The following is a 231,009-nucleotide window of genomic DNA, read 5'->3' as shown; positions in this document are numbered from 1 at the left end:
AATAGGAGGTAAAAAAAAAAAAAAAATTAAATCCATCCATCAGAGAACAAAGCAATTCTTTGGGTCAGTGTCAGCCTTAGAGAATGGAGGAGTCTCTCAGGTACCAGAAAAAAAAGGAGCCACAGCAGCTCCTACCTGATTCCTTGAGGTCTTGGGCCACATCTCCCCTCGTTAATGGTAATAAATGTGGAGGAATAGGTTTGATTCAATTCAGCCATGGGATTAAACAGAATCCCAGATCAGCTTGGCTCTCTTCTTTCCAGCAGTAAAATACCTTCTTTTCTGAACTCCCATCAGAGCTGCACATTCATGGAGAACACTTGTGGAGCCAGGCAATATTTTAGTCCTGTTCTAAGGACTGTGCAAGAGACAGTGGAGAGAGACACAAGCAAGCACTATCACATGTGCTTTGGTGGCTGAATAGTCTGTAACTTTCAATATTCTGAGATTTTTGACTATTCAGTCGAAGCAATCTGACATGTTTCTCAACTGTCTGCTATAGCCAAAAAACCTTCTTCACCCAGATCAACTACTTTAATATTTTTGAATCCTAAACTGCATTCAGTTCCTCTGTTGTCCTGTTGTTTTAGCTGAGGTTTAACAAGCATGTTAATCAAATAATCAAATATAGCCTTAAATTTCTTTAGCAGTGATCTGATGCTGACGAAGAAAAATAAAAACCCCAGTGTTGATGTCCCGTAGCAAAAGTTTCTACACATGTTAAAAAGCACATAAATCATTTACAAACAGGTCAGTTTAACTGTGCAATAGAATGCTCTGCTTCCATCATCCCAGGGACACAGCATTGAGCCTCCTGATCTCATTTGTTTTACACATGCAGAGTCAAAGCATCTTCATTCCAGTTTTAAAAATAAATGACAGACTTGTAAGTTTTCTTGTATAGAAACTACTGCTTGGCTTTGAATTCAGGCAAGTACACACAGCTCTGACCTCACATCAATTATGAAAGTAATGTTAATTCTTTCAAATTCTGAAGCCCAGGATTTAGGAGCAGTTACACTTTCTGGCTGGAGATGTCACATTTCCTGTGATGCAACGTAGGAGGTAGAGTTGCAATCTTCAGTATTTCCCTTTTAAAACCTCTTCCCGTTGCCAGTCAGAGTTGCCAGTGGCTCCTAAAGGCACAGAGCAGAGGAAGTTCATTCCATCTTTCCCCTGACCTGAGTTCACTGAAGAGCTGCTTTTGAATGAGCCACAGGAGCCATGCTGAGTTTATTTTAGTTGGGTTTATATTAGGTCTGATTTCTGCTGATCCCTTCATTTTTCATCATTTCATCTGTCTCTTGCAGTTGTTCCTGCTGGAGAGGGCTGTGTCTGGGGAGCTCCTGAGCCACAATGCTGTGCCTGCAGATTGTTCATCTCTGCGCCCTCCCCTCAGGCAGTCCCTCACCTGTGCCTTGTGCACACCTTCTTAGACATTAACTCTGCAAAGTGCCCTCAAGATCTTCGGGTTTGTTCCTTTGGAGCATGGAGTGTAGCTGAACCCCAGAGAGCTGTTAGTTCTGCTCGTAACTGCACATTCTGTTTAACACCTACATGATCCGAATTTGAACTGGGAAGGACTGGGAGGGAGTGGGTGGCCAGAACCTCACTTTATGGTTAGAGGGGGAATCATAAGGTAAAAGTCATCTGTTGGAAAATAGGAACACGGTGCAAGCCCCAATACCCAGCACTGCTGTTTGATTTCTTCTGACAATTTCATACACAAATAGTAAAATAGATTATTTTCACTTTCACTATTTCACTTCACAGCGTCCTTTTGCAGTCAAAGATACAAATCCTTTAAGGCTGGGTGAGCAACTTGTATTCCAGTGATCTTTATTACAGCCAGCAGCACTGCTTTACATGGGTAATTCTTGCTGTAAAATCAGCCTGTTTTCTTTCAATGGATCATTTTTACATAGATTTCTTTCAGATTTTCATTTATCAAATATTTTATGCACATGATGGTTCTCAGCCAGTGATTTCCTTGCAAGCTCTTCACCCTAACTCCTGCTTTGAGTGCTTGCCATTCATTAATGTACAGTTTTCCTGTGGAACTGGCCATCCCAATCACATGGTGGCTTTGCTTTCTCCTGGCTGGATGCCTTCCAATCCCACAGAAAGCTTTCTAGGGGCTCCAGGATGTCTGGTGATGACTGTGAGATGGCTTCTGGCAGCAGTGTTAATGCGAATGCATATTTGAGTATGTTCTCATGACATATTTCCAATCCTCTGATCAAAAACGTGCCTACAGACATTTTCAAGGGAAAAACCCCTAACTTGGGATTCTGTCAAAAGTGCATTTGCCTTTACTTGCAGCAGAAAAATTTCACAGTTTGGTTTTGTTTCTTTCAATGGATTTTATCTCTCAGCCTCCGATCATCAAGGGAAAAATAATCACAGTGGAAATCCTGCAAAGAGTTCATTAAAATAAGAGTGACCTCCCAACATCAGGGCACAGCACATTGCCACATGAGGGGAATGGCATGATGGTATTTTGGGATTTGTGTTGCTGCATATTCACCCTTGGTTCATTTAAGAAAATAAAGTGGACTAGAGTTGTGCTGCAACTGAGGTTTGGGAAGTCAGGAAATGCAGGAAAAGCACTGCACACTGCTTGACTCTCACCTGTGCCAGCTGGGCCCTGCCAGAGCACTTCCATTTGCTACAGACATAGAAAGGTGACACAGAAAGTGGTACAGTCTCACCTGGTGTCACACAATGAGATAATTTATTATTGTACTGCTTAATTTATTATTGTACAACCCTTAGGATCACCCAAAGACCCTTTAGTGGAAGCCAACATCATGAGTTTCTCACCTGGCTGGGACTGCCAAAATCTGGGTCAGAAATCCCAACAAAATACGGTATTTGTTCATCATCTGTTGCTTGATTATTTCACTCTGTACAGACAAACCCTAGTGGCAAATCTCTAATCAGAGTAGATTTCTGCTTCCTCTTAATGCCATAATTACAACATTTCCATGCCTTAAACCAAAACAAGGCTTGGAAACCTGGCCCTGTGGCTGCTGCTGCCCAGGGATGTTCTGGGAGAAGGGGGAAGGTACCTGCTGTGCTGAACACAGAGGCTCTGAGGGTTTAACCACAGAAATGTTTGCTCAGTGGCACTCACGATGGGCTTTTTCCTTGGAACTTTGAGCAAACATAGCCTTTGTTTGCATTTTTCCATGGGATTTGTTTACTGTTCATTTGTGCTGCACATGCTGTGAGAAATTAAGCCACTATGCCCATATTTTTTTTCTTTCTCCTGCTTTCATTCCTTCCCCCCCCGTTAAAAATCCTTACAATTCCTTTCATTACTTGGTGTTAACAGGACAAAAGAAATAAATACTTGAAAGAAGATACAAGCTGTGTTTCTGTTTGACTTTGGAGCTGCTGTGGTAACCGAATACCAGTCTGCAAGGTCAGGAAAAGAAAGGAAGAAATAAGAAAACTGCCCAAAAGCTCAGACCATGGGGCTCATTGGCTTTTGCCCAGCAATTTCCAGCCACATGCCCTGAGAGCTGAGCAGTCACTCTGTAAATCTCGGAGTGTTTCATATAGTTTCCTTGTCATGTGGCCATTAAGTTTTATAACCTTTATATTTCAAGGGAAACAATGAATGTGAATTCCTTCGAAATGCCCTAATAGATCCCACATGTGAGCCATCGCTCGGGCCTTGGTTGCTCTGTAGCTTCTGGACCTGCCTGTGGATGCTTGGTGCTGGCTCTGGGCCCTGGATGTGCCTGGCCAAGGCACCCAACTCCTGTTTGGTGCTGTCCTCCCTCCTGTGCTGAGGTCACTGTGCAGCCACACCAGGACCACTGCCTGCCTGTCTGTCTGTCTGTCTGTCTGAGCCCCTGGGGATGCTCAGGGCCTGCAGGACATCCCACCCTGAGGGCAAGGAAGCACCTCAGGGTCATAAATGGGCACAGAAGGCAGGGGAAAGGGAAAGGGAAAGGGAAAAGGGAAAGGGAAAGGGAAAGGGAAAGGGAAAGGGAAAGGGAAAGGGAAAGGGAAAGGGAAAGGGAAAGGGAAAGGGAAGGGAAAAGGGAAAGGGAAAGGGAAAAGGGAAAGGGAAAGGGAAAAGGGAAAGGGAAAGGGAAAAGGGAAAGGGAAAGGGAAAAGGGAAAGGGAAAGGGAAAGGGAAAGGGAAAGGGAAAGGGAAAGGGAAAGGGAAAGGGAAAGGGAAAGGGAAAAGGGAAAGGGAAAAGGGAAAGGGAAAGGGAAATGGAAAAGGGAAAGGGAAAGGGAAAAGGGAAAGGGAAAGGGAAAGGGAAAGGGAAAGGGAAAAGGGAAAGGGAAAGGGAAAGGGAAAGGGAAAGGGAAAGGGAAAGGGAAAGGGAAAGGGAAAGGGAAAGGGAAAGGGAAAGGATCACCAGCCCTGGATCCAGGATTGATCCAGCTGCTGGAATGTCATTCTTGGTTTCAGCATGGATCCAGCTGCTTCAGTCCAGCTGATGGGATGTCCAGGATCCTGGGGACACCACGCAGGCTTCGGGGGGTGCCCTTTTATGGACAGGGTTTCCCATTGTCAGGACTGTTTTCTCACTTTCTGTGCAGATCAGGTGTCACAGATGTTCTTTCAGACCTTTCTGAAAATGGGTCAGAGGCTTCGTGGGTCTCTGGTGATCTTGACCCCCCTTACAGTCCCTGCCCACTTCCCAGCCTCATTCCTGTGCTTGTGCTGTGCTTATCTCCAGGAGCTTGAACAAGGATGTTTGTCCCAGGAAAGTGCTGCCCTACCTCCACATGGGCCCTTCTCCAGCCACATCTTGTTCTTTCTCACGGCGTGTTACCAACAACAATCCTTGTTTGTGATCAACAACAATCCCTGCCTTGCAACAACAGCCCTTGGCCGGCTCCACAGCCACCCTGCTCTCAGTGTTTGACACACAGACATTTCTCTCCTGGATTCTGCATCCCAGGGCTGGGCTGGGGCTCGAGTGGATCCTTTCAGAGCTGTGGGAGGGGGCGGGTGATGGAGAAACCCCAGAACCCCAAGCGATCCTCCCCAGCTCATCAAGGCCTGTCTGGGTCATGGGTTTCCCTGTCCTTGGCTTGAATTTAGAACCACAGACTATTCTGGATTGGAAGGGATCCCCAAAGGGGATCCTCCATTGGGTCCAACTCTTGAATGGCCTGTACAGGGATGGAAGCCACAGCTCTGGTGTTATCAGCACCATGCTCCAACTGCTGGGCTGATCTCCCTTAATTCCTTTGTTCTCAGCATCGTTCCTGGATCTCTTGGTGCTGACTCTGACCCTGGAGTGCAGGGGCTGTGCCTGAGCCGAGCCTGTCCTGACACTGGGATTGTGCCTGGAGGGGAGCATTGTGTCTCTGAGGGTCTGCCTGCAGTCACGGGGGCAAAACTCTTCCTCGGGAGCCTCAGGAAGCTGAGAGGCTCAAGAGCTGAGGAATCTGCCTGAGAGCTGAAAGGGTGAATTTCCGATTGCTGCCCTCTTGCATTTTTATGATGTGAGATGGTTTTTGGGGAGCAGGGGATGGAGGTTTGTTGTGGTTTTTTTTCTTGGTTCTGTTTGGGATTTTCCCCCACAAACAGAAGCCTCGAAGTTGGATACATGGGGAAGAGGACATAGCTTTGAAGCTTGACCTGTCAATTGCCCTCCTGTATTTTTAAAGTGAAAGTTGTGTCCCTCCAGGTTTTCACAAGCTCTTTTCTGTTATGAACAAACTCTGGGGTTTTGGGCTGAATTATTAAAATGGCTGCATCAACTATGTGCAGTCCTTTTTTAAAATTAGGTGATTCTTAAGCTGCACCTGTAAACAATTTGAGCTTCATTGCATTCAGCTTGTCTTTAATTATGCTGGTATGGCATCTTTTGAAGTACTTTTGCTTTTCTGTGCCGTGGCTGGAAGGAGCAAGCAGGGATCTGTGGCACTGAGCTCTGTGACTGACCTTCTCTCTCACCTGTTGTAACAATCCTGTTCCTTTTTAGCCACCCATGGCTAATTCCAGCAGTTTTGAAGAGGCATTAAAATCCATAACAAGGTTTAAAATCATAACAAAGGATTCCTTGTATGGAAATTATATGTTGTCAGTTATTTTATAGATTAATTATGTTGAGGGGGTGGTGAGTGCCTGTGCTGGCTCTGCTGCTGAGGAATACAGGTACCAGGGGAGTGATGCCATGTGGGCTGAGGAGTTTTTGTGTGTCCTCAGTTTACTTATGGAGCAGTTTGAAGTTTTATTTCTTCCTGGCAACCTTATTTGGCTCTTCTCAGCAACTTTCATGCCTTGAAAACATGGAGCACTGGACGGGGAGGGTGCTGCTGGATCATATGCTTTGGTAACAGCCTGGGGGTTTTTATTTCAAAGTACTCTCTGTGAACTGGTATTTTGCTACTTTGGTGTGGGAGTGGTGAAGTTTGGAATGGATGTTGTCACTAAATTAGTGACCACATCAGAACTAGGCCAGTCTTCACTGCTTCCAGAGAAACGAAGCCATGTGTCAAGGCAAGGTCATCTGCTGACCTAGAGAAACAAGTTTAGTATTGTCCTTAGACCACAAGGAATTTCCACTTATTGTAAAGCTGTCAGACTGTTTCTGCCCTCCCTGTCAGTGGGACAGGAACTTTGTGTGTTCAGACACACTGGAATGGAGTTTTGGGCACTCTGATGATACAGACTGTAAAAATAATAATAAGTTGTTTGTGAGAATCTCTCCTGGGCCTGAGGCAGCTCAGGTGTATCAAAGCCATAGCACAGCTCTGATGTTCTTTTGTCAGGTCAAAAATGATAAAGTTAAGATTTACAGGAAACATTTGTTCTGCTCCAGTCACAGAATCTTGGGCACATCCTAAGTCACGCTCTCACGGAGGCAGGGAGGTGAGAGCAGGGTGCCAGCAGGTGGGAATGGAAGTGTGGATTCTGGGGAGCCCGAGGTTAAACACCAAAGGGAGCAGCAGCTGCTCAGTGGAGCAGGGACAGCTCAGCAGGTTTGGTTTGTGCCTTGCTCTGAAGTTGTGCCCAGTTCATTGAGAAGCCCGTCAAATACACTTTGTGCTGCCCTGAAGAGTGTTGGGAGCAGTCCTGAGCACAGCAGGAAAACAAGAAGAGCCTGCCAGGAAAGCGTGTTCCGGGCAGTTTTTCCAGCAGCTTGCATCACCAGCGCTGAGCTCTGACGTGTGGAATCCAGAGGTGCTGGGAGGGAGCTCACAGAGCAGTGCCCTGCACTTCAGGGGAATGGCAGGGGTTCTTGTCACCCATTTTTTGGGCACAGGGGCAGGATGGGTGGGAAGCTGTAGATTATCAGGGAAAGGGAAACTGCACAGCAGCTTCTGAACAAACCTTGGCTGTATTCTGCAGAGTGAGTAGGTAATGGATGCATAAAGGCCTGTGGATCAGGGAATCCTGTTCTCCAAAGAGCAGCAGTAGCACATCTTGATGCTCTCCAGCCTTTCCCCCACTGACTTTATGGGATTTGGGGTGAGAAAAGCCCTTTAGGGTCTCCCTGCTCATGTTCTGTGTCACTGCAGCTACTGCTCTCTGCTTTGCAAAATTTGAATTCGCCTCTCAGGTTCCTTTGGAGGATCTTGAGCTGCACAAACGAGGTGATGGACATACTGGGTTAACTGGCATCTTGGGGGCTGTGGACGTGGGAGCTGTGTGCCAGTCCCCTGGCAAGGGCTGCTGGGGGGAGCAGGGATCCATCAAAAGCTCCTTTAGGAAGTGCTGCATCCTCGGGAGGCTGCAGGGGAGGTGGGGGTGCAGGGGGTGCCATCCAGCCTTGGGAAGGCTGATAAGCTGGAACACTGTGACAGGCGATGTTGCTGACTGTGGGGCTTTTGTGTTTGCTCTTGTTGAAGTTCAGAGCATAAATAATGATTATCTGTGCCGTGCTCAGGCTCTGCTCTGTGCTTGGCCCTGTGTCCCAGCCCCCGCTCCCCTCGGCAGGGTCAGGGAGGAGGGAATTGAAGGCGGTGTCTTTGGCTGACATGAACCCGCCGGGGAGGGATGAGAGGAAGGGGGTCTTGGGGGCTGGGTTCAGAGCAAGGTTAGCCAAATATCGGATAAATTAGGCAAGAGAAACAGACAGCTCAGCTTGCAGTGAACTTTTCACCCAGCTAACCTGTTCCTCACCCTGCCTTGCACAGGTGGAGTGCCACTGGAGCACAACCCTTGCTCTCCCTGCCTCCCTTCTTGCTGGGGTAAGGCATGGCCAAGGGGAGAGCAGGAACTGTTTTGAATCCAAGAAATATCATAGCTCTGATTTCTGTTATAAGAACCCTGAATTTAACACCACTAATTGCAGAGGGCTTAGTCCCTGTTTGCTGCAGGGTGAATGAGGACTGATGATTACTGGTCATAGAGGACTGGGAAGAAATTCCATACTGGAGAGGGCAAGGAACAAATGTGAGTGTCTAAACAGCGATGATTAGAGATTCTTTGTGGGAAAGCACAAGACTGGGGGGAATTCTGGTGTTTATTTCTCTGACTTTTCTTCTGCATTTGCAGTGCAAGTAAATACAAATAATTGCTGACAGATGTTGTAAAAACATAGCATTATGCTAACCAGTAAGGTGAATTTTTTTAGGTTAATTATAGATACTGATAACTCGACGTGGTGTACTTGGCTCAAACTCACATTACCTTGTTGAAATGGGCTGTGCTCCATATGCATGTGTGGAACCAAGTGCTGGACTTCTTCTCTTGACCCTTCCCTAAATCCCCATGGTCTCCACTCCCTCCTCCCCAGAAAGCTCCAAGCAAATTAAAGTTCCTGGGGTTTAAGTAGTTGCTCCATCACAATCAGTGCATAGTGATGAGGCCTGAAGTTTTTTTTATCTTCTTTCTTAAACCATATCTCTGCTTTGTCAGGTCTGTTGGTGCCTTGTATTGCTTCAATCTTGGGTTGAAAACCACCGTGTTGAAATTGCAACTCTAGGGTTCTCTAATTTTCCCTTTTCTCTCCTCACAGGTAAGGAAGGTCTGAAACCAACAGCAGCTCTCTAATGCACAGTATTTCCAGGAGCCAAGTCCTATATTTTTCTCTGTGTGTGCCTAAATTCCATAAGTCCAAAAAGTTTTTTAAAAAAAAGTGTTGTAGAACCCTCTTGAGAAACTCTTTCTGGCAGTGCACTTCTGGATGGTAGGTGCTGGGAGCTGTGTGTCTGAAAAGGGAAGAGCAACCTGGAGATAATCCCTGACTTCGGGAAGCTAAGAGCCTTCCTGGAGCAGTGAATAATGTCAGCTTTGCCTCCTGCTCTGTCCCACACACAGGGATGGTTTCCACCCCTATTTTGGATCTGGGAAGTTCTCTGAACTCCCCATAAATGTCTGTTCACACCCAGCTCCTCAGCCACTGCCAGCTTTAGGTGACTGGCTGCAAAGGAGCACTGGCAGCATCCAGTATTTTGCCCACAGGTGAGAAGCAAACATGGATTGGGTGATGAAGGTGTTTTCTGTTGGCAGAAAATGCCTGTGGTTCTGCAGCTGGGGAAGGTGTGGGGAAAGGGACAAGGACTGTGATGTGGTTACTGTTGAGTTCCTGAGCCTGCTGATGCTGCTGGTTGTTGACTGAGGAGTTTCTCCTTCTCCTGCAGTTGTTTAAGAAGGTAAAAGGAGTTGAGATGTGCACAAGGCAGCACCACCTCTGCTGCCCCTTCCCCTGCAAGGATGGGAGCTCTTGGGTGGGTTTGATGAACCCAGAGAACAGATTCTGTTCAAACTCACTCTGTTGTTTGCTTGGTTTGGGCTGTTGTGTTGCTGTTCTGGTTTGGGTTTGCTCCCTCAGGATGGTTCTGGCTGGCTGATTTTACAACCTGTAGCTTCAAATAGAAATTCCACCCCTGGGGAGGGGACAGGGCAAGGACAAGGTCAGTGGTCATCAGAGAAGTGAGGCTACTCCTTCTCCAGCAGCTCAGGCAGATTCATCAGAGCTCTAAGTGACATCATAATCTTGCCAGACACAAATTTGCCTGTCTGATCTGAGTGTGTATTCTCCACAAAACTTGCTCCCTTTTTGATGTGTTGGTGAAGTTTCCCAGACCTGTGTGGCCAATCACACTTGTGGCTCCAAACCCCTGTCACGGCAGGCTGGTGGCTTCTACTGTATTTTTAACTGCCCCTTGAGTGACATCATTTAAACGATGAGTCTCTGAGATGATTCATACCACAAAAAGATCTAATAATTGTTACCAGTTATTCAGATCAGTGTTACTGATTTCCCGCATCCTCCCACTGGTCCCTTGAGCTCCCCCACCCACTCGTTTTTCCTAATATTTCCCAGGCTTTCTGGCTGTAGGCTCGGGATGCCCTCTTCTGTGTTAAGGTGTGAGTGTCTGGCTCTCCCCAGAGGAACATTTGGGGCTTGGCTGCAGCAGCTTGCATGGGCAGAGCCGAGCTGGAGTGGAGCAGGGAGGTGGAGGGACCCCCAGCAGCTCCAGGGAAGCTCTGTGGCACATCCCTGCCCCCTGTGCTGTGCTGGCAGGCTCTGGGCTGCCCAGTTCAGAGCTGGCTGAGTGCTGGGTCTGCAGGCAGAGCTGGGGTCACAGGACCAAGCTGGGGTGTCTGGAGAGGTTTGCACAGGACCAGCTCCACACTCTGCCAAGGCCCCACCAGGAGCAGCCTTGTGTGCTGTTCCTGCTGTTCCACTGGGGCTGGGGCTGTCTCTTCTCTCACAAATAAAGTTCCTCAACTCATGAGTTCATTTCTGCAGCACTCTGGGTTTGAAATCTGCATCGTGCAGTGATTTGTGTGGTCCATACAAACAGCTGCCATTGAGAGCAGTTTTTCAAGCAGCTCCTCAGCCTTTTCCTCATCATGTTCTCTTTTTGGGTCCTGGTGTGTTTTTCCTTGATCTTTGAGTCCCTTCAACATCTGTATTCTCATTTTCTGACCTTCTTTGCTCAGTCTGTCTCTAGTGATTTCTCCAGTTGGCAGGAGCACTCTTGTTTTTGCCCAGAGTGAGATGGATCTAGAGCCCAGTGATGGAAAAGGGTTCTAGGTATCCACAATGAAATATTTGAGGACACACAGATATTGTGGCAGCTGAACCTCTAAAGCTGATTTTGGAGCTATTTTTAGCTGTGTTACTGTCTTGTGCAAGGCCTTGAAGAAACTGTGGATCTAGAGATCTACAGAGCTGTCCTAAGCAAGGGAAACAGCTTTCACCCTTCCTATTTATTAGCCCCAGGTTTTTGGTCTGACTGCTGGTTACTGGGGGGTGGGAGAGTCATTAGTTTGAAATTTGTGGTGTCAAAAATTCTTAAACAGGAAGTAAAGAGCCCCTTCTGTTGTGAAGCTCATTTGCTCACTCTTGCTGGGAGGGGCTGGGATGGCAAAACCAAAAATTAAGTGTTCTCCCCAGTATTTGAGGGAAATTCTTTACTTTGCAGACAGTGACAAGGAGAATGAAGGGATATTGAGGAAACAGGACACAGAGACAAGGTCTCAGTTAGTAGAGGACCACTTTGGATGACTAAAAAAATTTGGTTCATTTCCTAGACTCCAGTTTTTTAAAGGAAAAAAAAACTCCTTTGTTTGAGGTTCTCCTATAGAGGAGATACGAGGATATTGAATATTTAGAATATTAAAGAGAGGTGTCTATCATATAATCCAGGCCTCACACAGGATTCCTGGATATTCTAGTGAAATTATGGGTTACATTGGTGCAAACAAGTAAGGTGATGACGAGGCCTGTGGCTTGCTGGCCCTGGTTCTGCAGCCTGTGAAGCTCAGCCCCAGGGAGTTTTCCCCTGGAGGGGACTGGGAAGCCCTGGGGCTGTGCCCTGATCCCTCTGCAGGAGGAGCCCTGTGCCACCCGTGCGTGCTCAGCAGAAGGAGCTCCCAGGAACCAGCAGAGAGACCCTTTGCTCCTTTCTGGAGTGGATTTATGGCTGCTCCTGTGCACGTCGTGCAGCTGGCCTGTCGGAACCCAAGCTGTCCCTCAGACACTCTTGGATCTTCTGGGCCAAGGTCAGAAGCCTCTGAGACCCTGGCAGGCAGCCAGAAACCCCTCTGGCTTTGAATCTGACCCATGGAACAATTTACCAACCTTGCAGGAAGAACAAGAAATCACAAAAGTTTAGATATTATAATAGAAGTAGTCACAAAGTGAATGGAAGAATCTTTGAGTGCTGTACAGGGGGGATTTAGGCCTTGTACAGAGGGGTCTGAGTTTTGTACATGGGGGTCAGAAGTTCTAAGATGGAGGGATTTGGGCGTGCCCTGTCCTCCTTCTTTCTCCTTCCTATCCCCATGTTCTTGGTGATGTTGGCACGCACAGATTGGTTTAGAGTAGAAAGTCACTGTTCAATATAGGTGATAGGCATTGGGGAAAACCATAAACATTTAATATGTAATGTGTGATATAAAAGATGGCACCAGCCCTTGGGTGGGAGACAGAGACAGAGACAGGGACAGAGACAGAGACAGAGACAGAGACAGAGACAGAGACAGGGACAAGGACAGGGACAGGGACAGAGACAGAGACAGAGACAGAGACAGAGACAGAGACAGAGACAGAGACAGAGACAGGGACAAGGACAGAGACAGGGACAGAGACAGAGACAGAGACAGAGATGGAGACAGGGACAGAGACAGGGACAGGGACAGGGACAGAGACAGAGACAGAGACAGAGATGGAGAGAGACGCAGAGGGAGAAGGAGTCAGAGAGGATGCCAGGGAGTGTGTGTGCCTTGAGATAACATGCAATAACTACCTTGAGACCAGACGACTGAAGACTTCTGAGTCTTTCTTTGAAGGCCCGGGTTGGAGGAGAGACTTTTCCACCTCCTGGGGTCACCCCAGTCTGGGGGTGAGCCCCGGCACTGGCACTGCTGCCCCTCCTGCGTCAGCACTCGGGCAGCTGAGGGGAAGTGAAGCTTGGCATAACCCTTGCTGTGTTATTTATTAACACTTTGCAGTCCCCTGGAAAAGGAACTTTGGAAACTCGTGGGCCGATGGTGAGGGCGAGCGCCGGGAAAAGCCCGGGAATCAGCAAATCCATTGTGCTGCGCTGACAGAAAGATCCTGTTACAACACACTTCAGCTGCCAGCTTGCTGCAGTCACTCAATCCATCACGGTGGGCCGGGGGATCACAAGCCAGTGAAACTTAGCCTGGCGTGTTATTTTAGTCTTACATGGACTGTGAGATAAACGGGGCATGAACCGGCCCCCTGGCAGGGGGTCGACCCCCGGCGCCCTCATTAAAGTGCCAATCAAAAAGAGTAATGGAAGGGGGAATGGAAAACTGGCTCCTCCAGCCTCACACCGCCTTCAGCCCCGGCAACTTGCACGGGCCAAGGGAAATATTTCTGTTTTGAACAGGAGCCAGGCCTCCAGAAATGCTCCCTGCTCGCCTTGGAGCTCCGAGGCTGCTCGGGGCGTGGAAACCTGTCCCCATGGCTGGCTGTGAGCACAGGGAGGGTCCTCGGGGCACAGCCTGGAAGAGGTGTGGATGTGGCTCCTGTGGATGCACAGGCCCCAGGATTGTGTCCATGGCCACTCAGTGATGGGTTTTCTGTCAGAAGTGGTGCCTAGTTCAGTGTTAGTGTGGGAAAGCTGCACTGGAACCTCGTCCCCAGGAGCCTCGGTGGCTGCTCCGTGTGTCCCACGTGTGGGTGTGGAGCCCTGTGCTCTGGGGGGTTCCTTCCACTGGAGCCCACAGCAAACGGACCCTGGATAATCCTGGAGTGAACACAGCCGTGAGGCCGAGGCACAGGAGCAGTGCTGGGCTGTCACCCTGAGCTCTGCTTTGACAATGGGTGCTGCTCTTTGAGACCGGGAGAGCTCCCAGCACTGCTGTGGGAATTCCTGGGTGGCCTGAGATGTGTTCTGGGTGATGTACAAACACATGTTCTTCTCCATGTTGATTTCCCTCTGGTGTGTGCTCAAAGGAGAGGGAAAAAGGTGTCTGTGGAAAGAAAGGTGAGTGAAGCTGTACCGTGTAATGTGGATTTTTATTGTTAGAAATCAGGAAGCTGAAAGTGGGGGAGTTGGCTCTTAAACCTGCTTATAAATGTCAGCTCTGGTGTGATCTCACTGTGATTATGACCTTGGCAGCTGTTTATTTTTGCTCGCAAGGTTTTATCAGCAGCACAGAATTTCTCCAGGTAGATACTGGTCTGATTTAAAATATATTTTTTTTATGGACAGGATCAACAGTTGGGATTAGAGCTAGTGAAGCAAAATGTGTGAGTAGTAACATCAAGGAATGACAACTTCCACAGAGCATGGAGGTCCCATGTGAAGGTGAAATCTTATTGTCTGCTGAGGCTGGTACATATTAGAGGCACCCAGTCCAGAGAGGAAGGAAATGTATCCAGGTCTGGAGCCCTCAGCACAGGAAAGACATGGAACAGATCCAGAGGAGGCCACAGATCTCCAGATCCAAAGGCTGGAGCTCCTCTGGAGCCAGGCTGGAGAGCTGGAGGTTACCAGCCTGGAGCAGAGAAGGCTCCAGGGAGGCCTCAGAGCCCCTTCCATTATTTCAAGAGGCCTTACTAGAAGGATGGGGATAAACCTTCTAGCAGGGCCTGCAGCAGCTATAAGAGGAGGGAAAGTGGTCTTTAAGTGAAGGAGAGTAGGCTCAGAGCAGATATAAGGATGAAAATTTTGCAACAAAGATGAGGCACAGTCACAGGTTGCCCAGAGCAGTGGATCCTCCTCTTGGATCCATGGAAACACCCAAGCCAAACAATTCTATGACTATAAATAGCATGATTGGAGTCAGCTTCGTACTGTGCCAGGTCAGAAATAATGATTGTACCCCTTTATACACAAAATTCTAGAAGATTTGCCTGTCTGAACTGGGGGCATAAGGACGCTGTCTCTGGATAATCCTTTGAAGGATCATACAAGTGTTGTTATACCACAAATAAGGATAGGTTCTGGCACAGAAGGTCATGCTGAATAGAATCTTCACATTTCTGGGATGTTTACCTCAAATACTGTTTCCTTCACAGAGATTTCCTTCACAGGAATCTAGAAAAAGGATGAATGGGAGGGCCTAGAATTGCCCACTGGCAGAGGGGAGACATCAGTGGTGATGCTCCTGCTGCTAGGCCTGCCCTAGGGGCCTTGCCTTGCCAAAAGAAGGCTGGGGGGAGTCTGGTCATGCAAATGGTGTGTTACTTGTAAAAATTATTTTATTTTTTTCCTCCCATTAAACGGGCATGCAGGCACAGGTTTTTTGCTACATCATTATTTTGATACCCAGTGGTTTGTACGGCTGGATGTCGGTTGTTTGCCAAAGGCCTTGGAGCAACAGTCCTTAGGAATGGTGAGTCACCCTCCTGGGGCAGAGCAAATGTTTGCTTTTGCAGTGTCCGGAGGGCTGAGGGATAGCTGGTATGATGGATTTCTCCTTTATTTATTAGAATTCCTCTGCAGCTGCAGCATGCAGGGGACTTTTTTTGCTGGCATTATCAGAACCCATTGTTCTGCAGCTCCCATGCACAGCCCTTGTCCTCTGGGTGACCCAGCCATTTATCCAAAATGGAAATGCACATGGAAGCTGTTTACTTGGCCCGTGGCCTTTCAGTGCTTTTGAGTCAGCCCAGAGCAGCCTGAAGTACAGGGTTGCTTTTACCCACGCTTTGTGCTGAGCACAGGGTCAGGCAGTGGAGAGTCAGCTACAGGGAAGAAAACCCAAAAACCCAAACGAACTCCAGCCAACCCCTGTGACACTCTGCTATGTATAAATTATGTATTACTGGCACAGGGTGGGGACGCCCTAGCACAGGTTGCCCAGAGAATCTGTGGCTGCCTCATCCTTGGAAAGTCCAAGGCCAGGCTGGACAGGGCTTGGAGCAGCCTGGGACAGTGGAAGGGGTCCCTGCCCATGGCAGAGGGAGGATGGGTTGGTCTGTAAGGTCCCTTCCCACCCAAACCAGTCTGGGATTCTGGGACTCTGATGCTCTGTTCATCACGAGTGCCCCCAGGCCCTGAGCAGAGCTGACCCCTGTAAGGGAACTGCAGTTTGCACCCATAGCATTTGTATTTCTGGCCAAAAATGTGCTGTGGTTCTACTAAGCAAAACAATATGACTGTTTTTTCCCCAGTGTTTGTCAGTGGTTAATGAGTAACCTTTTCTTTCTGGCAGGAATCCTTGTCAGATTCTGCCCTCTCCTGCACCCGAGGCACAAGGCACGAGCAGGGCTGGTCACAGCCCCAGCTGGGGCTGACTTTGCCTCCCATTCTCCCATTCCAGAAAATCTGCTCAAAAACTCCATGGTTGGGTCAAACTGCTCTGGGCCCTGTTAACAAAACATCTTCTCGGCCAGGGATGGTTCTGGCAGGGGAAAGCAGATGGGGTTGTGCTGCCCTGAGCCCTCTGTCAAAGCTGTCAGACCAGCTGGGAGGCCACCAGCAGCTGTAAGAAATGGGCTGCAAGAAAGTCAAACCTGCAACGCAAAGGGAGTTGGAAGTGCTTTGTCCCAGTCCTGCATTTGATAAAATTAAGCAACATAATGTGGAGTAAGAGTGTGCTGTCAAGCTGGAATGCTGCAGCAGTCCAGACTGGAGTCTGAAGCTCTGGGCAAATTTTATTATGTTATTATTTTATTATTTTGTTTTTGTATTATTTTATTATTTTATTTTACTTTGTCGTATTTATTTTCAGAAAATTAAGGTTGCTCTTTCTTTGCAACAACCCTGCTTTTAGGAGGGTGGAATAGAGGAGTTTGGAACACAGCCTTTGCTTTTCAAGAGAATTTTGAAGTATATGTACATTTGGGGGTGGGTGTATATATTTAAAGTAGTACAGATGCACGCATGTGCACAGTGTTATTGTCAGATGGAAATTTGTACAAGTGGATTTTGAGCAACTCGACTTAATTCAAATGTGCTTCGATTTTGCTTTGTTCTTTTTTTTTTTTAATATCTGTGCAACAACCTGTAATCTAGAGAATGTATCTATTGAAACCTGCTTTTTCAGTGTGAGGTACCAGAGGTGAAGCCATTGTGAGCAGCAAATCGAGGCAGGTTCCTCTGAGAAGGAAAACAGAGCAAGGGCTGAGAGGATTTGTCAGCCCAGTGGGTTGTGCACTGGAGGAAGCAGGTTCATACTAAACAGTGCTTTAGAGAGAAAAAGAAGTTTAAAATATATATATATAGTTGGGCTAAGATGTTACAAAGTATTTTATTGAAGAGAAAATAGATAAATGTTGAAAAGCATCATGCAGTTTAGGAAATGAGAGAGTGAAGAGATCAAAAGGTCCCTGTCACTGGGAAATGTCTGCTTATTGCTCTGGTTTGAGATGGGGCCCATTTAGCCACTTAGCTTCTCCCCACAAACATGTAAACACTGCACTGCTCTGGAAAGCAGCCTTTGGGACTGGAGCTGCCCAGATGGATCAGCACTGAGATTCTGGGACGAGCAGAGGGGAGGGAAGGGTGTTGGTAACATTTGCCCCATGCTCCCATCACTGCAGGAAGGAGCTGTAGGAGCTGTTGGGAACAGGATCACTCATGATCAAGCAATGGCAGGGAAAAGGGGTTTTCACTCAACATGCCACAGATGCAGGACACACAGAACTTCAGCCCTGGAGTCTAAAACTTAGTTTCTTTTTTCCAGTTACTTTCATGCCTTGAGAAAGTGACGACATTCCCTGTCTCAGGAGAGGGCAGACAAGTGTCTGTCTCCAGCCTGTGTCCTGGATCAGACTCGGTGACAGGGTCACTTAGTGGGGTGGGCTGGGGCTGTGTCCAGCAGGGACAGTGTGGACACAGCCCCTGGACTTTCCACCTTTGCAGGAGCACTGGAGTGAAACTATGGGCCAGGGAAAAGGGCAAGGGAGGGGAGGACAGGAGGAGAGTGCAGGACAGTAAAGGGGAGAAAAGGGGAGGGCAGGGAAAGGGGGAGAAGGACAGTAAAGAGGAGGAAAGGTGGAAAGGATGGGAAAAGGAAGGAAAAGGAAGGACAGGAAAGGATGTGACAGGGTAAAGGGGATGAGAGGACTGGGAAAACAGGCAAGGAGAGGGGAGGAGAGTAGAGAAGGAAGACACAGAAAGGTGTCATTGCCATGCTGTGTGGGGTCTCTCTACCAGTTAAGAGACAGTTCTTCCTTCCTGCCCCTGCTGAGGTGTTATTTCATCTACCCTTTATTACACCTTGAAGCTGGACAGGTTTTTTCACACAAATGTCTCAATGACTGCTCTGGTGTTTGCACATCTTCTCCTCAAGGATGGTTACAGACCCCAAGTACTCCATCCATCCCCTCAAGTGCTCAACACAGCAGTGAGAACTACTCCTTGTTTCCCTCCCCACCTTTAGCAGCCCAGTATTTTACAAGAGCTCAGAAGTGGTTTCATTCTAACCTTCAGCATCAAAATATTCCCACGTGTCTTCATGAAAGGACTTCACCTTCAAATTACTTTACCTTTTAAAAGGTCTGCTTACACTGAATCAAAAGGTTTATGAAGTCACACTTTAAAATGTAGGTTACTCAGCAGAGTTGTGTCTTCATACCCAAACCTGGCACCTCCAGGGAGTAAATGTGACACTGAGGGTTCCAGTTCCTGTGGGTTAAGGTGTTTAAGAGCACTCATTCCTCCCTCTTCAGTGTGGTCACAGTTAATGAGACAAATACCAATGTGGTGTACAACATCGGGGAAAAAATTGTTGTTTTTATTATTTAGAAGTTTACTTCTCAAGATATTGTGAAGTCCAACAAGCTGGTAATCTCCTCTCCCCCCACCCTTCCTCCACCTGAGGGAAGGAAAAATCTGAAGTTAAAGGTTCAATTTCCAAGGCTGCTCACTTCAACTACTTCAAAAACAAGTCAGAAAAGAGGCTTTGAGATGCAGACTGTGAATGTAAAATGGAATCTTCCCTGTATTATTTACCAAAATACAATTTTTTTTTGTTCAAGAAGAGGCTGACATTTCAGTGCAAGACCAGGTCTCCTGTATTTACCTGTATTAGTGAGTTAAGAGAAAAAAACAACAAAAAGTCCACCAAACAGCCCAACCAATGCCCCCTAATCACAGTGTTAATGCACCCTATTCATGGTGTTAAAGCTCTAAACCACAGGACACCTGTGCTCCAAAAGCTGAAATTAATTCTTGATTTTATTTTTTAAAGGTTTATCTACATTTCTGCACTGTGAAAATCAGTTTTCTCAAGGAAAAAAAAAAAAAAAAAAAAGACATAGAGAGAGAAGAGCTTCTGTCAGGTAGTGCAGTACGACTCAGTAGAGCTCCTTTAATTTCTTTACACAGTAAACAGACTCATATTTATACCAACACCCGCTGCCCGGCATATTTACATGGACACTTGTACATATATACATGTTAGCAAAATACAGGGCTTCTCCCAGACCCAAAGCTGTGTCAGCTACACCTCTGTTATACAGCTAGTGCTTAAAAAAGAAAAGCCACCTCTTTTGTTTTCTCTAAATACTAAAATTGTATTTTTTCCTTCTCTAGTCACACAGTCCTGGCTCCAGCCTGGTACTTGCAGCTCTTTCTGGCAGTGAGGAAATGGATTTTCAAGAGTCCAGCTCGAGTTGCTCTTGATTTTCACTAAGTCTCAGCATCAGCTGCTGCTCATAATAAAGGCTCTTTGCATAGTTGATTTCTTGGGACACCTTTACTGCCAGAGCTTCTGATTTCACTTTCACCTGCAGAAAGAAAGGGGATTTTTCTTAATGTGCTCCTGCTATCAGCTCAAACAGAATAGACTTTAGGTTAAAAGTGAGGGACAGCAAGGTTTCAGTGGAGTTTCCTTCTCAGCACTTAGGTTGGAGCAAGGAAGAAGCGTGAGGGAGCACCAGGTACACACAGAAATTCAAGGGTGGGAGCAGGAACACAGTGCCATATCTGAGGTTATTTCCTTTGCCTCTCCTCCCACCTTTTATCTGGCTGTTCTGTTTGGAATGTGAACTGACTTGGGTCAGGGGTGAGCTTGTAACTGCGCCTGTAAAACAGCCCCTGAGCAACTACTGAAATGGCACAAAACATAAACACTGGTTCCAGCTTTAGAGACCTCACAGTAAAAACTCCTACTACATGTAGGAGAAGATTAAACAGACAGCAGAGTACCCAAGCTGCATTTATGTGCTTAAAAGTTAAAAGCCTTTCACAGGTAAATACATGTTTCTTCCTGTTACTTTTCAGCCAGTGGGACTATTTTAGTGTTTTGCTCTCTTCAGCTTTCTCAGGAGTTCAGGGAGCCACTTCTACAGTCACTGAAACCTGGGCAGCAGCTGTTTTCAGTGCTGCCAGAACAAAGCCTGTGACTAAAGCACTTTGGTCACGAGGGGAGCACAGGGGAAGGGGTGCCAGCTCCTCACCATGGGCCGCTGCTGGGAGGGGCCCGGCATGGCCAGGCCGCTGCTCGTGCTCACTGCCTTCTTGGTGAGCTGGATGTACACGTTCCCGTGGTCCTTGGACACCAGGCAGTGGTACAGGTCGTCATACCTGACCTCCAGGAAGATGGAATCCCTGTCTGTGCAATCTCCACTCTTCAGGAAATACACGGCCTTGGAGGAGATGAGCACACAGTAGCTGTCGATGTTTTCCACGGCGATGAAACTGCAACAAAGGAGAAAGCATTGTTAGCTTCAAGCAAAAAATAGCAAATTAACCAGTGTCTTCACCTGTTCCGTGACCTTCAGAAAGCATTGTTAGCTTCAAGCTAAAAATAGCAAATTAACCAGTGTCTTCACCTCTCTGTGACCTTCAGAAAGCATTGTTAGCTTCAAGCTAAAAATAGCAAATTAACCAGTGTCTTCACCTGTTCCGTGACCTTCAGAAAGCATTGTTAGCTTCAAGCTAAAAATAGCAAATTAACCAGTGTCTTCACCTCTCTGTGACCTTCAGAAGTCCATCAGAAAATGCAGTAGTGCAACACGTACAATTCATCTGTATTTAATTTAAACTGTTTAGAAATGGAGCTAATGAAGGACACTCTTACCTATTTATAAAAAGATTATGCTGTAAATCAAATATTAGTGCTGCCTGCCTGGCCACCAGCTTTGAGCATTACAGGTACACATAAAAATGTCCTTTGACAAGGACTGAGGAACAGTAATTTCCTTGCTCTGGAGCACTGTGAGTCCTAATACTGAAGCTTAATTGCAACTAACTTCAGTTTCAGAGCTGAAAGGTTTGCAGACATTTATGACAAGAGCTATCCGATAATTCTCCTGTGCTTTTCTGGTCCCCACACCTCCCTGCCTTCAAAACCAAAATCAAGTTGAACCTGCTGCCAGGATCAGTAGCAGAAAAGAGAAATTAGCTGTTTAACAAGGGGTGAGAGGTTAAGCAGCAAGCAGGTTTCCCCAGGGAGATTAGGCTGAGTGATGAATAGGAAGAGGGAGAGAAGAGTGAGTTAGGAATATTGAGAGTTATGATGGCTGAAAAGGCTGGTGTGTAAAAGAATAATTGTAAGGTGCAAAATGAAATGGAAGTTGAACACACAAATGCTTCTCCCCCACTTCTGGTTTACTACTAAATGAACCTCCTTAGTGGGGCTTTTAAAAAGCTGAAAGATTCAGCAACTTGAATGTGGAATCATAGCTGAGTAGAGTAATAGAGTAGTGCTAAATAGAGTAAAAAAAGCTCTGCCAACAGCCCCCAGGGTTGACAAGCATCTGTAAAGCAGGATTCTGCTGGTTCCCAATTGCTGCCCTCTGAGCCACTGCTCATACAAACCTGCCTGCTGTCCTCACATCCTGCAGAATCCTCCACTGGCTTAGAAATCAGTGACCTTTGTCACTAACTCAGTGTTTCTGGTAAACAGAAAAGTTCTTCATCTCCAAATGCACTCTTGGCTCTACCAGTTAAATATCCCTGCACACAAGCTACTCTGATCTGTAGCCAAATAAACCCAGAGCTATAAAAGGTATGTTAATAGCCAAAAATATGGCAAGAGGTCAGGCCATAGTTTCTTTTTGTGGTATAAAAGGATAACTCCAGTAATTCTGTATTCCCAGTCCACTCAAAGACACTCCTCTGCACTGAACTTGCCTTTCCCTCTGTGCTGTGTCCCTGCCCTCACTCCCCTCACACTGGGAAAGGTGCACACACCAACTCCAGCCCACACTGCCATGGCAGGGCTGAGAAGGACACAGCCTCATTAAAAAGGGCCTGTAACAGGCTTTGCCCAGCTCCAACCCTGGATGAAACTCCAGGAAGGGATAAAAAAACTGTGTTCCTTTAAGTAATATAAACTGGAAGAAAAGTGGAGTTTGGCTTAGAGGAACCCAGGAGGAAGACAACATTAACAGAGTTCTGGAAATCAGCACCTGCCCTGCAGTCTTCCCTCAGAGTTCAAACACTTCAGGGTAAGGTTCTGCCTTTGAAATTAGTTAAATAGGATGGAGAGTGACATTTTTTATGAAGTGTCACAGAAAATTTAATTTAATCCCAGAGCAGCAGTACAGCTGCAGAAGAACAGCCTGATGCCCTGGACAGGCACATCAAACACGAGTGTTTGAGGGAGGCATCAGATCCAGCTGGGTCAGGATGGCACCAGGACATCCACGGGGAGAGAAGGGGCTCTGAGAGCTGCTCTCCACTCCAGGGGATGCACCTGGGCACTGAGCACGGGCTGTGCTTGCTCTGTAAGAGCAACACACGATGCATGTACTTCTCCTTAAAAGACTTTTACTGGTGGCATGTATATATTCTGAGGAATGGAAACAGAGGTCAGTGAGTTAATGGAGAAGCCCAGAAACATTAGCTAATGTGTAGTTCAGGCTCTACATTTTGTTCTAAGTTTGAGTCATGCACCACTACCTTTGCTCTTGCCAACTGTTTCTTTTTTCTCAGTGTCAAGTTCTTAAACGGGTATTTTTAACCTTTTCAGATATTACTGCAAGATACAATTTTTTTTTTAATCCATACATCTACACTATTATAAATATCTCAAATTAATAAAATGAAAAATTAAATGAAACATGATCCAGTAGAACAAAGTAGAAGCAACCAGATCTCTGGAGAATTTGTGGGGTTCTTAACAACATCAGGAAGTAATTACACAATATTTTCCAGAAGTGAAACAGCAAGCCTAACTGGAAAAAAATGTGGAAACATTTAGTTAGAACAGTAGAGCAAGGTATTAAACCCCCTTTTATGGATTTAACTCTGAAGGAAAATATGCAAATAATCAGGTCTTCAAATGTGTTTCTGATTATGATACTAGGATAAAAGTCAGAGGCATAATTTTGTATTTATTTTCCATGACAAGAAACACTGTGTTCCTGCTGAATGATGTTTCTAATAGCAAGAGTCACAGTGAATGAACAGTGTGACTCAATGACAAAGGCCACTGCACTGCTATGGGCTACACTAGTCGGTTTTTTTGGTCACAAATTGCTCTTTCCAGTCTCCCTGCCTAAGAGCCATCCTGAATAGGCACAAAGATCCTGCAAGGAGATGGAAACAGGATACCCCACATGTGAACTCACAGGGCAACAAGGAAGTGGCAGATTGCAATCTCTTCCTCAGGCAGAACCTGGAGTGGCACATGGAACCTGCCCAGTGACACTGGTGACACCAAGTGACCCTGCTGAACCTGTACCTCCCTCTGCCAGCTCCACCATCAGCAATTCTGACCCTCTGCCTTGGCAGATGCTCTGATGGGTGACAGACACAGCATTTAACACCCTCCCCTGACAGCTGATCAGTAACTATGGTGGAGATCGGGCAAATGATGAATTCTGCATTTAGACCCCAATCCAACAATCTGATATTCCCCCTGTAGAATCACAGAATAATTTGGGTTGGAAAAGCTCTCTGAGACCATCAAATCCAACTGTTCCTCCACCACTGCTCAGGCCAACACTAACCCAGGTCCCCAAGTGCCACATCCACTGACTTTTAAATCCCTCCCGGGCTGGCGACTGCACCACTGTCCCGGGAAGCTGTGCCAGGGCTTTATGACTTTCCATGGATAAATTTACCCCAATATCCAACCTGAACCTCCCCTGGTGCAACTTCAGGCCACTTCCTCTCATCCTGTCCCTTGTTACTGTTCCCTGTTCTGTGGGAGCGGAGCTCGACTGGCTGCACCCTTCTGTCAGGGAGCTGTGGAGAGCCAGAAGATCCCCCACGAGCCCTCTTTCCTCCAGGATGAGCTCCCCCAGCTCCCTCAGACACTCCTGGTGCTCCAGACCCCTCCCCAGTTCCATTCCCTTTCCTGAACACACTCCAGCCCCTCAATAGCCTTGCAGTGCTGAGGGCCCAGAACTGAACACGTGTCTGTGTGTGAAGCAGTTTTAGACATGAAGAAGACGTGATGGCAGCAAACAGAACAGAAGTACTCAGAGTAGCTGTGTAAGTGGCTGTGTACTCACAACTCATCCTGGATGTTGTCTGTCAGTTTGAAGAGCTGCTCCTGTCCCTCTGCTTGGCTCTCCAGGTAGCGGGGCAGGAGCCCCTGGGGTCCCCTGCAGCACCGGGGCTTCCGCACTCGCTCCGCCTTGGTCCTGCAGCAAGAGACACACAGAGATCACCTGGGGCAGGCTTTCCTGCCACTGACACCTGTCTGCACACAGAGTTCTTGTCTTTTTGAAATACAAAGCCTTCAAAAATCCCAGGTCTTCACAAACACGGCGTGTAGATCCTGGAAGACTTGGATCTGGAAGATGTGGTGTCTACTCATACATTTCTATGAGACACAGAACCATACAATAATAAAAACAGAAGAGCTTTGTCTACAATGAAGGGGAAAGTAGCTAAATTAATAAGAAGAAGTGACCTAAGCAGTGTATACTCTCTGAAGATCTTGGGATGTATTTATCAGCAGTTTTTCTGATTTGACCATTTCTTCTCACTGCGCTAAAGAAAGAAAGAGTGCAAAAACCTAGCGAGAGCTCTCACCGATGGACAGTGCCAGGAGACTGCAAACTCTATGGTTATGGAAATAGGAACATGCAGTTAAATTTAAGACAGAAGAAAAATCCTCATTAATTAGGGTCCCCATAGCAGAGTTTAGCATACTTTACCCTTCTGTGTGTCTATTAAAAATGACAATAAGAAGGACACACACTTGGGGGCTGACAGCCATCAGAGGTTGATATTGGCCACAGCATTGCAGAACTGCAGGCTCGGTTCCTCCCTTAGCAGAATTTTGTTAAAAAATAATACTCTTGAATTCCTTCAAGCTCCTGGAACGCCCTGACCCTGAAGGATTGTGTTACAGGCTGCCGAGCCTTGCTTCATTCCCTGTCCCTTCCCAGCAGCATCACTCTGGGGCTGCTCCATGGTATTTCACAGCTCTTCCAGGCTACTGCTGTTAAAAATTTCCCAGCCAAATGCACCATTTTGGATTAGTGTTCTCCCTTCCCATCCTCTTTGTAAAACCCTGCACAAGGAACTCCAGCCTTTCTGATCCAGGGACAGGAGGAAGGTCCCATGGAGCATTACCTTTGCTTTTGAAGCTTCCCAGCACCAGGAGAGAGCACTCACCTTCTGGGGTCCATGCTCTGCAGGTGTTTTCTCTGGAGCCTCATTTCCTTGTCACCTTTCCCTCTCAGCAGCCCTGACCCACACCTGAAGCCTGGACACCCTTTTAAAATTTGTTTTCCTTCAAGTTTTTGACAACTCTTAATGCAGTGGTTAGAGCTGTGCTATTAAAGTACTATGGCTCTGGAGCAAGTCACCTCTCCTGCCCCTTAAATTCCTTAGATACACACAGGATTCACCTGCACCAAGTACAGCATTCTTGTCTTTCTAAACCTACACAAGAGGTGAACAACACATGTCTTCTTTTACCTATTAGAGTCTTACAAAGCAATAAACAAATGTGTTTGCCTCCCTGAATGCAAAATGTTGAGACAAAAGTTCCAGAGAAATTAAAGAATTCCAACCAGTATAATTCACACCTTGCTGCTTGTCCTACTTCCTAACTTCTGAAAAATGGCAAAAGATCACTAATCAAAGAAGCCCCTGATGGGTCTTAAACCTCTCTATGGCACCTACTGACAAACTCAAAGAGCGACTGCCTGCAGCCTTAGGTGGGTTTTAATCAACACTGGCCAATCAATAATGTTTTGCTGAGACTTTCCATCTTGCATTCAGGAAGGCTGGATAACTGGGACAGAGCAGCTGCACCGTGCAGTGGGTTTTACATGAACCATCCCTCAGACAAACACTCCCCTGTGCCAGCCTCTCTAATACTCTGTAGTTCCTTGAGAAGAGGGATCTGAAGCACTGCAAGCAAGACCACCCTAATGGAGTGGGATAGAACAGGGCCTTGTAATCCCATGGACACTGTAACTTCAGGGAACATTGGTTTCTAATGTTTGGCTCAAAGCAGGTCAGAGAAAAAGTACCAGTGCTACAAAGGTACTGGGCACCACAATGGATTTCTGAAGGTTTGGCAATTTCTGAGCCAAGGTTTTGTGTTTTGGTTTTGTTTTTAAATGGAAGAAGCACTTCAGAGTACAAGTTCAGTGTTCACTGTGCCCTCCACGCTTAGACACTGATCCTGGTGATAACAGATCATTCCTTTCTTGGTGATAAGGCCAACCCAGTGCCACTGGTGCTGGGCCTAAACTGGATGGATTTAGTCCATCACCCCCTTGGCAAGCTGCTTTGTTTGGTCTGCACAGCTAAAAACATTCCACACCACTTGATTTTTTTAATCTAAAAATTTGTTCTACTGTCTCAAGTTACATTCTGTAAATAATAAGCAACCCTGGTGAAATCCCAAAAGCTGCAGATTTGTCAAGCAGAGCGGGCGGCAGTGCCCACATCTGGGTTCCATTACCCAGGCACTCAGCAGATCTGCTGATTCCTTTTTAATAAGCACACAAAAGCAATACAAGGCAGGAATGCCCTCATGTCTGCCCAGCACAGCAGGGAATGGTGCTGCTGGATGGAGGCACAAAGGGCTGGGAGAGGGTGTTGGGAGCTTGAGATGAACACTGCAGCCCTGCCCTGCTCCCAGCTGAGCCCTGGAGCTCTCACTCCAGCTGACTCGGCACACTGGACCCAGTGCATGGCATTAACTCATTGCCATTTGCTGAGCAGCTCACAGAATCCTTGGAATTCAGCTGGCCAGTTTTAAGCCAGAAGTTTAGTAATCAAACACATCACCAACCTGACTAAGGAAGTGGTCAGATATTAGTGGGGATAATTATTGACCAACTTAGGTTGAGAAAACTCTTCAAGAGACATCACATGCTTTCCAGAATCACCTGTCCTTGCTCCTTCACTCCATGTTTGCCCCTATCAGGTACCCACCCCAGCAGGTTCCTGCCATCAGGTCTGTAGATCACAGATGAGGACCTGTGATTTCTGCAGAGGTGCATAAATACACAGTGGTTTTGAGAACAACAACTGTTACTTATCTCTGATGGTCTCTTGGACCTAAAAAGTTTCCCTGAAGTGTACCCTGAGTACCTTGACAAAAACATTCAAAAAATAAAATTCAGAAGGTCTCAAACTTTATATATCAAAAGATGTTGTTCTGCTAAAGCAAACCAGCCCTATTCAAAAATGATTTAGAAATTATTTACAAATTTTCATCTTTCAGTTTTCTCAGTATCACACCCAGAATAATTATTCATCATAACACAATTTTAGGAAATGTAGCAACTTCTGAGAAAAACCAACATGGACAAAACCCTATGACCAACACAGTAATCATTGGATTTCATTTAAAATGTGCATCTGGGGGATTTCTCAGCTGGGTAAGGGAACAGCAGTGACAACCACAGATCTGTTCAAAACCCCAGCCTGAGCATGCACCCCCCAAATCCTGCACAAACAACAGCTCTAAGTGCAAGGAGATGGAATTCTGGCACCTGGAACCAGTAGTGAATGGACCAGGCTCCTCAGAGACTTGACCTGCTGCAGGACCTGCCTGCCAGCCAAGCCCCATGGCCACTCCCTGGGGTGCTCCTGGCCATGAGCTCCCTCCCAAGGGATCCTCCAGCCCCAGGGCTCCCCCCAAAACTCCCTAGGAATCATTTCCTTTAGCCAGACCCAGTTCTTGCTGCCAAAACTTCAGCAATTGTCACCAGCAAAGGTCCAGTCTCCCCACCTTGTTATCTCAGCCCAGTTAAGCAGTAAATTCCTGGTTCTGGTACAGATAAAAGGGTTTCCATTGTAAACCCTTTTTTTTTTTTTTTCTGGTTTGCATAAAATTTAGTGAGAAAAGCCTGCTCTGGGCTGTAGCTTGGCATACTGACTTTCAGCCTGGCAACGATTTTTATCTCCTTGAAATAATTATAAAACAATCTTAATTCAAACAAAGGAAAATGGCAGGTAAGGTAAGACATAATTCAAAAGCTGCTGGTAGTTTCAAGAAATAATAAAATCAAACTATTGCTGGCTCTGAAAAAAGTCTGCTTCCTAAATACAGGGAGTGCATTTCAGACATTAGAAGTGACATGATCAGGTAAATTAAAGGAGGAATAACCTTTGTCTTCTACCATAAAATACACAACTGAAATACCTGGTACACTGGTTTGAGCTCCACACTGACTTGGACCTGCAGCCTTCCATGAGGATCACCATCCCATGCACATGATTTCCATGAAATGCACAATGAGGACAGTGCTTGTGCCACAGACATGATGGGAGGACACTGTGCAAAGCACACTTGGGAGTGCCAGAACCAATTAAATGCTGAACAATGTATGTCTTAAAAGTTGAGCTGAAAACTCAGCCATCACAGCAACAAACTCAGTGCTGCAGCCATAGCTTGAGAACACATGGATAACAAATGAAAACAAACATGTGCCACTTGTAACGGGGCTGCAGTGCACATTGCACCTCTGCACAGCACTAAAAATCCACTATTTCCACAATTCTTTCCTAACTGCTGCACTTAACTTTGTTTCATGTGCTGAACCCATGTGATGAGCAGGAACATTCCCTAAATTTACTGAACAGAAGGGGAGAGACAGCAGGTTTTTGATGTGCCAGTTCTCAGCGCCTGAGAACATTTAATGCCTTGGGCCTAATTTCAGGAAAACATGTGGCAAGCTAGATTCCCTGTTCCCTGGTGATTCTACTGGTGCTCTGTTTCAAGGGGTCAGTGGAGTTGCCTCCCATCCTGTGCTGGACTTTGGGGTGCAGTTCCCAACAGGCAGGTCACTGATCCCAGAGATCCGGCAAAGCTCTGCCATGGGATTCAGTCGCTGGTTCCAGCACAGATGCTGTTAAGGTGTGTTAAAATGCACACATGGTGCAGTCAGTTGAGTGCTGGATTTGGCATCAGAACATCTCAGTTAGATGCAAAAATGTGTAAAATCACGGGCCAGACAGCTCCCTGCTGACTGCAGATCTGAGGAAACTCATATGCGCCGTTATTCCAGCAAATGCATGGAATATATTGTGCTTGTTAAACGTGTTCCCAAAATGCTAGTTTCAGGCAGAAACATGCAAATAAATGGTGCCTAGGGTTAAAACCTCCCACTTACAGTTAAATCCCTCCTCTTTGGAGGGATCTCCCAGCTCAGATGCTGCAGACCTTTAGCTGACCCGACATGCCTTTAGGAGAGTACAGCATGCTCAAGGAGCAACTGTTTATCATGGAAGTTGTTCCTGCCAGTTTCTTGGAGATAGAGCATTTCTCCCCCTTCCCTTTTCTTTTGTACATCAGATAAAAACAAAATTAAGAATTATTCCCTGGGTTTGCAATTGTGCATAACTTCATCAGGCTCCAAGTTCAAAAAGAATTGAGAAGAGATTAATTAAGACACAACTTAATTATGACATCCAAATTACAAATCCAGCATCTGGACAAGGTGTATGAGCTTGCACTATAGACAAGCACTGACACCAGCTGCACTCTGGGCATTAATTTCTGGCACTTGCCCCACCTGTGCCTGTAACAGCTGTGCAGCAAAACTCACACTTTCTCAAGCACTTTGGTAACATCAAGCTTAAGAAGTTGACAGAACATAACACTGCCATCCCAGCTTCCAATTTCCCCCAGACTCCTCCTGTACTGATTACAGAGATGAAAGCAGCTGTCACCTTAAAGGTTTCTTGTCAAACCAATGTGTTGAAAAATGCTGCCATTCACCTTCTGACTCAATGAAAAAGATGGTTCTCAGCAGGGATTTCCTGCAAACACCTGTCTGAGAAGAGCTGAACACGCCTTAGTGAAACCAAAGTGCCCAGGACCACAACGCTGCTGAGCCTCAGGGCACTGTGTGAGGGTTTAAAATATTAAATAGTGTCTGCTGCCAGGCAGGGCCTATAGTAGATGGAGCACTGCTCTTATGTCTGTGCCCATGGAATCCCAGACTGGCTTGGGCTGGAAGGGCCCTTAAAGCTCATCCTGTTCCATCCCCTGCCACGGGCAGGGACACCCTCCACTGTCCAGTCCAAGCTGGCCTTGGACACTGCCAGGGATGGGGAGTCACATTTATAATGGTCCCACCAGTGCTGGTTGTAGCAAATGCAAACACGGTCACTTGACGTGTAAAATACTTCAATCTAACAGAAATGCTTCCACATTGTATTCCTGCTTTTCTGGGAAATCTACCTGGGGGAAAAAAAACAAACCAGGGGCCCTGCCCAGCATCAGGACAGTGACTCTGGCTGTGCATGAAGGACTGTGTCAATCAACTCTAATGACTGGACGTTTCTTCTCTTTCCAACCCTCCTTTATATTTCTCAGTTACTACAACCAGGGCTGCAATAGGCACAGCAAAGTGCTCTAGCACAAACCTCATCCAACAAATAGCTACTCACAAGGTTTGTTTTGATTTTTAAACTTTGCAGTTGCAAGAACAATTCAGATCAACTGGCTGTACTTACAAAACTGATAAAGAGCATTCCACATGTTAACAGCAACATTAGGTGAAAAAATTATCTATAAAAATACCAGCCACATGCTAAATGAGGTGACATCAAGGCAATAAATAGCTCCATCTGTATGAAAGAGTTTGCAGAACAACCCAGAAGACATCTCTGAACAAAAAAGTAACTATGGATGAAGTAGTGCTGAAATAAAAGTGGGTTGGATTCTTTTTTTCCAGTTAAAAAAAAAGATCAGTTTTACATATTTTTCCACAATCACTTTATAAATCTGCTGCACATTAGAAATCAGACACACGTGTACGTTTTCCAAGTACAGAAAGTTGAAGGTTTACATTTTAATAGCAAAGTGCCTATTTGTGAATGGCAGCAGTGTATATTACAGGCAGTGTGAGAGGGTTAAACAGGACAGCCTCGACTCTTTATAAACTTTTGCCCTCTGGATATGTACTCATTGGCTGCTGTACAAGACTCGAGCTGTATTACACGCCTTAACGATATGGTTCAACTGTCGGTCAGGCTCGGGGCTGGCGCTGGGCCAGACCGCAATCAATGGGACACAAACCTCCCCCTTTCAGATCATCACGAAGGCTCACATTATCTCCTTTTTGTCGTGCTGGTTAAATTTATGGAGCAGAACCCCGAAGCTGCATTCCTTGGCCTGGGCCGGCCCACGCGGGCCTCCCTTTGTTTGGTACTGTAAGGAGCGTGCTTTGGAGGATTGCGGGGTTGTTAGTTCAGGCACTGACTGTTTGCTCATGACTGAAATGAAAAGAGTTCAGGGGAAGGGCAAAAGGACAGCACAAGTGTAAAACCCCATCCCAGCAGGCCCTGGGCTCCCATCTACCGCTCCGGCCTGGGACTGAACACAAAACCTCACGTTAATGACAAAGGGGAAAGTCTGTCTAGTAACAGGTAAACAGCCCAGCTGCACCTGAGCAGCACCTCCAGCTCTCCTGCTTTCAGGCAAGCCTGTAATTGCTACATAAATTTGAACCTTGACTAAGCTGTCTCAAAACACTGCTGAAAAGTGGTATGAGTTTTAAAGCAGTGCTGTATCTCTTTGTTTGACAATATAACCCATCAGTGCAAATGGCCACATGGTTTAGTATTTCCACCACTTTAAACACATGGAGTAGCCTCAGAGAACCTGATAGTTATGATATAACAAGAAATTCTAATAGGACACAAAATTACTGGACATACAGTATGGAGAGAAAATTTTTATTTTGTCTAAAATGGGCGTTTCCTACTTTATACTATCTTTATACTTGGTCTGAGGATGAAAAAAATCCACCACTGGGTATGTTCAGACACTCTCTACTCAAAGCTTTATTCCTGTTGTAAATAAAGGGCACTTCTTGATCCCACTCCTGACACCATTCTCGTTCTAAATCCAAAACACAGCACTGTAATAGCTACCAAAAAAAAAAAAAAAAAAATTAGCTTTATCCTAGCTGAAACCAGGGCAAGATCACAAACTAAGGATGTAAGAATCTCTAGTGAGATCTCAAGGCAAAAGCACCAGGAGTGAAGGCAAATGGATAGACTATTCCAAATCTGTACAAGAGAAGCAAATACACACATAGAAAGCCCCAAGGAGTCTCAGTGGCTGTTCAGGAAATAGAAGTTGCCTGTGGACTCATTCTTGAGCATGCAAAATATCCATGTTTACTTTCATCAGTATTAAGATGTTCCCAAGAAGCCACCCCAGACCTGCTGTACCAGACTTCACCCCTGTGGCACCAGCACAGCTGTCCCAGGCCAGCAGGACACACAGCCACTACACTGGTGAGCAGCTCCTGCCATTTGTGCCTGGAAAATAAGTACATCAACAAACCCTACACACCTATTGCACTACACCAGTTTCATCCTTCCTGCTACTTTTATGAAGTGAAAATGCTAGAAAAAGGGCCAGAAGAGATGATGACAGCTCCCAGAATGTGTATGAGATGTTTGTCAGTGCTGGGGCCCAAGCCCGACACTGGCCACAGCCTGAGGCTGTCCCGGGGCATTCCGGCAGACACGGCTGGCTTGAATAAAGCCTTTGTTCCTTCCTGCTGGGCAGATGCTCCCAACTTAGCCCACCTCATTCTGAGCAGGCAGATCTGTGAACTGGAACCGTAAATACTTTGTGGGCCAATCTTCGATGACTTTTTAGTTGGTTCTGCTGGTGGTCATGCATGAATATAATTTTTTTCTTTTCCAAAGACTCCCCAGTTCTATTCTAGGAGGCACCAATGCAGACTAATCAAATCTGCAGCTCTCTGGAACTGTTTCCACCCAAGGCAAGTGTTACACAGAATACACCAAGACAGCAGTATCCTTCAGCAGAGATGCTGTGATCTAAAAATCACAGTAATGCCAGAAAACAGGAAACATGCAACAGTAAGAAGTGTTCCTTTTACTTTTTGGTCTTTGTGTCCTAGAGCTTTAGATGAAACAGAAGATAATTAGACAGAACATGCAGGCTCTAGAAATACAAATATTTCCAGAAGACATAAAACTTTCTCCCTGTCTAGCTGCATTCGAGTTAACAGCTAAATACTGTGAAGAGGGCACACAGAATAATAATTCTATTTTGTGAAGCAAATATTTCATATCACACAAAATTTAAGTAGTAGAATAACTCTGTGGTAAATCCAACAAAGGATTTATCTGCTCTTTTCAGGAGGAAGTTCATAATTGCTTCTATTTCTGATGGACTATGCCAGGCCAACGTTACAGTGTCCTGGATTTAACTGAATTGGAAAACATTAGTCACCTACTACAAATGTCTGCATGCCCCAAGAAACCTTCCCATGGCCTCCAGAAGTGTTGCACTGGAAAGGGAGCAAGTTCTGTACCCACAATGTCCATTTTCAGCCAGCTCTCCTTTCATACCTGACCAGACTCATACCACACAATGCATTTCCCTCATTAACCTGAACCTTTTCCAGACCAGTTACTGCACACAGTAACATCAAGCTGAACTGAACTCAGCTTTCTGCACTGAACCCAGCCCAGGCAGCAGTTTAACAGGGGCTGGGCATGGCTCAGTGGATGCAGCACCTTTCACCAGGGATGGAAATGCACCTGCCCTTACTTGCAACATGGCACTGGTAAATACCTGGGGGTTCTGGAGGCCACCACAATTGGAACTCTGCATTCAGTCATCCTTTTGCTATTAATGAATGGACATCTAAAGAAGAAGACAGTGTCACATTTTATGCTCAGGTAACTCCTCAGCATTGCTCATTTCAGTATTTCTCATTTTCACTGTCTGTCCTCCCCTTGCCCCACACCCTTCCAGTGCTTCTGTCCCTTAACCAGAGTCTAAAAGCATCCAGGGTATCTTTCTGCCCTCACATGTCAAGATTTCTCTAATTTGAGCTTTTCAAACTAATGTTTTAGTGGAAAATCACAGAGTAGATGCTGGGATTTAGAATGACAGTCCCCCACAAAGGCTCCCTGTTTAATGCCAGGAGACATGTCACCACTGGAGAACCCAGTGCCTGCACCATTTTCTTAAGCCAGGTTTAATACATCCTGTCATGGCAAAGCAAAAAGGCTTAAACACAAAAAGTTACACAGTTTAGCCCTCCTTGTTGGAATTTAAACCATCTACAGCTTCTTCCTTAAATGCAAGGTGCATAAAACCCCAGAAGGACAATACGAGGGAGCTGAACAGCCTCAGCAATGTAAACCTTTGGGCTTGAAAAAATGTCTTTTTACAAACAGGTAAGGGGGTTGTTCTGGGATTTTCCTGTCTCGGACCCTGCTACTCCAAGTCTAACTCTTAAGCCCCAGAGAGAAATCAAGGTAACATGTTAAGTGTGAGACCTGTATGATTAAACATTGCCTAATGCAAGCCCATTTTTCTAAAAACCTCCTATTACATAAAAATATTCCTATAGGTATATGTGATAGGAACCACATCTATATAATATTAATGTAGGATTATGCTGCTTCTCTAGGTCCAAACACCATAGGTTTTACTTCCATTCCTTACAAACAGTTAAACTGAGTTAAGTTCAGAAAGGGAGACAATGACAACTGACTGCATACAACTGAATATTCTAAACATAAATGGTATTTGGTATTTAGTAGTACTGAGCCCTAGGAAAACCTCCTGGAAACATTATTCAGACATAAAGTGCAAAAACGAACAAAAATGTGTTAAGAGGCTGTTCTGGGCAGCAATCCCACTCAACCCTCTAAAAAGGAATGGGAGATGTGTCAGTGTAGTTTGGATTCTCCAAATCATCTGGACTTTTGCTGAGCACAAACAATGGACAATGTAGTGTTCTAGAAACTGTGACATTTTTATACATGAGACTCTAGGGTTATTGACTCTGTAATAAAATATGATTAAGCAAACTCAATGTTTTAAAACTCCATCTTGGTTTTACTATATCCTGTGGGTTACAAAAGAAACCCAATGAAATCTAACTACATGCATCATTTCTTCAGTCATGCATAGCAAATCTTGCTTTGTTGGGAAGAACAGAGCCTGTAGTCCCAAGAAATTGTCCTTCAGCTCTTTGTTCCAAAGAGGAGGGCAAAGGGAATAAACTGTGAGATGCCCAGCCTGTCAGTGCTGGAGGAGGGGACAAAAAAAGGGAAGAAAAGTGACCCCTGTATTTCACTCTCACACAGAGGTACTCAGACTTGACTTCACTTTATTTCTAAAGTCATATCATTTTGAAAATTTTATTTCTTGAAATACTAAGTTTTATTAGTCACTGTATGAGCACATTGAGTTTCAAAAGTGCAGAAATGCAGGATGGCATCACAGTCCATCCTCAGTTCTCCTGACTCTGGGCACTCCAGGACAGCCACCACAAGCCTCAGCTGCTTGAATTCCTTCCAGAGAGCTTTAAGGGGAAGTTGATTTTCCCTTTAGGAAGAGTGAATATGCAAAGCAATCTTGACAGATTCCACTCCCAGGCAAACATGATCAGTACCTGACTGACAAAAAGCGCTACTAGTTTATTGGTGCACAGCAAGGGACTTCTGCAAAATAAAATCTGAGTAGAAACAAGAAGAAAACCTAACATATTCTTACAAGAGAGCTGTAGAAAAAAGAACCAGCTAGAAGCCAGAACTGTCTCATGAAGAAAGAAGCACTCCTTGAATAGAAAAAAAGATCAGAGAACCACTTTCTGCTCATTCTAAAGGGCAGCTTCATTTACTTAGAAATCATTTTAGGTCTTAGATGGTGGATTATTGTATCTTCCTACTTAACAAACTAAATTAGGTGAGGTGCATTTCCAGAAAGAAATTAAGGTTTTGAGATTAAATCAGACACACTGAAGAGAAACAGGGCTGCACTAGGGGAACTGCTTCTCCCACAAGGACATCCACATTTACTTATGCAACAAGCAAGAGTAGAGACTTCAAGAACAGTGCCAGGATCTTCAAATGATACCACTGATAAAATAAAACCTAACAGAAGAACACCAAGCAGGTGAGACTGGTCACAGAAAAAGAAGCATCTACTGAGGTGCTGCAGAATGTGTAGACACAAACACAGGTTTGCTTAACTACAAGGATCTAGTAATGTAAAACTATGTTTGGAGGACAAATTAAGAGGCATTTAAAACACGAGTGAGAACACTGAAGTACTGAAGGACCTGAAGAGGCCAGAAATGTGACAGGAAATTAGATGGGATTCAACCTAAAACATTGCATCTCTGGGGAAAAATAATCCAGAATGCAAACGTGAAATGACAAGAAGATACCTCCAAAGCAGTAAAATCAAACAAAACATAAACCCTCTTGGGGCAAAAGAGCAAGCAGAAAAATGGGCATCAGTTTGCAATGGGATACGGCAGTAAAACCAACCAAGACAATTCTGGGTGGCTCGCAGAGCACAGCTGTCCCAGTGCAGGGGGATGATGGGCCCTTTGCACTCCACACGGATGGGAACCTGCAGGTGGGGGATTCCAAAGCACCTCCACAAAAGCAGGGGAACAGTCTGCTGGACATCAGCTGATGAAAGAAGAATGTAAACCACAAAATCCAGTTGGACAGTGACTGCGCACAGGAGGTTGGGCTGACAATGAGGAAAAGCCCATGGCTACAGCTGTGCAGCAGGGAGAGGAATGGACAAATCTGCTCAAATAAAACACATTATCATGAAGACCTGTTATCCCACTGGGAAAAAGAAGAAAGGATATGAAGGAAATCACACTGCTCCAGTAATTTATTGACTAGACTGATAAATACATTTTCACTCTGGCTTCTAGGAAATTCTTAGGAAGGGCTTACCAGGATAATAACAACATCCCCTTGACCAGAAGGGCTTGTACATGACTGACATTATTGTAAAGACTTGTAAAGTCAGATCTAGATCAAGTCCAAGGTCAGGACCAAGTCTGGAGCACATACAGAAGTGTAAAGGTTCAAACAATATTGATCTGTTAAAGCTGAGGACCTCATGGCAGTATGTTGGCTCAGTTGGTCTCCATACAGTGAGGTATGTATTTCCTACTTCTGCTCAGTGTCACTGATATTCATGCTCTCAACCACACTGCTTTTGGCCTCACAATGCAAATCACAGCTAACAGAGAGATGGATGCAAAAAGGCAAAAAAATTGAGTTATAATAATCTGCTTTTGGCATTGCGTCAAACTTTGCAACCCGCACAACTCCAAGTGATGAGCAAAGGAACAACTAGCACAGGTTGCTGCTTTCCACATGAAGTACATTTAAAAGAATCAAATATTTACATAACAGTTTTCTCTGACCATTAATGGCTTTCCAATCTCAAACTATTCTTTACTAATAACAGTCTAGTTCATGGACAGAATTCATCAGAACTGGGGAGGTCACAGAGTTATCTACTTCTAATTTTCACACTGTGACTCAGAAAAGAACACAAACTCTTGCAGCAACAGTCCAAGAATAATCTTAAACTTGCACTGATCTGGCAGAAGCCTGAGAGAAAGCCATAAAGGCAGTTTCCTGCACTACTTGTTAGGTTAGACACACATCTAAATATAAATGTTCTTTACTTGTGCTGCACCAGGACGTAAAACACGTTTCTAGGCGAGAGCTCTCCAAGCATATCCAGAGACATAACAGCTTTCCTGTTTTGAACTGGGCTTTAAAACTTTTGGCAGTATATGAAAAATATGGAAATAATCAGAACTGTTGTATGTGACACTGGAGTACTTGGAACACATAAAACCCTCTCAATAAAGGTATCGAATCATAGGCATTAACTGTTTATAAATTAGATGTATGCTGTACTTTCACCAGCTGCTTTATGCTCTCTTCTGCATTAAATTTAGAAGTAGTAGGGCATCTTTAAATAATAAGTTTATAAGATTAGCCTTGAGAAAGTCCAGCCTAAAGTCAGATTAAAAAAATATTTTCTTGCCCTTTAAACCAATCACCTTTGAAACTACCCCCTTAAGGTCTAAAGCCATCACCTGTGCCTCAGCCATGCTGGTCTGGCTCCATGTTCCCAGCATATGGCATGTGCCAGCTGCAGGAGTTCCAACACAAACCAACACATTTGAAGACAAAAAATACTCATATCCATATAGCCTGATCACAGGGACACATGATGCAGACTGTTCCATTCCATTCAAGAATTTGATGAAGTGGAGTTGCTGGAATTAGACTATGTCTTTTAGGAAAGCCAACAGCCTCCATTAAAATTCTTCATCCCACTCAAACCTGATCCAATGGTTAAAGTCAAGCAGCTGAAATTCAGAGCTTTTTTTAAAATTCAACCATGTAATTAGAGAATTGCAAGGGGCCTATAATTTACAGTTACGTATCCTGCTATTTAAATGCAACTTGCAATTAAATGGCTGAGTCAGCTTTGCAGCAGCACCAGGAACGTGCACAGGGTAAGGTCAAACAGCTCTTGTCACGCTCATGAACTCAGTCTTCAGGTGTTCAAAACTACACTGGAGATCAGCTCGTGCCATGCATTTCCAGTCACATCCATCAGGGAAGGCTGAGCTTGGAAGGGCCTCCACGGCCCAGCACGCTCCAAGCGGAGCCAGCAGCTCGGGCTTGGAACGCTGCTCTGCTCCCATTCCAAACCACACATACTTGAGCAGTGACAAATGCGGCGGGGGGATAGCGGGACACGGCAGCCCAGAAAACAGACAAACCCTTTGTCGTGTGAGGCTTTTTAAACCCCCAAAAGAACAATTTGGCTCCTTCATTATACAACCACATAAAACCCACACACCAAACAAAACATGAATGCAGGGTTGCTTACAGATGGAGGTGGCATTTTGGTCCCACCTTCCCCCACACCCCTTACACTCGCTAAATATTCTCAAGTACAATTTTTTAGCTAAAAAAAGTTTTGATCAGACTTTTGTAGACTGGAGTAACTGAGTAGCCTGAGAAAGGTTGGGGCTTTTTTCCCATTTTTCTTTTCTTTCATCTTGTAAAAGGTTGTTGGGTCAGAAACTTAACAGACTATGTGCAGACACTAAAATCATTTCACAATGCTCATCTGTGACAACAGGATTTCAAAATCTAGGAGAAGCAAAAACATGGTTCAGCTCATCTGTCTTAACCTCTTAACTGTTAACAAGGCAAAGAGAAATAATTCCCAAAGGAAACACAAGCCCAAGATCAGGCTGGCTGGAGATCTTCTTGCCCTCTCCCTCCCAGCTGCTGTCCAGTTTGGCAACTGTTGATAACACCTACTGTGTACAGGCTGTATCTGATAGAAGCATGTCAAAACATGAATTTTAAGAATATATGTTTCTTGAAACAAATTACAATAGACAAACAGCTCAACCAGAAATCCAGCTAACAGCATAGACAGGTGTGCTTCTCCCCACCTTTACACAAATCAGTCAACCTGCACAGTCACAAATTTAAGACATGCACAAGCGAAACACTGAATTTTCTCAGGGATGCACTTCGATTTCTCATTTAATTTTGTGTATGCAAATATACTTAGTACATTTCAATCCTTGACCTCTTGGTTTTACAAATCAGGGTAAGTCCCAAATACGTAAGACACACATGTACAAACTTCTATTTTCAGAACAAAGCCCACCTAGGGTAATTCTTCAGGCTTCCTGCACCTCACTCACACTTCATCAGACTTATTGTTTACTGAAACCCTGATGTAGACCCTTCAGAATTCCAAGAGTGGCATAATAAAACACAGGAAATGGAAAAGTCAAATGGGAAGACGAAACAAGCAGAAAACTCAACATTTTTCAAACATTTTTCTCCAAGCTTTCTGACAACAAAACCTACTTAGGGCTTTCTTTCACTTTAGCACACAGGTCTCATGTACATACAAGAGGACTTCTCGGCACAGTAATACAAAGCAAACTCCTGGCCACAAAGAGCACAAAGACTCTTCTTTCAGAGCAGCCCCTTCAGAAACTGGTCCTTTCCCTCTGCCACACTCACAAGTCAGTGCTAATGAACACTTATTTATTTTAAGCAAAACCATCATTACTTTGAGCCCACATTACAACAGTAACTGACCTCAGGAAGAAGCCAAAGTGTCTGTCCTGATGTGCTGCCACCTCACAGCCACAGGAGTACGGTCACATGCACATAAGGGCACACAGCCACCCCCTTTCATAACTGAGAACTTTGCACAGAATAAAAATTAAAACATAGTGGCACTATATTGATGACAGAACTCTTCAAACCTTTCAATAACTTTTCTACAGCAAAATGGAAGCTGGAGGTAGAGCAGGGAGAACTTAATTTCAACTCTGTGAGGATTCAGTTTCATTTTACTACATACTGCCTTTCTAAAAATTTTGCTTCATCTAATGGTGTAGGTTAATAATTCCTACTTTATGTTGCAAGTTTTCCAGGTAAATTTGACTCTTGTTAAAGTATCTACAAACGCCATCTATTAAACAAAAAGCAAATGGAATGCAATGGGCTGATAACAGCTGGTGTTAACTTTGCTTACTGTTGCTTTGCCTGAGGAAGAATAATCAGTTCAGAAGCTGCAGCAGGCATTAATACACAGTTTCAGAGTGTTATTGATTAGAAATACCAGCTGGTGGCTGACCTGGGGCCTCTCAGGGTCGTGGTGTCCCTCAGTGCCTGCGCGGTTTCCGACGCGAAGTCCAGTGCTCCTGCCACAGGTTTGGTGACAGTGCCCACCAGCCCCTTGCCCAGGCCAGATATGAAACCACTGACCCCTCCTTCCGTTTTCACACCTTCCACTGTCGATGTTATGACACTTGTCAATCCTCCAACGATACCTGGCAAAGTCAAGAGCAGCAGAGAAGTCCAAAATTATTGGCTCTAGAACTTACAGAACCTCATCCACCTGATGCTTTCTGCCCACACGGTTTATTGTGCATTTTAATTTAATACACAAACTTTCAAATTCAATTACATTAACCGATAACTTTATACTTTGTATATGTAGTATACATATGCATATGTACAGACCATATTATCCCACAGAAAAATATTTACTTAATCATTAAATATGTGTATTTAAAAGTATTTCTATACTGGTTCATTTCCAGCTGCACTTAAACCAAGAGTCCTCATCTATTGCACAGGCTACTTAGGCTGTGACAAAATTCCATCACCACAAAAGCTGGTACAATTTGAGACAGAAAACAACAGAGTGCATTTCTCCACTGGACGAAGTTAATTATTTTAAACTGGCACTTTAAATGTCTTTAAAGTCAGTTTAAGTGACTTTAACTGTGATGCTGCTGACAGACATTTTTGTGCACATTTCCCTTCCAGAGAACTTCCATGCTCTGAGAAATCAAGCACCTACTGAGGTTTCAAAAGACTTGGAACAGTTCACATTGTCTGAGAACACACTTTGGAGATTTCACATCTCCATGATTAAAGTATCAGTTTCTAGTGCTCTGGCTCAAGCACTCACCTGCCCAGCTTCCAGCAGCCCAGGGCTCCTCTGAGGTCTGTAAATCAAGTACAGACCAGGCAGATCCAAACTGCCAAACTCAAGTAGCACAAAGTATTTAAACCTCTCCTCTTGAGTAACTAGAGTTTATGATTAAATCCTGTCTGTTGAAATGTAGTAATTAACAGTTCCTTTATTTTTAAAAAAAAACTGAATGGGAAGAATTTAAAAATGCCACAAACTTAGGACTAGAACAGTCACACTAATTACTGGATAATACAACACAGTGAAGTGCTTTTATAATGGACTTTTCAGAAGAGATTCACATAATTTGGATTTCCTGTGTTTCTACCAATTTATGTCAGACTGTTCAGCACACTAGAAAGTGTGAGAGGAACCTTCCATGATTCATTTCACACCTACACAGTGTCTCTGTGTGACCAAAGCAAAAGGACTTTTCTCAGCATAGAAAAAGATCCTCTTTTAGTGAAAGCCAAATCAGCTTTGCACAGGCTGCAACAGTTACATTTAACATTTAAATAACTGAGCCAAGATGATGCAAAATATAAATATTTGATTTAAACTTGGCTTGTATTAATTTAACCTTCTTCAACAGATAAATCATGAACTAAATCGATGTGAAGTTCTGGCCAAATCAAAACTAGTCCACTACCCTTTACACAAATAAATGTCTCTAGTTTTTAGTACACTGAAAAAAAACACAAAATAACCCAACTGGTGAAATGTAACTTTAAACTGATGTACTGATTCCAAGGAAACTCAGGTTTCTGGAACTAAAAGCAAATATAAGAAAGCTACAACCCAGCCATACTATTTTTTTTTAATGTCTGGCCCTCAAAAAAAACTGATTCTATGTGTATTTTATGCCTCTACAAAGAAATTGATGCTTTGGATGAACTTTCTTTGTAATTTTCACTTTAATTTGCAAAAAAAGCTTTTACTTGCAGTTACATGTGAAAAACCCTGGTTATTAAATGTAGCTTCTGCTGACTTGAAGACCAAACAATGACCTGCCAGCACTCAAATTCAAGCATAAAGGCTCTGATAGCTCCACTGCCCAGGCTTCTAGCAGTAAGACCCACTGTTCTTTGCAATCTGATCATCCCTTTTAAGAGAGAAATGAGTTAAAATTACAGCTCAGGGTTACCATGTGCAAGTCCATGGATTCCAGCTACAAGGTGCTCTCCACTGGTTGCAGCATGATATCGGATGTATTCCCGCTCTGTCTGATGTCTGTTATCCATGATCTTTCCCAAACCATCCGACAACGTCCCAGCAAACTGCAAGAGAAGACCTTTTCTGTTATTGGAAGAACAGAAGCCATTTCTCCTAAGTAGATTCACTGCAGAAAATCCCTAGATCCTACTTGTGAAATGCACAATTATACAACTCATTTTGATACATAACAGAATCTGTCCAATCCTTTTGCCACGGAGAAAGCTCAGAATTATATCAGCAGGCGCAACTGGAATCCTGAGGTGACAAAGAGGCGCCCCAACTACTGTGGCCAAGCCAAAACAAACCAAGTCTGTGAAAGATGTACTGAAAGCAATGCCCGTGACCCAACTGCAACCCCTCAAAACCTAAAAGGAATGTTATTTAGATATAAAGCTTTTCCTCTGCAAAGATATGTGCAAAGCTTCAAGGCAAATATGCCTGTCATGAAACTACAACATTTTAAAGAGCTAATTAAATTCTTTTCAGTAACTCAGGGTAGAAGTGGCTGTGTTGCAGAAGGAGTGGGAGCCAGGCCACACTCATGGCACAACGTGGGGAGATCCCTGACAGGATTCCCAGCTGTGCTGGCAAGTGTTGTCCTGGTTTAAAGGACAGGTGTCTGCCAAGGAAGGCAGGAATCTCCCTTGGATTGGAGAATGTGACCCCCTTCCTTCCCAATTATTATAACTTTGAAATTACTGGACTTTGAGGAAAAGATATGGGATTTTACTAGTATATATATGTATAGCAAGACAAACAAACCACAATGATGGCAGCAACAACAAACAAAACCAAGCATTCCCTTACAGCCCCACACGCCACCTCTGAGCTGATACCCAGAGCCTGGGGAAATGACTTCCTTTTCCCTTGGAAAATGGCCTCTTTTTGCGGCCACTCGCACTGGCCCACAGTGGTGTCCTGACCTCAAAATTTCCAAACTTTGCAGGACTTCTCCAGAACTAAATCCTACAGAGCAGAGGCCCAAGCATTCCCTTACAGCCCCAAACACCACCTTTAAGCAGACACCCAGAGCCTGGGGAAATAACTTATTTTTCCCCTGGAAAATGACCTCTCTTTGTGGCCGCTCGCACTGGCCCACAGTGGTGTCCTGACCTCAAAATTTCCAAACTTTGCAGGACTTCTCCAGAACTAAATCCTACAGAGCAGAGGCCCAAGCATTCCCTCACAGCGTCCCTCTCCCGCCGCAGGCTCCTTCCCCACGGTGCAGTTCCGGGCACGGCCGCCAGGGGCGCTGCTGGCTCCCGGCCGGGCAGGCGGGTGCGATGATTCCCCCGCGGCTGCAGGGGGCGCTGTGGCGGCTCCGGCCGCCTCCCTCACGCGGCTCTGGCGGCCACACCAGCGAGGGGAAGAGAAAAGGGGCTCCCGCTGCAAACTCACGGGGGGCAGCTGGTCCCAGAGCCCCTCTGGGTGGTAAAAGGGACTGCAGCAGGAACCTCGGAGCCGCAGGACGGAACGGCAGGGGTGGGCACACTGGGGGTGGCAAACACAGTGTAGCAGAAACTCCATAGCAGGCGCTGCGGAGGGCGGCGGTCAGGTGGACACAGGATGTCGAGTTAAAGTGTAGTGTCAAACCCAAAGCAGCAGCAGCTGGACACCCACAAACAGCTGGGAGACCCGCCCGCAGAGAGGCTCGGGGTGCCAAGTTTTTCCCCTGAGGCAGCTGAGCAGACGGTGAGGGCCCTTTCTGGTGAGCTCGGGTGTTGATGAAGTCCCAGTTCAATGGCCACTCTCACGAGCAAAGCCTCGCTCACGGTAGGAGAAGCAGCAAAAGACAGAACTCTGTACTCCTGGTGAATTCTCCCCTCAGCAACCGCAGCCCGGCTGTCTCCCCTCCGTTCTGAGAGGAGAGTGAGTGAGGAGCTGAGCCCAGCACCTCACCCCTGGCTGGAATCTCACGGTACCTCTGCCCTTCCCAAGAGAAAGCCCCCTCAGCTCAGAGGGTAACCAACTGCACCCTTCTCCCTCCTCCTCATCCCAGCACATTTTGTATCTCTCTTAAGAATTGCCATTATAATCTCTTAGGCAACAAATGGGAGAAAATTCCCTGAGAGAAAGAAGAAAAAATCCTAACCTCCAGCAAGTGTCCACAGATACCAAACCAAAAGCTCAGGGGGAACCCTGAGTGTGTGTGTGGAACATTTTGACTCCTTACACTTACCTTGAAAAGTGTGGGGGATTCATCCATTCTCATGGATGAAAGGGAACATTATGTCCAAACAGGATTTGTTCTGAGAACTGTGACCATTGCTGTGTGCACGTCAATGAAAAAGCACCAAATAAAAATATCTATTGTGATCTGCTGACCTTTAGTCTAATGTAATCAGATAGAAACCAGAAGCTTGGTGGAACGAGGGAAGCAAGAAAAGGAGACAGAAAAGCTGAAACCTTGCCTTGTATTCAGGATATTATTATAGAAAAGGGCTCCTAGACAGAATTTTCCTGGAATATTCTCCAAAAACTACCTGGTTTTTGTTTATGTGTAGTTGGACACCTCCTGTACCACTATCAACTACTATCAGCATTTGTACCTCCTTTCAAGAAATAACAAACTTCATCCTCTCTGCCCCTGTGGAAGGAAAGATCACTTAAAGCTTTGTTGTGTCTTTAACTGGGGCTGGGGGAATGGAGCAGGTGCCACAGGAATGCCAGAGGCACTCAGGGTGCTGAGGTCCCCAGTGTCCTGCATGGCAACAGCTCTTCCAGGACAAGGACTTCGCTGTGTAAGGACCATGTCTCATGGACCATCTCCTCTGCACCCACAGCAGCTGCAGTAAAACCCCTCCGTGGCTCAGGTGTGCACCAGAGGACAACTACGACCTGGTGGGAAACCCTGATACACTGAATATTAAAAAAGAACCAGACAAACAGTTCATTTATGGGCCCAGTGCCACAATGAAGTTCCCCTCCTTTTTCTGCCATTTCTTCTAAGGCTGTGTTTCTTTTTCACTAATGACACAATGTCCCAGTTTGAAACACTCCTTTTCAGCTTAAAGACAAACCAGTCCAGTGGCTCCAATTATCCAAACAAATAGATTTTAACAACAGGGATGAAAATGAAATCCCATGACCCTTCTTGTGACTTGATCATATGGAGACTAAACAGTGATCATGGACTGAGTTACTTCTGACCTTGTTATGAACTTAATGTAGATGTTATTTAAAAAAAATAGCCTAGAAATGCAAACTGACCTGAAGCTATCTATGAATCACATTTTAGCATAGGGTTTTTTCTGGAAAAATACTTTGCTTATGTGGATTAGAGTAGTTACCATAAAGACTGAAAGGCTCGACAGGTCTTCAAAATTAAAAGCTCATTACAGAATCTCTCAAGACCTGAAAATGCTTTTTCAAGAATATATTTTCGAAGTTACAGTAGTGCATGATTGGACAATCAGCCAGAAGGAATAAACCAACTTATTGATGAGAATTGATAATCTCTCTCTACAGCTTTCCTCCCACCTGCACCCACACTTTCCAGCACCTCCTGCGAATACACTCTTTCCTCAAATATCCCTTCCTCCATTACACAGAATCTGACACCTAGTTGTCAATAGCAATCTTGTTTGTGTGTAGAAAGGATTTTAATGTAATAGTGTATTTTTCTTAGTAAGGTGGAAAAAGAAAAAAATCCCACGCACATAGTTTAGAAGTCAAACTCCATTAGCTGTAAACCCAAAGTTAAACAGGGACATTTTTGTTTGTGTTATTTAGAAAATAGCACTGAATTATAGATGTAAGCAAAACAAATTAAGCATTTTAATGTACCAAACATACCATGAAATGTTTCCATTCTGCCCTGATTCAGGTGACAAAATCTGAACTCAGCACACGCTAGTTACAAAACATGAACTTCATGTTGAATTACTTTTTGAAGCAGCTCCTTCTCCCCCCTCCCCTGGGACTGTTTGTTTCCTGGCCTCATCTAATACAGACTGCAGCCAAACCTTTGTCACCATCTGCACCATTTGCAAACCAAGGGGTTCCCTCAGTGAGCACAGTGAGTGGGTCTCTCCTGAGTCACTCCCAGCTGGGACCAGCCCCTTCCTGCTCTGCAGTGCAGGGTCTGACAATTAGAGGTGAAGTGCCAGGGAAGATAAAACAAGGGGATGTTCCACAGGCAGTAGGAAGGGCTGCTAGGCAATGGGGCAACTCAGCCTTTCTGTGTGAGGTTTAGACTCCTACTTGAATAAAGATTCAGACTGTGGAGTCAGGGTGAAATACCTGCTGGGGATCACAATTTGACACTTCTTTTTAAGTTTTCTGTGCACTTCAGAAATCCTTAGCCTGAAATGGTTTCTGAAGTCTGTTGCAGTTAATAGGATTGTATCTACCTATACAATAAGGAAATTAAAGATTTCTAACATTAAAAGCCCACAACAAACGAAACACCTGCACAACACCTCCTGCCCAGTCTATCTAGGTTATAATCACTGTATTGAGAACAAGTTCCTCAGCCATTACCTCAGAAACCTAAGCAAGCATTAGAAATTTAAGGAGTTTAAGTCCAGCTTAAAATTTGAAGGGAGATTTGAACAAGCTGAAGCACAAAAGCAGACTTACCTTTGCCCCCCATGTGTCTTGCTTTTAGATGCCTCCTTTGGGAAGTGCAGTATCAGCTGCTGAGGTTGAGGTTTTAAGACTTGTGAAAGAGGAGAGTTGGTGCCTTACTGAGCTGTTAACCCGGTCACACAGCAAATAGGCTCCAGATAAACTAAGGTGACACCAAAAGTGCAACCCACCCTTGTCTTCCTTAGCTTTTGTTAATAAGGTGTGACCTGGTAACTTCAAAGCCTACTCAAGACCATGTAAATGTCAACATAACTAAATACAACAGTCTGTGGAACAAACATGAAACTAATCAAGGGACTTGTAAAAACCAGCTCCCTCTTCTCTACCCTAATTTTCATGAGTTCTTCATATATTTGCTGATGAAAAAAAAACTAAATTAGTCACTTGGTCTTTTATCTCTGCATTCTTCCCATTTCAGACATCCTTTGCCTTGAAACAGAACTGCCACACAATACATTAGTTTCAGCTATGGGAAGTTACCTGTTTCCAGACCAAACGGCTCCTGATGTTCCTGGATGAAGCCAGTCTGCACAAGGCACATGTAGAAGTGGGTATTTTACTTGTCAACTTGGCCTCTCCAAACAGAGGAGAATAGGAGCCTTCCAGACTACTGCTTAAAAGCTCTGTCATTTCATGTACTTAAAATATTTTAACTTATCATCAGTAGGTATTGTTTAATGCTTTGCCTTATCCACTTTGCCTGGACAGAAGGAGAACCCCTCCTAAAAGCCCCAGGCAGCTGAGCATTTGTCCACCTTCATTCACAAGATACCCTCTGCCTCCTCTCACCCTTTTTGTCCCCAGAGCAGATGGTTCTTCCTGCACTTTCCTTCTACAGAGAGACACTGATCTTTTCTTCCAGATCTACAGTCTAATGACACTTGGATCCCTGGTTTTCATCCCACACCAGTTCAGGTATGATATGAAGCTATTGACTGGTAATGTACAGCAAGCAGAAAACAACCCCCACTGCACTTCAGCCTACCTGCTGTAACATAAACTCATCCTCCCGAGGAGGGTGAAATATGACATTTTCCTCCAAATCCCAGGACATTATGCTACTGTTCACACTTATCTTTGGATGAGCATGCCTCATGCCTCACTCTCAGCCCTTCACAATCATTGAAGATGTTATTGCACTTCTGCAAGCCTGGGGCATGCTGGGCTCAGCCTCATCCTCTGCAGACTCAAGTAAAGCAGTGATTCATAATTTCTTGTTTTACATTTACACAGTGTCAACAATCAATACTAACTATTCACCAAGATCTGCAAAAGCAGATGAAATACCATCTGTACAAGAAACTGTTTTATTCATGTTTGGGGTTACTTGGTCTTTTGTTTTTCTTTTTAAATGCACAATAATTAAGGAAGTTTTACCACAAAAACCTTTTACCACTGACTACATATCCCTTGCTGTTTCAAGCAATAGAAGAAAAACAAACCACCCATATACAGTGTTTGTGAACCAAAGCTGGTGCCAAACAATTAAGGCTTATGGGGCACAAAAAAAATTCAAAGCAAATGAAAACTCGACTTTGGACTGCTTGTTCCCTCTAAGCCAGATGCATGAAGCACACAGCATGGAAATAAGTTTTAAGTAATCTTTTAAAGTCTTTTTAAGCTCTTGGCACTGCCTGGTTCTCTAAGGACATCCCAGAAGGATAAATACACAATTATGACCTGAGTCCAAACATTCCATTGTAATTCTAGCATCAGAGAATGGTACATTTACAAATATTATTGACTGAGCAAAGCAGAACATTCCAAGACAGAATGCTAAGGGAGAAAGTGATGAAATTAAATACATATCACTTAAAGTTTCTGTGCAAACCTCACAATGAACTGTGTTTAAATCAGAAATCAAAGGGTTTATTTGGTTCTCATCTTTGCTTTGCAGAACTCATTTAGAAAGGAGTTCAATCCTTCGCAGTCACTTGCATTGTAGCAACATCATTAAAGATCACCTTTATTCCTACAACTCTACAACCTGTTAAAGGTATTTTAGAGGAAACCAATTTTTATGCAGATGTCTGTTTTTATGCTGATATCTGATATATTACAACAGTTACAAATCAAGCATTTGCCTATGGAGGCAAAAAAATCCTCACAATGTACATGTTCTGGGCTAAGGAGACACACACATATATATATATGCTGTTAGGATTTGTGGTTAAAAAAGGTCATCCTCAAATCTTGCTGCTATTCTTTGGAAAGCGCAAAAATCAAAAAGCCCTGCCAGATTCTTGGATATACACAAGGACTGGGTGCAGCGGGAGAGATAAAGTTGTCCAGTAAATTCTGCAGCCTAAGTTTCCCTGCTTTTACTGCAATGTCTCAGGATTGATATGTAATATATTTCTGTGACTTACCATAAAAATAACTTTTAGAGCAGCTTCTTTGCTCATCCGTGCACACATTGTTATAGAGTGGAAGCAGTATATATTTAATTTTACAAGCTGGCCATCCTACTGATGGCACAGACAACAAACAGCTTCTTCCCTTCCTCTCACTGTGGTCAATAGTGTGTTATACTGGGATTAAAAAGTTAAATGCCTTTATTTGAAAACATAACAGGTGTTTGGCAGGTTTCAAAGGCCTACTGGTCTGAAGCTGTTCCCCAAAGTACTTTTGCCATGTCTTTAGTCAGTCTCTTAAGAATTACTTGGGGCATTTTAGCAAACAAGATTGTGAATTCAGTTAAATTTATATGCTCTAGACTTTTACACTTTCCTTTACACATCACAACAAACAAAGTCAACTCTTTGATCCAGTCCTAACCAGAAAGGACAGTTCAGGCTGAGCCTCCAAGGCATTTATAACCCAGCCAAGCTGTGCACAGAGAAACGAGCCCTGGCACTCTGAACAGCACCAACACACTCTTAATTTAGAAAACACTAAATCAGCAAAAAGCGATAATCAGCTTCTCATTTTCAGAGCAACATAAACTTTGACCCCCTCCAAATTACTGACAACCATGAGGAGCTGACGGCTTTTCCTACTGAACAAACATGTTCCTTGAGATTCCCTGCAGCATTCCCCACCCCTATTTATGTCATATGCCCAAAGTGAAGGAGCTTTAATTAGCTCACATCCCATCGTTAACTGAGCTTCCTAATGCATCCTGACAAGGGCTGTTGGCGGCCGCGGGGACCCCTGATGGGCCGGCTGTGAGGAGCCTGATTAGCCGGGTATCCCAGGGGAGCCCGCTGCTCCCAGCCCGCCGTGCCCCGGGAGCTGGGTCGCTTCCCTGCGGGACCTCCTGGGAAGCCGCACCAGCAGGTGCCCGCTGGCAATAGTTTTGTGTTACAGGGCTGAATGAGTGATCCCTGCAGGAACCGCCGGCTGTTTTCACAGACACAGAAGGCAGTCAAAAGTCCACAGCATGAACTTGGAATGACCCCAATTGCGGAGTCACTGGCGGGTTCATCTGGAGGACAACTGTGCTTTATTAAACAACTAATACTCTTAACAGATAATTCCGCTCCCCCCGGCCTTAACTCTTACCAAACCTGAAGGTCTTCATGTTTGTTTATTTTTTGGGAATGGAATTATTTGCCCTCCTTCACCCCCCTTCCTTAAACCCCTCAATATACTGAAAAACAGAGAAAAAGCCTCAAGAGATCCAGTACCTTGAGTTAACAGGTAACAACTAAGAGAGACCACATTAGGCTTAGTTTTAACATCATCTTTTACCAGCTCTCTTGATTTTCATTTCCAAAAGCATTTCCATCTGCACTAACTGCAGCACTTAGGCTCTTTCCAGACAACTTCTTTTTCTGCCATGACCACCTGTGACCACACCTGGGATCTGAAAGAACCTCCTCTTTAAATCTAACATGCTTTCCATGTTCTACTAGGTATTTTGAAGGAAAGCTCCTGCAAGCACATAAATTGGACCTGCCATCGTGTGTGTGTGTTAATAGTGAACAACTCTGAGCTGTTTGGATCTCCTGGTATAGCTTGGCCTTCTCCCCTGGACATAGAAATACTATTTTCACTCCTTACAGATACACAGCTAAGGAACTTCAAGTTTAAGTCTGTAATTTTTAATATTCTACTCAACTCTATAACTTTAAATAAACAGTAGGGAGGTGCAGTCAGCCGTTTATCAAGACTGAAATGTTGAATTTCAAACCCACACCAAATTTTTTCTCCTTCAGATGCTAATAGTGATATATGGGATAGATGTGCCTGTCTGCCTGACATGTAACCACTCAAAAACTGGAGGTTAAAACTAAATTTCATTTCATCTATGATAAATGCTTATTTTCAGTGTCACAGTTTATGACTTGGCAACTCATTTTAAATTCTCCTTTGCTCACTGAATTCTCCAATGAGTCAGCAAAACAGGAACAGTACATTTTATTTTACAGGAAAATCAGCTGGTAAACCCCTTTGAAATGAAACTCTAGTGCTGGTGTAAAACCTAAAGCTCTCTAATCTCTCTTTTTTTCAATTGTCAAATGGTCACCTGTAGATTCCTCTATCCAGCTGTGCATCTCCATGTATGCAGTTGCATTGTTACAGGACTTTCATTATCAACTGAGCAATCTCTCCTGGGTAGGGCTCATCCAAAGCTGCCACCAGTGTGCAGTTTGCTTTTGAATGGGGTACATTTAGGACATTAAGTCCACATTAAACCAGTTCTTCCCACAGAATAAATCACCATTTCTGTTGAATTTACCCATACCCACTTCTCCACATAAAAATACACAGAGTAAAGTGTGTTCACTTTGTGCAAGAAGCTTTGTAAAAGAAAGGCTGAATTTAAACCAAATTGAGAAAACTTTTAACCTAGATACTGGCCACACACATTTTATCCCATGGTACAAATGAAAACCAGGAAGAAATACTTCAAACTTCTCAAAGATCATCCTTTATCCCAAAACCTCTTTCAAAGATACTAGTTACAGATACCAGATGTTCTGCACATTAAAACTGACACTTTCCATGGCTTTTGATTGCCACTAATTGGTCATAAAACTTGCTGTCTTTTCAAACTGGCAGGAAATGGGGAAATGGCCTCATCTGTAATATCCCTCATGTACTCAGCAGTTCTGCCTGGGAATTTCAATTGCTTTCCACCTCATAATCTACACATTTTGATACAGATTCTCACTGCTCATGTGAACCTGCATGAGCTGCTAATCTGTGGATGAAATGCAAGTTAAACTGAAGATGATCTGCAGTGCCACCTGGACAGGCTGCAGGAGCCTCTATGCTACACTGGGAAAGATAAAGATTACACTGAACAAAATGCAAAAAAAAACCCCCTACATTTGACCCAAACTGTATAAATCACAGCTGGAATAGAAAAAATTACAGTAAATGCTGCTAAATCCCACTATTTCAATACCTCAACTACCCTTTGTAAGGGATGACTGCCAGCTCTCCTGAAGGAAAACACCAATTCTAATCTATAAGGTTGCCCATGAAGATGACATGTATTCTGGCCTTCCTCACCTTTATCCAGGGAGACTGACACTAACCACACACATTCTGCTCTTGGAGTTAAGGAAAAGAGCGAGGAGTCAAACAAACACCATGAAAATACAGAGTGGTAGGACACTCAGCAAACTGAGAACCCAAACACCACCATGACCTTTCCACAGCATCACTTGATGATTCTGTTTAAGACTCTTCTGAGGAAATCACCAGCATGTATTTCTTTCTCAGGTTTCATATACAAAGGCTTTGGTTAGAAGTTCCCTGACACCAAGGTATGATTTTATTTTCAGCTACTTCCTTGGCAATTTGATGTTGCTAGAGCTTAACTGCAGTTAGTCCCAAGATGGGAGAATGGTAGTTGTTCTTGCTTCTGAACGGTATCAAAGAGGAGTGACTGGTTAAGTGAACTAAGAAACTTTAAACAAAAGGGAATCATCAGCTTTGATTGTTTTAGAAACCTTTCTGGTTCTGGGTAGAGCCTGCTCAAATTGTACCTTCCTTCTGTGCTCTGCTACAGCCACTTCTCATTGTATTTATTGCCAACTTTGTTAAAGTTAACATTCATGCAAGTCAAACACTTGTTCAAGATTTGTTTTTAAATAATCCCTTTATTACTTCCTCTTCATTTTCCATTCAGTTATCTTTATCTTCCTGTCACTGCCAACTACTGGAGATTCTGCTTTGATTTATCTTACAAAGAGGGTTAAAACTTTCATTTCCCTTTGTGCTGCTTTCACGCTCCTGTTCCACAAATGCCTCCAGGCCAAACACTCACCTGGAGCATCCTTACTAGTCCTAAAGTTTTCTTATCTGGTTCTAACACTTCACCTCTTTTCCTATCTCTGTTAAGCACCTAAGCACCTCTGCCATCAGTCTGAACTTAGTCAAAATAAAATAAATAGATGTAATGAAAATCCAGGGCAGAAAGGTTCATCAGCCATAAAAGAAAACAGACACTCAAATGCAATTTGCTGCAACTCCAATCTGGGGAAGTTTTGGCATCTCAGGTGGCTGCTTCTGGAAGGAAGCCTGTCTCCCAGAACCCTGTGTGCTTTGCAAAAACCTAACGGGGAAATGAAGCCGTGACTGATGGCTTACCTCTCCTTAAGAAGCCCAATTAAAATGGAAACTTCAAAGTTCAACATGAAAATTAAGCTCTTTCATGAAGTTCATTAAATTCTTTTTCTCAAGAGGAAGGGAGGTACACACCAATTATTTCCATCCTATATCCTACGACCTAACAGAGTCAGAACAGCTACACTACTATGTGCTCATAATTCCTAAAAGAAAAGAGAATTTATGGTAGAGGTAGAAAGAAATCAGACACATTAAATACAGTATTGACAAGTTGTGAATCTTTTCAATCCTTTACCACCATGTCAGCATAACACCTATTTTCCAGTAATAGATACAACCACACTTACTTTTCCATTTGGGGAACACAAGCTACAGAACAGTTCAGTTCAGCTGCTAATTCAGTGTTCAATATTCATTTCTAATTGAAACACAGCTGAAACAGGGGAAATTTAGGATTTAGTTCTATCATGCCTGACGGGGGAAATAAAAAAAGTGTGGATGCCAAGAATGTGAGACATTTCTACGCATATGGCAACTATAGAAGGCTCCATTCAGAGGGAATGTAATTCCCTCTGGTGTCTATATTTAGGATCAAAGAACTTTTTAAAATACAGAACTTGGAATCTCCAAGGGATAAAAACTACAAAACTGTCTGTAGTGAACTTTATTTAACCTAAGGTTTTGTGCCAATTTAAATACACTGCAGCTCTCCACTTGAAAGAAGGCATTACCCACTGCATGCTCTGAAATGCATGGAAAAGCCATTACAGGGATAATCAGCACAACTATAAAATAGAAAAGCAATAAAATGACAAAACCAGATACAACTCCAATAGCTTACTTCTCGATTCAGTTGAGCAGTGTTACTTTAAAATCCATGATTATAGTATTATTCTTTGTTTAACTATCTACTTACACCTTAATAGCTAACTCATCTTAAAATCTAGGATAGATTTTTATTTTAGACACTTCATAAGTCAGGTAGTCAAACAACCAAAATGGAGATTTTTCCCAGCCCTCAGTGCCTGTGCAGGACACAGGCTCCTCTAGTTTTGGCTGCTTTAGTTACCAGATCCACAGAATTAGCTGCAAAGACAGGAGCCCTCTGTGGCACAGCTGAATCAAGTGAAAATTTATGCAGTGAAAATATACTTAAAAATACCTTTCTGGAGCACCAACAGCAAGATGAAAATGACCTGTTGTTTCAGGTTTTTTTTCTCTTGACTAACTCAAATTGGTTTTTGTCTCCACATAATTTTCTTTACCAATACTTCACATATCCTAGACACACTCATAAGGCACAAGGAAGGTAGAACAGAAAGTAAAAGGCACGTTTCTGTGTTATACCGTGAACACAACATATCCCAAACTGAACTTCAAATGCCAGTGTTTTTATCTTATGGACATTCCTGGCTTCGTTTTCAAGCAGATTTAAATGCCTGAAACAGTGCAACAAGAATTCAATGTAACTATTTGAGCCTTTTTTACCATTGTCTTCTGTGCAGCAGAATTAAGATTCAACCTTTGGAAAGAGGATTCATCAAGGAGCTCCACAAGGTACTACTAAGCATTCTTAAATTATGGATTTCTCTCTTTGTTCCAAAAGGACAAATACATAAACCATATAAAAAGCTTTGAAAAGGGAACTGTGTGAGACTTGCATTACAGAGACATTTCTGATATATCAAGGAGAAAGAAAAAATACCTGGGAAGACAAATAAATAGTACATGGGGTGATTTTCAAAGGTATAAATGGGAAGCAGGCACTCAGCTCCTGTTAAATTCTGAAAGGAGTTCAGCATCCAACTGCCCTTCTGCCTTTGAAAATCTTCCTTCACAAACCCCTTGGTTACAAATGACTCCAAAGTTCAAAGAATGACCTTGCCCTTGTGGGAAACAGAGGAAGGCTCGTGCCTTTTAAAGGAAGATTTATGAGACTGTTGCTGCAGATGTGACTGCAATGAGGAAACACCACTTTATAGAAAGGAAACTCTAAAGAAACATACTCTATTGGGTGGAGTGGATGGGTCACCAGAGACTGCAGCCATGAGGACAAAGCATGGACAGAAGTACTCATTTGCAGACAGATACAGCTGCCTTCCAGAAGCTCAGCAAGTCTTCTACCAGACTGCTTGTATTTGCAGTGCTGAGAATTACAGCACCACCTACTAGGAGATTAAGGCAGGAATATCAACGTAGTATTTTGTTTGAGTTTCTTGAAATTGTGCAAAATAGGCTAATGCTGCAAACAAGATAATTATGACAGAGAATGTGCATGTCATCTTTCCTCATGGCTCAGCTCTCTGAGTCAGATCCAGCTCTGCACTTGGTGATGGACTAGGTTTGATAATGCTAGTCTTGACCTCTCTGTAATTATACAGACTCTGCATTTCACATCTTCTGAATTACCTTTTTTTCACTAAGGAAGGGAAAAAGCAGATTTCCTTGTACACAGAAAAATAGGAAAGGTTGTTAAAAGGTGAAGTATGACAAAACACACAAAGTTACCTGTTAGGAAAATGATAAAAATAGAAAGTAAAGAATTTTCACAAAACCAAACTTCCCAACACGTCCTTGTGTCAAAAAAGCATTACTGCAGTTGTACCCATGAAGGGACTCATGCAGACACACCATGTATTTAACAAAACATTTCAAGAACATGTGATTGCTAAGTATTAAGTATAGCATCAACCATGATCCAAACTACTTCCTATTTCTGACTCCTGCCTCAGATCATCCCTCTCTTAGGCACTAAATACAGTCATTTTCACTGGTATAATTGAATTCTCTCAGCTGTTATCAGGAAGGACAAAAGAATATTCACCATGCAGAGACTTTGGAATTAAACTACAGATAAATACAAAGCAATCTGGAAATTCTTTAGTTTGTTGGTATGTGGCACAAAACCCCCCAAACCTCAGCTGTCAGCATAATAATTGCTATTCACATCAGTTTAATCACTTCTCAAAAATAACAGCTAACAACTCCTGTTATACTAAATAATCCCTTAAATACTCCACCTTTCTCTAGTGGTCTCTCTCCCTCTCTATCTAGATTATATATAATTTAACACAGCTTTGTTAATTTGCACGTAGGAGCAAATTATTTCTCACTTTGCTTAGCTGTTGATTTAACCTGCAAGTATCTGTACAGCAATAATAGGGCTTTGAGTGGTTCACTGACTCCTGTTTCTGGCATCTTTGGATGTATAGAAAGCATTTAAGAAAAATAATATCTACACTTCAAATGCCATTTTTACAAAACAAAGATAAAGCAATTTAAGCACGGTCAATAGTTCTATTTGACTTCTTGCTTATTTTTTGCTTATTGTTATACAGATTTTACTATCACAATTTTTACCTTTGCAGCAGAGTTTGATACTCCATGAGTGACATTTCTGATGAGACCACCCACATTGCCGTACTTTATAAGTCCAGTAAAGCCTTCTGAAACATCATTCAGTAGACCCATAGGGTTGCCAAGGAAATCCACAGAACCTAGAATACTGGCTGCCTGACTCAGCAGCTCCTGTAAAATCAAGAGGAAGAATGAAGTATTTCTTATGGATCACATTTACACCAGCAAGGTTGAGGGGAAAAAAAACCCGTCCCACCCACAACAGAAGCTTATGCCAACCCAGGTAGTTTTACAAGAGAAATCAACACCCAAATATCAGTAAAATTAACAACAATTTCATCTTAAAATGCAGTGTATTCTTAGATTTCTTCTGGGATACTACTTCTCCATATACCAAAGAAGAAACACAGCATTAACACATAATAGCCAGGAAAGAGTTCCCACATTCCTCAGTGGAGAACTCCTCAACCAAGAGAAGTTCAACCTTTGCCACAACATCATCTCAATTACACTGACCTCCTGGAAGTGTTTCAGAATGTCATTAATGATGAACTCCTGAGTTTCATATGGATGGACCCGAGTGAAAGGATCCAGATTAATCACAGCATCTTCAAATCGGATCAGAGGGAACCCCAGTGTGCTTTTCAATGCCTGAGTAAATAAAAGATATTGCCATTGTAATTCTTCTCTCTGCTTCTCATTCACAGTATCCTTTAAATGGGTAACAAACCAAAATTCTCTGAAGCTGCTGGAGTTCTCTACCACTGCAGTGTGGACACTGATATAGAGAGCAGTCACCCCACAAACCTTTTAATTCTAAGCATTGATAGCTTCTTAGCACTGCATTTCTTCAGTAACTCAAGAGTCACTAAGTCCCCAATGCAATGTTTCCCACACTTGATAGGAATACTTCAAACCAAAATGTGTCTAAGATTCTATGTACAATTTTCTATACACGATTTCTACATACAATATTTCTTTTTTCTAATTTTTCTATATATGATTTCTATATACAGTCTCTTTAAGCTATATTGTTCTAATGTTCAATTAAACTCCAATCCTAAATGAATTTCCTTGACAAAACTGGCTATTTTCCACCCTGCTGACCTTCTGTGAAGGGATTAAGTGTCAGGATGAGCTGGAATAACATACATAATTTCCTGTAAGCCTCAGGCTCATTTCTTAACATTATGTGGTCTAAAGAAATTCTTTAAACTAGCATATCCCATTATTTTTCAAGGAAGAAAATTAAGATTGTAATTAGCTCATAGGCTATATGTACTTTGTACAATTTATAGATAAAAATCCACAGTTAAGGTGGACAAGCTATACATCTAAATTGAGACACACGTAAATAAAATAAATTGGAAAAAAATATAAGAAAACTAATTTTTTAAGACAGAAAGAGGACCCTTCTTCTTCAGGTCTTGATAATGGCATCTGCACACTCACCAACATCAGACACTCTGAAGAAGTCAAGATGTTCAAGCTGATATTTTATCTTTACACATTAATCACCAAAGCTGCCTGGCATAAAGAACACGAGTTTTTGTGCCATCTGCAGGCAATTAAGGCAAGTTACAGGTCTGAGTTAAGTTTGGGAGTAAGAAAAGAGCTATTTATTTTTTCAGTAAATGGATGACCAACCAGAGTAGTCCTCATTATTCACTTGGGTAGGAAGTAATTTCCTGTTTAACTATCAGATATTATATAAGACAACTTTGTTAATACTGGTATCTAATAAAAATAATCTGTCTACACCAAATTACCAGACAGCCATGTCCAAGCCAGAAACATTAGAGGTAGTTAGAAAAACTTCCACAAAGGCTCTACTGTGATTATTCTCTCCCTCCTACCCTGAACTCTCCTGGGCTACAGAACTGAATTGAACTCTTTCTGTGAAAGTCAATATACAGAATATGCAGGGACTGTTAACATTATGGGGGGAAATCTATATGCCAAGTTTTCTCTTGGGACACTGCCAAGATGGATCTATGTGCAATCCTATACCAAGGGTGGTAGGAAATCCAAACAGAACAGTGCAGGGTTCTTAAAGGCATTCACCTCGAGTTCTGCTTCCTCAGTCTGCATTTCAACTAATGGAATTACAAGGGTATTCATGTTGAAGCTGAAGTGCAACTACATATTCAGGACACAGCTGCTATTATTTAGTAGTAAGGAATATCACAGCTAAGGAATATTATAGCTAGGAATATCACAGCCAATACCCCAACTAGCTGTTGAACTGTCCTTGGCACAAGGATTCAGTAAAAAGAATACAACAACCTAGGACTGGTGATCTTCTGGATCATCTTGGTAAGACTCCATGACAGACATTCATTACACAACACTGAACTTCTTTAGAAGCTTGTTCATCATGATGTCCTTAACATCAAGGACAAAAAAGCCCACCACCAAAATTGGTGTCTCCGTTTTGGTTTTTTGAAAAGGCAGCTGCTCAGTTCCTCCACAGTGGGGAGGGTTTTTTATGGTTTGGTTGGTTGGTTTTGTTTCAACTCTCCCACCTTGGAAGTAGCTGTATTAACTCAGACAGAACTGAAGCATTTCGGACTGAAATGTTAAATTAATCATTTTTGAAGTGGCAACTGACTGCTGCCACTTGATTGTGTCCAGGAAGGTCCTAACACACATTTGGGAACACTGGATGAGATTATGTTCTGCCCATAATCTGGAATCTCTGGTTCACTTCCCAACTGTGCCAGATTTATGACCATATGAAAAAGACCAGACTTCCTACCTATTTTAAGTTCATACTCAATCTCAGTTCACTTTAATTTTCAACTATATTGCACAGTCCTCATGCAAATTCTTCAATTCCAATGAAACAACATTTTTTGGATGAAAACACTCAGAGTTGTCCTGTATTTGTATAAGAAGTTGAATAACTTCTTATTTTAAGACAGTAATTCCCTTTAAGCTCTTTACACTTCCCTTATTGTAACTAAGGTCCTTTGTAAAGCAGTGAGTCATTAGGTCCAGTTGGCTTTGCTTCAACTGAAATTACAAAAATGAAGGACTATTACAGAAGAGACTGGAAATTACGAAAATTAAATGTCAGAAGCTGCTGGAACTTCTATTATTTTTAACTTGGATAATGCAAGAGAAAATGGAAACTGAGAGTGTTAAGTTAAAGCATCTGTTCCTTTTTCCTCTTCCTTACTGGAAGCCCACTCTGGGAATGCATTGGTGTACCTTGAGATCCAAAGGGAGCTTGTTGGAAGTGAAGACACTCAACTTGATTTGAGGCACACTGATTTTCAGATTTTCAAAGTAGTATCGTTTTTGTGCTCCGCCTTGTTCAACAACCTTCTCATGGAGGTTTTCATCATACTTTTCAACCTCTGCATCCAGACAAAACACAGGAATCAGAACCAATTAAAGATAAATAAATATGGGGTTAGGAATGCACACTCTGTTAAGAGTTAACAATCCTCTGCACGAATAAAAAGTATGTGTGACTGCTGGTGGAGCCAGCAAAATTACTCATGCCTTGTGACATGAAGTTGACCTCTGAGGCTCAAGAATTTTTGTCAGATCTCTCTGTATCTCTAAAACCTGTTATTTGAGCTTTTAATCTCACTTCTAATTTCTCTTTATCAGCACACAGAAACAAGGAAATAACGCATGATTATGCAATGTTCCTACTGTGCAGTCGTGCTCTTACAGTCTGTTTTCCTCTCTCTACTCTCTGTAATTCCTTACACATTTAACTAGGAATATAATCTACAAAGCAAGCTTTCAAATATTCACTACACAATGGCCAACATGCCTACACAGAAGACATCCAATAAATCAATTTACATGGAGAGTGACTCAAATTCAGTTGACATTAACAGGCTCATGTTATTTGTAAGAGCACCTGGGTGGTGTGAGGAAGCAGGGCAAAGATGAAAGATGACCAAGTCTTATGAACTCTGACTTATGAACAATAAAACATGCTAACTAAAAATGAGAAAATTATTTTTGTCTGAATCTAGGACGGCATCAGCAAATAAACTACAAATAATGTACAGTAAGTAAGGAAAAAAAAAGGAACAAAAGGAACAGGGTAAACCAGAACAAAGGGGAGATTAGTTAAAAGGCTAAGAGCAAACTCAAAATTTGTACTTCTTCCTCATCACTAGAGATTTAAGTTTGAAAGTCCTCTGTGAAATGCAACACTGTTATTTTTCCAGAGACAATTCAGAGGATACTGTGGATTAGCAAGACAGAACTCTGGAGCATCATTTATAGGCTTGGCCCCATTTGAAATCATGCCAAACATAGTTCTTTTCCTGTGACAGTTATTATGTAACAGTACACAGGCTACTGCATAATAGAAGTGACTTTTTCAACTGACACTCCAAAACAAACATTTCAGAAAGTTTCCAAAGCACAGATAAACACTAAAACAGAAGGATTAGAATAGCACCTATGAGATCAGAAGATTGAAAAGGTCTGTCTTGCTTCAGTGAATGAAAGAAAACTTACATTACAATTAAAACCAGAGGTATGGATGCCACAACAAAGGTCAGACAAAATTTTCTTGCAGTGAAGCAAGAGGAACTGCCCAAGGAACAAATTAACACAGATCCCACTTCTATCCCTGGGTTAAATAAACAAACTAAACAAATCACTAAACAAAGTGGCTTGCTAAATTAATAACACAATTTCTTTTATCCCAGCTCAGATGAATCCAGATACAGGAACTGAAAATGAATACTGAACTCCTTCCAGAGACAGGCTGTACTTGGGCCATCACCTGAGGTCTGCAACAGGCACAACACTCATGAAGAGCTTCACAGGGGCCACTGAGGCATTTCCAGCTCTGTTCAAGAGTGGGAGGTTCCACACAGCCAAGAGTGTGCTGGTGTTTTCTACTTACTTCATACACAAAGATCATAGTACTTCTGTACATTGTGAAACTGGGCTGTGCAATTTTATACCACACCTGATTCCGACTGGCCGTAGCCAAAGAAACTCAATAGCTTCAGAAGTAGTTTCTCCTCAATTTGAACTGTGAACTTTCGGGCAGTGATCATCAGATGCTACAGAGATAAACAAGTCTCAGTTTACAGCATTAACACCAGATATATAATCCATGTAAGCTATTAAAAAGGACAACGTGCTCTATTTCAATGGAATATTTTCACTTTCATGGATTTGTAGCAAGACTCCCAACATCAAAATGTCTTTGGTAGCTTTCTTCAAGTTATCTACAGCTAGTGACGATTATTTCAATTTTCTGGAAGGCGTTGTGCTTAATTACCTAATCCCAACACTTCAAAATCTTAGCTGCATTTCCAACACTAAAATCAGCTGCTTTTCAGAACAGAGTCAAAATACATACGTGAAGATTCCAAGTGAGAAAGTAAGTCTTGACAACCAACTCAGTTTTGCCATCACAGTACATACCACAGTTGGTGCATAAATTTACAACAATTTACAACCAACATTCCCAAATGACTGCAGTGCACAGAATCGAGTTTATGAAGCAAGAGAACAGCTTATCACAGAGAATTTATAACCTTCTATTCAACTCCTGAAGAGCAAAACATACATATTCTGGTTCACTGTGCTACAGTTCTCAGGAGAGAGTAACTGCCTCAAAAAGGTCACAGACATGGACAGACAGGGGTCTGGACTGATTTGTCACATTTTTAAACATACTTATTACCCTGTTCATCACTGTACTTTAAACACTGTGAACATGAGAAGGTGGACATTGTGTCCTTTAAGCTTCAGAATTGATTCAACAAAGTGTATTTCACCAACCACTGAATTCAGATTACAAGTAAACAGGAAAGGTCATTTAAGCACAGTAATACCTATGTTACACAAACAAAACACTGTGGTTTACCTTGTATATATCAGTCAGGGCATTTTTGCTGGGAAATTTCATGGCATTGACTTGTACAGCAGGTGCAGGGTCCAGGGGCCCATTCTCACTCATACTGGGTGTCAGAAAGAGCATAAAAGGCTGTGTGGTGCCAATAAGTTGGTTGTCCACCTACACAATGGACAGAAAATGGAACTGAAACTCCAGTGATATTTAGGAATTAAAATCTCAGTCATTGCTCTAAACATTTTTCAAACCTATTATGACTCAAAAAAAACCGAAGAAGACCCATGAATAAATGAATTTCTTTCAAAACAGCAAATACCTGTATATCATGCACACTGAGCTCTAGCACCTGACCAGTCGAGAGCTGAGTGTAGTGGACATTAATGCTGGTGAGGCTTGCAAAAACAAGCTCTTCAGGGACTTTGTTGACCAAAGACAATCCTATTCCACCTTCCAGTTTCACAAGCACCTGAGAAAAGAAGGGGGAAAAAAAAACACCAGTAGCAAACCAGCACTGAAAAAACTTGTGATATCAAATACACATTTCTGCAAACAAATTACTTTTTTAGGTTCATCTCCAGAGAGACAGAGCGGCTCTTTTACAATTAGTTTTAGACTCAAGAGGGTTAAGACATATTAACCCAAATTCTAAGAACAAGAAGCTGCAGCAGGAAAATCTAAAGTTCATAACACAAGGTCATCATTAGGAGAGGTTACTGACCGTCATCCCCCTCCTGAAATCTAGAAAGGAAAATTAAAATAAAAAAGACAAGTACTAGTTGTCATATCTTACTTCTAATTCCTGCTCTGTGTCTGGATTTTTGAACTTGCGCAGGTCTTGTTCCGTAACTGGAAGTTGTTCTCCTTCACTGAATGAACGATCATTTCTACGTTGGTTACAATCAGTTATCTGAAAACAAATAAATTACTACAATGATCCCTTTCATACATATAAATAACAGCTACATTGTCCTACCTTAGCAAATTATCTTTTTAAAAACTGAAGGACAAGAAAAGTTTAGTACTAACTACTTCTGGTTTATGATATTCCCATCCCCTTCATGTCATTGTAAAGGCAGTTTTCATAAGGATTTAATGATGCAATACAGAAAAAGAGTATTTCCAGTATAAGCAAAGAATTTAACTAGATTCTAGTTAATGAATTCTGTCACCTGCAGAACTCTAGTTGGCCCATCTGGCATGACTCTCACAGCCAGTACTCCTGAGCCAGGCCTCATCTTTTGGTTTGTGAACTGCTGTTCAGGTGGAACTGGCCCCAAAAGTTCAAGTGAGTTATCAGGACCTAGAACAACTTCAGCTCCATCATGAAGACCCTGTATTCCTCCCTTTGCCTGGAGAAAGAAAAAAAAAGTAAGGAAAGAAAATTAAGTAATTAAGCAATAGGTAAACAGATAACTATTTACCTTTACCCCTATAAAAGTCTTATACAGAAGCACCACCACAATTCAAAATAACCTATCAGTTTGAAGTCTTTCTCTACCCTTTAAAAGTTAGAACTTTTTTTTTTTTAATGTTGTCCTACTCTCAACATTTGATTTTATATATTAATTTAAAACGGTATTTTACTTTCCTCTCCTTATGCTTCAGAACTAAAAGAAGAGCAGTCCAGCAGTATTTTACTTGATGTTACTAAAGTTTCTACTAACTCATATTTAATTAGTTGGCAGATAAAAGGAGCAGCCAAGATCGATAATTAAGTAATTGATAATTAGGTGGGTAACTGATAATTAAGTGGAAATTAAGTATTCCCACTGCATGTTTAAAACTGAAGCTATCACATCATCAAGGGACATTGGAAAGTCCTTCCTGAAAAGTCTTCCAAAATGATAGGAAGCTTTTTAAAAGATGAAATGTGGACCTGTACATGAGAATGTAAATCCTTACTAAGTCAATCCTTACTTATTGCTGTCTAAAGACAGCAATACAGAGCTTTTTTGGTTGCTTCAAATAGTAACTTACTACACTGTACTAAAACAATCAATGCAGTATCATGGTACTAACTAAAATACTTTACTGGTTTCTAATTAATAGTGCAGGATCTTTAATTATTTGAAATTATTAAGAACATTCAAATATAAACTTCAAACATAAGGTGCTTGCACAAGTTTGTTCTGCTCCGTATTCTGAACTTGTCTCAAAGCTTTTAGTTCACTTCAATACTAAGCCCAAATGACTCTGTCATCTACATCAGCAACAAACAAAACAGGTTCCACATATAATCAGTACTGACTTGGACAACAAGCCCATGGATACCACAGGTCAGCTTCCCATCCTGAAAGCTCCACGTCTGGGTCGTGCTGCGCCGCCGATCCGGCCTTCTCAGCATCAGGGGCTCGTACCTGCGGGGGAAGCCACAGTGCTCAGAGGATGCTCCTCGGAACTTTTACTCTGCACTTGTGTTAATGCTGAACATTTATTTTGCCCCAGCTTATATTCCTAATCTCTCTCCTGAAGTACTCTGTCAACAGTCACCTGCTGAAAAGACATCAGCCATGCTTTTACAAGTATTTCCAAGTCACACAGGCGATCGTGAGATTTTCTAATAAAACTAGACAAAATCCAGCTCTTTCACATTCCTTCAGAACAATGTCTTTCCATATTCAGAGAATATCAGATTAAGTATGTTTTCAAAGACATTGTTACAAACCCCCATCAGTTTCCTGAGGAACTGTGTTTCCATACCTGTTATTTGTGACAGCTGCTAGGCCTGCAATATCTAAAATCATACTGGAGTCCTCGGAGCGAGGAGAAGGTTTGTGGGGGTTATGAGGAACTGAAGAACCTTCATGGCAAAGCATTCCTGAGTCCGTCATCCTCCAGAGCTGGGATCGCTTTCCCGGCTCCTGTTACAGAAAAATTCAACATTTAAATACAGTACAGAGCAAACAGTTTTGTTCTGTTTTGCTATCAGAGGCTTTGAATTTGAGTAACTCCTGGAATGACTTGTATATATTTAACTTCAGAGCCCTGAATTAGAATTAGGAACTGGATTGGATAAAGGCTTCTGACTGAACTCTGATATTCAATGAATACACAACAGCAGCTAGATGAAGAGCTGCATTTAAAAGCTGTTTGTTAATCTCAGCAATATTTAAACACAGTTTCTATTTCTTAAGAGCTCCAGAAATAGATGACTTGGCTTACAATGCTCCTGAAAAGCAAGCATGTCCTACCTTGTAACTTCATGAGACTATCCAACACACAACTACCATATTCTGTTGTCTAGGAGGCATTTACAACCCTCCTTGCTACTTTATTCCAGTTCTCTTTTCTGTTACCTTTACCCCTATAAAAGTCTTATACAGAAGCACCACCACAATTCAAAATAACCTATCAGTTTGAAGTCTTTCTCTACCCTTTAAAAGTTAGAACTTTTTTTTTTTTAATGTTGTCCTACTCTCAACATTTGATTTTATTTCAGCACATAGCAACAGTATTATTTTAAAAAAAGTCAAATGTGTCCTGGTACCTTCTTTTTCAGCAAAACTCGTTGAGTCTTTGAAGAAACATCGAGGACAAGCTCTGCATTTGCAGCATCCTTATTTGAAGTAACTGGTCTTACACTTGGCTCCTGTAACCTGGAACCAAGAAAACAGCATCATGTTTGTTCAGAGTAGCAGCTTCTTCTGTAGCATGAATTCGATCTGCATCAAAATTCAATTGGAAGTTTACACTCCCAATACAGCCCATCAGACTAAGATTTATATTAGGGGTTTTTCCCCTCTTGTTAGGAATTACCAGGGCAAGCTGGTAACTTGAGTACATTCATAAAAGGGGCTTTGATTTCTCATGGGAACTAGGAACCTCACAGGCAAAACAGATGAATTAAAAGACAGTTTCCTACCTCATTCTGAGGAAAGTAACAAAGCCCTGTATCAATCTCCCAGAGCTGTTTTCAGCAGCATATAAACTAGTGCAAGCTTAAACCTCACAGGTATGTTGTAAATAGGTGTGACTTGTGGTAAAGTGTCCTTTATACACCAAAAGACATTAAGTCCCCAAACATCCCAACTCTTCTGAGACCACATAGTGGGGTCACAGCAGATGCCAAATCCTTCTCAATGTGTGACAGAATAAACTGTCAAGCTTTGCCTCTAAAGCAAGGTACTATGTCCAAATGAGGTAAAATACATAATTACTAACAGCCAGACACCTTCTGAATTTGGCATTTCTTCTGCTAGCTACAAGGTAGACAAAAGTTTAACTCCATGTGAAAAACTTCTCTTTAACCATAAAGAGAAAAATAATTTAATATTAATTAATGAAACCTTAATGTGAACGTTAGAAGTATTTCCATCAAAGATATCAAGAATTACCCTGAGAAAGTATATGTAGCAGCAATATAGATGAAGTTTTCATAGTAAAGTTGTTTGCTGTCTTGGAAGTCATTCATGCAGCAGACAACTTCTGAGGAGCCTGCTCCTTTCACTGTCAGTGTGATGAAGGGAGGCAGGACTGGCTCATCCCATGCGTAATCCAGAGAGGTCATGGGCTTCACATCAGTGGACAGCCTGGGCTCCACCACCCCGTGCTGCTTAAACACAACTGGGACCTGCAACAGTCAGGAAAGAGGAGTTTGGTCATACAGGAATTGTTCATCAGACAGACTTTTTGCTATCATTTGCTCATTTACCAGGAGCTGATGACTGGAACATGCTCAGATCATTTCTTTATTTCCCCCCACAATCATTTCCATATGTATATTCTTCCATTCAGGTCTTAAGTAAAGAGACTCTTAAAGGGATGATAAACATCATCTTTGCTTTTATCTATAATCTGTGGTTCAAAATGTCTGCAGGTGCATGGAGCATCTCAAACCCTGGTAATCTAAATTACAAGACTAGAACAGATTAAATACCATCCCTCTTATTGGTAATACTTCTCTTCCTTGTAAGACTTGTAAAGCACTCATGAAAGCCACAATGCTACCACTATTATTTGAAAAAGATGACATAGCTGTGTACTACCAATTTTAACTAGAACTTCAGAAAATTACAATTATTGCAGACAAATACACAGACTCCCATTTTATTTCATTACACAAGTTAGTCATCTTCCACTTCTAACAAATACAGAAGAATTACTTTTTTTACTAAAAAAGGAAAAAATACAGGGCTTGGTTCTTTTACCTTGGAGAAATTGTCAATGCGGAAAGGTGGCGGTAACTGGTCGGTGTCGCTGAACGCAATGCGATACGTGGCTCCTTGAAGGGTAATTTCTACTCTTAAGAAATAACATTTTCCCAGGGTGTCCCTGAAGAAGATCATAGTACAAGACATGTAAACTTCTAATCTGCATTATCTGCAGTGTTAAACAGCTGCTTCTATCAAAACACAGAAGCTGCAGAAGATTTACAGGTCACAGCTACCTCATATTAATGTGGAACGAATTGTTCTTGTTGACTTCAAAGCCCCCGGACCAAATGCAGTTTGGGACATCCATCAGCCTCACACACAACAGCTGATCATAATCATTCCGTGGCCAGTGGAACACAACACTGGAACCAGGCAGGGTGGAGATGTAGCCATCAGGATTGGATGTTCCCTAGGAACAGAAATTGGTAAATAATTGGTAAATCATCCCAGCACTGAAAAATTCACTGTTAGCCTATACACCTCTAAAATACAAACACAGGCATTCTTCTGTCAGGTGGATGCTGCTATTGGAAGAATAAGAAAGATCCTCATAACCAGCCAACAATACTTTCAAGAACAATGTCTGTTCTGCTTGGTGAGCAGATGCTGTGACTAAGTACAGTCCTGGGGTGACTTTTTGATGCTCGTCTCCCCATTCATCTGCTTAGCCCAGAACCAAGTTTTGCACCCTTAAAGACTGGCTCTGAGAGCAAAGTGGGGGGGGAAGAAGAAGAGTGGAGTTTGTTATCAGTAAGTGCACTCACTCCTCCACATTCCTCCTCCTGGACTGTGTTGCCTGCGGATGGACAGACAGCAGGACAGAGCTCTCCTTTGCTTTTAGTTAGTTTTTATCTAGCTGAGGCAGAGAAGTTCCCTGGACTGTGATTTTTCTTTTACTTCAGACCTGTTTAAACCTGCTCTGGACTGAACACCCAGAAGAGTACTGGCAGCTCTCACCAGCATTTCCAGTGCCAGAGGGACTGATAAGAGACTGAGTGACTCAAGCTACAGCCCATGGAGGGGACTTTCTGAGTTTGCCATCTCTTTTGGAGCAGCAAGAGGTTTTATTGTTCAGTATTGTTAATTTTTTGTGCTGGTGAATGCTTTGCCTATTAAACAGTTTTTTTCCACTTTTCTCCAAGGAAATATTTTCCCTAACCAGTTGAGGGAGAGCCACTTGAATCTGCTTTCTAGAGGAACCCCTTCAGAGGTTTTCACCCAAATTTGCCCTCAACCAGGACAATGCTGTACTAAAAAGTCACAAGCAGGAAGCTTCTTACCTGACCTCGGGCAAATTCCCGCTGAACAAAGGCCAGTCTGTAGCTTGATTTATTGTCTAACAGATACCGGGGAGCAAAGGTGACCATGCAGGTGTCAATGTAACGGCCTCTGCCTTTTTTAACATCAATACCTAGTAATAAAAACAAAGTGAAAATATAGCTATTATTTACAAAAGGAAAAGACAGCTCCCACAGTATATTTCAGAGAACCTAAGTTCTTTCTTGGGTTCCCGAGATGAAGCCTTTGTGCCATAGAACTGCCTTGCACTGGAACATTATTTTAAACAGTAAATGTAACCTTATGCCATCTGTTACCCTCTGTTTCTCAAGTACAACTTTGATACTGAAGACAACTGAAGATAAAAACCCAAAAACAATTCCCAGTCACAAGTTTATCAATGCAAGTAATTATTTCATTTTTAAACATATGAAAAATACCTTGATAATCACTGAGGAGTAACTTCCAGACTCTCATTTAATTCAAAACTAAAACCTGCTTGTATTTTATGTACACCAGGAGCACAAGGAATCCAGAAGCTGCACTCCTGCACATCAGCCTATGCAGGCACCACCAAGCAAAACCCAGAGAAGCAGCACATGGCTGAACAGTTACAGTACACAGACACTCAAAATAATCAGAGTAATGTCATGGGATTTAGAATGTACTTGGAATTAGAATACAGGGGGAATAAAAGCACAGAAGCAGACAGAATAGTTTGACAATGTAGTTATTTACACTCAATGATGACATGTAAAATTAAAAATAACTGAAAGCTAATTTTTAAGCTAATAAAGTTCAAAACAAAGATATAGAAATACTTAGAACACTATATTTTGTTTAATGGTTTTCTCTGGACCCTCAAAAGCCTTTAAGAAGTTACATTTCCCTGCTGCAATTGCTCTGTTTCTTGTGTCACTGACATTGTATCTCACCAAGAGTTCCACAGGGTTTTCCAGTGTTCCCATCAGCACCTACCAATGTTGTAGATGAGGCCTGGCCGGTTTCCATGCTGGATCACCTTGAGGGCTCTGACACCACTACCACCATCCAGGGAGAAACCCTGGCACCAGCCAGGCATACCTTCAGGATGGATTCCTTTTCCAACCCGCATTGTACAACTACGGGTAAGAAGAAAACACAGAGGTTTAGTAATTTAAATGAAGGATCAGGTAGCAACAGGATGATCAAACACATGCCCAGACAGAAAAAGAACATCTGTGTCTGGATGTAGAAGCATTTGAAGCCATCATAGATCTCTTACTGAGTGACTCATTCTGCATTTCTGCCATAAGCCCTTTCAACACACTGGTAAAGAGTCAATGGCCATGTCCTGTAAAAAGCTTGGCAATTTCCAGATTGATTAATCACGATAACATTTGTGTGTTTTTTATCTTTGAAATAAAAAAAAAATTAAAATTTGGAATAAATAGAGATACAACAGAATTGGCCAACCAAGGAGCTTTCAGTAGGAAATGTTTAAGAATCCAGTATGCTCAACACAGTATTAAAAAACTTAATCACTTCACAGGTCATCTTAATACTTTCACCTTTGTAAATTTCCTCCTGATTGCCCTTCTTACTTACAAGTTTGGCTGCTCTTTATCAGCATAGCAGAACAGCAGTGGGCTGAGGCTTCTAGCAAGCTCATGCTCCTCAAACTGACCAGCTGCATCTGTTTTTGCATTATCTTGTCTGAAGATAAGTGGCAATCCTTTAAGTGAACACAGAAAAAAAGAGTATTAAACTACACATCACCTTTGTACAAATTAAAATGAGAACTGCAAAAATTTCAAATTAAGGAACCCAAGATATTTTTGTTGTAGTATTTTAGCCATTACTGTGCATGTATTCTCCCTCAAGTTCTCCTTATTCTTCTTAAAACAGCTGTTCACAGCTGCAGGTCATGAGACTGGTCCGTGCAGACCTGAAAGTGCCAGTGGAAGTTCACACAGACTCACTGCAATTCAGACTGCTGCCTTCTCAAGGCATTTCAGTCTTTGAAAACCACAAATTTTAACAGTGATCTAATCTATATTGATTTATTGAGAGGTACAACAGCTTATGTTTGAAAATCTTTAATACAGCAACCCAATGTCTAAGTTATCTGCTGTAACATGCACCAAACAGTAGCTGCTGGCACTACTAAAAATATAAATTCTTACAACCTTTATTCCTCTTAAGTAGCATTTGAACGCTTTATTTGGCTAGAAAGCAAATCAAAATACTACAGGAAATCCTTATTTCCCACTTCATGGTTACAACAGAACTTGCCTGTTTTGTTGATTAACCAATATGGAGCTGAAATTAGTATTTTTAGAGAGCCTTCAGCACGACACACAATCCGTATGGTCAGATTTAGCAGCCGTTTATTGGCATCGTACAATCGCATCCGCACCATGTAGTTTTGTGTTCCTGGAGGAATCAACAGCTCTTTGCAGATTGGGAAGTTTTCTAGCAATACCCCTATGAAACAAAAGAAAAGAAGAGCAAAATAAAACATCATCCACACAAACACGAGTTTTTGATAAACACTTAAGCTGGTGTTTCACATAACTTGATCTCCCTTAATATTACATAGAGCTCACTCTAATCAAATTTTATATCTGCCCAGTATAGTAAACTCGGACCTCATGAAGAAATGCCTCAATTTAAGTCACAAACAGCAAAACAAGTTCTGCAAAGGACCCTGCTTAGGGCTAATTATTGCTTTAGGCATTACAGGTCTAGCCTGTGTTGTGTAACTCACATACACTCTCAACACCAATTATTTCCGTCAAAAAGAAAAGAGCAAAACCACCCAAAATATTAGGAGCTTATTTGATTTATTCCCCTCTTTACCACTGTTCTCTCCAGTTTCCGCTCTCAGGAAAACAAGAACTGAACAAGGAACATTCTAAGTGACAGCTGACAAACCAGGAGGAATGATGGCAATACTGGGTTGCTTTTTTTTTTTTTAATGTGTTCACTTCATTAAAAATAAGAAGCTCGGCAACTCAATGAAATCATCATTTAAATGCTTTCTATTTTTCTGTTTTTCCATTCTGTTCCTTGCAGAACAGGTTTCCTGGTGGTACAGAGAGGAGCAGCAAATGGTCCCTGAGCAGGAGCCTTACCCAGCTCAATGTTCTGGGCTGTGTCAGCCGTGTGCAAGGCGGCCTCTTTGCCAGGCTTCAGTGTCCCACTGATGGGCAAACCCTTCACGTAGAACTCCAGCTCACAGGGCAGCAGATTGCAGATTACCACCGTTGGCAGGAGATAAATGGTATGCCCAGGCTGCCTGAAAATCTGCTTAGCACTGTCAGAGAATATGCTGGAAGGCATGTAATCTGGGTAATTTTCTTTCTTTATAGCCACACAAAACCTGGGAATGATGACACATGTGAGAAATCAATGAATTGGACAGAACAATTATACCCCATCTTTCTGTATTGCACTAAGTCCTCAAAGATACTCTAACTTCAGGATTTAAAAGCAAAACAGCATTTAGAGTTGTTCTCCACAAATTCACTTTGTAAGTTATTATAAGGTATTTAGTATTTATGTCTGACATTAAGAGAACTTGAGTTTTCTGATGTTAATCAAAGACTAAAGTTAGTTTCCCAAAAATTGGTCTATTCAGAAACCTAACAGAAAATGGCTATTAGAGATTACCACCTTTAAAATCAACTTCCATAAACTTGCAAAAGCATGTTCTTAACTGCTACTAAAAAGAGATTTTTAACCATTAAATTATAATCATGTTCTTAAACATAAATGCTGAATCCCAGCAGATATATCCTTGCTCTAACCACTTGACATTTCAGTTGTTCAATAGTTAAGTTGAAAAATTGAATTGGTAAACCTTCATTTTAAATAATTTGTTTATTTTGCTCCCTGTGATACATTAAAAAACAGCATATTAGGAAATGAACTATGAAACTGACATACAGCAATAACTATATAGTGTGCAAAGGTCATTTCCTGACACAATTTCCATAATCTCTATCCTAGTATTTCCTAAATTCAGAGCAGCCCTAAATCAATCATATCAGCAAACTATAAAATTCCATTGAGTCCTCACTATGCAGAGACATTTTTGGCCTCAAAACCAAGCAGAGGACATTGAGGACAAAGAATGAATATTTGTGAACACTCTTTTGGAAAACCACTCATTATCCTAAGTGAGACTGAGCAGTTAGTTTAATGCAAGTTCACATTCTATTTTATGAATTTTGTTTTTTTTACAGTAAATATTCATAGTGTGCTTTGTATTGTCAGAGGTTTAACAGGGACTGTCAGAGGAGCTTCAAGGAGCCCTGCAGAAACAGAGCAGCTACATTTCACTGCTTTCTCACTATTCAACAGACCCAATAAAACATCCCACTAAACTGCAGCAGATTTCATCTCTAAGCATTTTCTTTCCTGTTATTTACTTTCACAGGATTTCATCTCTCAGAGCTTACAGAAAAAGAGCTAGGCTTTAATTACCTGAAGAATCGGCTGTTTTCGGACTCCATGGAATGACACTCCCTCTTGCTGCTGCACACCTCTGCTGCCTTCTGGACATTAGTCCAGTGAATAGGAGCCTTACAGAAGAAGGCTCCCATTCCTTTGGGCCTGGCTTGCAAACGCCAGGATGTGAGATGCAATGGAATAGCAAAGGAATCTCCTGGCATAACTGCTGGAAGGACTACAGGCTCTGCAACCAGAGAAGAAAACACACATATCAAAAGAGGCTCCTTTATTGAAAACCATAAAATTTTGAAGTAGTAAGTCTCAAATTTTTAACACAATATGTTTAATTTTAATGTAAATCACTTCCTGCTTTATGCATGTTTCAAAACCCAATCTGTTATTTTTAGCTCTATTAACAATCTGGCAGCAGACTAATTTCAGTGTGTAAATCTGAAACAGCCTAAAAACTTGCTGGTAACTCAAATTCTTTAGTGAAAATGCTTGTTTCAAAAAACTTAATTCTTCAAACCTTTTGGGTACATTATCAATGTATCATTAGATTTCTACACTAAACCTTTGCATGGTAACACCAAAACCCTCTAGATTGCTGCTAAAGAGACAACTTTGCTACATACAGAAATAAGATTAAGTCTTTACAGAGTCTCAGTTTTCCTTGTTTATCTGAACAGTAACTGAATATCCTGCTGGGCTCTCTATCTCTTGTTGACTGTCTTTGTCTTAACATGACCCATATCCTGTCCAGGGAGGTCTATTCTGGTGTGAAGCATTACAGACAGTGGTGAATCTTCTTGGGGAGACAGCTGAACTCCCCACAGTGTATAGGGAATGCTATAGGAATATGGGTCACAGGAGTGCACAGCACTTACTGTCAGGGGCAGAAGGACTGTCCAGGCGCAGTTCCATTGGAATTTCCAGCTTGTTCTTCAGCATCAAGGCTGAGCGCACTGTTATCACCTTCCGGGCACTCCCCTCCATGGTGACTTCAAACACCACACGAACTGGAGGCAATGAAGAAAACTGGAAGATATTTAAAAGCATTAAAAAGCTCAGGTAATGAATATATCTAGCAGAGGGACACCTCCATTATGAAGCACTAACTGCTGGAGAAAAATTTGCCAATTGAGTCCAACTATGTGCGACTCATAAGGTGTATAAATAGTTTAATGATGGTGGTTTATAATCCTGTACCTCTTCCTCAAAGCACAGTAAAATTATGAAAAAGCAATTCCACATACCAGTAACTCTATTATCTTTCTCAAAATAATCCAAGTTCAAATAAGAGCAATATGGATCCTAAGAGAAGAACTTTATACACCATCTCACTATTACATTATTTAATGAATCCATGGAGTTTGCAGTCTAAGCCTCATATAATTACCAGTCACTCATCATTCCTATCTGTCAAAACTGAAAAATAAGTTGGAGCTTTCTTAGCATATTCATACTTTGTTCATTCATAGCTGCCCTTCTGCTGTGGTGTTTTACCTTCTACACTGCACAAAGTCATTGCCACTTTGATCCTGAAAACAACATTTAGTATATGTTTACATACTAGAATTTATATACTGGAATTTAAAACCCATTTTTCAAACATTTATACTGGTGAGGAATGGTAAATCATAAATATTTGTTCTGATTTGAAAGTGCATTTTGTTTGCTTAAATTTTCTTTCCTTTCTATTGAAAAGGTTCTAGAAGGATGGGAAAGCCAGTTCACTTGTAGAGTTTCCCTACTCTTACTTAAGTAGCTCTCAAAAAAAAAAAAGAAAATATATACTCACATAGACTTGTGGATGTATTATATTTGTTCTACTTATTGGGCTTCCAAGCTGAGAGGAAAGTAAACAAGAAGGTTAAAGTAGTTCAACTTTTAAGACACTGCTCTCAGCTTTAAAACAGAACTTTACCACAGAAGAATAAACTTTCATCACTTTGTGTTTCTGATCTTCAGTACAGCTTGGAATCATGTCAGAACTGGATTAGCAAAGCCTGTTTGTAATACTGCTTTGCAAAAAAATGAAGCTTAAAGAGGGCTTGTTGTAAAGAAAATGTCTGCAGGAGATGTTGCGAGTTCTCATTAATTTATGATAATCTCATAATTTGCATCATTTTCCTTCAATATTCAAATTACAGAGAGATTATAATTTTTATGCTTCAATATAAAAGTATCAGAAAATTCAAGTAAGAGACCACTGGCTCTTGTCACCAGCATTAAATTAAATTGTGCTTCATATCAAAAAGATCTCAACCTCCTATTGCCCAGTGCTCAACAACTTCCAGTAGCTAGTCTCAAAATATAGTCTTGAAATCCACAAGACCATTTTTATTAGTGAGCCTCCACCAAATGCCAGCCTGCTGATTATTACAACTGCATTTTCCCTTCATGACAAGTACATTTTGTCTGCAGAGCAACATACTTAAAAACCAATCTCTAGGCTTACAGGAAATTGCCAGTGTTGTTTATTTTAAGCAAATTAAATACATGAAAAGCATTCCTGCAATAAAAGAAATAAAAGTAGCTGCTGAAATGCTGGGCTGATTTAAAGCTCAGTCTCCACAAGTGCATGGCCTGTCACTAATACATTCATTCTGGCCCTGGAAGCTCTGCCTGCCAAGCACAGATTGAATGCTGACTGCTCTGGCTCTGGCTTGGTTACACAGTTAGGAACCCAGCATCTCCAAGCTCTCCCAGTCCAGGCTAACTGGAAAGAGGACAATCTCATACAGCAGATGCTTTTAGATCAAAATCTTGCAGACATCATTACTCCTAATTTTCTTTTAAAACACTCAAAATCAGAACTTACAGTAGAAGAGGAGGAATTCTTATCTGGTGCAGCATATCGGAAATATGTTCCAACTTTGTCTACGGACACCGGACTCACTTCTTCCCAGCCATTTACTCTCACTTGCAACTGATGAATCCTTAGATCATGTGTGTGCCTACCAGGTTAGATCAAGTTAAATTACTATTAAGCATTATTATACAGACTAAATACCAAACAGTTAAAACCAAAAACATCCCCTGGATTCTATTTAAAGAATCCTACTGAAGCATTAAAAAAATCTCAAGAGTTTTCCCATTTCACAGATAGATGGACCTGATTTTATGTTTAATTACTCCACCTTTCCCAAGGAACACACAGACACATAACTATGTTGCAAATATAAAAGCGTGCTACATATTTGTTAACAAACTCTAGTCCTTACCTCTGATAACAACCAACACTGCCCCAATAAGTCCTTTAAAATAAAGGACATTGATTTGTAACTGAAGCCCCCAAGTCCTTCTAAAAGCTTACAATGATCCAACTCACATATAGGAATAGCTGCCACAACAGCACTAGTTGCTGCTTTACCAGAGAAATTATAATTTCACTCCATATAGGATATTAAAAATAGAAACTAAACATTAACAGTAGATTTTACAGAAATCCACTTTTAATGTGACACCTGCCAGTGCCCTCACAACTGTGAACCTGTGTGTTCCACATAGGAGACTGTCAGAACACCTCATGGCCTGGTCCCTTCACCTGTGTCTGAGTTTCCCTCTGGTTTCAAACTCAAACGGAACCTCTTCCCCAGTGATAACCTCTTGCCATTCACTGACATTATGGGCATCACCCAGCAACGTCCCGTTTTCCTCAGGAACAACACCTGGACTCCCACTATGAGACAGCGCAGCCCTGTGAAGAGAATCACAGCATTTTACAAAATGATTACTTCAAGTTGCAAGTGCTTTTTAGTCTTCCTCAGTCCTGCAGTGAACATATGCATGCCATGAATGTACTTGACTGGTTTCCACATTCTGCTAGGTCTCTTGAAAAAAAAAAACCTTTTTTGTTTAACAATAAAACTATCTCTGTGTCAAAGAAGAGGCTCTTAACTGAGTAAAACTGGGAGCTGCCTACATGTGTCTGCGAAACAAAAGCACTGAACCAGCAGAGATTGGCTGACGTGGAAGAGGAGCCACACAAATGTGTCTGAAGTGATCCCCAAAGAGCTCCTTACCGGGTTGGGGTTGTAGTCAGGGTGGCAAACCAGAGAGTGCACCCAGTGTGATTCCTCAGAGCAAAGGGGACAAACGGCTGCCTGCGCTTTGGGGTCTTCATTTCAGCTACAAAACAGAACACAGACTTGTCTGAATGCCCATGAGAAACATTCATCAGATGTTTATGTGGGATGAGATACATGGCTGGAGAACCACAACCTGCACTAACTAAAAACAAAGAAACAGGACATCAGATTATCTACAAAATTTTTTACAATTAGCAACTGCTACAGAAACGGAACAAAACTAACAGACATTCTTCCCCTACATCAATCCCCCTTGGAACTGAGCTTAATCTACATGTTATTCTGTTTCTTTATATCAAGTCTTATAAAATACTATGCCTTCAGTTACACCCAACATGTAGAAAATCTAACTAAAAACTCAAGCATAATCAGAAACCTTTTATGTGCATGCAAATGCTCATGAAATACTAAACACACATTCACTTATAATTAAGATTTATGCTGTATTTAATGTGACAAATACAGGGTTAGCCAGTATTCCCTTTAAAGGGACTTTTATTGTCAAAGCCTGAATAAGTGGAAGTATTTTCCCTATACAGGATAAAGCCTACTGAAATATGGAAAATAATTTGAGAGCAACCAAAGGCAATCTGGTTTTGTTAAACTGCTGGGACAGCAAAACACCAGAAGATACTTCTCCCATGTTCAACTTTTTCTAAGCACAAATTTCTAACAGGCACACAAATGCTACCCTCATGTTCCACACTGCAGTGCATGAAATCTGTGAAAATACTTACTGAGTTTGGACACAGAAAAAAACCCTGTCAAAGTCCAGTAACTTACTTTAAAAGGAAAATAAATGGCTGCTACCTCAATGCACAACATCTTTGGTATGAGAGAAGTGGAAAGAAGGCACACACAATAAATCAGCTGCTTAAGGAAAAGGTAAGACAGAAATCTCTTCCCCAGGCCTGATTTGAAGTCACTCCAAAAGGTTTCCAGAGGCAAGGTTTCATTCCAAGGTTTCCAGGGGTGATTTGGGGAGGGCAGGAAAGTTTTTGAAGGAGTTACGGATCATGACAGACAACTTTCTGTCAGATCAACAAATCCCTATGTACCCTCACATTGTCCATGGAGACTTAAATCTGATCTAAAGCTTACAGAGAAAGTTATTTCCAATTAAATAGCAAGAAGATGAAATCCTTGAAAATCAAAACTCTGATTTTTGCCAAAAGCAAATACATGTTTTTAGTGTTGAGTTTCAGTTTATATAATGTTTTGGCTAGCCCAGGTTCTGCAAATTCAGACAAGAAGCCAAATGAACTTTTACTCTGGTGTTTAATCTATTGCCAGTTTATCTTTGAGGACTTCTATAAAAGGATTTTTGGGACTATGGCCTGATTTTCAAAAGAAATGTAAAAGTTGTATTTTGAGACTACTGCCTGAAAAAAAAGACTATCATTACCAGGAGAACTTTTTAATAATTAATTTAGTAATTTAGCTGCAAACTCTACTAAAAGCCAAGCAATGAATATTAGATGTTTTGCCACTTGTTTGATTTTGGGGGAAAAGAAACCACAGAAAATATTTCCGAAAAATAAATCCAAAATTTTCCATTTTGTTTTTTCTTTAAACTCAGAGAAAATATTTCTAATGGGACTTGAACAGGAAACAGATGTAGATTTCTAGAAAGTTTTCTGTCCTCCCATCCATTAACTTTTCTATAGGGCTATATATTTATGAAGTATGCTATTTGTCTTCCATAATGTCAAAAAATGAAAAATCTTACTTTATACTGCATGGTTTTGCCCAAAACCTGTCCTGTCAAATAGAACTCAAACAAATTAACGAATTATTTATTAGGAATGCTTTACTTCCTAATGCTTACTGAAAACAGCCTGTGCTTCTAAAGTATCTGAAAGATTTAAGTACCTACATATGCTAAATTAGGCATAAATATGTATATTGAACATAATGGTGGATATTTTTAGACTACAAATTAAATATTGAGATATTATTATGCTATTGGTAATCCCACTGTATTCTCCCTCTAGAAGAGGGACACTGAATAGTCAATAATTCACACAGCCTTCCTCACAGTTTTCCTACATTGGGTTATATTTCTCCACTCTTTCCTGAAGAACCCAGAGAATGACACGATGAAATACTAAATTTATCAGATTAAAGAAAAGTAGCTGTTGTATTGTTTGGCTTGAGGGTTTTTCAGTTTTGATTATTTTTAAATATAGAGGCCAATCTACCAGCAAGTCCCACATACAGCACAGTATTTATTGTGCAAGAGCCTTCCAAAGAAGAAAACCACCTTTTGGTGTCTGTGTGCTGTACAGTACCTCTAGCATAGATCTGATGCTCTAGGTTAGTCAAACTGGCTGTACTCCTAGTTCTAAGGTAGACAAGAGGGAGGCCTGGCAGACAGGAAAGACAAAGTCAGCAGGTAAGAAAATCCACACAAATACAAGTAGATCTTCCCCTGCATGCATAAGGGAAGATACACATCATGCAGTTATGAGTCTCTATTTGTTTGCTTACACTAAGCTGGCATTTGAATTGATAAAATTTGTTTCAGAAGGAACTCTGGGAGAAAATAATCTGAAAAGACCTGCCACACATCGAGAGCTATTACTCAGGTGATTATTTTACAAAGAAAAAAGTATTTTTTTCCGGAAACTCATATATTTAGGTCTTTGGGGTACAGAAAGAAAAAGATCCTCTCTGAACTGCACACAGCCAAAAATCAACACTCTGATTTAATCCTTGACATGAGAGTCACTCATTAACTGAGCGTGGCAGACAGAAAGGAAGCAGAACTAGCAGTGCAAAGCTCTTAATCAAAGCTAAGCACCCAGAAAGCTTTTTGTTTTAAAATAATTGAACATAATTGAACAGAAAACAGCTTTTTTGTCTTTTTTTTTTTTTTTTTGCCAAACATATCTAACAAATCACTGTATTCTGTGAAGTCAAAATACTTTTGTTTGTAATACATTAGACAGATGATCGTGTGTGTGTCAGGTCTGTTTCAAATAAAGTGTGATTAATGACCAACATACTCTGCCCAAAACATGGGGGATCCACCGAAGAACCCATCCAGTCTTCTGAGCTGATTACATTCACTTCTTTGTCCTGTTTACAGTAATCTTCCATCCAGGACTGCTTGGTACATGTGTATTGCTCTAGAGGAATGTAAGCACAGACAGCCAGTGTCTTCAAGGTGGCAGTAAACAAAGTCATTGGAAAGTGTGTTCAATTCATCACACTCAAGTTACTTCACTTTAACAGCAGAAGTTGCATTTCGCTGCTTTTTCTCCGAGTTACATAAGTTAAAGACAAACAACAGCTCATAAAATCACAGCAGTGTCTTAAAAAAATATATATATCCCTAAGATTTTTATTTTTTAAAAAAACCATCAGTGGAATTTCATGTTCTTAAGATACTCCTATGTCAATCTAAGAGCTCTCCCTGCCGAGGCAATTAACCTTAAATATTTTCATGCTAGAACTACTTCCTAGGGGTTTTGGGGTTTGCTTTGTTTTAAGAGGCATATACACATTCTTGCATAAATATCAAGACACCAATTGAGTCCTCTGGCACAACATTAATCACAAACCAGCCTCACAACATATTATCACTGCTTTTAAAAAGCACTATCTTAGGAATCATTGATTTGCTTCTCCTCCTCCCACCCTGTTCCCCCTCTTTCTAACAACCCCCCAGGTTCTCCTGGGGAGAGAAAGACCAAGGAGGGCTTTTCTGTTACATCTACAAGCTCAGCTGATGGCATTTTTTTTTACTGTGCCCACCAAATAATTCTGAATGAGCAAGAATATTCCTGGGAAAGGCACACAATTGGAACCCCACAATGCAGAAGCTCACATGAAATTGGAGTTACTGACAAACAAAATATTTTGATTTCCAAATGTGGGTCATCAACAGCTCAGGTGCTCAGAGACTGAAGAAGAGAAATGAGTAGCTCCCCACTACACCTGTCAATGTGCTGAAAAATGATGAGCTTATCAAAATATTTTTAAGCCCTATGAAGTACAGAAAGCTTTAGATGAAAGCCTGCTTCTGATTAAAAATAAATTTCAAATACTATACAAATCTGATAGAATTCATATGACCAAAGAAAGAATTCCTACTAACCTCTAACATATGCAGCTCATGTCTTTACACTTTCACAACATCTGATGGAACATAGGCTGCCTAAACACACACCTGGTACGGTATCCTGGAAAGTATGGAGGGACTTGGGCCAATCCCACTTCCTCCACGGGATGCCAGCAGCACTTTAATTAAAGGTGTCTGTCATTTTCAGTAGTGAAAACCAGACTGCAGAGTGCTGCTCTCAGGGAATATTCCCACATACCTATGAGAACAGAGGTAATGTTTATATCCAGGCGTGGTTTGGCCTTCACTTCCAGCTTCAGGCGGGAAGGCTGGAGGCGGCTGGAAGCTTCTTGTTGCCAAGACACCGAGCACGGCCACGGCTCAATAAATGGCTCCCAACCTGAGGGAAACACAAACCATCATCTTTGCCACACTCATGGAGGCCACACTGGCTTCCACGGCCTCCACTGGAATGCTCTTGACATATTTAATAATGCAACTTTCATAATTAGATCCTTACTTTTAATCTGTATTCAAGATGAAGCCGCAAGCCTATGGATTTAATTTAATACCTAATACAAGTTTGGTCCAGCTCCTCCATTTAGACCATGTATACTGTATGTAGGGTCTTGCAGAAATATCTTACTTCCAATTGAAGCACTAGAAGGCAACTACTGCTCTATATTTAAGCTAGCTGGAATTAAGCTCTCAAATAGCTTTGCAAATGATTTTCACACAATTATACATTAAGTTGGCAATTATTCAGTATCTCAAAAGATAAAGGTCTAGAAGCTATTAAAAAAATCACCCTATGTATTTTTAAAAACAAAGAATTTTTTAAAACCAAAAAATACCCTTGTTATCGACAGATAATTCCTGAGTGCTTGTCACCAGTGAAATTTAGAAATTTAGTTTCTAAGTTAAAAAAGCCCACACAACTAGATTATTTCTTTTGTCAGTATCTGGCCTGTATTGAGGCCTTTCTTTTTTGCATCTAAAACATAAATTGTGATCGTCTTCTTATGTTAATCCTTTGTTCTTCAGCCTAATCACCTGCCTGCACATGATTTTCCTTCCTGAAATACATAATAAACTGAATCCACCAAACAATTAAAGAGAAGAGAGAAGAGAATGCAGAGGCAGCTTTTTATAAAACTGTTATTTTGCTGGATAACCATTTTATGCAATTCCATTTGAAAACCTGAGTGCCACTTTGATATCTGCCAAATCTCCACTTTCCACATCCCTCCAAATGATCTCAAATCAGAATATCCTGTCTAGGATCACACTGTCTCACACACACAGTCCCAAAAATCAACCTTTCCCTATTCCCTTAGAGGCATTTCATAGTGGGTAAACTTCAGGCTCCTGTGGTAGGAAAGGTTGTTTCCTGAACTTAAATAAGAAAACAACAACCCCCTAGGTATTTCACCTGAAAGCTCACGGTTGTAATAATCTCCAGAGAGGGTAAAATGAGCGTAGCCTTCAGGGCTGGTTCTCAAATGCTGGAGAAAATTCAAACCTGTGGGAAAAAAAAAAGTGAAATTTAAACTAATGCAAAACAATCAAGCTTCCTGATTTTGTGAACGGTCAAGTAAGCAATGGAAGGTTTTGTCTTGTCTTTTAAACTGAAATGGTACAAAAAGCTTATCATAATACTCTTCTAATAACATTTGCAGACAGCCACACCTTACAATACAGAGCCTCCCTATGATTCTGCTCAGGACAGATTTCATTTGTTATGTGATGTAAAAAGGGGAAACCAGAATCTTAACCCTACAAAGACTGCAATCTTAAAACCAAAACTTAACCCAAACAGAAATAAAGAAAAAGGAACCCCCAATATCCCACACAACCACCACCAAGACACTGTCAGTTGAAATTTGACAGGTCCTGACAAACAAGAGCATGATGCTGAACACACCCAGAACTGACAATCATTTTATGCCAAGGCAGAACCAGATACTCACATGAAAATGTTATTTCAGCCAGGGGAACATCACAGTCCATGCAGTCATCTATAAAGCAGATGCAGATACTTTCTGCCTTTATTTCCACTCCAGAGATGAACTGGAAAGGCACAATCCCTTGGCTATCTCGACCAGAAGTCTGGGAAACTGATTTCAGAGGTTCAGCATTCTTAAACAACCAACTTGCTGCTTTTTTCAAGTCACCTTAGATAAAAGCAAACAACCAATCAATCATCATCTACTTTCTCAAAGACATGTACTTAGTAAAAATCATATAGAAGAAAACTAACTCCCTCTCTCTTAAGAAAATATTCTCAACAATACTTGAATATGCTCTATTTTGTAACATAAATATGAGGAGATTATAAAGACATTGGTATAGCCTAAGAGTAAGAAATGTGTTTTGAAGTTTGCAAATGCAATAAAAATCTGTAACATTATGCATGCCAATATATAAGGTGGGAAGTATGATAGTGCTGAAGGAAAAAAGAATCACTTGTGTAAAGCTTTGCTTCCTTTTCATGTACTGCATGTAGAACTAGAGAAATATGATTTTTAAAGGGAGAGATGAAAACACGTGCTCTCAAGAGGAAGAGATGTAGAATAGCAAGAAATTGGCGCACCATAAAAATTACCAACCTGAACACAACCAAAACTCCCAAACAAAAATTCTCTAATGCACCCCACACATGACATCCCAAAGGGCAGAAAGAATCCTTGGGGGGTGGATTTTACACAGTAGCACAACAGGGAAAAAGAATGTCTAAGACTACAGGCCAGCACAGAGCCAAAGATGTTCTAAAGAAGGAAACAGTGCCTGTGCATAACCTGACAGTCTAAAGGCTTTACTTAATTGCAATTAAGGTAATATGAACAATGTGCAAACCCCTGCTAAGAATATCTGATGTTACCTTGGCAGATCAAAAGAGCTTTACGACAATCTTCCATGCTGAATCCCAGCTCCTGGAGGCGAGCCAGCTGGACTTCTGGAATTAACAGTTAACCAGGCATAAATCCTTGACAGTTATCTACTTATTTTCATTTCTAAAATCAAGATACATCTGTACAAAAAATGGGGGCTTGTTTGTTTAAGATTGCAACTATAGCAAAAACACATGATTCAGCCCTGCTTTTATGTTTTTTATAGTCTCATCAGGACAGTGCCATTATTATGTTCCAACCAACAAAGGCTCTTACACCATGAAGATACCAACATCTTTTGTGTTAAGCATATAGATTAGCTTCACCTAGCAGAAACCTCCCTTAGATATAAGGAATGGCTTCACTCCAACAGTGAAAAACATACCAAGAACAGGATCCAGCACACGTTTGGATACATCTCTGGTTTCATGTGCCAAGGAGTTCTCATGCCCCGGGGCTGAACTGGAGGGATCAGCAGCATTCCCAGCACTTGAGTCAGGCAGAGCTGCACTTGTCTGTTGGGGAATTGACTTTGCAATCGCCAAGAAGAGTTGAACATCATTGTAGGACAGTCTGATATCCAGGGCTTGCAACTGAATCTAAATGAAAAATGAGAACATAAGATTTACTTGCCTTTTTCTAAACATTTTTTAAAAATACTTCAGATATTAATAAAGCTTTTCCCAAAGGAAGACAAAATTTAGTGTTACAATCTGATCACCATGCTGTTTTAAAGATCCAATAATAAATTTATCAAACTTGTTATTATTTACCAACAACCAAAAGCATTACATCTCAGGGAAAAGAAGTTTTACTTTGATATAATGGTAAAAAAAGTCTTTCAACATAATTCCCCTCTAATACGTCCTAACAATTAGAAACAGAAAATACAGAAAATTATAATTTCCTTTGAAGTATTAGTAACTATCTAACACCATCAGCTTACATAATCAGCCCATTTCTTTCCCCCACTATTAATCTCTGTAACATATCCTATAAATCTTTCATTACCACTAAGAGCATTTTCTACATGCTTCTTTCTTTTCCATTTCAGGAAAAAGTTACCTTACCCTCTTCTTATGCATTTGAAAGTCTTCTATTGAATCCTTGGGTATAAAAATATCTCTGCTAGTATTTTCCACTGCACAGTTTTATTCAGGCCTTTAATATTACCTCTAGAATAGGAGGAAAATCTTCACTATTGAAAGCATCCAGCAGTCCTGAACCACTTGGGTAGGAAGAATTCCCAATTAGTTCCATATGAATCTGTACTGGATCAATAATTGACAGTGCAGTCTCTTGCTCATTTCCTAACCGGCACGAAAACACCTAAAAATTGTAAATTATTTTTAAAAAACTATGAACTGAGATAACAGACCTGGCAAGAACTAGCAATATTTTGAGTCTACAGTCAAGTCTTACAATGTTTTAACAGAAACAATATAAAACTATTCTCAAAACTGCTGTAAAATGAGAACATTTGATGAGAAACCAACAAACTTCAGAAAGCATCTGTGGACTATTCCTTTTGTATATATATTTATAGTAAAGTATCTTCACAAACTCCTCTAATTTTAGATGTTATACAGAAGCAAATTTATTTTTCTTACCTCAATGCCAAACAAACTGCCAGAGAAAGGACGATCTAACAACTTGGGCTTGTAAGTGAGAACAGTTGTTCCCTTCAGAATAATTGCATTGGTATCAAAGCAGGACATGTCTTCAACAACCACAAATTCAGTTCCTTAACCAAAAGAAAAAAAAAAGAGACAAATAACTAACAGGGCAGTTGGCAATATCATTAAGGTACTTTAGGCATTTGTAGCAGGTTTTTTGATTTCCTTTAATGGAGCTGTCTTTACACCAGCACACAGCTTTTAATGAGAAAAGCTCCTACAAAAGCATCAGAGAAGAGCACATTTACCTGTCACATTAACCTTGACTTCCAGCTGCTTTTCTGCTGTCACAGGGAGCGAGGAACGTTTGGTAACTACTCCACTTTTCACAGTTTTGGGAACAACAGTCGTGTCACTGATGCAGGTTCGCTGCCGGGACGGATGGGGACTTTCCCGCTTCCTGGCATCTCCAGGAGTACATAAAAAGTCATGAACCAGTAACAGCCAGTCAAATATCAGGAACACACGAAGATTGTTCAGAACAACTGTGAAACTGGAGGAATCCTTAGTAGACCTTTTAAGAACAGAGAATCACACAGGTGAACTTTACAACCTCTAAATATTTAAAATCATGCTGACAACTATCAGTATCTAGTAAGATTTATATGGCATTTTATAGGCATATATTTGGTTTATTGTGTCTGGCCTTTAAAATGCATACATATATTTATATATATATATATTTAAACAGATTGAAATTCAACAATTTGCTGTACCCACAGAACCCCAATAGATCTTAACTGCACAAATTCTAAGCCATAATTATACAAGGGATGAATTGAAAAACTAAATGACAGGAAATTTATAAAAGCTCCTTTAACACACTTACGTTATCAAGATTAATTTTCAAAATCTCAAATTTTAAAACTTTTTTTAATTATCATTTTATGTCTGCTGGCTATCAAACCTAACATTCTGTGTGCGAAACTCAGACCTGGCTCCGAGATAAGACGTACAACACAAATTTCCTCTCATACCCTGACAGCATTTTGCAGCACAGGAAGCTGCTTTGTCATCCAGAAAAAATGTCAGCCTGCCTGAGCTCCCAGCATCCCATTCTGAAGGTCTGGCTAGGAGGGATAGAGTGCTTGGCTTCATGATCTGGAATACCAGTTACATTTGATCATGCTAATTGGAAAATCATCTAAGCACTTAAATACCATGAAACAATTTTCAATCCAGCACACTGTGAACTATAAAATCTCCAAAGAACTGTGATGCCTTAGTGGGGAGCAGGCTCTGCCTGAGCTGCTTCCAACAGCAAAAGCCTATAACCCTCCCTGGCTCTCCAGGATATTTCAAGAAGCACCAGCCAGTACAACACTCTCACTGAGTTCTGCCAGCCCTTGCATCTTCTGCCAAAGATGCTCTCACCACTAAAAACAGACCACATGCTGCTGCAGCTGAAATTTAAAATCACAACAGTTGGGAAGAAGATTCCTGAAACTCTCACTCATAAACCAGATTAGGCTGTACTGTGCAAACTCACTAACTGTGTCTAATCTAGCTGCCTACTGACTCAACAGTTCTGTGAAAACCATCTGGGCTTTTTTTAGGGTGTATTTTTTAGTAAATCTCATTTTAGATTTAATCAAATTGAAACATTGGCTTCTTTCTGAACACATTGTTTAGGTACCTAAAACCGTAATGCAGCATTGAAATCTTAAAAAAAAAAATCTCTCAATTGCCAAGTTTCTTTAGCTGGTTTTCATGAAAAAATGGCACTAAAATTTTCTACTGGACTAAAATAATCCACAATTTTTTTTTCTACATTACTCCTGCAATTGTTCCAGAAGGCATTATACTTATATGAGAGTAAAAAAGCTGAGCTTGGTCAGCAAATCTGATCAGAAGTGAAAGCAGTATCTCTAGTCATCTCACCTCACCCTCTTTTTTGATAGTTAACATTCCTCAAAAAAATACCATGCTAGTACAGGTAAATACTGACATTATACTTTATATTCCAAATTTCAATACTAAATTTGATCAAAACAGGTAAAAAACAAACAGGGTAGGCCAGAACATAGAAGAGAATACAGAGATTGTTTTTGAAAGAGGTGTTGTTTCTGTCTGTATTTGATGCTCTCAGAAAACCATGTGTGACACCTGCTGGGAAACAGCTTTTGTGCATCTTACCTTGAAAATTCTATAAACTGGTTTTATGCACACATACAAGTGATAGGCAAGACTTATCAAACTTTAAGCACTACTGATTTTAATAGGTCAAACTTTCATCTGATCCATTACACATTCAAACCTAAATTTTATTGCAATAAGTGGAAAAAAAAATAATCCAACAACTTCTAGAGAATTAATAACTGCAGATTTCAATCTATCAAGTACCACTGATCACCCCAAAAATGTCATCACATTGAAATACAGTGCCCCCAAGTTTATCTACAATAATAACAGATGTATTAAAATCAGGACAATACTGATTATGTCATTATTAAAAACAAATCCCAGAATTACCAACCTGAAATGCAATTCAATCTGGATTGCTCCTGGGCTACTGGTGTTCTTTGATGACTGAAAGATGCAATTGAAGACATTTGGGGGGCCTGTAGCATATTTCTGTCCAGCATAACGAGTGTCAAAGGCCATCATGGAATGAGAGACTAGATTTACAGACTTTGTTCCATCTGAAGAGCTTTCAAAAAGCAACTTGGATTTCTTAAAATCAAACCTGGGACAATAAAAAGCAAAACAACACACCAAAGAGACTTACAGTTTCTTTATTCCTTGGAGTCACTTTACAAGTATGGCACACTGCTGAAATCTTTCATTTAGGTATTTTCTACAACAGCTACAATCATGTCCCATGTCATAGAGACAGAAAGTAGATCTGTACTAAATGTAATAATATTTTCCACTGATAAAAAGCCTTTTGGACTTAAAAAAACCCAACAAGCCAACATACCAGAAATCTGCTTTTTTAACCTTCCCTAGTTTTGCTTTCTTAATTAAAATACTATTTCTTTTGGGCAAGTACTGATTGCTGGACTGTTATTTCAAGGACAACTGAAAAGACAGACCCTATCCTTTGAACAGTGTCATTCCCTTTCATCTTTCAGAGCAGCTCAAACCCTCAGTTTGGTCTCTAATTAAGAAATTCCATTTCACTGCATTATTAAATTGTAATTCCACATATTATTTCTATTCTTGCCCTGTATCTTTCACGTGAGCATAGTATTTAGGACAAGGTATTCAGTATGAGAAGAATGTTCATACCTGGCTAAAGAGCTGCATCCATCTTTTCCCTTTGGATCCATCAGTTCCAGGCTCACATTAACCATGTCAATGAGGAATGACATGGAAGTATACACTTCTCCACTCAAAACTGTCTGAAAGTAGAAAATACCAACATTCTTTTTCAGAGCATCTGTTTAACTTTAATCCCTGAATTAACCTGTATTTCAGAAAAATGTAAACAGCTTTTGTGTGGTGTCTTCTTCTCCAAATTGTTTCATCAATGGTTTCACTAACCATTACTGGGGAAGTGTTACATTTCACAACACTGTGGGCCTTTAACTTAAAAATTACCATTAATCCATTTCACAGTACTGGGCTAGAGCTTCTTTGTCCTTAAAATATTGCTGCCATCAGCAAAATCAGCAACCCCCCCAAGACATTTCAGAGGAATTTCAGCTGCACATAGATGCTCTTACAAGAATTTTTGGATCCTGCAAGTCATAAGGGCGCATGAACTCCTCGATGGGCTCCCCGAGGTTGTTCTCCAGCAGCCCACGGATCAGTTTGTACTTGTTCAGATCCAGAGAGCAGTGCACTGAGGACAGGTTGCCATGGATTGAAATGTCTGCAACAGCATGACTCAGCTCTCTGCAACAAAGAGAAAAAGAGAAAACCTCAGTGTTTCCAGGAGCTCCAACACAGCAGGCAAGACCTTTAGGATACAGCAAAAGGCATCTAAAACACTGCTCTAGGTGACAGCATAAAGTGACCCTGTTTAAACTCACTTGTCCAAATTTCTCTCTACTTTTAACTTCAGTCTGAAGGGCTCTGTCAGCAGGCTCCCTCCTGTCTGCCTCACCAAGTAGGATGGAAAGCTCAAATCTGCACTGGTATCTTCCACAGCCTTGGAATACTCTCTCTGGTATCTTTCAGCAGCAAAGATGTCCATGTCCTGCAGATCAACTACAATGCAGTCTAAGAGGCAGATGTGATCCTCTGCAAGTACACAGGAGATAACACATTAAGGAAGAAAAATAGAATCTGTACAAAACTAGTGCAACCTACTTTTAAAAAGAAATTTAATTTAGTTTTATTTTATTCCACTTTTTTTTATTCATGTTCATCAATATCTATAACTAGCAGATATCAAGCTCATTCACAGGTCAATCTAAATTCCTAATTAGGAGTCCAAGTACACTCCTTGTATGTGTGCAATATGCATCTCAAAACACACCCAATTTGCAGGACTGTTCTTCCAGAAACTGAACTACAACTCCCTAATCCTTAAAGCTGCAAAAATCAGCCTTAAAGCTCAGAAGTCATTTATTCTCCAAACTACAATCTTCAGACCCAGAGCGTCATACCTTTTCAGTGTCACATAAGATCAAAGCAATATGTCACTGTACTATTTCACAAGGCAAAAGAATCTCCATGGGGCTCCTAAGGCTCTGCCATACCTGGGCTCTCAGGGTTTGGGACAACAGGCAGCTTCGATGGCTGTCCTTGCTGCTTGCTCGATGTGCTCACTGCAGGCTCACTCTTCAGCCTAGAAATGTTTGGTCCTGATGACTTTTTCATGACCAACCCTTCTATTGCTAATTTGGACTCATCAGCACTTGTTTTCTTCATGTTGTGTTTTGGGGTTCCCATAGGAGAGGAAAATTGAACCGAATCCTGCTAATGAAAGACATTTTGTAATTAACACTGGATTTTGACTTAAATTCTAAGGAACCAATGCATGAACATTCAAGCTGTAACAAATTACTAGAATGCCAGTATCTTCTGCTGTAGAAAAAATGGCCAAACTTTTCTCCTATAGCCCAAACAGCAGATGAGAACATTGTCTTTGCAACAAAAAAGTTTATTTCAGCAACCTTCCTCAAAAAGCTGTAGAATCTTTTCAATGAGAAACTAATTCAAAAGCAGAGGGTTTTGCATAAAACCAAAAAACTCTCATGTAAATGAAATTAATACCAAAATGGAGGGTAAGACTGTGACAGTATTAAACATTCCTGCAGAATAAAGATTGTTAAATATTTAAAGCTGTTTTTCAGATGATAAAAAAAACATATGCCATTATTTCTGCAAGATCATGTCAACAACTTCTTATTTTATTACAATATGTGAACTAAAACTTCTACACATGCGCATTTTATGCACTTTAAATACTTCAGTTGTCACACCAAAATGTGTCCCAAAATTCTCCTGCAGTTTAAGGTTGGATAAATCCCTACACTTAGTGGTAAATTCCTCACGGTTAAAAGAAGAAAAATTAACTTATACTGACATAAAATATTTTAGACATCTCCCCACCACCACATATCCAGTGGAAATTCATGAGCTGTTTTGCATCAAAAACCTGCAAATTTCACTACAAAAAGAGCCACGTCAACATTAGAAATTTCTTTTCCCAAAAATCCTGCTTGACCCATCTGACAGCCTTCTGTGATGGAATAGTCCCAACCACTCTGTGATTTGTCTGGTGGAAGAGGTTTACATGCCACCTTTATACTCCAAAGCCAGTTCTAGGATTCCTCTGTCAATCATTTCAATTAATTAACCTTGTGTTCCACATGCAGGTAAGCAATCATCTTCAGTGATTTACTCAGCCCTTACTCCAAGATTGCTCACCTTGCCCCTGACTCCTGTATTGTTACTATCATTTCCCATCTTCCTTCTGTATCCAGTTTCAGATGTCACATCAATCCCTACCATAAACTTCCCTTTCTGGTTTTAATTGCTTATATTTTCTTGCCTTACATGGTTTTTAAACATAAGAAAAAATTGGAAAAATTAACTGTAAACACAACCAAGGATTTTAAGAAAAAAAATTGAAGACACTAACATTTGACTTCATACTGTAAAGAAAAAACTGAGAAGTACATGCAAAGGAAAATCATCACATCATCTATAAATCTATGAATTCATGCAATTAAATCCAAATTAGCAGCTCTTCAGACATGCATAAAGAGCACACCACAAAAAGTTTACATCCAATTCTTATAGAATTCAGCAAAACCTTTAGAACAGAATCATCATTTTTAATAAATGAAGTAGCTTTTTAAGTGCTAAATTCCAGAAGAATAACTTCTTTTTTATAGAATGAATGAGGAGCACCTGAACACTGCCATAAGGATGTGAAATACCTCAAATAAAACAGGATCCTTGTATGCATTGCCTTGTAAAATCCGATCCTCAAAAGTAAACATAAGACAGAGGAAAAATGAAAACAAAACCAACAAAAAAAAGCCAAACCCCACCTAATTCCATTTCAAACACCTACATTTCTACATAACACAGTATTTTTAGGCTGAAACAGAATTATTGTGCACACTTTCTTTAACTTATAATGTTAATTTAGGAGTCTACTGCTTACAAACCTGTACTTGTATCAACACACTACAGTACAGGAAACAACCCAACAGCACAGTCCACTATTTCCTTACAGCAAAGACACAGGTAGATACCAAACAGACTCACCACAAATCCACTGCAGCAATTCAGTCTATCTAACTTCTAATCCCTTCAAAATCGAATTAGAGGGTTCCCAGACAACCCCCTATTTTGCTGAATCTATCAGCAAAATATCTATCTAGACAACTATCTATTTTGCTAGATAGAGAAAGCCATCCAAGATGGATCTTCCTTCCCCCAAATTTTGTGGCTGCATCTGTCAAGAGCAGCACCAGCTACTCCTGTCCTATGTTTTGCCACATGTACAGCTACTGGAAACCTTTCCCATGGTTTCACCTCATCAAAGCAACTACACACACTCAGTTTTCAATGAGAGCAGAAAAAAAAAAAAAAAAAAAAAAAACAATTCTGTTTTTCCAGTGTGTTAGAGCAAGTCTCAGCCAACACAGACTCCTGTTTTCTGCTGTTCACACTTTGGATATTTTGAGTGGTGAACAGCTGGAGTAACCAAAAAGGGTGAGCTGAAAGCCCATCCTGGTCCCACGTTCAGGTGTGCACCTGATTGGGTCCTGCTTCCTCACCAGAGCAGCTGGAGTGAGCTCAGCCTCCTTTATTGCCTCTGTTCTCTCCAGACACTCAGTTCAGTCTCCCCCCTGCCCCAATGCCTCAGACAGTAAGCTCAAGATAGGAAGGGCAGCACAGCACAATCAGCAGCAAGGCATATCTGTAAGATTTGCCAGCACACTAGCACAGACTCTCATTACTACAACTATAAAGTCAATCCATAAAGTAAAAGTTAAGAATCATTTAAAATTCTGATTTAGAAATAAAACACACAAGAACTAGCAGAACTGCAAGCTGCTAAATTAAGAAGCAAAGTTCCTACCTTGTTCTTTAATGAAAAGGTACCCGGCATTCCTGCAAACAGGAATCTGTTCTTCACTTTCAGTTTGCCCAGATTAGCTACAATAAGACTGTTAGACTTGGAGCTCTCAGGTATAAGCAGAACAGGAGCCCCAGCCTCAATGTCAAGAAGAACTCGGGAAGCTCGCTGGGCTTTATCTCTCACCTGGGAAGAGCAAAAACACATTTAAAAAATAATTACAAAAAATTGCAGGAAGCAGGTGATTCTTTTCCACTGATTAGTACTGAACTCAGGATCATTATCCTTTGGTTCAGAAAATTAAGGTATGGTAAGAGTGTATACCAAACAAAAACAACAACAAAGCAACCAACAGAAACCCCTCAAACTCTTGTTTTAGGCAGAGAATAAAGGGTCATTTCAAAAGTATTATTATGTAAACAGGAAAAACCTGTGCAAGAGGTGCAGCACTCAGGAGTGACACACCCTTTCTAACTGAACTAAGAGGCAGGACACTATTCAGCTCACTACATAACAAATTACTTAGGAAAAATTATTTGCAAAAAGCAAAACCCCATCATTTAGAACAGATGTTTCAAAATCAGATTCAAACTTCCTACCTGGTGCACAATGCAGCACTTTCATATCCAAGTATTCACTGTCTTTCCTTCTACTATGAGAAGCTTATTTTAAAAGTAGACCATTGACTGTATTAATTACTCCCATATTGGGTCATGTGGTCTGTGGCTGTCCTGATTATTGCAACACTCCATCGTGTCCTATTTACTCTATATTGATATGCTCTGTCTTGCTCTACAATCTCTATATTCATACATTCTGCCATGCAGAAGTTCTGATTTTCTCAGACTACCAGCCATCAAACCAAATCAGAGACCTGAGTGGAACAGAACTTCTCCTTGGTTCTAAGTCAGGTATTTTTACCTCGTGAGCAGTGGAGAATAAGACAAGGTAACACCTTGACCCTTTCTCTCCAGCGGATCCTGCAGAAATCAGGTGCTGAAGTTTTAAGGAATGTGCAAATTTGGTATTCTGCACTTTCAAACAGCAGCAGGATCGTCTTAACTGAGGTCTCTTGACTACAAGATGAGCCTGAGAAACTTCTACCAACACCAAAACTCTAAAACCTCCCACCATTTCATTAACGCATTAACATAAATTACACACTGCATTTCAACTGCAAAAAAAACAGGCTGGGAAAGAACAGAAAAAAGGCCCAGACGTACTGTTTGTCCTTCAATTGCTGCTCTCTGCCGCCCCAGGACATCTTGGAGCTGAGTGAAGTGCTGGATGAAGGACACCACCTCGGCCTGGAAGCGCTGCGTGTGCACGTACTGCACAGAGGCCATCCGCAGGCTGACGCGCACGTCGCACTCCCGCTGCAGCAGCGCGTCCGGCCTCCCGTACCTGCCAGAAGGGTTGGCACTAACGTTTACCAATCTTAGCCACATTTCAGAAGCAGCACTAGACATTCTGCTGCATTCAAAATAGTAATACAGAGGATTTAACTGATGTTCACAGCACGTCATTAACGCTATTTCAGTTGCAGACATGAAAAATTTGTTTTGTATTAATTACTTCTAAATTTTGGACATTTAAGTCCTGCTGAGTTTTAATTAAGCAAATAGAACTATTCTGCATTTGGATGTACCTTTAATCTCTGCACACCAGTTAGACCTTTGGTGATTTTATATCAGAACAGTGGCTTTTAAGGTAACTACTCTGCTGCAGGACAATGTGTACATTAAATTCTGAATGTGTGCTGTCATATTTGAAATTAATTCCATAACATTACTTGGATAATTTCTAATCTGATTAACTGGAAAACTAGGAAACATCACAAGATAAGACCTATTCCTTAAAACATAACAAAGAAATTCAAATTGACATTATGATAAAAGCAAACTCCTTATTCCAAAATTAAGAAGCAATGGAAAATCTATCTCATCAGTTGAAAATCTCTTCCAACTTAAAAAAAAAAAAAGTTTTAGCTAGGAACAAACTATCATGTAAATACTTTCAAGAACATCTTTAGAAGTAAATAAAAAGCTACCTCTCCTTTTCCATTTCTTCACACATTGCAAGACAACAATAAGTTAAAAATCTTAAGTTTAAAACTGAAAATATTCTAAGTCCCACTTAAGTCCCAAGAGGCCAAAACAGAATCATGCAGCCCTGACAGTTGTGGGCTTGGGTTTTCTGGGTTTGTTCAACTTTTGGGTTTTTTTGCAGGGAGAGGTTGGAAGTTAATGGAGAAACAAGCTAATATTGAGTAACAAAAAGTTTAAATTCATACTTGAAGATTTGAAAAATGAGTGCCTCTTCACCACTTGTAGTGAAACGTTCTCTGTAAAATTCTCCATGAGATGTAAGATCACTTAAGGACAGACTTCCAATACTTCCCTGCAAGGCTAAATCTCCCTCTGAAAAACAAAGAACAGACAATCAGGATCCTCAAACACAGACCAGAAGTTTCTATTAGTGAGATAGCCTCACTACAAGTAATTAAATAAGTTAATTCAATTAAACATTAAACCTCATGTTCAAAGAAAATTGTGTTTCTGCTACAAAAATTGTATTAACCCACACATTACTCTAGGCTTTACACACATCATGTGATCACACCACTTTGATTTGTGAAACGTAGATAGAATTACTTTTTTTCCTCTAGAACAGTAGTAAAAGCTATTGCTCTACTCTGTGAAAGTGAAGTATTAAAATCACAGCCAATCACAGTTAAATGATGAAAGGTTTGACAACTGGGAGGGATGCCACGATTTAAAATAAACCCCAAAAAAGCAAAGGAAGAAGCAGTGGGAGGAGAATGTACATTTTGCTCAGGAAAAACACACAAACCCCAATGAGCACCAAAAGAAAAACATTTAAAATCATAATTCCAGTGAAAATTTTACTCAGTGCACTCACTTTATTTTAAGCTGTGAACAACCTGAACCCTTCAATCTACTCACCAATCACTTCCAAGTGAGCTGCAAGTTTTGCCACACTGGCTTTAGCAAGCTCACTGGTTGTCTTATTCAGGACTAAGGATAAAGAATGGACCTGGTCAAATAAAACAGGAACAAATTGGTATGAAAAACATGACTTCAGAGCTTGAACATCCTGTTTAGCTTTTTTTCCAAGATAATTGTACTGTAACACACAAATGGCAAACAACAATTATCTGATTGGGAGACACTGAAGGAGAGCAACATTTTTACTGCCTTGCTTGCACATTAATGGGTCTCCCAAGCAATTCAGAATGATCAGACCAAGAACAAATCTCACCACTGTTACCTTCATCTTCTTTTTTGTCACATGTAAGTTAGACTGCAGAGCATCTGGGCAAAGACTATATTATATACACACACACAACATGTGTTTTTCAAAAAACATGTTTATACATATAGATGTATAAACATATATGGATATATATTTATAGACTTTTTGCATAAATGAACTCCATAGTACCTAGAACAGCACAGTGCCAATTGCAGCATGTTAGGTCTTTAATATTGAAGCAACCTTTTCATTAAAGAGAGGGTCACAGAGCAAAGGAGCCAAGCATTTTGCAAATGTTCAGCTTTTCTATAACTCCTTTTTTTTAACTACACCTACACACATTTTAATTCCGTTTCTGCATTTATGTACAATCCCCTCTAGAAAATAAAACACATGATGTAAATGTCACCTTAATTTCCTATAAACCAGATGTTTTATGACAGACAATCCAATTACTGTTTTGCACGTCAAGTATACCTTTAGATCCAGTTTAGTGTTTACAGGCTCTTGGACTTGAGAAGCTGACAAGGAATTTATTTCTGCTTTGATTGTCTGCTGAGTATCTTCAGGCTGCGGCTTCATAGCATGGTTATCAGCAGTGGATCCAATCCCAAAGAAATCTAATATTACTACCCAAGTTTGCAAAGTTATTAACACATCTAGACAATTAAAATCAACATCTACACTACGGTTAATATTGTTATAGCGAGAAGAAAATTCAGGATGTTTCCTATCCACCAGAAATATATTGATATGAACTAATGAATCATCAAAGTTACTTTTTCCACTGGGCAACTTGGATCTGTCTGCTGATGGAGAAGGAGGTGGAGTCAGAGGATACTCAGAATCAGCATCTTCTTTTTGCTTCTTACGGGAGGCACAAACTGGTCTTTGGTACAGCTGAAAGACATTAGGTGCTTCTTCCATATGGGAAGGGAGGGAACGTGGCATGTCTGGATATTCTGCATTGGATACTGAGGGACAGGACTGTGAAAGATATTCCTTATGTGCTAAACTGGATGGTTTGGGTGCTCCATGGGACACCATGAGGTTCTTATACTTAGAGTCTGGTTTCTTTTCCAAGAGATCTTCCATCAGCAGGGAACGCAAGGCAATCTGAATGGACAAGGTTTGAGGGTGATCTTTGGCAAACTCAACATCAAAATCCTGAAATTTAAGGCTGACAAGATCTTGTGCCCCAAGTGTGAGATCACCACTTAACTGAACCTGGAGCTCTGAGATGTGAAAGTTTGCTTGAATTTGAGTAAAAGATTTTGTTTCCCTGATAGCTAAGGGCTTGTTTGGAACAGAATTAAAACTAGAGTGGCTGAATAAGCCATTTTCCTTCCGTTCACTCAAGAATTCTGTGCCTGTACTATGAAGTGATGCTGAAGGAGAACTAAGACTAGTTGGAGATACAGAAGTGGCTGAAAATTTGTTCAAGTCTTCACTGTAAATTAAATTATCCAGAGTCTGAAGGACTTGTTCATATACATGTTTTGCTAACACCACCTACAATGTAGAGAAAAGAAACAATCATCACACTGGAGCTCTCTATATTAATGGAATCAATACATATATTCTAAAACTCCTAAGTGGAATTCCAAACCACACAAATTTTAAGTTCATCCAAGATAACAATAACAATAATAGTAACAACAACGCAAAACAAGGTACAATGCAAAACTGAAGCAAAACAGTTCTTCTGTATGAGCTCTGCAAGATGACACCACCCAGAAACACATGGGATGGGATCCTAGAATGGGATACCTTGTATTCCTGAGCAAAAACCATCCACACACAGTTAGTTAAAAACAATTCACCACCCGAGCTTACACAGTAATATATGAAACAACGTAGCCATCATGATTTGCCTCCTAAGTGCTAGAATTCCAGTTTTCTCTATTTAAAACCTCTGCTCTTGCACAGATTTTTTCAAGGTAATGGCATATTAGTTCTTAGTTTCAACTACAACTACAACTAAACTTGTTTGGACAGTGTCATTTGGACAGTGACACATTTACTTTTCCTTCTGTGTTCAAGATAAGTTATACTTATTCATAAAGATACCTAAAATGTCCCCAAACAAGGTTAAACATTGCTCATTATTATTATGACTTAAGACTGTCTCTTCTAACAATGTGTATTAGGATCTGATTTCTAAACTACCAACACATTAAACCTGAAGATACTGTCCTGAAAAATACTTATCTTCTATGCAGGGAAATATTTTTATATTGATAATGGAAACACTATATTTCTGTACCTGAAGAGGGTTCACAAATTTCCCTTCAATTTTCATAATGCTTGATATTCCAAAGTCTTCATTACACAGAGGAAAAGTTAAATCCAAATCTTTCTCTAGTGGTATCTTTTCCAATTTAAACTGGATCGTGGTGTTATTCAGAATGTGGAAAGCTTTAAGAGAAAGTGAAATTAAAACAACATTAGAGTAAGTGAACTGATTAGCTCATAAATACTGTATGGAAGAGGTAACACAGTAGCTATTGAACTTGCTCAGAATCTGAGCAATGCTGGACTAAGGTTCTATGGTTATGTTTTGCTTAATTTATGCTTAAAAGGCACCATTCCATTTTTGCTTAGGAGACCAAAAATGGATATAAATACAATAACTAGCCTATTGTCGTCAAAACTGACCAATGTGTTTCAGTAGGATGGGTAAAGCAGAATATACAGTCAATACACATTTTTAACACATATACTATTCATATTATAATAATTAAGACTCCTCTGATTAACATACCATGACCTTTATGTAGTGATTCAAAGAAGTCATGACGAGTAAAATGAGATTCTTCCTGGCTGTTGGTGCTCGCAGGACCTGATGAAGAATGTGGCCCTCGGGGTGTCCCACTTGCAGGCTCCTTCTTGTTTGTAAATTGACTACTATTTAATGAATACATCTTAATATCTTTAATTTCAACTTGCAGCCTATCACTTGTAGACTCATCTTCTCCCGGAACAAAATTCTGAATAGATATTTGTCCTAGATGACCTACAAGCAGTTCAGAGCTACCAGGCTTTCGAGGTATGGAGACAATTGGAGATTCAATGTTTACATTTAATATAAGCTTGATAGTATCAGCTTTGAGGGACTGTGATCCAAATGTGCCGCCTTCGTTATCTTCTGCACTGGCAACATCTCTTGATCGTGGTGTGGTATCAAACAAAGAAACCATTTCACTGTATTCAGCAGTTTTAGTTGCCAAGACTGTTGTAACTTTTGAAGCTGCACTTTTCAACATGCTGCGGAAATTCTCTTCCAGCTCATCCATGGACAACGTCAGTTCTTTCAAAAATTTGGCTGAGTGGTTGTAGTGTAAGGAGGCCATTTTGAGGTTGAGAGAACACTCCTCTTTCGACTTTTCTGTGAAAGTGAAACTTAAAGCATCTGGAAGGCTATTTCCATCATCAAGCCTAAAGAATAAAGATTCAAAGAAATTTACATTGCCAATGAGATTTTCACACCTCCCTGTGCTCCCTATGCTCACCACATACTGGTTCTTTACATTGTCTTGGATCAGATCCACAAGGTGAAGGCATCCAAGAGAGCCACTCACATCCAGTTTACTACACATGGAGACATTGACTTTGGTGCCACCAATACTGGCTGTTGCAATTTTTCTGCCGTATTTTTCTCCATTTGTCATGGCAACTGTCCTGAGGAGGAGTACATTTAACCAGTGAATATCAACTGCTACCTCTGTGTTCTGTGCATAAGTAGACTGGAATGTTTCCTGCTCCCTCCAACCTCTCTCCAAGTCGGCTATTAAAGGCTGAGGACTAGAATCTTCTTTCTCCTTGGGGAAAGATTTCTGGAGAAACCCAATCAGTTCAACAATAGTCTCTGGGTTAAGGATGATATCCAGGTTGTTCACCTGTAAAGAGATCACCTGCAGACTGCTATCCAAGTTCATCGATGGGCATTCTGCACTCACAAACTGATACTCCAATTTTATCAAGGCCTCTTGATCTTTTCCATTGTTACTGGGTGAGGTGTTGGAGGCTGTACTGCATCTCTCTGCCAAACCAGCAACATCAATGGGATGTGTATCTTGTGATCCCGAGACTGGGGACTGAGCCCTGCTGTCTCGAAGGCTTCCTGTTGGTACATAAAAGCTCAAGTTCTTATGAGAAGCCATCAAAAGATCAAAATCTGTTCCATATGTTTGCATAGTATCAACCAGTAACAGGCCATGGACAGTCAGGGACACCTCTGCATCATAAGGCCTTTTCACAAAATGGGCATTGGTACCAAAAACCTTGAGCACAGAGATGTATCGCCCATTACTCTCAACACCCAACTGCATACAGTTGACTTTGAACTCAGCCAAAAGCAGCTGGGATTCAACAAGAACTTCCCGGGTGTGCTGCTCGAGCATGACAACACTCTGTGTTAGATTCATTACAGAATCGTGCAAACTGCCAAACTGGTCTACCTCTGCAAAAATCTTGTCTTTCCCTAAATGTAGGGCATCTGAAGACTTAGCTTCAGACGTACTCAGCTGTGTCAAACAGTTCCTCAAAGCCAGCATTTTGTCTTCATTGATGTGAATTTTCAAGTCTGGCAAGTTGCCAGACAAGACAGCTCCTGGGTATTTTGGGTCAGATGTGTATATTAGTCTGTGCTCCAGCTGCAGGTGAACATTGAATTTTTCTACCACATGAGTTGGACCCACATCACTATCCTGAACGTGTTTCCAGTTGTCTTTCACTCGGCCCACCATGATCTGAAGGTCCATAAAAGAAAGCGTGTATCTCTCATACATTTTTTTACTCATTAAATGTGCCTGTAGCTGCTCTTCACTTATTTCTACTCCAGTAAATTCAGACATTTTGATGCCACTATTGGTGTTGGATTCTGGCGGTGGGGTATTGGGAGGAGTTGCAAGAGGTGTTTTATATTCTTCATCACTCAATTCATTGACTTCTGAAGAAATGGCACCTGCACTCCTCTTAGAATCTTCTGTGGATTAAAAAAAACAGTAAACAAACAAATGAAAGTATTCTTCTCCCTTCTCAGATGTTTCCTATGATTGTCTGATCATTCTATCTGAAGTTCTATTTTTTTTAACACAAAGCATATCTGGTACTCTCCTTGCCTCCTTCCACTGTCACTTCCTTTTTCCTCAAAAAGAAACCTACTATTCTTCTACATTCACAGAGGTGCCAGTCACAACATAGTACAGAAGCTATTAAAATACACTATTGTCTCATTTTTAACCCACTTACTGCAAGATCTACTTTGACTAACTTGTCAAAAAAAGAACCCATTATTCTGCCCACACAATTCTTCTGATCCTCAAAACCAAATGAAAGGTAAGAGCTACTTAACTAAAGTATTTTTATCATCATCAGGTTTTGTCCAACTGGCTTGATTGCCTAATATTAACTTTCATTTTATTATCTTAAGGACTTTTTTCTACTTTACAAAGCAGGAACATCCCCCAAAACTTCCCTGTACTTTTTTACCCTTTTTTTAAGCTCTGACTTTCTAGAAGAAGATAGAAAGAAAAGGAAAGCTGCAATAATTCTAGATCATACCTTGAGAATTTGTGAGTAATATTCTTCCCAGATCTACAACAACTAACACGGGATCCACAAACTTGAAATCATCAGGAAAGATCACCTGAGGGGCAGAGATATCAAGGCACACGATCCAGCTTTTGCTGTTTTCCTGAAAGTTAAGAAGAAAGACATAATAGCTCACAAGAAAACCAATCAAGAAAAGCCATGTGAAAGATCTAATCAGCCACTTTTTCTCCTGATGAGCTGACTGTCACGAACTCCAGCCACACTCAGGTTTGGTACCTTGTTAAATCACAGACTCTCCCTGCAGTGAATAAAGAAACATTTTCAGCAGGTGAAAACATGCCCTGCACCTCACGCCTGGACTGATTGACAGCAAAAGGCATCTACAACACCTCCTGGAAAACTCCCCTCCTGCTCACAAAGAACATCACACAAACAACAACAAACCTCACTCTTCAGAGCTCCAAGTCCTAAACCAAAAGCATAAAAATCTACATAAACATTTTGGGGGCAAAAACTTACAATGAAGTCTCCAACTAATAAACGATCGATTGTTTGTCTGATTTCAGCTTTTGTCTGCATTTTCAGCTTGTTGTACTGTCTTCTGGCAGCTTCAGCCACTCTTGCCTCTAATTCAGACTGATAACCAAAACCTGCACAAGAGAAGGAAAACTAACTTTGTTCACCCATCATTGAATCAGAAGAAAAAATTGAAGAAAAAAAGACAAAAGATTTATTTTAAATTTTAGCAGTAAAATACAGAACAGGAAAACATAGCAGGCGAAAGTCTGTGCCTAATCACCAGGCTGCCGCTCAGAAAAGTATTTAAGCACAAAACAAATAATCGCCCTAAAAAATACTTCCCAATCCATTTTCTGGTCTTTGCCCCCACAGACCTTCAGCTCCAATAATTAAATTTGAGTAATACAGAAAGGGTGCTAAGAATAGCCACAGAGGAAATTCGGACTAAACACTAAGATGTGCATGTGTAGGCAGTGGCTTTTTGTTTGCTTCGTTGGTTTGTTTGTTTTAAACTTGAATATTTATGGAATATTCTCACCTTGTAAGAAAAGATATCACATACACCTTTACACCAGGTAACTTGAATCTTTTGGTATTTACCACAATCAGCAGGAATACAACTGGTATTTCAAGAACATTTTCATGTTCCTAATGTTACTTACTGTCACTTCTCATCTCATCAGAAACTGAACAACCAAAACTGCAAAGGTGGCCACATTATAGCGTTACAGGCTTAGGTACTAAAATCCTACATCTTGTTGTGCTTAGAAATTTAAGGAACGAGTATGTTCAAATCTAAAAATCAAAGTACCTCAAGAAGCTCTAACAAAGGGCAGCCTTAATCTCATCAACAAAAAAATACAACAGGAATTAGAATACTATTTCCTCTGTATCATTACTGTAGAAATACTCTTTTAACTGCCCTTTCAAAAAAACTCCCATCAATTGCTAGAACAGATTACAGGAACAAGTCCCTTCTCCTTATTTATGCATTTTAATTTAGGGGACATGAACATCCACCATGGGGCATAACACCAACTTGCAATTTTAAAGCAGAAGTTGCATGAGTCTACCAAAGCAAAATCCCTGAATCAATTAAATAAACAACAAAACAAAGGAACAAAACCCTCCAGACAAGACTCGAAGTATTGTTAAATTTGAACTTAAAGTGCAGATTCTTTGATTAGTGCTTTATATTTCTAAGAATGAAAATAAATAAAAATTAAAGACAAGAAAAGATTTAATTCCACCAACAAAACCCCAACCCCACCAAAAAAAACACATTAAAGGTTAACCTGAGGTATGAACCCTTCCCTTGTAGAAGAAGTCTGCTACTTTCTTAATGGCTTGTGGATTGTAAATAATATTTAGTGGTCTGGTACTGACTTCCAGGCGCCTCTCAAAGGTGCTGTGAATTGGATTTCTTTCATAAAGCATCTCAAATACTGGGGCATCAGGATCTGCAACAGAATAAAAATTACTTACAAAAAGCACCTGGAAAAAATTCAAAGCAAACAAATAAGACAAAAGCAAAAAACAACTCCCAAAGAATTTAATAACTGATTTTTAACTACTGGAAAAGTACAAATGTCTAAGAATTCTTCAGTAATAGAAAAGTAAGTAATATGATCAGCTTTTACAATCAACAGGATTCAACAAGTTTATATATACAAAAACCTTTGTATAACTTGGGTTCTGATGTTGAACTCCTTTTTCTTTTTAAACAAACAGTAAGTGCAACTCCTATTGTCTTGAAATACATCATTTCTTCCTTTCTTTAAAGTCAACCTGAATGCACCTTATACCTTGAACAAAGCTTCTATGATTTTATCTTTACCATGTGCAAAAAGCATTTGCACTAATTCAAACTCTAGGTACTTATTTTTTGAAATTTCTCATTTGTAGGAATTATCTAATGAAATATAAAATTATATCTTTACCAGTGTTCTGATTAGTCATTTCTGAGGACAAACTCTGGAGTCCAAAGGAAGACATGCAGCCAACCTCTTTTTGCTAATAAGAATTTAAAAGAAAAAGACTGTTTAGATAAAATCAACCAAGGCACCTGATAAGCATAAAAGTCTCTTCTGTTGAACTATATGTACAGTCTGAGATTATTAAATGCATTTTTTTCCCCTGACATGGTCAAGCAAAAGTAAGCAATATGACTAAGTAGCAAACACTCGCCACTCCTGCAGCAGACAGGCTGAACTCTGAAGTGCAAATTGCAGTCAGTACAAAGTACAGCATACATGGGAAATCCCCATGGCTTTAGATTCAAATTTTGTTCACTCAGAAGAGAACTCTGAAATCTTTTCTAGAATTTATTTGTGCATTTAGTTTACCAGTATACAGGTGAAACAGAACCATTACTTGGGCCACACAGCTTTATGGAAAAGAGCAATCACTGATTAAGCAGCAATGCTGATTGTTCCAAAACTCAAATGTTGTTCAATAAATTATCTTCTTCTCACACATATAACTGAAAGGTTGAAGTCACAAGCATACAGTAAAGCAGAATAAAAAAATAAGAGTTCTACAAATTCTATTTGGAAAGAGAGGGGGAAAGTAAATTCAACAGGTGGAAACTTTTCCTCAAGACTTTTGTTTTCCCTTTCTGGGATAAGAAATGTTTTGAGTTTTGGAGTATGACTATTTTCATACACAATTATGCATCCTACACAGTTACTTATAGGGTTTTTGTCACCTACAGGATTTGGAAAAACAAGAACTGGAAATATGGTCCCTTCTGTTGCCAAATCCCTCAAGAAAAGACCACCAAGCTGAATTTTGAGAAGGGAAGACTTTCTGCGAGGAAGGGATTCTGCCAAGATCTTTACACCTGAAATATAAATACATACATTATTTTGTTTCTTTTAGTACAGCATTCATTTTATTTATATTTTATAAATAAAAACGACTGTCTAACAAACAAGTATTTTTGAAGCCTTTATACATATGTATTTCTACTAAAAAATTTAACATGGTAATTTGTTACATAGTACAATGATTGTGAGGCAGCTCTGATCGTTTTTAAGAAAGAACAAAAATGGGCTTAATACCTGAAAACTCCAGCTGCATAAAAGCAGTCTCTTCAGCACGCAATACCTTTTTCTTCCTATGCAACAGAGTGAAAGAGCCACCCTGCAGCTGTAGATTTAATTTAGCAAAAACATGATCTCTCTTGGTAAAGGTATTCATGCTGGAAGCATCTGCAGCAGGATCAAAAAATTCATCCGTGCCTAATAAAAAACAAAACCAACAACATTAAATAAATTAAGTATTCTGGAGGGCTACTGAAGAACAAGAAAGTTCCTATGAATATGAAAATAAAGACTTCTCCATCTCTTGGGAGGAAAATAGAAACAAAATTTAGAGAAGACAGACCTTTTTCCTTTTAAAAAAAAGAATATTCCATTATATTCTTCTATTTCAATCAAGGTAATGTAAGCCTGAATTTACAAAGACCCCAACAACCCAGTACTATTCCTGTTACACCCTGTCATATGACCCACACATACACTTGAACAGAAGTCCCAAAGCTCTTTGCCATAAATGACAGTAACAGTGAAAGCAAATATATTCCCTGTATCACTTTGGAAATGATCAGGTACCCAGGCACTGACACACTGCCCAGGTTGTTCAGCTTTAGGCAGGCTCTGCTGCCTGGGTACATCAGCTGGCAGAGAATCCTTTAACAGTACAAGCCCAGAGCTCTTTCTGCCCACCTGGAACAGGTACCAAACTACGGGAGCAAACCCTGTGTTTCCATACCCAGTATGTCTTCTGGATTCCACTGTTCCTTCGGGTCTGGCAGCAGCCCTTCAAAAGGTTCACCTTCATATGTCTGCTGAGCATATCCATACCAACCTCCCCAGCCAGGAAACCACGACTGCAGGTACTGCAGCATCCCAGAGCTGCTGTCACGGGCGGGTTCTGCCGGAGGGGAGCCTCCAGTGCAATCAGGGAAGGGCTCTTTAACACTCTGTTTGAACGTTCAAGACATACACATTACTGCTGCTGAGTGAAAGAGTATCACCAGTGTACAAAAAATACCACAACAAAAAACACTATTTCATCTCCTATTTACTCAGCAGCCCAGCAGTGATATTCTCAATCAATACTCAGCCTGGAGGAGAGCAGCAATAAAGAAGTAACCAATATATCATCATTTAACAGCTGCATATTCATATGAATATAAAAATATGCATGTGATTCTGCACATATGAAGCCATATGTCACCGTTTAAATCTTAGTCTAGAAACACTAAACCAAAGAAGTCATTTGATAACATAAAGTACAGCTCTACATTTTAGCATTTGTATTTGCAAGCGATTATGTTGTGTTATTACAGAAATTAGTCCATATTTAATGAAGTGTGTTCCCCAAGCTAGTTCCATGAGGCTCACTTCTGTCACGTGTTTATTTGGGGAAAACATTCATTACAGGCCTTCACTTCCATTCTCTGTTTTTAAGATGGAGAGTACCTGACCTAGGAATTCTGGCAAGGATCCTGCTGGGGAACATCATCATATGGCGAGACAAGATTTCACTGTGCAAGTGATGCAACAGCAAAAGCTGCAGGAACTGAGCATTTCTGCCATTTTAGCATTAATGCCACACTTTCAAATCAACGAAAATACATGCTCAGGCTTCTCCAGCAGAACAATACCTCAGATAATCACTTAAAGATTCCAAATATTACACTGTACAGAGAATGTTCTCACCTCAGCTAAGTCATGAAATTTATTATGAACTATCTCATACAGAACCTTCAACTCCTCATAAGTCAGCTCATCCTCAATACGTTGCAGTTCTGCCTGCAAAGAAAAAAAAAAAGGTAAAGTACCTGCAATAAAGGAGTGCAGAATCTTGTTCAGAAACATGCCAAGTATCTCTGCACTGATTTAAGGACTTGCAGAAAAAACTATGATGGCATTAATGATCATATCCAAGTGCCCCAGCACATGAAAATTAATGAAAGTCATGTAGACAACTGTAACATTGACATTCCCCTGAATTATAAATAAAGCTTATTTGCATTGCAAAATACACTATTTTAGCACTGTAAAAAATTCGCAACTGTATCCTCTTATTACAAATAAGAAGCAAGAGTTGCAGCACAAAAATCAAACCAGGGTAAATAAACTGATTTAACAGAATGCCTTGCTTAGCCAGGAGCAAAAAAAGCTTCTGTCTTGAGTAAAGAAGGTGGAGGAAATGAACTGGGTAAATTAGGACAATGTAGTCAGTTACTCAGCTATGCTGACTCCTTTGTACTGATTAACAAGCTGTTTGAGGGAACTGATGATTCACCCAAGTCTAAAAAAATTTGTCATGAAACAACACAGCAAAACACATTTTTCTAGTCCACTGCCATTACCCTTGTTACATTTCACAGCTCTGCTGAACACAATACATGCTCTATGAGACCTGGCTTTGCCAAGTACTATAAAAATTTTCTGTACATTAAGCTACTTATTACAGTTCATACCCAATTAACAACTTTTACAATTACTTTAACAATTACATACAACTTATAAGTACCAATAGAATTCCTTTAATTCTTTAATACAGGTGTGGTACATGGTGCCCTGAACTGATTTGAAGAAAAAGTCCCAATATACCTAAAGATAAAAAGCAGCTAATTACAGTTCATGGGGTTTTTTTTCTTTCTGAAGCAGGTCATAGGTTCATTATTAGAGGCACTAAATTCTTCATCCTCAAATAAACTTGGAAAAACAAAACAATAAACAACCCCAACTGTCAAATAGCCACCATTTTTCCCAATTATCTACCCAAGCGTATGGGCAGACACATTTCTGGTATTTAAATACCTTTTGGATCTACAGAGAACATGAGTTAAGAAAGCATGTTACCAACTGTCACAGGCATTCTACAGCAGTTAATGCTATTTTTGGTGAACACTGGTTACAGGTCAAAAACCAGAAAGCTTTTTGCAGTGCAAAACAAAAACACATGAACCTTGCAGCTCACACATCTCCCACAAGCCCAGGTCTCATCATTAAAATCTCTGCTGTGGTCAGCAGACAGTCAGTTCAGTGAAAACGGCCTGCAGTACAACTGAAAATGTTTCTTAACTTGTCCAGGTTTTAAATATGAAAAGATGAAACAAACCAGGTGGAAGATCATTAACCATCACTGTAGAAGAAACTCAAGTGTAAATACCTGGTCTGCAGCAGACAGTGGCTCCCCCTTCAGCTTGCTGTAGTACATGTCCGTGTAGGACACCGCGTCCCGGGCCCGATGCAGGGCAAATGCCCAGGTGGAACGTTGCCTCTGCTCCCTGATCTCCGAAAGATTTGCATTCAGGGCAAAGATCCACCATTCCCGGCAGCTGAAACAATTTTCAATTACTCTATTACCAGTATTTCATTAAAAATGAAGTGGCAAGTGCAAGTGCATGTCCAGCTGGTGAAAGATCCAGGAGACTCAGTGAAAAGCAGTGGGCCAGCAGCCAGGAAAAGCAGCAGCACTGGAGCCAGCACAGATGGGCTGGTCCTACAGACTGTATAGGACAGTGCTCCCCAAGGTCCCACTGCTCCACTGGGATTTAGTCCAGCTGCCACATATCAGGCATAGACAACAAAATTTAGAGTTACACAGACTGGACTGAAAGCTTCAGGTAAGGATAATTTTATATTTGAATTACGTCTGAATATTTTAAACTGATTTCTGAGGTAGGGAACAAAATATGAAAACTGAATCTCTAACACATGATTATTATGTACGTTTGTGTATTTTTCTCATTCTAGTTTTTCTAATATAGCTGACAACACCACATATAGAGATGTACTTACTTTTCTGTTACTGTAACCTTTGGTTTCCACTTCCTGTATTTAAGCTGTCGCTCCTTTCTAGCCAGTTCCTTTAAAAATCCTATGATCTGCTGATACTGCATCTTTTAATGAAACAAGACAGAGATCAGTGAGGTGGTACTGGAGTGTTTTCCCAGGAAAAGAGGAGAGGAAAAAACCCAGCCAAAAACCCAACCACAGGTTTGGATAACTGGCGTCAATGGCATGTACAAGGTGCAGAATTAAGATTAATGTTAATTCACAGTTTTGATCCCCAGTGTGATGTATCTTCCCCCAGCCACTAGTAGTTCATGTGTGACATTCCATTTACAGCTTTATTTACAAATACACAGAATGAAATCTTCCATGTCAGGTTATCAACATAACATCAGCTGCTATTGTGCATTGTACAGACCAACTCCCACCAATATGCACCCTTCCTATTGTTACAATAATCAAACAACAACGTAATTATTTTTGCAGTAATCCATTTCAGTAAAATAAATAAGTAATTTTGAACACTTGACTTTAGAACAATTTATTACATATATCTCTTTGAGCTGCCTCTCAAACAAAATCTTTCAGAGAGTATTAATTTTATGCTACAATAACAGCATTTAAATTGTCACAGACACTGCCACAGTTTTATGATCTCTGTTCCAGTTACTGGCAGGTAAATGGTTGGTATTTACCTGGGAGAGCTTCAGGGGTATCGTCTCAAGCTGAATGTCACATTCCAGCCGCGGAGTATGCCGGGATCTTAAAGGCTCCTTAGAACAATTTCTCTTGAGAAGAGCAGAAGTGCAGACAGGCTCCATGATGTAATTATGATCACGACTTTCCATACTTCTGTCCATTGCTTCCTGGGGGTTACAAGCAAATTACTCTCTAAGAAATGAGTGTACAATAGTCATTAGGATGCACTGGTTTCATGTTCTAGAATGTACTTTATTAGCAGGCCAGTCCATTGGAAAGAACTTCTTGAACATGTTCTCTCTTCAGAAGTAAACCAAGCTACTTCACAGCCAGCCTTTGTGGGTTGCACATGTATCCTATCAATAAAGCATGAAACCATAGACTTCTCTTGCTCTTAGAAGACCAGATCCAATAAATTCTACATCAATCAGGACTGTAGTACAGAAAAGAGACTAACAATAATCTCTCTTTCATATGCAAAACCTCTTTCATGTACCTGTAGCTCACCAGGAGGCAGGTCACCCAGTAAAGTGCAACTAGTATCCCAATAAACACTGAAATCACCAACATCCATCTGTTTTTTCCGCATCAGCTTCTCCACCTGGAGTAGAAGAAGTGGAGTAAAGTCAAGCTCACACACCACGTGCCATGTTGGTTTTAGTTTCTAGTTTTAGTATGTAGTTTCTATATACCAAATAAAAACCATGAAATGCACAGAGTCAATTTATTACAACAATCAAAAGATTTTTAAAATGACGCATTTTTTTTGAATATTTGCTAGCACCCATAAAATGCAGCAATGCCATCTGAGCTGCTCTTGTACACAAAAGCTGCACTTACTGGTTCAAACACGGCATTTTGCATGGAGACATTTTTGATGCAGATGCCAAATGCAAACGGCTGTGAGGGATTTGTGACACCATCTTCAAACCTCAAATGCACATCCTGGATTTTTAACTGGACAGAAAAAAAACATTACTAGAGATATACTATTTACATCATTATTGCAAACAGTAGTACTTTTCATTAATGCTGGAACAATTTAATATTTAATTTCTGCAATTTTCCAACAAATTTCTACTAGATATTTACCCTAGTAGGAACCCGATTCCTCATTTCTGATTTGTACTCCCTGGTTCTACCTTCTCCTCAGATACCAGCAGTCCCTGCCCTTCTCCCCATAAACGACACACTTTCTCAACACACTGTACTTTTTTTTGCCATCCTACAATTATTCTCCATTTTAAAGGCAAATGTATAACTGCCAACCACTCAAAAGCAAAGACTTACTTCAATGTTTTCTACAATTCTCGTGACTACAGATGCAGTAACTGAGTACCAGTAAGACTCCCCTTTCTGTTGTTGCTCTTTCTGAAAGAGGAAACAGGGATAAGCATTACTTACCACTGTAACAGCTGGTAAGGAGACAATGTACTTTGTTACACTGAAATCACTATCAACAGGGAGAAAGAAAAACTAAACAAGTTAATTTAAGGTATTTATGTATCTCTGACATATGTGGGACACAGGACATAATGGTGAGGGATGGTAGGACAGAAACTGCACTATGTCAGCATATGGAAATCAAATTCTAACTCCATTTCATGTGCATTTGTTCTGTCTCTTGTTAGGAGACTTAAATACAATCCACCACAGAGGTTTCTTCACCATGAAACACAAGCGTGACTCACCTTCCATTTTTCTTCAAGTGCCAGCAGAAGGGCTTTCTTGTGTTCTCTTTCTTGCAACTTTTCCCTTTCCTCATCAAACTCTTCTCTTTTTTCTGGTGCACCAATTAAGTGCAGTTTTGAGACAGATATCACCCATGGATCCACATGTGGACGATAAAAAGGGATCTGTAGTGTTATTTTGCCAATGAAACCTGAATAAACAAAACAGAAACACTATCAGATTCCTGTGAAAGCTTATTTTATCAACCTTGAAAAATCCTCAAAGAAAAAGTGGTATAAGAAACAAACAAGCTAAAACAGAAATAACCTAAAAATCAGGCTACCTCATTTGTTCAAGCCTCTGACTCACAAGTCCTCTAAAACATGCAATATCTCCTGTTTTTAAAAAATCTGTCCTGCACACACAAGCAAAATACAAACCTGCCTTTACTTCAAATGGTAATTCCAGCTCCTTTAAGGCATCTTTTTTTAGTGGCAAGTTTTCCAATTCAACAGCACCTATACAAAGCGAAAGAAAAAGACAAGTCTGCTAAACAAAACTATGTTTAAAGAAAGCCAACTTGAACACTGTAAGCTCAAAACAACTGGCATTGGTTTTTTAAAAAAATTAAATGGGATTTAATAAGAACAGCCAGCCTATCACTTCAGGTTGTGTTAAGATCACAGTGGTTACTTAATACACTCGTTAATTTTCCAACGTCATGTGCTCAAACTATTTCATCATGTTGTCCAGAAGCAATCTTCTGTGGGGTTTTAGAACTGAACTTTGTTATAGCCACAGATAAAACCTCTCCCTATTGTCTTTTCAAAAGAGATACTTATTTTCTTAGTATTGTGAAAAGCACACACAGAGAAGCCTTGGAGTATTACAAAACATTCTCACCAGAAGCAGCAGATAACAGCAGCAAAGGTTGAACAGAAAGCATTGATTTGAGGACTCTGTACAAAGTACAAAACTCATGGATGCAGCATGACACAAACCAAACTACAGGGGAGTAACTATGAGCACTAAAAGGTAAGAGGCTGCAGGACACTTCCTGCCACAGTCCCTCAACAGGAAAGTTACTGAACAGTATCAAGAAAAAATTACATAAATTCAACATGCTAAGGTAGCTAAGCATACTTATTGGTTTAAGGGTGTTGATAAAGAGCAAAGAACGTAAGATCAGTTACTGTTCATTATAAAGTTCTAGTACCAAACTCTGTATTAAAAGGGTTTATATAGATATCAAACACAATATTAAGTGATTACGTCTATTCCACCTTTCAGTTATCACAAAAAAATAACACTTTTCTAAATCACAATATGAAAACAGTACAGAAGAGAACACAAAGCCTCCCTCACCCTTTAGAAGTGCCACTGAAAGTTGGTCTGTGTTCAGGTTATTGACATATTTGCCCAGGTAGGTGTTGAGGACCCAGGCTACCAATCCTTCCAACATGACTGTCCTAGAAGAAGAAAACTAATTCTTTTCTGTCATTGTTTGGATTTCTCTTCCATAATTAGTCTCAGTCTGAAAGAAAAAAACAATAAAATTATTGTCTGAAATATACACTCTCAGCCGAGCTGACATCGCTGTCACTTCAGTTCTTACTGACATCTATCTAATGAGAAGTAAAAGCACTAAGGTTGATTTCTACCTTAAAAAAGCTTTATCCTATGCCCTTTAAGTGTCCAATCAGCTTCATAGAGAGATTTGCACATTAAGTTCATCTTTCCATCCTTTTACTAACCAAAACATTGCTTTGTGGTGCAATAATCAACACAGAGAATCTACAATCCTCCTGCAGAAAAGGAAAGGACAAAATTCCATGTTGATCTGAAGTTTGCACTGGCTTCCTGGACCTCTGCTGCCAACATTTTCACCATGCTGGGTTTGGCAGCCAGGTCTGAAGTAGCAGCCTGAAGCCTACCGTATTTTTGTAGAATTCTTACACGACATCTGTGTGGCAACTCACCCTACTCAAATCCCTTTTTGGGAGAGTGTGTGTGTGGGAAGTAATCAGATACAAGCCCCAAAAATAGCTCATCAACAGTTACTGCAACAGGTTTTCGAAGTGGCAGCAGAGAGTACTGCACTGAAGAAAAAGCTACATGAGAGAAGCTGGTCACACTCCAGAATATTTCCCTTCACTCTTCTCCAGTTATTTCTGCTTCACTTCTGTGGTAATCAGGGCATTAAAATCCCAAAGTCCCTGTTCAACTTTTTCATCACTGAATTACAAAATTACTCAAGCTCCTGCAAGGGCAGGGTGAAGCCTGGTACAGTAAGGAAAAAAGCATGCAGGCCACTCCTTGAGATTAGAATGGAATAAATGTCTCGATTTTGTGTTTAAAACACTCTCCCAATCTCATATATATGCCTAAACAATTGAATTCTACAAAGCAGAAAAAGCAAGATACATCCTTTATTTACAGCTGACAATAGAAGGAAAAACAGCTTCAAGAGTCACATTTTAAACTTTAAACTAAGATTTAGGGTTTTCTCATAATGAGATTTGCTTGATTATATGCAGCCTCATTTAAACTTTCATTTCTTTCTTTAAAAGGCAGTGAAAATATTTAACTAATAGTTAAATTAAATAACCAGAATTAAGCAAGCAATGAAAGGCTTTTTCTAAAGGCTGAAATTGTGCTGTCCTGAAAAATGAAACAGAAAACATCACAGAGAAGTTCAATTCAGCTCAGTCACATGACTTCACATAAAATGTGTTTTAACAGTTTTGCCTTTGCAAAATTTCTAAACAATTTTGAAAAACAATACTATTGTTCCACATAATAAAGACTAAGCATTTGTTCTCTTGGGCTACCAGCTTATATTATAGGTTTTTATTCTAATAAAAGTGACAAGAAATTCATGATCAAACAAAAGTATATAGAGTCATCTGTTACACTGTCATTAGAAAAAAAGTCAATAAAAAAAAAAAGGAATCTACAGGCGTTTGGAACCAAAGCAAAGACCTTAAAGAAACATTTAAGCACAGCAGAGATCAGCATCCCAGTGACTGAAAGCCTCTGGTGCATGAACCATGCCTGAGGTCACCCAAAGAACTGTAAATGAAGTACATCACATCGTTAGCCTCGTGGGACATATCTAACCATATACTAATCTTTCAAGTATTTTAAGGCTTTTATATTTTTAACTCTCCAGTGCACTGCTGTGCCCTGGGAAGAAAAATAAGGCATCTCTTTTCTATGACAATGTTTTAATTTCCTTAACACACACAGCACAAGAACTGTCAGGGTGAGAACCAAAGCCCAAAGCAGGCCCTGGCTCAAAGCGAAAAAAAGGATGTAATTTTCCGCACGGGGACACAGAGCAGGCCCTGGAGCGGCGGGGCCAGGGCAGCGGCCGGACGGGCGGGGGGCTCTTCCAGCGCCCCGTCACCCAAAACCGCGAGGGAAGGAGCGTTCGGGCCAGCGCCGGGGACACGGGGCATGGGCAGCACAGAGCTGTGTGCTCGCACCGCGTGCCGGGGAAGAAGCGAAAGGTCACCTTGCCCGGCGGAGCGGGACGGACCCCGCGGGAGTCCCGGGCAGCGGGAGGCGGCGAACGGCCCGCGCCAGGCGGGGAGGCCCTGAGGGACCCCCAGGCCCCACCGCGAGGCTGAGACCGCCGCGCCCGGCGCGGCGCCGCACTCCGCGCCCCGCGGCGGGCGCCAGCACCGGGACGCACCGGGGACGCCCCTCGCCCACCCGCCCCGGGGCGGGGCGGGGCGCCGTGAGGGGCGTGCGGCAGGGAGGGGCCCCTCAGGCCGGACCCGAGGAGCGGGAGCGGCGGCTGACGCAGAAGGGAATGGCAGCGGGGCCGGGGGTGCCCCGAGGCCCCCCCGGGTCCCCCTGGGGCCACCTCGGGACCCCCCGAGCCGCCCGGACTCACCTGCGCTGCGGGCGGGGGGCGGCGGGGGGCGGCGGGCGCTCGCGGGGGTGCGCCCGAGTGCGGGAGCGCCGAGTGATCGATGGGGCGGCGGCACCGCCCCCTGCAGGCGGGGCCCGGGAACGCCCCTGGGGTGGGCCCGGCCTCCGCGCCCCCCTCACGGAAATGGGCTCAAACAGGGCGGGTTTGGGGCGGGAACGCGCGGAGCCCTCACGGAAATGGGCTCAAACAGGGCGGAAACGCGCGGAGCCCTCACGGAAATGGGCTCAAACAGGGCGGGTTTGGGGCGGGAACGCGCGGAGCCCTCACGGAAATGGGCTCAAACAGGGCGGGTTTGGGGCGGGAACGCGCGGAGCCCTCACGGAAATGGGCTCAAACAGGGCGGGTTTGGGGCCGGAACGCGCGGAGCCCTCACGGAAATGGGCTCAAACAGGGCGGGTTTGGGGCCGGAACGCGCGGAGCCCTCACGGAAATGGGCTCAAAACAGGGCGGGTTTGGGGCGGGAACGCGCGGAGCCCTCACGGAAATGGGCTCAAAACAGGGCGGGTTTGGGGCCCTCACGGAAATGGGCTCAAACAGGGCGGGTTTGGGGCGGGAACGCGCGCAGCCCTCACGGAAATGGGCTCAAAACAGGGCGGGTTTGGGGCCGGAACGCGCGGGGCCCTCGCTAAAATGGGCTCAAACAGGGCGGGTTTGGGGCCCTGGGCCAGGCGGGCTGGAGAGAAGCAGCAGCAGAGCCCCGCAGGCTGCAGGAGCAGCGGCTCCTCAGTAAGAACCTCACCCAGCCCGCTAGGGCTGCGGTAGGTAACCTCTGCAGTGAGAGCCACACGGGAAATCCGAGTTTTATTTAATAAAGAAGCCAGGAAACTTGAGAATACATGTATTTATAAAAAGATATGTTTTTCTTTTGGGATCTGTTTTTTGTTGTTTGGGGTTTTTTTGTTTTCTTTTTAACTTTTTATATGCAAACGCAAGCTCATTTTTCCTACTTCAACATAAAACTTGGATTTTCTCTCTGTGACAGCTACTTAATATGAAAACTCAGTAAATTAACTACTGTAACAAGGTCCTCCTTTTTAATATTTTTAACCGTCTTCAAAAGTCTTCCTTTGCTGCTTCAATATGGCCCCAATAGTGGGAGCTGACAGAAGTATTACAGAGCAAGAGGTTCAAAGAGCTGTGAAAAATTAGGTTCTTGCCTAAATCCTTCAGTCCTGTAGTAGTTTCAGTGTGCCCATTTTCAATGTCTTTCCTGAAAAATACCTTCAAGTGTAAGTTTAACACAGATTTGCAAAAAACTTCTTCATAGTAGAACTACAGACCTGTTTGTCAGTTCCAGAAATAATTACAGCTTATATAATACCACAGCTTTTGTGGAAGTTTAAAATTTGTATTTTTAGCATCTGAATACTCTTTTGTAGCAATGTTGTTCTAAAAGGTCCTTTTACATCTCAGGCCTCAGAAATAACCACTTGTCTGTCTTGAGATAGATTAGGCCAGTTCAGGGGGAAGTGCAGGGATCACAGAGTCCAAAAGTGTTTTTATGGCATAGGCCAAGGGTTATGTGTCACTGTATGACTTCACTCCCATGGGATTCAGACTCTGGATTGCAGATCCTGGTTGAACACAGCCACCACAATTGACAGTTAAGTCCCAAATGTAAAATATAATTATGGGAAGTGGGTTCCTAAGTATTGGCTTCCAAACCACTTCATTCAAGGAGAACCTCCATTAACTTTCTGTAAGAGGTGGTTGGAGCTCCAGCATCATCAAGCAATGAAGGAGAACGGGATTTTCAGGTTCTGAGGTTTGAGTAAATTCCATTTATTACAGATGATACTCTGCCACCTGAGGGCAGTGGGCTATCTGGCAAAGAAAATCACAGGGATCTGCTCTAATAGTCACCGAACACAAGGAAAATATTTTGGATTTATGGTTAACCTCAAAAATGAGGTCAGGATTAATTGGGGAAACCCAATTACCTCAGCCAGGACACAGAGGTGACAAACTCCAGGGTTGTCAACAAAAGGAACTTCCTGATTCAAGACAACAACAGTTCAATTTAGGTTTTCCCTTCTAAAACAAAATCAACTATATACATGCAATGAAATGCTGTTGTTTAGACATAACAGTTGTAATTTTAGTTGTAAAAAACACTTGTGTAAAAGATTTCACTTCCTGATATCCTATATGTACTTGAGAAATTTGGTCTGATAATGAGAAAAAAACAAACTGTAATAATAAAAGAAATATCCAGGAGGATGAGGGAAAGTATGACAACTAAGATACAGGATAGGAAACTGAATGCAATAGCTTTAAAATTCAAATCAAACAGATGATTCCTGAGCACTGAAAGAATAATAATTTAACTCCAGTCCCTTAGAAGTGCTGGTCACAGCCATGTTCTTGACACGTGGAAGACCTTGAATAAAAATCATCATCACAACAAGTCTCAAGAGAAAACTTAATGGCATAAAGTTTGAAAAATATTCCTTTTCAAGTCTGATAAAGGTCCTCTTAGGCTATCACAGAAGAAAGGGAGGAGTTGGCCATTCAATTTTTAGAAGTTTCAATGCTTTTTCTTTTAAACTGCAAAGCAACAGAAGACACTAAAAACCTCAAAAGCATCAGTGTCTATATTCACCTGAAATTTCAAATCTCTCTAAGAAAGCTACATTTACCATAATGTTTGTTTTATAAGACAAGAGGTTGTTCGATTAATTTTATCAGTCAATCAGCATATGATCTGTAATTTCCTTTAACTGGTTTTCATCCCAGCATCTTGAATACCCAGAGGAACCTTCTTTTCTTCTGGAAGTAAGTCTTGAAGTAAATTGTCCTCATTTTCCACTGCGATGTGAATTTCAGTTTCTTTGTTCAAGGCATTTTCTTCTTTTGAAAGGAGGGTTTCTTCCCCTGCTGGGGAATAACAGGAAGTGTGCCCATAATCCCTGCTAGCTGGAGCAGTCTGCTCGGGGCACTGGGAGCTGCAGTCTGGTCTACAAAGTTTAACAATGCACGTCACATTCACCTGCGTTCCTCCGTTACCAGAATGTTCTGTCAAATAACCACAAATCACAGAAGAATGAAACCAGAACAGGGCAGTTGGATGCTTTATCCAGCTCTTTGACTAATTGTTAAAATAGACATTAAGTATCTTTTTGTTTCACTTAATTTAGTCAAGCTGGTTGAGTTGGTTCTGTAACATTTTGGTACCATAAAGTCCACATATCTCCCCAGAAATAAAAAGGCTACCAAAATAAATGCAGAGAGCTGGATTGCAAACCATTTCTTGCCCATCTGTTGTCATTTCAAATGCTTTTGCCAGTGTTCTTTTGTAACTGCTCCCTTTGGCTTCTACTCCCACTCACAGGTAAGTGCCAACCACCTGACCCCCTAGCCCCTAAATACTTGTTTCTCCACTGAGAAAACTCTTTACTGTCTCAGGATGGCAACTTAAAACAATCATTTTTTCTTTTCTAAAGTTACTAAATTTTCTTTCTGCTGAACAGGACTCAGATGTTTTATCCTGCCATTTAAACTTCTGCTAAAAAGACTCATAATTGATAAATTTCAAGAGGTTCTCGATCATTCAGAATCATTACTACCTGAACTCACAGAGCTGTGTCTGTCTCCACTCTGGAATTTAGGACCTTCAGGAGGTGAATGTTGCTGCTGAAATCCTCCTGGGTTTTTCTTTTCATAATTCTTTTTACTTATCACACTGATGGTTGCAGATCCAGTTGGATTCAGGATACTACTGCTGGACCCAGAAGTTTCCAAGAGATGCTGTTGTTCCCCTTCAGAACTCCTGGAGTTCTGCAATTCTGTATCTCTGACTTTTTTGTCACACTGTTTTTCTGGAGGGGGAAAAGGCTGGAATATTTGCAGAGAAATGCAAAATGTTAATATTTTTTTTAAAAAGCAACCCACTAGCAAAGAACTGGTCAGTATTTTGGCAGCTAAAGAAACCACTGATGATTGGAACTAGAGGAGCTTTAAGGTCCCTTCCAATCCAAGCCATTCTATAATTATTTTCATTTAGTGAAAGAGTGCAAGTAAAATCCATAACAGCTCATTAGGGGCTCAACAAAATGAACCTGCCTCCTGAAGGTACCCGCAGCACAACTCTGATTATTAGGGACCAAAGGCTGTTAGATTTATTTATCAAAACCCCACTTGGGTTTTACTGCTGTTTTTAGCCTCACACAAAGTGAGGGTGGGACGTTATGTGGGATAGATAAGGTGCATCTTGCACCCTAGCTTGGGGACCAAACCACCCTGTTCTCTTGCTGCTGTGCAGTTTTCTTCTACTTGTAATTAGGTGAGAGTATAAAGAAATGGAAGAGATGGAAAGAGAGGACACTCACCAATTCTGCTTCTGTAGCTGCTGCAGAGTACACAAGGGCTGCCAGTGAGAAAAGACAGTTTATTAGCACCCAAACCTGTCCCATTTGCAACAGCTGCACCCTAAACTAGGCTGAGTGATCCCCTGCTCCTGGAATAAACTTCAAATGTACATTTATTACACACAGTTTGAAAACATTGAAACCTGTATTGTATTAATTTTCTGACTTAAATTTAACCAGGAAGCAAAGAGAAGTTTCTGCATTAATTCATCATTTTTCTTGTATAGTGTCAGTGAGAAAAGGTATGGATGACAATAAACCACGTTCATGTCTCTTTAATTATAACACTTGAAATTGTCTAATATTTAAATGATGAAGTACCGAATTTTTAACAAGCTTCAGCAGAAGCACAACTGTTGCACAGTTGTCCAACTCCAAGGCTGTTGTGTGTTTAGATGATTACCTAAAATCTGAGGAACAAGACAGATTTGAAGAAAGCTGGCATCTTCTAAGACACTAATTTCAATCAACCACCAGGCTCAGGTTAATGGGAAATAAGGCGACACTTCGCAGTTTTTACAGATGTGCTTGTTTTCACTTCATGAATCTTACCTCTTTTTTTTGAGACTAAGCAATACCCCAAAATAGCAATTATCAAGACCAATAACAATGGCCCTGCTACTGCTCCTAAAAAGAAATAAAAAGAAGAAATTACTTAGCAGGTTGATCTAACAAAGGATTGAATTAGAAAAAGGTAGTTTTGTAGTTTCTGTGCATGGCTACAAAAGCTAAATTTACAAGTATTGTGTATGTCTGACATTCACATTTGATGCCTCAACTGTCAGGCACCAAGGTCTCATTTCAGTCACCACCACTTCATAAAACTGAATTCTCCTCTCCTGAAAAGTGAGGACAGACTTTTGGCCTTGGTCACAAAAGGTATTTCTCCAGGCAAGCAAGAGTTTGTCACATACAAGGCCAAGTAGTTCAAAAATGCTCCTAAACATCTCTGCCTTCTGGATGGGCTGTGAACAGGAGAGAACACATCCCCACCTGGGAATGCTGTCAGGACCTTATGTCTCACGAAAGGCTGACAGAAGACTCACAGACCTCTCACCAGGTCAGGTTTGCCTCAGTCCAGAATTTAAGATACAACCTTTTCTACCAGCTATAGCAGCAATTATCAGGAAATGCCATGTATAACTTAGACTGGGTTTTTTTTAGAAACATTTCCAGATTTACAAGGACCATAGAAAGCACTGGGGTAGTGCAGATGCACAGGTAAGAACACAGTTCACTACAAGCAGTGTCACATTAAATTAATTGAGCTCTTCTGAGGTTCTATTTGGGTACAGGTTTTGGAAAGACACTGAGAACTAAATATAAACTTGGTTCCTGAGCAGACAAAGCAACTTTAAATGAGTTAAAGCTCACCGGTGATGTGGGACAGGTCAGGTACAGAGTTTAACGTGACAGGTCGAGTTATTATTTCAGGTTTGTGGAAAGCTGAGCTTTGGGTCAGAAGTAGGTTCAAAATGGTGTGAGGCAGAACTGTGGCTGTTCCTGAGTCATTGCAAACAGTGTCAATCCTGCTGTTCCCAGGAACAGCCACTGATTTACAACTGCAAGAGACAAAAAGAGAAGTTAGGAACATCAGAAAACCCTGCACAGTTCAGGCTGCAGTTGGACAGAACACTGGCTCACATGGTATGGGGTGTGCAGCTGGTGTTGTAGGATTCCTCAGGGGAAAACGTGCCAGGAGGACAAGGTTTACATTCTGTGTCTGTGCTGTCTGTCCCTTTAAACAAAGAGGAAAACTCCAGTTACTTCTCTGGTGAGGAACAAGAATGAATAATCAGGGTCTGCAGGAGATCCCAGCAGTGATACAGAAGCAGTGCAAAAACACAGTCTGTAACTGTCACAGAAGACATTCACTTGACGCACCCAACCCAAAGAGAAGATTAACCAGCTGTAAGTTTGGTGCCATTAAAAGGTTCAAATGTGGTGCTGCAGACAAAGCTGAGCTTTTCACTGGACTGACTACCGGACTGTTGAGTTCTGCATCTTCTCAAAATGATTCCTAATTTTTTTTTAATGTTCAGTGTTTTGAATATTTTTAAATTATTTATCATTTTGAGACAGATGTATTATCAGGGTGGTGGATTCCATCAACTAACAAAACCAGATCAATTCTGCAGGACAGCATAGGGTCATCATTATTTACTGTACCCAAAATTCCACCTGAAGCCCTTTTCCAAGGATTTAAGGAGTGATTAAGTGGTCTTGGATCTCAGTCACTTGTACAGAATAAATCACCCAGTAGAGCAAAACGAAGATTAAGTTGGATTGGGAACTTTATGATATATGTCAGTAGGAAATTGCAACATGTTGTCACTTTGGATATACCTCTGGAGAATACTCTTACTCTGGTTAGTGCCCACTTGCTAAGAATGTAAAAATAAACCCTAAAAGGAATGCACAACTGTAGGGAATTAGGCCAGAGTAAGTGTGCAGTAAGCAGAGTGTTCAAAATCAAATTACCTCTTCTGGACACCCGGTAACCTTTGCCGCATTTTTTATGTGTTCTACACAGTTCACAGTACTCATCTAGCTTGGAAACACAGTACTTGTGGGGTGGGCAGCTGCAGACTCTGTCCTGGGACCTAGTGCATGTTTGATTCTGTACAAGCCCTGGTTTTAAAACAAAAATAAAGCAAGATGTCATTGAAAACATTTAAAATCACAGCCTGCAATGTTTCGGGTGAACATGAGGTGATGTTCACATACAAGTGGGCTTGTATAGCACCATAAACCAAATGTGTTATATGCCCCAATGTCTACATTTTCAGAAGAGTTTTCTCTCTCTAGGCAAGGAGAAATTTGCGCCTGCAGAGTGCACACTTAGAACTCTGTGCCTGCAGTTGTGTTACATTTTGTCATAACCCCAAACATGGCCATTTGTGTCACCACTGCCATACCTGGGGGCCACACTGAGATTTTCAGTCTGTGCAGATCATGTCACTCTATTTAATGTGTTTGGAGATTTTACTACAAAGTAAATCAATTAATTACAATATTTTAATATTTTAATTTTTAATATTAATTACAATGTTTTAATATTTTGATCAGTAAGTTACAATATTTTCATATTGTAATTAACCAGCTTTGTAAGATTATCTATTTAGATGAGACCAAAGGTCCTTTCAACTTAGACTGTATCCTTAAAACTTCTCAGTGAATCAAGTATATAATGTTCTACACCAATTTCCATTAGAAATGGTGGAGAACAGCATGACCGAGTTCATTAATGCAGGTGATCTATTAGCCCAAAGTACAGGTGTTGGTACAATGTTCTACCTTAGGAACTGTTAAGCTGCTTCAGTGAACAGAACCAGTGTGCTCTCACTGACTGCTGCTTTGCAAAATACATAAAATTAAGAGAGGAATACCACAACCCATGGTTGCTGTTGTCACTTCAGCAGACAAAATGAGAAATGACAGGATGTTGGAAATGTAATTATCCATTTACCCGTGTCCAAGTCAGGTCTTAAGGTCTCTTGATGGGATGTTATAAACAGGAACTTATTCTACTGATGGCATTTAGAATATTTTATTGATGTAGTGCCTTAGATTTTAATAATAAAAATTGGTGTCTCATTTTTAGGACTTAAGAAGAAAAAGGGCCAGGGCTCCCTGCAAGCCTTTTCCTTGATTCCTATCCCTAGATCTTACACATTCCAAAAGCGTGAGGACTACACAAGTGATTGACAAAATCTCCTGGGTTTCTTAGGAGAAAAGACAAGGTTAAACCAAGCCCAGTTTTTAGCAAGCCTCTTTACTAATCCAAGCTTACCTTTCCTGCAGGGTGGTGAGCAGGCAAAGCACTGTGGAGAATGATTCCAGATTGCTGTGTAAGTTTTAGGTCTGCAGGGGCTGCACTTGGTGTCCATGGTGTGACTGCAGCTCCCTGTCCTATACTGACCTATTAAAAGAAAAATAACCCAAACGAAAACAGAGAAAACATCTCACTGGAAAAGATCACTAGGAATTAAGTCTCATTCTGAGCTGTAGAATCCTTTCCCTTCACTGACATTATCAGATTGGTATCGTACACCATACATTGATGTAGAGGACTGCGTGTCTCTACAGGGAAAGTCTGATTTATGTCCACCCATGTTTGACCCCTTTTCCTACATTCAGTTCAGTGGATTCCAGACACATTCAAAACAAAGCAGCCTCAATCCTGAACAAAACCCCTCAGCACATACTTAGGTGCAGCTACCACAATACATAAACCAAACATTTTACCTTGGCAGAAGCTGTTTTGTGGTGAACACGTGGAGGTGTTTCACAGCCTCAGGCACATGCCAGAATGATGTGCCTGAGTGAGACCCTTACTGCTATTACAGGCTGTGAGTGGAGAGGGCAAGATCAAGTAACATCACAAACAGGCCTGAATTAGAACTTCACCACTTGTCACTATGGAAGGGACACGAGCCCACTGTTTCTCCCTCACCTCTCCAGCCAGCCCTAACAGAGCCAAGCAGGAAGTTTCTGAAACTACTGGCCTTGGAGGCCAATGGGCCAACAGGGAAAGAGTCCACAACACTCCCCTGGAGGGAAAACCCTTAAGGCCTTAACCTCCCTTGTTATGGCCAGGAAAAAGGCTTCTCCCAGCATGTCCTCCTGTAACAAACAAATTCTATGTATCCCATTGGTCCTTCTCCCTCGCTCCAGCCCTGTGCCCTGAGCCCATTTGTCCTGGTGCTCTACCCCACCCCTTGCCTTCCCCATATAAGCCTGTACCCTCTGACCATCTGGAGCTCTCTCCCCTCCATCGAGAGGGTGAGAGTCTCCTCATCCCTAGACCCCTTCATGGCAGAAGCCTAATAAAGACTCTCCATGGAACCCCATACAAGAACTCCGTCCCTCCTCCTGCCTCACCGAACACACAAAGAGCTGAAGTCACACAGCGAGAGTGCAGAGGTGCCCGTGCCACCAGGGTGTCCTCCTAAGGACACTTCTCCAGGAGGGTCTGCCTGTGCCACCAGGGTGTCCTCCTAAGGACACTTCTCCAGGAGGGTCTGCCTGTGCCACCAGGGTGTCCTCCTAAGGACACTTCTCCAGGAGGGTCTGCCTGTGCCACCAGGGTGTCCTCCTCAGGACACTTCTCCAGGAGGGTCTGCCTGTGCCACCAGGACGTCCTCCTAAGGACACTTCTCCAGGAGGGTCTGCCTGTGCCACCAGGACATCCTCCTAAGGACACTTCTCCAGGAGGGTCTGCCTGTGCCACCAGGACATCCTCCTCAGGACACTTCTCCAGGAGGGTCGTGGCACTCTGACCAGCACCCATTTCCCGCCGTGACAACTGGCATTCCAGACAAAGTCAAAAGCCATCACAGGTGGTTTTGATTTACTAAAATATGCATATCGATCTAATATCGATATCCAACTGAGACGGACAAAAACTCTCTAACAGTTTAGAGTTAGAAAGTGTGTGTTTATTACAATGGCCAGGCAGCACGTGGGATGACTCCCTAATGCGCACTGCAAAAACCACAGGTCTTACAAAGCCCTTTTATTTACAGAAGTCTTGAATACACAAAATAGGAATGCATATTCATATCCCTGTCACTCCCTCTGCTCCCTTAGTGTGCTAATTGGCAAAAAGGCTATTAAGCATGTGTAGTTTTGTTCCCTGAAATGTGTCAGGGGTCCATTTCGGGGGAGGGGTCTCCAAAATGAGGAAGTAAAATAAGTCCTCCTCGTTCTGACCTTTCTACCTTTCCCATGCATATGTGACAAATGAATCCTTGTAGTTTTCCTGTGTTCAGTAGATTCCTCAAGTATGGGAAGTCTGCAACTGTTTTTGTGTCCCTGAAATCTGTTTATTACATTCTGTTTTTCATGATAAGCACAGCTACCCAAACATAAAGCTGACAAGTGATGAGTTACAAGATCCTGGATATCTTATCTAAGATCCGGCTACTGTTAACTGTGAACAAAGCCTATTTATCTACTTCTGCTAACTCAGCACCCTCTAATTTAACTATCATCTTAGCTTTCCTGAAAGTCTTAATTCTTCAAAATTAATGTCTCAGTTTCTCCAAAGCTTCTCACCACCAACAGAGTTTGTACTATTTCTCACATTTAGTACAGTGGTGGGAGCATGTAAATATGAGTTCCAACATATTAATTTTGGAGAAAACACTTCAATTGCCATTTCCCTTTCATGTGAAAGGAGAAAGAAGATAAAAGTCAATGTCTCATATCCTTTACAAAAATATCCTGGAAAACATACTCAGGAAGCAGGAATAACACTGAAAATTTGTTAGAGGCGCTTGGAGAATCTGTTTTTCAAAAGAAGAGGCCCTGTAGGTGAGCCAAATTAACTCTTTCCAAAGACTTTGTTTTTCCCTGTATTTAATTAAAGCTTTACATTCTGCATCCTACATGCTGCTAATGATCTAGGCTGATTCACTGAACACAACATAACACAACTGAAAAGTTTTACTTATGAATTACCATCTTTCATCTGTCATGAACAAAGGAAGTTTGACAGATCTAGCTAGATAACTTCAGTTAATTCAAGAAACTGCAGCTGTTTCAGTAAATACTGATTTCCTGTTTAAACTTGCGGATCTGACAGACACTCAGCATTTATGGAGACAAATTTTCTTTGCTCAGCATGTTCATTGCTCAAAGAAAAAAAGGGCTTTTTTTTTTTTTTTTTTTTTGCTGTATCTAATATTATAGTTGCAACTTGTTGCAAAAACTCTGCTACCAAAATCTCCAAAGAACATTACCATCCCTCCACAAAAAAACAATCCCAAAACCCGCAGACAATGACTTTGGCTAACTACAGGTCACTTATAATCACCCCTGGAGTGTAAGACGTGACAGCTCAGAGCAGACAGTGTCTGCAGTGTCTGATTTACAGTAAAAGACAACAACTCCCTTAATGAGCAATGAGAGATTGACCTATCCAATGGAAAGCCCCTTAGATAAGTGACATTATCATAGCACAGAAACCAAGCTTTACTTCATGCCCTGTTTTACAATATATAATTTTATTAGTGGGCTTGGGTCTGTGTTGCCTAATTTTTGTAATTCCCTTAGTGAGCTGTTGCTTCCCCTCCAATGTTGACTAAAATTACTTTAATTGCTTTCATGAAAACCTCATGCAGAGCTGTGCTTACACAAGCTCAGAACCTACCTCCTGGTAAGCCCCAGCCCAGTTAAGCTTGTAGGGGAATTCCAGTTCTGATGGACAACGTGCCTCTTTTGCAGGTGTTTTGCAGTCATAGTGTTTTGTTGTCTTTGTTGAGGAAGAATGCATTAAACAGCAAAAATCTGATGCACATTACATGTACAAGTAATAAAAATACACCTGAATACTGAGTGAATTTGGCTGTGTAAAGTAACAGTTTGAATTATAACCTACCTGGAGGGCACTGGCTGCAGCATTTATTAAGTTCTTCATCATAGAATTCAGTGCTGGGATTGTTGCATTGTGCAAACTGTGGCGTGTAAGGTAATGAATATTCCTAGGAGAAATCAAGGGGAAGTCATGAGTCACAAGTCCATTCTGAGCCCGAATTAGAGACTCAAAAGAGTCTAATTGCAATTACAAGCACCTTCCTTTCCAAGGCACCAATGTAGCTCCAGTGAAACAGAACACAGCAGATGCCAAGAGGCTGCAGGGCAATGAACAGCTAATGAGCTGCGTGTGACTGTTTTGAGGTTCCTTTGTTTTCCAAAGATCCACCACCACAAACAAAGTGATTTCTCCAGGTTTTAGGTCCAAAAGAGTGCAGTGGAACTATGGGATTAGCATCATATCTGGTTATTGCTGTATCGCCCAAACCAAAGGGCTGAGTGCCTTATCCTCAGCTGCCATGGCTCAAACAACACCTGACAAAACACCAGAGAAACCTGAATTCCCACCTGTGGGTTTGTGGGAGAAACATTTACTGTAAAGTGGCTCAAAAACTTCAGTCAATCTTTCCAAAGAAAAGGGGAAAAGGCTTTTATCTTTCCAGATACTCTGTGATTCCTTCCTGAGCAAGAAAGGCCTTGATGTTTTGAAAATGATGTCTCCAAAAACTGCACTGCTGCTTCTGAGAAGCAGAAGGTGCAGACAAATATGCAGGTTAAATGCATTAGAGACAATCATGAAATACAGGGTGCCTAATTTCAGCTCACACTGATCAGCACAGCTCAATGACTTCAATGAACAAGTGTCAAATTATTTGATGACTTACTAACTATTTTCAAAGGGAAAAATACACTCAGTTAAGCAAGGAGGCTCCTGTTAGGTAGGACAAGCGTAGGAGTTTCCTGCTAGACCAAAAAGGCACTGTTAAAAAAGGATGTGACACTGCTCAGCTTTAAGGCATCATTGCAGTCTGAAGAGATTGCTCCATGCATAATCTACACACATTTAGAGGAATCATTACTAAAACAAGGAATCAAAACAGGAACAAAATCTTGGGAGGCCGGTAATGAAAATATCCTTCCGCCTTACTGAAAAACATGTTGAGTATCTAGTGTGTCTTCACATTACTGACAAAGGAGATTAATGTTTCCCACCCTCAGCAACTGCTTAAAGGGAATTCAGCATTTTCTTATGCAGCTCATTGAAATATTCTACCTCTTATTTAGCTGTGATCAGAAACAGGATTTTGTCAACCTACTCAATGGTCAGTGTCAAAAAAACCTTTTCCTGAGAACGTGAAGGCAGAGAAAAGTCTTCTTGGGTTTAGATATCATAGGATGGACAATGATAAAACTTGATAAAACCTGTTTGCAAACTTGAGCTAACACTAAAATTTGATGAAGGAGAAAAGGGCTCTGCTCTCATCAAAAGTATTTTTCATTAAGTTACTATTTTATTAGAAGAGGAAAGATCAAGTGTTATCATCCCATTTTTGTAGCCACTATGATCAACTTCATTAAAACAAGCAGTTGAGAGCCTTTTCAAAACATAAGGCTTCACTGCAAGAGCAGACGGGGGGAAAAAAAGGAGAAATACAATAAACCACATCACAAATTACCCTGCTGGTGAGGCTTCCTGGCAAAAAAAAAAAAAAAAAAAAAAAAAAAACTAAAAAAGAAAAAAAAGTTCTTATCTCATGCTCTTCCCTGTCTGTTGTAAATCCTGCCCTGTGAGCTAGAGAGACAGGAAAACCTGTTGGTTGCTGGGTTCACACCTGTTTCTCTGAAGCTGTGCTTGGAAGGATCTCTCTACTGTCTGATACAATCTCCCTGAAATTTTATCTGATGAGCTGTGGCTCTCAGTGGCTTATAATTGACAATTTCTTCCCAAATGTCCTCAAAGAACATTGTGGGAAATGAAAAGGGAGTTGTGACTGGCTCAGACACAATTCACACACACACAGCCACACACACGTGCTCAGCTTGGTTTACCCTGGAAGGATTCCATTCATTTAGTAGATCCCAATTTTCTAGCAATGTCACCAATCCTAAAGTCTGAGTTGGGCCATATAAGATTTCTGTCTGGCATCCAGATGCATTGGCTACTTTGGACTGAAAGACTGATGAGTAGAGGCCAGATTCCATTTCACAATCTTTGCATTTTGCTAGTGTTTGTATCGCTCACAAGTCCTTATTTAACCTGTTGTTACTGTGATTCAGTGTCCTACCAGCAGATTGTGTGAAGGGAAACTAACCTGATGCTGCACATTTTGCATTACAGGCTCAGAACTTCTCAGTGTAGGTAGCAGGCTCTAATGGCAGCTGATTTAAAAGAAATTTATAAGGACAAAATTAAGACTTTGGAAGACTTAATTTAATTTAACAGGTACAAGAAGAAATAAAATGCCTCATCTGTCTATCAGTAGAGGCACAAACATTCTTAAACATGAAATTTAGTCTAGCTCTATGCACATCAAATTAATCAATATATTTTGGCATAGAAATGGGTAAACTATGTTTTCCTTTGACTTCATAACTCACTAGGGAGATTTCTGCAATGCCTCTGCATCAAGCAATAACTAAGATGTTACATACACAGAGTCAGTGACTCCAGACTCTCTGGAGTTCCTGCATTGTTTGGATCATTTTCCTGTTTGTACTACAGAGATTACTGCACAGGTGACCTAATTTGTCCCTGGAGAGGAGTGGGCTAACAGTAATCTCCACACCAACTGAAAGGACTTTATGTGTAATTAAATTTAAGTATCTTAAATAATAAAAATAAAACATGTTAATATAATGGACGAATCTATAGAAATCCATTCACATAACACTCATTTTCACTCAAGGCCATTTAAACAAAGATACTTAAGCATATATTTTAATCCTAATTCACATGTCTACATTTCTATTGATCTCCTTTTCATACATTTACAAACTTAAGCTGTCAGTCAGAGGAGTCTGAAGAGGAACTGCATTTGTGTACAATGTTCTTCACGCATGTGAAACCACAATGAAGTCACTGAGGTCTCTGTCGTAAAATCTGTTTCTATGGAAAGGACTTGAGATACAGAGACACTATTTGCTGAGCTACCAGACCTACTGGAGGCAGGAAAAAACAGAATTCTGTCTAAAATATTTAAACTTCTCATTTAAAAAAAAGTTCTGTTGAAGTTTAGTTACCAGATAACAGCGTCGCCCAAATCAGCTGGAGTTGTATCAGGCTGTACCAACTTTACTCAAACTATAAAGTTTCTTTCAAAGCTGCTGTGCTGCACATCTCTCAAAGATTACAGTCCATTATGTGAATTATTCTCCCATCCTATATTGCACTTTACTTCTGTAAAGCAGGAGTCCTTGCACAGCCACAACCAACAGTGTGAATTTACAGTTTGACATTTTCCCTCCTTGAGAAATCAGCGTCTCTTTGCTAACTGCCAGGAATTCTGCTTCATTGCCACTCACCACCAGAATATGAAAACATCTTCCCAGAATGAGAAAGCAGGGGGGTGCACAGAATATGGAAGCTGTTCATAACATGCAAAAATTATAGAAGTCCAAGTTTGTAGGAAGACAAGGTATATTTTACTATATATCTATTTGGAAAGACAAACTTCACCAGTTCTTCTCTTTGAAACTTTAGGCTATTACTGATAAGTTTGGTGATTCAGTTGTTCAAAATGGCAAAAATAACGTTCAGTTCCTGTGTCTAACACAGGGCCTGGGGCTGGGAACTTTCAGAGACTTCCATATGAATGAGAAAAAAACCCAAGAAGTAGTGCCACTCAAGAGCTATTGCTTTGCCAGTTTGTCTCCTTCAAAAATAAAGTTTTCTTTAACAAATCACTGTTAAAAATTTATATAACAGGTGTGGGTTTTTTTCCAGCTCTGTGGTGTGGTATTACCAAAACTACTGTATTTGTTTTTCTAACATTACATATAACCTTTCCCTTATTTTGCCACAGTGCAAAAAGTGATGCTGAAAGTTTCTGTCATTATTTCCATCATTATGTTTCAGTCATATTTAGAGTGAGAGGAGAGCTAATTCCATTTGAACCAAAGTCCCTTGCTCAGCACGAAACATGACAAAATTAAATTCTGGTGATAAGTTCTGCTACAATTCTGAGACTGTCCCTTCTCTATCTGCTTTATCCTATCCACTGCAAGGTGTCCAGTAAATCAGGTTCAAAACACTCTCACCTTAAAACCAGAGCTGAATTAAAAAATAGTGAGAAACAGTTAAAATAATTATTTGAATATATTATCAGTTCACTGTAGCACCCCGTACCCCTTAAAAGACCACTGTGTAATTCCAGGTTCAATACACATTCTGACATCCTCACCTGATTTCACTGAACCTTTGTCTTATCCAGCCTAAATTCCTATGATTAAATAAACATGTAAATAACATAAATATCCCAGTGACCTGGACATCTCAGCAACATTTCCATATTTATCTTCACAATCCTGAACATTTTAAAACCAGACAGAAAAGTGCTATCAATAGACCAGTACAGAAAACACTGAGTCGAGGGCAAACAGATCCCACTGAGCTCTTTGGCTGACACAATTACAAACCCTCGCTGCCAAGCAGTGCTGCAGCTGGATATGGAGCAGGACAGCCACGGCTGCAATGAAGGGGAACAGCAACACCTGCAGCACATCAGATCTTCGCTGCAAGTTAAAAGGATTTTCTGTTTAAATAGGGAAGACTTCTAGGGAACCAACGGAGCACAACAAGTTCTTCCTGTGTAAACAATGTAATATAGGTATGGGTTTACACTCTGCATTTGCCAGGATGCTCACCACATTACAAATATTCAAATAAACCTGCAAAATCAACGTATTTCCGATGAAAATCCAGGAAAAATTATGAGTCATTCCTCTGGGAAGCCAAGAAGCAACAACAACATAGACAAAAGCTGAGCTTTGAAGTTCTAAGAGCGAGATTGCGGTAGAGATCACGGTGAATCCAGCCCAAGCCCGGGGGCACAGAGGTGACAAGGGACAGACAGGCGACGAGGGACAGGCGACAAGGGGCAGGAGACAAGGGACAGACAGGCGACAAGGGGCAGGAGACAAGGGACAGACAGGCGACAAGGGGCGGACAGGTGACAAATGGACCGCACACACAGCCGTGAGACGCTGCCCGCTCGCCGCGCACCTCCAGAGCGGCATCACCGGGCGATGCCCGCCCGCGTTTCCCCCGCTGCGCTCCCGCTTTGCGGCGCTCCCAGCACCCCTGGAGCAGCGCCCCTGCCCCCGCCCGGCCCCGCTCACCCGCCCGGCCGCGGCGCCGATCAGCGCCGGCAGCAGCGCCGGGATCAGCGCCGGGATCGGCCCCAGGAGCAGCGCCGGGATCAGCACCGGGATCAGCACCGGGATCAGCGCCGGGATCAGCGCCGGGATCAACGCCGGGAGCAGCACCGGGATCAGCACCGGGAGCAGCGCCCAGCGCGGCCCCATCGCCGCCGGGTGCGGGGCGGGTCCGGCCCCCGCGGGCACCGCCCCGGGCCGGCCGCGCTGCGGCGGATGCGGCTCCCGGCGCCCGCACAGCGGAGCTGCTCGCTCGGGGCTCCCGGCCTGTGCGGGTCTCTTCAGCCCCACTCAGAGAACACCGAGCTGGATCATCGGAGTCCAACTCCTTGGCCCCACAGTACAAAGTTAGCTTTGCAGCATTCCAGTATTCGTTAATGCGCACCGTACCAGTCACTCGTGTGTCACACGCAGCCGGGATGGTACAGACAGACTTTATTATAAATGCAGCCCTGCTCCTGGGAAAAACTCTAATCCATTAAGAGCTCCGTGAGCTTCAAATGGCTTTCTTGCAAAAATATTTCTTCCGAGACTGAAATTATCAACAATTTAACATTTACATATCAAAAAGGAAAAGTGTGGCCATGGTTTAAAATCCATGTAATTTTTAATAGTGAGATTACCCGCATTATTAACCAACTAACTATTACACATCCAGCAGGTTGCAATGCACATGGTTCTTTCAGAAAGCTGTTCCAGTAAAAAAAGATGAATTAATATACAGAGTGGGGATACACAACTACAGTCATTGCAGAACAGCCCCAAGCAATCACAGCCAGGTAAATGTGGTTATTCAGTTTGTGGGTTCACAAACTGGTGTTCTCTAAAATGAAGCATGTAGTGAAGTTGAAGTCGATGTAAAAAAGGTCAACTAAAGTGACCAAGCCAGTGGAACATCAAACTTTCATGAGTGATGTGAAAAGATGGGAACTCACCCTGGAGGCTTAGTTCAATCAAAGCTGAGATACAATCGATCACAAAAGCAACTTGGTTGAAAAAGAAAAAAATGAAAAGCAACTCACTGACTTCTGTAAGACAAGGGCTAGTGACAGAGGCCCATTTCAAAGTGCTAAAAGTCCTTTACACAGAGCATGATATCTGTAATCTTTTGCCACAGGTGCTTATGGAGGCAGATTGTACTTGGAAATTCAAAAGAGAAAAGAAAAACTAATGGTGATATGAGAGAATAATAAAGGCTGAAGCAAACTCTTTGACATCCTTAATCCAATGCCAGCTGCCACTGCAGAACTATGATGAATGCAAACAGCAGTTGTGGTCTTCCTAACTAATCCCTTCCTGCAACTGTCAGAGATGAAATGTTGGGCTCAAACTCCAGTCTGGCCCACGAAGGTGTTTTTATGCCCTTGTGTTCGCTCTGAGACAGAAGCTGCTGCAGCTGCAGCACTGTTATTACAGTGCTCTGATCAGGACAAAACTACAAAGCAAGTAATGGGTTTTGTGGTTCCTCTTTTTGATTATTAAGACACACTTTGTCATATTGCTCTTTTTCCACTGTCCTGTGCAAAAGTATAGTCAGCACTATTACATTTACAGTTATTGAACAAGCAGCACAAAAGATTTAAAAATAGCATAACGCATGCCAGTTGGCCACCAAACAGGTTTGTTTTTAAAGGATATGCAAATCTGGGTCACCCCGATGATTATGAACAATTCTAAAACAAGTAGATATTAACAATGTTATAGGAAATAACTGCTGTGCCGCTTTTTCAGTAGAGAAATAGTTTCTTTTCTTCATTTCTCTTTTTACAGGCTCCACACTGGGCTTAACCCATAGTTCATCCAATAGCCAGATGTTCAGCCAGTTTGGCTTCCATCAGAAGAGACTATTTTGTACACTAATTAATGATTTGATGTAGTAAAAAAAATATGAATCAGACTTCAAAATCTAGAAAGAATGGCCTAAAGTACAGTGGACTTCAATTAGTTTTATTTGCCTTCTATTTTCAGAGCCTGTGTGGCACCTTTGATCCTAATTCCTCAATAAACATGAAGTCCACAAACTTGAGATTTATGTTTCTGCTAGGTAAAACTGAGATTATAATCATTTTCAATCAAAAATTAAAGCCTTGAGAAAATGCCAGATTACAAAATTGAAACTATTGGAATAGAAACAACATGGCTGAGTCTCAAGCTTGACTCAGAATCCTGGCCAGAATTTTCACAGCTAATAGAAGTAACCAGATATAGATTTCAATCCATTCCTTCACACTGAGAAAGCAAGCTGTGAAACTTCAGCTGACATCCAGATGTCCTCTAAATTATGCAGCTTTGATTCAAATTCGTTGTCAGTATGATACTGGGAGACAGGGAAATAGAAGTATTTGATGCCAGCTATGAAAGCCAACAGTTTGGATGATCCTCTCATTTGTTAGATGAAATAGGTTCTCACTCTCGTTTTTGAATGTGTTTCAGCGTTTTCCAGGAGCTTCCCAATAATCTAAGGCACAGTGTGTTTACCTCCCTTGTCATAAATTCAGCCTTAGTGTCACACTGGATGATTCTCTATCTTCCCACACTATCTCTGTGGGTTGTCACTTCTCAGTGGCAGTGGTAGGGTGGTGAAATTCCTTTCCCTCCTCTTCCACAGGAACCATTACATCATTCCCTGGAAAAGACTCTGTTTCCTGCTCTGGGTAGTGCATTTCCAGTTCCTCTTCCGTGCTCTCCTGGGCATCAAGGTTACTTTCACATCCTTTAACAGCACAGTTCTTGCCACTGGGCATTTCTGAAACAGACCCCACGATAACAGTGTCGGCCTTCATGATGTAGAGTTTTTCTGAGGAAGGAAAAAGTAGTGCTGAGCAATGGTGAACAGTCACTGCTGCCCCAGAGATGGCTGATTCTGGTTTCCATGCAACATTTTTATTAGGACTCTGGACATTTCAGATAAAGTAGACTGTGCTTCCATGGGATTAAGCCACTGAGCTAGAGGTGGAACTACATGAGAAAGACAAAGTGGAAAAGGCAGAAGATATTCACAAGAATCTGTTAGAAGAAGCAACAAATTGGGATCTAATGAATCCATGGTTTATGCTCCTGCTGTTTCAAGAAACAACACCATGTAAATGAAACCTTTGGGTAAAGATCAGCACTGTACAGAAGTTCTGGGTTCTTAGGACCTGCAAAGAAATTAGCTTCTTTCTAGCTGAGAATAAACTAGAAAGTTTTCTGAATCTTAGGTCCAGCTTGCTGTCATACCCCTTCACAGAAAGGTAAATAAGGACTTTTCAACTGGCTTGCACCACTGCACTTAATTCAGAAGGATGCTGCACATCAGACACTGTAGGTTAATTGCTTGGAGATATTTGGATATGGTAAATCAAATCATCACATTCATCCCAATCCATCACTCACAGGAAAACCAGGAAAGGTGTTTAGTAAGGAAAGGTCAGGTTTTGTAATATGAAAAATAACACCTTCAAATAACCTCAGAACTGGGTTTGGAAGCACTGCCAGAATGTCTCATGCAGATGGTGTCTCAGGTGAGAATTCACCCCCTATGAATGAGCTCCTTGCCTGACTTTATCTCCCACACTGTGCCATGGTCAAAGACTTTATGGGAACACATGGGAGATACATTTCAAGCCATTATTATGAAACCAGAGAAGAAAATTATAGCTAAGTAAAATTCTCATTTGGTATTACAGCATCAGCTTCCAGCTGACATATTCAAATTTCTTTTGTAAATTCTACATATTCCAGAATGAAAAGGAGGAAGAAGGGAATTTTCTGTCAAATTCAGAGTGACTAAGACAAGCATTAAGAAAAGAAAGCATTATATTTCAAATGAATAGGTATTTTTGTGTCAAAGATCTGGAGATTCAGCACAATCTTTGTTAGGAGATTTGAACACTGAAGTTTACTAATAATCTTGGAATGACAGTATGTGCCATTTTTGAAAATTAGAGAAAAGAAGATGACAAAAGGGGCAAAAAAAAAGCAAGACTCACCAATTCTGTTATTTGTGTGGTCTCTGACTCGAGAATCCACAGGGCAGTCTGGGGCATTCCCACTGCTTGGTGTCACATCAGTCACACTCCAACGAGGACTCTGTGCTTTTTCTGTGCTGGACACCAAGTTATTGTTGGTTTCCAAAGGAAGGGTTCTGTCAATTAACTCCTCCTCTTCTAGCCCACTGTCAGTGGTCAGTATGATCTTCTGCCAATAGAAACAGGAGAGCAGAGGTGAGGTGAGTGTAAAAACAATTTGGACATTGCCACAAGTGCACAGAATGCTCCTGTGGCAGTCAGGATAACAGAATGTACTTCCCAGCACCCCTGTCCCAGGGAGTGAAATGTTCCAAAGTACCTAACAGGTATGGGAATGTCAAACTAGGCTCCTGCATCACTTAAGACCATATTTCAAAATAGTGTTTCTAAGCTGAATTCTGATTTCTGATGACATTTTCAGCAATGTCCCTCATTTCCACTGAAGAAAATATGTTTTAGCTACCTCTTAGACTTTGCAAAGACCTATCATGCTCCTATGGAAGAACAGAACAAGCCAGAGGACAAACTGATTTAACTTCAAAATGTAATTGCTACAGCAGAATGTCAGATAGAAGAAACAAGCTCAGACTACCTAACACATGAAGAATTAATTACAAGCAATTCTTTAAAAGAGGAATCAGAATCTGAGAGAGGGTAAAGGTCCTGCATCACAATTTTCTGGTGGTTCTGATCTTCTTCTGTTTCCACAAGGTTGGGAAATAAAAAAAAGATTTTGAAATGTGCACTTTGTAACCTTGCTCATGTCTGACTCTCTATAGAGGCAAGAATTGAAGCTCCTCACGATTCAGGAATTAACAATTACACACTGAAATGATGACAGCTGATTGCAACCAGAGTGACTGGAAAAAGCAGTATCTTGTGTGTGTGCAGATGCACAACATTGAAAAACAAACTCATTTAAAAACAAAAAAAAATTAACAGTCTAAAGAGTGATTTAGCAGATCTGGACATTTAAAGATAACAAGCCTAATAAACTGAGAAGACTAAGAGAATGAAAGTGGCTGTAACTTCTCTAACAGAGAGGAAATCAAACCAAGCAGTGATGATTTCAGCAGCTGAGGAACTGCTTTCTGTTGCCATATTGACTGATGCTTGTCCTGTTCGTCTCCAAAATGTACTGTAACACCAGGAGCTTGTCCTGCAGGCATGACAAACCAAACCCACTGTGTACCCATACCACAGCCATGCCAAATCCTGCAGAGGGAAGGGGGTGTGGAGGGAGAGAGAAGAGAAGCACAAATCCCATCTGTGTGACTGGAGCAGTAAGATAAAATGGGACTGACACACAAAGTTCTCCCAGAAGGAAGAAAAGGCATGTTCATCTAGTGATTTCAGATCTTGTCCCATGGAATGCACCATGAATGCCTTAACACCAAACCAAATCCCCTCACAAGCAAGACTGGCAGCTGTGGAAGAGGTTTTACAGTGACCTTTGGGAGCCAGAGAGAAGTTTGATAAGAGGATCCATGTTTACCTCTGAAAGAATTTTCTTCCAAGGTTGTTGACATAGAAACCAAGGAAGAAAGAAGGATAAATAAAAGCAACCTGCAACTGCCTGTTCCAATGAGCACTTTGTTTGTCTTTCCTGACCAATGAGTAAAGTGTAAACTTATGAGTTTTGTAAGAATGTATAAAAAGCATGCATGCTATAATAAAAACAGCTTGATGCCTTCTGAAAATTGAGTGTTGCTTTGTATTGTCTCCATCTCAACTACAACAGGCAGCATCACATTATTTAACACCACATTAACCTCAGCTCAAGTCATGAAAGTATTGAGTCCTTTCACATCTCATCCCACCTAAATTATTACATATTGTAGCAGGAAGTCCAAACTAAAAGGCTGGCACTTTTTAGACAGGACATTTGAAAATAACATGATTTACTTAGGCATGGAAAGTGATCTGTTCTGGAATATTGTTCACACTTACTGCACATTTGTTCACGAGATCTGAACCTGCAATGGAAAGTAAAAACATTATCAGAAGAAACCTCACAAAATCACAAGAATGTTAATATATGCTCTGAAAGATCACCTAGCAATGTACTTCCTAGACCACTCCACTGCCCACCCCATATGCATGATGGTTTTCTTAAAACTCAGGGCACACTGAAATGACACTCCTGAGGTCAACCCCAGTGACAGGTTGCCAGGACTGTGATATCCTGCTGTCCCCAAAGCCTTTTGCATCACTGTTCCCACACCACAGGTACTCATCTCATGAAAAAATGCACTGATGAAATGGTCTAGATAAGAACAATACAAGCTTATTAAAAAGATAAAAAATTAATAAGTTTCCCAGCACCCCTCCAAGACCTTCTAGGAACAGTGACAATGTTATCACAAATGAATATATTTAGAATAGAAATTAACACTGTTTATACCCACAAATTTATTGAAGTTGTAATAGCCTGCAGTATACAGATTAAACCATACTATTGGTAGTGTTTTCAGAACTTGTACTTGAAAGTATACAATTCCTTACTGTATAAACTAAGTCAGTAGGAATACTACTGGTGACTAAAGTAAAAGCTTTTGCATAATCAGATGTTTCCTACTCTATGCCTTAAGGAGATCCAGGTTGCCAGGACTGTGATATCCTGCTGTCCCCAAAGCCTTTTGCATCACTGTTCCCACACCACAGGTATTCATCTCATGAAAAAATGCACTGATAAAATGGTCTAGATAAGAACAATACAAGCTTATTAAAAAGAGAAAAAATTAATAACTTTCTACTGGACTAACAAGTTAGGTCAGTTCATCATACTGTCAGATGATTATTAAGGGGGTGGGATTTTTTGCACAGTTCCATTAACAGGGAACAGTGGGCAAAGAAGAGAGGTGAGAAGGGAGTGTACAACACTCTGTAGCACCATGAAGGTAGGGGGGCTCAGACTTAGTGACTAATTTCATCCTGATGTACAGTCACCTTTATTTTCAGAGCATCAGCTCTGTAATGCTACACAGTAACAGGCAAGGCAAGTGAGGGAGAAAAAATTCCATTTTGAGAAAATTAAGCTGCACACAAGAGGTTTTAAATTGTATTCCTGAATGAATGAATGAATATAGAAAGCTCTGCTGTGTGGTGATTAGAATCTGACACAATAGAGAATAGATCTGGCAGTGGCAGTGGAATTGCTGAGAAGGGATCAGCTAAATGGGTTAAATGTTTGCACTTTATGGGATCTGGGAAGGTTTTTTTTTTTCTGAACACATCTCCCATATTTGACTGTCCCGAAATCAATCGGGTGTTTTCCAGCACTGACACATCAGCCAACCCTTCAGCTGCCGTGGGAACAAAGTGCCATCTGCTGGCACCAGGTCACATCCAGCGTGTCCCCTGCCTGCTCAGGAGGAACAGGACTGGCCTCTTGCATGGCAGCAGGGACATACATGTGACAGGAGAAGCTTCCACTTTTTAAATTAAAATTCTATAGAAGAAAATGCCACGTTAAGCTATCTACTTATTCTTCAGACATAAGGATGGCACTGCTGGCCCATCAGTCACTGACCTTGAGACTTGAGCACGTATTTGTGTGCGATGACCGAATGCAGGTGTGCTGATAAAAGAAACCTTTCATTAGTCAAACTCACCATGGAGCCTGAAGGCTCCAACAGCTTCACCACACCCACAGATCTACAACCAACCTACAACGTGCACATCCTGCTTTCTATAAAAGAGGGAATGTGGTTTTGCAGACACACCCCACATGTATCACCAGGCAAAGCTCTGTCAGTGTCAGTAAAAATCACCCTTGCTCTCATGCTCAAAGCCCAGTTCTGTTTCCAGAACCAAAACCTACTCACATAACACTTCAGGTATCATTTAATCCTAATGTCTGTGCTGAGAGAAGAAACAGCTAGTTACCTTTCCCCTCTTGTAGGTTGTCCCCTGCTTCCCTCTCTAAATTCACAGCTGCTTCCATCTTTCATGTTCTCCAACATCCCGCATGAGCAGCTTGCCTTAAACCCTTATCTGGCCTGTAGAGAACATTCTCTTCCCCAGTGACCTCCACAAATATCCCCACATTTGAGTTTCTATCTGCTGTCTGGCAGATCAAGCAGCACATCACGCGTTACAGCTCGAAGAACTCACGCTTTCTTCTGAGGACGAGGATCCGCTTCTTGCAAACCTTCCACTTCCAAAATACCAGCATGCCCCCAAGAAGCAGTGTCACAGAGAGAACCACTGCCCAAAGCACTACACCTACAGCACAGAGAGGGAGCACAGGACAGGCTGAGAAAAGGCAGAGGGAAAGCCCTCAGCAGATCCACGTGTTTGAACATAGGACCATAGACATCATTTCACGAGTCAGAGGGGATTTGCAGGAAGTTCCCACATAAAAATTGTGTTTACCAAAGATACTTCCAAATAAAAAGTGCTGGAGAGAGTAAATGCTGTGTCTTTGTTACCTCCTGTTGTCATCTCCCCCTTGGCTGAGGTGGGAGAAGTGCCAGCTTTCTCCTCAGGAGTTGAACTGGGATTTTCAGTTGTTGTGACACTTAGGTCACCACTAGCAGAGGTCACCAGGTTCTCCTTAAACATCCTCAGGTCAAAGTTATTTGTTTCATTGCTGAATCTCACGGACAAAGTGCTTGGGGTGAGGTAAGTGGGCAGCTGGTCCAGGCAAACTTGATCGTGTGTGGCATTTCCTTTCCTTAGCGTTACTTTGTTCAACTTGGCACAGCTGGGTATGAAAAGAACAAGTGTCATTGCCGTGCTACAAGTGTTTTCCATGTGACAAACATCCCCGTGGTCATTTTTGTACCAACTGCAATTATTGCTTTCCGTGTAAAAGTCATTATTCTTCTCATCCCTGTGGCATTAATTCTTGGCCTGGATGCAAAGCTGCTACTCACACAGGTGTGCAATTCCACAGGACTTAGTAAACTAAAAATGAGGCAAGCAGGATTCCTTCCTTCCCTTGTTCCTCCAGCCCAGAGCTGTGTAACAGGTTAATACTTGGTCTCTTTGAGCCAGGTCTCATAAGCTCTCAGAGATAAGTATTACACCCTAGATAGCTCAGCTACCTCAGGTGGCATAAAAGTAGCAGGATGGCTCCTGTGACAGTGTTGGAAACAGAAAAGTTTTAATAAAATGCAAAAAAACCAAAGCTCTTTACAGAGAAAAACTGAGCCAGGGCAAGGGGTTCTTGCTCCTGCTAAAACACTTCACAAAAGCGATTTGCTTCTTTTGTTCTCTTCTTTTTCTAGGGAATTGCTTAGGCGGGACTTTCTGGCTCCTGCCCAATTGGGTGTCCTTAAGTTTGAGGTGAAGTCCCCAAGGTCCTATGAGGTGTCTTTTAACCAAATTGAGGAGAGAAACTTCTGGGCTTTTTTCCTTTTTAAGGAGACAAAGGGTGACTTGTTTACTCCATCAACAGAGGGCATGTTCCTACAACAGGTACTAAGAGAGGCCTTCTAACCTCTGCACATGAGCCCATAGTGATTCCCTTGCTTCTAAGAATTTGTATACTTTGCACCAGAAGTGACATACCCTATTTCATCCTTTATTAATTTCAATCAATTAGTCAGTCCCATCAAAGAAGCACAGACTTACCTGGTGTGGGGTTTGCAGATGTCTGTGCTGGAGTGTTGATCAGAGAAGGTCCCAGGAGGGCACTCTTCACAAATGACGTCATTTTTTGAGGTGCCTGAATAAAAACCAGGGCTGAGGACTGACCAAACAAAATGCATCAGGTCCAGGCCTATGGCCAGGACCAGGAAAGGTAAAGTGGACAGGTGAGAAGCCCTACCCCTGACTTTGACTCCAAAGCCAGGCTTGCAAGCAGAGTGGTGCTGGCAGCGCGTGCAGCTGTTCACAACGGCCAGCTGGCAGAACAGGCCTGGCCGGCACTCGCACACGCGGCTGGAGTTGAAGGAGCAGGGCTGCTTCTCCACAAGGTCCAGCTCTGGGGGCAAGAAACACATGCAGTGACAAAGGATCACCTTGCAAGGGAAACGTAAACTGGGGCCAAAGCTGAGCAACACCAGTTCTAAGGCTCGGGAAGCAGGAAAAGCTGCTGTCCCTCCTCATGGTCACAGACTGGTTTGCGCTGAAGATGAGTTTAACACTGATCTCATTCCACCTCCTGCCATGGGCAGGTGTTGCCCTGATTTTCAAAAGTGTTAAGTTTTCTTTTATAGTTCTTTTGCAAGTTTTAAAGTTCTCATGAAACTTCTTTAGCCTTCTGATAATGTTTACATATTTGAGAGTCAGAGTTCCCACACAATTTCACGTATAAATAGAATAGTTTACATATTTCTCTGTGGGTGGAGAGAAATGATTGATTGATCTTTGGACCAGTGTGGTTGGAGAGGTGGTAATTCCATCCTCCAATCCATGGTCACCTTTGGACTTCCATGAATACCAGATATTTGAATAAAATTGGGTCTTTTTCTCTTTTGAACTTACCAAGCTTCTGTGTCCTCAGTTCATGTCCAATAGTGACAGGCAGGGACACCTTCCACTGTCCCAGGTTTCTCCAAGCCCTGTCCTACCTGTCCTTGGACACTTCCAGGGATGGGCAGCCACAGCTGCTCTGGGCACCCTGTGCCAGGGCCTCACCACCCTCCCAGGGGAAGTACTTCTTCCTAGTATCTAATCTAAACCTGCCCTCTTTCAGCTTAAAGCCATATGATGGCAATTTGAGTCATGAAAAATTAGAGAAGCCTGTAGATAACAGCTTGTAACATGAGACAGAAAGCAGAAACCAGACTGGGATAGCATTGGAGGGGAGAAATTTTGGTAGTCCCAGGTGACACAGGCAGTAACATGGATTATGTGCAAGGTAACATTCTGCTGTCTAACTCGGTAACAAAGGATGGATAATTTTGCTGTGGAAATTCTAAATGAATAAAATACAAATTAAGTGTAAATAAAATATACAGAGAGAGAACGTAACTGTGAGGTATGTGTGGAGAAAAGCAAACCTTTTGAGCATAACACACAGGCATCACATCGTGGCTTTTGGAATTTATTGTTCAAATACTGATCAGGTCCACATGTCATGCAGTCTTTAGCTGGATCCCGAGGACATGCTTTCTTTTTAACATAGCCTGGAGAGAAAAAAAAAAAGAAAAATATATAAGATATCTATCCAAAATGGGCAGAAAACCATCCTGAAATGTTCTTGTCTGCTTGTTTACCTGTTAGACACATTACCACAGTCTTCTCTTAGTTATTTGGTTTCTCTAGGACATTTTTGCCTTTCCCATTCAAGTGTTAAGGTACAGGGCCAGGACATAATCCCATGGAATGGGCTGCTGCAGAATGGGCAGATGGCAAGTCATTTGCTGACAGAGAAGACAACCAAGTCTCCATGAGGGCCAGTGTCCTGCCACTGCTAAGTTCCCAGAGAGCTGGGTTTCATGTTTCCTCCTCTTCCTCATTTGGTTAGAAGGACTTTTAGAAAAGCTCCTCTTTCTTTGCAGTGAGCAGCTGAGTTAGTAGCAGATATGAACAGGTTAGTGCTTGAAGGAGTAGTGGACGATTAAAAGGATTCTTAGGAAAAGGATTCTTGTAACTTTTATTGTGGAGGAGTCCAGGACTGACATAAGGATGTAGCAATAAAGAATCAGCAAAGGTGAACTGATGGATACTGGTGGTTCATTACAGCCTGATTTACAGCTGTAAATCAGATCTCTCTGCTTCTCACCCAACCTTACTATGCCATCCCTCATGACAGGAGCTTTGGCAAAGTATGGTTTTGTAGAAGAAAAGAGCTTTTCTTGGGACTGTCAAAGTCACATCCCCACCCATTTTTTCTTTTATTGGACCATTTTCTCCATCCCTTGCTCTGATTTACATCTACAACTTCTGCAAGACTCTAGTGGTGTGCCCAGCAGCACAAGATGTCCTGGGAATCCTGATGGAACTGGATGCAAATTCTGGCAATCAAACACTAAAGCCCTCTGTATCATCAGAACACAAGTACAGGTCAGAAATTTCCTTTAAGAAAAACAAAAGAAAATTACTTCTGCAAGAAGATACAGATGGTGCTGAAGTACCACAAAATACCCACCCCCTGAGGGGGTTTTGGCCAGTGGGGCAGTTGCAGACGTTCCCAGAACTCTTGTCTCACCAAGGTGCTTCCTGTTGCTGACCTTATGTGCCTCTGAGTCACACCCAGCTTCTAGCACAGCTTAATGTGTCCCCTGGCAAGGGCCTGTTTCCTCCCTCATGTGAGACACTTTCTAAACTGTTGTGACTATGAGAATAATGTCAGATTTTCCATACCTTCATTTTATATTTTTTTATCTCTGAGAAGAAACTCGTTTAGCCTAATTTCACTGTGCTAATTCACACCCAGGGGCAAGTTTGAAATGAATTCTTTGACCTGGCTACTTCAGTGTCAAGTGAAGTGATAAATCCCATACAAGTTCTATCACGTTATCTGGCTTGCATGCAGACTACACAGGAGCAGGACAGTGGGGAAGAGATTCACATCTGGAGCCACATTAGAGAGTGATTCATGACACTGCCCCTTTCTTCAGGGACAAAACACAACTCTGCAGATACACAGGGTTCCTACTGCCTCCATGAGAAGGGCTCCATACATATTTGGCTGAATTATAAACATACCTGAGGGACACTGGTAACAGCAGTTTTGTGAAGTTTCATCATAGAACCAGTTCTCTAGTGTGTCACAGGAATGGCGTGGGGTTAATGATGTCTAGGAATTGAAAGAGACAAAAGACACAATTAGAAAATAATTAACTCTGTACTAGAGTAGATCCCAATGCCTGTCTCAAGCAATGGTGGTTGCAGACAGTAAGGAAAAGCCCACAGTTTTTTGAAAATTATTGTCTGCACTTGCTTTAGAAACATTGCAGCAGTTAGCAAAAAAAAAAAAAAGATTTCATGTTAATTGGAGCTAAAGTGTCATCCACAGAGGTCATTCCTATTGGCAGTATCCAAGTTTTCTGTTACTTATGCAGTCACACTGTTTGAATTTAGCAACCTAAGTGTCTATTATAAACCAATAAATTATTTTAAAAGAATGATGCAAATGCTCCCATGATGAAGCCCTTATTCAAATAACTGATCCCACTCTGTTGTGAGTGAAGATTTTCAGAAATAACCTTTCATCACTACATAACCGATATTCATTTAGTTTAAAAAAAAAAACACCATAAAATAGTTTTGATATTAACTTACAAAATGAGACCCAGCTACAACCTGTAAGAAGAAGCACATAATAAGATTTAGTTTTTGTATGGCTGGGCCATGACATGCTCTGGGAAATTACAGTGCTACAAGTGTTCTGATGAGAAAACCTGATTTTTGAATTTGGCATCTCCCTTAAGAATCCCCTAAAAGTGTTGTTATCTGAATTTCATTTTCAGTATTTACTAGAAGGTATGAACAGTGATTTTTTTAGCAGAGGGTTTTTTTGGGGTTTTTTGGTTAAGAATTGATAAGCAGATTCCCTGGAGATTTTCCCACACGATACTGGTAGAGTAGTTAAATATTTCAGAAACTCTACATCTCACTTTCTGCCAATGAATTTCCCACTGGTCTTTGAAATAATACTTGCTGTCACCTGCTGCCTTTGTGCACTCTGCAGAGTCTCACTACCTAACTCATTTCACAGCCTGTTCTCCTATTTAATATACACAAAATATAAAAATTATTTAACTTCCATCAGAAAACAGGAACTTTCAGTCAAGAAGGAAATCAACAGAAGAACAAGAAATAGAAACATATCAAAACTGTGGAAACCCAGGGCAAGGGGAATATTTCTTTCTCTGCCCTGAGGGGTTCTGGCTCCCAGGGAAGCACTGACTTTGACCCTCATTCATGGAGAAATCCTCCAAAGCCTCAAAATAAACTAGAGGCCTCAAAAGTGTGGAACAGATTATAGAGAGTAGTATAGAATGTCACTTGGGTGAGAAATAAATGAGGTTTTAGGATTTTTAGTATGTTGTAGATGGGGACAAGATGGAGGGTATAGGGTGCTGTCTCATGTTCCTTTTCCTTCCTCCTTCTTCATGGGTTTGGATGGTATCTTGTAATTGGGTAGAAAAATCCACATTGCAGGTCTTTAGGGGTCAGTTATTGGGTTAGAAGGGAAATAATCTAGGTGTCACTTCTTAACTGGGGCCAACAAAGCCATACAAAGGGACAAATCCATACAAAAGCATTAAATTTCATCCAAGCCCAGTAAGAGAAGTGAGAACGCTGACACATCTCTGCACTGTAACCCCTGAGCTTCCTACAAGCAGTTTGTAGCTGAGTGTGGAGACAAGAGCAGGTTTCTGCCTGCTCTGCCTGACTCAAAGCACGTTTACCAAGGGGCACCCGGTGTTTTCCTGCTCTGAGGAGGAAGCCCTGGACTGGAGGAGAAGGAAGAGCTGTCTCCCCATGTCTGTGTGCAGGGGTGCCCTGGCCAGGCAGGAGCAACAGGAAATGACCAGTCACCTCACAAAGGGTCAGTCCTGAGTTACTTAGTGAATTAACTGTTTCTGTAAAGAAAATTCAAGAAACAGCAGCATCCTGGCTGTAGCTAAGTCAGCCTGTGTCACCAAATGACACAAGCAAAAACGACGCACCACAGCCTTGGTCACGATGAAGAGACTAATTTATTTTTTTCTGACTCCAATCTTTTATAGTTCTCAAAAGATGCCAGTGGATTGGAGGGTGAACGTGCCACCTCTCCAACGACACTGGACAAACTACCTGTACATCAAATTTCTCCGCCTCTATGAAAGAATGCAAAACAATAGGTTATTTACAGAAAGTTGTGTGAGAAAGTTCTCTACAAGAATGTAAACTTTCAGAAGGCTTTAGAAAACTCTTGATAACCAGGGTGACATGCCTGGATTAGTTTCTCTGCAAGAGCTGTGGGAAGTCACCACAAATACCTATTTTTTTCTTCCTGGTTCTCCTGGGCAACCAACTCTGGCTGCAAATGAAGCTGAATTTTAAACAAGAGTACAAACCCTTGAATTATTTAATTACTAATGCAGCACATAAGCTTACAGTTTATTTAATTGTCTGGTTTTGGGTTTAAATAAAATAATAGTGTCTGTGTAAAAATGTGAGAAAACAGCTTTTTAAAAAGTTACCTTGCCAAGAATATGAAAATCAGGAGTTTAATATTAGATTCTGCTCCTGGTTCCAACATTCTGATTATGAATTTGAACTGATGGTAGTGCAGTGATAAATCACTGCATGAACTAGGCCTACATACTAAACAGATTATGCAGATATACTTCTGAGAGAGTACTCAAGCTCATTTTCCCCCTTTCCACGGGAGGGCAGCTCTGCACTACAGCCACCCACATTAGTCAGGTCATCCATGGCTCCTCCACAAATGCTGCTGTCAAGCTACAAGCACAGCTTTGTAGCCACCTGCACTGCTACTGAGCCAAAGCCCAGGTGCTCTGCTGTGAAAGAACACCTCTCAATTACCCCATCTCTAAATCAAAACTTAGTCCAACAGAAATTCATTTTAACAAACCATGGCAAGATGTCTAGGACTGGGAAGCCACCTTCTGAAGACCCCATCACATCTAAACCATGAGCAAAATGCCTGTAAGTCAGCATCTGTTCAGTAGAGGTGTTTCATGAGTATAAGAATGAGTGTAGATCCTTTCAGTGATAAATAACAGTCACCATGCCCCTATTCCTGTCATTTTCCCTCCAAATTCTAAAACTGTTTGACTCCTAACATGACCTGTAACAGCAAGGCAATGATGCAAAGTTCTGCTCTTAACTCAGCAGGAAGGTTGGTCCCCAGCATTCTCTAAGGGGTCAGTGCAGAAGGACCAGTTTTATTGCAATAACATCTGCTATTGTCATTGCAACTTATCTGTTTGTAAATGTGTATTATAAAAAAAAAACCCTTAACATTCGAGGAAGATCACACAGGTATTGGAGTAAGGCACGTGGCTGTGGTGGGCAGGAGGTCTTCATCCTTCTCTCTGACTTTCTCTTCAAATAAAGGCTTTGGATTTAGCAGGAGCTGGAATTCATCTTGTGAAAGGAACGATGGCAATTCCTACCCTGCTTGGACTGCTCTGTGACATGCACTTAGAGCTTTCAGTCACTCAGCAAGTCAACTATTTTTTTTCTTTTCTGAATGCATTGCAGATCAAGGACTAATTAAATAAAGCAAACATATAGATCAAAAGTATTTGGGTTTTTTCAGCACTTGCTTGAGAGAATTGGTTTTAGCAAATAGGATTTTTACAGCTCTTCTGACTTTCCTTATTTCTACAGAAATGTTTGCTATTCCAATTTAAATAATGGCAGTTGTAAAGGTGGTGCTGAATTCAGTGGCTACTCTGCAATTCGGTCAGGACAAGGTTTGACTCACTTATTTATGGTTTTTTAAACTCATAGAGAAAAAGTGATTGTGAGGCAAAGTAAGAAATTGGGCTTGCTACAAATGAGCTGTAAGTCAGGAAGAAAGAATATTACCGTAAAAAAAAAAAAAATCTACCAGCAGTGGCTATTCTAGAACTGACTAATACTGCAGCAAAACAGTTAACTGTCTGTCAAGCTTCTATCCAAATTCTGACAGTACAGAAAAAGCTGATAATCTACAGCTTCAAGTAGTCAAGCTTCATTTACTTGGTAGTAAAGAAATTATCAACAAGTGAGAGTTCTCTGAATATAAAAAGAAATAAAACCCAAACTGTGGACTGAGGTAAGATGGAACATGGTTTAAAAACATGACCAGTAAACAGTGACTTGCTCACATCAGAAAGTAACACTTGTACTCCATTAGCAGTAAGAGCAAGTATTGCTGCAAGAGAGGCAAGGCAGGACAGTGCCAAGCCAGTTCCTTATCCCAGCAATGTCTGTGGTAACTTTACAGTGAGTCTGACTATTGACAATGAGTATCAGAAAACCAAATTTTCTCTCTGCCCCATTCATTTTGTGAACAAACCACCAAAAGTGATGTCAAAAACTGTAATCTTTTTGTTTCTAATGGCTTTCCTTCTAAAGCAGTCTGCATTCAGCACACTGGATGAGCTTATCAGAATGCCTTCCCAAGCATTCCTCTGGTGAGCAGGAATTACAGACTCCAATCCCATAGAACACATCCATCTGCATTTCAGGAAGGAGACAGTGTCAGGACAGACAACATGGGGAAAGTAAACCAAGCTTGCAATGTGGGAGGGGAATTTACAACTAAAGACACAAGAGCAAACTCCTACTCTTATCAAAAGAACCAGAAGGGTCTTTTTCAAATCCTCTATGAAGAGGGTACAGAACTTGGTTATTTTCAAAGATTTAACTGGGGTCAGTGTCTTGTAAAAAAAATCTGTCAGCCCAAGTGGTGTGCTGGATTTTTCAGTTACTGTGTACTGACAGGTCTCTTGGGCTAATATATGCTTGTATTTCCACTGTAAGGGAATATGGCTCATTTCCAATCCAACACTCCCTGCAAATACTCACCTACGTGACTTCACCTGTGCAGTCTCTCTGCACCTGACCTTTCTACTTTTTAAATGTGAATTTTTAAGTGTCAGTCAGGGAAATCACCTGGATTTATGCCAGGTGCTGTGGGCTCATTGCCATGTGATCCACAGGAGGAGGGGATAAGTGGCAGTGTGTGGGTGGAAGCAAACCCACAAGAGCTGATAGGATCAGAACAGGGAGCTGGTGTGCATCTACAGCATCAGCTGAGTACAGCTAGTGGGTTGTGTCTATTTGAAGTGATTTTTGATTCAGAAATAGTAGTGGATTCATGAGGAAGTCAGTGTCAGTAGGGTGGGGGGTGTAAATTTCAATTTGCCCCTCCTGACTTGCAGCAGCAGAGTGGGCAGCAGCCCTCTGAACCGAGCTCTGCAAGGAATGTGCCTGTCACCGAGCACACAGGCAAAAATAAAAGCCCCCCACCCCTCTGAAACCTTTCCTCACTCCCCAGCTGGGATGTGCCTGGACTGCAGCAGCTCTAGCAGTGCAAACAAGATGCAGATCATAGCTCATATCCCACACTCCTGCCTGTAAAGGTCCCAGAGAGGGCAAATTCTCCTGGCTGCTCTGCTTTATACCTTTATCTCCTGAGAGCTCTGCTCACCACCTTTAACCCGCTGTGTTGCACAAACCCTGCTTCTGTGGACACCCACCCCAACACCCAGCTGAAGGGCAGGGTGGCTCTGCAGCCCCAGGTGCCCCAGACCTCACCAGGCTCCCATGTCCTGAGGAGCTGCAGGATCCTGGAGTCCCCTGCCTTACCTGTGGGGTTGTCTGGACGTCCTGGAGAAGCAGCAGGAGCCACAGTCCCAGAGGCAGGCTGCAGGCAGCCATCTGAGGTGGTGTTAAATGTCCCTGGCTCCCAGCACTGCAGGTGAGACAGATGGGTTGTCCCTTCTGGAGGCTGAGACCCTTCCACGGTGCCACCAAGTCATGCTCCTTGCCTGTTCATTCAGTCCAGAGACATTCCAGCTGTTCAAGACAAGCAGGAGATAGGCTTTGAGACTCAACTGGGTTGAGAAAACAATTTAGAAGGAAGGGGGAGGGGGGGGCTGCCACAAAAGAGAAAAGTAAAAATAGAGCAAAACAAAACTACCTCCGTGTCTAGTCCTGGTGCTGTGAGTTTCTGCGAGCCGGTTGTGAGAATCAAGGTTGTCACCCAAGGCACACGGCTGGCTGTGCACAGGCTCCTGAGTCATCTGTGCTGCCCTCAGAGAGCACTCCACCACCCCAAAGCCTTGGCCAGGCACAAGTCCAAGCCCTGCCCCATCCAGCAGTCACTATTTCAAGAGTTGCAACCAAGCCTCAAGGAAGTTCCCAGTAAGAAACGCTAATTCTTTCAGTACAGTCATTTTACTCCTGTTTGGTGAGTGGGTGAAGACTCACAATCAACCATGGTGACTCCTCTAAGATTTAGGCTTTACACATTGCCACTTCAAATACCAGCATACTACAGACCTTCCCCTTGAGAAAGCTTCCCTTTCCTCCAATCCCAGGAGAAATTAATTCCTGTTGATGACAATCATCCTTAAGACTGCTACTCATCATTTCATTCACTTTCATTTGTTACTCTGAATGTTTTTTTTCTGACGCCTGGAAATATTTCAGGGGGTTGAAGATATCATGAAGCCTCCTTATCTGCCCTAGAAGTTTTGTCAAAAGTGAAGGTTAGCCACTTCAAAAAGGCCAAGTGCCTTAAAAACCATCTGAGGTACACAGGAAAATAATGACAATTTGAATTCTCACACCTCTGGGTTGCTTTTTCTTTGCTTCGCACCAACAACAAAAGAAATGAGAAAATACTGAAAGTCAGATAAATTATTATTTTACTAAAGATCCACAGCTACCTCACTGCCATCACAACCAACAGGGACTCTGTGTGAATATTTTCAACTCACAGCTACAACAATTTTAACTACCTAGCTTTCTTTCTCCAGAATGCCATCAGATAAACCCCAGGCATTTTCAGCACACTGCACACGGTGTATGTGACACACAATGCATCTCTCTGCTCTGCCAGGGTACTGCTCAGTTTCTAAGCTCTCTTAGCTATAGAAGCTCTCGGGGTAGGTATGCCTTATAGAGACAACTAAGAACTTCAATGCCAAATTATTACATCCTTGATTTTCCTAATTAAATAATGGTCTAGAACACACCTTAATCTTCTGTAGTAATATGCCATTAGGCAATTATCCCAATTTATTAATGCAGTTTCAAATAACATAGTAGTCAGGACAATTGATGAGATCTGTTTGTATTTTTTCCTTCCCCTCTGTGTTTTTTTTTTTCTCTTATAAGGCCCCATCCAAGCTTTTCTAGCTAAAGGACAGGCACCAACATCACAGAGAGCCTGGAAGGTTTAAGTTACACTGCTGAAGTCAAAGTATCTGATGCAACAATTACTTTGGTGAGTAGAAAAATCTGTGTGTAAAAGACCTTCCCAGAACTGGCACCAGGGAGAGTTTTCTGGCCTGTTTCCCATTGGAAAACTGAAATGAGCATATTGAGCTTTTTTGATATATATATGTCTATTTGTTCCTTTTTAATGAATGGTATCAATAATTTTTTAACCCCCTGGATAACTTCATTCAAATTTGTCTGAGATAGCAATGCCATTAAGTTTTACAAAGGTTCATGGAACAAGATGACATGGATGAACATGTCATCCATGGTTCATGAACAAGATGACAAAGGGACAAGTTGCTCATGGCACTCACTAAGGGAAAGGCTCCAGGGTGCTCCTCAGAAGAAAAACTCCACTTACACATCCAAAGTGAAACCAGACTTCCCAGCTGCCATTCTTCCTTGAACTTCTTAATTATTAAGTTCTTTCTTGATTGAAGTAGATACTTAAAAGGATAGGAAGTGGAAGGTGCTTACTGTTGCTGCTGGCTTTTCAGAAAGGCTGTTACATGACAAAAGGTTATTACAAGTGTGTAATAAAAGCAACATCAATACAGAGGGTGAAGAGGCTGTTCCACAGGAACCTCGCAGCCTGTATGCATTTCCAACTGAATTCATCTTTTCAGACTTTGTGTACTTTGATTTGAAATACAACAAAAGGGGCTTTCCAAAAGAAGCCCTATCAGTAACTGGAAGAAGCACCTCCATTTTATAACAAACCCACGCTACTGTTCTCTACATGGTGGCTCTATTTCCTAGAAAATAACCTCCTATGTTAATATGAAAAAACCCCACAGAACAAATAGAAGCAAATAACCAACCCCTGATTCTCTGGTCTTCCATCAAAGGACAATGTCTGTCAGGAAAAAAGGGGAAGCCCCTGTGAGCATGCTGTTATTATTTATAATGTTTATTTGATTACACATATCTGTCTCTGACACCTGGATCACTTTTTGCTTTAGGTGTTAAAGGCAGTGATGCCCTCAGACAAGTTATCTTGGCATTTTCTATTTTAATTAATTCAGAAAACCCTGTAAGTCAGGGGTCGTTCAAATGCCACTTGATACCTGGAGCAACAGAATGCAGAGACCCAACTAAGCACAAGGGAAAGTCTCCACCACATGCCCAAAACATCCCTTCAGCAATGTCTGTTCTCTGTGCTCTAACAGTGAGAGCCTAGCAAAGGAAGCAGCAATGGAATACTCCAGAAGGATCACTGGTACACAAGTGCTCAAGCAGAATTACTTACGACATTTTCAAATTTTGAAGTAGCTGATTTTAGTCTCATGTTGTACTTTTACCATGGTTCCTTCTGCTTTTAAATGTGTATGTTCAGTTAATATACATCTAGCTGTATAGAGGGAAAAAAAACCCACCAAGAGAAGTGTCATCTCTAAACTTCTGACAGATAGAAGAGACCATGAAATTTAAAAGGATACATATTAAAATACCTTGTCTAAAATCTGTATTGCACTGTCTGTTAGTGTTGCTATTCAGAGTGATGCTGAATTGATTTCTGCCTTTTTTGCCTTTATATATTCTCTATATCCTTTACATATATATTTGTAGCTCTGTAGCCTATTATTGTATTTGTAGCTAGCATTTTACCCGCTCTATTAGTCAGAAAGACAAAATAAATTCCCTAGTGGCTCCAAGCCCTGCAGGTCCCAAGGTTAAGCTCTGGGAGCCAAGGTTGAAACCAGCTCTCTGAGACACATTTTCATACAGAAAATTTAGTTCCTATCTAAGAGGGTGGAGGGTTTCAGAACAGGGTAGAACCAGGGAGAAGTTACTTCATCACCTCTGCCTCTAACTGGGGTTCTTGTCAGAACTTTTGCTAATTTGCTAAACACATAAAAATTGTATCTGCTTTATGTTACATGTGCATCTTTGGCACTTTCCATTTAGTGTTTTGTGCACTGTAAGGATCCTTATAAAGGTAACCCCTATCATCACCTAACTGTGTCTGTCTTGTACTTTTAGGATCAGTGAAACAGCATTGAGAGCATTTTGTCAGCAGTGTGCTGACAAAAAAAAAAAAAAAAAAATCACCAAATTCTTGCCCATTAGCCAGATGAAACAATGCCAGAGCTTGAAACTTCATCAGGAGCCCCAGGAGTACTAAAGGCAGGGTTGATACACACTACAAACCTTGGGGTACAAATTAAAAAAGAGAAGAAAGCATTTCCTGCAATGAGACGTGCAGAGAACCTCATGCTTAAAAAAAGGAAAGCAAGAAATGAAGAAAGGAAGAAAGCCAAGAATTACTTTCTTGCTGCCTTCCTTGATCTATTTAGGCATTTTAGCCATCGGAGAGCTCTGCTCCTGGGTGTCCTAGAATACACAGGATCTCAATGATTTTAGGCATTGTGAGGAAAGCCAATACTGAACTTCTCAGTAAATCCACAGCCAAAGAGGACAGACAGGAGGGAGAGCAACACTGGTGCAATGGGATCCCACTGAGACACATCACACAGCCAGTCACTGGGGTTTGAACTGGTGTAGCTGACACAGTATTTGAAATCACACGTGGAAGAAATAGAACCTCATTTATGCCACAGACTGGCAAAATTCTGTCCCTCTATGCCACTCTGGTACTGGTATTTATTTGGTGACACATAAACTTCTCATTCTTAGCATTAAATATTTGTCAATGCATTTAATTATGTCACTTTAATGGATTAAATACAGTGCAGGTGCTCTTGAGAACATGATCTGAGAGCTGTCTTGATTCAGCAATTAACCTTAGTTTATTTGTCCATTGTGATCAACACAATGAAGATGGTTTAAAGCCCTTGTTGCATGCTTGTCAAAGTGTAGCAATGGCTTAAAATGGGTTACCATCAGGAAAAAAAAAGGTTACCATATTAATAATAAAGAAAACAGGTCTTAATTTCCACTTACACTCCTTTACATGTCATTTAGATAGATTTTATGTGGACAAAATATCATATATCTTTGTTTTCATTATCTCAATTAATAATACTGCCTTACATAAAGGGATAAAACAACTAATGTGACAAAAAAAAATCTGTATAAAATGTCTTTTACTGCCCCATAGTAGCTTCAAAACTAAAGTACATTTTGAGTCAGACTGGAAAATGAGAAGAGCTGACAGAGAACTCAATTCTCTTAAGAAAGCTGAGGCTTCCATGAAAGAAACCAAAATCATATCACAGAATTACTATGTCCACAGGCTGGGAGGGACAGAGAGAGGGAGAGAGGGAGAGAGAGAGAAATGACCTTAGATGAGAGATCACACCATGTCTGTACTTTCAGTAATTCTGACTACAGCTTCTGGAATGGTGGTATAGTTACACATGGTCACTCTCCATAGAAAAATCTTGTGGTAAAGCAATTTGAAAAAGCACCAAGAGCTCCAATTCTATGCATTTTAAGCCCAAATAGAAAATAAGAAAGTTTGGGGAAGACTGGCAGGTGGTTAAAACACAGAAGTGGGACTCATTAGTTCCCCACAGTGTCACAGACCTTTTGGGTAGCTCATATCCTTTCTTGATACTCTGGTTCTCCTCATCTAAAAGCTGAGTTTTAAAGCTTAACTAATAATAGAAATCAGATGAACTTTCCTTTGTGGACACAAACAAAAGAAACTTGGGAAATATTCAATCATTTTTGTGAAAAAAAAATCAAATAAGAAGATTTTCAAGATTTAGTTTTTCCAAAGACTGAAAAACTTCTTTTCTTTGACTAATTGAGCATCTCAGCCCTAAAAATTTAGGGTGTTGTTCTCCTCTTCCTGGCAGTTTTGCTGTGCAGAAACCAATGGAAGGGAGAAAACCAAGTCCTTAGCTTTGGTCAGCCATTATCCAGGGAGCTGGTGAAACTGAGGGGTTTTACTCCAAAGAGAAAGGGCAGAACTTCCCGTGTTTTCAAATTTGAGACACTGTGAAAACAAATCCTTATGGGCTTTGAAAACACAAGTTCCAAAGAGATGAAAGCCCCCAAAATCAAAGTTTGCAAATGATTCAAAAAGCAAGTTCAAGCCACATGCAGCTGTTTCACCTGGGAGCTCTGGGGAGAGTCACTGCTTGATGTGCTGATAACAAAACAGAACACATTAATCAGCACTACATTCATTCAAAACTCTTGATATTAATTCTTACTGACAGCAAGAAACTCCTGATCTTGAGACACCACGAAAATTATCTTAATAGAAGGCAAACAAACACTAAAGACCATCTCACCCTAGTACTGAGTAGGTGGGAGCTGCATTTTAACAGCTGAACTACATCAGTCTGATCAAAACAATCACAAATACATCATTTACTGCATCTGATTTGTCTAATTAAGCAAAGCTGGATTTCCCATGTCATGAATCAGTTTTATATATATGCAATACAGTCAGAAAGGGGAACTAAACCAGCTTTACTACCAAAACATCAGGCAGAAGAGAACTGACAGGAATGAGCACACACACAGCCAGCCATCAACAGGCTACACAGCTGCCCAGACTAAACCAACATGTTCCTAAGTGCTAAATATGGGAAAAAAATATAAATCCAGGTCCAGCCTACCTCCAGGAACAGCAGACAAGCTATCCCATACTTCTGTGCCTACACAATCAAGCCCAGTGTTTGTATTATTTTGAGGCTTAGGAAACTCTTGGCCTCAAAACATTTCAGTATTCTAACCCACAATCCCAACAAGCCCCCACCCCCCTCTCTGTTCTCCCTGGAAATGCAGATCCCAGCACTGGCTCCAGCACAGAGCCCACTGTCCAAGTGCAGAAGCTGCTTTAACACTGGCTGAAATGCAAGTTGCCAAGCACTGTGCTCCTGTACAATGTGCCCCCAGGTGCCATCTCAGTCCCCTGTGCTGCATGGAAGGGTGTGTTATCCAGGACTGTGTAACATGCTGCAGGACAAAGCCACCGTGCATTGTTACTGTACAAACCACCTCAGTATTACTGTACAAATGTACAGTAATACTGTAAATGTACAGTAATACTGAGTAAAACTCATTATTAATGTACAAAACATTCCTGTATCCTTGCTCCTCACAGCAAGGGCAGGCCTGGACTTACACAACTCCAGATGCCGTGCAGTGGAGATGGGGGGAGAGGACATGAGTTTAACAGAGAGGCTCCACAAACAGGAGCATTTTCAGGCTGTTTGAGCTTGCAAACGAAGGCAGAATCAACTCACAGACACAAATGTGAGTGAGCAGGGGCAGCATCACCAACTTCTTTTATCTGTTTCTAATGGAGGGTCATAATCACACCTCCAATACTTTCACAAGTGTGAAAGACTGAATGTATTCCCATCTATCAAGAGACATTTTGAATTCAACATTGGTTCCAACCATAGGTTGCTCAATCTACAGCATTACCTTTTCTCTGTTTATAGGGTGGAACAGGCTTGCTGTCATTTACTTCAGGATAAATTAAGGAAAGGTTTATGATGTCTTGAGTTTGAAGGCAAGGTAGTAAAAATGTTAAATTTGCCCTGTTTGGTATAAAATTTGGCACCAAGTGTTTTATAGTCACTGGACTATTTTATTTTTAAATTAGTTTATTTTTAAATTAGTATTTCTAATAATGAAAATTCCATGACCAATTTCATTCAGTTGGCCCTACAGATACATAACCCAAAGCTAAAGTCATGCTACGTCATGCTTGCAATATTCCTCTCCTTGTTTAAAAAGCCCATTCATGCATTTGATTTAATAAATAATGTATTTTATATAAAAGTAAGTGAATGGCAAGAAACTGCACAAACCAAATTCATTCTCACAAGTTAGCTCCCTAAAATATGTCTGAGGCAGGAACTTCTGTTTCAGAAAATTCAAAGCAAAATAAAACATCAGTTTTGTTGTTTTCAGACACAGAAAGTCAGGCTGGTCTATAAAGTTCAGACAAATCACACTATGTGAAGTAGTTTGTTTTAATACAATTTAAAAATTCTAAAATGCTTTTTTGGTTTATCTCCAAAAAACTTGGAAAAGTAGAGGTAAGCAAAATATGTAACCATTTTAAGGCATTATCTAGCTCACTGATGAATAAAATTCATTTTACTTTAAGTTGTTTTTCACATTCAAAGTTACTCTGATGTACTACATTCTGTAGCTACACACATTGCACTGAGAATAAACTGGATTTTTAAAATTTTTACAAATCATTGAGAGGAACTCAAGTTTAACACACTAGAAAATTGTGTGTCATGTTTCAAATATTTGGAAATAAACATATTTGTGTCACTCCACTGAGCCAGGCCCTTCACAGGCCAATTCCTTACCCTGGCATTCAGAGTTAATGCTACACTGCTGGTTACTCAGTTGAGGTGGCAGATGCACTAATGATCCTGCACACGACTTTATCCAGCCCTAGCTGGGACAGTTCATGCAGCTGCTCAGAAGTAGCTGTAAAAGGCAAAAAATGCAAAGTGAACACAGTGACTGTACAAACTCAGATCTGTATATTGGCTGCTCACATACGCCCATGACTACGGAAACTGGGGAAAATCTGTCCAAAGGTTTATTTTTATCCAAACTGCTTTGTTTCTCAGTTGTTTCCACGTGCTGTGCCCATCCCTTCCCCAGGACAAACAAGTCATGATCCAGAGTGTTGAGGGAGTGGGGTCTGAACTGAGAGCTGCTGTCTGGTGTCCCGGTTTGCTCTGCTACACCTCAGGTGAGGCAGGTGTAGAAACTTGTCAGTTCTGGCTTCTCCTGACACTCTGGACACTGAGTCCTGGAATCCAAATAAAGAGGATGTTAATCAAAGAATGCCAAAGTGACTTTTCCCATTTTGATGAAGACTGGTGAGCTGAACAGGCTTTTGCCTGTTACTCAGCTCCATTTGCATTTTTGTCTGTGTGCACACCAGTCGGCAGAAGGAAAACATTTCCCAGCAGTGATAAGGAGATACTCTTCCAGGTATTTTTGTTTGCTCAGCCCTCAATAATCACACCCTTTGGAGATGGGGCTGCAATTTCCATTTGTGCAATTCCCAGCATCTTCTGGAACTCGTGAAGCTGTGCTTACCAGGTGAGGACAGGGAGAAGGCTTCTCTTCCAGTGAGGCTCGCAGATCCAAACTGCTCAGCAGGGTGCTGCTGGAAGGAACCAGGTTTTCCCAGCCAGCCAGGCAATGCTGTGAAAAGATGGGAATGCTTTTCCCTTTTTTATCTATTGTGGCCTGTTATTGTTTAGAAGTAACGGCTGCACAGGGAGGTTTGAGTAATTAATACATTATTTTTTGAGGAGTTTTATATGACTAACAGGAAATAAATGAAATCTCAAATAAAGGAGAACGAAACAGCTGTCCCCCTTCCACCTTTCTAAACTGATCTCCCACTTTGTGAACTCAAGCACCTGACCCCTCTGAACCTGTCTCAACTGACTCATCCAGTTCCCTAAACCACAAAACTAAGCTCCCTCCCACCTCTTCCCTGGAAATCTCCAGGCCTGGGCTTGATTAAATTTACAATACTGCCTGCAGCATTGACTACTGGCTGGAATACAGGACCAGCGATACAACAGCAGCTTTAAATCCACCCTTGCCACTACTGATTTTGTGAATGCTTTATAGACACTTGCCTTTCAGACTCCTTAACATCTGTGGAAACAAACACAGGTACTCTTAGCTATGGTTCATCGTGTTGAGAGGCCAACGCCTGAAACAAGTCAGCCAAATCTCCACATGGCATTTTCTTTTGTGCAGTGGAAAGCATTGGAAATAGGTCATACATCTTTTCTCACTCACACAAAGGCATGAACTCAGAACACATCAAAGGACGTTCTGGCTATCTTACAGATGGATATCAAAAATTTTAGTGGAAACTCTGCCAGGTTCTCTTTCCTTCTTGCTATAAAGCAAGGACCAGCTGGGGTTGTGCCATCAACAGGAAGACAGCAGCTTACCGAAGGCAGCGCGAGGTCATCTGCCGGCTCCAAGCTCCTCCTGCGATGGGCTTTGTACTTGTAGGCTGGCAGAAGGGCAGACCTGGGAATGCTGACCCTGGAACCACACAAGGGAAGTAACTGCCCACACCTCTGCCAAGGCACAGGGGATCTGCATGCCTTCCCACTCAGAATCCATGGCTCTAACCCCAAAGTGAACCAAGTGAACCATTTTGGGTTAGGAGACACTTTACATGTACATTCAGATTCTGGACCAAATTCAGACAAAGCCTGCATTTCTCATTGATTTCAAAACTGTTCGTGCTTATAGAAAAGATTGGTAAGGAGTTTTTAAGCAAGAGATCTCTGCCTTGAAAATAGCAACCTTCTACAGAACTGTTGGGATGCTCTTTTCTCTTTCACCTGATCAGATTTTCTTCTCTATTGTTTCCTTGAGTTGTGCACATTACAAAGCAGTAATTCTTATTTACCTGACACAGGTTGGCTCCTCCAGTGTCCCTGGGGGCTGGTGGGCACGTGGGATCTTACACACAGGGCAGGCAGATTCTGAATCCACAGGGACGGTAAAGAGGCGCTGGTTTAATCTGTAACAGTAAACACCTGCAGGGAGCAACAAACCTTCATTGTAGTTCTTGTTTGTCACAAGGTGCCTGAACCCAACCAAAAAAGCTGTGTTCTACCACACTGCCACATCTGCATTCTATAAAAAGAGCTGCTTTTCCTGAAATATCTTACACATTTCCTGTCCCTAAGTAAGTTCCTAAAAAGCAAAACCAAAACTTTAATCTCTTCAATTGAGAACCAGAACATTAGCCAATTACAAGAAACCCTGACAAATTAAAATGACACTGAGAGTGGATCCCTAGAAGACTCAAGTATCTTTGGAGTAGAAAGCTGAATCTGGTTGAAAAGCAGCAGCTGAAAATAACAGAGTCTTGCTGGTCTTGCATGACGTGGTGCTCTCTCAGAATGACAGGTAAAGACTGCTTAGTTGTTTATTCACAGAAATTGCATTAGGAAGAAATATGATCTTACACTTGTGAGAATCAGTTAACAAATCCACTTCTTGTTCAGGACCTGTGCAATCCAGAGCCTTGGGCCTAAAGAAACACAGAAGAAAATCAGTTAGTGACACAGGAGCTGACCCTCTCAACAGCACTGCCTTTTCCAAGCACACATAACTGAAAGGTAAATAAAGACCCTCAAAGCCATGCTCCAATCAGACTATGCTCATCATTACTACAGGGATTACTAAGGGATTGAACATTGCTGCTTCAGCCCTTCTCCATTCCCACTTACTCCACGTGCTGCTGATGAATACAGGTCTCTCTGTTGGACTGTCGGAACTTGTGCAGCTCAGTGAAGTATTGCTCAGATTTTTCTGTTACTGAAGACTTTGTATCAAGAAGCCCTGAGAACAGCAAGGAAAGAGAAAACTTCAATGATTTACAAAATTTGGGAAAATACCAAAGCAAGCCTCACAAGATACAGTCAAAACAAAATGATAATGAGAAGGGCAGAACATCATGTCCAGCCAGAGATTTACTGTGTGGTTTGGGTCCCTTATTGCATTCATTCATTCCAGGTATTTGGTATCCCTTCTGACCTCACTAGGCTTTTCCATTTGCTGCCTGAATTCCCAAACCACTGCCACTTCACCACTCCAGGTAAGCACAGGTCACCTCTAGTCTGGAGAGGGGCCTCAGACAAAGCTGCAGCCCCTTTGCTGGGGCCTGCTCCGTTGGCCCTAGGACAGCAGTTCCACCACAGCTCAAAGGGGTCATAAACTGTGTTTTAACTCTACATATCACCACATCACACTGAGTGCTTTGCTTCAGAGCTAGGATTCACCTGCAAACCAGTCATAGCCCAGGAAAGGACAGGCAGACCAGCTGCTGGCAGGTATGGCATCTTCTTCAGGGTCAAGCTGAAAAGTCACATGACGAGCTTCCTTCTGAAAGAAAACAATTCATAAAGACTTCCTAATCACCTGAGAGGACATTCAAAGGTACAGCTGAGGAGACAACTGGAAGCTGTTCAGATGGGACAGCTGTGGCTTAGTTTGAGACTGGATTCCATCTATGCCTCTACCAGTAATTTGCTCACCAGCTTTGTCTTGTCAATAAATAAAACAGAAAGAGGAGGCAGGGACTTGCCCAAGTAAGGCAGGATTTTTCAGAGCTTTAAACAAAATTCTGAGCTGCATCACACATTGCCAAAGATGAGGCAACCTGTGCTGCCTTGGAGGATGATCACAGCCAGGGCCTGCCCTTCATGCCTAAGGAGACAAAAACAGCAGCACTGCACCTGCCTGTTCTCCCTCAGCATGGGGATGACATATGCAAAAGACAGACAACACTTCACAGTGAAGTGTTACGGATTTCTGGTCTTTCAGTTCACTGGCTAAAGAAAGCAGGGCCTGAACAAACTGCCAACATCCCCTGGCTGCTATAGCTGGGAACAGTTCTGACCCCAACTTCCAATTACACAGTGGGAACAGGGGAGGTAAGGTTCTCCTGGCCCTTCCTCCTCGTCATTCTGGAGACTTAGGAAAATAAGAAAAGCGTTGGTTTAATGTTTACCTTCAAGTCTTTGGACTGAGACATCAGCAAGACTGATTTAGGGATCTGGGGCTCTCTGATGACCACATGCTGCTCACTGGTCTCTTTATTTTGCACTCTGCTCAGTGATGGCCCCGGATGACTTTTCTCATGGAAACCACGCAGCAGAGCAGATTGTTTTCTGTTCTCTCCATGTCCCAGGGAGAAGGATTCTTTCTCTGGACTTCCTTGAGCACCACCATCCCCATCCACTCTGGAGATTTCTCTGCCACACGTAATGACTGCAGATGCTGGCATAACATTCTTCTCTTTCCCAGGAAAGTTGGAATGGAAACCTGCTCCTTCCTGTGTCTTCCCTTGTTGTTGCTGTACCCCTGTGGCACTGCTGCTGTGTTGAAGAGATGAACTGAGGGCTGGGCCAGCTCTGGGTTCCACAGACACCATTTTACCAGGGTCAGCTGTAGGTTTTACTGCATCGACTGGATTTTCCTTCTGTAAGGACAGACCCTCTTAACACACATCAGTCAGATTACAAATACCTTTTGTAAGAACATTTCACTCACTAAATCAACTTCTCATTCTAGCCTGTTCACTCCTTTAAATTCCTTTAAAGGTGGAAAAAGAAAAATCCTTATGTTCTGGAGAGTGTAAGAAAGAGATCCACTTCCAGCTAAATGCAGCTTTTCCCAACTTGAGGAACCATTGAACTTTCAGCCCTTGTGCTTAGAAGAAACAAAAGGACTTCGTTCCACAATGCTCATTCCTATCTTAGAAGAAGAAACTTGCCTTTCTTAGGCAGGAACTGAACTCCAAACCCTTTGTCAGTAGAACAGATTGAGACCACAGAGTAAATAATAACCAAAGGACAGCTCCTTTTCTAACAGACTCCATATTCCACTTTCTAAGAGCTCTTTCATGTCCATATGTCTCCTTGACCACACCACAGGCAGAGCTGCTGTCTGTCATAGAGGCTCATTTGCTTCCCTGAATTTCTAGCACATACCCCACACATACCACTCTCCTGGGCAAGGGGATCCATCTCTCAGCAGCTGTGCTGCCATGAAGAGATGCTGGAAGGAGCTGCTTGCTGGGAAGTCCCTTTCTGATCTCCTCCTGCTTCATTCTCAGCCTTTGCAGAAGGTCCTGGCTGGCCTGGCGCAGCCTCTTCAGGAGCTCTAAGTCCATCCTACAAAAACATTTTAATGTAAAGCCAGAAGAAGAGTGAACTACATAAATTCACTACATTAACTGAAGAAGCAGACACACTTTCAGGGGACTTTTCCTAAAAAATACTTACAGCTGTTGAAATGTTGATTCTTGCTCCTGAGAAATCAGCCAGTCTCAAAACTCCTTATGCTCAGAACCAGCACCACCAATGATTCTCTCCCCTTGGATATACTGCCAAATATTTTGCACTCAGAAACTGGGAGCTGACTTAACAGAGAAAAGAAACTCTGACAGAGGAAACAGTAAACATGAAAAATTCACATCAAAAAGCTAAATAAGAGACATTTGTTTTAGAGGCTGTTATTTAGGACATACTTATGCAATTCCCCTGTAATGTTCTTTTGAAGCATTGAAATTTATATTGTGATAACACCAGGATGCTCATAAGTTCAAAATATAACTAATTAATGTGAATATATCTGCTACATCCACAAGAAATACAGAGTCAAAGCTGTCTTCCATGTTCCCTGGGCAGGAAGGCTCCAAAAGGCTCCACTATGACTCACAACTACACTTCAGGCAATTCCAACCCCACAAATTAATTAAATTAAATCCCACAAAGAGATGCCCTTTTATTAGAAGAGGGAGGTGAAAAGGAGTTAATAAATAAATAAATAAATAAAACCTAGTTTGACTGAAAGGCTGTCACACTGTTCAACATCTTTACAATATCACACGCTCCTCTAAATTTGCAGAAAATGGATTTTTAAATAAAACAGCTGCAAACCCTAAACCCAAACTCCCACACTGCTTTTGACTAGACGATAAATTATGTTCTCAAGAAGACTCTGTGCTTCTCTGGGACCTTTTATTCTAAAGGATCCCCAAAACCTTCTGCAAAGCTCATCTAATTTGTTTTTGTGTCTGCTACCTTGGCAACTAGACACGAGGAATCAAATGCACATGTGATAACAACAGCAGCGGGAGGAATCAAGAGCAGCGCTAACAATCAACAAACGACAGCATGTCTTTGTTACAAAAAATAAGGGAGAGATGCACTACAAAGCATAAATAGAAATATCAGTGTTGAGGCACTAAATTTGAGACAATTTGAAAAAAAAACAAATTTCTTATAGCTTTCACAGGACAAAGTTAATAGATTTGATGAGCATCCACTCATCATTGCTGACCAGAAAGCAAATACTCGGAAAATAACATCAGTCAAGGGACTTTCTGGAAGGGTTTTACCAGATGAGGTCCACTCTTGGCATAATCTACAAGTCCTTCATGTCCAACCCCGGGGGCTCAGGTTTATGAAACTGCTGTAATTTGAAATCTTTCTGCAAAGGAGCTTCGCCTCCCGCAGTTAGAAGTAAACAACGGTTGTGTCGGGAGCTGAGGACTCTCCTCCCTGCGAGGAGGTTGTTTAACACTCCGCGCTGCTCCTGCACAGATGGCCACGAGCGAGAGAGCCCGAGCATTGTAAAATTCCCCTTTGCTATGCAAGAGGCCGGTCTGGCAGCCGGCAGAGAACGTGAACCCTTCTCTCCTTCCCTCCCCTCCCTCTCTCGCAGTGCCGGGAACCCGCGAGTCCCGCCAGGCCCTGCGGCCCCGCGGCTGCGGCGTTCAAAGTCCCCGCGCCGGCCCCGCGTTTCCCGGCCCACCTGCGCCGCCCCCGCCGCTGCGGAGATGCCAGCCCAGCTCCGGGAGTCGGGGGATGCCCGCCCAGCTCCAGCCGCCGCCGGGATCCCCCCGGGCGGCCCCGGCGCGGCCGTTCGAGCGGCCGGTCCCGCCCCGCAGCTCCCGGCATGCGCGGGGCCCGGCCGCGGGCTGGGCGCTGGGGACGGAGCCCCGGCACGACCCTGCCCCCAGCGCTCCGCGGCGGAAGGGACTCGTACCCCAAGCAACCCCACAGCCCAAAGGAGTTGTTTTGAAAACTCGTCACGGGAAATTTGACTTCTCTAATTTCTCTAACTCGCCCGATGTAACTTACCAGCTGAGGACACTGATCCACCAGAGTTTCAGGCCACCAACTCAGTAGCTGCTCACTATTATTTCCTACAATATTCTCAAGAAATCATTGATTCAATACTGACAATTTTAGTGCAACTAAAACTTTCTATCAGGCAATTCAGTACCATTGGTCTCCTTGTTAATTTTCAAAGTAAGAATACAGAAAAAGGTCACTAGTGTCAAACATGCAATTCAGTAACACAAAGCAACAAAGCTATACATACTGATGTAAGCTGATATGATTACACTGGAAGACTGTATCACAACATGCAAGACACATCAGAAGAAATGTTTTTCCAATTCATTTTTATTTTGGTTTCCATTGTTTACAGCACTGTTACAGGACTAACTCATGCAAATTTATCACCTTAAGTACAGCAGAGAGAAAACTCACTGGTAAGAGTATTTCAAAGAGCTCCATCAACATAATGCAAGAGGAAAAGTAAGTAGCAGCAATAAGATAAAAGTGCATTTAGCTGACCTTCTTTAATGGGAGTTTGGGGAAGACTGTTTCTGGAATTACCTGTTTTAAGGAATAGTTTAGCATTCTTTATGAAAATCAGAAGAGAACAAACTCATGATAGTGTTCATTCCTCCACCACTCTCAATTAAAGAAGTACAGCTGTAAATTGTTTCAGAGGAATCCAGCTTATAGGACTGTCTGTTAAAAGTTTGATTCTCGATCACTTGGGCTTCCAGGACAAGGGTTACACCCATACATGTTAGCAGCTTTGCTTCTGAAGAAGTTCAAGTGGTTCTTTCCCCCGTTCTGTAGGTTAGTGAGTTCTGCAGTGAGAATGCCAACAGCACCCGGGCCTGAGCAGCATCACACACACACACACAGCAGCAAGACACTGGGTTCTAAGATTCAATCTCTTTTCCCTTCACAGATAAGACACTGGCTTAAAGATCAGCTCATTTATCAGATTTCCCCTGAAGGCCTGCTGAAGAAATAACACTACCACGTCAAAAGCAAGTAGTCATGAGCGGCTAAGCAGTAGAACATCATCCTCTGTCCTGACCTGGAATTGACCATATCCTTGTGTATTAGGGACATGCTTAATATTTTAACTCAATAGAACAGAACATAGCTTATTATAGCTGTGTGTGTGACAGCTTGAGAGAGTAAAGATTCAAATTTATTCAACCAAGACCTGCAGGAGAGTAAGACAAGACGATTCCACTTACTCCAATATACTTCACCACAAGCTCAGAGTACACACTTCCAAAAGCAAGGACTCAAATTTCTTTCTTGCTCATTCTCAGATTTGATCAAATCTATATTCTCATCCTGGTGGATGCCTGAGGAACCCAGTTAAGGTCAAAAAACCTTCTGATAGAAAGAGCTTTTCAGTCTGAGTTGGAGTTAAAGCTTTCTACTGGAAGGGAAAGGTTTGCTTCCCTTCTGCATTCTAGGGATGCCTCACTGCCAGCTCCTACACAAGAGTCCTCAAGTCTTGCTGCAAATCTCAGAACAGCCTTACTTAAGAAGTACTTACTGACATTTCACTATTTTTACTCCCTCAAGTATCAGGTAGCTTCTTTCTGGAAGTTCCATGATATGAAAAACATGGGACTTATCACAGGCACATATATTCACACCTGAGCATGAATGAGAAATGCTAAAGCCATTTTCAAGGGAAAAGTCTCTTTGTCAATATGAAAAACACCCCCCTGCTCAGTAGTTCTGAATTCAGCTAGGACCTGCTCAAAGACAGACTCTGTGTGTGTGATGCTGAAGAGGTATAGGTTGTCACTAACCTCAGAACCACAGGATCTGATTCTGGATTCCTCAGATATTTTGTTGGCAACAGAAAGATTATAACCAACACATGGCAAAATACTGACCCACAAGGAGGAAAAGAAGCTTGCAAGAGAGGAACTTAAGGCTCCTAAAATCAGCCAGAACTTCTTCTCTGTCAATTCCAACTGGAAGAGACTCAAGTCCTTAGAATTCCCAAATATTATATTCCAAGTGCATCAGGGCAAAACTCAACAATTAATTTCATGTATTTGCAAATAAAGAATGTATTTAAAAAACTAAGATGCTTTAAGCTATTTTTGCCCTGGCATGAACTACAAGAGCCACAACTCCCCCCACCCCAGAGGAGCTGTACTTGCCAGCATGTTCTGACACTTTTAACAGAAGAGAAAATCCTATTGCTGCCCTGACTGTAACATCATGTGGGAACTCTACATGAAGCAACATCTCTTACAGTGTGTAATCCACATGCTGTTCTTGTGGCCACATAGTGGTAATGGAATTCCACAGGCCTGTTTCCAGAAAGACAGCTGTGCTTTTCCAAAAAAAACCCACATTCATCAACTGAGCTCATAATGCAGTGCTTTACATTATATCATCTGGCTTCTCTTTCCTAGTTTTCTTCTTCAATGTCAAATTATCAGCGCTATCTCCTCACAGGAACTAGTTCTGTCTTTGCAAACTATTTGTCCACAACAGGATATGGGCCAGACTGTGTTATTAAAGAGCTCTTAAGAGGAAGAAACTAACTCCAAATTCACTAAGCTTACCAAAGCAGAATCTTAATCCCTCTTGCTCCAGAGGAGAACTGGGTTTTGTTCACAGGTTTAAGCATCCTGAGAGCAATAAACCTTTCTATGCAGGGACACTGTGATTTTCTGTTATGTTCTAGAATAACGGAATGTTAACCTCAGAGACAAGCCTGTGTGGGCTATAAATGCTTTGTGAAACCACCATCATGTCTGTGTGTGTGGGATCTGTGTTTAGTCAACCAGCTGCTTGTCACACATACGTCAACCTGGGGCTTGGAAGTCAAAAGTTATCTTTATGAAGTAAAACAAATTACTCCATAAAGATGTGTCAGGATAACTTATAGCCTGATAAACATTCGCTTGATTGCTTTAAATTTGTTTAAAGCAAAATGAAGTACAGTAAAAGCCCCCTGTAAATGTATAAAGCACACACTCCTCCTGAAGTAACCTGGTCTCACAAGGAAAAAGAAGAGTTATCAACAGGTAGTGTTTAGAGGTGGGACACAGAACAAGGAAGCAGAATCCTACTGTTCACACAGCAACTGGAAACACAGCAATATGCTCTTGCTCATTCCCTTTAGGGAATTCCATCACCCACCATGTTCTCTGCAGTAATTAAGAGAGCACTGAAGGGAAACTTGTTTTTCTCTCTTTCTCACACTATCTGCTTTGCTGCAGATACTGATGTGTGAACATGTTGAGCTCGCTGTCAAGCCAACCTGCTTTGTTCCTGCAAGGACAGAAAGTTTTGTTAGGTGAATGAAAAAGCTCTTCTAAAGCCAGTCAGAAAGAAGTGCAACAAAAATGAGTATACAGCAAGGCATGGAGTGCCAGAGGTTCATTCCAAAAGGCTGCTGCCATTCCTTTGCAGGCCAAGAATGCTTGCCTGCTGTCAGTCCCTCAGCTTTGAGGTTTAAACAGAGATTTTGGACACAACTTCACATTGGTCTTACTGTGTAGGTAAAGAATGTTTGAAAAAGTCTTCCCAACATCCTCTGCAGGGTAAAGAAAGCAGCAGACAACTGGGTACAAAGGTGAAGGAAGGCAAAACCTTTTGCATAATTTTATAAGGGCCTGAAGGAGTTTGTAGGAGTGGAAGACTGTTATGTTTTCATAAATGGGAAGGAACTCTAATTCCAAAAAAATAAAAAACAGGAAGAAAAAGGTGCTTTGTGAGACAGAAGCTTTAAATGACTGTCAACAGTCCACAGGAAAGTACCTAGTGAAAGGGAACATGACTTGGTAGGGAAAAATGCTAACGTTTGCACATCAAGTGCTATGACAAAGACAGAATGAACTCTATGCTACATCTCATATGAACATCCTGGGACAATCACATGAAAAACAACTGTATGGAATAATCAGATCTCACCTGAGCAGTTTTGCTTTGCTCTGCAGTGAATCCAAAACCTCTATTTTTTTATTCATGGCAGAAATTTCTTGCTCAAGATTCTCCCGTGTGACATCCACTTGCTGACACAAATGAGCAAACGTTCCAGCAAGCTCTCTATGAAACAAGAAGAATTGAGTATGATGGAAAGTAAGATCAAGCAGCACATTCGAGGAATAAATCCCTTTATAAATGTATAGGGATGATGGTACCGTGACTCAGACACTCATCTTTCCAATCTGCACAAGAATATGTCAGAACATTTTGATTTGAGACATGGAAGTATATTAAGACTAATGCCTAACAGCACCCAAACACTACATATTCAAAATAAAAGTAATATTATTTTAAAACATGTGTCATTACATTTTTTAAAATCTGGAATTCAGCATGAAGTTACCTTATTTTTAACAAGGAATAGCACTAAAAAACCCCAAACAACAGAATTCCCTTAAGGTGTTAGCTGAACCTAGGGAACTCACTGCTGGACTTGGTGGCTGCAGTTGGAGCCCGTGTAGCTGACGATGAGCTGCAGTTTCTCCCCGGCGTACTCCACAAACTGCCGCTTGAACGCTCTCTCCTTCGCCTTGGTGGTCCAGGTGAGGCGCTCGTACACATAGAGCAGCCCGTAGAGGCCAAAGGAGAGAGCAATCAGTCTCCAACCCACAGCCTTCCAGACCTAAAGAAGCACAAGGATGAACAAATTACACCATCGTCATCTCAGACTGATATTCAAGCTCAACAATGGTGCACAGAGCATTGCAAAATCAGCTCACTGTACTCAAATGGAAGATCAAAGCAGAAAATAGGTAATAGGAAATGGAAAACCCTATCTGTCAATAGCAAATATCTACAGGATTCGGCAGTGCAAGTGCTTTTGACATCAGTGCTCCAACTTAAGTTATAAAAATGCTACCTAGAATGCACACATACCACACCACCAACCACGATGATCCCCATGGAAGTTCGGGAAGTTAAAGAGGCCAGTCCAGTCACCATGGACACCATGAGTTCTTCCTGGGTCATAGAGCCCTGAGGCAGAGGAGGCAGACTGGGATTTGCTGGTGTTAAAGGGCGCTGAACCTAATTAGAAAAGCAGGGACAAAACAAAATCAAAGGAGAGAATAAAAGGAGGCGAATCACTGCTCTTCCCACCAAAGGAACTTCAGCAGCCATTGAAATAATGAGTATCTGCCCCAATCACTCAGTGAGGTACTCTACCTGGTCATTATAGCCCATCAAGGCCCGACGACCATTCTTTGGTCCCAAAAATCTGTTCACCAGCATTGTCCATCCAAGAGAGAAATGGAATTCTATGTCCTCCTGGAAGTCTGCACAAAGCTTGTCACAGTTCAGATCATAGCTGAGCATGAAGCACTGCCGGGGAATTAACATGTCTATCTGGCCCCGCACAGAGACTGGGAGGAGGGGTTTTAAACCATCTAGACAGAGAGAAAAACAAAAACATGCAAAAAACGCCTGTTGAGTTCACAAGAATTCACTGGTCTTGTATTCTATAATCAGGGTGCTTATGGCTTGTTTCATCCTCTACAGTCAGTTTTCTTAGTATGTTAAATTTCATAAGCCAAGCATATTGCAAAGTAACAGATACATCATCCATTATTATTCAATTCTTGGTTCTTCAGACCAACCCAGAAGGAAATCTTTCCATGGACCCTCCAAAATCCTTAGAGGTAGTTGGTCAAGTTTACAGATTAGCAAGACCTTGGAAAACAAAATCTGAAACCCAGTTCTTTAGGCACCATGGTCCCATATTCAGACAGGCACCTAGTTAAAAGTAATTCGTATTTCATTAGGATTTGGTGTGAGAATCTCCCAAATTTCACCACAGTTACACTCTGCCATGAGGATTACACTGTGACTGTACATGTTCGTTAGGAAATCACTGCATAAGTTCAGACACAGAACTAGTCCTCTGCACAACAGTATTACTCATCAAGATGGAAACTAAGATGGTGTCAGCTGCACATCAGCCACTGGATTAAAGAGAAACCCAGAACACCTACGTAGTTATTTTGCATTGCAATTCAAGGGAAGAGAAAGGGCAATATTGCCTGTGGAACTGACCTATCATTTCTTGCTGCATTGTCTGCAGGGAAGTTGTGATAGCACTGGAGCAACGATCTGACATGTTACGGCCCAGGCCCTCCTCGATGTGTTTATGCAGCTCCTGACAAACAAAAAAAAAAGGGTTATTAAAATTAGAATAAACATAGCTAAGATGCAGGCTGAAGGTGCTAGAGCTTGCTAAAGAGACCCTCGCGAAACAGGAGCACACAATCTGTCTGCCCAGTGTTCTAACATTAATTTCATACTTCCCCCCAGTTTTCAGTGAAGGGGATGAAAAGGCAAATAAAAAAAATCTGACACAGACTCTTTAGTTCAGGAAAAGTTCAGTTCAATCTATATAATATGATATAATGTGTATCAATTTATTACTGAGATAATTAAAAAACTAAAGCTTTAGCTCATATCCTCGCTGGAAGACTGAGATGTCTAACAACGTGCTGAAATAATTACTCAGAGTTAAAAAAGGTCTCTTAAATTGCCTAAGCACATCACTTACACTCTTGTACACTTTAAGAACTACTTGAGATGGATGGAAATCTGCTTGGTATTCATCTACCAACACTGAAAGCCGTCTGATTTCTTCTGCCATTGCATTTGACACCTAGAGAAACAGCACAGGAGAGAAAATAGAGCTTCTGAAAGCTTTTCTCCTCTTCCCATATGTAACTCCCACATTTTTAGTACTTCAAAGCTTTGTCAGCACTGCACACTTTCCCCACCATACTGGTAGCCGTTTCAGACAATCCAGTTTTCCACAGACACTCCTCCTCACCTGCCTCTCCACCTCTTCAGTGATTTGTTTGATTTTCCGCTTGTAGTCTTGAGTAAGGAGCTCCAGCTGTTTGTCAATAAACCCCAGACGATCCTGACGTTCCTCTCGCATTTCCAGACAGTAAACTCTGGTGAAAAAAACCCTGTCCTTCAAAATGCCAGATAAATGCATTTTTGATCTATAAATATATTTGAATTCCAGAAATAAGGCAGATTTTCCTGTCCAGTAACCAAACACATAAATATCTGCAACACATTACGCAGTCATGGCACAGGACAAAAATAAGGTCCTTTCTCAATACTCCCAAAATTCACTAGAAGCAAGACCCCCAATACATGTCCTTCCTGCTCTCAAGCACGCTGTATTCTGCTTTGCATTTCAAATGCTCAGGTTCCCTTACATCTCTCCCAGAATACAAACGTCAACTATGCAAGCACCAGCACAGCTCTCACCTCTGTTCCTGGGCAGCAACGTGCACGGAGTCCATGATGAGACGAACATCTTCCGCAATCTGCTTCGCTCTCACCGTATGCTGCTCAAATTTTGTTTTTACTGCTGACTGTGAGATACATTCCTGTATACAAAAGGCAGCCCAAGATTAGCAGCAGGCAGAACCATACTAAGACAATTTCTCCTTCCTGTACAATCTATTTCCAAAATATGTCCCCATGAGTGCCAGTCTTTCAGGAGTAAAATCTAACCAAAAGGTCGGCACACCTAATGCTCACCTCAAACCTTCTCTCGAAGCTTTGAAATTCAAGCATTCTTACTTGAAATCCATCTGCCAATGCTCCACCTGAGAGAAGGAAAGCACAAAACAACCACTTAAATTTTGAGAAAGCAATCAGAGGTTGGACATCAGGAAATCAGAGATTGGACATCAGATTGGACATCACCACTTAAATTTTGAAAAAGCAATCAGAGGTTGGGTATCAGGAAATGCTTTTGCTTTACACTGAAGCCAATGTAAAAGTGCTACTAAGTCACCCCTTCCGTTGTGATTGCTTTATTAATAATTTGGCCTACCCCAATTTTATACATTTTTTGAAACAAGATACTCTCTATTTTCATCTCTGTAAGTCAATGGAAAGTTTCTGCTAGCTTTCCTCACCTCCTTCTGGCATCCCTTGAGCCCTCTGAATCCTGGCATTCAGCACTTCTTTTGCAGACACAAAGAAAATTCGATCCCCTGCCTGGGCTCGATCCACCACACCCAGCTCATCCACCAGGAAACCAGTACAGCGCTCCATGTGCTGCCGGCGCACCTGAGGATAACCATGATAAACCACACATGCAGTTAAATCCACATTATCCATCTCTTAAAGGTTAGACCAGGCACCCAAATGCCCTCTGCTGGTCTAAGCTACCAAAAAAAGCATGAAAAAAATAATGTGCTATTTTATGGAATTTTCCAGAGGTTTTCTAAAGTGATCTAACTTCAAAAGGCCCATGTGAGACTCTTGATTTCCTGCTCAGAAATTTCAAGAGCCATGTCCTGATATGTTCCCTCTAGTCTCCACACAAAGGTGATAAAAATCCAACCTGTAGACTCCATAATATCCATGCAAAGAGAAGTAGTTTAAACACATCACAAACCTCTTCCATGTATTCTGGTTCAGAGGCAGATGCATCCCAACGGTTATTTAAAATAAATATATTGGGTCGAGATAGACGTTCATTCACCTTGTGAAAGAACTGCTTCTCCTAAGGAAAATGAAACAAAACTTCTTTAAATTACTATGTCAAATATTTTTAACCTTTAGCTAAATTCATTGAACAAGTGGACTTGCACGTACAGTTTGCATCAATGTTGATTCAGAATTTGCCACCAGAACAAATACATCAGCATCAAGACAGAATTTGTCTATCCAGCTGTCCAGCTCTGTGGTTACATCAATGCCAGGACTAGGAATAAAGAGAAATGAGATATTACTGTGCTGTGAATACAGCAAAAACAAAATTTAAAAAGTTAATAAGAGCCTTTAAGAGCATTAATTTCCCATGTCTGAGCTACACTGCCCTGAGGTGACAGAGTATGGGCTAAAAGGAAGCAATGACCAAGAAAATGGCACTGTTAATTAAAGCAAGGGACGTTGGTCACTACAGGGTCAATTCCCTTGAAGTTTGTTAAATATATATTTGAAAACGTTTCCGTAATTAGTCTGTGATAAGCAGGAAAGGAAAGAAAGCTATTTCTCACCTGTCCATCAGCACCAGGTCGTCCTTTAAGAGAGAACATTTGGAATTGGGCCACATTACACTGACTAGGCTGCCAGCATTCAGATGTTCATCCTGATGAAGGGCATGAGCCAGCTGGTTTACGGTCTACAAAAAGATGGAAATAACATTTCCTGTATGCCAAGACCCACTAACACAATTAATCCTCCCTTCAAAGGAGGGCTGTTCACAGACAACTTGAGATAAAGCCCAAGTTCAAATTATTTTCTCTCTGGAAGGTTTTCCACATAAAACCTTCTTGAGTGTCCTAGTAAAAAGGCAACTGCTAGCGAGAGTTTATGAGAGATTTTTCAGGAAAGGCTACTGAGGAATTACCTGGAAGTCTGTGATTCCATCAGTTATACAAAGCTCAGAACTTCTTGATTCATTATTCCCTGCTATCACTAACAAATACAACATACCATCTCTTCCATAAAACGAACAAGTCCCCATTCTGCAACTTGCTTCATTCCTTACTTCCTGTATCTAACAAAGACTCATTCTTCATCTCCACTCCTTTAATGATTAAAATACTTAACTGTGACTTTTTTTTTCTTTCCTTTTCTGACATTTCTGAAGAGCTCTTATCCTTAACCTTATGCTTAAGGAAATTGTACCTTAACACTCTTCTTTTCCTCTGAACCTTCAGTCAGCAGGAAAGCCTCATGTCCATCTGTCCCTTCTACACGCAAGAAGCAATTAGTGGTGTGTCCAATTCCTGAAGGAAGAACTTTGTCCCACAGCATGGCATTTATCACAGTGCTCTTCCCATTGCTTGTCCTGCAGTCAGATTAAGGACAGTGTTTCAGGCTTCCAAGAACCAGGTGTGCTCATTTCAATAGTACAAAAGCAAGTTCTCTACAGCCAAGCTGTAACAGAGCCATTAACAATTTAGGTGCCAGAGGCAACCTGCAAAAAGACTTTTCTATTTCCCTATTTAAAGAATTCTTCAAATTGAAGAATTACGTGATACAGTACTTATTTCCAATTTGCAAGAGCACCTGTATCAGGGACACGGACATTACAAGCAAAAGCTAAAGCACTAGTGTTTATATAAATATTTTTAACTGGCCACAACACTCAAATGCTTTACTGAATGGGGAGCGAAGGCAACACAGGCATGTGACTCACCTCCCAAAAAAAGCAACTTTCATATGTCGTCTTGCCAACACTTCACTAATACCACTGACTTTTGACAGGTAGCCTTTGACTTCCAGTACCTGCTCTTCTGTGGTGACAGGATCAAGCTCTGCATTCTTGTGCGTTTCTAAAATCAAAATAGATCATGTCTCTGAATGCCAGAAGCCATCTGGGTCAGACCTGGGTGAAACCCCTCTCACTTAACTTTTATCTGTGTCCCACAACTCACATGGGTGTTCTTGACATAGGCAATGACACCCTGAAGCAATTTTACAATAGGATTTATCAACTGGACTCCTTTGTGTATCTCATAACTGTTCATTCTTGGGACTGCCTTGAGCAGAACAGCCAACACTGCAAACAGTCCAGCACCCTTGGAGATAAAACTGTGTGTGCCTTAAGCTGTTAAAGCCAATTACTGGCGTATGTTACGTGTCAGTGGCAATGATGTGCTCAGGTAAAAATATTGAAAGGATTATAGGCAAAAAATACCTACTGGGGTTGTGTAATTAATTAAAAATCTCCCAAACATAAACACCAAGCATAGCTCCCTAACTAGCTCTGTTTCTTAACATGCATGAACTTCTCATCTTCAAAATGTAAATCTGAACTCCACCCAAATTCAACAAAATAATTTACAAACATGAATGCATAAACAGACATGCATGTATAAATAAACACAGATTTAGCAGTGCTGTTTAACTGATTGAGGGGGTTGGTGCATGTTTTGGGGGAAATCACACGTAGGTAGAGCACTGTCACACACTCATAGCTCAAGAACTCAAATTACCTTCTAGGAACAAGGAGCTCTCGTTGATGTACGCAGCCAACTGTTCAAAGATACCATTGATTTTCTTCTTTGCAGTGACAAAATGTTTAAGTGGAGAAGCATTTACCTCAGCCATGTGTCTTTTATCCTTCTTCACTGCAACTATTGAGTTGGAACGAGTAAACAACAGGGACATTGCGCTACAGGGAAAAATCCAGCAAAGACCAGTGTCACCAAGTGTCACCATCTATCCAAGGGGGTGTAGTGACAGGACAAGGGGGAAAGGCTTTCCACTTACAGAGGGCAGGGTTAGATGGGATATTGGGAAGAAATTCTTCCCTGTGAGGGTGGGGAGGCCCTGGCAGAGGTTTCATGGAGAAGCTGTGGCTGCCCCATCCCTGGGAGTGCTCAAGGCCAGGCTGGACAGGATTTGATCCACCCCTCTGGCAGAACGTGTCCCTGCCCATAGCAGGGGGTGGAACTGGATAATCTTTAAGGTCCCTTCCAACCCAAACCATTCCATGATTCTGTGATCCAACCGAGCATCTTTACAAGAACTAGATAAATATGCATTTTAAGGACTATTTTCTTTCTTTCACAAAGAAATTGTTCCACTTTATAGAACTCATGCATCAGGAAAAAAAAAACCCAAAACTGTTTCGTTCTCCCTTCCAAAAAACAGGCTCGCAGTGATCACTCCTCCCCATCCTCTGCTTACTTTCAGGATGAGTTACGTTTTCACAAGTCACGCATGGCCGGCTTGAGGCCCTCTCGAAGACAAGTGGAAGCAGTTTTCCCTGCCTTCTCCCTCGCCCCGGCCGCACTCCGTCCCGCAGCTCCTTCAGCGCCGCCGAGTCCAGCCGGTCTCCACCCCTGTGGCAGAGTGACCGCGGATGACGGACACAGCCTACCGAGCTCCGCCGTCACGGGCTCTGCTCCCCCGCCATCCCTGTGTGCCTCAGGGATGCTCTGGGCTCCGCTCCCCGGAGAATGCGCTGGGTTGACGCCCCGGCCGGACGCCGCCTCCCCCTCAGCCCTCAGGGGCGGCAGAAAAGGGCGGGAAGGGCCCTCCTCGTGCCCGCCTCGCGCCCCCTCAGGACCCTGCCCCACAGGGTCCGACACTCACCCGTCCCCGCCCTTATCCCTTTCCTTGTCCCTATCCCTGCTTCTCCGGAGGCGACCCTCAGAGAGACTGGGCTGGCCTGGAGCAGCTGCCAGCTCCCCTCGGCCCGGCCCCGCCCGTGGCTCACCTTCACCGCCGCTCCCCCACGGCCGCCATGTCACCCCGCGGCCCCGTCGCCCGGGAGGTGCGGGAGGCGTGCGTCATCGCCGCGCGCCGCGCGCGGGGCACGTTGGGAGTTGTAGTTCCGCGGCCTGAGGGCGGGCAGCGGCGGCGGCGGCCCGGGCCCCCCTCAGGAACAGAAGCCACGGAGCGGGTCACGGGAAAGGGTTTAATGCGAGTTCCCCGTGCTCAAACCGTACAGCTCGTTAACGCCCACCACCGAACCGGCCCGAGGACAAAATAACAGCAAAATAACAAAAAAAACCGAACAAAAAATACAAAAAAAAAAAAAATATCCCAACCAAACAAAAAAAACACTGCTGCTGAATAAATACGTAATACACATTTTGGACATCTCGACGACTGGCTGATCAATCCCTTCGTTTGGTAAGAGGCAGTTCTGGATTTCACATAACAGGACTTAATACAGTTTTACTTCTCAAATGATTGCCCCTGCCTGGATTTTTCTCTCCTGGGCACGGGTGAGTGTATGGCCTCAAAACAGACCTAAAAAGCTCAAGGAAAGCAGTCGGGAAAGCTCTTTGTCCCCTTCCATGTCTAAAGCTGTTCTGCCCCCATTAGAGTGACCCATCCCAGAAGAAGGGCTCGACTCTGACAATCAGGCAGCAGAAGCTGGAGACAGACAACTAAAAGGCACATAATTTTTTTCCCCCTAAGGACAATCACTCTATGAATTTATTGCTTGTGAAACACACTAGTCTGGCATAATGGTGTCTGATAAGCAGAGCAGGTATCCCACAGGCACAGGAAGAAAAGGTTTCTGCCCCTTCACTATCTAACCACAGGTCTAGTCTAGACATATTTTTACAACTACTGGTTCACCACAATCTCTCAGCACTTCCCAACCACTCATTTCTATCAGCCTTGACCCCATTGGAGAAGTTTCTGCAATGGAGTGTTTTGGTTTTCAATCTCAAATAATAGAAACACTGAATAATTATGTCCTCTAAGAACCAGAGAACAGCTCTTTCCATCTTATGTGAATGGGCCATCAAATAAAATTATTAAAACAATCTCTGACAAATGGAATGAGGAAACCAAAGACCATTGGGACCTCTGGGTTGTTATCCAGAGATTGATCAGAGCTTTTGGCTACTGTAACATGGTACAGAACAGAGACAATTCTGCCGTGAAGCCCCCCTGACTGATGTAGCTGTTCCCAGCCTTCCCTTTCTTAGATTTAATCTACATATTGACACACAGCTTGAATTTGTGTGGGTATGCCTGCTGCTCTTAGCTGAGCTGAGAGACAGAAGGTAGGGAGGTCTTTTATCTCTTCAGTCTAATCCCAGAGGTAAAGCATTGTCAGAGGACCTTCTTGAGCTAACCAGAAGCACCTATGTTGCCACTGCTGCTGCTTTGAACTTTGTGATTTGCTTGCAAGGACAGCAAAGAGGTAAGGAATCAGATGATCTTCAGACTCTTCCAACTCAGTTTCATTTGGTGTGACACTTAACTGTTATGACTCCTGGAGTAAGCTCCCTGATTGGTTTATATTTGGAATAATGTCCAGGAATTACTGTGTAACATCCAGTCCCATATATGCTGTGGATGCAAACAGGCTTCCAGCTTGTAACTTGCCTCCAAAAAGCTGGATTTCCAGTCCAAAAAAACATTTTTTTAAAGCCAATTAATCACTGATGAAAGTTCAAGTAAACAGCACTTTCAAGAAACAGTGGATGAGGAACAGAATCAAAGATGAAGGCACAAAATCTCCTTTGGACTGCTACAGCAATATTCCTAGATATTACCTGCAGTATCAGAGAGTGGAGTCCTCCAGTAGTGGAGTCTTAGAATATCATTAAAAATCATATTAAAAATCATATAAAAATCAAATCCAAATAGCTTTGAACAATGCCTTAGAAACTTTCAGCAACATTCCCTGTTTCTACTCCAAGTCAGCAGTGAGCAGGGCCAGGGAAAGGTCCTTCCTGGGAAGCAGAACTCTAGGGGTCAAGAAAGGACACTGCAATGTAGCGGGTTCCTTTGGTGGTTGGAAGACCTTCATGGTAGTGGGTCAGGCGTCCTGGATGCATAAGGGTCCAGCCTTTCCGTGGAGCTCGGATGGAGCAGTTGTAGCGCAGGAAGCGGCAGCCTCCTCCCTGTGGGAACACAAGAGACACATCAGCTTGGAAAAAGCACCTCAGGGAAGGGGTCCCTGCCCTCAGACAGCACTGCTGAAAATGTGACAAGGTGCTTGGGGAATCTCCCGTGTTCTGACGCACTCAAAAATCTCTTTCCTAGCCTAAGCCAGTCATTAATTGTAATCCTTAGTGCAAAGAAGCCTGATGTGGATGAGGGGAGGGTTTTCAGGTGCTGCAGGTGGTGAGCTGCACTCCTGAAGCCCTGGCAGACACTCACCTCATAGTCAATGCCAACTCTGTTCAAGGCAATGTTGATGGTGAAGGTGGACGCGTCGTGGTGGGGCATTAGGGACGGCTGCTCGTCAGGTTTGTAGCGAACCACGAAGGCCAGTTCAAACTGGGTCTGGGAGAGAAGCACAAAGCACACTCTGTTAGAGAGCTATAGTGGTCTGTGGCTTCTGAGCTGCATAACACTGAAATTGCATCCCACTGCTAAAGGAGAAAGGCAACAATCAGGCAGAAGAATGGCAGTGAGAAATTGTGTATCTCCTAATACACATACTTGTGTCACACTGCAGGGTCAATTCCTCTGTACTGGGAAATAGTGTGTGTATTGCTGGAGGACTCTTGTCACAAGGCTGCAGCTGGAGGAGGTGCTGAGCTGACCATGAGTTTTGCTGTTAAGGTGGACATACCTTGGTGTAGTATCCTGGGTACAGCTTCTCTGTGATGGGTGCAATATAGTCCAGAAGAAACTTATACCATTCTCTTTCAAAGCCAATTTGGTTCATGTGTATATCAATAGTTGGGACATTCTCATATCCTCCTTGTATTCTGCTGTCCTGAAATAGAATCAACAGAAATACCCGTAAGGATGGGAAACTTGGAGTTCAGGAATGAAAAGTACTTGTTCCTGGTAACTACAAATAAATATTATGTTTGTTTATCAGAATTTGCAGGATGGAAAGCTCATTTCAAACCATAATTAAACCCTAAGGGAAACAATATTACCATCAGAGATGCTGAACACTAGAACTTCAGAGGACGCTAAACAGGACTCAGGGAAAAATCAGAGTTAATCAGGAGCAAAATTAAATATTGCCTCCACTTTTCTGGTTTAATTCAGGATCTAATGCCTTCCCACAGGAGGCACTGCTATCACCAGATATGCACAGAAAATGGCATATCTTTCAGCCCAGAACCTGAAAGAGCTCCTGCTTTTACTTACCGTGTTGTCACCTGTGGACCACTGGCCATAATGTTCCATTTCTTCTACCAGCTCATCACAGGCAGTGTCAGTGAATATGGGGAACCAGTAAACATCTGGGCAGGGCTGCAGATAGCAGACAGGTGAGAACAGCAGAAACAAGGACAGGTGCTTGAGGCAAAAGAAGTAAGGCTAAAATGAGTGTAGACTAAATAAGTGGAAGGAAACTAAAATATTAAGGATAGAAATTTGTTTTCTGATTTATGTGCTCCACTTCCACTTAAGAGAGCTGGAATGATTTGACTCTAAAAGTACTTTCAAGGTCATGTTTCCTGTGTTCAACTGCCTATTCCTGAGAATTACAATAATGATGATAAAGCATCATCCTAAAGCTCATTTCCCATTCTGATGGATAAGAGTGATGTTTTCTTACCATTTCTACCAATTTCCCTTTCAGAGCTGCTGTGTAGTTTTCATGGATGTACTTTTCTCTCCAGTCCTGCAATTAGAACATAAGCAAACCAGTAATTTCTGTAGGGCCCCTGCTTAAAAAGGTAATAAAAGGCCAGGGACTTGTGCAAGCAGTATTTCACAAGCTCTGAAGATCCATGTTATGAATCCCAAAAACACGTCCTCTTCAAATTTTGTGCCTGTGCTCCTCATCCCACCTGAGAGTCACCATTATTACAAAGCCTGGGCTTCCATAGTGATGAAGCTAATATCTCACCTCGGGATTGCTGAATATTTGCCAGAGGTCATTGTGGAGGTGACTTGTCTGGTAATTCTCCAGGGACAGTATGTGTCCAAACTGATGTTGGTTTGTCAGGTACATAAAGACTCCCTGCAGGACAGAGAAAAATAATAAAGGCCTCATATTTCTGAGAGCCACTGTGAAACCAAGCACTGGACAGTTCTCCAAGCTGTTCATATACTCATTCTTTTTCCTGTGGGCTTTCAGTTTTATTTCCACCCTGGATATGAGAAATTCTGAAAGGTTACAGGCAGAGAAAGTAATTCCGTGTCCTGTCAGCCAGGGCTGGAAGCAGAAGAGAGCAGCAGCTCTGAGATTAGGGTCTTCCTTCTTACCCTGTCAATCCCATTTAGAGCAGTCCTGAAAAGGCCTAAGAACAAAAATGTTATCCATGTTTAGTGGTCCGTGGCTACACATGGTTTCACAGCAAGACAGAAATCCCATGCTGTTCCAAAGTGTGCACTGTCCTGACTAGTACGAGTTCACCGTATCCCCGCCCTGGCAGAGCTGAATGCCTTGAAACTGCTTAATCCTGTACCCTTCACCCTGGCACGCAGCTCTCCCCTGCCAGCCTCTCTCCTTGACTGACCTGATTCCGAATGTTGTGGCAGAAAGCCATGTCAGCATCCAGCTTGCCACTGTGGAACAGATCTCCCTGGTCAAGCTCCGAGCGCAGAGCCTTGGCTTTAACCATGTAAACACTGCTGATGTAGGGAACATTCCAAAGCCCACTGAAACACAGCGGAAGAAAAGTGAGACTTGAAATACCACTAAGACAGATACTGCTGCACTTGACAGGATGACAGGCAGCACTGCAGCATCAGCCAGGCTTGCTAAATGAGCCAACTCAGAACAGCAGGAAGAAACCATACCAATAGAGATTGGCATTCCAGAAAAAATCACTTATATTGCCCACAGCTTTTAAACTGCACAAATGCTAGTCCACCAGGAAAGCAATTAATTGCTACTGGGTGTTTTTGCTAGGGACGTAATTAGTGGCTTGAATCTCTTCCCAGAGAGATCAACATATTTTTTCCAGTGATTTAAAGAAACTGAACCAACCAAAAGTGCATAAGCTGATTTCCAGCATTTACTGCACATACAATGGCCTATAAAAAAGAAGGTCCCTCAAGGATATGAATGAATCAACACTTCCATTTTGTGAATCTTCCGTTCAAAGATCACCTGAAAATTGATGTGACAGAGATTGAACAGCACTTTACAGGATTTTAAGGATCACACTAACTATAGTCCCCAGGTGGGAAAACATGACATGAGTAAGATGAGATGATTTCAGCAGTCAGCACTCTCCAACCCTTACTCTGATCATAAGAAAGTGCCCCAAGTATGTTATTGTCTCTGCTCAGGGGAGAATAAAGCAACTTCCAAATGGGAGCAGAGACTTCTTTTCCTTCCCTATACACAGAGACATTTGCGCTTTCTGGTTCTTTGACATCACTCGGATGATGATGTGCTGCAGCAAGCTTTACATTTGAGGGGTTTTATCAGTGAAAAGCTCTCTTTGCATACTCACACTCTCCGCCTTTGAACAATATCCACATAATCTTCCGAGCGGGCGTAGTATCCATCAGGGCTCAGTGCTCCCCAGAAATTGGACCACAGCTTCTCGTGACGGCTTACCAGGGGGGCAATCACCAGCCTGGAAGCATGAAAGAAAAAGGAATTGCAGGACAGAATGTTACCACAGGAAGAAAAGGAAAATATTTACAAACCACAGTACTGTAAGAGCTATTTCCTCCCTCACTTACAGAGTTGCTGTTTTGTTAACTCTCTTGGAATGAAATGCCACCAGGTCTGTTAGAATCATCTGATTTGTTCTAGTGACTATATAAAAACAAAGCTAAGGATGATTTACATACCCTGCCTAAAATCCAGGGATTACAAGTACAGTGAAAAAAAAAAAACCAAACATGTAAGAGGTGTTTGGCTAACATCCCATCTCTGGCACAGCTCTCCTGGTTCCCTAAACATCTCAGGGATGTGCACTGAATTCCTCATGTGAGATGACCAGTAAGCATTGCTCAGACCAAACAACTCACTTGTTCTGTTCAATCAGGATCCTCAGAGTCTCTGTGTTCTTCAGAACTACCTCAGCATCCAGGCTAAAGTAATAGTCACAGTCAGGATCCTTCCTGCACAAATCCCTACAGCCAGAGAAAAGCAAAGTCATATAGTAAACCAGAGGAAGACAAAGGACAGAGCACCAAGAATTCCTTCACCTGGTAGTCTGAAGGTCTTCTGGGTGCTCAGAGAAGTTTGGTTTAATGTAACAACCCAGAGGGCCAGCAGAGTACAAGCACATCAGATTCAGTATCCAATAACAGATACTGAGACACAGCCAAAATCACATTTAGCAAACTGTTTCTTCAGCTCAAACTGAAGAGGCTCCCGTTTACAGCTGGCCCAAATCCACACCTGCGCTCAAACCTCCTGATCACAGACAGGAAGATACTCTCCCACTAGTTCTTAGTTTTGCTACAACACTCATCCTCTTCAGAGATATGGGTGCATATCCTTTGTGCTCTGTGACTGGGTATTTAGATGAGGTCAGGAGATACAGGGCTATCCTTCTGTCAGAAACAAAGGACCAGTGAGAATTTAGTTTCTGAAACTGGACAAAGTGAGCTGGTATGGAAGCTGATTTTTTCCCAATATATAAGGGCATCAGAGTTAATGCTAGAAAAACTGAAAGGGTGACTGAGAAAAGAAGAGCAATCACTTGATAGGGATGATCCTCAGAACAAACAGATGTCTTAGTCTGGACACGGGCTGTCTCTGCTAGCTATCATGTATGGCCTCTTCACTTACATGCCCAAGTTACGTGCCTCAGCATTCTCCACTTCATCATCTGGTCCGATCACTTTGACAGTGAGATATTCTTTGCCATGCTCTTCTACAAAAGAGTCCACTTCCATCAAGTGATGTTCCTCCTATTCCAAAAGTAAGGAAAAACACTTAAGATGGGCTCATCCAGGCCACTCAGCCTCCTGTTCTTGAAAATGAGTAGCTGGGCAACAGCTCTCAAGCCCACTTCCATAGCTGGATGGGTGTCACTGCAGATAAGTATGCAATCTTGTGGGTGCCATTGCAGATAAGTACTGTGATTACACAGCCTGGAAGTCTAGCCCAAGGTTGCAAAGGTGCCTAGAGTAGAGGACGAGGTATACATTTTCCCCAAATTTGCTAAGACCATCACAAGCCAACTTCACTTACATGGTTGTGAATGAAGAGCTGGATTCGTTGCTTTGGGTAATGAAGGTTACGAAGCCGCAAGAAAAACTGGGAGAGGAACGGGGTGGGCTGCTCAATGAAAATGCCAATCAGAATCATTGGCAATGCCTCATCCTACATTCAGGGACAAGAGGAGAGAAGTGGTGAGTCATGTTTAACATCAGACACATAACAACTGTAAGATTTGTTTTGAGAGCTTTGAATAGACACAGCAACCTTACCTTAAACCCCAAGAGGCTTCGCAGACCTTCATCACACACCGTGCAGCCAGTCTCAAATGTCCATATTTGAGGAATGTAGTTTCCCAGGTAGTTCAGCTGCAGCTGCAAAAGGAAGTTTGCCAGATTATGCATTACAGGGCAGGGCAGTTTCTTTGTGTGCACCCCCACTGTGGGGTCACATTTGAACTTTGTTTACCTTCTCCATGAACTAAAGAATCTGAAAAGCATGACAGCCTGACCATCCAACTACATGTGGGTCTTTGAACCAGATCCATCTTGCTGCTATGGGCCCAAACTGCTTATTGTTTCTCAAATGTAAATGTACACAGAGAAAGCCAGTATATGTGGAGGCAGTAGCCTGATGCATTGAGCTTAAAGGGTCACTTTGCAACAAACACAGGCCAAATCTTTCTCTCAGGACAGTCCACTTACCTTGGTGGGTCCATTTCCATGGATCACCACAGGCAGAGTGTCATATAACAAGTTTCTTGCTCTCACTCGTGAATTTTCAAACTTCAGAACTATCTCATCTGGAAATGACATTGTCATCATGTTAAGGCTTTTATTGATAATTAGAAGCACAATGCCTCATTTATACAGAAAAACTACTGAAAGTGTGGACAATGGATAACCGTGCACAAGTAGTTTAAGGGCTACAGACAAAATCTTTAAAGGAGAAAAAAAATACTCAGAATGATCCTGTGAAGTAACAGGAGGATGCCCAGGAAGCTGGATAATGACTGGGAATTGCCATACTGAAAGATTCTTTCAAAACTGGCATTGACAAACTGCAGTGAGGAGCAGCGACTGATGACAGGGACAGCTATTGATGGGAGGACTCAGGCCCTTCTCACCTAAGTGTGATGCACCTAAGTGCACCTATGCACCTGATGTCTCTCTTTGCCATCCCTCACAAAAGTCCATCCTCCTGGCAGAGATCATTGAGGATGCTGCCTCAAAACAACCATACAAAATCCTTGGGAAAAAAGACTAGCACAGGTACGAGCTGCAGTCTATCACTGATATAATGAGCACAGGACCCAAAAAGTACACTGCCCTTATCACTTTTTACTTGACCAGAATAAAGATGGAACGGTGCAAGACTGAAAACTTTAGGCAGCATTGACAGGAAAGTAAGTGAATCCCTCTTGCCAGGACTAGCAAAATCAATCAGCAGGTCAGGTCAGAAGCCTGGTACAATCAGTGAGTGTTCACAGGCATATCTGGGTGCTTTCTCACCTCCCATGGCATTCCAGCATGGTTCTGAAGCGGAAAGACAGGCGAGCCCTAGGCAGGGCTCTGTGTTATTACTTGCATTGGAAGTCCCTTCCAGTCTCAATCCCCAAGGCTAATGCAATCTGACATGCCTGGAGAGCAAAGTGGCAAGGAGGTGCAAGATGAAAAACCTGACCTGCATTCCCTGAAGTGGAGAAGGAATTGCAATGAGAATGTAGTTGGTCTCAGTGGAATTGCAAACAAATCCCAGAACTCTGGCAGAGACTTTTACTAAAGCTTTTTCTGTGGGGACAGCCATTTCTGAAATGCAACCCCTTCAGCCATAACTTTATTTCTGGTGTCAACATGCAAGTTGCATTCCAAGGAGAAATGAGCTTCTTTCTTTCTTCCATCTCACCTAATGCTCCATTTAGGTTTTGGAAGATCCGGCTTCTATGGTCTAGACTGATGTTGATACTTTCCTTTAAAAGAATTAGATAAATAACCTTAATTAGAACACAAAAGGCATCCATTCTTTACATACAACATACCCTATGCTCAGTGAAGATACATCCCATTCCTATAGTCATTTGCAAACTCTCCAAACTCTGAAGCCTTAAACATTCCCAGATAAGCATCATTTTCATTCAAATCTAGGACAATTCACCATTTTCAAGAAGAAGTTAAATATATTCTATTAGGCAAAACTATGCAAGCCCCCTCTCTCCCTCTTTTAAAGCTGCTGTGGGTGTATCAATAAATCTGCATCATATGAATGAAGTAGACTTACACACAGTCATATAAACCCCACAATACATATAATACACAGGAATGCCAGATAGCAAAACCCTCTGCTGTGAAAAGTTTCTTGCCTTCTGTGCACAGGGCAAGTGTGACCCCGAGCATTATCCCAGGTACCAGTGACAAACCAGAGGACAGTAAGGTGCAAGATCAGCTTGTGCAATCTTTGTTTTTATCCCCTGCTACAAGTCACACTCTGACTGAGTGGGACTAAAATGTGGCTCTGACTTAACAGAATTCTGTGTCCCTGTAGGCATCTATAAGACAGATTACTGGAAAGGACAGCAGGGTGCTAACATCCGCTGCCTGAGTGCCAAGTCAGGGGAATTACTCAGCCCTTGCGTGGCACAGAGCCAGAACTGCAGATGAGAACATTAAAGGGACTGTTCATGTTAAAGTATCACAGGCCATACTCAGATTTGGGGAACTAAAAAAGTCCAGCTGTTCTAAATTTTCTACCAGCCTTGCTGGTAAAAAATTGCAAGTGTCTCTCTAGTCTGATAGCAGTTGCCTATTTCAAATGTTTCCTCTTGATTTAACTGCTGTTACAGTTTGAGTTCTCCATGCATTTGGTCTGTCCCCAGGGACAGACTGGCCTCTGTAATGCACAGCTGGGCAGGGACATCAGAACCAGAATGACCTGTGGGCTGGATCATCTGCCCGGTGCACTACACAGTGCTGGAATCACAATGCTGCTTCCAGGGTCCATTCCAGGCTTCTGTAGGATGTTACATGGCATTTTCCTAAAATGTACTTCAGTGCTAGGTTGGCTATCTCTAAGTCAGCACTGCACTCTGCAGTTTCACATCCCCTGAGAGGAGGCTTGTTAGTTCCTCCACACTCAGTGGCTTTAAACACCAGCACCAACAGATAGTGGTACGAGCCTCCAGTAAGACTTGTTTTCAGACACCTTTCTTCCCATTCATATTTCATGCTTAAATATAAAAACGGCTAATAACAGAAAATGGGGGTACTGGCTAGAATGCAAATTTTCAGAAACCCAGAAACTAGATACACCTACTCTTTTTTCTGGATCCAAGAAGATATTTGTATAGAAGAGTTGGTCACTGTCATCATCCTGTCCTTTCCACTCCTCCACAAGCTTCTTCAGGTTTGGAGCATAACCTATGAAGCCTGTGGGAATAAGTATGAGGAGGCGTTTCAACCCAGATGACCCAAAAATAGAAGTACTCTATCTGTATACATGTACTTTCACTTGTCTCACATGAAATCTCACTACACCCTGTGTTGCTGCAGAGACTCATCAACTTTCAGTTTGCTTTGCCACTTCTCCCACAGGTCAAATAGGAGGAGAAAGCTGAAAGCAAGCTCTGTGTCTCACCTCCAGAACCCAGGAAGCGCTTTCCGTCTCGCACCTGAGGATACTTGGCTTCCACCTTTCTGTCAGGATAGATGTAATTCTCTGCTGAGAAAACCACCTTGCTTTTGGCTTGTTTGAACTTCTTCAGCAGTTCTGTGGGGCCCGAAGCAAAGAGCACATCATAGCTAGAGAGAGAGACAGACAAAAAAGGGACAAAAGGAATGGAGTCAGAAAAGCATGTAATTGAGAAAAATTTCTAGAAACAGTTAATTCTTTGGGAATCCCTTTCTTTTAGTTCTGTTTAACAGTACTACATTTTTGGTAATGCAAGTAATTAAAATGTAGTCATATTTGTATGCTGGGCATATGAAAAGACACTGAGACTCCAACCCATCCTTTTCTCTCTCTTCACCTCTCTGGAGACTAATTCTTGGCTCTCAGGATGTGCTGCAGCCTACTTCACCTTATAAAACAAATAACTCTGGTAAGAAAGGCCTGCCTAGTTCCATAGGAATTATCTGCCCATTCTCTGCAGATAGAGGCAGCCAAATTCCACTGTGGCAGAATCAGGTACAACACTATCAATTTCATGCAGGAATTGGCATCAGCCTATTCAGCTCAGACCTTCCCAACTGCCACGGATGCAGCTCTGAATGATTCCCAAGAAAGTACAGATCATTCAGGGAAAAAAAACCCCAGAGATCTGGACACACTTTTCAAAAGCAATTGATTTCACAGTTCATTTCTTCTCAGTGAAAACCTGTCCAAACCACTGTAAGATTCAGTTCATGGCAAATTCTTTGCAACCATTACCTTTCTACAAAAAGGATGATCAAGTCCTCCTTATCCTCATACTGCTTCAGAGCTGACTTCAGGAGACGGACCTTCTGCCCACCTCCAGCTGGCTGCTGGTCATCTCCACCCCGCCACTCCTCATCCAGCCCCAGCACCTACACAGCAACAGGCACAGGGTCACCTCAACAGGGCACTTTCCCAGCAAGGCTCACAGGAAAGAACCAGAACTCACATACGTAGTGGTCCTGGTAACTCCCAGTGCAAATCACAGCAAAAATAACAGCCCCAGGACAAATGGACTAGGCAGCCTTTGATCCAGTCTCTGGGCTGGACAATCAGTGCCACAACATACACAGTGACACAGCACTCCTAGGCACAGGGACAGGAGCACGCTCTGTACTGTGTGTCTTGGCAGTGCACTGCAAAAGTGCCACGAGGCTCCCTTGAGCAGGAGTTATGGATCTCATCCCAAGCCAGCACTCAGGGTGCTGCAGAAATGACCCAGTCACAATACTTTTCAGCCACTTGAGCAGATGTGTGTCTTCTCTTGAGCTTTTATTTCATCACCGTGGGGCCAAGTCTGATCCATTCCACAATTAGAAATTCCCTGTGACCAACCACCATGGAAGCTGCTAGACATCACCTGGACTTTGTAGTTGAAGAATTGGGCTGATCTTCTGAACCGCTGGAATCCTTCAGTCTGCTTGGTGGCAACAGTCAGAACCAGCAGTTTTTCTGCACACAGGGGAAAGCACAAGAGATCCTCAACTTGTGTGGTTTCCACAACCTGCTGTTCCACACCTAACTTGATTGTGGGTCTAAAATGAGAGATTATGTAAAGATACAATTTCATTGCCTGAGTTCTGAGCTAAAAAACAGAAAGTAAAATGTATTTAGTGGGTTTTTTGCCCTGCTAGTGAAAGCTACAATTCTCTTCTCTCACATGGAGTACAGAAGAAATTAAACTTGAAGATAAAAAAATAGAACTACTACAAAATGCCCATTTGGAAGTCATCAATTCAATGCAGTTTTGACTTTCTGCTTCCCACAGAGCTGCTTTTTTGTCACTCAGCATTGACTGGATGTAGGGAAAACCAAAATTAAACTAAATCTTATTTTTCCCTCTCCATGGCTGCTTCAATTTTCTACTCCGTTCCTGAGGCATTTTCCAGTTTTTCCTACATATTCAATGTGAATTTAATTGTGCTATTAATTTGCATTCTCCTCCCGAACTTGCTTTTCATTTCAAGTCCCTTAAAAATGATAAAACTTAATCCTGAAGTTCTCTTTCAGAAGTTTCTCTGTGGTACCCTGGAATATGATTTTTATGTGGAAGTTCTGGTTTCCTCATTGCAATGATGAAATGTTATACTTCACCTTAACAGTTTTGCTGAAGTAGGAATTTGTATAGGCTCTGGCAACAGTGCTTAAATGCAAATCCTGGCCATCCATTTTAAACATCAGAAAATACCAGGAAAAACTGAAAGCACATTTTCTTGGCCTCAGCAGACTTTTTTTGGAACAATGATTTTTTTTCAATGGATGTACCAGATGTATCTCCCTCATGTACCCAAACTGATATTCTGTCTAGTCTTAGAGAGGAAGGATCTAGAAGCTGGAGTTTTAGACGGACCTCAGAAAGGCAGCAAAAGTGAAAAATAAGTGTAAGACTCCAAGTCAGGAGGAAAGAAGGTATTACCAAAGAAATTCCTCAAATTCTTTACCTGCATCAGAATAAAAAAGAGAAGAGAGATTGAGAACAATCAATAGGTCAGGTTTAATTGTATTTATTAGACAAACAAAGGGATAAATAAAAGAATATGAATCCCATATAGGTGCAGTTTTTAAGAGCAGATTTTTACACGTATGAAGTGCATTCCTAATCTAGCACCTCCAGCACACTCCAGTGCCTTGTGTCCAGCCCAGTCAGAGGGAGCAAACAAATGAGTAAAATACATATATCCTTGGGGAATATGTTAAAGCAATTAAAGTTTCTAGCCATATGATGGCACACAGAAAGCCATGGCAGCTTTTTGAGAGATCTCTGAGCTCATGGATTCTGAGAAGGTGAGGATCATATTGCCAAGGAAGAGGGGGACAAGCATGGGTTTGTTAGAGGAATGTAGACAACCCTCAAATTCTAGTACACGAGGGGAGAAAGTATATGATAATGATAAGAGAATGAAAGAAGGAAAGAAAGGATCCTGACTGCTATGCAATTATTTTAGCCCAAAATCTCAGGCAGCTCACATTAAATAAATCACTAATTCATTTTCATGCTGCCAATTCATTTTCATGCTGCCATCCCAAGAAAGTCACACACTGTTTATAACTTGACTGCCAGAAGTTTGCTGGACAGGATGAGTGCTAAAGGCTCACACAGAACAGGAAGCGGTGTCCTATTTCTAAGACTGAAAAGTTCTCCCCATGCAGTTTGTAAACTCAGAGGAGCATGAAAAACCAGCACAAAGACCACTTTCATCCCCAGCAGAATTCCAAGATACAGATTCCCTGTGGGGTAGGACACTGAGAGACACTAAGCTCAGTTTCTGTTCTAAGAACTCTCTGCAGTAGCATGGCTTTCCATCCCAAGAGACATTCCTTCAGCCCAGCACTGGAAGTTTGTGCTGAGCTATGTTGCCTCCACTCCTCCTGCTTTAACCCTTTCCTCTCTTTCCCAAAGATTTTGCTGGTAGGTACTTTCAAGGACAGAGCAGTAAACTCTCTTACTTTCAGTATCACACACAAACTTTTCAAAACAGCCAGAACAGATTGATGCATCCCTGTTTCCCTTATCACAGTCATTTCCATATGTAGAAATGCAGCTTGTTCTGCTAAGCTGGGCCTCCTGGGCCCAGAGGCTCCCTGGGTCACACTGAAAATTAGGAATTGCATAAATACATTTAATAATGGCATGGCTGCAAAATACAAACACACAGTGGTTAACAAAGCAAGCACTGGGCTCAGAACCAGGGGGGCTGGGCTGTATTGCTGGTTCTGCTATGCAACAAGGAGCTAATCCTGCTATCCCTGGTTTTCCATCTGTAGAATGATAGAGGAGGACATTTACCTCTTTTGTGAAGGTTTTAGAGCCCTACAGATGAAAAGGATTCTGTAAGAAAAAGCACTGGAACAGGAACCTTGATACCAAGATCACAATGAAATGACTCAGTAAACTTCTATGTTTTTATAAAGAATAAAAATCATAGACCAGATGAGTTCAGTAACAAAAAAAAAAAAAAATTAAAGTTATTTACTTCTCCCTAAGTCTGCAGGGAAAGCACAGCTGCAGCTGCATTTTAGGACAAGGAATGAATTTATCCTTAGGCTGTGATTTGGGAAATCTTACTGTGCCACTTCCTGGTAAGATAGTGTCTAAGAAAATACCATTAATATGGGGATCAAATAGAAAAAAAAAAAACTGTACAATTTAACAGTGGATAATATAATCTCTGTATTACATTTACAGAAGAATTTTTTTAATTATATCAACTACAAATAACTATGTTGAAAGCTTTTGCACAGATATAAAAGAACATCTAAGAGAGAAGACAGGTATCATTACTCTCACATTACTCTGGGGAAGCTGAGGCACAGGAAAGATGAGGCATTTTCTCTTTGAGCAATGCCAAAAGTGATGGTTCAGAAAACAGCTAATTCTAAATTCCTCTTCCTAACCAATTTACCTCATTCTCTTTCCCAGCCCTCAGTTTTATATCTCTAGAGCATTCTAAAACCTTACTAAAACCATGGAAGATTTGGATGTGCAAGGAAAGCAGGATAGCACAGAGATTCTTTGTTTTAATTATGCCACTGTAGCCAAAGAACTCCCAACACCCCCGCAGATACACACTAACTGTATTAAGTAATGCACATAAAGGTAGTTATACCCAAATCACACTGTGAAGGGAAATATTACACACAACAAGATTAATCTCCTCCTAATTGCCACTTCTCTAATGAAGACAGAGATAATTATCCAAACTTCTTGGCAGAGTGACAGTGTATGAACCACTTTGTCAGTGCAGCTGACATTCTGAAGCTGCCCCAATCCTCTGCTGTTCTACCAGCTACTCTAGAGCTTCTACCAACTGTTTACAGGGGGGAGACAGACTGATGCTATTTTAGGAGCATCCCTGATCTTGAGGCACGGTGTGGCCAGTCTGGAATCAAACGCTCTCCGGTTACCTAATTCTTGAACTGCCTAAGTTCAAAAGCAGGGAGGGGCTGACCAAGGTGGGACCCAGAGCCCTTCACCGGGATGAAATGATGTTGTCTCACCAAAGTGCGAGCTGTGAGCTGCCCGAGGCTCTAGGTGCCGCCCAGGGGCTCACACTGCCGTAGGCTCGGGTCGGGCAGTGCTTGGGAACGAGAGCAGGACGCCGAGGCCAGCAGCGGCACCCGGGGCGGCTGTGCCCGTCCATCAGCCTGACCGCCGGCTCCCCGCGCTGCCGGAGCCCCCCGTGCCCCGAGCAGTCCCCCCTTACCTTCCTGCTGTGAGGCACGGCCACCCCCCGCCCCGAGCAGCGCCAGCACCGCCCAGAGCAGCAGCACCGCCGGAGGCACCATGGAGGCGACTTCCCCCCCGGACCCCGCTCCGGGAGCTGACGCTGGCCGGGAGCGGTGCCTGCGGGACGGAGCGGGCGGCTCCGGGGCTGCCGGAGCTGTGCCACGCACCACACCCGCCCGGAGACGGGCGGAGGAAGCGGCGAGGCGGTGGCTCCTCCTCCCGGGCAGCCCCGGCCCCCGCAAGAGGCGGGAGGGCAGCCGGGGCAGGGCTGGGAGACGGGGCAGGACGCGCTGGGGCCGCGTGGAAAGCGAGGGAAGAGCGAGACGAGCTCGTGGGTTTGATCCCGGAGCTGCAGCGGCTTTGCCCGGGCCGGGCAGCATGCGGGGCACCCGCGGCCCTGGGACACCGGGCAGTGGATGAGCAGAGGGGCGAGCAGGCACTGAGCGAACGCCGCTATAGGACGAGAGGAGTCACGCTCTGGCCAGCTTCAGCTGCTGGTGGGCTGCAGCTGGCTGACACTTATGGGAAATTTATGTATAAAAAGCAAACTAGAATTGGATTCTAATGTTATGCACAACTCTAGAAACTGGAAGCCTTATTAAATACCTTCTTCATACCTTCTTCCTACCTGTCACCTCCCATATTTCCTTGGTGAACACAAAGTCTGCAGTGGTTTTATTTCCTGTAGTAGCTGGTTTTCTCTGGCCATATACACGTGTTTAAGTCTTACATTAATCTCTGTGGCCTTGTGCTGGGTTTTCTTGCTGTAGCCCTGATCACTTATCTAGGCATCTTTTTCTATTTCATTCTGCCCTTGAGAATAAACAAAATAATCCTGTCTTAGAGAGTTACACCTTAAAATTAACATTTGCTTTATGGTCACTTCTACACAGCAGTGAATGTAAGGTTTAGGTGTATGGAAACCCTTTTGAGCCTGCAGGACACCAGATGAGTTACCACAGACACAGATCCTGTGTGAGGCCTGTCAGTAAATCATCTCTTTAAATTAACAGAAATCACAGATATAACAGGGTTCAGGTTAAAAACAAAGAAACACAAAACAAGAAGGCATGAGGAGAAACAAAAATCAAGCATATTAGAAGGGTCACACTGTAGCTAACAGATATTCTCCATTATCCATAACAGCATCATCCTGAAGAAATCCCATTACTGTTTATTTGTTCACTGAGAATATTCTTGAGTGTGTTCAAAGCACTGTACCTTCCATTCCTCCTCCCCAATGCAGGAATTCCCTCATAATTAACAGGCAAACAGAACAGTCCTTATGGTGAAGCCATGAGCATTCCAAGCAAGAACCCTAGCTCTCTCTAAGACGGTGATTTCAGAAAACTTCCTTTTGCAAAGCTGCCAGTTTCCCTAAATTAAAAGAAAAAGAGCATACTTTCACTTTAGATTTCTTCAGTACTTTGCAGGCCTGGACAAAGCCTGTGATAGTTTAAGCTTCAACAGTTTAAGGCACAGCAAAGAAGTTCAGTCCCTCACCTTCAGACCTCAGACTGAGATCTGCAACTCAACATGGATTTTTAAAATTGCAAGTTTCTCATTTTAACGAAGTTAAATCTCTCCAGTCTAAAATGAAAGCGGTTTTGCACACTCAAAATCATGAATGGCTCATTGTTTATGCCACTGTACCCAGGCTGTCTCTGTTTGACAGCTTTGTGTTCTGCAGCTATGCCAGCCCAGCAAGCACATTTCCCCCTCTTTGTGTGTTTGTGCTGCTCTGCGTGCTGGCTGCAGCCGGCTGCCTGTCTTTTTAAACAGAGCCAGCTGCCAGTGCAGATGTTCCAGGGACTACGTGCAACACGTGCTCCAGGCGGAGCAGCAGCTTCCTAAAAACTGGAAGGGTCGGAGCTGTGCTCTTACAGCAGCCTCAAAGCTGACTGCACCAGCCCCACTGGAACCTGCAAGGAATGGGGTCTCACCCACCGTTTTGGGATCCCAGTGCTCTCCCCACCCCACCCCCCCAGTCAAACAGCTCATTTGGAGGAAGAAGTTAAGAACGCGTTTCCTCTGTTTCCCTTTTATGAGCTGGTTCATTGCCTCAACCTGGTCGAGAATTTCACATTTCACTTTATCTCACAGTGTTTCTGCCTGACTCGCTTGAAACCGTGTTTCTCGTTTGGTCTTTCGAGCATTGCTCTGGATACAAAGCTTTCCCGTGTTCCTCTATTTACGACACAGTGCGATACAGTTTGATAGGAAGAACTTCCTTCCCCGCGTAGTCCCTGTGGTGGTAAGACAGTAAATTGCCACGGGAATTAGGGAAAACCCCTCCAGGCCTTTTCGATCGGTGCAGTGACCCGGGTGGGAGACACAGAACCTCAGCCCCGGGCTGGAGCTGCTCGAGGACACCCACGGATACAGCAGAGGGAGCGGGGCAGGAGCGGAGACAGGGGCTCGGAAGCCGGGGGGCCCTGGAGCCGTTGGAAGCTGGGGATCCCCGGCGCCCGGGGAGGGCGCGGTTGGAAGCCGGGGGCTCCGGAGCCGAGGAGGTTCGGAGCCTCCTCCGGTAACGGGAGGGGCCAGGAGCCGGCGGGGCCCCGAGCAAGGGGGGACCTGGAGCCGGGAGCCGAATGTCGGGGGGGTTGGAAGCCGAGGATTGGCAGCGGGGGGAGTTGGAAGTCGGGGGTTGGAAGTCGGTGGAATTGGAAGCCGGGGGAGTTGCCAGCCGGGGTTTGGAAGCCGGGGGTTGCCAGCCGGGGCTCCCAGCCGGGGTTTGGAAGCCGGGGTTGCCAGCCGGGGCTCCCAGCCGGGGTTTGGAAGCCGGGGTTGCCAGCCGGGGCTCCCAGCCGGGGTTTGGAAGCCGGGGTTGCCAGCCGGGGCTCCCAGCCGGGGCTCCCAGCCGGGGTCACCAGCCGGGGTTGCCAGCCGGGGCTCCCAGCCGGCGCTCCCGGCCGTTCGGGGCGGTCCAAGCGGGCCGGGCCGCGTCTCCCGGCCAAGCCCCCGCTCAGGGAGAGCCGGAGAGCGCGGCTGTCGCAAAGCGCTGCAAAGCGCCGCCAATCGCGGCGGAGCTGCCGCAGGGCGCGGCGGCGATGGCGGCTTAGGGCTGGTGCGGCGGGGCCGGGGCCGGGAAGGGCCGGGCCGGGGCTCCCCCGCCGCCGCCCATGTGGCTGCAGCAGCGGCTGAAGGGGCTGCCGGGGCTGCTGTCCAGCAGCTGGGCGCGGCGCCTGCTACTGCTGCTGGTGCTGCTGCTCGTCGCCTACTGGTACCTGGGCGCGGCGCGGGCGCGGGGCGCGGGGCGCGGGGCCGAGCCCCGGGGACCCGCCGCCCTCTGCGTTCAGGCGGCCGCGGGCGCCTGGCGGGCGCAGACCCAGCGCGGCGATGCGCTGCCGCTGCCTGAGGAGGCGGCCGGGGCCGGCGGGCCCCCGGGGCTGGCGGTGGCGGGCAACGGGTTCCTGCTGCTGGACGTGTCCGCCGGGCGCCTCTGGGTGCGGCCCGCGGGGGCCGCCGCGGGCCCGGCGCTCGCCACCGAGTATCCGGCGCTGGTGCGGCTGAGGGCGCTGGGCGGGCGCGGCGAGGCGCGGGCGGCGCTGGCGGCGCTGCGGGACGGGGCCGTGCGGAGGGTGCGCTGCGTCCAGATGGGGCCCGGGGCCGGCGCCGGGGACTGCGTGACGCTGCGGGAGGAGGTGGTGGCCCACCGGAGCCGGCCGCATCTCTACCTGCAGCGCATCCGCATCGCCAACCCCACCGAGCGCGTGGCCGCCTTCGAGGCCTCGGCTCCCGCCGCCGCGGCCCCGCTGGGCGGGCGCTTCGCCACCAGCCTGGAGAAGGTGGAGGAGCGGCAGTTCCTGCTCTCCTCCGGCCGCCTGCTGCTGGCCGGCAGCCCCAAGGTGGTGCTGGTGGTGGTAGCTGCCAAGAAACTGGTGAGCCGGGTGCAGGTCGCGCCCAAGTCGCACTTTGACGAGACCGTGCTGTCCGTGGTGTACACCTCGGAGCCCATCGAGGTGTCCAGGCTGGAGGAGACCTTCAGCAAGCTGAGGGAGGCAGCCAAGAAAGAGATGCTGGAGGTGATGAAGATGGGGGTGGAAGATCTTTTCCAGGAGCACCAGCAGACCTGGTCTGACTTGTTCATTTCAGGTAAGGAAAGTGATGCTCAACTTCCATGGGGTTGCTTTAGAGGGTGTCTGACAGCTCAGTGTCCTGGTTGCTGTAAGGTCTGCAGAGGCTCTGGGCTTCCTGATGGGTTGTGGGATAGTAAAACAGCGTTTCTGGTTTGGAACCCAGCTTACCTTACAAAGTGGAGTACACCTGACTATGTACAGAAAGTGATAGAACATTTATAATCATTATTCTGTGCGTGCTGCTTTTCGTGGCTTCAGGAACTTCACTGATTTGCCCTGCATGTCAGTTGGAAATAAAGTTGACCTTTAGTGATAGCATAAAAGACAGATTCTGCATGGAGGTTAAGGGCTGTTCTACAAACATGCTTTTTCTTAAGATTTTAATGTCTTATGTAAAAGAGTAGATGACCAAATAATGTAGAACTTGTTATTTTATGAAAAGATTATGTTCTTTTGACAGATCATTCTTGCAGAGTCATGACGACAGGCCTGTAAGGCATCTGTATATTAAATTAGCTTTGTCTTTAGTGGGAGCTTGGCTTTCAAACTCCCAAGAAGCAGAGAAAGTATCTTCTTAGACAAACACAAGGAAACATTTCACTTTGGTGTTTTATGGACACAGGTTTCTTAGACGTTATAAAGAACACCATGTTGAACACCAACGTGCGTGCTTGATCCTCTTTTCCTCCTAGTGAATTTCTGACTATTGGTTGTTTTCTTTTGCTACAGGGATTGAAATGAGAAAGATCACAGATGCACATACCCCATCCAGTGAGACTGTCAACATGACCCTCTACTACGTGCTGTCAACTGTGCCAGCCCCGCTGCTGGACCCGCTCATTGCTGCTGAGGACAGGGAGAAGATTGAAGCCAGCCTGAACTACGCTGACCACTGCTTCAGCGGCCACGCCACCATGCACGCCGAGAACCTGTGGCCACCAAAGCTGACCAGCGTCACCCAGATCCTGCAGCTCTCAGACCTGTGGAAGCTGACTCTCCAAAAACGGGGGTGCAAGGGTCTTGTGACAGCTGGAGTGCACGGACTCATGCAGGGAATGGTGCTTAGTTTTGGGGGTCTGCAGTTCACAGAAAACCATCTTCAGTTTCAGGCTGACCCTGACGTACTTCATAACAGCTATTCCTTACGTGGGATCCATTACAATAAGGACTTGATCAGTTTAGCTGTTCTCCTGGATGCTGAAGGAAAGCCCTTCTTGCATGTGTCTGTGAAATTCCAGGACAAGCCTGTCAGACTGTATGCGTGTGAGGCAGGCTGTATGAACGAGCCTGTGGAGCTGACCTCAGAGGCACGAGGTCACACGTTCCCCGTCATGGTGACTCAACCCATCACACCACTGCTTTATATATCAACAGATTTGGTCCACTTGCAGGACCTGAGACACACACTCCACCTAAAAGCTATTCTGGCTCATGAGGAACACATGGCCAAGCAATACCCAGGCTTACCCTTCCTGTTCTGGTTCAGTGTGGCCTCCTTAATTACTTTGTTTCATTTGTTTCTGTTCAAACTCATCTACAACGAGTATTGTGGGCCAGGAGCCAAGCCCCTCTTCAGGAGTAAGGTATAAGGCTGCTGCTTTTGGCTGCTGTCCACTGAGTGTTGTCAGCCTGATGTTGTGTCAGCGGTGCCTGGGCAGGCTGTCTCTTAGACTGTGAGAATTTTCAGTCTCTCTTGAAACAAGTGATCTGTGACCTCTTCTTGCAAGAAGGAGGATTAGGGCAGGGATTGGAGCAGTAGGGCTCACAAAAGATAAACTTATTGTCTGTCCCTAGACATTTGTGAGGCTGCAGGTGGAGGCAGACACAGCTTTTTGTCCTTTTTTCACACATCAGTGTAGGACATTGCTTGTTTCTAGGCCAGCAGTTGCAGTTGTCATGAGATGATGCTTCTTGTTTTTCAGTACCAGAAAGCATGTGAGAGAGCTGCTGTACTTGTCTGAACTGCTGTGTGGAGACCTGCACACCTGCCTGCCTGCTCTGAACGTGTGACGTGTCACACAGGAGCACCCCGAGGCAGGCTGCTGTTCTGAGGTGAAGCTGCTGACTTGCTGGGACTTGTGGTACATTTCATATTATAGACACTGTGCAGCCCTCCATCAAAGCACACTTACCACCATCATTTTGGGAGGAGGATGAATTGGTGTTTCTCCCTGTCAGACAAAATACAAAGCTGTGTTAAGGAAAGTACTGAGTGCTTCTTACTGTGAGTTGAAGGTTCTGGCTCCAAGCTCTGGAGCCAGAGCTCCAAGCTCATCTTACCTGGGTGTAAAGAATTTCAAGTTGTTTTGAGTTGCCTTGGAAAATTTATTTGCTGTAAAAACTTAGCACAGAATAGACAGTAGATGGTGAGTTCTGCTCTTAGTGCTGGGACTTCCTGATTGTGTGTTGATATGAAGTGCAAATGCAAGACCAGACTGGATTTGCTGTGTGAGCTAGTTGTGCTGTTCAGAGGCTTCCCTCCTGAGGGCTGATCTGAGTTAAATGTAGGTTTCATTTAGAAAAAAAGGAGATGATAGTTAAACAGAGCTGTCAGAGGAAAAGTTATAGCTATAGATTGTGCTGTTATTCCAAATTATAAAATCAAATTCGATTTTGGATAGCTAAGGCTGAACAGAAGGTATTGATCTAAACTTAACAGCTGGTATGTGAGGGGTCTTTAAAGTGAGCTGGAAATTTCCCTGTCAGCTCACTGGTTTTGTCATTTTCAGCACTGGAGATCAAGCCTGATCCCAAGCAGGTCTGAATACCTGTGATTCAATAAAAGATTGAGTGGGAGGTGCTTGTAGCCAGACAAAGTAACCTAGGAAGAGGTAGGATAGAAATGTATATCAGACAACTGCAGTTACAAGCCTCTGATCATGATCAGAACCTCAGTGCAAAGGGAGGAAGAGGTTAGGAGGTGGTGTCAGTTATTGTGTAACAGCTGTGCCCAGACATGCACCTGAAATGTGTCTTTGGAATTATGTAATTATGTCCTTTCACTGTTGTCTATCCAGTTGCCTTTGTCATCTCCAAGACTTGCCTTCTGCCTTTTACCAAGTGACTTGTTAACCATTGCTGCAGGTGGCTGTCCCCGACTGTGCCCGCTGAAGTGCCCAGAGGCTTCACAGCCACAGCGCAGGGCTGACCTAGCACCTCATCCTTCTGGGCACTGCCGAGCCAACAACTCTGCTGCCTTGTCTTAGTTGGACCTACTTCAAATGAAGGTGATGCAGAACTTGATTCCAGAAACAGGGAAGAAGTGGAATCCTGCTGAAGCTCAGAATCTGTAGCAGTAAGCAAGATAGATGGTCTTGAAATAACACCGTGTTCCATTAATTGAATGGGAACATCCCCGTGTCCAAGTGAACTTAGTCCTGCTTTCAGCCTCCATTTGCACAAGACACCTGGCAATATTGCAGCTGAGAACAAGGAACATTTGAAAGCAACAATCCTTTTGTGCCTTGCTATTACAGGAATCTGAGACTTGGAAGGTGTGGTGACTCAATTGTTTATCCCAGAAGCTTGTGTAACAGATGTTTCCTTTCCCTGTAAGCTGTTCAGTTCCCTAGGAGTAACCCATTTGGTGAAAGTACTTGAAGATATACTAAGACCTTTGATATTTTGATCAGGTGTTTTTTTTTGGTTTGGTTTTGTTTTGTTTTTTTTTTTAATTCTACAGAAAAATAAAGGATGATGATTCCCTTCTGAGAGTTAACTAGAAAACTTTAGTGTAACTTCCTTTCTGGTATACAGTAATTTATTGCTTGGGGAGAGGGGGGCTATGTTAATTTTTCCTCCACTTCAGTAACAGTCAATATCTAGCAATCTTAATTGTTGATAAGTTCTCGTAACAGGTTTTTCAGCCTTTATGACTGTAGAGTGCAAAATCAATTTAATGAACTTGTTTTCTGGATATGCACTTGGAAATGCTGATCTACACGTTTCCTATTCTAAGCCTATTGAGACTTTGTGCATTGATTTGTTTTGGCTATGGGGGAAGACATCCCACTTTCTAGTGACTTACAGGTTGTTTGGGTTTAAAATACCAAAGCTGTTGTTTCTAAATAAATATCTTTCAGTCTAATCTGATTGCTGAAGTGTGGTTGGGGTTTTTGTTGGTTTTGTGTCTGTTCTCTCCTACCATTGCTCCTCACCCAGTTTAGATAAGCAGGGCCTTATGTTACATCTGTGGCCAGTATTGACTGCAAATACAGCGTGGAAAATAATATATAAATGGATATAAGGCAATTTGGAAGGCACAGCAAGTGACAAAAGCACACAGGGTAAAGCTCATCTCCATTTCCTTGCTCAGTCTAACCTTGTTCTGTCCTGAGGAATGAAGGCCAAGCTTTACTTTGAAAAGCACAGAAACAATCCCAGGGAGCCATCAAGCAGCAGATTTAACAGCCATCCAGCAAGTAATAAATTTGGCACAGTTGGTGGTTCCAAGGAAAAACTGGATCAGGATTTAACTTCAGATTTTCAGAGGGGTTACTGTCTGGTTTCAGATGAAAAACATCCCTTAGGAAAGCAGATTTCAGAGCCTAACGTTTCTGCAGACAATTCCGTTTACTAATGAGTATAGCAGAGTTACTGCCCTTCAAAGGAATAAAGGCAGGGAAGCAGCAGAGTCCATTTTAAGTTGTACACAGGTACATTGTATGTTGAAGGAGATATTTACTATTCTGCTTTAGCAGAACATACCAGAAGCTCCTTCTCTCTCTCACCAAAGTTCCATGAGCTGCTCTGTTTCTGTGAAACATCTGGCATGAAGATGAAAAGAGCTTCCATGGGGCTATTTCCAAGCCACCATGGTATCAGCTGGAGGCTGAGCCTGGCAGAATTGCCAGCAGCAAGATACCCATGGAGTCCAAGGAAGACTGTTTAGGCCTGGAAAAGATGGATAAGCTACCATCACATAAAGCATGAATAGAACAAAAAACAAAACAGCTTTGAGAGTGTTTTACATTAAATATATTAGGATTCCTATGAGAATTTCCTCCATAACAAAAGAACTGTTTCAGAATTCCTCCATGAAGAAGGGGGAAAAGAAACAGCGTTTCTCTATTTACAGTATGCAAGAGAGCAAAGGCCATATTTGTGAAATGCATAAATGCTTAAAGAAATAAACAAAATTCCACGTTTACAAGCACACAACAAACAAAGCAAGTTAAAATAGTAACTGACCATCCGAAATTTACACTTTTAGCTGGAATTCAGCGAAAATTATAGTGACATGGAAGTTAAACTGAGCATCATAATGTTGTTTAGCTTGTAAATTCAGACACTAAGAAAAGAGCCACCAAATTAATGGAAAAAATGTAGAATCTCAATTCTGCACTGCTAATCCTGGTTTCTGCTTTTGTCAGATAATAAATACAAGATGCCAGAACAGGGTTTGGTTGATCCAATTTGCAATTCAAAATGCAGCTTTCTCAAGTGCTATTGTCTGGGTAGGAAAATACATTATTGAGAAGCAGATGAAACAGCAAAGCATTCTATATTTCTGCCTTCCACATGTGTGCTCCAGGCATCTTTCATCCAGCACAGTACCTACTGCTGAATGGAAGCTCTGGAAATCAGGAATTTTGCTGCTTATTAGTCCTGACATTGAACATCAGATTTATTTCAGCATTTTTGACCCCCTTGTTTGGTGTCTCTATACAGCACAGCTCTGGTTGTAAAATTGGCATTATGATACTTGTTTCCATTCTAGTAACTTTGTTCCCTATGAGTGTCCTGGTTTACAGGATAGAGATGTTTGTTTTTCAAATAACAGCAACAGTTTCTCAGTGGTTGGTGGATGGAAAGGTGACAGAGGATGGAAAATTCCTGTAGTAGAAGATAAAAAGCAAAAAGACGAGGGTAAGCATTGATATCTAGTTACTGTCAGTAATGAATTAGGACACTTCCTTTTGTGGCAGCATCTCTGGAGTGGTGTAAATGCCTGCTCTTGCCTGCTTTGTCCTGTGAGTAGAAGTGCTTTGCTCATTAACAGCTCTCAGTGTGTTATAGCACAGGTCAGCCCTGCTCTGGGGTGTGCACAGGCTCATTTGCAATGCTGCAGGGAACCCTGTTCTCTTCCAGGGCTGCTGATCTAACAAAGGGAAATAGGAAAGGAATGGATCTGACTCACCACAACATACCAGGATTTCTGCTTCATCATGGACAGCTGGTTCTTTGTATGGCTTGAAGTATGTTCCACTTCAAAGTGATTACAGTCTGCTTTACTGAAGAAGTCTGGCATGCTAAAGCACAAGCAACTTGATCTGGGAAAGAAGATACAGGTTTTCAGTCAGTACAATGTGATAGATACCATTCAGTTACACACAAAACAAAACAAAACAAAATCAGACCCCAGACCAAAATAAAATCCCAAGGAATTGTATAATTGAGCAATAAATAAGGTAGGAGGGGAGCCTCTAGAGATCAACTAATGCAGCCCCACCAACACGTCCGAATCTGTCACTGTCCGAATACACCAGACACTGCTGACATACCACCAGGTGTTAGAATAATTAATTTAACATTTTCCTTCCATAAACAACTTTGTGATAAATTTTCAAGGCAATGGGAATGCAAACAGCTGCTACAGATAATAAGCAACTAATTAATCAAGTTGTTTATATAGCCTGGATCCAAGGTCCACCTAAATGGGGATTTTTTAGCAACTTATGTATATAAAGAATTATCCCACAGTGACACAAATTTTCCATTTGTATTGGAATAGCTCTGCATTTTAAGTCATGTGTCCCAGAGATAAGGACACCATATAAAATGGCATGGAGTTGAGCCTGCAGCATCCAGCAACTGGCACCATGCTTGGAGTCCTCTTTACTGCGTTGACTCTGGTAGCTGCAGGTACGTGTCCAACTTCTGCTTTAGTTTTAAAATATCAAGATAATTAAAATCTAAAAACAACTTTCCTTTTTTAGACAAATTGAACATTTTACATCAAAGAAAAAAACTACAGCATAGGATGTTCATTACAAGGGTCTCTCAAAAGACTAACTGGGTGCTGTGCTATTTGATAACTTACAGATATTTTTTAAACCTACTTTCAAAACACACATCCTATTTGTATGTCTTCTAGCCTTTGGCTGTGGGGTTCCTGCCTACCCGCCTCTTGTGTCCAGAGTTGTTGGAGGAGAAAATGCAAGACCATACAGCTGGCCCTGGCAGGTTGGTCATTCTGTACTTTCCCTGGAAAAACTGGGGCTGTGCTGTCTCTGCACAGCACAACTGAACAAAACCACCTCTTAAATTCCATTTGATGCATCTTGCCTGACACGTTTTGACTCTTCTCTTTTGATCAATCCTAAAGTTTCCAGTCTTCTTAAAAAAGCTCTGAATGTGCCACATTTTGCTGGTAATGTGTAGGCACACAGCTTGTGGTAACTGGGAGTGGGGCTGCAGCCCAGCCTCGTCCCCCAGCGGGTCCAGCTGTGAGAAGCAGGTGAGCAGCACTGAAGGCAATGAGCCACGGAGTGCCCAGGGGCACTGAGCAGCCACCAAAGGGAGCAGAGGGCACACAGGTGCCATGCATGAACATGAGGGTGTAAAAGGTTGGGCTAAAGAGCAAGAAGGGCACGTGCTTGGAGCCTTCTGAGGTGGTGTGATGGTGCTCTGTATGGGCAGATGCTTGGAGCCTTCTGAGGTGGTGCGGTGCTACTGTGTAGGGGAGACTGCTTAAAGCCTTCTGAAATTGCATGGTGATACTCTGTGTATTGTGGGATATGCTGTGACAGTACTGCAGGCTCTCGTTTTAAGTCAAGTAGACTTGGGCTATTTAAGCAAGATGTGTTTTAAAAATCAAGGTTTGGATGATAGGGAAGGAGGGAAAGCCTTTCTGTGGCCAGGAGTTGGAAATGTCAAAGCCTTCCACCATCAGCAAGTTGTGTTCTGGGTGCAGGAACAAAGCACAATGATGAAAAAAGAATAGGTAAGAGCCTGAGCCTTACTTGGTTCCTTGATCCCAGGTCTCCCTTCAGTACAATTCCAATGGCAAGTGGAGCCACACCTGTGGGGGAACCCTCATTGCCACCAACTGGGTTATGACAGCTGCCCACTGCATCAGGTAAGTAATGAAGATAAATCTGACCCAGGAAGCAGCACATGAGCAGAAAGAGATGAATGAAAATTGTATCAATGCCAGTTCTCCCTTTCCCAGTTGAAAGCTCTGAGGTTTGCATCATAGCTTTTGATTAAAAATCAGGACAATGACATCTCTTTATTTTCTTAATGTAAAAGGGGAAAATACCCCAGTTACCTGAATTCCATACTCTTCATTTCCATAAAGAAACTAGAAACATCCTTCTGTTTTCAAGTTGCTATTAAGAATCAGCTGTGTTGCCTGTTTCTGTAATATATGTCAGTTGAGTCCACAAGTTAACTAATCAATCCACTCCCTGAAGAAATAATCACAAATATTTCGAATATACCAATCATTTTCAGTAAACTCTTCATATTATGTGGCAGGGTAACAAATAAATTATCAGGTACAGCAATGTCATTGCATCATCAAAACTGCTTCCACAAATACAACCTCATTGTGCTCTGGTAGCATATGGTTATTGTAACACGAATTTATAGCAAATATCATAATATGAAACATGAAGGTTTGGCTGCATGTTATTATTATAAATCCTGCATATTATATCTACCACACAGTTGTTCATTATTGAAGCTATTTAAGCTGTCAAAAATAGCCAAATTGTTACTGCATTGAAGAATACGAGCTGAATCCTGCAAAGATTGGATTGGAGTTTGTTAAAGAAGCCTTGAGCAGGAGTTGACAGCTTAGAGATGAAATGATTGCAAAGTCTAGAACACAGTCTTTGCCCTTAGCAAATCACTGGCTCAGCTCCAGACAAACCATGCCTGTGATGAGAGATTAGAGTCAAGGGTGCTCTTATTGAATCTCTCAGGAGCCAAAGATGCAGCTGCATAACTGAGTGTTCATCCCTGTCTTGCCCAGTTCTTCTCTGACATATCGAGTGCTTCTTGGAAAATACAACCTAGCAACTGAGGAAAAGGGATCAATTGCACTTTCTCCAGAAAAGATCATTGTTAATCAGAACTGGAATCCACAGAATGTTGCAAATGGGTAAGCTGGTGGCAAGTATTTTTTCAGTTTTTAGGAGGATAAAAATCAAACTGCCTGAATCCCACCCACCTGGAGTTATGGTAATTAAGTTCATGTTTAGAGCCTTCTGTTACAGTGTCCCGTTTCTACCTTCCCCCTCAAGAGAATACAGAGCAATTAACAATATTGATTTCTTACTGATTAATAATGTTTCCAGAAGCCATTTTGCATGTTCATGCTCGGGTCAGAAGCAATGTTACATGCAATGATATCTCTTGTACAATGAAAGGGAATGAAGCATTTTATACAACACTCTTTGAAGCCCTCCTACCAGCAGCAGAGCCACAGAATCATGGATCATTAATATCCATGTGGCTGAAGGACCCCTGTGTCCTGCTGCAGCCTAAGGCCAGTAACAAAGAAATCCCCTCACTTCCAGTCCTTGGAGTGAGTCCTAACATATGCTTGGTTTTGGTGAAAAAAAACTATAAAAGACAACTTTCTTCCATCAGGAAAACAGGCAGTTCTGCAGGGAATAGCCTTCCAGTCCATGGATTTCTCTGTTGCTTTAGGGTGCAGGAATCTTTCCTGCTTGTGCATTGGCTTTTGCTCCCTTGCTTCTTTTGAATAGGCCGAGTGCTGTGTAACTGCTGAGTACTCAGGCTATTGTATCTTAATCCGTTTTGCAAACCTTTTCACCTTCCCTCTCTCTCCCCCACTCTCCAACGCGTTACCACAGGTACGACATTGCTTTGATCAAGCTCCCTGAGCACGTCACCTTAAGTGACCAGATTCAGCTGGCCTGCCTGCCCCCTGCCCAGAGCATCCTGCCCTCCAACACTGCCTGCTATGTCACCGGCTGGGGAAGACTGCAGAGTGAGTACTTGGCTATTTGCAAAACCATGGAATAAAACAGAACTTTCGGGAGTTCCTTCTCCTCTGAGATTGACAGCAAAGACTATTAATGGTGCTCAAGATCCCCTCAAAACTCAGCATAGTGAGGTAGTTTATTATATTGGGCTCCACTTCATTCATACATTATGATTTTTCCCTTTGAAATTTATTTTCCTTGTAACAGAGCTGGTAATGCACCTGAGGGGCCTTAATTGAGCTTTTAGGAGCTATTGTAATGCAAATGTTAATAGTGTGCAGACAGGTGCATTTGCTAATCCCAACACACCTGCTGAATATCTGAAGACACATAAGGGAATAGATGTGACATGAAGAAAATCTCAGAGTTGAGCAGAGGTGTCAGCTTGGTTCAGGAGGCAATTCCTTGAGGGATGAGCAAATTGCAAACTCCTGAAAATAGAGTAGCCCTTTATTTCCCTTAACAATGAGACATTTTTTAATGGAATGCAAATTTTTAGTAGGTTAAGGTGTATATGAAAGAATGGAACTAAGGGACATTCATACCTATAACAGCTTCTCCTTTAATGTAGCCCCTATGGAGTGTTTTACCTGGAGGGATGGTACCCAGACACCAAGAGAAATTTAGCAGATCAGGTTTATTCTTCCTTCAGTGCCAGCTGGTACCATGACCCTGTGTTTCTGTTCTCTCTCAGCTAATGGACCCCTTCCCGATGACCTGCAGCAAGGCCTTCTGCTGGTGGTGGATTATGCAACCTGCTCCAGACCTTTGTGGTGGGGAAGCTCAGTGAAACGCACCATGGTTTGTGCTGGTGGGGATGGAATCACCTCCAGCTGTAATGTGAGTCCACTCTCAGGGCTTGGGTTTAGACAAACAGGCCTGATGGGAAGGAAAGGTTAAAAACCCCACAGAGGGGCTGCTCACACTATGACTGTGTTCTCCTTTCTCCCAGGGGGACTCTGGGGGCCCACTGAACTGCCAGGGGGCTGATGGCAGGTGGGAAGTGCACGGCATCGTCAGCTTTGGCTCCGGTCTTGGCTGCAACTTCTACCACAAACCCTCTGTGTTCACCCGGGTCTCTGCCTACAACAGCTGGATCGAGCAGGTGAGTGCTGCTGCAGAGCACAGACTGTGCTGGGGCTCTCTCCCTGGCATTTCTGCCACCTGCTGAGGGAGCTGTATCACTCCTGATTCAACCCTCACCAACTGAAAAGTATCCTCATCTGAAACACATATCCAATTTTTTTTTTCACTTATTCAAATAAGTTTTGATAATAGGAATGCATTCTCCCTTTATCCCACAGCTTGATTGTAGTCATAAAGATTTACCATATATTTCAGAAGTGATTACTCAAATTTGCATTCATCAATTGCATCCTAAAAGGTAGCACATACAGCTCAAGTCTGGAATGTCAAACATCTTTTAATTTAATATAAACTTTGACTGAGAAGCAAAAATCTTATTTCACTTATTCAAATCTTGTGACTTGGACACAGCACATACTGTTCACAAATTCCTGCATCTCATGATCTGATTTTTCATTTGTTTTACATTTTTGTAGGTTATGGCAACCAACTAATCCAACGAGAACTGGATGAAAGACGCCAAGAAGGAAAGCAGCTTGAAAAAAAATCACAATTATGACACCTTTGATCAAAAAGAACCGGGAAATTACGCTTTTAACAAACAAGTATTAAACCAAACACTAGTGAAATAAACTGTATTTTTTGCAAGCAAACAAAGCGTGTCTCTGTCACTTCTTCCTGACTGTTGGCAAGCCCAGAGCCTGAATTTGGGGATAACTCTGGATATTCTTCCCAGTCCCCTGCCTCGGGCTGGGGCTTGCCAGCCTAACCTGGGGGCAGGAGCGAGGCGCTGTGCGGAGGGTGGGCAGAGGAGTCAGAGCATCACCGAACACCTCCGGGGGCTCGGGAGGGCTGCAGAGAGGCAGCGCTGGAGGCAGGGAGCAGGAGCCTGGGGCTGCGAGGGGCGCTCGGGGCTGGCCATGGCCCGAGGGAAGGCGGCGGAGCGGCCAGCACGTCCCCGCAGGTGAGTGATGGAGCGCCGGGCGAGGCTCTTCCAGAGGGGTTTTACCGCCTGTGACCTCGGAGCCAGCAAGACCCAGCTCTGGAGGCAGACCTGTCTCGTTTTGAAGTCACTGAGGTGAGGAGCTCAGAGTGGTCACTGTCAGCTGGCACAAATGTGGCTTTTTTTGGCAAAGCAGAATCGCCGCTTTTAGCTCAGCGCTCAATTAAAGACCCCCTTAATATTTCTTTCATTGTAGAAGAGAGGCAGTATAAAATCGAGGTGGATTTTTGTTGTGTTTTTCTTCTTCCCCCCGGTGTGTGCTAGGTGTTTCCAAGAGTAAAAGGAATGATTATAAAGGGAGGGCAAGTGACCCAAAGGCAAGCAGGAGATAGGGTAAGGAAAAGGTTGGAAGTTTGTTGTGAGAACAGAAATCCTCAGAGATAAATTTTCTAGGCTTGCAGTTCCTTTTAGTTTGGTGTTTTGCAGATGTTAACCTTTGGACTGAAAGTAAATATATTATTAAACAGAAATTGTATTAAATAGATAAGAGAAAGCATGGCTGTTTGTCATCTTTGGGGACAGTATTGTTATTACTTTTCTTCTACTTTACGACTGTTGATCACCATTCTGCTCAGCAAGAATTTGTTTTGCTTAATATCAGCCTCTGCTGAGAAATAATAGGTTTTATTGCATTTTATTTGCCTGACTAAAAGGGCGATTTCCTATATCTGCAAGAACAGGGGATCTGGGGAGGGCTTTTGTCAATCAGCTTTACTATGCAGAACTTTGTTCTTTATCAGTGGAAATAAGGATTACCCAGTTATTCAGGACCCATCCTGAGGTTTTTTCATGAGTATCATTGGTGTAAGATTGTAAATGATGGAATAATACGTTTGAAAATTAAAATCATTAGAGGTCACTTTGCTGTATGGAGCATGGATGTCCATTATGTGCAGTATGAAAGACAGAAAGGTAATCATGAAGCTCAAACAATAAAAACTGGATGTGCAAATGCTTCAGTAAAAGCTGAAAACAGAAATGTGATTCATTTTCCATCTGAAATATATCGGCAGTATTGTAAAAAACATCTGAGCTCATTTGAGCATATCAGCAGAAATTACTCACCATATGGAAGTGCCTATTAAGAACAAATTCTCAAAGTTTGATTTTAAAAAATCAACAGTTCCAGTTTATGATCACTGGAATCACTGGGGGAATAAGTAACCTATCTTTTCATGACCTTCCTTAAGATTTGGAGAGAAGTATCTCAGAGAATAAAACCTACAGAAAATGGTTTTATTAGCTTTTTTTCTCACAGAAAAACTGTATCATTCATCTAGTTTTGCAGATCAGAGTGTGTCAAGGAAGCAGTCTCTTAAATACAGCTTTTCTGTTAAAATTAATATCAGGTGGAACAAAATATAATAAAATATATCTTTAAAAAACATCCAGATAATGCATGCTCCTTTTGCTTTGTTTCAGAATGCACGGGGATTGTTAAATATCACTGCTAGATCCAGTTGTGGTTTCAGGAGCTGGAAGAAACACTCTTGGGATCAGACAATGCCACTGTTTCTTTTTAATTCTTTTTTTTTTAAATTCTTTTTTTAAGGTGTTTTCCCTCTTCCAATGCTGGTGGTAGAAAAACGATTCAAAGGATTTTGACAGCATGCATGATCTCCCTCTGCAGCCTCCTTGGGGCCATTTCTTTTGATTTGAGCAACAGCTTGGAAATATGGAAAAACACAGGCAAAGCCCTTCAGGAACTTGCCTCCTGTGAAAACCTTTGGGCTGCTCACCTCATCTCTCTCCTGCAGGAAGAAAGGCACAGCTGGCTGCTCCCAGCAGCAGACACAAGGAACAGATCCCTCCATTCTCAGCTCTTGGGGAATTTAAACTCCCTCTGTATGGCAAGTGAAGCAGAACTGTACTGTGAGAATTGCCAGTGCAAGGAGGAGAAAATCTCCATTTGTAGATTTTACATGACTGGCTTGAGACACCAAGTGAACATCTCAGGGGTTACTGAAGCCAGGCAGGTGCTGTCCAGAGTGATCTCTGAACTGCTTGAGCGTTTCAGGAGTCCCCGTGAGGACCTCAGAGCCATGAGGCACAATCCTGACTGGGCAGACACAGTCGCTTTTAAACTCTTCCTCCAAATCAGAGAAGCTGTGCTCAAAGCTCAGCCAGTGCCAGCACCTGTGAGCCTTCAAAGCTCACTGCAGCAGCATTTTGCCACTCTGAGCTATGCTCTCTTCTCCTCAGAGACTGCACGTAAGTGCTGGACAGATAATGTCAATCTGTCACTTCATTTCACCCATTATGAAGGAATTATTTTCTTTACCCCATCCCTGGGCTGGGGTGACTTTGTGTCCCTGGAAGCCACGGGCAGGGGACTGCACTATGCACAGAGCTGTCTGCTGCAGGAGGGACAGGAAAAGCTGCACAAGAAATCCAGGGAAATCCTGTCCACAATAAGCCTTAAGATCAGTCTGGTGGTGGTCGCCTGTCTCATTTACCCCATTGTACTGATGTCCTTCAAGCAAATGACAGACTGGATACACAATTATGCCAGGAACCTCAAGGAAAAGACAGAGGACTTGAAAAGGGAGAGGCGCCTAGCTGAGGACCTCTTGCACCAGATGTTGCCAAAGTCTGTGGCCAAGCAGCTAAGGAAGTGCCAAAAAGTTGAGGCAGAAAACTATGACCAGGTTAGCAAATGGAAAGGATGTTGCCACCAAGGGTAGAAAAGTATTCACCTAAAATAGCACCTACCTTGTCACAGCTTTGAGGATCCTGGGTTTGCACCCACAGGCCAGTGTGGATGGAAATCCAAATATTCCTGGTGGGTTTTGGAGAGAGCTGTGCAATATGCTATGGAGCACCTAGGCTGCTGGGGAAGGAAGAAGAGCTGAGATTTCCAAATTCATGGCTTTAGACCTCAAACATCCTATCCTGGCAAATTGTCTTGGCGTTTAGGAGCCTACCCACAACAGCCAGCCAGCACCATTGGATCATGAGTTCATAGGAGCAAGAAATGAGTCTCCTCCTTGTAAAATATGAAGAATAAAAGAATTGCTGCTGTCAGTGTTGAATTTAGCAGCTGTGCTGCATAGCCCTCAGCCCAAATCCTCATGCTACAGTAATTGCAATTCTATTGTCTCTTTTTCCCTGGACACCCCCTTACTTTCAGCTGTGAAACACAGTACTAAATGTTTGCATTTAATCTGTAGGTGTCATTATCAAAACAACAACCTGTAATTGCACAATTAATTATAATCCACAATAGTCATGACATCAAAAGTGCTGAATCAAGGCAGAATGAAAAGGTGGCCCTTCCAGATTAATTTGTATTAGCAAAGATGATTTGAGTTTAAACATTGACACAATTCAGACAGCACAGAGAAGAAAATTCTTTGCCGACAGCTGCAACACACATTTCTCTTCCTCAATTCTATTCTTTCTTTTATAAGTTTTATTTTTAAGTGATTTTTTATTTTTTCTGTAAATTATTTGATCATTACAAACATCATTTGAAAATGAAAGAAAACCCAGTTATTTTCTAATTCAACAACAACAGAGACAGCAACTGAGATTTTATTTCACAGGTTTTTTTTGGTACCTAGCTTTATCCCTATCACAGTTTAAATCACTTTTAAAGGAAAATGAGACCCTACTTCTATAAGAAGTCTCTTGATCACTGCTCACAAGATTCAAAGCATTTGACTTTCAGTCTCCCATTAGCATGAGATATTCACAGAAGTGCAGGTGCTAAACTTTGGAGATAAGAATAATTTTATCTTTCAAAGTAGAAGAAAACAATTCAGAGCCAGAGCTTGTTCCTTTAGGATTGTTTCTATTGAGCTGTGCAAGACTGGTACCACATGCAGACTGTGGCTTAGGCTGCTGTGCTCAAGATTTCACAAGTCCCCAAAGGCTTCACGCTCTCCTTCTCCCTGTAACAGGTGACTATCTTTTTCTCTGACATCGTGGGGTTCACAAGCATTGCTGCCTCCTGTACTCCCTTGCAAGTGGTTGAGATGCTCAACAATCTCTACGTCTGCTTTGACACCAGGATTGAGTCTTACGATGTGTACAAGGTGAGTACAAATCCACAGGAAGGGAATCTGCAAGCTGCAGAAATCTTTCTTACTCTGTTTTCTGGTGAATATCAAATACCCCAGGCCAGGAGTTCAAATGCATTAAATACAAGGCCTGCCATCCTTCGGGGACTCTACACCACATTTTGGCGAGTGCTGGACAGCTAAAATAGATTTTACTCTGATTTTCTTTCCAAAGGACAAGCTCAGTGCCTGCCACTTAGTGACACGTGCCCCTTCCTACCAGGTGGAAACCATTGGGGATGCCTACATGGTAGTGAGTGGCCTGCCAGAGAGGAATGGCACCAAACATGCCGATGAGATTGCCAAAATGTCCCTGGATCTGGTGGCGGCGGTGCGGCAGGTTGTGATCCCTCACATGCCGACGGGCAGGCTGGAGCTGCGGGCTGGGATCCACACAGGTACAGGGGCTGAGGTGGAGGCAGGAAAAAACAGAACAGGGCACAGACACTTATGTGAGCAGAAAGGAATTCTGCACTTCTGCACGAGCCACTGCCTCTCCCCACAGCTCAGGATAAGTATTTCTCCTGGTTCCAGCAGGAACAGGGGGGAGAAGTGAGTTTTGCCTGTATCAGTGTGGAAAGGTCTGGGAAACAATTTCGTATTGGTGATATATCACCACCAATTAGCTACAGCTAATCAGATTGTGACTTCTCTCACTAAGTAAATACTGCACAGCCAGGCCCCAGATGCACAGAGCACTCCCAGTTTCCACATCTCTCTGAGGATACAGAGTGACTGGCAAGGGTGCTGGCATTTGACACTGCCCTGCACTTCTCACTGCTTCTTACCACTTGCTTCTTCTTTTTGGGTCTCTCCGCCTCGTGTTTTCTCAGGACCCTGTGTAGCTGGAGTTGTGGGGTACAAAATGCCTCGTTATTGCCTCTTTGGGGACACTGTGAACACAGCTTCCCGCATGGAATCCACCAGCCTGCGTAAGTGCCTCGGGCAGGATTGGGCATCCAGCCAGACCCACACCTGCACTCTGCACCCCTAAGGCACTGGGGTGCAAGGAAATCCCCAAACACCCTCACATCAGGCACAGTCAAGTGTGAAATAAGGTCTCTGGAGGAGAAGGAGCACTCTCTGGGACCAGCCCAGGTCAGAGAACTAATTAGCACCCATCTAAGGAAGAAGAACTTCCTTGAGCTGCCATCCCCCCTGCTCCTGGACATGCACCAGTTACCAAATAGACAAGAGAAACTCTTGTGGATTGGCATGGGCAATGTAGAGTCACATCCCATAATGCCAAAAGAGGAGGTGGAAACACTGGGCTGATAAATGCAGGAGGGCTGGTATGTTTTCTCTGGGATTCAGGGAATCATTAATTCCTGCTCTGCTCTGAATCCTAGCACAGAAGATCCACATCAGTTCTGCTACATATGAAGCCCTTCTCACAGATGATGCATATGAAATTGAACTGAGAGGAGAAATTGAAGTCAAGGTAGCAGTTTTTCTGTCACTTGATAACAATAAAGGCATTTAATGGGATAGGGAGGAGATGATAGATTTGGCCATTGCTCTTCTGTGAAGAGCACATCAACTTTTAACTGTGTCCACAAGGTTCTTTTGCGAATTCAAGTGGAAGTGGCTACACGTTACTCCTCAAAGTTGAAGAAAAAGTGTTCTGTGTGCTTTGAAACATGGCTGCTATGCCTGCACCTGCATGGAACCACACGAGTATGGCCCAAAGTGTAAGGATTTAGTCAAAGACACATGGATTTAAGGCTTATTTTAAACCCTTAGCAACACTGCCAGTGACCAGCAAGGCAGTGACCTCTGAACAGAAGAGATTATTAGCACTCAAACTGCACATAAATTATAATTCTTTCCTTGATCAGCAGTCACTTATGAGAGGAGAGATGACAAATGCAGGACAGCGAGTAGCTCTGGCCATAGTGATCCCTGCTCTGCTTCATATTGCATGAAAAGAGCTGTTTTCTTCTCTCTCCTTTTCTTGTCCAGGGCAAAGGGAAAATGAAAACCTACTGGCTTCTTGGAAACAAGAACTACAGTGTTCAAAATGACAGCCTGGTGTGTCACTGGAATCCAGCAATCTCCAAGAAAAAAAAGATGGAAAGTAGCCAGGGATCTGTCCAACAAGTAAGGAGGTGAACATCTGGCTGGGGGAGCCTTCCTAGATAGCAAGGCACTCACTGCAGACTGGGCCACGTGGAAATTGCATCTTTGCCCTGGAAGCAGGGGGCTCTGCTGTGTGCAAAACAGCTCTAATGTGTGTTTCTGTCTGTCAACAGGCTGGTGTGGGAGCAGAGCCACCTGCACAGAGCCCTGCCTTGTCCTGGGATGAGCTGAGCCCAGACACTCACACTCCAAGGAGTTCCAGACCAGACTGGAGCCCTGAGAGTGTCACCCATGGAGCGAGCCAAAAGCAGAGCAATGGCTTTCACCAGAGCTCCCAACACAGCCTCCAGGAGAAGCTCCTTTCTCTGGGCTCACCTGCTTTGGGGGAAGGTGACAAAGGTGCCAATTTAGAGCACAGGTCACATGGTACTAAAACATCATGGAAAAATGAGCTTCTTCCAGGTTTTGTAGATGAGATGTGACAGTAGAAGAAGCAACTGGACTGTCCCAGGCACACAGAGCTCCTTTAAATAACATTCTCTTTTTGCTCCTAGCCACAATTGGTGTTTTTAGCTAGTATGTTAATGTGGGAACCTAAATCAGCAGTAGAAGTTTAGGAAGGTGTCTCAAAACGAGGAGAAGCTACTAAAGTGCAGGTGGGGTTCACCAGGAGCATGACTGGTAGTAAAAGATGTTCAGCAGTGTGACTCCCTCACTTCACTAAAGCCATTCTAGATTTATGCCTGTAGGTGACACAGAATGCAGCAAAGTCCAGGGCTTTGAGACCCTGACACATGACAGCAAGCTGCTTCTTTCAAGATGGCCTTTACCACTCCCCAGGGAACCACAGCTTGAAAAATGTGTAACTTTAGATAGTAGGAGAGGGAGTAGCAAAATCCTGATGGAGAAGGGAATAACTCTTTTTGATTATTGTTTAGGAGATACGAATGAAGTGAGGACAACACTGAATTTCTTCTAATAAGTTTCTGTAGCACTTTGTCTTTCCAGCTTCTCTCCCCTGCAGTGGAATCAAAAAATACATGTATTTTTTTCCATTATCAGTCTCCTGGGGGCTTGGTGGTGAGGCAAGGATGCAGTCCAGCTCTGTGGAAGATATGAGAAGGAAAAGCTACTTCTCCCATTAAACTGGAATTTGCTATTCTTTCCTTGTTGGAGGAAGAGTCTCTGTAGTGAAGAGCAGTAAATTCCTCTTCTATGTATGACTCAGAGAAATCAAACTGAATTTCTTCCCCATGTTGGCAATTAGTAACTCTGTGCAGAGTTCAGTCCATTTGCAAGAGAGCTGCACATCTAATTAACCCCATCCTGCCTGCTGCCTTCTTTTAGCAATTCCAGGGAGAGGGAACAGGAGCACAAGTGTGGGGGATAGGCTTTGGCCTGTCTCTTCTCCCAGCTGACAGGTTCGTGTAGAGCATAAGAGAGATTTAGCAGATTAAAGTTCTTTCTAAAGGAGTCAAGGCAGTGCTTAATGGTTGCAAAAGGCAACACAAATGACGGTGTGAATTTAACAGGAATTCAAGCTTCAAAAGCTGCAATTCGTCTTGGTTTTAATAATTTCTTGGTCTTTGTTTTTAATAATTTATTTTTTCCTAAAATAAAGTAGCTTCATGAGTTTCAAAGGAAGTTGGTTGGAATATAGCTCATATAAGTTGACTCCTTGCAGAGTCAAAGCCAAGAGCTGTTTCTTTAAGTCAGGTCAGAGAAAGTCACTGCAGGAGTGTGTGTGGCTCCAAGCTCAGCCTCAAGTAGGATCTCTGAAGGTTAGCTGAAGAACTGTTTGGTTTTGTACAAAAGTAAATAAAATTGGAGGCTGAAGTCCTCATCATAAATGTAACATGCATATTTCTACATGAGAAAGAATGAAACTCAGAACTAACTCCAGCACTGGTGTTTTACGAATCAAGGTCAGGTGTTGTTCTAAAAATATATTTGCCAGTTCAAGCAAAAAATATTTCAGGCAAATTCAATGTTTCAATTCATGCAGGACTTTGCATCAATGGCCACAATGGTCACACCAGGCTTACAGCTTAATAAAACAACCTAATAAGGTACTTCACTAATCTCAAGCACAACTTTCCCTCCCACCTCCCCAGATCTCAGAACCTGTCTACATGGAATATTTGTGTACATGCAAATACAATTTAACTTCTGTTAAAAGGTACCTGCAAGCATGTGGTTCAGATTTTTCCATTAAAAAATTAATTAAGGTAGCTTGGAAGTTGCTCCAATACTTTCACACCAACAAAAACAAAGGTAAATGACATTTCAGCATGCTGCATCCTGGAGATCCACTTCCAAAACAAACAAACAAAGAAAAATCCCAAAAATTCTCTTTTTAAAGTCAGTCTCTTGAATCCAGGGAGATGGTGGTGTGGTGTGTTTTTAAGATGCCTGATGATGATATTACTGGACATGTATGGAACCTGCACAGGTGTGCTCACATAGATTTAAACACACAATCCCAAACATATATAAATCTAGGTTGATGTCCAATATTGACTGAAAGGCTGGAATATTTTCATCTGGTTCCTGTCAGCACTCAGCAAGTGGGATCAAATGTGGGAAAAAAACAAACAAACAAACAAAAAAAAAAACAGGAAAAGGAGATACAGAAATAAATGTGTTTGAAGAGACACGACTTTTAGCTCAGTGAAGGAAAATGTCTCAGGTGCACATATCCCTTCAGAGCCAGGCATGAAAGGAACCCCAGGGGAGAGGGACAGCTGGGCACTGGGGCTCAGAGACACAGCAGCCCCATGCTGTCTCCAATTGTTATGAAAATCCTGGGTCAAGATCAGAAGCAAATTATTTGCATGGAAAATTGAGCCTGTTCTGATCTTCATCTCTTCAGAGGCTTCAGTGTGGATTTTTAAATTAGAAAAAATGTGTGTGCTTGATAGACAGCAATTAGTATTTATTAACAAAACAAGCTTTGGTTCAACTCGGAGCAGTCCCTTTCCCTTTCTCAGGCAAGAAGGAAGTGATGTGTTCCTTGCTGTGCATATGGCTGATGCTTTGGCTTGCTCCCAAAGATTTTTATGTTGTTTATGTCTAACATACAGCAAGGCTTGGACTGGATGAAGGTTAAGGCTGTACCAGGTTGCCTGTTTTAACTCTGAGACTGACTTTGGCCATGAAATATTTTCTGGACTGAAAACCTTTCTCTGGACCAGGCTAACTCAAAGTCTCGAGTTTATTATGGGGGATTTCAGCCTAGCCAAAGGCACAGATATATACCTGGAACGAGAGAAATCCTGCAGGAATAAAAGTGTCCAGTTCCGAGCCTGACAAACACAGTTTCTCAACAGCAAAGATTAACCTTCATTTCCATAAAGATCAGACGGGATATTTTAGCCATCCTGCATCAGTCATACTGCTGAGACACGTGGGATGCAAAGCCTGGGAAATGAACTGCCCGGCTCCTCTCGCCAGATGTGCAAACGCCACAGCTGGATCCCCCCGAGGCGACAAACAGCACTACCCACTGCGGCCGCTGGGTGTCGCTGCGGGCCCAAACACGGCGGCTCCCAGCCCGGAAAGGGAAAGGGAAAGGGAAAGGGAAAGGGAAAGGGAAAGGGAAAAAGGGAAAGGGAAAGGGAAAGGGAAAGGGAAAGGGAAGGGAAAGGGAAAGGGAAAGGGGGAAAGGGAAAGGGAAAGGGAAAGGGAAAGGGAAAGGGAAAGGGGGAAAGGGAAAGGGAAAGGGAAAGGGGGAAAGGGAAAGGGAAAAGGGAAAGGGAAAGGGAAAGGGAAAGGGAAAGGGAAAGGGAAAGGGAAAGGGAAAGGGAAAGGGAAAGGGAAAAGAGGAAAGGGAAAAGGGAAAGGGAAAGGGAAAGGGAAAGGGGAAAGGGAAAAGGGAAAGGGAAAGGGAAAGGGAAAGGGAAAGGGAAAGGGAAAGGGAAAGGGAAAGGGAAAAAGGGAAAGGGAAAGGGAAAAAGGGAAAGGGAAAGGGGAAAGGGAAAGGGAAAGGGAAAGGGAAAGGGAAAGGGAAAAAGGGAAAGGGAAAGGGAAAAAGGGAAAGGGAAAGGGAAAGGAAAGGGAAAGGGAAAGGGAAAGGGAAAGGGAAAGGGAAAGGGAAAGGGAAAGGGAAAGGGGAAAGGGAAAGGGAAAGGGAAGGGAAAGGGAAAGGGAAAAAGGGAAAAGGGAAAGGGAAAAGGGAAAGGGAAAGGGAAAGGGAAAGGGAAAGGGAAAGGGAAAGGGAAAAGGGAAAGGGAAAGGGAAAAAGGGAAAGGGAAAGGGAAAGGGAAAGGGAAAAAGGGAAAGGGAAAGGGAAAGGAAAGGGAAAGGGAAAGGGAAAAGGGAAAGGGAAAGGAAAGGGAAAGGGAAAGGGAAAGGGAAAGGGAAAGGGAAAGGGAAAGGGAAGGGAAAGGGAAAGGGGAAAGGGAAAGGGAAAGGGAAAGGGGGAAAGGGAAAGGGAAAGGGAAAGGGAAAGGGAAAGGGAAAGGGAAAGGGAAAGGGAAGGGAAGGGAAAGGGAAAGGGAAAGGGGGAAAGGGAAAGGGAAAGGGAAAGGGAAAGGGAAAGGGAAAGGGAAAGGGAAAAGAGGAAAGAGAAAAAGGGAAAGGGAAAGGGAAAGGGAAAGGGGAAAGGAAAGGGAAAGGGAAAGGGAAAGGGAAAGGGAAAGGGAAAGGGAAAGGGAAAGGGAAAGGGAGAGCCAGCACTGTGGGTACACACACAGCCACAGCCAGGGAAAGGGAATGGGAACACCACTGAGCCGTCACAGCATTTTCCTCTCAAGATGAAGGACAGAGAAGCTAAAAGGCCAAAACAAATCTTTGTTGACAAGACAAATGGGCATGTGCACTCGAAACCAGAGAGCAGGGGAAAAAAAGAGGAAAATTGAAAAGATTAAATAGAAAACAACACATACATGTTCTGGATTATTTGTCAGCTTCTAGCTGGTCCTTATTCCCAAACCCACTAGTAAGCTACCCAACCTGAAAGCTCTGTACTGCTTCTCAGGGTGTTAAGAAGTTGCCTAATAAAAATGTGTCAAAATGAGAGGAGGATGGGAATCTGGAAACAAAACTAGCTCATTGAAATCAATCAGTTTGACAAAATTCTTGCCAGTGACATTTCAAAGATCCTGTATAATCCTGCTAGAGTAGAGAGCAAATGCCATGGCAGCCTGTGCAAGAGTTGGGGTAATTCAGGTGCTCCCCCAGAGTGGATAAGTGCTATCCCCCTGTCCCTTCTGTCCTTTCACCACCGTGCTGGTGTGCTCCCAGCTCCTGCTGGGGTGCTCAGCACATGAAGCCCTACTGCCACGTTTGTTCTCATCTGAAGCCCAGCTGGGGCCAGGGGTTTGACCCTCAGAGTAGCCAGTAACACCAACCACTTTTCATCCACCTTATGTGAGCCAGCACAGTTTTAGTCCTCAGCTGAATGGGGGCAAGCTGGGCAGCTGTTGTGGCTAAAAGCCTCCCACCCTGCAGGGGCTGGGCCACCTCACAGTGATCCTCCAAAGCCCTGGGGATCAGCCTCAGGAGATGCTCTGCTGCTCTTTGCTTGAATTTCTGCTCAGAAAATGCCCCATGGACAAGTCAGGCTGGGATCTGGTGAGATTCCCAAGGACTTTTTACCTTTTTCTATTTATCCTTTAAGACTCAGTGCACTGGAGACTGCAGGGGGTCCATCACCTGATCAACTGACCTGCAGGTACATGGAATTCCTTAATTACCAGGTCTAAAGGAGCATAAGTCTGTGTGTCACTCCCAAGAGGCCAACATAAAGACAGCAGCTGCTGAAAACACATTTTCCTTTCCTGTTTAGAGGATTCTTTAAAGATGTGGCTTTTTGCACTCTGAACAGCAGTTCAGGCTTGCATTGATCATTCAGTACAAGAGCTCACATATTCACCTCCATGGAAACTGCAAAAGGCAGGAACATAAGTCTCCAGTGATTGTGTGGAGTTTGTACTCCTTGTCCTCATCTCACAATAATTCCCATTTCTCCTGTGTTTTTACTTGTTCTCAAAGCAGGTCACTGCTGCTCGTGCCCTTCAAGGACAGCACAGCCAGAGAGGAACTGACATCACTGTAGGATCAGAACTGGTTTATTGACTCCTAGGCCAAGGCTCACCTAGTTAGACCCCAAAAAAATAAAGGATCAGAAAAGTGATCAGAAAAGAATCACAAAAGAAAGTGATTAGAGCAATTGTTCTAGGCACAGCACAGAGGACACCAAGCCCATTTATTGCACTTTTCAATGTCATATCTGGCTTCAGCCAGTCCAGAAAACAAAAAGTTCTTTCTGTTGCAACATCCTTGAAATACAGAACAACTCATTCAGGTTGGATCAGAGCCACGCAGCTTTGTGATGTGCATCACCTGAGTGTGTGTCTGTAGAACATTCCTGTCCTCACAGCTCAGTATGGGTCTGACAGTGACAGCATTTTTTGGCACAGGCTCCTGCTCCTTCCTGCAGCTCACAGGCCTTAGCTCTGGACCCTGCGGATGAGGGATTTTGTTTTTAAACTCTCAAGTACATGCACAAGGCAGGAGAGAGTAAGAACTTATTTCAGGAAGGTGTTTGTGGCAGGCGGGTTAAAATTAGACCATTTGTTCCTAAAAAGACTGTGTAGGACGACAAGGAGTTGGCAAGAGGCTCTCCAGCCGGGAATGTGACACAGGAAGCGCCTCCACGGCGTTTGGCAGTGATGTCACCTGGCTGGCCCAGGGTGCTCCATGGCAGGGTCCTGGGAAGCTCGGGGATGGAGCACTGGAACTTGTTCAAGCCACTCTGTATCTGCGGGCCGTGAGTGCGGAGCAGACGTGTCGACAGGACCCACCGCCAGCGCTCCCAGATAAGGGAATCTGGAGCCAGGACAGAGAACTGCTATTCTTGCACTCTTTCTGAGGGCCTCTTCAGCAAAGTATCAGCCTCCTCTTCCTGTCATGCCCCCCTCCTCTTACTGCTCCAGGAATTCCTGCCTTCTGAGCTTTCTGCCTTCCACACATGGCTCAGCAACAGTTGTGCTTCACAGCCTCAGGCTGGCGGGATCATTAGGGAACAAATTGGTGGGCACGGGGCCTAGAAAAGCTCAGCATGAAGGGTTGGGATGTTTCCTTTCCTCAGTGAAAGTGCTTGCTTTGAAGCTAAGCTAAGGAGCACCAGATCAAGCTCTCAGACCTGCACAAGCAGAGATCTGTTCTGAAGTTTAAAGTACAGTGATTAGGGATGTGCAAAAAATAGCTCTGGAAATCCACACAGTGTTACAGTGGGGAAGTATGAAAGTTGGAAATGCAGACTGTCTCTTCCAGTAGAAACTTTCTGGTCATGAGGCAATTACTGAGCACCTGCAAAAGCTCTTACTTGTTGTTTTGATTTTTAAAGATTTTCTAAAGCCTTCTGAGTTTACATTCTTGTAGCAAACTTTCTCACACACTATGCAAATAACTTATTGTTTTTGCATTCCTTCGTAGAAGCAGAGAAATTTACTGGACTAGTAGTTTGTCCAGTGTCATTGGAGAGGTGGCACTTTCACCCTCCAATCCACTGGCACCTTTGAAAAACTATAAATACTAGAGTCAGAAAAAATAAACTAGCCTTTTTACCTTAACAATAGCAGCGGCTGACATCGTGCTTTCTCCTATCCTATAGTAACATTTACTCATTCTTGCCCCTGTGACTGTAAAGATGCAGAGACAACAACCTTGCTTCGTGCCACACACACACATCACACACAAGGTTTTGCAGGGGAGAAATACAAGCAGTTGCTTGGAGTGCAGGCCACATCATCAAAGTGGCCATTTCCACTTCTCAAAGCAATAGTTAAATCCTTGGTCAGTCCTTGGCATACAAATGTAATTGTGTGCCCCTCATATAATTACAGCATAAAAGACCTAAAGCAGCTAAGTCTTAGTTTAAGTCACCCTGCTCTCAGTACTTGATACAAGGTGAAAAATGAACAGTGATACGTGCTCGAGCAATTTAGAGAACAGAGTACCTACAAAAAAGCCAGCAGCAAGAGAGCATGAGACTTATCTGGAAGTCAGGTCTGTTTGAACTTTAATGATGGTTTCCTGTGCTATGGGAAAAATGAGCCCAAATGACCCAGCCCATTAACCCAAAGGTTCACCTTGGCTCTGACTTCAGTGATCAACTCATGGAACCTTGCACTGAAAAAGCCCTCAGCTTTGTAACCCAGTCTGTAAGGCCTCACAGATAGTTTAGCTTATAAACCTCCCTGACTCACTTTAAAAAAAATATTTCAAATTGACTAATCTTCTGGTTTACATCAGTTTAAAATAGTTGAAACTATTCAGTTGATGAGCCAATATTTATAATTATTTATTTTTGCAAAACACCATTAAATTTTCTAGAAAATGTAGCTTGCTGTTTTTCTCGTATTACTGCCTTCCTTCCCTTCTACCCCAAAAAGAGCCATAGATAGACATTAATATATGTGTTTTTTCTCACTGGTAATTTTGATATAGCTGGAGGGGAATTACTGTTCCAGCTGTGTTTGGAAGTTGGGACCCAGAATTCATTTTAAGCCTCCTGAAGTTAAATAAAGGTCAGGTTTGGAGCAGTCTAGCTATTCAGGTCCATATTCCCTTTACTCCTCACTTTGTGAGAGCAGCTCTGCTTTATCTAGAGGATTTGCACCCTGATTCACCTCTGCCTCTCACAAACCATCTCTCTGCACTAAAATATCATCATGTGCTACAGTGTGAAAGATCTGCTTGTCCTATTAGACTTGTCAGGTGCATCTGACCTATCTAGGCTAAAGAATGTTCATTCTTCCCGTGGCCAATATTTTAGGCCTTCTTGGTCATTTCCTGTTCTGCTCTGGCCCGAGATATGATGTCATGGCTCACAATGGTCTTCACACTTCAACACTATGCAAAAAATGTGCTGTTATCCTCGGGGAGGTGGCAGGGTAAAACAAATCCTCTTGGTCAAACATCACAGAAGTTATGTGAAGAATCTCCAGTGGGAAAGGAATACTAAAAACATTTTCTGCCTCTAAGGTTCTGTGGCCTCTCTCTGTGCAACCCATACTGATGTGTTGGTTTTAACTAAACAGTTAAGGCATTTAAAGTGTAGGCAACTGTTCATAAAGCAGTTTTGTTCTAAGATGGGCTTTGAGTGCTCAAATAAAGGCCCTCTGGAGGGTTCTCCCATGTTTCAGAAAGCACTGAAGCACTGTTTTCTATAAAAAGCAGATTGTGTGGCTGTATTCTTACCCCACCTTCCCATTACTGCTTATTCTTGTGTAGCTTTCCCATCCAACTTTAAAACCAGAGCAGATAGATCCCAGTCTTGGGGGATAGAGTGAATGGACACACAGAATAAATTGCTCCCATGACCAGGAAGTTCAGAGGGACACAGATCAAACTTAGACTTGGACATTCTACTCTCTGCAGAGGGGTGCAGCAATGTTACCTGGGGCGTTTAAGTTCTGGCTTAAGGGTGGCATCTGGGGCCCCATTTTAACAGGCCACAGAGGAAAGTGAGTCCAACATTTCCTACAGCCTATAGGGCAAACACAGACACTGTCCACCCCTCCATGTGCAGCTGCTACTCAAGCCTGACTGCTCCACTGAGTACAAACAAACTTGTCACACTACGATACGAAATAACTCACACACGGACAAGATGCAAAAGAGGGAAGAAAAGAACTAAAAAATAAGATTTTATATTCAGACTTCACTATATATACAATTTCAAAAGTGACAGTGGATTGGAGGATAAAATTGCTACTTCTTCAACCACACTGGTCAAACTAACAGTTCATCAATTCTCTCTACCCATAAACAAGAATGCAAAACAATCATTATTTAACTGAAGAGTGTGAGAAAATTCAGTATAGATATGTAAATATCAGAAGGCATGGAAAACTTTTGGAAGAACTTTAAAACTCTCAAAAGAACAGGGTGACATCAGCTGTAAAAATGCTGCTTGCTGACTGGCACACATGAAGCTGACTGTGCTCACCAGGAGCTGTAAGCCAATGGTTTTATTTGTGCAATGAGCCAAAGCCTTCCCTGCATCAATAGAGCTGTAACATTTATGACAGTAGAGATTTTAGTCCCATAGAGGCTGAAAATCTTTCAAGGTTTGGACTGAAACACCTCAGGAGAGGGAGAGAGAACTGCAGCTGTGCAGCTGATCAATAGCAACCAGTTTCTTGGCTTCCCAATCCGATTCACATTCATATTAACTTAAGTAACAACCTCAGTTCTCCAAGGACTTGGTGAACAGAGAACCTTGGTGAGAAATTCTGCTCATTTTTCCCACCCATATAAGCCCATTTTAAGTGTGGGAATGACACAACTTGCCATTATAGAGGAGCAGTTTTGTGAGCTGAAGCTGACACCATACATGTAGGTGGAAGCCTTTGAACCTGCCCTCATCCTGAAGGACTGGTTTAAACTCTGGGTTTTGCAGTGATTCAACTATTTTGATTACAGGAATGATTCTTTTGCCCTTTGGCACAGCCACGAAGGCTTCAGTTTTCTAGTGGCATTTAGTTACTTAACACAAGTGCCTTTTGTCCCCATAAATTAATTTAATGAATTTCTGTAATTCCAGAAAACTCTGCCAGCCCTTAGACACAAAACAATTGGCTCCAAATTAACTTTTACAGAGTGAGACTGTAAGTAACTTGGGAGAAATCATTGCTTTCTTCAGCACCCACAGGAAGATTTGACTGCCTGCCCATGATTTCTGTCGTTTCAGAGAATGCATTTGGTGTTTGCACCAACACAGAGAAGCAGCCATGGCACCTGTACATCCCACAGCTCACACCTGGCATACACCACCCCACCCATTCCTCCTTTATCCAGACACTGCATCCCAAGGGAAAGGGCTTGAGTCCAAAGTTGTGGGTGACAACCCTTAGTGACAAATCTCTCCCACCCCACAGTATTCCCTGTAGCCAGCTCAATGTCACCACAAGGGCACATGGAGCTGTGCAGCCCCTGTGGACAGCAGCACAGGGCCTGATCCCCCAGTGCTGAGGCTTTGCAGCAAGTGACTGGTGGGAATGGCAGGACCATGGGCTGCCTGGTGTGACAGGGGAGGTGTCAACGTGGTGCTGACAGTGGACTTTATCTCAAGCATGAACACAGCCTGCAGCCCTGTAGCCTGAGCACCTTATCACAGCTTTAGGAGTGTTAGTTTTTGAAAGGCTGCTTGCCAATCACGCTGTGCTGAGAAGCAACAGCTAAAATATCCTGCCCGTCTGGCCCACAGCCATGCCACCCTCCACCACAAAAGGCTTCAGCTATTTCCAGAAGCTTGGCAATCACAGTGAGTATTTTCTGGGAAAACAAAGAAAGGTTGTCAAGTCAAGAACAGTGGGTGATAAGAGCCACCACAGCCACACTGAGTTCCTGAGAGAGAGTGGCTTTTCTGAGCTCAGGATGAAGCTGCATCCTTCCCACTGCAGCTCACCCACCCAAGGCTCTGTTCACATGCAGCCTAATGTGCATCCACTGCAGAATTCCAGGATGGCCATCCTGGCACAAGCAACTGCTTGCAGTTCTTGACATGAAGGATGTTCCTTCTAATCACAATAAGCAAGAGTGGGTACATGCCAGTGTGCAGTTGTACCTGAACTGGTGAGAAGCATTGATGAAAAGGACCATAAATGTTAGCAGGAAGAAGAAGAATACATGCATGAATCCCAGACAAAAATCAGGGCAATTTAGCTCCCTATTCTCAAAGCACAGGGACTGACCTACAGCACTCTCTAGTCAGGCACAGTCCACAAATCTGAGATATGTCAAAACTAATGGACAATTGGGATCCTGCTCTGGGAATACAAAATTTGGGTTAGGTACAGTGCCACTCTCACAGGCTGAAGAAAATCTGCTGAGGGTTTTGTGGAGGACAGGCTTTATGTAATGATTACATTTTTAGTTAGTTAGGTTATTTTTAGGCTCATCACCAGTCTGTTAGGGGAGGGAGAAGGGAAGTAAACAACCACTGCAACTTCTAGGACAGGTGCCATTTCATTCCTGTAGCTGTTTAGCCATTTCTAGAAATGGCTTCACCTTCTGCAAGCTCCACACTGACAAATGGCATGCAGCAATAAATAGCACAATGGGATAGTGTGACCTCTTGCCCCTTGATTTGGCTGCTTGGCAAGAAAACCTTGGTCAATGGGCACTGGTGACACTGTTCCCAGCTATGCCAGGATGAGCTGAGTTGCAAAGAAATACCTGGCAAGTCTTACCCCAGACAAAATGCTTAAGAAATATTCTCCCTACACCCATCTCTTGCTACACAAACTTACATTCTGCAAAATCCATTATGAGAGTCCAGATCAACATATCTAGTGTTGAACTCAACCATCTGTGTGACACTGAAACTTTTAATAAATTTAACCTTTAAATAAACAACCATTCATACACCACACACATACCAAGGGCCTTCCCAAGACATGAGCACTCACACACACTTCCATGACTAAACCCCGAAAAAGAGACACTCAGAACCTTGTTGTAGTGCATGCACCGTGGTTTTGATTATGAAATAATAATTTTATTGAAACCTCTCAGCGTCTGGTCTATTTTCTCTGTTTTTAGCAGAAGTTGCTCTCGAACTTGAGGCACGTTCTGCACTCACCAGGAGAGGTCACCACACACCTCAGTAACCAAACGAAGAGCCCAGATGGGATCTCACAGGAGGGACCTTCTAGCTGGGCTGGGTAAATGTCCCAGCTCAAAACAGCTGGGGATGTGTCATGTCCATGCTGCCCACAAAGTTCCCTTTCTCTCTCCTGTGAGCAGTTAGGAAGTGCAGACTAATGCCACAAGTTTCCTGCGTGCAGCTGCTCCCACTGCAAGCCCAGCCTTTCTACAGTAAGGCAATGAGACAAGTTAGACCTCAGTCCAAACACCAAAGATGTCTCATAAAACACAGAGAATGAAAAATTTGGATTCTGAGCAGTTTGGTGCAAGATCAGCCTATGAATTTCTGAGACCCAGCTTAAAGATCATGGGGAAGCAAGAATGGCTGCCACGGTCTGAAAAGACCTACATGGCTTAGAACCACACCTAATCCATGTTTTGGCTGGAGTGTGAGTATCTATTTGTCTATGTAGACATTTCCACCTTTCCAAAACAAGATGAACAGATGCTGTTCATTTTGCTAGAGATGAATCTTAGCCAAAAAAGGAGTTTCAGGTGAGGATTTGTGGAACATGAGTACTTCTTTAG

The 231,009-nt window shown here is 42.5% G+C and overlaps 8 protein-coding genes across 22 annotated transcripts; 2 read left to right on the top strand and 6 right to left on the bottom strand.

Moving 5' to 3' along the window:
- Positions 1-19,017: 19,017 nt before the first annotated feature.
- Positions 19,018-116,648, bottom strand: VPS13D (vacuolar protein sorting 13 homolog D). 8 transcript variants are annotated; one of them, XM_053962571.1, is made up of 70 exons: positions 116,614-116,648; positions 114,078-114,246; positions 113,153-113,230; positions 112,733-112,923; positions 112,332-112,412; positions 111,882-111,998; positions 111,538-111,642; positions 111,038-111,208; positions 110,349-110,449; positions 109,717-109,885; positions 108,255-108,347; positions 107,302-107,512; positions 106,590-106,769; positions 106,239-106,369; positions 105,468-105,540; positions 104,823-104,987; positions 103,528-103,658; positions 103,018-103,150; positions 100,217-102,439; positions 99,719-99,870; positions 97,930-98,964; positions 97,143-97,233; positions 96,470-96,596; positions 95,400-95,580; positions 94,180-94,362; positions 91,337-91,556; positions 90,665-90,875; positions 90,356-90,527; positions 89,919-90,031; positions 89,164-89,373; positions 86,936-87,201; positions 86,622-86,755; positions 86,185-86,340; positions 85,397-85,610; positions 85,002-85,076; positions 84,091-84,294; positions 83,553-83,642; positions 82,380-82,520; positions 81,063-81,185; positions 80,346-80,420; positions 77,989-78,094; positions 77,511-77,663; positions 76,785-76,920; positions 75,762-75,809; positions 74,848-74,998; positions 73,994-74,204; positions 72,640-72,887; positions 71,798-71,989; positions 71,111-71,237; positions 70,502-70,644; positions 69,526-69,656; positions 68,479-68,654; positions 68,240-68,363; positions 67,427-67,662; positions 66,580-66,688; positions 65,793-65,953; positions 65,341-65,449; positions 64,262-64,441; positions 63,883-63,999; positions 63,409-63,558; positions 63,105-63,254; positions 62,196-62,292; positions 60,458-60,606; positions 57,761-57,895; positions 57,248-57,415; positions 42,702-42,834; positions 40,712-40,907; positions 24,276-24,407; positions 20,268-20,508; positions 19,018-19,595 (listed from the first exon to the last, which is right to left on the bottom strand). In XM_053962571.1, exons 2-70 carry the CDS (start codon positions 114,172-114,174, stop codon positions 19,464-19,466), a joined length of 13,164 nt encoding a protein of 4,387 aa, XP_053818546.1. In that variant the 5' UTR covers positions 114,175-114,246; positions 116,614-116,648; the 3' UTR covers positions 19,018-19,463. The 8 variants fall into 8 exon arrangements, 7 of the variants coding, with proteins under 7 accessions (XP_053818546.1, XP_053818547.1, XP_053818548.1 ...); XM_053962572.1 differs by having other exon boundaries at positions 91,337-91,553; XM_053962573.1 differs by lacking the exon at positions 75,762-75,809.
- A 788-nt stretch (positions 116,649-117,436) lies between these two features.
- On the bottom strand, positions 117,437-133,862 carry TNFRSF1B (TNF receptor superfamily member 1B). Of its 4 annotated transcripts, none has more exons than XM_053963143.1 (10): positions 133,677-133,862; positions 128,404-128,506; positions 124,813-124,941; positions 123,501-123,650; positions 122,664-122,757; positions 122,394-122,581; positions 121,572-121,646; positions 120,981-121,018; positions 120,219-120,486; positions 117,437-119,667 (listed from the first exon to the last, which is right to left on the bottom strand). In XM_053963143.1, exons 1-10 carry the CDS (start codon positions 133,860-133,862, stop codon positions 119,369-119,371), a joined length of 1,530 nt encoding a protein of 509 aa, XP_053819118.1. In that variant the 3' UTR covers positions 117,437-119,368. The 4 variants fall into 4 exon arrangements, with proteins under 4 accessions (XP_053819118.1, XP_053819120.1, XP_053819121.1 ...); XM_053963147.1 differs by having other exon boundaries at positions 119,548-119,667; positions 120,229-120,486; XM_053963145.1 differs by lacking the exon at positions 121,572-121,646.
- Positions 133,863-134,170: 308 nt separating this feature from the next.
- On the bottom strand, positions 134,171-152,008 carry TNFRSF8 (TNF receptor superfamily member 8). The gene is made up of 11 exons (XM_053962899.1): positions 151,937-152,008; positions 146,327-146,417; positions 144,676-144,801; positions 143,499-143,654; positions 143,303-143,396; positions 142,156-142,430; positions 141,839-141,949; positions 141,255-141,302; positions 139,673-139,698; positions 137,684-137,891; positions 134,171-136,509 (listed from the first exon to the last, which is right to left on the bottom strand). The coding sequence occupies exons 1-11, from the start codon at positions 152,006-152,008 to the stop codon at positions 136,265-136,267; spliced, it is 1,452 nt and encodes a 483-aa protein (XP_053818874.1). The 3' UTR covers positions 134,171-136,264.
- An 8,040-nt stretch (positions 152,009-160,048) lies between these two features.
- MIIP (migration and invasion inhibitory protein) lies at positions 160,049-166,996 on the bottom strand. Of its 4 annotated transcripts, none has more exons than XM_053963148.1 (11): positions 166,850-166,996; positions 165,316-165,472; positions 165,033-165,204; positions 164,040-164,510; positions 163,309-163,411; positions 162,757-162,868; positions 162,493-162,557; positions 161,928-162,057; positions 161,458-161,554; positions 160,580-160,687; positions 160,049-160,286 (listed from the first exon to the last, which is right to left on the bottom strand). In XM_053963148.1, the coding sequence occupies exons 3-11, from the start codon at positions 165,201-165,203 to the stop codon at positions 160,146-160,148; spliced, it is 1,398 nt and encodes a 465-aa protein (XP_053819123.1). In that variant the 5' UTR covers position 165,204; positions 165,316-165,472; positions 166,850-166,996; the 3' UTR covers positions 160,049-160,145. The 4 variants fall into 4 exon arrangements, with proteins under 4 accessions (XP_053819123.1, XP_053819125.1, XP_053819124.1 ...); XM_053963150.1 differs by having other exon boundaries at positions 165,316-165,452; XM_053963149.1 differs by having other exon boundaries at positions 165,316-165,448.
- Positions 166,997-167,487: 491 nt separating this feature from the next.
- On the bottom strand, positions 167,488-179,405 carry MFN2 (mitofusin 2). The gene is made up of 19 exons (XM_053963096.1): positions 179,342-179,405; positions 178,810-178,964; positions 178,113-178,291; positions 177,314-177,449; positions 176,800-176,962; positions 176,166-176,290; positions 175,762-175,870; positions 175,562-175,669; positions 175,077-175,230; positions 174,694-174,761; positions 174,418-174,539; positions 173,966-174,092; positions 173,690-173,794; positions 173,191-173,293; positions 172,324-172,544; positions 172,036-172,185; positions 171,585-171,781; positions 171,085-171,219; positions 167,488-170,442 (listed from the first exon to the last, which is right to left on the bottom strand). The coding sequence occupies exons 3-19, from the start codon at positions 178,285-178,287 to the stop codon at positions 170,373-170,375; spliced, it is 2,268 nt and encodes a 755-aa protein (XP_053819071.1). The 5' UTR covers positions 178,288-178,291; positions 178,810-178,964; positions 179,342-179,405; the 3' UTR covers positions 167,488-170,372.
- A 123-nt stretch (positions 179,406-179,528) lies between these two features.
- PLOD1 (procollagen-lysine,2-oxoglutarate 5-dioxygenase 1) lies at positions 179,529-195,946 on the bottom strand. Its single transcript, XM_053963097.1, is given in 21 exon segments — positions 179,529-181,496; positions 181,756-181,881; positions 182,174-182,320; positions 182,707-182,811; positions 183,119-183,184; positions 183,413-183,526; positions 184,026-184,167; positions 184,971-185,096; positions 185,497-185,601; positions 186,266-186,387; positions 186,671-186,802; positions 186,910-187,011; positions 187,342-187,439; positions 188,543-188,606; positions 189,947-190,059; positions 190,268-190,431; positions 191,060-191,196; positions 191,685-191,776; positions 195,529-195,618; positions 195,621-195,916; positions 195,918-195,946. Coding segments are annotated over 21 exon segments (2,511 nt in total). The 5' UTR covers positions 195,932-195,946; the 3' UTR covers positions 179,529-181,340.
- A 2,664-nt stretch (positions 195,947-198,610) lies between these two features.
- Positions 198,611-203,725, top strand: KIAA2013 (KIAA2013 ortholog). 2 transcript variants are annotated; one of them, XR_008434626.1, is made up of 3 exons: positions 198,611-199,649; positions 200,363-201,685; positions 202,718-203,725. XR_008434626.1 is itself a non-coding variant. In XM_053963098.1 (3 exons), exons 1-3 carry the CDS (start codon positions 198,677-198,679, stop codon positions 202,742-202,744), a joined length of 1,854 nt encoding a protein of 617 aa, XP_053819073.1. In that variant the 5' UTR covers positions 198,611-198,676; the 3' UTR covers positions 202,745-203,725. The 2 variants fall into 2 exon arrangements, 1 of the variants encoding a protein (XP_053819073.1); XM_053963098.1 differs by having other exon boundaries at positions 200,363-201,216.
- Positions 203,726-206,417: 2,692 nt separating this feature from the next.
- On the top strand, positions 206,418-211,291 carry LOC128799033 (chymotrypsin-like elastase family member 2A). The gene is made up of 8 exons (XM_053963099.1): positions 206,418-206,497; positions 206,730-206,818; positions 207,616-207,713; positions 208,614-208,742; positions 209,461-209,597; positions 210,287-210,432; positions 210,545-210,697; positions 211,155-211,291. The coding sequence occupies exons 1-8, from the start codon at positions 206,419-206,421 to the stop codon at positions 211,170-211,172; spliced, it is 849 nt and encodes a 282-aa protein (XP_053819074.1). The 5' UTR covers position 206,418; the 3' UTR covers positions 211,173-211,291.
- Positions 211,292-231,009: the final 19,718 nt, after the last annotated feature.

Source organism: Vidua chalybeata, chromosome 22, assembly GCF_026979565.1.
Source record: "Vidua chalybeata isolate OUT-0048 chromosome 22, bVidCha1 merged haplotype, whole genome shotgun sequence".
Taxonomy (NCBI): domain Eukaryota; kingdom Metazoa; phylum Chordata; class Aves; order Passeriformes; family Viduidae; genus Vidua; species Vidua chalybeata.
Note: the sequence above shows the minus strand (reverse complement) of the source record. Positions and strands in the feature narration are given on the sequence as shown.

What these genes read in the sequence shown, in the direction of transcription:
- VPS13D (XM_053962571.1), bottom strand. Translation starts at nt 114,174, where the DNA reads ATGTTGGAAGGATTGGTAGCCTGGGTCCTCAACACCTACCTGGGCAAA. An exon ending in TTACAACCGTGAGCTTTCAG is followed by an intron (nt 82,521 to 83,552) that starts GTGAAATACCTA and finishes TGTTTCCCTCAG; the next exon opens with GTTGGGAGCCATTTATTGAG. An exon ending in CATTACCTCTGTTCTCATAG is followed by an intron (nt 81,186 to 82,379) that starts GTATGTGGGAAT and finishes ACATTCCTCTAG; the next exon opens with AGCAATACACATGTACCAAG.
- TNFRSF1B (XM_053963143.1), bottom strand. Translation starts at nt 133,862, where the DNA reads ATGGGGCCGCGCTGGGCGCTGCTCCCGGTGCTGATCCCGGTGCTGCTC. An exon ending in TCGGCGCCGCGGCCGGGCGG is followed by an intron (nt 128,507 to 133,676) that starts GTGAGCGGGGCC and finishes GATTTCTCCTAG; the next exon opens with GAATATTCATTACCTTACAC. An exon ending in CTTAGTCTCAAAAAAAAGAG is followed by an intron (nt 121,019 to 121,571) that starts GTAAGATTCATG and finishes TCTCACTGGCAG; the next exon opens with CCCTTGTGTACTCTGCAGCA.
- TNFRSF8 (XM_053962899.1), bottom strand. Translation starts at nt 152,008, where the DNA reads ATGGCTGCCTGCAGCCTGCCTCTGGGACTGTGGCTCCTGCTGCTTCTC. An exon ending in CTGTGTGTTATGCTCAAAAG is followed by an intron (nt 143,655 to 144,675) that starts GTTTGCTTTTCT and finishes TCTTGCCCCCAG; the next exon opens with AGCTGGACCTTGTGGAGAAG. An exon ending in CTTTGGAGTCAAAGTCAGGG is followed by an intron (nt 143,397 to 143,498) that starts GTAGGGCTTCTC and finishes GTTTTTATTCAG; the next exon opens with GCACCTCAAAAAATGACGTC.
- MIIP (XM_053963148.1), bottom strand. Translation starts at nt 165,203, where the DNA reads ATGGACTTAGAGCTCCTGAAGAGGCTGCGCCAGGCCAGCCAGGACCTT. An exon ending in GTTAACTGATTCTCACAAGT is followed by an intron (nt 162,058 to 162,492) that starts GTAAGATCATAT and finishes TGCTCCCTGCAG; the next exon opens with GTGTTTACTGTTACAGATTA. An exon ending in ATGACCTCGCGCTGCCTTCG is followed by an intron (nt 160,688 to 161,457) that starts GTAAGCTGCTGT and finishes ATCTTTTCACAG; the next exon opens with CATTGCCTGGCTGGCTGGGA.
- MFN2 (XM_053963096.1), bottom strand. Translation starts at nt 178,287, where the DNA reads ATGTCCCTGTTGTTTACTCGTTCCAACTCAATAGTTGCAGTGAAGAAG. An exon ending in GACCTGGTGCTGATGGACAG is followed by an intron (nt 175,871 to 176,165) that starts GTGAGAAATAGC and finishes CTTTATTCCTAG; the next exon opens with TCCTGGCATTGATGTAACCA. An exon ending in GTTGCTGCCCAGGAACAGAG is followed by an intron (nt 174,093 to 174,417) that starts GTGAGAGCTGTG and finishes TTTTTTCACCAG; the next exon opens with AGTTTACTGTCTGGAAATGC.
- KIAA2013 (XM_053963098.1), top strand. Translation starts at nt 198,677, where the DNA reads ATGTGGCTGCAGCAGCGGCTGAAGGGGCTGCCGGGGCTGCTGTCCAGC. An exon ending in GTCTGACTTGTTCATTTCAG is followed by an intron (nt 199,650 to 200,362) that starts GTAAGGAAAGTG and finishes CTTTTGCTACAG; the next exon opens with GGATTGAAATGAGAAAGATC. An exon ending in AGCCCCTCTTCAGGAGTAAG is followed by an intron (nt 201,217 to 202,717) that starts GTATAAGGCTGC and finishes CCATTGCTGCAG; the next exon opens with GTGGCTGTCCCCGACTGTGC.
- LOC128799033 (XM_053963099.1), top strand. Translation starts at nt 206,419, where the DNA reads ATGGAGTTGAGCCTGCAGCATCCAGCAACTGGCACCATGCTTGGAGTC. An exon ending in CGGCTGGGGAAGACTGCAGA is followed by an intron (nt 209,598 to 210,286) that starts GTGAGTACTTGG and finishes GTTCTCTCTCAG; the next exon opens with CTAATGGACCCCTTCCCGAT. An exon ending in GAATCACCTCCAGCTGTAAT is followed by an intron (nt 210,433 to 210,544) that starts GTGAGTCCACTC and finishes CCTTTCTCCCAG; the next exon opens with GGGGACTCTGGGGGCCCACT.